The 241,727-nt window shown below is 46.0% G+C and overlaps 1 protein-coding gene across 1 annotated transcript; it reads left to right on the top strand.

The window, feature by feature from the left end:
* Positions 1-75,450: 75,450 nt before the first annotated feature.
* On the top strand, positions 75,451-241,492 carry LOC135916833 (uncharacterized). Its single transcript, XM_070522027.1, has 15 exons — positions 75,451-75,469; positions 125,808-125,935; positions 138,338-138,394; positions 139,450-139,570; positions 140,870-140,960; positions 145,039-145,107; positions 169,673-169,808; positions 196,756-196,802; positions 197,676-197,714; positions 197,842-197,877; positions 219,785-219,881; positions 226,899-227,005; positions 238,457-238,504; positions 238,620-238,655; positions 241,325-241,492. Exons 7-15 carry the CDS (start codon positions 169,688-169,690, stop codon positions 241,490-241,492), a joined length of 699 nt encoding a protein of 232 aa, XP_070378128.1. The 5' UTR covers positions 75,451-75,469; positions 125,808-125,935; positions 138,338-138,394; positions 139,450-139,570; positions 140,870-140,960; positions 145,039-145,107; positions 169,673-169,687.
* Positions 241,493-241,727: the final 235 nt, after the last annotated feature.

Here is a 241,727-nt window from a genome sequence, read left to right as displayed (position 1 = left end):
ATGTACTAATTGTGGAGATGTTGTCCCTGCACACTTCTTAATCTCATCAGCCCACCTTACATTCTGCCGCCCCCTGCTACGCTTCCCTTCCCTTGGAATCCAGTTCGTAATCCTTAAGGACCATCGGTTATCTTCCCTCCTAATTACATGTCCTGCCCATGCCCCATTTCTTTTTCTTGATTTCAACTAATATGTCTATAACTCGCGTTTGTTCCCTCACCCAATCTGCTCTTATCCGTTAACGTTACACCCATCATTCTTCTTTCCGTAGCTCGCTGCGTCATCCCTAATTGATGTAGAACCCTTTTCGTAAGCCTCCAGGTTTCTGCAGCGTACTTGAGTACTGGTAAGACACAGCTGTTATACACTTTCCTCTTGAGGGATAATGGGGAGCTGCTGTTCATAATCTGGGAATGGCTGCCAAACGCACCCCAGCCCATTCTTATTCTTCTGATTATTTCAGTCACATGATTGGGATCCGCGGTCACTAACTGCCCTAAGTGGATCTATTCCCTTACCACTTCCAGCGCCTCGCTACCTATCGAAACTGCTGCTCTCTTGTGAGACTGTTTAACATTACTTGAGTTTTCTGCAGAATAATTTTACATCCACCCTTCTGCTTTGTCTCTCCAGGTCAGTGAGCATGCATTGTAATCGGTCCCCTGAGTTACTAAGCAAGGAAATATCATCAACTACTAATATAGAAAAGCTTATGAATTAAGTCGTTAATTATTTACATTATGGCACATATTGCAATTTACGAATTGTAAGCGGTGAGCCTGCAAGCCGTAGCCACATGGAATGAAGCCCCAGGATAACACCCGTTTTAGATTATATTTTCCGAAGTATGGGAAGGAATACATGGACGTTCCAGTTACTTTTGTGCTTCAATGCATAAAAGAGCGTTTCGTTAAAAAGGTAAGCAGAACAACAGTGCATTTTTACGGCAAAATTGACCGCCCTTATTTCCACACTGGCGTCAATCTGGAAATTTACCCAATTTCGATACGCTTAGAAAACTCACCGACTACAAATTTTAAATTGCTATATGTGTCGCAAAGTGCGTCATTAAACAGATTATTATATGACTTGTGTTAATTCGTTAAATATGTGTTTCAACTTCTCGTGTAAATAATGTCCGGTTCTGAATAATCCAGGTGAAGTACTAGAATTTGGTTATCTGCCACAGGCGTTGTATAAAAATTCCATAAAACTTAGGTATGTTCACCCTGTAAATATATATATATATATATATATATATATATATATATATATATATATATATATATATATATATATATATATATATATATATATATATATATATATATGTATATATATATATATATATATATATATATATATATATATATTGACACGTGTATTTATCTTTCTCTGGCAACCACGTTTCGCCGCCTAACAAATGTAATCGTACAGCGTGGGACGCGCTGCATGTATCCGAAGTTTCTGGAAAGTTATCGATGCTGCTACCCGATGTCTGTTGTCGCCGAACCTTATGTTTTCTGATTTCCTCACCTGACGCGAATGGTGTAAAACTTTGTGGAAGGCACGCGGGTGCAAACGATTAGTCTGGAATATTCGACAACTGCTCTATAAAAGCCGACGCGCTTGACCCGCTGATCAGATTTTCGACGATCGCCGAGCGTGTTAGCCGCTATCGTTGTGCTATAAGTGTAGCCTGTTTTGTGGGCATAGGTTCGCCCAATAAAAGTTAGTTTTGTCGTTCATAGTATTGCTACTGTGTTCCTTGACGTCACGACCACGTGAATATATATATATATATATATATATATATATATATATATATATATATATATATATATATATATATATATAAATGTATGGGGGGGCAAGAAAAGAAAACAAAGAGGTGCCCGATTTTCATTATTCATATCATAACAAGCCAACACACAACGGCACCAAGAATAGCATCTACTTAACTGAAAGAAAGACTCCATAAAAGACCAGATGCATATTATGATACCCAGGTGGCCGAATTTATTCCGCTGCCCACACTACAGCTTGCCTCAAATTCAGATTGGGGTTTCGGCAAATGAAACCTCAGAATAAAAACATGTTATGACACGCAAGAATAGCTGAGCATGTTACAAACGTGAAAGCAAGGAGAACAGGTGGAACCCGACCATATTGCTAACCAGTGTATCGTTTCCAACAAATAATCAGGAGCTCACTAGCTGGGAACTGTTCAAAGAAAAGGTGTGCGACCATTTTTTTTTTCGAACCATCTCGTCCGCAACTAGTGGCCATGAAGCACCTCGCTACCCGTACCAAAACCGACATTGAGTCCTACGTCTCCGAGGTCCACGACATCATCACCTTTTCTCACAAAATTGATTACACAGCACAACCAATTTGCGCATATTCTGCAGTTATACTCGGTTATTTATCGCAGTCCTGTAATAAAAAACCCTATTTAAGTTTCTCCGGTCCACCCACAGTGTTTGTGCACCAATAAATACAAAAACTATTAGTTTGTCTACCCCTCAATTGGCACAGTCACTGGAGCAGGTGTCCGAAATGCTTAGAGGGTCGGTTTATATCACTTCTACCTAACCAACCACCGGCGCCTAAACAAGCTAGTGAATTCATAGTAGTCACATTACAAGAAATTATGAAAGTGATAAAGTTGCTGTTAGCTTAAGCTTCAGATCCTGATGACATAACTACAGCAATGATAACAAAATATTCTAATTGTCGAGTAATTGTCGAGAATTGTCGAGTACATAGGAAAGTTCCCACAGAATTCTGCTGCTTACAAAGTGTGGTGATGGATTTACAATTGATAATATTATACCTATTTCCCTTACTTCAAATGTCTTAAAATAGGAGAGAGACTTTTTCAGGTCACATTGTAAGTTGGACTGGGATGAACTAAATATTGGCCGATTCTCATACAGTATACAGGCCTGGGGGCTGTATTATGGTTTCATCATGTTGGCTGTGAGAGTAGAATTGAACAGTTCGCCACAACCGGTACATGGCATTAGTGACATTAAATATAGCGATGGCATATGATAGTGTTGAGCACGCCATCTTGATCAACACACCTGAAAATGTTGGTTATGAGCTGGGGTTTAATGGTGCAAAAGCTATCAGGCCATGCTGCGCCAGTCACAAGTCTGCAACCCAATGTTAAGGCAGGTAAACCTGCCGCAAATTATAGTTGATGTAAATAGCCAGTAGTCTCTAAAAAGTCAAACAAGTTAGTATATGGCACTAGCGGGTCATCTGTCCGTAATAGGGCAGGGTGTAACGGTATATGTAAAATATATAGCTTTTGCAGAAGCCTCCGCCCCTGTGTTTCAAAGTATGCACATGTCACAAGGATATGTATTACTGTAAGAGCTTCATTGCATTTTTAGCATGTCGGCGGGCTTTCTTTTCGGAGGAGAAAATTATATGTTAGGTGTGTGTGTCCAATCCGAAGTCTACACAGGATAACCTCATATAACCGTTGCTGGGGACCTGAAAATCTCAATTTTCCACGACATTCAGGAAGTTTCAGTGAACGCATTACATCTTCTTTAAGTTGCTTGTGACAGCATAATTCTGATGCGTGAGCTGGTCTGCTCGAAGAGGCGGACACTCGTGGCACAATGAAATGAAATGCATAATTGACTATTAAGAAAAAAATACTTATTAAGTTTTTAACTAATTACTTTATGGCATATCACGTAACTTACAAATTCTAGCGGGTAAGAGTGCAAGGTATATCTACTTGAAAATAATTCTGTGGATGCCACTGTTTACGAGATAAGCGCCTCCAAACTTGCGGCAACAATGCATGGTCGTTCTACTTACTTTCTCAACAAAACGTTGTTTAAGCGTTGAAGCACAGAAGTAACTGGAATGTTAATGCATTTCTAAGGAAATTTCGGAAATGAATATCATGAAACCGGTGTCATCCTGAGAACTATTTCCAAGCGGATACGCCTTGCGAACTCCCAAGCCAGAATACTTAAATTGCATTATGCGCCATAAGTTTATTAGTCAAAAACCGAATTTTTGAAATTTTGTTATTATCGATGACGGATTTGATTATTTGTGCCAGTAACGGCCGCCTCTTCGGGTAGACCAGCCCACCGACTTGAATTGGTATTTGATTTCTTTCTTTATTCGTTTTTTTTAGTTTTCTTGTACAAGAAATCAAAGTGTCCCAGAGAAAAGGTGCTTCTTTGCACCTGACTTTTTCCTCGCACCCATTCAAACTGTACACGGTAGAAACAGCACTATCCAAATCAGGTACATATTTCAATTCCTACTCACATGGAAAGAGACAAAAGTAGCAAAATGTACATAGAAAGTTCCACACAATAAATTCGTAATACTGACGGTACCGTCATCTTATCTTTTGAACCACAGACACAACTGCACAGGAGGAACAAAGAAAAATTAATCCAAGATATTATCGCAGAAAACAAAGAAAGGATGTGTTTAAAACACAGCAATTTGTGGTATCTGACCGAACTGTGTTATTGTCAAAGGCAATTTTAAATTTTTTTTAATGCTTTCGCTGAAACACAAGTCATAATTGCATGGAATCATAACTTCCAAAGCATACGTACAGCTTGTTGCTATCAAAACGGTGCTATCAAAACGGTTGCTATCAAAACAGACGAAGGGTGCTGCCGAGGTGCACTACTCTCCCCGGGTTTTGACCATATTCTAGAAGTCATGTTCTGAGGCACCATATTCTGGAGGTTCAGGCATACGCTGATAGCATTGGTTTTTAGAACGTCAACTTTACACATAACTAATACCTAATTGGTTGTGGTTGTGGCATTCAGTTTCTTCATAACGGTTAGCGGCAGCGAGTGCAGCAGCATTGTCCAGACGCATAATCATGCAGCACAATAATATTTCGCGAGTACAGGGAAAAAAGAAGAAAAATAAAATATGCAGGACAGTGCACTGAAAATTACTAATTCGTGGTCCATTGAGTGAAATATCCTAGTTCTAAAGCTAATAAAAATAGGCAAAAAATTTTCTCTTATTAGCCAGGTTATTAGTACATGAGCGCACCATAGTTTTGGCATGAGAGCAAAGCAATGAGTGCGATGGGAACATGTTGGAATATTACACAACGTGTAAGGCTCGTAGCGGTAGTGGAAGCATGAATTGCACGAAGCCTAGGCTAATCGAACACGCGTGGTGTGGCGTTGGTAGGCGCATGAAGAGCCAGAATTCGATGACCAAGAGATGCATCGATTAGATATGCAGAGTCGTTTCGTAGTTGTCGTTTCGTGTTGAGCTCGCGTTCTCGTATCGCGGCAAGCTTACGGCGGGCACTGTGTGCGTCCGCTTCGCGATTTTGAAGTCCACGGCTTTGCCGACGGTGTCACTTAGCCTCGGCCTCCTGTTCTCACCGTGACACGTCTGGGTGCCTCTGGCGTTGAGCTGCAGCGTGGACGGCGCACGAAGGCGCGCATTGTTTCTGCTTCGGCCATTAGAACTTGCAGAAGTTTTATAAAACAATGCTCAAAATTAATTTTATGAGTTCCTCCAAATGTGCATTTATCGTGTTACACTTTCCCTTGAAATTCCCACAGTTGCAACTTCATAATTGCACTTGGCAATTAAAGCGCGGGAGCTGCCCTATATGTAACAAGTCTCAGACGTACCCCAGGGATAAAGAAGAATATATTTTTTGCAGTATATGCTGTAACTTGGCTACCTCGTAGAGCCTAATTTAAAATTTCATGTGCAATTATCTCCAAAGCTTGCCAGCAAATTGTCCCTATATTTTTCAAGAATAATCGCGCATTTTGCGCACATGTACGCGTATTGTATTGTGTAAGCTTAAGCTGTATTTTTAGCAACAACTCTTTCTTTTGAATTTTTCAAAACTGTGTCTTACATTTTTTTACATTGCTTTGAACCGTACTCTTAGCGAATATGTTTAAGAATATTGAATTTCGCACACATGCCGCAATAATTTGTTCATTCAACAAAAAGTTCTATAACAAATTTCTATTTTCGTAATGTTCTATAAATGGTGTGATAGATAGACGCCTAACAGGCCAATATTTTTGGGATAGATGCCTTGATAACACCGTCAGTTCCCGGTGCGCACTTTAAGAAATATTCTTTGTCACTTAGAGAAACTTACCCATAAGTCTCACATTGCGTTAGGGCTTTTTTCATTTTTTCGTGCTTTTCGCGTGAAAACTATAAACGTACTTATTGGAAGGGTTTCTTCCGTCCTTTATCTAGGTTATGGCCATTTTTACCTTGGAGCGTCCAAATAATTTCTGTTTGAACAAGTATATTTTATTGGAGGCAAGTGTATTTCGATTTTGGTTAACTCCCCACATTATGGGACTGCAGTAATAGCAGTCATTCCCCAGGGAAGTTCAGATGAAATGCGAGGAAGTTATGTCACTCAAATAATTATTGCTGGTGTGATATTTTGGCTGATAAAAGCGTTGTGAAAGCTTTAATAATATGCGTTCTGGGGTATAAATATAGAAAGAGCAAAACAAAGATATTGCTAGCATCAAAAATAGCGCAGACCTCTGACCAATGTTTTGTGAAATTCATAGAGCAAAATTGTTTTTTTATTTGTCAATATATATTATTAGCAATGTAAATTTTATGGCTTATTTTGGTAGGTATTGTAGCATAAGCGTGCAATAACTGTGTACGCTTTAGCAAAAACAAAATAATTGTGAAATTGTGTACAGAAACGTTATAGAGAACACCGTGCCCTATTTTTCGGAAGCACGAAGCACACTACATGAAGACAGCACGTTATTGTCATAAAGGCGCTTTAAAATTCAAAAGTGCTACTCCTTGTAGGTGGACGCTTGTTTTTGCAGCTGCAGACACGATAACACGCGCGCAAGTGTTATTGAAACTCAAGATCAGATAGGGCAACTGACAGGGTGAATCGCATTGTGTTAGGTGGAAAGCAACTGTGCTTGATTTAGAATGTTTGCGCTGTGAGGAATAAAACCCGACGAAACTACGCAGTATACGCTTTGCAAACCTTGAGTGCAAGTGATGTATTCGTTGAGACTTGCCTTGTTTATTATCCTGGCTGTTGAAACTTATGGGTTATCTATTCATGACCTTAAAACCGTAAGTGTATTTAATTAGCAAACATTATTCCCGTCTCTTGTTTGAAGAATTGTCGAACTGGACAAATAGTATTGTCGTAACTAACGGCCTGCAAAACAAGTGCTCATGCGCCTACATCGCATTAACTGCATTGGACTACCCGGGTGATAACAAACACGTCAGCCACCACGATCGAAAGCAGTCGCTAAGTTATGAAAGAGAAAAGAACAATGCGCGCTGAATATGCGCTAAAACAATTTCTCGCATCAGCGTGCTCATTTGTAAGATGTTTGAATATTTGAATACGCCTGCGCCCTTTATATTTCTAGCACGAAAAACAGTAATATGCATTCCGAATCATGGTGAATTGCTTTTACTCAAAGAAAACATTCCATCACCATTAGCTCATTTTTATTACCACTGGAAGAAGAAGGCCTCTTCCAGGGATCTCATTTTACCCTTCTCATACGCGAGCTCATTCGAGGTCATGTCGACAAACTTAGTAAGCTTAATACGCCGCCTAATTCTCTATCGTCATCAACGGTGCTTACCTTTCCTTGGCAACCATTCAGTAACCACATTAGACCACTGGTTGTTCGCCTACTGATGAGATGGCTTGCCAAGCTTCATTTATTTTCTTAACCAGTAGATCCCTAATGTGACAGTAAACTTATTTTGCTTCTAGTAACACATCACTTCTTTTTAGAAAACTTCAGTGTTCCAGCCTTCATCAACAATTTTGCAACTCTTGTCTGCGCTAAATATGGTAAGTCTGTAATTAGCCGTTTCCGTGTAACGACAGACGCGACATTAAGGATTTCATTACTTCAAGAAAGCGCCATGAAACAGCAGGAAAAGTTATAAAATTCATTCACATATCATTAATTGTTGTCGAGAATGTAATTACCGTTTAATGGGGAAAAACACAAACACATTTAGATATATACAGGGTGTTTCAGCGAATATTTTTAAAAGATCTTTAAAAATTGATTGTGACATATAGCACTATTCTAATCCATGAGCTGGTCAACTCGAAGAGGCGGACAATTATTGCACAAGAAATTGTAATGCATAACCAAATATTTACTCAAAGCTAACTAATAAGTGTTGAAATAATTACCTTGTAGACATTCTAGCGGGTGAGAATGCAAGGCATAACCACTTGAAAAGAATTGTGTTGATCACACCATTTACGAGATTGGCGCCGTCAGACTTGCGGCAAAAATGCGCTGTCATTCCACTTATTTTCTTAATAAAACGTCGTTTTATTCATGGAAGCTGAAAAGTAACTGGAACGCCAATGCATTCTTTTGCAAAGTTTGGTATTTGTTGTCTAGAAACATGTGTTATCCTTAGAATTCGTTCCAAGTGGAACCGCCTTGCGAATTCCCCGGCTCAAACTTGTAAATTGCAATATGTGTCACATGGTAATTAGTTGAAACGTAATACCGAAAACACCCGGTATTGCAGGGTTGTAGGGGAAAATTCCATGCAATATGTCAAAGAAAATGTAAGTTTATGATAAGTGAGCGCAGATGTGGTCTCAAGGTGCTTTACTAGCGCCTAATGCTGGGGTACTCCAATTTGTCAAAAAGCGAACCTGACCAGAATACTTACCAAATACTACGCACAGACAGATTATCTACGCGTAGACGGTTAATCCAATAGAATGAAGAGCGCTAAGATGCTCTGTCATCCTGTGCGCCTGTCCTAGATTGATACAGCATTAGTAAAACTTTGCTGAATCAATTTTCTAGCGATGGCAGCAGTCTTTCAACTACTGAGTTGATAGTAAGTCTTGGGTATTCGTTTTCGATTGCAAACGCTACAGTACTATTGCAGTCGCGTCGAACACTCATCGTGTGGATCCGGAGAACGTAGCAATGATCAGCACATACAAAACAACTCATATGTCGTGATGTAGAGACGAAGGATTTTGTAATTACCATATATCATCTAATACGGATAGAGTGCAGAGGGTTCACCAAATATACGACGTCAGGATGGATAGTTGGGCGTGTTCGTTAAGCCAAGCGAGCTAACGTAAATGTCGTGTTTTCTGCCCCGTGCAAGCTCTCTAAGGTCTGCAGAATGGTCAAGCCTTTTTTTCCGCAAGGCACCAGCCTGTGTCACAAAACCCGCAAACAAATACGTAGATTGTCAGGCAGGAGTCGTTTATGAGATTCTTTGAATTGTGGTAGAACGTACGTGGGCCAAACAGAGGAGTGCATCAATTTCTACACGACTACCGTGACCAGCGCTTGCACCAACATTTCCATGAGCAAAAGATCAACTATTAGAAGACCGGAAGATGGTTGAGTCAATGGGCTTTGCTGCAATGCGATGCGCTGTGCACTGGCTGGTTGCCATTGTGTCAGTCTTCTGGTCTAGTTTAAAATTTACAGGGCTGGCAGAGAAAGTTACGCAATTTGATGAATATCGCGGAGCTAGAATGTTCTCGCGACGATACTTCGGAGCTTCGGATGAACCGCACGAACGCCGCAGTGGGCTCACCTCTTTTACGCCGTGACACCTGTCGTTATATCCACGCATTTATTCCGATTTCCCTATCCTCGTCGGACACCCCGACCCACCTGCATGTTAGAGTAGCTACTTCCTAGATTTTACTTGATGTAATTTTTCTAGGTTTAATGAGGCAAAAAGGAGTTTTCACGCTGCAACATGCTAAAGTTTGCGGCCTGTTTGCAGGAAATGACCACAGGGTGTTCATTGTTACAATGAATTAGCAAGTCTGCAGGGTCACGACACGAAGGTCATGTGTATTTCATTCGCAGTGTGCACACACATCTACCGAAGCGTTATACTAAGGGCCTAGATCTCATTCAGGCCTGCATAGTAAGCGTGTTTGACAAGGAGAGAAACAACTCGCATATTTCAGCAGTATCTGCTGTATGTTTGCCTTTGGCTTCAAAGAAATAACAATTACGCACAGGCTTTTTTCAACGAAAAGCGAAAGTAGCAGTAGTGGCCTAAAGTGTCGTGAGCTACGGTTCTTCTACTACATATGAAAGCGTTTCCGAGCAAGCAGCACACACCGGTACGACCTCATTTTTGAAGGCGATTGTACTGCCGCTACGTGGGCTGCCTACCTACAGGCCATGCGCTGTTATACAAAAGAAGAGCCTTTGCGGTACCTACAAATACTCTTCGCGGGTGCGTCTGTCGTTTTGCGAAACAGTTTGCGTGGTTGTCGTCTAGCGATAGCTATTTCTACCTCTTTATTCATGGAGTAGTAGTCGGAGCACTCTTTCTTATGTTTTGTGAAATTGATAACAAATACGTGTTTCCATTTATCTTTTATTTAGCATCTGGCCACGATGCAGAGAATTTGGACTCGGTACCGGAGTTTCGAAAGAAGCACCCACAGGCATAAGCACGTCTGCATATACTTTGATGTACGCCCCCAGGCAACCGGAACATATTTATTCACCCAGCATTACGAGCTTGACCGAAAATGGTAAGATTCCTCGCATTGTTTTGTGTAACACGCCCGCAAAACGGAGATTTTACTACTACTATAGTTAAGCGCTCAAAACTGGGTTTGCCTTGCACGTCCGTCCATACATCCCTAACCTAACCACCACTGTTGTTGTCAACGTCTCTCTTATCGACCTGATTTCGTCTCGTCGTCCCCAGGTACATAAGCTCTATTGGGCAGAGAAGAATTGAACTTCGACCGAAACCGCCACACACGGATAAGATCTTAACTTTATTGAGCAATGCATGTTTGGTCGCGCAATCACGCTACGTTGTTCGGTCTTTCTATCAGTGCTGTTCAAGACCGAGCAACTTACACTTCACCCGGGGAACACTGGGATTGATTATTAACATATAACGAAATCACGAAGCACTATTATTTAAGCAGAAGGGAATACCCGTTGCCACACCGTAAGCTTTGCAGAGCCCAAGAGGTAACATTACAATTGCTGCAGACAGGGACATACCCAAGTCCAGATTTTATTAACAGGATCTATCCGGAGAAGGCAACTCAAACCAATTATAATACGTGCAATGACATTATTACTCTTGGCCACATGCTTTGGCACTCACAGTCGTGTCACAGTTGCTTGTCAGGCACAGACACAATTCCTTGTCACAGTCTTCACAGACTGTGACAAGGAACAAGAATGGTGGCGGCAAATGCTACACAGTCAATCACTCTCTGACCAGTTACGGGAGGTCCAGAAGGCCCACGAATGTTGCTGAAGGGCTCGGCCTGACAGCCCCCACGTGGGAGCTGCCCGCGTCAACCTAGGGTTGACTTTCAGGACCCAATAAAGTTCTTCATACCATACCATCAAGCTATCAGGCAACAATATATTGTTTTTTTCATTTATGCGTACTACATCTCAAAAGCAAAGAGCAAAAACCTAAATTTTCGAACAATGAATTCTGGTTTGAAAATACTTAAAATTACGAAGGCATACACAAGCATGAATTGATCCCCACATTCAATTTGAACGGCTGCTCCTGAGTAGCAAGCACGCGCCTCTTACGTGAGCTCTAGGCTCCCGGTAGAAACGGTATAGTGGACGTCTGGCTCCCAACGCACCTATCACACGTGTTGTTCAACGAGAAGCTATGCAAGACAACCAAGGAGTACAATCATGTCATAAAACAGATCACCGGCAATTCTGTATACCGCACAACAATAGCTATGGGGAATTACTGCAATGTATCCTATTCCTCGCGGAATCGCGAGCTTTGCCGTCCGTGCAAGTATGTTAAAGGCCAGAGCAAGCAATACTGCCCACAATGGAATGACACTATGTCCATCGCACATAATGTGTTTTTTTTTTCAAACATAGCGGCATTATTACGTGCAATCCTTAGTTGTTATGCTCGTTAAAATAGCGCCGATGAGACGAAGGAGGTGTACAAGACATTGACGATCAGCCTCAACATGGCACATATCCGAAATAGAGGATGCGCACAGAATCAGAAAGTTCGTAAACGATACTAAAACATTCGACAGCGTCACTGCCAAATTGACGTCACGACAAGTACGCTCCACAACTTTTGTTACATGCTAGCACTTGGGATCCGCAGGCTTCCAGCGGCCGATACAGCAATACTTCAAACCTAAAGAAAGAAATCGCTCAGATCTCGTATGCAAGGCTATATCAGTTCACTTGTGACGTAATTTGCAGTGAACCTTTAGGCGCGAGAGCTGATGTCGACAAAAAAAAACAAGAAACCTTTAACGCAGCAATTGCCTCAGCATGAGTTAATAAAGAGTCTTTTAAAAAACACTAAATTTCTAAGCAATATTTAACAAAACTTTACATGCTGTGAACAATTTTTTTCAATAAGCTTACACTAGTAGTGTCATTGCTATGTTCTCTCCATGCATTTAAAATTCCACAACCCTGCACAATGAAAGAACACGCATATCCCAGCCATTCGGTATACGGGTCTTCGGCCTTCGAATTAAAAAAAAAATGACGGTAAAAAGTCGTGAAAATACAACACCTCCTGTAACACGATAAAGTGCTTCGCGTGATGAAGCGCTTATCCAACAGATAGAAGCACAGACGCCAGCTACTAGGGATTCATGGCACCAGACCCCTCTGAAGCTTCCTGTGGGCAGCAGAGCTCTTTCTCACCTCCTCCCCTCCCCCAGATATACCGAATTCCACACCCTCCCTCCACCCCCTAAGTGTCATTATCAGAGTTCTATTACGCATATCATTCCAGGTTTCGCTTGAGTTGCTTCTGCCTTTTCATTTAGAATATCGCGAAGGCTAGCGCGAAATTTCATGCTACTAGTTTGGAAATATAGATCATATGGCCCGGTCCCTTGTGAGGCTCATCGAAATCGCAACAAGAAAGTCCAGCTTTTACACGAGTCTATACGTCAGATATATCGCCCATATATATTTAGTAAACATTAACTTACTAATTAAAGTAACAACCGTAGTGTATTGCACGCACCATGTAAACATGCATATATCTCACTGAATGACCACGTACACTTCCCGTCACAACGCTGGCATACTGGCAATGGTTCGTACTGACGGGCGATTCACCGCGACTCGGAAACTTAGATCCATGATCATCATCCACCTATTTTTACGTTCACTATAGCACGGCGTAAGGCGGCGATCTCCAATTACCCCTGTCTCTTTTCCTTAGACTACACTATGTGCAGCTCAAAGAGCGCGCAAAGACACCCCCGGAAGCAAGACAACGCACATGAATTTTACTGCCATCCCTGCTGGCCCCTTATTATTGCACCCACATATGATTACCAAATAATATATAAGGCACGTGAGCCGCGTTATCTCCGCATAGTCATTCGCAGCTACGGCAGGGCTGGGAAAAGCCACGAGGGTTTGGTCATGTTACTTCAATCTATCCCGAATATCGAGTGCGTGGGAAGACAATGCTAATAAGCACGCTAGATAAAAAAAAAAACTGAACACAACTCTTTGGCTATGGGGAGTTGCTCACTGTATAGCGAGACTGCATAGTGAACCAGTTCCGTCTCGTTGGGGAAGACTTCTCCGGCGCATGAGACAGGCAGCCGAGACCGTGAACTGTTTCATATACCTCCCTCCAGACGTGGCTAGTGAATTCGCGGTAAGCGCTGAAAGTTTTTTATTTTCTAATTTCTTTCTCTTTCACACTACTTCTCAGTGCCGTTCAATTGCGCCGAAAATGTATCTTGTCCCTAGCCGCGTTCATGGCCCCTTGCGCACTGGAGACTACGAGACCACGATGCAGAGTACAATAGAGAACATTGAGAACAACATCACATTGAGAACTACTATGCCGGGCCACCTGCCGCGATCATCAAAACCCGTATACCGCGGATGCTTCAAGCGTATTTTGAGGCACTTGAGATATGCGAAATGGACTTAAGCTGACTCTGCCGACATGCCTCGCGCTAGCTATCTAATGAGACGCCGCCCCCTCCCCCCCCCAAAAAAAAAATAGCAGTGCTACAGGAACAGAAAAAATGATCAGAAGGTTTGCAGTAGCACGCAAAGAATAAGAAATAAATAACCTAAAGTCCACAAATGCAAAATTCACATACAGATTTTCATCAAGTAAAAAACAAAGTCGTAGTTTGCGTCCAGTCATTTCCTCTACATTTGCACTTACATTCATTTTCGCGGGTTTCCGTTTGCACTCCTCTGCATCACGAGAATGTATTAGCAAATGGGAATGATCAGCGGTACGCCTGTAGGGTTACCCTAGCCTAGTTCACGGCCATCTGTGCACGTGCAATTCCAGAACTACGATGCAAGAACCTTTTAGAAATTGTTCTATATTTAGTTCCACCGCGATCAGGAGAAAACATGTATCGCTGATAAATCAAATAAGTTTTTATTTTAGGCACGTATGGCCCCATGGGCTCTACTTGTCGGCGATAACATAGCCTCGCCGCCTATGGGATTATCTGACCGAGCTATGTCGAATGCTCGATTGCCCTAGTAGGAAGTTCGAGTCCCTCTGCAAGATTTTTTTTTCACGATGGTGAGCTTGAAATTCACCTCCTCCAATGCACATCATCAGCAGGCTTGGAGTGACGCCTGTCACCGGCAAAAGATGCCGAGACCGAATGGGGCTATGCTAATCCAGGTACAACCATATTAGGAAGGCCCAAATTACCGAATGGCCCTTAGTCTCTAGCAGCTGCGGAGCACCTGACCAAGGCGGCTGTCAGACCTGTAACGCAGCAGAGGGTGCTAAGAATCTCTGTGTCTGGACAGGCTGCCAATGGAAACTGACCCTTGTAACGTTTAACACCCGAACCCTCTCTAGTGAGGCTAGCTGAGCAGGACTCTTTGAGGAACCATCAGACATTGTTTGGGGTATCATCGGCCTTAGTGAGATTAGAAGAACTGGTGAGAACTGGTGATACAATGCTGAATAAAGGACATGTCCTCTCCTATATTGGTCTCCTATATAAAAAACTCGCACTCTTTGGTCATACCTGGCACTCGCGCCATTAAACATCAAACATTCATTCATTAGAATCATTCGGATTCTAATGAATATATATATATATATATATATATATATATATATATATATATATATATATATATATATATATATATATATATATATATATATATATATATATATATATATTCATCTCATCAATGGGATTGAATGCGAGTGCTGTTGCGTTGTCTCTGCGTCTAGTAGTTAGGCGAACGAGTTTAAGGGAGGAAAATAGAAGGAGAGTTTCTGAAGCGTTATTGCAGCGCCGTGGTTTTAAAGCGCACCCGCGGTAGAGAAATGGAAGGAGATATAAACGTGCGTGGCCATGATACAAACACGACAGACTGCCTAAATAAATTTAGTGACTTGAGAGAAAGTTTCGTTAACAAACGATAACCTGGCAATCAGCACTCGAATACGACGAGAGAAATTATTGAGACGTGGAAAATTCCCTTGAACTAAGTATTTTTTGCGAGACATATGCTTATAAGTATTGAACTTCTTAAAAGATGAGAGGAATATGCGCCCACCGAGAGAACGGCGCCCACACGAGACCACACCAGGCACCTTACTGAGACATGGAGCGCTTTGTGGCCGGAACAAAGCCCCCCTTCCCTGCCGGCCAGGCGCAAATAACGTGCGTTCCGATCGCTCAAGGCTGTGCGGACATAGTATAGCTTTCAAGCCTAGGAAAAGCTTAAACAGGTGCGAGCGCGGCACGCTTACCGTGGGAAGCTAGACTGAGTAACTATCTCAAGGACTACTGCTCGCTCACGAGGGCGAAATACCTTCGTGTAAATATAATAACCCTAATAAGACTACTTTTGAAAAGAGAACGGCCCAGAGGGTTGTACTACGAGTGACTCTCTCTCTCTCTCTCTCTCTCTCTCTCTCTCTATATATATATATATATATATATATATATATATATATATATATATATATATGCATCTAAATCATGCATCTAGATCTAAGTACACGGGTGTTTTCGCATTTCGCCCCCATCGAAATGCGGCCGCCGTGGCCGGGATTCGATCCCGTGACCTCGTGCTCAGCAGCCCAACACCATAGCCACTGAACAACCACGGCGGGTACCTTCATGTGGAGGACATGCTACAACTAAGGAACTCGTTAGGGGTATGTATGCTCAGATGTCACCTTCCATATATCAATCTTTAAGGAAAGCAGAAATCAAGTGGATGAACTCATGCAGAAGGCCACGTAGTCAACACAAATGCTCACGAAAACAGGAAGTAACAACACCATAGACCAGCGCATCAGCTTGGGCAGATGACAGCAAAAAAATTTGACTTTTTGAAGTACACGAAAACAGAGAAATGCTTCACTTCCTTGGGTTGGCATGCTGGGTAAACCACCACCAAAACAGTTTGGTGTTACCGGGTATACGAGTAACCGAGATTACTAAGTAAACCGCTAGAAGCAACCGCATTTCTAAACACTGCACTCATTTTAAACACATGTACCCAAAGAAACACCACATGTTTTAAAGGCATAGTAAACTGATGGGCTGTCAGTAGACTGACGTGCTGATGTCAGCGACAGTGTAAAGGCCTCAGCAATAGCTGTTGTAAAATGCAGCGCAAGACCATACAGAGTAAATGCCTAGAATGAAACGCCGTTGCGCCAAGCTCACCCCTTTCATTGGAGCCATTGAACACACGTCTACACTAGCCATTCATAAATTTATATTTAGGACCCCCGAAAGCGCGTGCAAGATTCTGCAATGAGGAACCATTGCCATAGGCTTACAGAATACCTCCAGAAACCAACAGACATTGTTCGGAGACCGGGGGACAAGGGACTCTAAGGAAGCGACAGAGCAAGCGTGCTTACCCGTCCGAAGCAGAGCCGGCGCCTGATATCGCTGGCCTGAAACAAACACCCTTACAACCTATGCGACTCCTATTATGCGCTTACGAAGAGCAGAAAGATAGGAGGACATTTCCAAGTTTCAGTACCACATTGAATCGATGGCATGGGTATGTAATAATACAACTGCGGACAAAAAGTCTATCAGCACTGGCTCGAGTTCATTTGATATAGTCTTGCCAATGGCTCTCCAGCAAAATGCATGTACTGCAGCCAGTACCCTGACTTTGGGTACTGATTGCCGTACTCAATTTGGGAATGGGGCCTGGAATGCGGATTCTCTCACACCTCTCCCTCAAACTCCCACCTCACTCTACCAACAAATGCCGGGTCGCTTACTCAAGTAACGACGCCGGAAGATCAAGGAAATCTAGCGGACTTCCTTGAGTTGGCTTTGGCTATATTCGGCAATCAGACTCTGGACTGACGGCCTGTGAAAACTGAGACAGTGCAGTAGATAAAGTTTTCTCCCTCCATCTTTTCCAATCTGTCTCAAATTGCTCAAAATTTATTACTATGACATACACAAAATGGATATGCATCACGAGGTGGAATTCATAGCTTACCTACCTAATCAACAATGCTTATTTTAATATGTTGTTTACATGAAGTCACAGCTTAAATAATGCACTAAGTTCCTCAGACAATTTCTGGGTGCTGTCTGTCTGTCTGTCTGTCTGTCTGTCTGTCTGTCTGTCTGTCTGTCTGTCTGTCTGTCTGTCTGTCTATCTATCTATCTATCTATCTATCTATCTATCTATCTATCTATCTATCTATCTATCTATCTATCTATCTATCTATCTATCTATCTATCTATCTGTCTGTCTGTCTGTCTGTCTGCCTGCCTGCCTGCCTGCCTGCCTGCCTGCCTGCCTGCCTATCTATCTATCTATCTATCTATCTATCTATCTATCTATCTATCTATCTATCTATCTATCTATCTATCTATCTATCTATCTATCTATCTATCTATCTATCTATCTATCTATCTATCTATCTATCTATCTATCTATCTATCTATCTATCTATCTATCTATCTATCTATCTATCTATGTAATCATTTTCCCGCCAGCTGCGTAACTGGATAATCCGTGCTTCAAAGCGGGGGTGGGGGGTATCGCATCGGGCTCCTGTGCAGAGGGAACGGCATTTGATACAAACCCTCGAACAAATTTGGGTAACTGAGTACTTGGCAATGTGTATGCCTCATAATCAGAAAGTGGTTTCGGCACGTAAAACCCCATAATTTTTCGCAATGTGTAGATATGTACAGATCTTAACCGAATCCCTTTCGAGCGGGGACGAGCCACTGAGATGCGGGAGCAAGTAGGCACAGCTGTTCGAAGAAACTCTCTGACCCTGACTTGATAAACTGGGTTTGTGCCGATGTTAAATGAACCTCTCGGAAACTTGGATCATTGAATATGTGCCTGTGAGTGTGCGGCAAGCGGGGCAAGTTCGCCGGCAACAGCGTGCCACACTTCTCTTGGAGACCACGCGCGGACTTCTCGGCTCTGCCACTATATATGGTGCAGCGTGTCCATAAAGAAGCGCGAGGGCTGACCCTGGAGGTCAAGGCATTAGGGAGGTCACACGCAAGCTTCACCACGGTGGCACTAGATAAAGTGCAGGGTTATTACGGAAACGCGAAAGAGGAGTTCTGCTGCAGTACATGACGCATACGTAACTCTTTTCGCCAGTGGGAATGCGTTGTGTCGCTGTATTGGTCCAAGGGTAACGCATTACCATCGACAGTCATCGTGAGATTTATTCTGTCGGTATTTCTTTCACTGTCCTGCTTAAAATTACGGCATACGGCCCCATACTAATCTCCCACCGGAACCAATGGTTCTAATGGTGTGTTGCCTTATCACCCGTAGTGGATGATATAACTTTTTTGTGGTAACAGCCCGCTTGCAAAAATTAAGATGCGTATCTTCCCTATGGAGGGAATTCTGCTGTTCGTTTAACTGAGTTTGGACCCGAAGGAATCATTGAAGTATAGCTTTTCTGATGCGTAGCATACTTTGGTTAGAGCTCCGCTGCTATTTCCTGCTCCGTTGTGTTCGTCCTTAGGGTCTGGTTTCCAAAAACCCGTATCGCCACCTGCGCTTGAATAGGTGAATTTCTGTGGATACTGCTGCACGCTTAACGCCAACTTCATGTGGGCGGCCTAGAGTCCGAAGCGTTATTTGGTCAGAATGCTGCCAGATGCTGACACATCCTACCGAACCACAACTCTATGACTGAAACTATTAGAATTTTCTCGAAACGCCTCTGGCGCCCTCAACATCACGTGTCCCGAGTCACACCATGACCAGAAAATAACATTGCTTGAGTCAGTTTACTTTTATATTACTTGGAATACAAAAATTTGTGTTGATGCCGAGCCCTAAAAAACTGCTCAGTGGTGTGGAATGGATTCGTCAGATTGCGATGAGGAAGCGTATATGAAACGCAGTCCTCACGGAGGTGCACTCAAAATGAAGGTAAGCACTTGCGCGGCCAAGGTAGCGCGGAAAATGGAATCAATGAGAGAATTGTGCCTGGAACAGCAGTGAGAAGATCCAGAAGACGCTTTGGATTGCAGGTGGGCGCATCGGCGTGTACATTATGCGAGAAAATTCACCGACGATTACGATACTTCCTAATGCAAAAGTTCAGCGCAGTTACATACATGTTTTTATTTCGCGTTATATTGGCAGGCGCGGACAAACTGCCTCGTGTGGCATGTCAGAAACACAGTGAAGTGTAGCGCGACTGCCTCGCTAATGAAAAAGCAGCGTGTGGGTGACCCGTGGGCGCGATTCAGAGGAGCCGCCGCAAACAGACCTCTGCTAATGCAGCGCTTTGTTTCAGTATCATTCGACACACTCACCCTATGCCACCGGTGATGAGACGGCGCGCGTTACTGTGGCGACATCTCGTAGCCATCGTCGCCGCTGGGCGGCACTACACTTTTCTTCTCGCTCTGATGCTTACACTGTTGCCTATTCCTCCGTTTTCCTCCTCGCGCTTTCTTTGCTTTTAACCCCCTCCCTGCGCTCTGCGTTCCCTCTTTGATCGTTTGGTCTCCTAATTCCCTTGGGTACGCCAACGACGCCGATGGACGCCTACGCTCAACGCAGGAACGGGCGCTTAAGAGCTGAGCTCTAAAGATACGCATTGCCGTAACGTTCCTTGCATTTACCAAACACAAGCTTAGTGAAAAAACTGAGTTTACTAGAGAGAACGTCATAGTGTGCGCGGCATTCATTGGAATTGTTTATTTCTTGAAATGCGGTAGCCTTTGTTTCCAGTGTAAATTAAGTTTCAAAGTAATAGCTTCAAGGAGTCCTACTCACTCTATGACGATTCCCCAGTGGGGGGTTCCTGCCCCAATTTTTCTAACTTTTCGAATGCTAAATCACTCAAATATAATTTTTACCGCCAATAATTGCTGTTCGGAAGAAGCTAGTGCTTCCTAACACTCGGGATTCAATTTTGTACTGTAGTAGGACTACACTCAAACCACGAGCTCGGAAAAGGTACGCGCATAACAGCTCATTTTTCCAGGCAACTATGCAACCAACTTTCCCAAATCCCAGCTCTACTTGGAGAGAGAACTGATGTCTAAGATCTATTCGTTAGTGTAGCAATTTCACAACTTAGTAAACAAGACATATTACTCAGTACGCTAGCTCAAAACTACCTATCAGTAGTGCTTCAGTATAATAGTGAAGTCAACGTTGAAGCATTAACTCTCCTGCTTATACTTAGGTCATCGATATTACGGCTCTCAACCACTAGATCAATAGTATTTTTGCAAGTAGTTCTTATTGTTGTCGAAAATATAACGCAAAATTATTGTTGAAGTATAGGGCAAAAATACGAAGGTATATTTCGTCGCCATTCCAATTACTACATTATTTTCTTCCACTAGTTTTCGTTATTTTGCTGTCTCATGCAGGTGTGCTAGTATAACACATCCTTGAAGGTATTTCTATTTTGTCATAGCGATCTTCATGTGGTCTAGCGTGGTCTCTGGTTTAAGCACCTTCTAAAGTGTTCCAAATGTCTTTATTGGGACATTAGAGCACAATAAATTGACGCATTTTATAATGTTCCTTCCTAATGTACCCTAACATTTTGAAACAATGTCGGTTTTGTCACTTTATCAAAAATTATATTTTTAATGTGGTTCTCACGTGATCAAATATATGGAGGTAATTATTTGTGTCATCTATGTCGTTAAATTACCACTGACATCGATTAAGCAGCGCACTTGTAACAGGCACGTTCACGCGCACATGAAGAGAGACATACGGAGGCGTTGTCTTTCATTACGTACAGGTGAACGTGTGAGTTATAATCGCACTGCTTCGGCAATGTAATTGCTGATGAGCTAGCCCATCAGTATCTATGTACCATTGATTTTTTATATAATGAGTTTTTTCTCTACCTTAGCCGCTTTGATTAGACCACATGATGACGGGAAGGGAGCGCGCCAAACTGAAAACAACCCACAACGAGGCAACATTCATCAGGGCTTGGATATGGCCAAAGTAAATTTGCAGTAATTTTTCAAGCAGATTCAATTTTACTTCACAGTAAGTTGGAGTGGAGAAGTTCTAATATGGAACAGTCTAAGCACACATATAGTATTAATAATGGTCTAGTTTGGAGCAACATTATAAATTAGAACGCAACAGTAACAAAACCTTACATTCTCCAGCATTAAATAAGTGATAAAGACCAGTGTAAAGGCACTTCCCAACAATTTTTATAAAGTTCTAGTTAAATGACTGGGGGTGTTTTTCCCAGCCAAAGTTGTGAGGAAGATATGGTTACGTTTATTATACAGTTGTTTTATCCACAGTACTTAATTCAAAGCTGTCTCTATGTAATTCGAACAGGCCATTTAGCTCAAACGAAGATTCGGCAAGTGAATGACTTGGCTTTGCCACTCACAAATCCCACAGAAGTATGTAGACATGGAGAGTTCACATTGAGTGATTCGCTTACAGGCCCTCCAATAAGCTAAATGAAGCGGCATTCCGACTCTCTTAACCTCTTCTTTTCAGAACCTCCTCATTGCACGCACCTTCCCTTCCCATTCACACTCTCAGTTTGCACTTTTCGATTGCGGCTTTTGCGATGTGCAGCAATGTGATTGACGCTACATCAAGATTCGTAGTCACTGCAATTGCCGCGATTACGGAGCTGATCACCAGGATCAAGAGATAGTGCCATGGCACCGCCCTGAGTCAAAGCAAGAAAATAAATCTTAGTGGCGATTCCGCAGTACACGCGAGAGAAATGCGACAGGGCACTACATCCCGCCTATGAGGCCCCAGATCCATCAATTAAAACCACTTTCACCACATTCAAAAGTGTTTTGCGGAGGTGCAGAGGCTGACTTGAGGGAGGTCCTGCCTCTACGTGGAGCCAAGTGCAGCTGACAAAGGTTTAGAGCAGACCACCGTGATTTGGGCTTCTATGTATCAAACTTCTACCACGTGACTGACTTATTGTACTTAACACACACACACATTTTCCCTCTATGGCGCTGCTTATGCTAACGCATTAAAAGGCATGGCTGGAAGCACGTGATTGCTGACACGCGTTTCCACAGCATAGCCACGATACTCTGCTCCACCGACTGGCTAGGGGGTGTAAACCGAAGACTTCACCAGCCCCTGCTCGCTGGCTCGGGCGCCAAGATAAAAGCTGCTCCTTCCTTCAGTTTTATTCATTGGGCCTAATTTGGTCCGGCTCATCGCGCCCACTGGCGGAGAGAATACAAATCTGACCTTTACTCACGCTCAAGAAAGACTAATAACACAATGCCCTGAACCACGGCGAGGATCTTTGGCTAACGCCTGCGAAAGCCGCAGCTGTTCAGGCGCACCATGGCCCAATTCCGGTAATTTATCCGCTCACTGCTCAATCTGGTGCAACAATTTGCTTGAGTATCAAAATGGAGTAATAGGCGCAGTATCCGCACCCCTGCTCCCCGCAGTATCACGTCGCGTTCGCCTGATACGAGCTCAGTGTCCCCTAAAATTTACCATTATGAAGAATGCTGTAAATGCCCGTTAAGCTGGTTTCGCAATCAGTAAATTAGAACAGAGGAAATGGCGTGGCTTTGAAGTAACCTGTGTCCGCTATGCTATCAAATACAAGTGAATCACTTTTACATGCATTAACACAAATAATGAAAATTCCCCCAATTTACCATGAAGCCGCCATGTCAGCAGATGAAGAAAAATAGGAGCTAAGGAAGAGATCTCAACTTTTTTGTTAACGGGCACCACAGAGGCCTTTTACTGACGCAGCAGATTACTTAACCAACGCATTGTTTCCTTTTACTGTGGACGCTTTCAAAGTTGTAAGCTGTGTGCGCGATCAGTTATTCTTCGCATAAGACAAATAATTGGAGAACTAAAAGCTGTAAGCCTGCTACGCTTAGAGTATGGCATTGGTCTTGGTGGAAATGAAGCGAAGTTGCGTGGATCTTAAAAATAAAGCCCGATGGGGGGGCGGGGGTACCGTCAATGAAAGCATTGTAGTTGTTAGCGAAGATGACGAATACCCTGCAGCAACATATACGGTGGGTGCAACACGGGGTTTGGCATTGGGGTAGGCAGAGAGATTTTTACTTAGCCTGTCCACGGTTGTGCCTACAAAGTTCACGACTGATCGCTGATTATGTAGATAAGAAGCAAGATCGCCAATAAAAGCTTTGGGTTCTACCGCGGCTGTCCCAACAAACTATTCTTTATATCTTTTCCGATGCTCTTGCTAAAATTATCTACGATAGTACCGGGTAAACTTTCTGGCCTTTTCTTCTGCTTCAGATTTGTTCTTGGCAAAGGTAACGTACCTATAACACCCTTGAGCCTCGTCAGTGCTACGACTTACCTCATAAATAGATCGTTGTTTTGGCACGCAAAGTGCAATAAATAAATGTTCGAATAGTTTTATTTTTAGACAGTCACCATTTTTGACGGCATCATGACTGTTCTAAATATATCGGCGAGTGTGTCGCGTTGCTGCAGTGTATCCAGAATTTCTTGAATATTGTCGATAATATTTAGCGAGATATCTTTGTCTAATCAAAGTGCGTATTGGATATCGATAATGTTGTACATTTAGGAACTGTACTTGAACACGAAAGATTACTATAAATGTACAAGATGAGATAAAAGATCGTGGACCATGAGAGCGTCCGTGAAAATGTTAGCCAGCGACGTGCGAGTGTAGCCACCTGGTGCCGACACTGGCGTTCCCCAAAACCTAGTAAGGAAGGTCGTTCTTGGCATATCTTGCGGTGTTTAGCAACCCTTTATATAAATAGTACACATTTCAGGAGAAGCCATCAGTTTTATGGAGCAATATCCCAAAGCCACGGCGGACCCATGATGCGGTTGAGCAAGACGCCAGGTAATGTATAAAAGTGTGCTTGTCATGTCGCAGCTTGAACTTGAACTGCTGAGTATTCTTGTAATACATAAGTTGAAAATATATCTTTAGCCTAGAGACGAGGATGTTTCCACGAACCTGACAAGGCTGCTTGCTGAGTGTGAGCCTCACTTTATGGGCATAAGAAATCCATGCCACAGAAAATACACACTCCATAAGAAGCTCCATGTTTCGTGCTAAGTCGTCATTAGTACCTTTAGAGAATACGTGTCGATGCGTCCTCCCTTATTCGAGCATCCGATGACATGAGCTGAGCAATGCATGAAATAGTATGATGCCCCGCGGGATTTGAAGATTTCATCACCACCCTGCGAAGGTGGTTGAGGAAATCAGAGAGGCGATTACGCGAGGCGTAAGCGGAACAACTTGGCCGGTCATTTGAAGCCTTTCAATCCAATTTATGAACTTTGTGAGTTGATGGACCTCCTCGTCGCCTGTGGTCTGCGTCTTCTTTCTCAAATGTCACTGTTCACGCATTTCCTGCGAGCACCGTTGTCAGCGTCATTATTTTCTGACGCTTCGCACGCACACGCTCCATCAGTTATAAACGAGCACCTCATAGTTGTAGTTGTACATTACAGGCATATGGCCATTATAGGGTGCAGTAAGGTAACGGTAAAGACTTGTATTTATGACATATGTATCGACGAGATAATCTTAGACTGTGTGGCAACTCTTGCAAAATGTATTTCAGCTTTTATATCATAAAGAAAAGCGGCTAGGTCGACTCATGAAGTTAACCTGTTTGCCACGTTGAAACTCGCTAGGATTAGAGAGCGATGTTCCGGTGTACATAATAGTTTGGAGCAACGAAGTTAAGCTGGTAAAAACGGACAGGCATCTCATGCAGAAATAATCATGGTGAAACAATGTTATTCGCAATAAAAATTTTCACAACGCCACAGAGTGTGAGCTCCTACCACTGCGCCAATGTAAAGTTGGGAGCAGGTTGCGCTATAACTATGCCATTCTGACGCACAGCAATCAACTAGTCTGTCAAACAGGCAACTAGAATCACTGGGTATATGTCGCTAGATGTGTGCTCGAACAGACTTCAACGCGACGAGTGTCGTATCGGTAAGTGATAATACTTGGCCGATCCCCACACTGGATGCATCAAAATGACTCCAGGGGTATTTTGCCTGAAATATATTTAAGCGATAGTGCTCCATCCACAGCTGACACCTCTGCATCGAGCGCGCAAATCGATGGAGAGCCAATGCTGCGTAGTTGCAGCCATTAAACTAAGAATACTACGGGGTTTCAACCAGGTTGCATGATTACAAGAATACGCAATTTGTATTGTTGTCATTTGGCATTGTGGTTGACAGCGAGCTTGTCCCTTTGTGCGTATGCGGTGGCAAAAATGGTTGGCCGCTACATTTCATTACCGCTAATGGAATAAATGTCGACGTTAATTGTGCGACGGATTATGCCTTAGATTCTGGATCAGAAAGAAAGCGCGATTTTTATGTTGTGTTCAAGAATCGCAATTTCAATTCAGCCACACGCATATTTTGTTTCGCGTAACACAGAAACACACCTAATGGATTACACGCTGAACGCATATACACGCAAAAGAAGACAACTATGACAGAAATTTTGAAAAAAAAATGCAGCACGTAAGCTTTATGCGCCGTCAACCGCTGTCGCAGCAGTTACCTACATGACGTTATTTGTAATTGCCTCACTACAATCAGGCAATCCTGCACCTGATTGTGTACGTAATCAAGCGCGCGCCTGTACATCACCCCGTAAAGTAACATGGTCATGGACCGTGTAGTACAGTGTTTTGAGTTCTGTGCGTAGTTGTCACATTGAAAAAGTTCTCGAAACTTACGTAGAACGTTACGCAATTGCGCCTGTAGCAGAGCTCATGGAGAACGGGTGCTCTTTGACCGACAAACCCCGAGGAAGGCGTACGTAGCCGTCGACTAAGCCTTGCAGCCCACAATCCTCAGGTGTCCTCACCGCCGCTATTGTTGCGTGGTGTATTCTAGTGAGGGTCACAGGCCAGACATGTTGGAATTATCAATGCGCCGTGCTGATACTTGGTGGCGAGCGATGAACTTAACTGGGTGATATACAAGTCACGGCTTTCCGCATTAAGTTACACTGTCACCGCGCTGTACAGCTAGTCTCTTTTGCCTTGTTCGTGTATATAGAGCACCTCACTGAGGGCGCCACCATTTTGCGAACACAGCACCGCGTATCGCCAAATGTAATGCATATATTTGACAACGCTTTAGAGGGTGCACCGCAGACATTCTTATAACGAAGAGTAAGAAGTTTCGCGTTCCGCAGAACGTTTTGAACAAGTTTTTTTTTTGCAATTCGGTAACTTACCAACGTGTCGTTACAAACCCTCCAGCTTCCATATAGCCGCAATATCGAACGGCGACGGGCCTAGTGGCGCTGCCACAGCTTTGCCAGCGATCGAAATAGGAGGCGAGTCAACTGCGAATATTGTCGATACGTAGCATACGTGCAACGTGTTATTTGCGTGTGTCTAGCCATGAAGCCTAATAAGGTATCACTCAAGTGACAACAGAAAGGTGTCTCAATGTGCCCTGCGGTGTGCCTGCCACACAAAAGTACAGCCCAATCCAGGTAACTAGCGAAACTCCGAGCAAACACCTTTCTGATAGCGTTCGCTCTCCTGGACATTTCGCTGCACAATTTTCCAAGCATTGTTTACCTGCCACCCAGACATCAAGCTTTACAAATATACACAAGAAACTAAGAATTAACATGACCGGAGGGGTCATTAACATGGAATACTTTATAAAATTACCTGGTTAGCGTTGCCGCCATTATCAACCAGGCGCACGCGACTAGTTGAAAGGATATGCGCAACTTTTCTCTCCAGTGCTGCTTGTGCAGGGACAACTCGCCAACTCGGTAGAGCTGAAAAACGTGCAACTGTCCTTTGAATAAAGAACTTTATTTTCTGAAATAATCCCGCGCAGGCAGACAGCTTGCCGGTAGACCTTGGAATCACGAAAGAGCCAATGTAAAGTGGGGGCGGCTGCCTCTCGAAAGGCATGGCTTAGGTTACGCAATGAAAAAAGAACACATCTTCATTTTATACTTCGCATTTAGTGCCCTCATATACGTCCTCGCTATGCTTCCACCAGAACACTGGTTACAAAGCATAATAACCTTAGCCAATGTTTAAACCTTACAACTTTGATGCGTTTACACAAAGAAATAGTTGTCTGCGTCTATTCGCACCAGATGACCAATTCAAATACGCATATTTTGTTCATATCATCGTTTGACATAGGTGTCGAGTTCGTCATTGTGCGCTTGCTTGAAAGAAAATCTTACGACAATATACAGTGCGAAGCTAATGGTGTAACGTGCTTTTTCTTTATCCTGGGAAACCGAAGCCAAGGCTTGTCTGCAGCCGCAGCGGGGTTGTCCCGAGAGTCACCGTGGCTGAAGAAGCAATTATCATTCGCTTCCGAATGTTATTCTTGCAGCCGTATGCAGCACAGTGGTATCCCATTGACTTTAAACCGCCTGACATCGCGGCAATCACGAACGCAGCACCTTAGAATCGCACAAAGTCGCAATGACACCACTACCGTTCCAAGCTGTCTCTGGGAGAACACGACGATCCGAACATGCCAGTGCAAGAAGGACAGCGCCATGACGTGCGCAGTGCGCTAGTTCAAGGGGACTTTCTGCCTCAAATATATACTGGCCTATAAACCTTATTTATTCATCTTATTTTGAGGTTCACCTGCCGGGCAAGGCATCTGTGTTGACTGAGGGCACCTTGTTGGTCATCTCACCGAGAGAGAGCCTAATTCCTCGCCTAATATACACAAATGTACAGTACGTATTTTTTTTATTAGTTAACTGCCACTCAATGAAACATGAAGAATTTCAAGGAATTTCCTAAGGTAAGGCGGCTTACGTAATTAAATGAATGCTAATAAAGTGCAATTGAAGCTGTTTCTGAACTCATGAGGGAGAGGACACGCAAAGCAAATTTGATCCCCGGACGTTGAACAAGCACTCTGCTACAGCATGGCTCATGGAAAAATTTGTGTACACCATACGGAAACCAGATACTTAGCAGCCTTTCTCGCAGTTGAGGCAGATGGAAATATATTTACAGCGAACGAGGCTATTATTGCTGCGTCGTTCTTTCGCTGAAAGGGAAAATACTGCTCGTGAGCGCTTAGGCTTCAGGCACTCAGTCGTGGTATTTATCGACGGTTGTCTGAAAATTAGCTTTTTCTAAAGAAGTGTGTACCTGTGTAACTGGCAGTCCCAGTGCGCACACGCACCAGAACCGGTCAAGCTCAGTAACCAGGCTAACACCAGCTGAGTAGTAATTAGTATATTAGTCAGTCTTTATTGTCAATTATTATTGTGCGTTAATAATTCGTGTATTATTGAATTTCTTCATTGTTGAGTAACGACGGTTAATTAGGCACACTTACCTAAGCAGACACTGCAGCGTTGTCACGTTGGACCGTGGCATAGCGTGACTCGAGCGCTCCTTACATGAATGAGGCAGCGCTGCGCAACAGTTGTGCATGCGACTTCTCGTGCGTAATGCTCACATTATGTCCAATGCTTTGCTTCTTCGGCAAAGAAGGCATGCTCGAAGCCTTCGTTGCAGGAAATTCCCCGAAATGACCGCCAAAGCACAGCTGAGACGAGCGGATATACCGCAACACATGTATTCACTAGTTGGCCTCACGTTTATTCCTACCCGAAACCTATAAGATCGGAACGAAGGGCTGTGTCGATCGGCTTCTTCACATCGCCGTATGGTCAGCCCATCCGGCCTATAGAACCCTTTCACTATAGGAGCACAGAAAACAAGATACGTTGCAGAACATTATGGCAAACATCTTTCTAGCGCTGCGGGACATTTACTTCAAGGTGTAACTAACCATCATCGTCTTATGGAGCTCGCTTTCCTACCCAATAGATGCATTTTATGCTTCAAAAACATACCGCTACTTTCGAAACGGTAAATGAACGGCGTTGGCCTCAGCTCTCTACCTCAAGACTCTAATCACCACGATGCAGTGATTGTGCGTTCTTTGGTTTTCAACATTAGAACATAGGATGTATCACAATTCACATGTGTGAGTTACCGCACAGCTTCGTTTTCTACAACTGAAGTAAACCCCTTTAAGAAGCCGAGCAGCATCTAGATTTTCACTGCACGCGATCACATCTTCAATTGTTTTCCCTTAGGATCACCGGGCGTGGATTACACCATGGTTTTCTGGAATGATGTGGAGCACTGTGCCGTTTTTACTTTCATGGCGAATGGTAAGAAATTGCGAAGTACTTTCCTACCAGCTGAAAAATGCCTTTTGTCATGCGTGACCCCTAAAGCATCCAAGTCAATCGATACTAATCCCAAACATAGATATCGCTCTGAAATTCCTCTCCAACCATTTTCCACGCTGCTGGTTGACGTTGCCTGAAAGATAATATTAAAATAACAAGCTTTAGGGCATATTCCACGTGTCCATTTAGAGCGATGTGCCAGCACTTTAACCCTTTAAGGGCGACACATATAAATACCTGGAAAAACTGTTTATTTTTTTAAGTGCGCAAGACATATCAAGACTAAGCATCATCAATAAAAGAAAAGTGCGGCAGTTTTTTTTTCAGCAAAAGTGGCATAAACTACCACGCAGGAATCTAGAAGTGGGCCTCACCCTGAGCTACCTCAGGCTTTGTTTTCAATTTCTATACTCCGCTCTCATGATATGGGAACCACAGGTGTACATTCCTTTTGCTCTTCATCATATGTGTAACACTACTGCAACTAGCTCAATATCTTGCATCAGGCTGTCTTTTCCGACCTTTATTTCACAAGACAGTGAGTCGCGTGCCAAACTTTTTCCTCTTCCAGTGTTACTGCGCTAAACCTAGAAATGACACTTGCTGCCTGTCATTCAATGTTGGGCGAAGGCATTTAGCCAGGAACTCTGTACTTAATACTGAAACTCAACAAGAAAAAAAATTTTGTGCGTTGCCTATACGCAACACTCGTCGATAAAGGTTTCCTAAAGCACTTTCTATAGAAATCGAGAAAAAAGTTGAAGTTAATCTAGATAATTTTAGAAATACTTTGCAGCAAAAGGTGCTTTAAAGCATTCAGCAAAAGCGGAGGTATTCACAATTAACAATCTTTGATCCGCTTTGGAGTGCTCCCGCTTCTTCAATTGCTTACACTGAGAAGAGAAAGGGGTAAAATTTATTGGAGGCGTAAATTAGTAGTTGAGACCGTAGCAAAGGAGCTATCGTGGAGGCTATGTGGCCGCGACCTGGTCAGCTCACTCGTCAACCCTATTTTGGCATTCTGGGTCATCCTTCTTGATCGCACACTCTCTGGCCTCGAGCTTGTGGGCTCGCCGAAGAATTGTCCATCGTGGGGGATGGGCGCCCCCAAACTATGTGATCTTGGTCTGCGGCTATTGTTTCGTAGTGCCTGCAGTTAGGTTTGAACTTTTACTTGGAAATTTTAGCCGCCTTTTCAGGCTTAGAACGTATCGAGTCTGTACCTGCCGTAGAGTCATGGCCTACTCTTGGAAGAGAATCGAGCTCTGGAACGGATACGCTCCGCGCGAATTCTTCTAGAATTGCGTGAGTTTGTGGTAGGTGAGAATGGGTTAAGCTGGCCATCCGTGTGGAGCGATGGCACCTTCCGGTTACCTGCTGGTCGGGCACCTAGGTTACCTGCTTCGTTACCCAGGTGGCCGACATGAGTGGGCACCCCCATTAGATGGATAGTATCGGGGGATTTGAGAAATCTTTTAACAGTAGGGCTCCATTGCACTAGCAGAGTACCTTATTATTGCCGATTTAGAGTTTGTCACAGCGAAGTTAACATCAGATAGGGCGCTCCCTCGGCAACTGCGGCTTCTTCCGCCTCCACAATTTTTGCACCATTGCTCTGGCATAACGTCGATCCGTGTCGTTCTTTACCATGTTATTGGGGACAGGGCTAGTGATACTTTTGGTGCGGATGTAGTAATTATGAAGTCGGCAACGACGCGGGTTATCTAAAACGGGATTGTAGCTTAGGGCACAGAGTATTTCCTGTCCTGCGGCAATATTCGATAGTCCGATCCTCTGGGACCATTTCTATATTTGAATGATTTAGTTTGTCGTATTGTGAATGCCGAGAGATAGCTGCCGGTCACTGTTGCTCTATTTTGGCCGTCCAAGCGCCTCTTTATAGACTGTGCTGGAGGGGCTGTTGATTTTATCCAGGGGCGCTATTCTGGACATTCCGCCATTTTCTTCGGTGCGTGACGTAGGCGCGACGCAAAGAAAATGGCGCTGGTGGTCCAGTTTTGCTTACGTAACGTGACGCCAACTTGACGTTTTGCCTAAGAAACTGAAATGAAGGCACTGAATATAGCGTTATCGGTAAAGCAAAACAGTTTTCCTCCGCAGTAAAAATAAAGCAGCTATCTCAAAGCGTATGCTTATTCCGTCAAAAACGCTTCTTGCTTCCGTCGTCTGCTGCGTACAAGCCGTCGTCTGCTTCAATGGCTAGGATGCGTGTCCCTGGAAAATGGAATGAGTTATTGCATGCTGGCGCCAACGCGCTTGATTTCTTGCTTGAGAGCACATACGCGACCTACCAGTGGTGATGCGCGCACGTTCTAGGTCATGTTATCGCTATTTCGTGAAACGCAAGTGACTCAGCTCGACGCGGCTGGCTGAGAAACGGCCGAATATCACCGATAGCGTTGCGCGCGCCTGGAGATATCGACTAGAGCGACGCAAGCGCCGGCGCTACCATCTCTTGTTCATTTCGCTGGTTACTCGCACCGCGGATGGATGGATGGATGTTATGGGCGTCCCCTTTGGAATGGGGCGGTGGCTTGCGCCACCAAGCTCTTGAAGGAAACTTCAAGGCGCCTCCTTGCGTACATTTTTTTTGTAAATTAGAAACAGGCCGTTGTCATAACTTTTGATTGTGCGAAAAGGCATTAATCTTGATTACAATACAAATGCAGCAGTGAAAAGTGGACAACGTTGCCGAAAGTTTGCTTTATTCAACCAATATTATTTTGTATAAACGCGTTCTTTTAAAAAACGGTGGCCCCAAACACAAATGCCAACACCACCCGAGAGCGATGCAAATACTATGAGCACGCGTAATGAACAAAATATTTTCGTGGCGCCAAACGACGGAGAATGTGTGGCGATACGCATTCCTCTCGGCTGCCATTGCATATGGCTGCTCATTAGCATAATTCGCGCGGCTCGTCGCAGCAAAAATTATGGCAGAAAATCTCAGCAATGGCAGCCCAGCGCAACGTCACGCATCGTCAAAATGACGTTTACGAAACAGCCCTTCCTGTGACGCTCCTCACCTAGATATTCCTTCAGCCAATCAGCAAGCTGGCACGGCGCATATCTTGGATCACCACCACATATTCGCGCAATTGCACATACATTGCACTGGTTGTGCATGCTACCACTCACATTCTTTTTGAAGCGCTAACATCGCAATATAGCTGCCAAAGACCAAAGAAATGTATTAGTCCATAAAATTTGCAGCTCCACGTCACGTTTCGTCATCTTGATGAAGACGCAAAATTGCATTTTGCAATACTTCCGCTTCCCGGCACAGATTTCAAAACATGTGGCCTCTCGGCAGCCAATCAGAGAGTAAACATGGCGGATAATGGCGGCCGTGCAGCCGCCATGCGTGTCCAGAATAGCGCCCCAGGACAGCGTTCCTCAACTGCTCACACTGCCAAGGCTATCGTGGAGTTCGGCGTGCCCGCAAGGCTCCGCCTACTGAGCGTCACCGATCGCGGCAGTTCAATTTTGATTTCCTATGTTTGACGCATCTATTTATGGATCTATGTACGACGCATCTATTGATGATTTTGGCGCCTACGACGCGCCAAACTCGGCTGTACTCAGCGAGCCGCAGTGCCCTCAGCGAGCAGGCTCGTCGTTGTACCCCTTGGCGGACGCGGTATCTCTGCTAGGTAGCCGAGCGCAGCTACATGCGATTGTGGTACGTATGCGTAGTGGTTGCTTTGTGCACGGCATGGCTAGAATGCGCGCTCGCACTGATGTGCTCCAGTTGTTCCAGTCTTACCGCGTTATGTGTTGCGGACCGGCTCTGGCCTGCACCAGCTCGACAGACAGATAGTAGTCGCATCCAAGTTGCGTATTTTTTAGCGCTCTCAGTAGCTGAATAGCAAGCGATGTTTGCCAAGGCTACTAGCTAGGAGCAGCATCCAGGTATGAGCAAGCAAGCGGTTCGAGGCTAGTTGAGTATTGAAACATAATTGAAATTGCCCAGAACAAATGACTAAGACACCGACACCGATAAGCTGGGTGGCCAAACTATTGTTCTTATATGGGCAGCCTCGACCGAGCAGATGTTGGTTTTACGCGACAGCGTTAAGGAGCTCGTGTCGCAGAAAAGCCGGTTTCGTCAGTGTCGGCGGCATTGGCCGTGAGCGAAAACTCCCGGAAGGCAATTCATAAATAAAAACAACTTGCAAGATGGGCTCGGTGGGAATCGAACCAGGGTATCTGGATTGCGAGACGGAGACGCTACCACTCAGCCATGAGTTCGATAGTTCAAAGCAAGACAAAAGCGCTTCTAGTGAATACCGTGTTGCCTTAGAAACGGGCCGAAGAAAGTTATAATGCGTTGTATATCGGTAATTATGAGCATGTACATTACAGAAATCGCAGTTAAACGCGTAGCGAAGTACGTTTCCGCTACATTTCTTCTGCGCTTGCCGCGCACGCAGAGCCCTCTTGCGGCAAACACAGAAGAAGCCCTCCTCGCAATGTACGGCGCTGCCCCGGCAGGTGGCGCGCCACTCGCCCGCTTCTCGCCGCCGTGCGGGGACCGATGCGAGGCGCGTCGCGGCCCGGCTGTCCGCGCCGATCACGACGTTTGGCTCGCGTAGATCGTTTCTCCCTCCGAGACACCAAGTTCTTTGGTTCGTTCCGCTTTCTCAGGCACACGTTTCATTGCCGCGCCGAACGCTGCGTCGCTCGGCACTCACCGCGTGATTGGTGGGTGCAAAGTCCGATGCGGGGCGCCTCGTAAGTGATCGCTGCGTCATAGCGCATTGTCTTATATCCCTTGGCGGGTCGACGTGAACGCTATGGCGCTCCACTCTTGAAGGCGAACCTTAAGCGTCCTACAATTTTTCCTCCACAATTACGTAATTATTATCGGAATTAAAAAGCAGATTTTCGCTGAATCCTGCCTGTTAATTAAATTGTCTCAATGAATATAGACAGTAACAGTAAGTATAAGCAGACTGATCCAAGCACTGTCCTTGATTGGTGTCAGCAGTCAGTAATAGCAGCCATCTACAGGGCTTTTTTTTTCAAAAATACAGCTTTTTTTATAAGCAAAGTGATTAATCACGTGAACTAACAATTTCTAAGGCAAGGTGGAGATGCTTTGCCACTAATAACGTGATCTCGAGAAGACTAAAAAATATTCATTAGTCATCTTTTGATTATGTGTTGGTGGCAGTTGTCTACAGGGCTAACTTGGAGGCAATCACATTTTCTTCCCCACCTATATTCTAAAAATCTTAGAAATCACACCTAATTAGAGCTACTCATCGTGAAATCGTTAAGCTCAATGGAGGCAACGTCGAGATTAAGCGCGTGCAGTAGCATGCCGGTAGTTTGGTGCAGCAAATCTTGAGCCAACAAACAATAGCACACGCTTGACAAGGAAGGCGTGCCGTGACTGTTTCCAACTTCCTCGCGCTAGTCGTCATGGAGTGTTTGAGCCCGATATCATGGAAGAAAGAAACGAAATAAGCGAGGCCGTGACGATACGTTTTTGAAGCCGGAAGTGCAGACATGTTGGTGTGCCATTTTAATTTTCTCCTCCGATCAGCTTGCCGGAGCAGAAATGCGCGTGCTTTGAATTCGTATTGCTACAAGCCGCCGGAAGTGTGTGCTGGCGACGCGCGTCACAACAAAGCGTACGAAGTTTCTCTAAGTATTTCAGCGAAGCAGGCGCTCCCCTGTGCTTTCCTGTGGCACGTTGAAGAAGACGACAAAGTCACGCGCCGTGATTACTCGAGTGTCTCTGTTGCTGGTTGAAACTTGTCACCAAACACAACTTTCAAGCTTACACACCACACTAAAAATTCAGTTTGATTCACAAACAGAATTTGCTACGAAAAAGACACGGGCCGAAGAAACTTATCTATTTTGAGGCCTATAATAATATCGAGAGTTTCAGGAGCGTGGTAGCTGTGGTAACCTTGAGGTTTTGAGTGTCATTCCCAGTGATCTCTTGCGAAACAGCACCAAACTTTATCCAGCACGTACGTGCTGGCCGGGGCCTCTCCTCATCAGCATCATCATCATCATCAGCCTGGTTACGCCCACTGCAGGGCAAAGGCCTCTCCCATATTTCTCCAACAACCCCGGTCATGTACTAATTGTGGCCACACCGTCCCTGCAAACTTCTTAATCTCATCCGCCCACCTAACTTTCTGCCGCCCCCTACTACGCTTCCCTTCTCTCGGGATCCAGTCCGTAACCCTTAATGACCATCGGTTATCTTCCCTCCTCATTACATGTCCTGCCCATGCCCATTTCTTTTTAGAGCGCAGCTCTTTGGCGCCCGTTCCTGGGTTTCGCGTCGTCGTCGGCGTTGTCGTCGGCCTCGTAACCAGCTCCGCCCCCCTTTGATCCCCCCAGCGCTAGCAGCGACCGACTGATACCGCTGGATGCCGCTGACGCCGCTAGAGAGTCAAGATAACGTGACTGCATAGAACACCGTCGCCGCCATGCAGAAAGAGGAGGAAAGGCCCCCCCCCCCCCCTGTTCTTGTGTGGCGGATAGGGTGCTCTTCAGTTGCCGACGCGCCGGTTATTTCACGTAGGCCCCGGCACGTCGACGAATACGTGACCACCTTCCCACGGCTAGACCTGGTTCTTAGCGCTGCGGAAGCGAGGGTATCATATTGTTTGTGTCGGCATCGGCGGCGTTGTCCCTGTAACCAACTCCGCAGCTGGGGTTGACTCACTATCGGCGTCAGCGGCATCAGTCAGTCGCTGCTATCTCTTCCCTCCTCCCTTTATCGTGTTGTCCGCTTGCTGCGCGCGCTTCTGCCCCCATCGTTTGCCGCTGGGTGTACACGCCGCCCCCCTCCCCCCTCTTCCTGCGAGTCTCCGGTTGTCAAAGCGCCGGCTCGAACTTAATTCCTTTCTTCGCTCCTCCTCCAATGCAACCCCTGTGCGGTGGCAATCAGAGAGCCAGATCGGTGGCGGCGGATCTGTATATGTGCACCGCCCGAGCCGAAATTGCCGCTGCCGTTCGCCACTGCGAAATTATCTGCCAGTTCTTTCTGAGCCATGAGCGAGACGACCGATGGAAGTCCTCCGTCTGCTGCTGCTGCTGCTGCTGCTGCTGCTGCTGCTAAACGAGCTGCCAGAGCAGAGGCCCAGCGCCGTCGCCGTCAGAATCCAGAGGTGCGTGCCGCCTAAGCAGAAGCTTACCGTCGCCGCCGTCGAGATGATCCAGGAGTACGCGTCGCCGAAGCAGAGGCTAAGCGCCGCCGCCGAGAAGACCCTGCCGTTCGCGCCGCCGAAGCGGAGGCTCATCGCCGCCGTCGAGAGCAATCAGCAGTAAGCGAGGCTGAAGCAGAAGCTCATCGCCGCCGCCGAGAAGACCCTGCAGTTCGCGCCGCCGAAGCGGAGGCTCATCGCCGCCGTCGAGAGCAACCAGCAGTAAGCGAGGCTGAAGCAGAAGCTCATCGCCGCCGCCGAGAAGACCCTGCCGTTCGCACCGCCGAAGCCTCAATCTATCGAAAAGGTGAAACAGCTTATTTGCTGCGCTCAAATTTCGCATTAGGAAGTAACGTAATCGTCGGTAATTTTTCTTGATTTCAACTAAGATGTCATTACCTCGCGTTTGTTCCCTCACCCAATCTGCTCATTTCTTATCCCTTAACGTTACACCTATTATTCTTCTTTCCATAGCTCGTTGCGTCCTCCTCAATTTGAGTAGAACTCTTTTCGCAAGCCTCCAGGTTTCTGCCCCGTAGGTGAGTACTGGTAAGACACAGCTATTGTATAATTTTCTCTTGGGGGATAATGGCAACCTGCTGTTCATGATCTGAGAATGCCTGCCAAACGCACCCCAGCCCATTCTTATTCTCCTAATTATTTCCTTCTCATGATCCAGATCCGCCGTCACTACCTGCCCCAAGTAGGTGTATTCCCTTACGACTTCCAGTGCCTCGCTGCCTATTGTAAATTGCTGTTCTCTTCCGAGACTGTTAAACATTACTTTAGTTTTCTGCAGATTAATTTTTAGACCCACTCTTCTGCTTTGCCTCTCCAGGTCAGTGAGCATGCATTGCAATTGGTCCCCTGAGTTACTAAGCAAGGCGATATCATCAGCGAATCGCAAGTTACTAAGGTACTCTCCAGTAACTTTTATCCCCAATTCTTCCCAATCCAGGTCTCTGATTACCTCCTGTAAACATGCTGTGAATAGCATTGGAGAGATCCTATCTCCCTGCCTGACGCCTTTCTTTATTGGGATTTTGTTGCTTGCTTTATGGAGGACTACGGTGGCCGTGGAGCCGCTATAGATATCTTTCAGTATTTTTACATACGGCTCGTCTACACCCTGATTCCGTAATGCCTCCATGACTGCTGAGGTTTCGACAGAATCAAACGCTTTCTCGTAATCAATGAAAGCTATATATAAGGGTTGGTTATATTCCGCACATTTCTCTATTACCTGATTGATAGTGTGAATATGATCTATTGTTGAGTAGCCCTTACGGAATCCTGCCTGGTCCTTTGCTTGACAGAAGTCTAAGGTGTTCTTGATTCTATTTGCGATTACCTTAGTCAATAGTTTGTAGGCAACGGACAGTAAGCTAATCGGTCTATAATTTTTCAAGTCTTTGGCGTCCTCTTTCTTATGGATTAGGATTATGTTAGCGTTCTTCCGAGATTCCGGTACGCTCGAGGTCATGAGGCATTGCGTATACAGGGTGGCCAGTTTCTCTAGAACAATCTGTCCACCATCCTTAAACAAATCTGCTGTTACCTGATGCTCCCCAGCTGCCTTCCCCCTTTGCATATCTCCCAAGGCTTTCTTTACTTCTTCCGGCGTCACCTTTGGGACTTCGAATTCTTCTAGACTATTTTCCCTTCCATTATCGTCGTGGGGGCCACTGGTACTGTATAAATCTCTATAGAACTCCTCAGCCACTTGAACTATCTCATCCATATTAGTAGTGATATTTCCAGCTTTGTCTCTTAACGCATACATCTGATTCTTGCCGATTCCTAGTTTCTTCTTCACTGTTTTTAGGCTTCCTCCGTTCCTGAGAGCATGTTCAATTCTATCAATATTACACTTCCTTATGTCACCTGTCTTACGCTTGTTGATTAACTTTGAAAGTTCTGCCAGTTCTTTTCTAGCTGTAGGGTTAGAGGCTTTCATACATAGGCGTTCTTGATCAGATATTTCGTCTCCTGCGATAGTTTGCTGGTATCCTGCCTAATGGAGTTACCACCGACTTCCATTGCACACTCCTTAATGATGCCCACAAGATTGTCGTTCATTGTTTCAACACTAAGGTCCTCTTCCTGAGTTAAAGCTGAATATCTGTTCTGTAGCTTGATCTGGAATTCTTCTATTTTCCCTCTTACCGCCACCTCATTAATCGGCTTCTTATGTACTAGTTTCTTCCGTTCCCTCCTCAGGTCTAGGCTAATTCGAGTTCTTACCATCCTGTGGTCACTGCAGCGCACTTTGCCGAGCACGTCCACATCTTGTATGATGCCAGGGTTAGCGCTGAGTATGAAGTCTATTTCATTTCTAGTCTCGCCGTTCGGGCTCCTCCCCGTCCACTTTCGGCTATCCCGTTTGCGGAAGAAGGTATTCATTATCCTCATGTTATTCTGTTCGGGCCTCTCCTACACTGTCCTTACTCGATGCCCAATATGATAGTGGGGTCACCTTTTGTGGGGTCTGATGGCGTTCGGTTCTTATATTGCCTTAATTTGCCCTTCGAATTCAATGATAAATATGACCAATCTGGTGCAGCTCTAAAGGCAGCGCCTTAAAGCGGGACTGCCTTTATTTCACCATTTAAACAAGTGCCCCTAAGGCTGTAATAAAAAATGCAATCTATAAATTTTGGTAATTACCCTTCCGAAGATCACATTACTAGTGGAAAAAGTATGTCCACCTGACCTAGGAACTCTTCTGCGAAAACAGCACATCCAGTGCGCGTGTGGCCTCTTTACCAAAACCTGTTTTGCCTAAAGAACACCATGCACGGCAATCTTGCCAAAGACGACATATTTATGCCGCCAGCAGCTTCAAGCAGGTGTGAAGAAGGCCTCGACTGAAAAAACAGTGTTTAAAAAATATGCGATTTCGTGCCGCCCTTGTGAGCTTCACGCGCAGCTCTCGACTGCAATATTCAGCTGAGATGTCCACAGAAGCGTATGTTACCCGCAGACTGCATGTTTTCACCAAACCGGAGTAGTGGTTCAAGATCCCTTTAATATTCGTAGAACATGGATAGTAAAGTTTAAAGGGCCTATAAGTGATCTCTAACAATAATAATCAGGCCTGAAAAACGCTGCTTGACCCTCTAATTTAATGCCAGAGTACCTTGAATCTACCAGACTAATATGCTCTTAGGCTCAGCTAAGCACCTACATTACTTCAACGATACTATTTATGGTTTGCTACTTAAAATATACTGGAGACGAAGTGAGGCCCCAAGCATTAACGACACAAGTTAGACGCAAAAGAAGAGTGTAGGAAAAATACAGAAGGATAAGGATATGCACACTGGAAACCCTGTTCTAAATACTCGCAGAAAAACTAATCAAAAATTTTACGTGTACTTATTTGTCCCTACGCTGGTTAACATAAAAAGCATTGACATGAAAGTATTGACATAAGATTAACATAAAAGCATTAGCAGCACTGCGCGATGTTGTTGCGAAATTCATTGTTGGGACAAATAGTTCTTGGTTCAACTGTTACCAAAGGTCGAGAGTTTACTCCTAACAAAGGTGGTGTGTTCTAGTGGCCTAATTAACTGGGCCTTAACACCGATGAGCTGATTTCGACTCCCACCAGAGGTTGTGGGAAAGAGTGCCTCAGTTAACAATGCCTTAATTAGATATATTACTTATATCGTGAATAATTACCATCACCTTAAATACCACTCAAAATCAGGGGTTCGACTCCCTTCATTGTAGTGGTTTTAAGTGCGGTAACCAACACTATCTTAATCAAACATGGCCCTGAATAACTCTGCTTTTATTTACTGCGCCGTAATTAACTCCAACGGTCTTGGGTTCAGCTCCCACCAAATGTCATGGGCACGACAAAATTCATTAATCATAGTCTTAATTAACTGTGTCTTAATACCAGCGGTCTTGGGACCGAGTCCCCTTAATGATCGCAGGTAGGAGTGCCGTAATGAACCCTATCTTAACTAAAGTTATAATAATTACCTTCGTATTATTTACATTCGCTATAGTTCACGCTGCCTCTGTCCACATGTGCTTCATTAACTTTTCCCTAATTAACATTGCCTTATCGGACGTCATCAACTGCCTCGATTGGTTCACTTCACTCTTTGGATTATCGTGGTCACGCCGTCGCCGTCAGCGCTGTATTTTGTGCCTCATAAACTAGATAATGCTTTCGCGATAATGAATTAAATCATATTGCGCTCTTTCAAATGCAGAAAGCACAAGCTGCACAACAGGGTGACAAGTGAACGGCATCCAAAGAAATGAATATTTGGAAACAAACCTGGCACTTACTTTAACTAGGATCCCAAGTTCCTGCTTCTTCATGCAGCTTCCGTCTATTGACAGTGCAGACGCTCGTGCGAAATTAGGAAATGCCCGCTACAATACTTATTTCCTAACCTTCATTGTTATTTTTTTTTTGCTGTCAACTGGCCGCGACTACACAAAGCAATTTAAGTTAATGCAACAATTACTTCACCCTTCAGACGGGCGCCTTTGCAATGTGCTTCCGATTCCCGACACCTCTTTGAATACTGAGATTTATTTTGTTGATGTTTATATGTTACTGCAAAATTACAGCCGCATCGTATTGTAGAAGGGCTATTAGAAGATCGTCTGCATTGCTTCAATCAAATATCGCAATTGCGACAGGTATTTCGCGATGTTAATTGAAATAAGTTGTAGGCACATTTTGCCTAATTTCTGTGTGGACGTTAAAACCTAAATGAATTCGGGCTTTTACGTGCGAAAACAGCAATCTCATTCTAAGGCACGCTTAACGGGCGATTCCTGAAATTCGGACCACCTGGGATTCTTCAACGTCACCTAAATTATTGTACACGGGTATTTTCGCATTTCGCCCCCATAGAAATGCGGCTGCAGGGGAGCGATCTGCCAGACTTATTCGGCGAGCTGGAGATATTCGCCGCACACTAATTTTTACTTATCTGATAAGCGTGACAGCTAAAGAGTTACCTGACTATGTGAGTAAACCAATCTATTATCCTCTAGTTGACTTCAACTCGTCAGCGTAACGCCTCTATTCCTGTTTCCTGCCCTCAAACAAATCGATTGCCTATTTGAAATTATGACGTTTATAATGTTTGATGAAAGTGCAGAACTGAAATGTCACACAGTGCAAGGATAACATCGTTCCAAGCGAATGCGTATGCTAATCATGTGCGCTCACATTTACCCCAAATCCATCGTCTTCGACAAAGTGTGCGTATCGTGACCATTCGATAGCGGCCTGGATTTTGCAGTGGCTGATGACAAAAGCAGGGGTCCTCTTAAGACGAAAGCCTTAGGTGTTGGTGGTGACATTGGCGAAACTGCACAATGCAAAAAAAATGGCCGACGCCGCAAAGAGTAAAAACGCGTATAAAAATGGTCGCATTGACACATGATTTCTCAGGGAGGCAAGTGTAACCGAAGCAAATTAGTGGCTTTGAAATGAAAATATGGTACATTACGGTGTGGGTGGAATGAACCCGGGCCTCCGGGCTGTGAGACGAGAACGCTCCTCTGAATCCACGGCTGCACCACGGTTCTGGCTTACTAAAGGTGTTCCTAGTGCGTGCCTGATTGCACACGTCACGTCGCAGTCATCTCGCTGACTAGTACGTGCGTCGTTTGGCGGCGCACGTGACGGTGGGGATGAGGTGGCGCCACGTTATGAGCGTACAAATTAGCACGTTCATGACGCTCCGAGGTATAGAAAAGGTTAATGCTTTCGCATTCCCACACATAAGCGGTTTTAGGGGTATGCCGAATTTTTTTCCCATAGCCCTGTCAGACATATTAGACGTCATACCTGCGAATAGACTACGTAGTAACATTTTACGCATGAAGCATTTATGGTTATTATACCTGATTTGAAGGACTAATAATTGAAATGCATCGTTTATCTCATTCCAGGTAAAAAAGAATGCGAGATGCACGTGTGGGGTGATCACGTTGGAGCACACGTGGCACAGTGCCAAACCGCATATAAGTGTCACTGTACCGGGCCACAATATGCGCCCTACAGCCGTCAATGTATGTCTTGATTGCAAGCGTAATAAATATATTTTTAAAATTGTCCCAGATGTATGGTAATCCTCTAAACTGGTACATCAAAGAAGCCACATTAGGGAGTCCTCAAGTCCTTGGAATGCGAACCAATGAATCTTGACAACAGATGTTTCGACGCCACCTTTTCTTTTCATCCTGAACGGCCAGCGAGGATACGGTCTGGCTTAGCAGCGGGATGAATCATCGGCAGGTCCGTCAACGTTGAAGCCGACGCCAATAAAAGATGGCCGCACTGAAAGCAAAAAAACTCGTTTTCTGCTTAGTTACAGTGACCAACTGGTGCTCTCACGCTCTCTCTTGGACCCGAAAAATGGCCTGTTACATCCTTCGAAGGTTACATCGTTCTTGTGTTCAACTGAACTAACACAACTGAAAAAGCAGGGGTACTAACACGGCAACACCAGGAGTAACAATTTGTCACAGCGAACTCTTGAACACGGCTTCTGCCATTCTCTCATAAACTGCTCTTTACCATTTGCATCTAGTTTTTCCTATATATATTTTGCTGATATTTACCGTTTTCTCTACATTGATCAAAATCCGTCGCGTTGTGTTTGGTGCCGAGCTTCCGCCAGACAATGCCATTGTCACCGCATAAAAAGTACAACCAAGAAAACGATTAATATTTGCCGAAAGACAAACACGCGATACCCACAGATGTTTTGACAGTTTGTAGCACTCCTAGGTAGCCACCAAGGCGCCACAAGTGTCTCGCCAAGTATGAGTGCTGCTCTGAAAAAAGCACTCTGGGAGGAAGTCGCTGCGGCGCTCAACACCAATCGGTCCGGCAGTCAAAACAGCCGGTAATGGCGCCTGATCATCCGGCGCCTGCGGGATGATCGCGGCGCAGGTGGGCGCCGAGAAGAGGTGAGCCCGCAGAATTGTTTTCTTACAATTCAGGGGCGCTATAACGTAAACTATTCGAAACTTTTCTATTCCAATTCTGAAATCAGTCCACCGCGATTGGTCAAAAACTTTTGGACCACCCCCCTTCACTTGTCTGTCACGCGACGTCCCGAAAACCGCGGTAGCTCCTCATGTGATATTGTCACGTGATGGTGACGTTGAATAACACAGTAGGAATACTGTGAACGAGAAAACTAACTTTTATTGGGCGAACCTGTGCCCACAAAACAGGCTACACTTATAGCACAACGATATCGGCGAACACGCTCGGCGATCGTCGAAAATCTGATCAGCGGGTCAAGCGCGTCGGCTTTTATAGAGCAGTCGTCGAATGTTCCAGACCAATCATTCGGACCCGCGTGCCTTCCACAAAGTTCTACACCATTCGCGTTACGTAATGAAATCAGATAACCCAAGGTTCGGCGACAACAGACAGCCGGGTAGAACCATCGATAACTTTCCAGAAACGTCGGATACATGCAGGCGCGTCCGTCGCTGTGCGATAAGATTTGTTAAGCAGCGAAACGTGGTCGCCCGATAAAGATAAGTACACGTGTCAATACCCCCCTCTTAAACAGCATCGACCCGATGCTGCAAACAAACGAAGTTAATAAACAAAAACACTCGTAGCAAAGAAAAGAACAAAAATGATGAAGTTCGTCAGCGTCCGTAAAAGGGTTTAAGGCGCACCACGTGGACCACTTCAGATCGTGCGCGGCGCCGCTGTGAATGCGAAATGCCGTCTGGCACGACCTCATAGCCCAGAGCGCCAATACGTCGGATGACCTTGTAGGGTCGGAAATAGCGTCGGAGTAGTTTCTCACTGAGTCGTCGTCGGCATATCGGGGTCCAGACCCAAACACGGTCGCCAGGTTGGTACTCGGCGAAGCGTCGTCGGAGGTTGTAGTGTCGGCTGTCGGTCCTCTGCTGGCTCTTGATTCGCAGGCGGGCGAGCTGTCGGGCTTCTTCGGCGCGCTGGAGATAGCTAGCGACGTCAACATTCTCTTCGTCAGTTACGTGCGGCAGCATGGCGTCAAGCGTCGTCGTCGGGTTCCTGCCGTAAACCAGCTTAAACGGCGTGATCTGTGTTGTTTCTTGCACCGCCATGTTGTACGCAAAGGTTACGTACGGCAGGACCGCGTCCCACATCTTGTGTTCGACGTCGACGTACATTGCTGGCATGTCGGCGAGGGTCTTGTTCAGGCGCTCCGTGAGACCATTCGTCTGCGGATGGTAGGCAGTTGTCCTCCTGTGGCTTGTCTGGCTGTACTACAGAATGGCTTGGGTGAGCTCTGCTGCAAAAGCCGTTCCTCTGTCTGTGATGAGGACTTCTGGGGCACCATGTCGCAGCAGGATGTTCTCGACGAAAAATTTCGCCACTTCGGCTGCGCTGCCATTTGGTAGAGCTTTAGTTTCAGCAAATCGGGTGAGATAGTCCGTCGCCACGACGATCCACTTATTCCCGGATGTTGATATCGGAAACGGCCCCAACAAATCCATCCCAACCTGCTGGAATGGTCGGCGAGGAGGTTCGATCGGCTGTAGTAATCCTGCTGGCCTTGTCGGTGGTGTCTTGCGTCGTTACAGTCTCGGCATGTCTTGATGTAACGGGCGACGTCGGCGGAAAGACGCGGCCAGTAATACCTTTCCTGTATTCTCGACAGCGTCCGGTAGAATCCGAGGTGCCCAGCGGTTGAATCGTCGTGTAGGGCGTGCAGTATTTCTGGACGCAGCCCTGACGATACAACAAGAAGGTAGCTGGCGCGGACTGGTGAAAAGTTCTTCTTCACGAGTAGATTGTTTTGAATCGTGAATGAAGATAATCCACGCTTAAATGCCCTGGAGACAACGTCGGTGTGCCCTTTCAGATATTCGATGAGGCCTTTTAGCTCCGCGTCTGCCCGTTGCTGTGCAGCGAAGTCTTCCGCGCTTATCATTCCAAGGAAGGTGTCGTCATTCTCGTCGTCTTGCGGCGGCGGGTCAATGGTGGCGCGTGATAGGCAATCGGCATCGGAGTGTTTTCGTCCGGACTTGTAGGTGACAGTGATGTCGTATTCTTGTAGTCTGAGGCTCCACCGCGCTAGTCGTCCTGAAGGATCCTTTATATTCGCTAGCCAACACAGCGCGTGATGGTCACTGATGACTTTGAATGGCCTGCCATAAAGATAAGGGCGAAATTTAGCTGTAGCCCAAACGATGGCGAGGCATTCCTTTTCGGTCGTAGAATAGTTGGCTTCCGCTTTTGACAGCCACCGGCTAGCGTAAGCTATCACCTGTTCGACTCCGTTTCTCCTCTGGACTAGAACGGCACCGAGCCCTAGGCTACTGGCGTCAGCATGGATTTCTGTATCGGCGTACTCGTCGAAGCGCGCAAGTACCGGCGACGACTGCATGCGTCGTTTGAGTTCTTCAATTGCGTCGGGCTGCGGCGTTTCCCATTTGAACTCAACATCACATTTAGTTAGATGTGTTAGCGGCTCCGCGACGCGTGAAAAGTCCTTGACAAAGCGCCTATAGTAGGCACACATGCCAAGGAATCTGCGCACTGCCTTCTTGTCGGTTGGCTGCGGGAACTTTGCGATGGCAGCTGTCTTCTGTGGGCCGGGGCGTACTCCTGATTTGCTGATCACGTGGCCTAGGAACAAAAGCTCATCGTAAGCGAAACGGCACTTTTCCGGCTTCACAGTGAGCCCTGATGACTTGATGGCTTCTAACACTGTCGCTAGCCGCCTAAGGTGATCGTCGAAATTTCCCGGTGAAGACAACGACGTCGTCCAGGTAAACAAGGCACGTCTGCCACTTCAGTCCGGCTAACACCGTGTCCATGACGCGCTGAAACGTTGCAGGCGCCGAGCACAGTCCGAATGGTATGACCTTGAACTCGTACAGGCCGTCTGGCGTGATGAAGGCAGTCTTTTCGCGATCTCTCTCGTCGACTTCTATTTGCTAGTAGCCAGACTTGAGGTCCATCGACTAGAAGTATTTAGCGTTGCAGAGCCGATCCAATGCGTCGTCTATCCGTGGAAGGGGGTACACATCCTTCTTCGTGATCTTGTTCAGTCGACGTTAATCGGCGCAGAAGCGTAGGGTTCCGTCCTCTTTCTTTACCAGGACTACAGGAGAGGCCCACGGGCTTTTCGACGGCTGGAGATGTCGTCGCGCAGCATTTCGTCGACTTGTTGCCTAATAGCTTCACGTTCTCGCGTCGAAACTCGGTAAGGGCTCTGGCGGAGTGGTCGAGCGCTCTCTTCGGTTATTATGCGATGCTTTGCAACTGGTTTTTGTCGAATCCTCGATGACGTCGAAAAGCAGTCTTTGTATCGTCGGAGAAGACTTCTGATCTGTTGCTGCTTACTCATAGGAAGACTTGGATTCACGTTGAAGTCTGGTTCGGGGATAATGCTCATCGGGGTAGATACGGCTGAATCCGAGAGGACAAAGGCATTGCTGGTTTCCACAATTTCCTCGATGTATGCGATTGTCGTGCCCGTGTTGATGTGCTTGAACTCTTGGCTGAAATTGGTTAGCATAAATTCCACTTGCCCTGCGTGGAGTTGAGCAATCCCTCTTGCGACGCAAATTTCACGGTCGAGCAGTAGATGTTGGTCGCCCTCGATGACGCCTGCTACGTCAGCGGGTGTTTCAGTGCCGACGGAAATAACAATGCTGGAACGCGGCGGGATGCTCAATTGATCTTCGAGCACACTCAAGGCGTGGTGACTACGACAGGTCTCCGGCGGTATCGCTTGATCTTGTGACAGCGCTATCGATTTCGACTTCAGGTCGATGACTTCGCCATGCTGATTCAAGAAGTCCATGCCGAGAATGACGTCTCGTGAACACTCTTGGAGGACAACGAAGGTGGCAGGGTAAGTCCGGTCATGAACGGTAATTCTTGCCGTGCATATCCCTGTCGGCGTAATCAGGTGTCCTCCAGCGGTCCGAATTTGAGGGCCTTCCCATGCAGTCTTAACTGTCCTCAACTGGGCGGCGATGGGTCCACTCATGACGGAGTAATCGGCTCCTGTGTCTACTAAGGCGGTGACTGCGTGGCCGTCGAGAAGCACGTCGAGGTCGGTGGTTCTTTGTCTTGCGTTGCAGTTAGGTCGTGGCGTCGGATCACGGCTGCGTCGTGTTGACCTGAGTTTGGAACGCCGCGTCGTCAAGTCGTCGTTCGTCGGTGTAGTCTTGCCTTCCTGACTTCGTCGGGACGGCGGAGTGTCGTTGTAATGTCGTCGATATCGTTTCTTCGTTGTCTTCGTCAGCGGCGGAGGATCTTCGTCAGTTCGACGAACAGCAACCTCACCTCCATCGGTTGCTGCTTTTAGTTTTTCCGGATATGGGCTCGCTGACCGGCCCCAGGCTGGGCCAGTGTATGGTCGGCGCTGCGGCGACAGGTAGCGGCCTGGTGATGGCGAACGCGATGGTCGTCGAGAGCTCCACTGAGTAGCGGCGAGGTAGTCGGCGATATCTCGGGGACGTTCACCTTGCTGCGGGCGCGGAGCGTTCACGGCGAAACCTAGCAGTCCCATCTCCCGGTATGGACATCGTCGGTAGACATGACCCGCTTCTCCACAGTGGTAGCAGAGCGGGCGGTGGTCAGGAGCGCGTCGAATGTCCGTCTTCCTCGCGTAGGTGCGCTGGGCGACGGGTGGTCGTGTTGGCGGTGGCGGCGGCGGACGATGGAAGTGCGGCGTGACAGGGCCCTGGCGCGGTCGCTGAGGGGGACCTTGACGGCGTGCGACGGCGGCGTAGGTCATCGCTTGCGGCTCAGGCTGGGGCGATACAGGGGCTACTCCAAGTTGTTGTTGGAGCTCCTGACGCATGGCGTCGGCAGTCGAAGCCACTTGTGGCTGTGATGGCGGGAACAGCTTTTGTAGCTCCTCCCGCACGACCGCTCGGATAGTCTCGCGCAGGTCGTCGGTGGCCAGTGATTGAACTCCGGCGTAATTTGTCGAGTTCGTGCGGTGGTCGAATTGCCGGTTTCGCATCTCGAGTGTCTTCTCGATGCTGGTGGCCTCGCGAAGAAACTCTTCGACGGTCTGCGGTGGGCTTCGTGCCATTCCGGCAAAGAGCTCCTCCTTCACACCACGCATCAGCAGGCGGACTTTCTTCTCCTCGGGCATTTCAGGGTCGGCGGGGCGGAAGAGACGGCTCATTTCTTCTGTGTAGGTCGCGGTCGTCTCATTAGGTAGCTGCACCCGGGTCTCTAGTAGCGCTTGGGCTCGTTCTCGGCGTACGACGCTTGCGAATGTCTGCAGGAAGCCGCTTCGGAAAAGTTCGCAGGTCGTTAAGGTGGCTTCTCGGTTCTCGAACCACGTCCTGGCCGCGTCTTCCAAAGCGAAGAACACATATCACAGTTTGTCGTCGCTGTTCCAGTTGTTAAAGGTAGCGACTCTCTCGTACGTCTCAAGCCAGCTTTGAGGATCCTCGAAAGTTGAACCACGGAACGTCGGAGGCTCCCTAGGCTGCTGCAGCACGACGGGTGACGCTGGTGCTGCCATTGGGGTGGACTTGGTGGCGATCCTCCTAGTCGTCTCTGGCAAAAGTCCGTGCTCCGGGGGCAGTCTTTGCAGCCTGCGGCTACCTCGCTGGTTCTTGTCTATGTTGGTGTCTTCCGAGTGAGGGCTTGGGTCACGGCTTTGTGGGGGCGTCCGGTGCATGAATGCAAAGCACCTCCACCAGATGTCACGTGGTGGTGACGTTGTATAACACAGTAGCAATACTGTGAACGAGAAAACTAACTTTTATTGGGCGAACCTGTGCCCACAAAACAGGCTACACTTATAGCACAACGATAGCGGCGAACACGCTCGGCGATCGTCGAAAATCTGATCAGTGGGTCAAGCGCGTCGGCTTTTATAGAGCAGTCGTCGAATGTTCCAGACTAATCGTTCGGACCCGCGTGCCTTCAACAAAGTTCTACACCATTCGCGTTACGTAATGAAATCAGATAACCCAAGGTTCGGCGACAACAGACAGCCGGGTAGAAGCATCGATAACTTTCCAGAAACGTCTGATACATGCAGGCGCGTCCCTCGCTGTGCGATAAGATTTGTTAAGCGGTGAAACGTAGTCGCCCGATAAAGATAAGTACACGTGTCAATATGACGTGTACACACTGATTATGCATAATTTGACCAAAGAAAACAAAGAGAGTTATTTCTGATTTGACGCCTTTTTGCCATTAGCCTTCGGCTATTCGTCAACAGTTTTCGGGACGCACCCACTTCACCTGCCTCGCACGCGACATCACAAAACCGCAGAAACTTACCGCGCCAGTGACGCGTGCGCGTTATAGATGCGTTAATATGCCGAATAAAACTGCATTTTCTTCGGAACAGCTGCAGGCTGCCCCGTTCCGAAAGGAATAAAATATGACTGTCACCGATCGCTCCGGCACTGGTTACTGAGCGTGGGTTTATTTGCATGTAATAAAGCTTCTTGCGTGGCCGTGTAACGTTTTCGAGAACTTTCGGCACGTTTACGTCCTCATTCTGACAGTTCTTTTTTACTGAGGATCTGTTTTAGCGTCATTCTTAAGCTTGCGTTGCATGCCACCGCGATTGTCGACGAGCCACGGCAAGCTAAATAAGAGAAAGCGGACCAATCGCAGACGCCGGCACCACCCTCTTCATTCGGTTATCGATATTCGGTGCAGTGGCTCGGCCCCATCGAATCCGTCTCCATTTGAGCATGCTCCTCGCCTATTGTGAGCCAATTATATAAGACAAGCCAGTCAGTGCAGGAAGTGTTATTCGTTTTTCAAGCAAACAAATGTGACCTCTAATGAACGAGGGGAGCATTTGATTGGTTTGTTCAGACAACCCTACGGGTGACCTCCCGATGCTTGCGTCGGCGCTTACGTAAATTTGACGTCAGGAGATTGGAATAAAAACATATTGGAATAGTATTACGTTATACGGCCCCACCACACATGCAGGCACATGATATCCGTACTTTGCAGAAACGTAACTGTTGCCCCACTGCTGGTAAAGCAATGACGTTAGGAAACACCTTGTGGTGGATTGCATGGCTCGTTAATCCGTAAAGCATTAGTAACGAGTTTTGAAAGCTCTAAGTCTCTAGTATGTCACAGCTGCTTTAAGAGTTTTCTGTTGAAATTGAAAAACTGTAAGTGAAATAGAAATTGCAAATAGTTGGTGCAACTTAATCACATTGTGTCTACTGTACTTTATTGTCCCAGCAGGACAGATCCAGTGACGAAGAGCGTCTTCCCGCTGTTCCATTCCGCCCTGCCCCACCAGCGGCTGCCCACGTGTCGATTGGCACCGAGCTGGGCACAAATGGCACTGCACGTAAGGCACTTCAGCAGCTATTGCAATACGAACACATCACTTAAAACAACAAAGCAGTGTCTCTTAAGACCTTTTGAACATAAATTATATATTTCTATTATATTCTTGGCAAAGAAAAGGTGCCAGCGTAAATGTCACTGAAAAATGAAAAAATATTCTGTTCGACTATTCACACCATTTGTAATGCAGCTTCTGAAGCGTAAAAGCTGAAATTACTATCAGTGTAGCATTTTAATGATCCTGAATTGCCTTTTTGTTTGTGCAAGTTTACTGATTTACCTGATACCTGATAATGAACCAGTAAAATCTATACGCAGGACGGAGCAAAAATTTTTAATACTGTTTACTGATTTTATTTTTAAGGACCATCAACTCGGCAGCATTCCCGCAGGCCACCTCGGCAACAACCACTGGAAGGTGCGGCCTGCAGGGCAGCCGATGAGTATGCGCGGCAGGGGCAGCTGGCCGAGGCTGCTAACGCGGAGGCCGCCAAGTTCCTTTCCATCAGCTGCTGCGGCAGCAGAATAGGCAGGTACGTACATCTTTACCAGGTTATATTTAGGAGGGGATTAGTGGCATGGTAATGTACGTTACAGCGAGATTACGTATGAGAGGCATTTGTAGTCATTGAGCTCATTGGCGCATTCGCACTTATGCATCTCCTTTGATGTGTTGTTTAACACATAGCAATATACAACACATTTATTTCCATGGTTGCATGTATCACCACAGCGTCATAATCTTTTGTATATAAATTCAACTAGTCACCAATACTGGCTTCTTACAGGCAGAGGCGGCTTGATAGGATTTGCTATGTTTAACATGTTTTTAACATAACAGGCCATGTCAGTTTGTACGGCGATTTCTCATGTCATATGTGTATGATCTCACTGTCCTCAAGAGTAACCTTGCTGAAACTATAACACTTCCAAATAGTGCGAATCAAATATTTACATTGCATAACCTGTAGCTGAATTAAGGCTTTATGTTCCGTAGCATCATCAGCAGCTGCTGGAAGAGCTGAGGGCGTCCCGGGTGGTCCAGCAGCAGCTGACAACATACAGGCACGGATTGGGAGGGGCCACTGGCCTCATCGCGAACACGCTGGGCCAGATCCCGCTGCCCTGGCTCACGCTCCAGCAGCAGCAGCAGCAGCAGCAGCAGCAGCAGCAGCAGCAGCAGCAGCAGCGGCGGCGGCGGGCGGCGGCGGCAGCAGCAGCAGCAGCAGCAGCAGCAGCAGCAGCAGCAGCAGCAGCAAGCAGCAGCAGCGGCGGCGGCGGGCGGCGGCGGCGGCGGCGGCGGCGGCGGCAGCAGCAGCAGCAGCAGCAGCAGCAGCAGCAGCAAGCAGCAGCAGCAGCAGCAGCAAGCAGCAAGCAGCAAGCAGCAAGTAGCAGCAGCAAGCAGCAGCAGCAAGCAGTAAGCAGCAAGCAGCAGCAGCAAGCAGCAAGCAGCAGCAGCAAGCAGCAAGCAGCAGCAGCAAGCAGCAGCAGCAAGCAGCAGCAGCAAGCAGCAAGCAGCAGTAGCAAGCAGCAAGCAGCAGCAGCAAGCAGCAGCAGCAAGCAGCAAGCAGCAGCAGCAAGCAGCAAGCAGCAGCAGCAAGTAGCAGCAGCAAGCAGCAAGTAGCAGCAGCAAGCAGCAAGCAGCAGTAGGAAGCAGCAAGCAGCAGTAGCAAGCAGCAAGCAGCAAGCAGCAGCAGCAAGCAGCAGCAGCAAGCAGTAAGCAGCAAGCAGCAAGCAGCAAGCAGCAGCAGCAAGCAGCAAGCAGCAGCAGCAAGCAGCAGCAGCAAGCAGCAGCAGCAAGCAGCAAGCAGCAGTAGCAAGCAGCAAGCAGCAGCAGCAAGCAGCAAGCAGCAGCAGCAAGCAGCAAGCAGCAGCAGCAAGTAGCAGCAGCAGCAGCAGCAGCAGCAAGCAGTAAGTAGCAGCAGCAAGCAGCAAGCAGCAGCAGCAAGCAGCAGTAGCAAGCAGCAGTAGCAAGCAGCAGCAGCAGCAGCAAGCAGCAGCAGCAAGTAGCAGCAGCAAGCAGCAGCAGCAAGCAGTAAGCAGCAAGCAGCAGCAGCACCAGCAAGCAGCAAGCAGCAAGCAGCAAGCAGCAAGCAGCAGTAGCAAGCAGCAAGCAGCAGCAGCAGCAGCAGCAGCAGCAGCAGCAGCAGCAGCAAGCAGTAAGCAGCAAGCAGCAGCAGCAGCAAGCAGTAAGCAGCAAGCAGCAGCAGCAGCAAGCAGCAGCAGCAAGCAGAAAGCAGCAAGCAGCAGCAGCAAGTAGCAGCAGCAAGCAGCAGCAGCAAGCAGTAAGCAGCAAGCAGCAGCAGCAAGCAGCAAGCAGCAGCAGCAAGCAGCAGCAGCAAGCAGCAAGCAGCAGCAGCAAGCAGCAAGCAGCAGTAGCAAGCAGCAAGCAGCAGCAGCAAGCAGCAGCAGCAAGCAGCAGCAGCAAGCAGCAAGCAGCAAGCAGCAGCAGCAAGTAGCAGCAGCAAGCAGCAAGTAGCAGCAGCAAGCAGCAAGCAGCAGTAGCAAGCAGCAAGCAGCAGTAGCAAGCAGCAAGCAGCAGCAGCAAGCAGTAAGCAGCAAGCAGCAGCAGCAAGCAGCAGCAGCAAGCAGCAAGCAGCAAGCAGCAGCAGCAAGCAGTGAGCAGCAAGCAGCAGCAGCAAGCAGAAAGCAGCAGCAGCAAGCAGCAAGCAGCAGCAGCAAGCAGCAGCAGCAAGCAGCAAGCAGCAGCAGCAAGCAGCAAGCAGCAGTAGCAAGCAGCAAGCAGCAGCAGCAAGCAGCAAGCAGCAGCAGCAAGCAGCAAGCAGCAGCAGCAAGCAGCAAGCAGCAGTAGCAAGCAGCAAGCAGCAGCAGCAGCAGCAGCAGCAGCAGCAGCAGCAGCAGCAGCAGCAAGCAGCAGCAGCAGCAGCAAGCAGCAAGCAGCAAGCAGCAAGCAGCAGCAGCAAGTAGCAGCAGCAAGCAGCAAGCAGCAGCAGCAAGCAGTAAGCAGCAAGCAGCAGCAGCAAGCAGCAGCAGCAAGCAGCAGCAGCAGCAGCAGCAGCAGCAGCAGCAGCAGCAAGCAGCAAGCAGCAAGCAGCAGCAGCAAGTAGCAGCAGCAAGCAGCAGCAGCAAGCAGTAAGCAGCAAGCAGCAGCAGCAAGCAGCAGCAGCAAGCAGCAAGCAGCAGCAGCAAGCAGCAAGCAGCAGCAGCAAGCAGCAGCAGCAAGCAGCAAGCAGCAGCAGCAAGCAGCAAGCAGCAGTAGCAAGCAGCAAGCAGCAGCAGCAAGCAGCAGCAGCAAGCAGCAAGCAGCAGCAGCAAGCAGCAAGTAGCAGCAGCAAGCAGCAAGCAGCAGTAGCAAGCAGCAAGCAGCAGTAGCAAGCAGCAAGCAGCAAGCAGCAGCAGCAAGCAGCAAGCAGCAGCAGCAAGCAGCAAGCAGCAGTAGCAAACAGCAAGCAGCAAGCAGCAAGCAGCAGCAGCAAGCAGCAAGCAGCAAGCAGCAAGCAGCAGCAGCAGCAGCAGCAAGCAGCGGCAGCAGCAAGCAGCAGCACCAGCAGAAAGCAGCAGCAGCACCAGCAGCAAGCAACAGCAGCAGCAGCAGCAGCAGCAGCAGCAAGCAGCAAGCAGCAGCAGCAAGCAGCAGCAGCAAGCAGCAAGCAGCAGCAGCAAGCAGCAAGCAGCAAGCAGCAGCAGCAAGTAGCAGAAGCAAGCAGCAAGTAGCAGCAGCAAGCAGCAAGCAGCAGTAGCAAGCAGCAGTAGCAAGCAGCAAGCAGCAGCAGCAACCAGCAAGCAGCAGCAGCAAGCAGCAAGCAGCAGTAGCAAACAGCAAGCAGCAAGCAGCAAGCAGCAGCAGCAGCAGCAGCAGCAAGCAGCGGCAGCAGCAAGCAGCAGCACCAGCAGAAAGCAGCAGCAGCACCAGCAGCAAGCAGCAGCAGCAGCAGCAAGCAGCAAGCAGCAGCAGCAGCAGCAAGCAGCAGCAGCAGCAGCAGCGCAGGCGCTATAACGTTCTGCTGATGAACACAAAACGCTATCCACATGTACTAAATGAAAAGCTGTCGCGTAGTGTCACAGTGGAATGATGCAGTCATCTCCGCTAGTGACAGCTCGCTGGCACATGATACGTGAAAACGCTCGTTATGATTGAGTATATTCGACAAAAAAAGAGCACGCTATCCACTAATTGCACACATTTCTTCACATTGGTTCCTGCTCTCTATTAGGCGTCTAGACAGCAGTATTAAACATATGCCTGCAGTGTCAGGCACGTGTTTATTGCTGCTGTCGGTGCTGCCATCGATGCGGCTGCCTTCGCACCCTTTGAAGATAGTGCTGGTGCTGCTGCCGAGTTGTTCCAAATGATCTAATAACATTGTCCCGGGCAGCACAGCCTTTCAGATACATTATGCGTGCTTCCCTCACTCGGGAAACTTTCTGTGGGGAGGGCTTGCCATTTTCATTATCACTGCGGCATTTGCTGCTGTCATCAGTGACATCATCAGACACGTCACCTTCATCAAGACACATGTTGTGCAACACTGCACATGCTGCAACGATGTTGGCAGCACGGTCTGGTTCGTAGTGGAGAGCGCGGTACCGCTGAAGGCAGCGGAAGCGGCTCTTCAGAAGCCCAATCCACCACTCCACCAAGGACCACATGCGAGCATGTGCAGTGTTGTACTTGCCTTCTGCAGTGTGTATGGGAGGGTGGCCTGGGACAGGAGTCAGGAGCCATGGCTGCCGTCGACAAGCTGCCGCCGCCAACGGCAGCTCGTCAGGAAGGTAGCCATTTACTATTCCAAACGGAAGGGGGCAGCCACCAGTTATTCCACGATGTTGCCGGGTTTCTTCGGCCTAATTAGGCGTAATGAGTGCATAAACGTCAGAAAGCTGAGCTAGTTGGTAAGGATTCATTATGTAAAAAATGGCTGTGTCTTAGGTAAGGTTAAGCCCAGGATGCGAAGCATACTAGCCTTTATTTTAGTTGTTGAACCACTGTTTAGCCTGGTGAACTGCTGTTGCTTGGCTATATTTGGTTCGGCTAGATGAAGAAACAACTCATGCGTTACTCTGCTTCGCCTTCAAGACTGGAACGCGACAGCGTTCCCGTCGAGCCGCCAAGGGGTGTAAGACAATGGGCTACAGGGCAGCGACTACGCGCCCCGCATTGGACGCGGTGAGTGTCGAGCAAAGCAGCGTTCGGCGCGGCAACGAAATGTGCGCCTGAGCAAGAGACGCACGCCTTAGAAACAGCTCGTTTCTAAGACAACACCGCATTCACTAGAGGCGCTTTTGTACCGCTTTGAAGCACCGTACTCGTGGCTCAGTGGTAGCGTCTCCGTCCCACACTCCGGAGACCCTGGTTCGATTCCCACCCAGCCCGTCTTGCAAGAGTTGAGCCAAAGCCACTTCTCCTCTGTCGTGACGTCACGGTGTCACGTGGTTTCATGGCGACACCGCCGCGCCTGAGGAGCTGGGTTGAGCTCTCGTAATATGCTTCGCATAAAAGGTGAGGCGTGCAGACAGGACACAAGAGAAGAGAAGTGGACAACACGAACGCCGGCGTTCTTGTTGTCCACTTCTCTTCTCTTTTGTCCTGTCTGCACGCCTCACCTTTTTTACATAACGTAAACGTCACTTTGACGCGTCGGTTTCTGAGCACTCCTGACGTCGCTTGAGAGGCAGGCAAAATGGCGGTGGTCTGAAAAATTTGGGCTAATGAGCGAGCGCTGATGGCTGATTTGGAATGAAAACAGAATGTAATAGTTTTACGTTATACCGGCCCTAAGGACTACTTATGAACTGGTAGTGCGAACGCATTACTGTCCACTTGAACGCCGCACTGCTGTTCTTTGAGTTATGAACTCCTCGCGGGTGAACGAGCGTGTTGACATACTTCACGCGTTTTGAATTGTCCCTAAAGAGGCGCCGCTAGAAGGCAGACGAGCGCTTGCGCGGACAAGGAACGCGCGGATAACAGATTCTTCCGAGAGCGATAGTTGTTTGGCGTCGCGACTATGCCCTCTCCTCTCACGCATACGTGAGGCGCTACTTGTAGAGGAGCGGTTTCCTTTAGTCCGCTCGGCTCCGTCGAGCTGCGCTCCTCACGTGGCTCCGTAGCCAGAGGGGATTTAGGTGCCGTTTTGCTGCTACAGACGGCGAACGCCGGCTTTTTGCTAAATGAGACATTTGATACATTCGCAACAAAATAAAATGAGTGAGGTACTTCAGAGCCAAAGCAACTGCGCAAGCGTGGCACGTTTTCAATTGTCTGTTTACGTTGGAAAACAACATAATATAAATAATTATTATTCAAGAGCATGAGAATACCCGAGATTTCGATAATGTTCAGAAATCTGTTACGCATAAGCGGCCCCCTTTGTTGAGGTGCCCGACTGCGTGCCTAAGCGCTTGCATATTATGACATGACATGACATGACATGCATATTACGTATAGAACCGAGATTATTCAGCAAACACCTGAGCAAAAATTCCTAGGTTTTTGGTTCCAAGAGTCTTTGGTATGGTCATGTCACGTCGACCATTTGGTAGTCTATATAGCTCGATCAATAGGATGTATTAGAAAGATTTCTACATTAATACCTCTTAGGCTGAAAAAAACTATTTATTACACTCTAGTATATTCTAAGATTGCCTACTGTTCGCTAGTATGGGGCACCACCACTCAGCGCAACTATAATAGATTAACGGTACTACAAAAGCGCGTGCTACGTATATTTGAAAATTATGCAGGAGATATGCGTGACTTACCTACCAGGCAGTTATTTCTGAAACACAATATGCTTATGGCCAATCAAATTTATCTCTATAAATTAGTGCAACATATGCACACAACAAACCTATACAAAGACAGCGATATGGTAGTTGAACATAAGTACGGGTTTAGGCAGCATAGGAGGACGCTTCCGAAGATTAGGACAAATTACGGGAAACAATCTGTAACATATCAAGCTATACAGATTCTAAATAAACAGAAAGACATAATAAATTGGGCAGACAACCGTGGTGAACTTAAAAGAATGTACAAAACGTTCCTTGTCAGAACAGGATGTGTATTATAGACTGTTTTACACTACTTTCTACTATGACCGTGACATTCCTGATTTTCTTTTTTTTTCTGTTTTGTAAGCACAATGTACTGGTATATAGTCGTTATCTACATATCTGTAACAGGATAAAAGGTCTACTAGCTATAAAACACATGAATCCTGTGTAACCTTTTCTATATGTATATCTATCTGCGTGATCTATGTACACATGTATGCATTTCATACTTCTTATCTGATGTATTAGGAGTCACTTTCTTTCCTTCAACGGCTGTACATTGAGTGCAACTGTAATTTTAATATAATGTGCACGTTACTGTATATGTTAGTGTAAGCGAAAATGCTGTATGAACTGAACGGGGGCAGGGGCCCAGTCAGGTTATTTCAGCCTTTAGTCTCTGTCTCCGCAGGAAATACCCTGAAATAAATAAAGCGATTTTTGAAGCCACTGATGTGAGAGGGGGGGCTCCAAGTTGTCCCTTCACACCATAAAGGAATTGCATCTTCACTGGGCAGTAGTGAATAGCTTACTGAATAATAGGTTGTGAACTGGAGCCAGGCAGTTACTGCGCACAATGAAGTTACCTATGGGAAGAAGTCCTCCATGCAGGTAAGCTAGATACCACAACAGTTCATGGCATCACGATGAATGGTATCATGGGGCCCTATAACGTAAAACTATTCCAATATGTTTCTATTCCAATTTCCTGACGTCAAATTTGCGTAACCACCGACGCAAGCACCGGGCGGTCACCCATAGGGTTGTCTGAGCAGACCAATCAAACGCTCTCCTCGTTCATAGGACGTCCCTTTTTTTGCTTGAAAAACGAATAACATTGCCTACACTGAGCGGCTTGTTTTATCTAATTGGCTCACAAGAAGCGAGGAGAACGCTCAAGTGGAGAGGGATTCGATGGGGCCGAGCCACTGCACTGAAAACCGATAACCGGATGAGGAGGGTGGTGCTGGCGTCTGCGATTGGTCGGCTTTCCCATACTTAGCTTGTGGTGGCTGGTCGAAAATCGCGGCGGCATGCAACGGAAGCTTAAGAATGACGCTAAAATTGACCCTCAGCAAAGAAAAGTTGGCAGAATGAGGTAGTAAACGTGCTGAAAGTGCTTGAAAACGTTACACGGTCACGCAAGAAGTTTTATTATACGCAAATACACCCATGCTCTCCGGCAGGTGCGAGTAGCCAGCGTCTCAGCGATCGGCGGCAGCTATCTTTTATTCCTTTCGGAACGGGGCAGCCTGCGGCTATTCCGAAAAAAATTCAGTTTTGTTCGGCATATTAATGCATCTTTATCGCATACACGTCACTTTGACGCGGTGAGTTCGTGCGGTGTTGTGACGTCGCGTGACAGGCAGGTGAAGTGGGTGCAGCCCGAAAACTTTTCACCAATAGCCGAGGGCTAATGGCGAAAAGGGGTCGAATCAGAAATAACTGTCTTTCTTTTTTCTGTCAAATCATGCATAATCAGTGTGCACACATCATATCAGATGGGGAGGTATTGCGGTTTTTGTAACGTCGCGTGACAGACAGGTGAAGTGGAGGGTGGTCGAAAAAAGTTTTTGACCAATCGCGGAGGGCTGATAGCAGAATTGGAATAGAAAAGTTTGGAATAGTTTTACGTTATAGCGCCCATGGTATCCTTACTTTCGTTGGCAGTGTAGAAATTGATTTGCTTTTCATGTGTATATTCATTTTTGTTACGTACATTGTTCGTGCCTCGTTTATACCATGGGTAGGCAAGCATTAGTAGACTCAGTGCTTTTTCTACGCCCATAGCAGTACTCGTGGGGCTGACAGTGTCAATCAATAAAAAATAAAACGAACCGAAACCGAACCAATTCTTGTATGCAGTTGTACCGCATACTTCGCTTCATTTCAGCACCTGATGGCTCGCTGTTTACATGTTCGGCTTTCGTTTTCACATAGTACATATTTAGTAGCTTTAACAAATTCTTAAGACGATAAAAGCACTAAAATACTAATACCGTGATACCATATTTTCAACAAACTGGCTGTGGCTTAGCTAAGGTTACTCCCAGGATGCGAAGCATGCTAGCCTTTATTTTAACGCGACAGCGTTAAGGAGCTCGTGTCGCAGAAAAGCCGGTGTCGTCGGCGTCGGCTCAGGCGTGCGGCGCTTGCTCAGGCGCACATTTCGTTGTCGCGCCGAACGCTGCGTTGCTCGACGCTCACCGCGTCCGATGCGGGGCGCGTAGTCGCTGCGCCGTAGCAAAGCTACCTAGAAACAGTCTCTGTAGCACGCCGCAACCTTCGCTTCTCATTCCAATGAGCAGCTCTGTCTCCAGGAGGCATCTCACCTCGTGAGTGTCTAGCAGAGGCAAGCGCAGCTGCTTATATACCGCCGCGACGCCTCGAGCGACGGCGCGAGTTGGAGCCCCGTTTCTCCTCTGTCGTGACGTCACGGTGTCACGTGGTCAGCCTTGAAGGCGACGCCGCGAGCGATGGCGCGAGTTGGAGCCCCGTTTCTCCTCTGTCGTGACGTCACGGTGTCACGTGGTATTGAAGGCGGCACCGCCGCGCCTGAGGAGCTCGGTTGAGCGGTAGTAATATGCTTCGCATAAAAGACGTATGACCGTTAGAAACACTTAGCTGTTAACCGAACCTGCCGTGGCGTTTAAGCCGCTATGGCGTTACGCTTCTAATGCTGTGGTCGCGAGTTCCATTGCCTGCCGTTGCGGCGAAGTGTGATAGCCTTTTTGCATCATGCATTCGGCTCGCTTTAGATAACCGCAGGTGGAGAAAACAATATGGTGTTCCTCAACTACGAAGCGCCTCATAATCGTATCGTAGTTGTATCACACAGAATACCTGAATTTTATTAATAATGATATCCCTGCTAAGTATTTGTTCCAGTGGGAACATATACTCTGAGAAAACGCAAGCAACTGATGTGCCGGAAACGAGAATACAGCTTGCGCTGTGAATAAACACAGTGTCCACGAGATGCTTTTTTGGCGAACTTTGGCAGATGGTTTGAACGCATGCAACGAAGAACTTTTCCACGATATTTTAAGCGCTAGGGTAACCGGTCAGCTCTTAAAATCGACGGTGTTTGTCTGAAGCCGCGAAGAAAGATAACCAAGAGGGCGCCTAGAGGTGAATAAAAATTTGGGCGCTTAAGCATCCCCATTATTAGCGGAACGCGATAGCATTCAAACATCCTTGACCGCTTCTCACGCTTCCCAGAAACTGGAGCGTATGTAATCGCAATGCTTACCGGTAAACACAGGCCGCGAACGCTATGTTCGAAGGCGGGCTTGTTGGTAAAAACGCGGGCGCTTGCGTGGGCCGCGTTGCAGTGGAGGCGACCGCCATCCGGAGGTACTGCAAGGAAGTGGGCCCGCCGCTCCATAGCCTCCAAGATGCTCGAGAGCCGGCGCGCGCAAATGGCGGCCAAGTTGGCGGGTCTATGAAGGGGAGAAACGCTGAAAAAAGGGTTTCTTTGAGTTCCGGCTGAACATAATTATGTTTTCTCGTATAGTCAAATGACAGTCCGACGCTATCAGGTTTTTAGTTGTGTGTGTGTGTCGTACTTCACGATTTTTCTACGTATTTTAGCTTGCGAATTTAGTAAGTGCAGTGACTTCTTTGATCCACCTGGACGGCCTGGGTATGAGTGGTTCGAAAATCCTTTTTGCCCAAACGACGTCCGACACTGGATTTTCTACGACACAGGGCCCTTAACACTATCGCGTTAAAATTGCGCTCCGGCGATAGTACGAAGAAGCGCGCTCACTGCGCGACAATATAACGCCACCTAGAGGAATGTGTCGTTAACGCTGAGTGAAATAGTGATGGAAAAACCAGGCGAAGCGTCGAGGAGGAGGAAAGCAGGCAGATGCGCGTTGGGTTGACTTCCTCTTCCAATTGCTACTGGTTTTCTTTGCGATGCATATGTAGTGGGTTCGTCTTGTGGTAACGGCATTTTTGCCTACCGTACGCTGTGTGTGCGAGAGAAATAATGCAATGGTGAGCCGACAATGGTGGCTTCATCTCGCGTGCGTAAGGGGAAGAAGCGCGCCGTATTCCGCCGCGCGCTGTTCACCATGGCACCGGAAAGTTTATGCAGCGGGGGCGTTGTGTTTCGGCCGCACGCAGTCGTGCGCGCTTTATCTTGAAAACGATCTGCTTTGAAAGCACAGTCTACGTGGGCCGAGGGCTCGTAGCTTTGCGTGCGCTGTGTTCTCACGGCTGAGTGTGCGTTAAAGCGAGGCAGCACGAAGGGCACTTCGCTATATGCTATCGCGATGCCCCACGTCTGCGTTTTGACAGCTAGTGTCCGCGGTCACCGAGTGCGAGCACTTGCTGGTTGCCTTTACGCGCTCACACCATAATAGGTAACTTAGATACTGAGAGAATGTTGGCAATAGGGCGTTCAACTCCATCGGACGCGGCGTGTGGCACGACCGCGCCAGACCTGTCTTGAATACGGTCTGTATTGAGGACAGTGTAAGCGTCAAGGCACACCAAGGCCCGATGGTGTCGTGTGCTTTATAGCACCCATACGCTTGCGCGTCACCCACGTTCACAAAGGGAGACGTCACTGTAACTTTATGTAGTTCTACACATAGCTGATGAGAGTCAGATTTTCAACCAGTACCTTCGAACCCTATATAATAAAGTAGTGGTATATTCCTCGTCAATATATTAGACTTTCTAGCATAATTTTGCGGTCAATTAAAATTTCTGGCCAGTATATCTATATCCATATGAGCTATTAATATTTGGAATGCCAATAAAAAGGAATAAAGCCCCACAAAAGCATTGCTATTCGTAGAAAAGCATGTCGTGCGTTAGTTCGATACAGACTTGCTAAGTTTCATGATTTTTGTGTTCGATAGTTGGAGTAGCGCGTATGAATGTGTTGCAGAATTATATTGAAGCTGACATACTGAGGCATATCGCCATGCAACACGGTGCGCTTGCGGCATGTTGTCATTGCATCAGTGGTGCAACGTTACGTTTAGCGTAGAAAAGCTACAAAGAAGGCTCCTCAAGGTGAATTTGGGCTCCTCTCCTATATAACTGGTAATTATGCCCATTAACGAGCTTCGTGTAAAGAATTTAAAAATAATAAGCAGATGCTATAGCGCTTCCAGGCGCACGCATTCAAGGGCATTCCGTGTGCGTCGTCAACAACGATAACTGTTTATTATTCCACCACTGTTTACAACACCTGCCAAAAGCGCGCCTTGCCGCCGTTTCCGAGGGCTGAGAGGTTGCTACATTGCATTTGAAAACCACCATCAATCCAAATGCGATAGGACAGCAGCGCCAGTGTCGATGCCAGGTGCGTCCATGTAACGCAGCGTTTGGCAATGCCTGTGCATTTTGAGAAAGTAGTCGCAGCAGGGAATGGACGATGTTTGGTCACAACACGGGCTTATGAGAGTGAATGTGAAGACAAAGAAAATTACGGTCGTGTGAGCCAACCATCAAAATTGAAAACTTCAGTGTCATGGAAAAATTATGGTAGTTCTGTTAGTACGACTACATAAATTATATATGATGTGCCTAGATGGCTATTTACTCATGCTTGACCTTAGTCCAATGCAACGCTTGCGTAGTCACAGATAAGTCTGCGCTTGCACAATCAAGACATCATCAAAAGGGAAGAATGAGCATGCTGGTGTATTCATTGCTGTATCCTGTGCCTTTCTCGTCTGGGAAAACATATGTGGGCCATTATGACCGACGTCATAGCACTAGTCTGAAGGAACATTCGAATTCAACAACGGAGCTTGCGCAGACATATCTTGCAACGCACGTAAGAAACTGCAATTCACAATGTAAATGCACACCCCATTTTGAATATACAACAGCCCTTTATCAACACAAATATCGAACAAGACAAGGTATAGAGGCTCACGATATTAAGAAAGAGAGGATAGGGTGTGTTAGTCATGCTTCTATAGCGCTTCATGTCACTGAAATGTCTTTTCTAGGTGTGACTTAACACGGGCGGCTTTTCTTTTGTGCGTGCTTACACCGGTTAATATTCCTTGTTTTGTTTTACCTGCTCTTTTTATGGCGTTTGCTGACGTTTGACATCATAGGACCTGTCGGGTTTATAATGTTTCTAACATTTCTAATAAACCTAAAGTAGCGGCATGTCCTGTCTTTTCTCGTGCCTCAGCATGTGTCCCAGTAGTTCGCGCTCTGAATTTACCGATGTGTTGAGACTTTGTCACTAGGAAACGCAAAAAAGTGTTTTCGTTGAACAAGATTTCTTGTCCTCCTATACTGGCTTTACCGCAACGCCCCATTACCCGCTTTAACATATCTTGCAATGGGGTCAGTGGTCATGAACAACACACCCTGGATATGAAGCCCCTTGCCTGTGCGGTTTTGTACATATTTTCTAATGTCCACTTCCTACGTTGGCTAATTTTTCGCCAAACAAGAGAAAGACGTTCCCAGCAACGTTCTCAGTAGCATAAAACGACGTCACGCCCGAAAGGTTTCTTTTTACAATTTTAAACTATAAGTGCAACAGTATACATACGGTACTACCTCACATCCTTGCAGACCACCACTGCTAGTGGTCACCTTCTCCGTTTCTCTGCAGGAGCAGCGGAAGCTGTTTTAAAAGGTTATCACGCAGTTCTACAAATTGCCTCAATTACAGGATGTGAGAGGGGCGCGGATGGCTGGTGATAGCTGCCATCATAGAAGAGGAGGGTCTTGTCGCTCAGCTGTCCATGTAGCATCAGAATATTTCTAAGGACGGTACTCCGGATTCCAAATTCGCTGGGTTATTCACAACAATGTGTGCATGGAGCCGTCGAAAATTCCGATTGTGATCCTTCTGCAATTTTTGGGGAATTGCTGCTGATGAGAATGTCGTCGCCGCCGGCCAACGGAAAGGCTGCGGGTGACGACGCCATTGAACCTCTGAGACTTCAGCGCTGAGTTCTTGAGATCAATCAGAAGTTTAGAAAATTCGAATAGGCCGAACGGCTTAGCGATGGCAGGTTCACGTGTGGCTTGTACTGTCATAGGGGAAACACGGAGAAGGCGGAAGATGGAAATTCAAGACCACGAACAAAATGAGAACAGGGCTCTTCTTTGCCCATGGCTATATATTCAGCCGCTTTGGACACCAATAAATACTTGCAAGAAGCTACTTTCCCTGTTATTGTTGGTTTCTTCATTGGTGTGCTGTTTCTACTGGCGCTTCATCTTTAAAAAATGTTCAACTTATTATTAGCGAAGGTGGCCGGCCAGTGGCAAACAAAACTCGCGAAAGGAAATCTTTGTGAATACGGCCCCTGATCTGTAGTATTTCCTTGAACTGGAGCTTGGATATACGCCTCGTGCACCGCCTATAGCGCCGCCACTTGAAGCCACCTAGCGGACGCTTGCAACAGTATACGCGGGAGCAGTAGCAGACGACAACCCTTTGCAGCAAGGATGGCTGAAGCTCGCGGTTGCGATTTCTCCTTTGTTCAGGTGCCAGGCTGCTTTTTCTGCGGTGACAGCTGTAGGGAAGACGCTTACCTCTATGCGAGCGGGTATGAACACGATGTTACCGGTGTTTGCAACAACATGTTCCACATACGTGCAAGGTGTGTCCCGCAGACAAACGCCATGAAGCCCATTTCCATGACGTGGAGCTTATGTTCCCTAGCCGATAAATTTTGTTGAGGGATGCGATCTCTCGAAGGTATTTTTATTCCACCCTTGCCGCAATGCTGCTTTTGTATCTGAATAATAAGCACCCGTCGTTAGTGCAGGCTTATATCAAACAAATACGCACGATGCAATCTGGGCATATGCCGTTGTAATTTTTCTGCCTATGAAGACATGTGACATCGCCAAATAAGTGCAGTCGAAGTCGCCTCAAGAAGAGTAATTGCCAATTTATTGATGGAAACGTCTACACTAGCCAACGAAGTCACCAAACACACGGGTTAATAAAAGCGCGTGTTAGTGCTGTACCGCCGATGCAATTCTGTTGCATGCGCAGATGAACCGCCGTTCCGGCTGCAGTTTCTGCAATTTTAAATTCCCCAAGGGAGCTACTTAGAAACGTACAAAGCTAAAGACTGACTAACTTTTCAGTACTTTTTTATATTACTAGAGAGAGGCGCCACATGGTGTATTTAAAGGCAGAGCAGCGCCAGTCAAAGTACATGAGCGCTGGCGGCAAGGCCCGGTTTAGTCGTCTGCAGCGTAAGTATAAGAAATAATTTAGTTGAGTACAAAACTCACATGCAAGAAGGGACTACGTTGTGAAACAAACAAATCACTCGGCGTGTTAACTTTGCTCATGCAGCATCGACGTGTGATGACTTCCCAAACGGGACACGAACTTTTCAGCGAGAAATGGAACAAAAATACCATATGCAGTAGCTATTAGCAATTCTCGCCCTGAACTACCTATTTTCTAAACACATTTCCAAAAACGCAAACAATATCTAAGATGCCCTCGGGCGAAAAGAATAAAGTTGTTAAAGAAGCACTTCCTTGGTATCATTCCTATAAGACACAGCGTGATTTATACCCTTTACAAACAAGGCAGGGTGCAAGGTTCGCAGCTCAAAAGAATCGACAAGAGTTATGCATGGAGCAACTAGCAACAGTTAAACATGTGCAAAGCCACGCATAACATAGATGTAAAAACATGAAGTGCGCGTCAGTTGGTGCGACGATTTACCCCGCCACATGAAACCAACAATTTCAGTTCATGCAAACTTTAGTAGCTTTAACATACAACGCAATGCGCTCGTGCAGTCGTGCTGCCTAGCTAGCGCAACGCGGTAAAGAAGCGGAAAACAATGTAAGTGGCACACAGCATTCCGAACTTTAGCGAAATGCCCTTAAACCTCATGCTGCACTGCAGACGAACTTCGTTGCTCACGCGTCTAGCTATGATCGAGTGGAAAAAAAACACCGACGAGACAAAGGAAAGGATGAGAACAAGAAATTTTCCTCCGAAGTGACGATCCATTTTTGCTACCGTTGCTCCCGCTGATGAGGCTTTGCCTGGAATAATTAGAACCGTATCGCCGGCACGTTTTCACCGGTATTTGAGCACCCCACCCTGCAACAATTCGTCTTCGACATTCCCTGAAGCTTTGGCCACCCCACACGTGCGAATGCTGCTGCCTATCTTGCTCTGAAAACGTGAAAAAGACAGAGAAGCACGATCAACGACACAACAAACTACGGCGCGCGCCAGGCTCCTCTCCCGCGTGTTCTGCGCAAGGCCGCCACCAGTGGCGCGTCCGTCGGCGTGCACGGCGCGTATACGCCACTTCTCCGGCGCTGGAGCTGGTGACGCGTCGAAAAAGTGGCTCCGGGTGATAACATAGTGTTCTATACCGTCAGCCACTCGTTGAGTCACGCCCGATGAAGCGATCAAGGACCGCAACTGATCAAGAAGCGGAGAAAAAGTTTCTCGTAGCGTGGTGGAAGGCTTGGCCATGATGGACGGTAAGGTTGAGGAAGCCTGTGTGTACAAAAGGTCATATATTCTGTTCAGTTGTTCAGTGGACCACCTACTCTTTAGCCCCGTGTATCAGGAAGTTATTGTTCATAAAAGCCAACCAGCTGCTATACTCGCGGACTATTTTTGTGGCTATGAACGGAAAGCTGGAGAGGCAAAGCGCGCACAAGTGAGAACGTTTCTCAAAAGAGCTGAACGTTTTATTCCACTTTAATTGAGGCCGCGGAAGACAAAACATCAACATCTTATTAGCACCAGGTTAACGAGACAGAAGACGCCACTCAGTATAAAGGTTTACTTGTTTTGTGGCTTTTCCCTTCCGCGTCTGGTTAAACACGAAGCCGCAGCACGTGGAAGCTGCGTCCATTAAACTTCTGTTCCGAGCAAACAAAAGCGCTGTCGGATGCTGTCGGACTACTTGACGCGGTAGCATATGAGCACCATCCACGCGCTAGGAGCTTTCCCTTCACAGCAACAGAAAGTTGTCCGCGAATATAATGTAGGGTGAATGGCAGAGCACAGAAGAAAAGACGAAGTGAAACGTACTAATAAGTGAAACATTGAGGATGTTCGACGTGAGGCTACAGACTTGCGTTGACAAATTAGAAATGAATAGTCAATGCGCAGTTCTGGCACAAATCGGAGTTCCTATAGGAAACTTAAGCCGGCGGCATAGCGAACTTTATGCCTTGTCAGTGATTGCGGCCAAAGCTGATAAGCTGAGGTCACGAGCTCAAGTAAACAACATGCGAGCAGCGGGTGGCGCCCACTATCGAAATAGCTTTCTCAAGAAGCCCTTGTTCAAACATGAGGTCCCTGCGAAAAGCAAGCGTTGGGTTTGCCTGTCAAGTGAAGACGCTCGGCGATAGTCCCGAGCAGTTCCTGCAGCCGCTTCCTTAGAGAGTCAAATGTTCACTCGAAAATTTCCCTTTACAGCGTATCATAATGTGTGGTTGATAGCGTTGCTTTTAAAATGTCCCATACCTTTTTAACCAGGTATAAAGATAAAGCGTACCCAGCGGCATAGCGCAGTGGCTATCGTAGCTGTTCCGGCGGGGTATTGCGGTGCCGTGCTTGTGGTCGCGAGTTCTATCCTGGCCACCTAGGCTGCACTTTGATGAGAAGGAAATGCGACAAAGTTCGGTGTGGCGATTTATGTGCACCTTAAGCGTATACATACAGCTGTACGTTAGTATACGTTATTCCCCAGTCCCCACTATAGTGTGCATAATAAGCATATCGCTATTTTAAATAGTAATTTTCGTTTTATTAAACACATAATATATAGTTTATTTACAGGAGACAAAGTAGCAACCTAGTTCTTGGACCGGATCGTCTGGGACGTCATGTTTCGGTAATTTAAGTGCGCCTTTACATTTTTACATTGGAGATCCAAATTCCGGGCAGCTGCTCCCCCCCCTCCCCCCCTCCCACCTGAACAAAACTGATTACAATTTGGACCATGTACGGCAGCTGTGCCCCACAGGAATCTGCACCTACAGCCCGTCCTACTAACCTCGTCGCCACCTGTCGTCGCGATATGCTCAAATATCAATGAGCTCTATAAAAGAACCACCGTCCATCGACTGCAACAGGAGGCACGGCGCAAGCGGCACGAACGCAAAGTTCAGAATGCGCCTACTTATTCTCGTACAGCTTTGCTCTCGTCAGTCAATGGAGCCTGCTCGGTGGCGCTAGTCTCGCCGCTACCAGCTCTGAGGGTATCAATCAGAGCAACGGAGATCACAGGAAGTGACGCTATCTTCCTAGATAAAGCAATGCTACTCTATTCTACTATTCTAGCTGTAGGGTTAGAGGCTTTCATACGTTGGCGTTTCTTGATCAGATCTTTCGTCCCCTGCGATAGCTTACTGGCATCCTGTCTAACCGAGTTGCCACCGACTTCTATTTCACACTCCTTATTGATGCCCATAAAATTGTCGTTCATTGATTCAACACTAACCTGAGTTAAAGCCGAATACCTGTTCTGTAGCTTGATCCGGAATTCAATTCCTCTAGTTTCCCTCTTACCACTAACTCATTGATTGGCTTCTTGTGTAACAATTTCTTCCGTTCCCTCCTCGAGTCTAGGCTAATTCGAGTTCTTATCATCCCATGGACACTGCAGCGCACCTTGCCGAGCACGTCCACATCTTATATGATGCCAGAGTTAGCGCAGAGTATGAAGTCTATTTCATTTCTAGTCTCGCAATTTGGGCTCCTCCTCGTCCACTTTCGGCTAACCCGCTTGCGGACGAAGGTAGTCATTATCCGCATATTATTCTGTTGTGCAAGCTCTACTAATAACTCTCCCCTGCTATTCCTAGAGCCTATGCCATATTCCCCCACTGACTTGTCTCCAGCCTGCTTCTTGCCTACCTTGGCATTGAAGTCGGCGTTCAGTATAGTGTATTTTGTTTTCACTTTACCCATACAGAAGTGAAAACGAAACTTTGTATTTTAATAAGCCGGCACAGCGACAGCAATTATTCTGCACCCACAGTTAAAGAAGCATATTGCTTTGGTTCAAGAAAGAAGTAAAATGAAGCAGCTAAAAAGGAAAGAAAATGAAAATGAAAGCCGCAGATGATGCGCCAAGTTGAAGTACGCAATATCCGAGTGAGTTTGTTGGGAAACGCCGCATGGGCCGGGCGTTCGATGAACAAGGTCAGTCAAAATTGGTTATTGATATCCTGGTAATTGTTGTATTCGCATGATAATTTTGATCATGTTGCGAACTGTTACAATAAACGGCAAAAGTATCTGCAGTTGTAAAAGATAATGAACAGTCTTACATTTTGATATTTACGTGTTTATGGACCTGAAGGAAAGAGCTTCTTATTTGCATTGATTTTTGCTGCTTCGATGTCACTTCGATCAGCAGGGAAGTTTAGCGAATTGCTCTACGACTTCGAACACTTTGATGTCTACTTCTCTGTGGGTGTATAGTGTCAGACAGTCAGACAGACGCTCGTCGTCCCATGACCAAGAATGATCCCTTTTAATGTACCGTCATGAAATATATACAGACAGAATGGTCACATGACTTGTGTGAGAACTGGTTCAAAGAAATGAAAGCATAGCGCTTATCTTAGCGCGTGTCTGTGGCTCAGGCACACACACAGTGCGTATCAGGATGACGTCACATCTTCCCCGTTTTACAAGCACTGCGTGCCTACCAAGAAAAGAAAGCACTTTGCAAATCAGTCATCAATGCCGAGTCTTTTCGGCGCTTGTACGACGCGACCGTATCGCGTAGTTCTTTGCTCGGGTCTCGAAGTTTCGTTCGGTGGAAGGGTTCCCTGGGTGTCGCACGATTGCTTAGCCACGATGTCCGCGTTGTCAGTCGTGTCCGTTGGCGGGCTGCTTTGTTGAGGCTGTTCGGCCGGGACGGGACTGGTTTCTCCTCCGCTTGGGAGCAGGAACAGATGGCGTCTGTTTCTGCGTACGGTGCCCCCTGCAGTCTGGACCCATTAGGATCTTGGTGTTGAGGAAGGACGAAGGACTGTGCCCTCGGCGCATCTGTCTCTCAGCCATACTTGGTTGCCTGCGGATAAACTGGGAAGAGGTCTCGCAGCATGACGTCTGTCAAAATATATCTTTTGTTTCTGTCTGCATGTTTCGTCCTGCTTTTTCCAAGAAATGGTTACCACTCGCGGTTTTAAAGCAGATGGCATGCATGGCACTCGTGAGCGTAAGCGGCGGCTCATTAGCAGTTGCGCTGGGCTATAGCTGGTTGGGCCCGGTGTGTTTCTATAATTCAGCAAGGCAATGTATGGGTCCTGCGCTTTCTTCAGTAGTCTTTTGAGAGTCCCTACCATGCGCTCAGCTTCCCCGTTAGCTTGTGGGTAACGAGGGCTCGTTGTGACATGCTTGAAGCCGTATTTTCTTGCAAAATCAATGAAAGCAGATGAGACGAACTGTGGTCCGTTGTCCGATATTACCGTTTTCGGTATCCCATGCCTAGCGAAGATGCTTTTCAGGTGCTGAATGACCACCTGTGACGATGTTCCTTGATCCAGTAGGGCCAGCTCAGGATACCTGGAATGGTAGTCAACAACAACAAGATAGACAGCTCCTTTCATTTCAAACAAATCAATTCCGACTTTCTCCCATGGAAGCTCCGTTGTTTCAGATGGGATCATCGGTTCGGAAAATTGGGTGCGCTCTGCAGCACAAATTTGGCAGTTGGCTACCGTTGTTGCAATTTCCTGGCTAATTCCCGGCCACCAGACTGATTCCTTGGCGTTTGCGCGGCAGCGGGCAATACCTTGATGCGCTTCGTGGATTCTCTGAAGCATTTCTTTCCGCATAGATCTTGGGATTACTAGTCTGGCGTCCTTTAGAAGCAACTGCTTGCAAACCGTGATGTTGCCACGATGCGCCCAGAATGGTTTGAGAACTTGCGGTAGCCGATCCTTTGCGGGCCAACCTTGCATGCAAGCTTCGAGCAACGATGCGCACTCGGGATCCGTTGCCTGCTCTGAGCGTATGCAATCGAGCATGTCATCTGAGAGCGCATATCGTACGACTCCATCCACGTGAGCCGAGACGTCAGCTTCAGACAATTCCCCGATAGACAGTCTCGTGTTCATCCCTCTGGCTCGAGAAAGAGTGTCCGCTGTAGCGATGGTTTTACCAGGGACATGTGTGAGCGTGAACGAGTACCGCATAAGACGCATTCTGAACCTTTGGATTCTTGGTGGAAGAGAATCGAGAGGGTCGCGACCCAGTAGTGGAAGGAGGGGCTTGTGGTCTGTCTCAAATAAAAACGTGAGGCCTCTCAGAAATTCGTCGAAGCGTTCTGCTGCCCAGGTCAAAGCCAACGCTTCCTTCTCTATTTGTGAATACCTCTGCTCTGTTTTTGTGAGCGATCTGGAGGCATATGCTATTGGACGTCTTTCGCCAGATGGCTGATCCTGGAGCAGTACAGCGCCAAGTCCTTGCGAAGACGCGTCCGCCGAAACGATTGTTGAATACAAGGGGTTGTACCTTGCCAGGCATCTGTTAGAGCTGAGAGTAGTCTTGATCTTCTCAAAAGCTTCCTCTTGTTGAGTTCCCCAACACCAGTCGCTGTCTTTGTTGAGGAGGCTGCGTAAAGGCGCAGATATAGACGCAGCATCAGGAAGAAACCTTGCGAGGTGGTTCATCATGCCTAATAAGGAACGAACCTCAGCGACGTTTTGGGGTCGAGGCAACTCCTTGATTGCTCTGATCTTCTCAGGATCTGGGCGCACACCATTGGCGTCAAAGATCATGCCCAAAAATGCTACTTGCTCAACAGCGAAACAACATTTTTCCTTGTTAAGGGTTACTCCTGTTTGATCCAGTCGGTCGAGCACGTTCCGAAGGCGGTTGTCATGTTCCATTTTGTTCTTGCCGTACACCAGAATGTCGTCCATGTAGTTCAGTACGCCGTCTAGGCCTTCGATGACCTGCGAGAACTTTCTTTGAAAAATTTCTGGTGCGGATGTGATCCCGAACGGCAACCTGCGGTAGCAGTACCGCCCATACGGCGTTATAAAAGTAGTGAGCTTTTGACACTCTTCGGAAAGTTTTATCTGGTAGAATCCAGAATTCGCGTCCAGTTTAGAAAAGACCTTGGCTTCCTGGAAGCTTCCCATAACTTGCTCTACCGTTGGTAGCTGATGACGCTCGCGTCTGACAAATTGGTTCAATTGAGTTAAGTCGACGCATATCCTTACTGCTCCAGACGGCTTCATTACGGGTACAATAGGAGCGCACCATTCTGTCGGTTCCTCGACCTTTTGTATCATTCCTTCTCTCTCTAGCCTGTCCAGTTCTTCCTTGACTTTTTTCTTCATGGGAATAGGAATCCGTCTGGGTGTAGACAGAGCGTACGGTGTTGCATTGGGAACGAGACGTATGGTATGTTCTCCAGATATGGAACCCGTGCCTTGGAATACCTTAGGATACCTGCTTACGATGTCGTCAGCAGTTGCTAAGTCGTCTAGGAAGCGAACGATTCCCAGGGCTTTGATAGCTGGTAGTCCCAACAAGGGTGTGCGCAAGTTATGCACGACGTAGATGGTCTGCTTCGAACGGTTGTCTTTCCAAGCTACTTCAGCGTCAAACTTTCCTATCGTACGAATGCTTGCACTGTTCGGTCCTTTAAGATCACCTGCTTTGTCCAGAGAACGCGGAAGTAAAGGAAAATTTTGCCCGACGACTGTCACTTCGGCTCCCGTATCTACTTTCATGCGGAGCTTATGATCGTTTATCAGTACCGTGACGAAGTGCTCAGATGGTGTGTTCGCAGATCGCTCGACCGTGCCAAGAAATTTATCAGCTTCGGCAATGTCGTCAAGATTCCCGTCTGCTCGTCTCTTTTTTCGGCACGCCTTTTCGAAGTGGCCCAACGTTCGGCAAAACCTGCATCTTTCTTGTTTCGCTGGACAACTGTTTCTCGGATGAAATGGTCCGGCGCAGAAACTGCAGGACTTTTCACGATAAGCTGGCTTGTGACCGCGTGTAAACTTTTTGCTCTTTCCAGGGGTTTTCTCTGGCTTTACTGCGGCGACGCAAGCTTCTGGGATAGTGCCCTCGTGCTCTTTTAGCTCGGCTTGCTGTTTCTTCACCGTTTCGCTTGTACGCGCTTTTGCCAAAGCGGTGCTCAGCGTGAGATTAGGATCCATCTGTAGCTCTTCCGAGAGAAGGTGGTCTCGTAGTCCTACTACGAAGCGGTCTCTTATTAGGCGTTCCTTCATTTCTTTGAACTCGCATCTGTCTGCTAGCCTGTTAAGCTCGGTTGCAAACTGGTCTACTGTTTCCCCCAGCTGTTGGCGGCGTAGATTGAAGCGAGCACTCTCGTAGACTGTGTTCTTGGTATGGACGAAATAGCCCTTAAATTTTGACTTTACGAGGTCGAAATCCTCCATTTCTTCGTCTTTGACGTTTAGCGACCGAAGAATCTCCCGTGACTTTCTGCCCATTGTATAGAGAAGAGTCCTTACTTGTACTTCGTCTGGTTTCTCATGTAGTCCGGATGCGAATCTGTAGTCGTCGAATTCGTCCATCCAGGCGGGCCAGTCCGCAGCGTTCTGGAAGTCGAAAGGCCTAGGAGGCTTGATTCCTGCCATGCTGAAGCGTTGCTTGACGACTGTCACCGGGAGGACTTGCTCTTGTGGAAGCAGGCGCTCGTTCGCTTCTTGACGGGCTGCTGCAGCGCTACATCGTAGCCAGCTTTGAGATAGCCACTTCTGACACCATGTCAGACAGTCAGACAGACGCTCGTCGTCCCATGACCAAGAATGATCCCTGTCAGAAGTGGGATTGGAGAAGTGAACAATTCGTCTTCGACATTCCCTGAAGCTTTGGCCACCCCACACGTGCGAATGCTGCTGCCTATCTTGCTCTGAAAACGTGAAAAAGACAGAGAAGCACGATCAACGACACAACAAACTACGGCGCGCGCCAGGCTCCTCTCCCGCGTGTTCTGCGCAAGGCCGCCACCAGTGGCGCGTCCGTCGGCGTGCACGGCGCGTATACGCCACTTCTCCGGCGCTGGAGCTGGTGACGCGTCGAAAAAGTGGCTCCGGGTGATAACATAGTGTTCTATACCGTCAGCCACTCGTTGAGTCACGCCCGATGAAGCGATCAAGGACCGCAACTGATCAAGAAGCGGAGAAAAAGTTTCTCGTAGCGTGGTGGAAGGCTTGGCCATGATGGACGGTAAGGTTGAGGAAGCCTGTGTGTACAAAAGGTCATATATTCTGTTCAGTTGTTCAGTGGACCACCCACTCTTTAGCCCCGTGTATCAGGAAGTTATTGTTCATAAAAGCCAACCAGCTGCTATACTCGCGGACTATTTTTGTGGCTATGAACGGAAAGCTGGAGAGGCAAAGCGCGCACAAGTGAGAACGTTTCTCAAAAGAGCTGAACGTTTTATTCCACTTTAATTGAGGCCGCGGAAGACAAAACATCAACATCTTATTAGCACCAGGTTAACGAGACAGAAGACGCCACTCAGTATAAAGGTTTACTTGTTTTGTGGCTTTTCCCTTCCGCGTCTGGTTAAACACGAAGCCGCAGCACGTGGAAGCTGCGTCCATTAAACTTCTGTTCCGAGCAAACAAAAGCGCTGTCGGATGCTGTCGGACTACTTGACGCGGTAGCATATGAGCACCATCCACGCGCTAGGAGCTTTCCCTTCACAGCAACAGAAAGTTGTCCGCGAATATAATGTAGGGTGAATGGCAGAGCACAGAAGAAAAGACGAAGTGAAACGTACTAATAAGTGAAACATTGAGGATGTTCGACGTGAGGCTACAGACTTGCGTTGACAAATTAGAAATGAATAGTCAATGCGCAGTTCTGGCACAAATCGGAGTTCCTATAGGAAACTTAAGCCGGCGGCATAGCGAACTTTATGCCTTGTCAGTGATTGCGGCCAAAGCTGATAAGCTGAGGTCACGAGCTCAAGTAAACAACATGCGAGCAGCGGGTGGCGCCCACTATCGAAATAGCTTTCTCAAGAAGCCCTTGTTCAAACATGAGGTCCCTGCGAAAAGCAAGCGTTGGGTTTGCCTCTCAAGTGAAGACGCTCGGCGATAGTCCCGAGCAGTTCCTGCAGCCGCTTCCTCAGAGAGTCAAATGTTCACTCGAAAATTTCCCTTTACAGCGTATCATAATGTGTGGTTGATAGCGTTGCTTTTAAAATGTCCCATACCTTTTTAACCAGGTATAAAGGTAAAGCGTACCCAGCCGCATAGCGCAGTGGCTGTCGTAGCTGTTCCGGCGGGGTATTGCGGTGCCGTGCTTGTGGTCGCGAGTTCTATCCTGGCCACCTAGGCTGCACTTTGATGAGAAGGAAATGCGACAAAGTTCGGTGTGGCGATTTATGTGCACCTTGAGCGTATACATACAGCTGTACGTTAGTATACGTTATTCCCCAGTCCCCACTAAAGTGTGCATAATAAGCATATCGCTATTTTAAATAGTAATTTTCGTTTTATTAAACACATAATATATAGTTTATTTACAGGAGACAAAGTAGCAACCTAGTTCTTGGACCGGATCGTCTGGGACGTCATGTTTCGGTAATTTAAGTGCGCCTTTACATTTTTACATTGGAGATCCAAATTCCGGGCAGCTGCTCCCCCCCCTCCCCCCCTCCCACCTGAACAAAACTGATTACAATTTGGACCATGTACGGCAGCTGTGCCCCACAGGAATCTGCACCTACAGCCCGTCCTACTAACCTCGTCGCCACCTGTCGTCGCGATATGCTCAAATATCAATGAGCTCTATAAAAGAACCACCGTCCATCGACTGCAACAGGAGGCACGGCGCAAGCGGCACGAACGCAAAGTTCAGAATGCGCCTACTTATTCTCGTACAGCTTTGCTCTCGTCAGTCAATGGAGCCTGCTCGGTGGCGCTAGTCTCGCCGCTACCAGCTCTGAGGGTATCAATCAGCGCAACGGAGATCACAGGAAGTGACGCTATCTTCCTAGATAAAGCAATGCTACTCTATTCTACTATTCTAGCTGTAGGGTTAGAGGCTTTCATACGTTGGCGTTTCTTGATCAGATCTTTCGTCCCCTGCGATAGCTTACTGGCATCCTGTCTAACCGAGTTGCCACCGACTTCTATTTCACACTCCTTATTGATGCCCATAAAATTGTCGTTCATTGATTCAACACTAACCTGAGTTAAAGCCGAATACCTGTTCTGTAGCTTGATCCGGAATTCAATTCCTCTAGTTTCCCTCTTACCACTAACTCATTGATTGGCTTCTTGTGTAACAATTTCTTCCGTTCCCTCCTCGAGTCTAGGCTAATTCGAGTTCTTATCATCCCATGGACACTGCAGCGCACCTTGCCGAGCACGTCCACATCTTATATGATGCCAGAGTTAGCGCAGAGTATGAAGTCTATTTCATTTCTAGTCTCGCAATTTGGGCTCCTCCTCGTCCACTTTCGGCTAACCCGCTTGCGGACGAAGGTAGTCATTATCCGCATATTATTCTGTTGTGCAAGCTCTACTAATAACTCTCCCCTGCTATTCCTAGAGCCTATGCCATATTCCCCCACTGACTTGTCTCCAGCCTGCTTCTTGCCTACCTTGGCATTGAAGTCGGCGTTCAGTATAGTGTATTTTGTTTTCACTTTACCCATACAGAAGTGAAAACGAAACTTTGTATTTTAATAAGCCGGCACAGCGACAGCAATTATTCTGCACCCACAGTTAAAGAAGCATATTGCTTTGGTTCAAGAAAGAAGTAAAATGAAGCAGCTAAAAAGGAAAGAAAATGAAAATGAAAGCCGCAGATGATGCGCCAAGTTGAAGTACGCAATATCCGAGTGAGTTTGTTGGGAAACGCCGCATGGGCCGGGCGTTCGATGAACAAGGTCAGTCAAAATTGGTTATTGATATCCTGGTAATTGTTGTATTCGCATGATAATTTTGATCATGTTGCGAACTGTTACAATAAACGGCAAAAGTATCTGCAGTTGTAAAAGATAATGAACAGTCTTACATTTTGATATTTACGTGTTTATGGACCTGAAGGAAAGAGCTTCTTATTTGCATTGATTTTTGCTGCTTCGATGTCACTTCGATCAGCAGGGAAGTTTAGCGAATTGCTCTACGACTTCGAACACTTTGATGTCTACTTCTCTGTGGGTGTATAGAAGCGCCAGCGCAACCATGCGTTCTTCAGACATTGTAGAGCGCAAGTAGGTTTTGAGTAATCTAATACTTGAAAATCTTATCTGTGTGCTGGCATTGGTCACTGGAAGGGTGACTAGCATGTGCAGCAGTTTGTGCACAATTGGATAGATCCTGCAGTCGCAAAAGTAAAGGGCACCTGTTCCTGTGCTGAGGCACTCGTATGCTGGTTTGTTCACCCACCTTGTTCATCATAGTCGCAGTTTTCCCAGAGAAGCTCTCGCATCCAGGTCCTGCGCAAAAATAGCCTGAAGATTTTCTTCTCCTTTCGCACTGTCAAGTTGCATAGGTGGCATTGCGTATCGTTCAATTACAGAAAAGTCCTTTAGGATTGCCCTGCGCTGAGCGGAGCGTCGGCGTAGCTCTGCTAATAGGCGGTTCACGAATGTAATGAACACAGTTCTCCGGAAACATTTGTGAGAATTTTCTGACGCAACGCTGACCAGATCCTGGTGTCGGACGCCAGCTCGTAGGCTGGTGATTTCCAAATGCAGTTTCTTTTTCGCCAGTTCCTGTAATTGTGCAAATATTTTTGAGAATGAAGCCGTTTTCATTCCTGCGGTCCTTTTTGATCGCCTGCTGTACGACGTCTGTGTCGTCAATGGCGGTGCTTATGCATTGTTCCTGATCTGCAGATTCTGTCATAAAGGCAGAGTCACCGCTAACACATTTTCCGCCACATGCAGGCTCACAAGGAATGCTGGTGACAAAAGTGCCAACTCTAGACTATTTCTATTCAATTATGGGGTTTTACACGTGAAAACCACTTTCTGATTATGAGGGACGCCGTAGTGGAGAACTCCGGAAATTTCGACCACCTGGGGTTCTTTAACGTCAACCTAAATCTAAGTACACGGGTGTTTTCACATTTCGCCACCATCGAAATGTGGCCGCCGTGATTCAATCCCCCGACCTCGTGCTCAGCAGCCCAATACCATAGCCACTGAGCAACCACGGCGGGTAGACTACTTGCAGCAACTGTAATTGTGCCATTGCCGTTTAATTTTATCTCCTCTAGTGCCGCGGTCACCGGTCCAAACAGATTCAGAAATCAAATAACTGTATACGCCTTTTCCACCCACTCCGTTTCGCATGATCTCCAAAGTCCCTGTCTAGTGGACTCAGGATGCATCAAAACTATTTCTCACAAAACGTGTGAACGGTTAGGAGATTTCTGGAAAAAGTTCATCGTTGTGTTTAGCACTCAAAAACAGTTTCGTAGAAGTTTAATGGAGCACGCTGCGCAGAGAAACAGACTGAGGGAATGGCTCGCACGTTGGGGAGTGTATAGTGAGGCTTAATATTTTTCGCGAACGGCAGCTTGCACACCATTCGTTTTAAAAAGCGATCGATTTGGCACCGTCATAACCTTGACCACCAAGATGACGCATGTTAAATCAAAGGTCTTGCAGAAACGCTATAATGGCGGCGGTGAAGGCCCTGCCGCTTCGGTCGTGCATTGGCACAAAACCTAAAAACACGTTTTCGATGTCGTTGGCATCGTTGTATGATACCTTGTAGAAACCGTCAGCTGCTCGATTCTAGCACTATCCGTCATTTCATCAGCAAGTAGGGAGAGGAAGCCTGCAGAGTTCACTTGTGCAAGTAGGCTTCTTTTTGATAATTTCACCAATAAATTTGTACAATTTGCTTTTGTACATCTGGGCTTAAATATAAGCCTTTACTGGGACAACTGTGGTTCTTCCGATCTGTATCTTCACAATAAACTCGCATGCGTGGACGCGCTCAGAAAATACCAGTAGGTTCAGCAGGGGCCTTGCTTAAATCAAAAAGACCACTGTCAGTATAGCTATGAAGGGCCCGACCTTGTAGCCCGCAGAATGTAAGTGCCTCAGTAATAAGCCGTAATATTTTTCTCTTTTTCAAGTGAAGCATGCATTGCCTCACCTGTTTCGGCGTCGGTGTTACTGTTACCATAGAAAAAAACCCAAGCCGTGCAAAAATAACATTTGCCTGTGAGGCTGCGGATTGAAACCACCGACCTATGCTTGGGGAGACCACCACGCTAACCGATTGTGCCACTGTCGGTTCATCATACGAGTCGTTTAAATAGCGATTTTACATGCATGAAGAAGACGCAGCGCAACACTCGAGCCAGTCACAAGCGTCCGCTCACTGCGAAGGAGAGAAGGGGTGTGGTCGCGATTTTGCTCGCCTCGCGCCCGCCGTTTCCCACGACACGTTCATCTGAGGGATCGCCAGCCGTTTGTGCGCTGGCGCGAGTAAGAGCGGGCACGAGAGAGAGAATCTGGGGGCTTTTGCTCCTCGAATATATGACTCTGCCGAGGTACAACGGAGGAGGTTTCTTAGCGCGTGTTGTATGCGTTTGTGCCCTAGCCATGCCGGCATTACGGAGTGTGGTCGAGTTTGTTTACGCTCCGCCGGGGCTGCCCGCACGGTGAGGCAGTGGGCACGGACGCCCCATTTTGTGATCGCTGTGTCTGAATGGGAAAGTTTCTGACTGGTGTTGTATATGTCGCGGGTCGTTTTTTTCGTCGCGACGATAAATTATATTTTTTTTTACCAGCACTGCTCCAGGAGGGCACATGTAGTCGGCAAACGGAGGCCGTAGGATAGCATCTGGGGTTATATTAAAGCAGGGGGCGCAGGATCTCCAGGGCACCCAAGGGGTAGCGGGGGGATCAAAGCTGGAAGCAGGGCGGCCCGTGACATGGGGCCGCGGAGGCCGAAGTGTGTTGTAAAAATTATCGAATTGGAAGGGGAAAAATTAGGCAGTGGCTGTGAGTGGTCGCTGTTTTCTTTGAGCCAAGGAGGCTTCAATGGTCGGCGGAAAAGCTATGTTGCCAGCCGCCAAAGAAGCCATCTGTGTTGTTTTCTTTTGTTATTCTCAAAACATCGTGAATGGCAGCAGTATACCATGTGAAAGTGCTTTTGCCTCCATGAGCAAGGCCCGTCCTACATACTCGAAGCGTTAGGCGCTGGTCCGTAGTTTCGTGACTTGACTCGAAACAAACTGGCGGAAACCACCCGCGTTTAGTTTTATTGTAATCTTGTTACGCCTGCGTGCCGGCAACACAGGTAGCGTGAGATTTTCCGTGATATTTTGATGCGGGAATATGTGTAATGAGTGACAAAACTAAGGCGGCTGATTTGCTACATTGCCAAGGTTCATAATGCCGTCTCTCCAAATGTAGCAGCGCTCTTATCGCGGTGCATCTTTGTCTCTACCCTACCCGAGAGATACTTAACAACAGAAACGTAATTAGTTGGCTTGGTCTAACCTTTTCTACCATTCATTCAGTAGCGGTGTACACAGGTATGCTACCTCATTAGGGAGCTGCACCATCTCAGTATTAAGAAGGCTATCAAGAACAGAGTTGGTGAAGTACCAGGAGTAGGTTCCTAATCCCCTTAGAGGAGCCTGACTTGCATGATATCTTCCTGCCCAGTATTACCTTCTGTGCTGGTCTGTCGCCGTAGGCAAGTAATTGTTTCCATGGTGAGTTTCACAAATCTTTCGTACGATAAACGTATTACTGAAACTTAGTACAACATTTACAAAATGTATATGTACTCTATCGCAAAGCATGTTGCTTTTTAAAACGCCGATTATTCGAACACTAAGATACATGACCGGAAATTTTCAGTCAGTGATGACTAAAAATTGGAGTTGCAAAACTGTCAGTAATTTTTGTATTATAATCAAGCAGTTGCCTGAAAATATTTGCCTACCTTATTTTTTAAAATTCGTAATCTTGCCCTTAAGCATACCGGGCCTACCTTTTAAATAAATGACTTAGTGGACATGGTGTGGCTTGAAGAGTTCTGGGGCATGTTCAGAAAATAAATCGCAGTGTCCCTGGAAGAGCGAAGCAATAAATGCAATAGCAAAGCAGTGGAAAACTTAATCAACGAGCACGGAGTCACGCGCGCAGAAACACATGTCAGTCGGTGGCCGCTGACACTCGCTGTGAAAACGCTGACGTGAGCAAGAACGGTAGCAGCAGCTATCTTCGTGCTGCCACTTGATTCAAGGCGAACAAAGTGGACAGCAAGGAGAACAGCACAATACGCACTGTGTCTCCTGTGTCTCCGTGGCATAGGGCCCGAGCGGGGGCCGTGCCATACGCAGACCGCCCCCTCTTTCTCCTCCCACTTCCCCCGCTGCCTCACACACGATGGAAGGCGGCGCATTTCCTCCCTGTTTCGCTGTTTTGCGCACACAATATTGAGCCACCATCGTCGGTTCACCACGCAACCCCCCCCCCCCCCCCCATACGTTTTTACTCGCAAATACTGCATACGGCGCCTTTATCGGCCTTCGATGTTAAACGGAACATGACGGTGACGGCAATGGCAGGAATGGGCCTAGATTGTCCATATAAGTGTTAACGCAATGTTATAATAAACGTATCCGTAGTTTGAAGATTCCCGTGACGCATTACTTCCCGCAAAAATAAAAAAAAAATCACACTTTGACCATACGACAATTCGCTGCGCTGCAACAATGTATCTTTTTTTTTTCTTTGGTTGGGCTGAGGAACCGAAACAAAAAAAACGCAAAGGAAGGCTTTTTGGCCAAAATCGAAAGCCTACCTTGGGTACCTAATCTGGCTGCAGAAGGAATGTCGAACAACACGTGAGACGCTTATCCCACAAGGAACCATATACGCATACTGCTCGGTATCCTACACTGTCGAGACAAAAGTGTTTCCGGGTAGGTTGCGATAACATAGAAGTGAAGGTGGTGCCCTCAGCAAATACGTTGCAGCTTCTTGAGTACCCACAGTGATGATGGCGTGTGACCATTGTTTATTTTTCTCGTCTACTAGCCGGAAAGCGTAAAAAACGCTTTTAGGGCGAAATCCATACAACCAGTGAAAAACGAACGTGCACTGAAGTGCGCCGCGTGGTGGTCTAAGTAACAAGAAAAACACGCATGCGCACTGGCTGCCTCTGGCAGCCTGCGAGCATAGAGAACAAGAAAATCGGAGAGGCTCAATGTGTCCTCGCGAATGCAAGTCAAAATAGAAAAAATACATCAGCATGTAGTTAGCTTTGCTGGCTTTAGTGTTTTGGCATGGAAGCCTTGGCTCAGGCGAAAGAAATCTTGATAATCATTTCGTTGACATGACGGTACAAATGAATCGTCACAATGCTTCGTCTCATCGGACCTGGCTGCCATCTTTGTGAATTTGTCTGGTAATGCGTTGAATTGGCTTGTCTTATTGTATGGTTGATATGCGGCTTTACAAAACTGAATGCACGTTTGTCGTCAAAAGTTTTTAAGAACATTAAACCTGTATTGTTCCCGAACTGAAAATCAAAAACATGATTTTGGAAATGTCAGTGCTTTGTTCGCGTCAAAAGTTTATGATAACTCTATACTCATTAGATTTCGGAATTTAAAGACATGCGCTCCGCAGATTCTGCGGCCGCCGCAACATGCCGCGATTAGCCGCTTGCCATTAAAACGCCTTTGAATCTTTGTGGCCGGATGTAACTCCTTGCGTTATGTGACTCCAAGAGCATGGGGGTCACCACAAAATCCAGCCCAAGTTCGCAATGTTCGCGCCGTCACGAACTTGTCGTCACGTCGTCATCATTGTCTCATTGTCTACATGTCTACATTTTCACACTTGTCGCTCCACCATCGTCATAATTAAAGAATGGACATATCGTTATCTTCATACCATCATCGTTGCACCCTTTTTCTCTGCGCAATGCTGTCACTCCTCTTCGTCATCTCATTGTCTCTGCATCGGCGTCATATTGTCGTCGTGCCGCCGTGCTCATTGGTCACATTGGTAAGCGAGCGCCATAGCAAAATGGTATGATATCGAACAGTGCAGCGAATAGCCGAAGCAATCGAACTCTCAGAATTACCAGTACACCTATTAAATAACAGTCACTACAGCAATGCACTCTCTCTCTACATGGCGCGATAGCTATTCGCATTTATGTCGACACTCGTCGTGAGATGAGTTCTGCCTTAATTTCTTTCAGAGAATATACGGAACCAGTCTATCAAGATGCATTCTTGTTTGTGTTTTTTTCAAAGCGAAACTTTTCTCCTCTCTTCCGACTTTACAGGCGTTGCTGAGACGGTCGTGGGGCGCGCGCTGCTCGATTTCTCACAAGAACACCAGATGGCACTCGCCTCTGCGCATCCCAGCCGGCGTAGCCGCGGCAGCATTTCACAGCTTATGCATATAATACGTGCTGTGCTTGTTTTACTATGCGACAAAAATGCACCTGCCGTGCTGTGGATGTCGTGTGCTGGGCTGTGATAGTCCAATAATTACAGTCATCCCTGGCGTGAAGAGACCGCTTCGAGGTGGCGCCTTTACAGCGTGCTGATCCCGTATGCAGGCGGATCTCGTAAACATGCTCCAGGAAAATGAGGCAATGATAATGCTCAAGGATTTCAAATATTATGAACAATGACGCACGACAGCGCATCAAGCAAGCACGTCTCCCTGTGTGTTCTGTGGACTACGCAGACAAAGAGCAGTGGTTCACGCAGAGTAGCGGTACAACTGGTGGGTATTGGATTAAACGCTTAAGAAATCAGACATTCCCTGCCCATATCAACGTGAATTATCGTCAGTCAAAGCAAACAGCAAGGAAGGCTTCGCTTTCATTGATTACCACACTTTGCTGGATCCCAATATTTTATACACCTTCCTGCACACGCACCAACAGGAACACATGTGGTAAACTGTAAAGCAGGGCTTTGGTGACCACTACAGTATGACAGATATCTTCAGCAAAGAAACGCTACAGCCTCTATTGTTACGTCCTCGGGTCAATCCTGAGAGAAGTACAATGTCGCAAGGCATGCCAAAGCTCTTGGCATGCTATGGCGGCATATTCGATTTGCTTTATTCTTAATGTAAGTGTCAGGTGTCCGAAAGGTGCCGTGATAACCATAGTGTTGCGGAGAAAAGAAGCAAGACGGGAAATGTATTTACAGTATACACAAAATTCACAACGACGAGTCCAGAGCAGGCCAATTACTGAAGCGTCTTCTTCTTCACCCGCAAGGTCGCGCTTGTGGTTCTCAATGTTGTGCAAAGCAATGTCACATGTTTCCAAGCGGCGTGGTAGCGCCGAAACGCCGGTTGCTGGCCATAGGAGGACTGGTAGCTCTTTAGGAGGCTGACGCGATTGATGTCATGGGAAGTCTGGATTGTGCGAGTAGTAGGTGTGACCTGATAGATCTCGTAGATTACGTTGGTTACCTGGTGCAGGACTCAGTAAGACCGCAGATACGGCACATTAGCTTGGCCGAGAGGCCGACGGGGTGGGTCGGAGACCATAGAAGAAGACTATCCCTGGGAAAATAGTCCGGGTCACGGTGAAGTCCGTCCGAAATGCTTCTCTGTTTGTTGTGATAAGCACAAAGGCGACGGTGAGGAACGTGGTGTCCTTTCTGAGCTCGGGCAAAGACATCGCGGGTATACTTGGACGCGGACTATTGGGAGGCAGTCAATATTGTATCAGAAGGCCAGGCTACGTCCACATGGAACACCATCCAGCACAGCGGTACTCCGCGGCTCCACTGAATATGTTGTCGATAGAAGAAGCAAAAGAGAAATCGTATTTACGAGTACGTTTGTAGACAATTCACAGAGACAAGTCCACAGCAGATGTAGATGTAGAGCTTCAATCTTAGTGGCACATCGGCAGTCAGGGGCATTGGCGAAAAACCGGGTAGTTCAATTTAGCAGAGCAGTAGAGCGGCAAGTTGGGCTAGTTGGTAGTTCAATTTACCTACAAGAAAAAGAAACTTAATAATGGAAACCGAATTTTTGATTAGGTATAGGGAATGAATGGATAGATCCTAGCTTGGGATTTTATTAGTATTACGGAATAAATGAAAACAAGAATAAATCTATTCTAATTGATTTATATATTCAACAAAATAGTCGGTTCTGATTTCATAGTTGAAATCTTTCTAACCCTGCCAAGGAGTCCCGGGTGGCATCAGCCCTGTCATTGAAGCGTAGTGTTTTTTAGTACCAAGGTCGTAATCCCTTCCTCAATGTTCTTCAACGCAGTCTAACAATATCTTGGCAACTACGTGCTGCTCTATGTTACAATATATGTTCAAATGAGCGTTATTAGCTCTAACCCGTCTTTTGCTCATTTGGATAGCACTACATATTTGTGATTGATTTTTTTTCACATATTATACTAGATAATTTCATATCAGCGTAAGCTATCGTGTGTGCATATTCGCGACAGAAAAATATACTATCATCGTGTTCAATCTGGCAGGGAAGCTGTTGTGAGTAAGTACTTTCAGAAATCTCTGAAGCGCCTACAAAAGCTTTTCTGGCATGGAATCCCTCAGCAACTTGCTGAAAATTCAATTAATTTAAAAGTGGAATTGAAGGCAATCTCTGTTTCGAAAGGTGCATGGATTATTTCGGGTGTCTTTAATACTCGTGTTACATATGAAATCGCCACATAATCCCGCCGTGAAGGTGCCCTTTATTCGCTGTGGCAATGGAAAGCGCTCAGGCAACATTCTTTTGTAGCCGCATTTAGTATGGCTTATTCAAGCGTTGTTGTGTCGGTAAGCGCGTGACCAGCTCCAGGAGGGAGTACTCAAAAGAGAGCCCAAATCGAGGGCATGCGCAGATCCTGTGGTGCTCGAGCACGTGTTTGGACTTGGGCACGAGAAAGATTAGCGGTAGCTCAATTTCGGGAAGGACACTTAAGATCTTTGAGAGCGGTGTTTTTGCCCGCAGAACTGCGTTTTGCTTTCCCCTGCCGATATAGCCACGGGGACAGAATACCCTCCCCTTATCGGGTGCTTCTCGAGTGCGACAAATTGTTCTCGTCGCAGAGGACCAAGGACCGCTTCGGATTTGCTTTGAAGTCTAAGAGTGGTGCCGGTGTATAGGACGATAGTGTTATGCGACGCAATACTTGGCATCTAAACTACACGCGGTAGCTCCCATCGTAAGAACAACATTCATCCCTCACTCTGTTCTCATGTTCTCGATGATGATCAGATTATTTACGTCCATGATCTTGCCATGGTGACCGCAGTGATTTATTCTACCGATCGGTATCTAGCTGTGTAGTTCCTGCTAAAGAAGATCCCGTCCAGGTTCCGAAGTATGCGGATGGTATTACTTTATGTCAGGTCTAACATCCTCCATTTCTATTACCTGTGCGATCAACTCTCGACCGCAGCGACCGTGTTTCGATGGTGGCGAAATGTGAAAATGCACGTGTACCGTGCAATAATTGGGTGCACGACAAGGAAGCCATGGTGGTCAGACTTATTCCGGAGCCCCCTGTTACCCTCCCCACGACGACGTGCCTCATATTCATTTAGTGGTTTTGGCACTTAAAACGCAACATAATATTAAAATACATACATACATACATACATACATACATACATACATACATACATACATACATACATACATACATACATACATACATACATACATACATACATACATACATACATACATACATGCATACATACATGCATGCATGCATACATGCATACATACATACAAGAAGATAATTCTCGTCTAATATTGATACTTGGGAGTTCATATACAATTTACATTTTTCGATCAGAACACACATCTGTTGCATTGGATCACTTACGGAACACTCATTCAAAAAGCTACATTTTAAAGCTGCGCACTATTTTAAGCTAACTATAGAGGTTTTATCTTTTAGTAGTTATACGTTTATGAGTGCTACGTTTCGCACTGAGTGTTACGTAACACCAATTTTTTTATAACTGAGTTAGGTTATATGTATTTCGATTCAGCGTGAAGCGATGTTTATTTATTTAGTTAGTTGTTGGTTAGTTAGTTCGTTAGTTAGCTAGTCAGTCAGTCAGTCAGTTAGTTAGTTAGTTACTTAGTTAGTTATGCACAACAATTGCAAGGCCCCAGGGCATTAGAGCAAGGAGTGGGGAATTACAAGCACCGTTAGCAAAACGAACTTCAATACTAATGAAAAAATAACGTAACAACGCACAAAAAACAAACCACCTGTGGAATGGCAGCGTTGAAGCTCCTTGCGTTGTGGGAGGCTGCAATGGACACAGGAAGGCGGTTCGATATTATGCTGGTATTGGAGATGACTTATTTCATACAATCATAAGCACTGCAATACAGCAGAAACATTTTGAGGTTATGCTCCGAGCCCCGTGACAAATACCTAAAAGGAGAAAAAAGAACAAAGTTTAGAACTGGAATGAACTGATATATTGTATGGAACAGTGTAAGGCGAGAGCGATAAGGACGCTATGAGATGTCAGCTAACGCGAGTTTTTTTTTGCATATAAAACACTGGTCTGACCACCGCACTATGACAAAAAACATCAGCGCGATTCTGGAAGGCTTCGACGGCAACAGTAGCGTAGAATCACATGTAGCGCCAGCATTTTCTAGTTCAGAGGGAACAAGTGTCGTGTACTAATGTCGCCTAAATTATCATGGTGATCACGAAAAATTATTTAAGATCACGCAGTTTCCGTTAGCAACTAGTCACCAGACATGCACCCAAATCATTCGCTACTGGTGTGGATCCGAGACATTTGTAAGTGGTTACAGGATCTGTGGTTATGTCACCAGGACACTACACACTGTCATTACAGAAGTTGTGGTGTGTTATTCGCATGCTTTTCCAGTTCTTGAAGTTGCCTTTCATGATCACTTTTTACACCGTGAGGACACTTGTTAGGGTATTCCTGATTGTTCTGAGGATCATGTGGTTAGAAAGTGGGGTACACCTAACACAGGCTTCAAAGACCGATTTTACTGAAGAGAAAAAAATTATATTCAGGGAAACATTTCAAGTAAACAAGGCAAAGCAAGGTAATCAAGCGAAACCCTTCTGGGACGCCATACAAAACCGGCGATAGAGTTTATGTGCAGTCCTTCGCAGTATGGGGTCGTGGCTATAAACGGAGTCTTAATTCGAGTCTTATAACTATCTGTTAAGATTAGGCTTTATAAATTAAAACAACCATCGAAATCGTGCGTCACTGCATCAAAAGATTGGACACAATCTTCGTTTGGGTAAATTTATGGGTCCTTTATTTATGGGTGACAGAAGACCTATGGGCCCCGGGTGCCCGACAACCTAAAATTAAATTATGGGGTTTTACGTGCCAAAACCACTTTCTGATTATGAGGCACGCCGTAGTGGAGGACTCCGGAAATTTCGACCACCTGGGGTTCTTTAACGTGCACCTAAATCTAAGCACACGGGTGTTTTCGCATTTCGCCCCCACCGAAATGCGGCCGCCGTGGCCGGGATTCGATCCCGCGGCCTCGTGCTCAGCAGCCTAACACCATAGCCACTGAGCAACCACGGCGGGTGCCCGACAACCTGGCTACGCCACTGCACGCGAGGCGGATATTCTACCTCTACGTCACTGCTGCACCTAATACCATTTGAGAGTAGTGGACTTATAATCAAAGCACCTGCATCCCTTCCACGTTTATTACATGTGCTTAAAAGAGTACTTTTGCCTGAAGCAAGGTCGACATTCGGGCTTAGTTGTTTTCGATAGAGTTTAAATTTATTTCAGTGCGAGGCAAGCCGGCGGACGAAAATGCGGTGTTGGACCACAAGCCGTGGTCGAAGCGCACGCACGGTCAATGGCAGATGCTACTCAATATTCAGTGGCATTATATTTCAAAGTGGTCTACTGAATGAACTCCAGATTGTTGAAATAAAACCAAATCAAGAAAACGAAGTATTCGACAAACTAGTCTTGAGGATTATGTATAGCATCATCAAGTAACACCAAATATATCGTTCAAAAAGATAGAACCGACGCAAATGTGCGAAAATACTGGTGGTAGTGGGATGGTGAGGTTACAACGATAGTGAGATGACGACAGCATTACATACATAATATACCAATGCTGTAGTGACGCCTGAGTTCAACTTGAGTTAGTGCTGGAGTGATGCCGATGGGATAGCCACGTTAAAACCATTGAAATCGCATGACGGCGACTGTATGAAGATGGCAGCAAAGGGATAACAAAGGTGGAATAACCACGATGGCGTTAGCAAAAAATACGACAACGGGTTAACGACAGTGCAATAACTGCAACGTTGTGATGATGATCGAACGAAGACGACGGCATCCCGGTGATTTTGTGCTGACGACACTATATCGTCAATGGCTTTATGACGACGGAATGATGACGAGGCGATGACGCCGACGGCTCGAAGATGGCCTGATAACCTTATGTCAATGCCGCGACAGAATGGAGTAAAAACTATGAAAAATTGGCGATCATGTGATAACGATAGAATTTACACACTATTATGAAGGAAATGACATGGCGACGCTATGCGGTATGCCTGACAGTGAGGTCATGTTGATTTTCAAGCCCCCCCCCCCTCCCCCTGGTGTCTATGTTCACGTACGTCATTTAGGGCCGCAGGCCGCTTTATTTAGATTCACGTGCACTGTTTCTGTGTCCGATTTGCTATACTCGCGTGATCATACAGCCCTAATTCACACTACACCCTTCTTTCTATTTTGTATTTTGCTCGGTGGCTTTTTGAGCTGCAATATCTTCGGCACCGGCTAACTTTTCTGAGAGACAGAATCCATGCGTTCTGGTGCGTGACCTGGATTCTAACTGGACTCCCGCTAGGAAAAGGAAAGCTTCGAATTCAGAACTACGACGTCTCAGTCAAAACCATACACGTAATATTTTCCTTTACACAATGTCTTAATGAGCAGTTAGAACGGCGAGAACCATTTCACTTGTTGTTTGGTTACACCTAACCTTTCAGAGGCATTATAAATAAAGAAAACGTATATTTGCAAATAAGAAAACAGATGGCCAAGGGTATTTCGCGTGGTCTGAACTAAACGGTTTTTACCGAATGTTCCCACCATGGTATCAAATTATTCAAGGCTATCTGCGCCTGTAAGTTCTCTTTTTTAAAAAAAAACGTAGTGTTCGTCAGATCGATACCTATATTTTCGAACTCTTACTTCAAGGTGCCTCATTAGATTAAACGAAAAAAAAAGTTCAGATGTTATTTTCATCACAGCATATGCCTGCGTTCCTAATATCAACTAATTATACGCAAATTGCATATTGTATGTGAGCAATTGTATGCCTCATGTATGATAAAATTGAATAAATTGTCAGTCAGCACATTGTTAGGATGCGAATTATCCATGAAAATTCGTCGTACGCCAGTCGTAACACAACGAACAGATCAAGAAACAGAAAACCATAAAAACGTAACCATTTTCTTAGGGAGATGCAACAGTATACGTGCACACGAAAAAAAGGGAGTGTCTATGGTTTAGCAAGAACTTTGTCTTTCGACAATTTTCGACGATCTGCCCAACGAGATTACTGGAAATAGTCTCCCATGGTATCTGTAATAAATAACCGTTTACACATTTATAGAGATTTTATACAGAAATAGTAACTTGCCATTCCGGTCCCGACACAAAGGATGTGCAGATGAGTTGGTGCCACCCCAGCATTTTAACAGCTGATGCTGTCATTATGGTTCCGATGCTTGTTTTGAGCTTCTTCTTTATTCAAACGTATGCAGTGTTGTGCGTTGTTTGCGTGATTTCAATGAATTTATGCACGTTTCGCTTCATTTTACTGAGCGCTTGTAGCATCTGCATTAAGAGGGCATGAGCCTTTGCAGTGTTACTTGCTTACGGGGGTATGAGCCTTGCTATTGATGAAAAACTCTTTTTTTTGAGCTTGTTTGTTTGTTGAAGCCTATGCTGTTCTGTACGCTCTATGCGGGATTCCAGTGAATGTATGCACTGTTCGCTTCACTATGCTGAATGCTTATAGCCTTTGCATTACGAGCGTGATGAGCCATTGCATTTTTGTTTGCTCAGGGGGCGAGGTATGAGTCTTTGCTGACGATGATAATTTTGCTCACAGACAAACACGAAAACTGCCGGCCTCCGAGGGGCTAAAAACTTCGCTGTAACATTCCGTGCCACTAAATGTTTTTCATGAAGGTTGAATACTTCCCTTGCGAAAGTTTTGCGATTTCGTAAGGCATTTTCTTCAAGGCCACACATTGCCTACAAATGACTGCAGAATACAGAGCGCTAATAGAGTGCTGAGTGTGGGCCTACCAGGAAATTCTGGAAATGACCTCGTTGTATCGCCTGCTGATCTTCAGCGCAGTGCAAAAGCTTAGCCACAATAGGTAGTATTTAAAAAGATTAATGTTATATTGTAGATCAAACTAAAACAAAATATTTAGCAGCATCGAGATGGTGATTCTATACTTACGTATCTACAGAGCTTAGCCGTAATTAAGTTGGCGCGTTATAGCACTGTTCTTATCCTGAACATAATTATATAAAAATAATAACACGACGTTCTCAGGACGGGTATATCGTCCATAACATGTGAAAGTTGTGCATCGGTACATTATTGTAGAACAAAAAAATTAGGACAGTGTGTTTCTGGAGAAAAAGTTGACGGTATCACGCAGTAGGATCAACATACACTCCAAGAAAAAAGAGAGTAAAAAGTGAGTCATGGCAACTTGACTCTCTTTTTTCTTCCGAAGACCCACTTTTGCGCGAGTAGAGTCAGAAAACAGGAGTCAACATTTGCGCATGGGTCGTTTGACTCTCAATAGCACGCGAAGAGTCGTCGTGGAAGATGGCGATTCCTCTGATATTCGAAATGAGTTTGGCGAGGGAAAGATTTTAATGCAGGAGAAAAAATACCAGGCAACCTTTTCTGTTTTAGGCCGGCCCTCGGGTTCCTGTCCTGGTTGCAATGCGGTGTGTCATTCTTTCATTTTGGTCATGTTCTGCAAATACTTCGAACTCTATATATTGATTTTCTTTGACCATGTTTGTTGATACCTCATACGCTTAAGCGATAGCTGGTTTCCTATGCTAAAGAAGACCTGGATTTGTCACTCTGGATTCTGACCATCAGTAAATCTAAAAAAAGTATTGGCTACTAAAGAGAGCACAGCAACGAGATAACAAGTTCAGTAGGCACACTCAACAGTGTCGATTATAAATGTAATTCTGCGACTTAAAATTTAATTTTGAACATTTAAGTTCCAAAATCAAGAGCTTGGTATGAGGCGCACGGTAATGGAAAGCCGCAGACTTATTTTCAGCAGCTTGGGGTATTTAACGTGTACGGAATGCACGGTATGCGCGTTTTCGCATTCTGACGCCGTTTGAATGCGACCGCAGCTGTTGTGGTTGGACGCGTCACCTCGAGCTCAGCAGCGCAACACCAAAGCCACTGGGCTACCGCAGTGCGTTGCGTTCCGAGAGCAGAAAGAAATATTAGCGTACGCAACACTGCTTTGGAACCCCCTAGAAATATAAAAACAAAAATATAGCAGTTTCACCCCAATGCTGCATGAACCATTGCACGAACTATTGCACGAACCAAGGTTCGTAGTTTCATCGGCTGAATAAACTGCAGTAAACATTCACTCCTCAAATTAGCAAGCACTGGGTCACGCGCGCACGTGCAAAGATCAACAGATCTCACACAATGACCGCGAACACTCGCTGTCACATCGTCGGCGTGATGAAGGGCGCGAACAGAGCGGACCGAGCGCTTCTGCTGCCCATTCCTTCAAGGCGTCTCCAAGAAAATTGCGCTATCTGAGCGCCCCCCCCCCCCCCGCAGCTTTGCATCCATCGGAAATTATCTCCAAAACAGAGCGATGGTGGCGCAAGACCGGGCTAAAGCAACGGCTAGAGGAGGAGAAGCGCGTGCAACTTGCACCTCCCTCTCCCGGCTTGCGCGCGTTTTATCACATGACCTCCTATAGATAGTCGACTTGGGCGCCCATCCAGCCCGGCTCAGCCTCGAACACTTCCTTTAACGCGCACACACAACGGCGCGGGATAGGATCGTATCGCACTATACTTTATACGTAAGCTCATGGTAACACCGACAGATATATTTCGACGGTTGTCTCCATGTAACTGCTATCGCGAAATTCGCACTAAGCAGAAAATTTTACTAAGGACCAACAACGCTGGTTCTCCACGTCGTTATACAGCGGTGAACGACATTTCTGGAAAATGTGTTGCTAAATCTCCGCCAAATGACTACGCTCGCATTTGGTGACAGCGGAACGCAGTCACAGGAAATTGTGGAGGAAACACCGGAGTTCTGGCAGCTTCAGGTGGAATAGATTATTCAGTAACGTCGGCGGCTTTGTAGTTCTACCTTACATCAGAGCAAACTGCACTCGACAGAGATCAAGGGCAGGCGCACCGTTATAGCTAAGCAAATTACGCACAATTACGCCGCGTCTTCCCACTTCGACCACGCTCCGACAGCCCAACGATAGATATTTCAAACGCAAGCACACTCGGACAGGCAAATTTTGCTTCTGCGAAGTGAACGTAGCGGGTATTTCAAGACGCGTGTTAAATTCATGGCTGTTTCATTCGTGAACATTACTTAAGTGACGTAAAATTATCAGTAAGCAAAGAAGTTTTTATTTCAACGCGAGGAAAAAAACAGAAACTACAGCAACTGTTTTGCTCAGTTGTGCGGATACAAATGATCCAAAGCCGAAGCCCTCAATAGCATGACGCCCTTTTGCAGTTGCGTTGCATCTTGCTCGAGTATGTTGTCGTCGAGTGGTGGTTCTTTATTCTGTGGGGTGGTTCTGAAAGCGCGGCGTTAGGGGCGACTACAACGAGGCGTTGCGGCAAATTACGGTGGGAACTTCTGTTCGTGCTGTGTGATTGCGATGAGGAGGACCGCCGACAGCAGCGGCGTGTCGCCGACCGCAACGCAGAGACGACGAGATGCACACGAAAGACTACCAGCGGAGAGTGACCTGTGCTATATTTCTCTTAACCTCTCAGGTAAGCATATCAGCTTTTGTTCTTAGTTTAGAAACGGCGCGTACTCAGCCCTTCCGGTACGGCTACATTTTGCGCCAAGTTTCTCTTGGCAGTTCACAGACGTTTCATAGGCATGCGTGCGCGTATGTATGCGAAAATACTACTGGCAGACGGAAGCCTCAGGAGAGCATCTGAAATTATAGGAAGGCTGTACTGCCATAGATAAACACCGTTCTTAACGACTCCAATGACGAGTGGCCTGTCGCACCGAAAAATCCGTAGAATACCAAGCACTGCGTAACTTGAAGTGTAGATACAATACTGGCACCAGTGTGAATTTCACTGGCGAAGACAGGTTGTCGAAAAAACAGCTTGTGTATTTTGAAAATTCACTCGCGCTTTAGGTATATTACCGCGAATAATAAAAACGCTACAGCGCTGTATTGCAGTGTCAGGCGATGTGGCAGCACAGATATTTTCGTAGCGGTAAGGCGGCTGCATGCACGAGCGAACAGAGATAACGCTTTAAAGCGCTGAAACAGAACAAATTTATTGTGCATTTGGCTGCAATTCGGAAACACATTAGCTCACAATATAAGCCGATGTATAACGTTAGTATTTTTTATGTAATCTTGATTTTCACGGTTGTAAATATTTAAAAGCTGAATTCGCTGCAGCCTTATTTAGTAAAACCTACTAGGCTTACAAAACATGGCTGTGTTATGTAAAGAATTTGTGGTATTCCTACTGTATTTTCTACTTTGAGTCCGGTGTTTTATGAAAAAGAGGGTCTTTTTATTTGTAGTCTTATGTTAGTGCAGATATTTGGCAAGCAGAAATGAGTTGATTGCAAAGTTGTACCTCCCGGTGTGCTACATATGAACCCAAGTTTACCCTGTCTTGGCTATTGTAATGTGCACATAAAACTTTATGTACATTTTACTGGATTATTTTACTGTTTTCATGCTGAAATACTTTTTTTTCATTGTTCATTTCATTCAACGCTCACAGCATTGAATGAAATGAAGTGTGGTGTATTTTTCTACCAATTTAATAAAGGAAATTTTGTCTGCGGTGTACCAGAGATTAGTCTACTTTCTTTTACTAAACAATGCGTTATCTCCTCTGCCGGAGGAAGAAGAAGACGCCGAGTAGTACGGTCGTGCCCACACCGGCTCCTGCTTTCTTCGATATTTTCGTTGAGAAATTCATCTCAATCTCTATGATTTCTGCACCGACGGATGCATAAGGAAAAGAGGAACCCACAGATACCAACTTTTCTACGGTGGGTGGCCTTTTCGTCGGTTTTTCGAGCTGCTTCTCTTCCGTGACGCCACGCTCCCCTCAGTCTGACGGCAAGGCCTAACCAGCGCTCGCAGGGCAGGGTTAGCCCCGCCTCGTCATGGCAGAGAGAATGGTTGTTGTAACGGATGGAGACGATCTTCCGCCGGAAGAATTTGGTGACGAGCACGGCTGGCGCTCCGCCGCTGTCAAGAAAAACGCCCTGCGCGTCTCTCGTCGCGACAGCACCCGTGAAGCGGCAAGCAGCCAGGGGCACCGCGAGCGTCTCAATGGCAGCAGAAAGCCCATTAGCCTAAAGCACAAGATCATCAAGTCGTCGCGAATGCCTCAGCTCCCGAAGGAACACTGGAAGATTATCGCCCGCCCCAGGGGTGGTCTGGATGTTCAGAAAACGGGCTCCGCTCGGCTTGGTCGGGCCGACGCCGCCGCGGCAGGACTCACGCCCGAGCAAGCTTGCCATGACATCGTCTGCCCCAACGCAACACAAAATATTATCGTCCTCAGCACCGCGTCTCGCGATAACGCAGATGCTTATCTAAAAATGAATTGCATCACCCTGGGCATCAAGCAGTACGAACTCAGCACTTACGAAGCCGCACCGCACGCCACGTGTAAGGGTGTCATACGTCAAATTGATGTGTCGGAGAGCCAGGCCGACCTGGACAGAAGCATTCTCAACGAGAGAAATCCGTTAGCCCTGGGAGCCAAGCGAATCAAGAATAGCGAAACGGTAGTCATCGTTTTCGACGGCTACAAGGTCCCCAACTTCGTATTCTACGGCTCGGCGCTAGTCAAGTGCTCCTTGTACCTCAGGCAGCACGACTGCTGCTATGCCTGTGGTAGACTAGGCCACAGAGCCGACGTCTGCCCAGCGCCGGAGGACAAGCTATCTAGGAAATGTGGGGCCAACAACCCCGCCGACAACCACACCTGCTCGCCTACTTGCAGCCTCTGCGGGGGCCCGCACGCCACAGCGGACAAGATTTGCAAGCAAAGGTTCCAACTTCCGTACATCGTTCGGCGGAGGAGAAGGGAAAGAAATGCGGAATCCAGGAAGCGAGACCCGTCACCTGCGCAGACAAGCGCCGACAGCGAACCAGCTAGAACATTGAGCAGGCGCTCCCGCTCGAGAAGCCGCTCGAGGTCCAGCTGTTCCCGGTCCAGGTCCAGGAGCCGTTCCAGGTCCAGGTCCCGCGGCCGCTCCAGGTCGGGAAGCCACTCCCGCGGCCCACAGAACAGGGTCCGGTTCGAGGAGCCAGCCGGTGCTGGGAAACAAGGCGCCACTTGGGCAGACAGGGTGCGGAGTGGAGGGAGAACTGCCGTAAACGTAACTGGGGGTGCGGCGCCAGAGCATGGTTCGTCGGAAATAGCTCAGCTTAGAAAAGAAAATGCCTAGATGCGCAGCATAATCGAGTTAATGCGAGCCGAAATGGCAGAGCTCAGAAAGGCTAATCAACCTCACCACGTCCCAGTCCCTAGTTCAACCCCCTCAGGAATCCCTTCGGCGACCCCCTCTCCCCAAACACCTCGGGGACCTCACGCCGTTCCAGTCCCTAGTTCATCCCCTTCGGGGACCCCCTCTCCCCAAACCGCAGACGTTCCCATGGTCGTGGATGCGAGCCACTCGGGCAACCCAGCCAAAAGAAAGGCCGTTCCCAGCATGCCCGAAAATGTACCGGCTAAAGCCAAGTCCGAAGTCAGAGAAATGTTGAATTCAATCTGCTACGAGATCAAGAAGATTACCGAACGACTATCTGGAGTGGATCAGCGACTCTTGGTCGTGGATCAGAAATTAGACGTGCAAAATGTCCAAATTCAATGCTTAGAAAACAGAATTCCAGAGATAGAGTCCAAGATGCAGCAAATGGACATCAGGACGTCAACCCACGTACGTCCAGTTTACTTCACGGATGGCGCGTTGGTACCTGCGCCGCCACCACTGCACATTCCCGGACCGATTAATAGAACCACCTCCCTCGAGACCCTAGTAGCAACGCCGGAAGGCGCTCTATACAGCAAGGATGGCGCCACACACCCAATTTAGGATTTGGCAGTGGAACTGCAGGGGACTCCGCCATAAAAGATGCACCCTGCAGCAGTTTGTTCGCACTCACAAAGAAAAGCCACATGTTATATTATTGCAAGAAACGATGACTGATCAGGTTTCACTCCAGGGATACAAAACTCTTACTCTCCGTGGGGATGGCAGAGGAATCTGCACATTAGTCAGCAACAAGTTTACTTTCGTCGCACACGATCTAGGGGTCCGGCCTAGCAAGACGGAGACCTCCCTAGTAGAAGTCATCGCAAGCCAATCCAATACCTCTAGCATTTTTATACTTAACGTATATAGCAGCCCGAGCGATCACAGACAACGTTTCAAAACCATCATCACTAGGGCAACGAAACTCGCCGGAAACTCTCCCCTGGTTGTGGCCGGCGATTTCAACGCCCCCTTTCACGCGTGGAACTACGCGCACGACACGGTCAAGGGCAGAAGCCTGTGGCAGGAGGCGGGAGATGCGGGACTCTCTCTATTGACGGAACCAGCCTTTCCCACCAGACGGGGCACCTCCTCGACCAGGGACTCTGTCCCGGATCTCGCCTTCGTTAAAAACGCTGGCTCAGCCATGTGGTCGAATCTGCTCATAGACCTCGGCAGTGATCACTACATCACGGTCACCAGCTTACAAGTGGAGCAGAAAAGAAAGAAGGCGTTCTCGGTGCCTGACTGGGACAAATTCCGTGAGGTTCGCAAGGCCCGCGCCGCCCGTGGAGAAAAGCCGGAGAGTCTCGTCCAGTGGTTCGCACTAATTCTGCAAGATGTCTGCTCCACCCCCAAAACCATAGAGACGGATCTACAGACAGACAAAATGGATAGCAGGCTAGCACACCTTCTCGAGGCTAAGCAGTCACTTCTCGAGAGGTGGAAAAGCCAACGCTTGAATCGCAAGCTCAGAAAAAAGATAGCCGAGATCAACAAGCAGATCGACGAGCACTGCCAAGCCCTGTCTAGGCAGCAATGGGACGAAATTTGCAATTCAATCGACGGGCAGATGCGCACGGGAGGGAAGTGGAATCTTCTCAAACACTTGCTCGACGACTCCGGCACCAAGTCAAACCAGAGAAGTGTCCTCGCTAAAGCGCTCCACGAAGCCAAGAAGTCGTCTTCGGAAAAGGACATGCTGGAGATGTTGGCTAAGAAGTACCTGCCGCTCAAAACTGTGGCCGATGAGGCGGCATACCCAGTATACAAAGGGAAGCCGAACTCCGCACTGGACGAGCCTTTCAAAATCAGTGAAATCCGCCGCGCCCTACAGGACCTCAATGGTAGGTCAGCACCCGGCCCGGATCACATTAACAACAAGGCTCTCAGAAACCTAGAGGACGCATCGATCGAGTTTCTTACAGATGAGATAAATCGGATTTGGGAGCAGGGAATTGTACCTGAAGAATGGAAGTTGGCTAAGGTCATACTAATCCCAAAGCCCGGTAAACCGCCGAGCCTGGACAACCTCCGCCCAATCTCACTGACGTCATGTGTAGGGAAGGTGACCGAGCACGCCATCCATAACAGAATTGCCGAGTATATCGAGACCAACGACCTTTTCCCTCACAACATGATAGGATTCAGGCCAGGCCTCTCCACTCAGGACGCCATGAAGCTTATCAAGATCCAAATCCTGGAACGCTGCACTTGGGACACGAGACCCATCCTTGGTTTGGACCTGGAGAAGGCCTTTGATAACATCCGTCACGAGTTCGTCCTCGACGCCATCTCCAAGCTCGACCTGGGCTCGTCCTTCCATGCCTTCGTCAGGTCTTTCTTGAGCAAACGATGCGCCATCCTCAAGGCTGGAGATTTGGAATCGGAGACAATGGAGCTTAGTAGAAGAGGCAACCCCAGGGATCAGTCATCTCACCACTCCTCTTCAACATCGCAATGGTTGACCTCTCAAGGTATCTAGGCAAGGTCCAGGGCATCGGTCACACGATCTACGCGGATGACATCACCGTCTGGTGCGCGGGTGGCAGTGACGGACAAGTCGAAGCCGCTCTCCAGAAAGCTGTCGACACTACAGAGGGCTTTTTAACCAACACGGGACTCCGGTGCTCCCCAAAGAAATCGGAGCTCCTTCTCTACAGCCCAAGTAGAAAGGGCCGCAAGCCGCAGAACTGGAAACCCCCCACTGAACTTGACATTAATCTCTACACCAGTTGCGGAGATCCCATTCCCAAAGTCGCGTCCATTCGAATCTTGGGAATGACACTCGAAGGGACAGGCACAAATAGCATCACCATTCACAAATTAGCAAAGAAGACGGATAGCGTCATCGGTCTAATCAGGCGGGTAGCTAACAGAAGGAGAGGCCTGAGCGAAGAGAATCTGTTAAGGCTAGTCCACGCTTTCTTGTTGTGCCATTTTACGTACGTAGCGGCCATGCACGTCTGGAAGAGGGCCGAGCGAGACAAACTAAGGAGGGGGATCAAGAGCGCGCTCGCACTACCAAACTACACACGCACCGACCGACTCCTGCAGTTGGGTATTCATAATACCCTGGAAGAGATTGCAGAAGCACAAGAAAGGGCACAGATTCTCATGCTCTCCGGCACCAGGGCGGGCAGACGACTCCTAACTGAGATGGGCGTCCCCCCGGCCACTGTCGAAGACGCCTACCAAGGCCTACCGAAAGAGCAGAAAGATAACATCATCATATCGCCCGCCCCGCGCAATATGCATCCCCAGCGCAACCTAGAAAGAAGGAAGGCCAGAGCGGTGGCGCTCCTACGCCGCGCAACAGAACTCCCTGGAGGCAGCTGCTTCGTTGACGCAGCCCAGTATGGCAACAGCGACAATTTCACGGTGGTGTCAATCAACCACAGGGGTTCGACCGTTAACGCAGCTTCGGTACGAAGCACGTCGTCGCGTGCGGCGGAGCAAGTGGCCATTGCCTTGGCCCTCCTGGATGACGGACATGCCAATATCTTCAGCGACTCCAGGGCAGCCATCCGCGCCTTCAGCGTCGGCGCCGTGTGTAAGGAAGCCTGTCGCATCCTCGACGGGAAAAGCATCACCACCCACACTCTCACGTGGTTCCCCGCTCACATGGGATCCATCACGGGAGGTCCCACAAACCTCAACGAGCTGGCCCACTCCAAGGCGCGAGGTCTCACTTTCCGCGACCATGGAGAACTCCAACGCCGGCCCGCAGCGGTGGAGAATAGAGATCAACTGGCCACATATAACGAAATTGCGCAGCACTTTTATCTCGGCAGGAGAGAGTTTCCCCTTCCACACAAGAAGTTAAATAGAGCGCAGGCATTGACCCTCAGATTACTGCAAACAGGCTCATATCCCAGCCCGGCTTTATTCCACAAAATTTATCCCGACACCAATAAATACGTCAGAGAAAGGGGCCTGGCGTGCTCTACCGAAAAATCAGAAATCCTGAGAGTGGGAAGAAACCCCACCAAGGAAGAACTAATAGTAAAGCTAGAGGGACAAAACATACCTGAAAGGAGCATGATACGCGTCCTAGGCATGTGGATTCAAGGAAGCAAGAAATGTAGCCACACAATCAGCTTACTACAAAAATCGACAGAACAAGTAAGCCGAATGATAACGAGGGTGTCTCAAAGAAGAAGCGGAATGAGAGAAGAACACACAATCAAGCTGGTCAGAAGCCTAGTGGTCAGCAGAGTCACGTACTCGCTCCCGTACCACAACATGACCAAGCACGAAAAAGAACAGACGGAAACGCTACTAAGGAAAGCGTATAAGACGGCGCTACATCTGCCTAGAAACACGCCCAACGATAAACTGTTACAGATGGGCCTGAGCAACACCTTCGAAGAACTCGCGGAAGCGCAGCTCGTTGCACAGATCGCCAGGCTCCAGCAGACTGCCACCGGCCGCAAGCTCCTAAAAAGAATTGGGCATAACACAGACGGAATAGAGGATCGGGCTGCCAGCATCCCAGACAGCGTTCGCCAGACACTGGAGGTTAGCCCCCTACCGAGAAACATGGACCCGAATCTCCACGCCGCCAGAAGGCAGGCACGAGCAGATTTCGTGGAACGAAACCTAGCCGCACTAGAAAACACCGTATACACAGACGCGGCCGTATACCCATGGGACCGCAACACTAGAATGTTTAGAGTCGCGGCAGCAGTGGTAAACCACACGGGAGAACCAATTAGCTGCGCGACCCTGAGAAACTGCACTGTAACGGAGGGGGAGGAAGTCGCCGTAGCTCTAGCGGCGGCTGAAGGTTACCGCAGGAACAAATATCTGATAATTCTAACGGACTCCAAAGCAACATGCAGGAACTACACACAAGGCAGAGTCAGTAAGGAAGCACTGAGAATCCTCCTCAAAACAGAGCCTCCTAACAAAAAGATAAAACATAGGATCTTCTGGATACCGGCACACACCGGTATAGAGGGCAACTCAAGGGTGGACCGCCTAGTTCGCGAACTCACGCACCGAGCAGGGCAGTCGGAAACCCTAGAGGCCCCCTTAACGGTGGAGCCGACGTATGCAGAAATACTTAACCATTACAGAGGAAGGAGACTTAAATACCCCCCACCCCACACATCGCTCACACAACAAGAGGCAGTAAGCTGGCGAAGACTGCAAGCAGGCACGTTCTTCAACCTGCACACATTACACAAAATGTTCCCTACCCAGTACAGGGATACATGTCCGTGGTGCGGAACAACCCCCACGTTATATCACATCACGTGGGAATGCAAGCGTAATTTCGCATTCCATAAAGTAAATAACCCAAGTGCGGAACAATGGGAGGGTCTGCTCACCAGCAGCGAGCTCGCAGCCCAACGGGCAATTGTGCAGCACGCCTGCGAGGCAGCAAGACTCAGCGGTGTCCTGGAATAGGGGCGCCGACCTTGTGAAGCGGCCAGGACTCAAAACATGAAGACACCGGCCCACCGCCAATCTCTCTGAGATATAGAGAATTAAAGTTTTTCCATTCCATTCCCGACACCTATGCCACTAGTTCTTGCAGGCATTGCAATGACATCGCTAGCCTAGATCATATGCTCTGGCGTTGCCCCTCGTTACGAGGCACAGAAGAAATCAATGAAGACAAGTGGCTCTCCGCTATCAAGAGCCCTGATGCCGGGGTGCAACTATGGGCTGTCCAGAGGGCCCACGATGCGGCGGTCGGGCAAGGCCTGACTGTCCCAACGTGGGAGCGGCCCGCAGCGCGCTGAGTCGCGTACCTCAGGACCTTATAAAAGTTTCGCATCCATCCATCGATCCATCTCCTCTGCCACTGCTGCTCTGTGTATTTTTGATATATTGAAATGTACTTTAATTTAGGTATTCAAGAAATGGCAACATACAGAAGAAGACGCCATCTTATCCAGCACGTTATGGGTGAGACAAATCTTAGCAGGCACTTTCGCATATCTCATTAGCATATGATGCGATTTGTTGTAATATTTGTGTCCACTTTCCTGGCCTTTATTCATTTCGGGATTATTGTGCAAAGGGTAATACTTTTACATCGAGATAGAGTAATTGTTCAAAGGAGAGACATGGCTGGAGGAGACGACACACATAAGCCTTCTTTGTCCGTATCTCTATATTGCACAGTTACTCTGTTGTTATCTACCAACACGCCCAAGTTCTTCATCAGCTACATTTACTAATTCTCCATTATTATTTCATTGATACAACATTGAAAGTACAGAGGTACGGCTGGAGGAGACGACACACATAAGCCTCCTTTGCCCGTATCTCTATGTTGCACAGTTACTCTGTTGTTATCTACCAACAAGCCCAAGTTCTTCATCAGCTACATTTACTAATTCTCCATTATTATTTCGTTGATACAACATTGAAAGTACAGAGGTACACAGGAAGACAGAGACTTGAAATCATGAAGAGCCGTAGAACAAGGAGCATCGCTGGATCCACTGTTTCGACAAAGAGAAGGAGATGTTTTCTTGTCAAAACATTGGCTCCAGTAAAATTTTTTGTTCTATCAGTATTTACGATGAAAAGACAGCATTATTGCTCTTGCTGAAGTATTATGGATTATCGAATAAAAATTAGCCGGGTGAAATGTCAGGAATATGAAATTTCTTGTGCATTTTAATGCTACAGCGAAAGCCAGAAAAACGAGATGTAAAAAACCACATTCTTGTTTGTCACTACCCCGTTTGGCCAGCTCCATTCAGAGCTTGCTCTTTGTTGCATTACCGACCACTGGAATTCAATAATTGAATTGTTCGTGATTTACTTATGTTTAGAGAGGTTGAACTTGTTTTAATGCAGCTTAACATAGTGCGTGTAAAAAAATACAATTACATTTTAAGAGGCTTGTAGTTGATCGGCAGATCACTTGATGGTATGAGCTCAGGTTTCCGCTGAGCTTCCATGCACAAATCGGATGCACATTCTCTTTTTCATTACTTGGATTTTAATAAACATAAGTATCATTTCTTCTTTTTCGACGTCCTAGTTGTATTGTAGGAATTAACTGTTTACATTTATTTGTATTGGTATCCATGTTACACAGACAGGTGAATTTTTCTTGTAAATTGTGACATGGTAGGACTAAGCATTTGTGAAAATTTGCTGCAGGTACACTCTGGTGGCTCCTGCCACTGCGTCCTGCCACCACCGTGTCCTGACTACGTCCACTAGGGAGTTGGCAGCCTTCGTAATGATGCCAAACAGGCTGGAAGCTGACAGAAAGATTAAGGTAAATACATGTAATTAAGTGGCAACGTCTTCAGTAAAGTGGCTTGTAGCCACTCAGTAATGAAAGAATTAACTTCAAAGCAGTTTAGACTCCCTGCGATCAGTGCAGGAATGCTCAAGTCCATGCATATTGCCTTAGCCACCAAGAGGATATGTGGATTAGACGAAACGCGATGCAAATTTGGAAACTAGAAGGAGACCACTTGTACAATTTTTTTCTTGCTTAACACAAAACTGCTTTGATAAAGCTTTAGCAACTTAAAAACAATACAGTGTGCCCTCATACATGGTATTGGGCATAAATTTACTAGGACTGCCTGAATAGTAAGCATGCCGATAAAGTTACACCAAAACTGACTCTTTTTGCTAGTTCATCCTCCTCTCTGTGAACTGCTACATAATTTATCTTCCTGAAACCAGTTTCTGCATGCAGCAAAAGTCCTAAATATGTGGATTACATAAATTTGCAGCTTTTGCTGTGCGCCAGTCCTATGAAAATAAGGTTAATAGGCCATTTTGTCTATTTTTAATGACCCATAATAAACTGAGCAGTGGGTAATAAGCAGTTCAATTTTTGGTGTAAGGCCTCTCTTTATTCTCCTGAAAAGTTTGGCCCCCTTAATGAAGGAACCAATTTTTTGGCTATGCCTTTTATGATGCATAGTTTGGTGCATTACACAAAACCTCACTTAGTGGTTGAGCCAGTAAAAAACTTTTTTAAGTTAAGTATTTCTTGAAGTTAACATTTCTCCTATATTGAAAGGCCTCCAGTTTTTCAAAAAGAAATTTCAAGTGGTCGTGTGCCAGGTCGGGACAGCTCGCATGGAATAGCCTACTTACACAAATAGGTAGGGCCATACCCGCTGTCGTTGCTCAGTGGCTATGGTGTTGGGCTGCTGAGCACGAGGTCACGGGATCGAACCCCAGCCACGGCGGCCGCATTTCGATGGGGGCAAAATGCGAAAACACCCGTGTACTTAGATTTTGGTGCACATAAAAGAACCCCAGGTGGTCGAACTTTCCGGAGTCCTCCACTAAGGCGTGCCTCATAATCAGAAAGGGGTTTTGGCACGTAAAACCCGATAATTTAAATTTCTTTAGGGAGGGCCAAGTACACTTGACTTTATTTTAAGATACTATTATTGATCGACAAAATGAAACATTCCATCCTATAAGCAGCTGTTCACATTCATTTACACTTTTGCAGATTTGTATACCTCAAGTCTGGTGAGTTGGGTCTGTTTTCATTTCTGCTATGTGCCAACGGTAAACTTCAGGTTTGCCCTATGGTTCAGAATATTTTTGTGCTTATATATTTGGATCTGGGCTTTTCAGGTTGCCTCGAAATTTTACCCAAGCCATGCCACACACTCGGGCTAGGCCTCTTGCGAGCGACGTATAACCAGGCTCAACGCATGAGTGTCGAGTGAGTCCACAGATCAAGGCAACCTGCTGTGCAACCAGCGTGCAACCAGCGTGCAACCTTTGGTGATGCCTCTACATGTTCCACCTAGTTCACAGCTGTACCTCAGCCTATCCAACCAGCATCACCAGCTGTGGTCACTCATCGAACCATGGATGAATGTGGGGGTGGAGTGATTTGAAGAGACATTCTATTTGTCTCTTTAACTTCTTGCAAATACTTGTGTTACTATAATTCATATGTGTCTTTAGTACTTGGTTTTCCAGGGTTCCTTTCTATGAGAATTCTCACCATCGATTCCTGCTATTATAATGTATGTGTGTCTTTATGCCTAGTCTTTCGTAGTTGTTTTCTACTTGTATATGTAATGGATAGGTTCATAATCCTTGTTGTGCAGAAAGCTAAAATGCAAACTTATGGCATTTTCTTCTTCATTTTGATAATCTACAGCACTGCAAAGTGTTCAAGAAATGTGACCTAACGTGGGCTCTAGTGCAGGAAATATTTAAGAGCAATATAGGGTACTTCTTTCAAACACCCATTATTTTTGGAAAAGTCAGGAATACAGGAGCACAGAAATGAAAATTTTAAACTAGAGAAACATGAGTTCCCCTCATAAGTCTCATAATAATGTGACTTCCTTTCACTGCAAACAAACCAGTAATACTCGCATACAAGGATTGAGACACGAAAGCTATGATGCCCTTGGCATTTCTCAGTGCCTATTTGCCACACTGACAAATGTCAAAGGCATCGTAGGTTTCATGCACACATTGGTTGTGTTACACTTTTGAGTATTGCATATGTGTATGCAAAGTGTTCAAGAAATGTAACCTAACGTGGGCTCTGGTGCAGGAAATATTTAAGAGTAATATAGGGTACTTATTTCAAACACCCATTATTTTTGGAAAAGTCCAGAATATAGGAGCACAGAAAACAAAATATTAAACTAGAGAAACGTGAGTTCCCCTCATAAGTCTGATAATAATCTGACTTCCTTTCACTGCAAATATGCCAGTAATACTCGCATACAAGGATTGAGACACGAAAGCTGTGATGCCCTTGGCATTTCTCAGTGCGAATTGCCACACTGACGAATGTCAAAGTCATCGTAGGTTTCATGCACACATTGGTTGTGTTACACTTTTCAGTATTGCATTTCTCAAACACAAAGGTTTACAGCAGTGCTTTAAATAGCAAATGCCTTTCCTAATTTAAGAGTGCAAGAGTAACAGTACAGATCATATAAAAATTATTTTACAGACTATACAGACTATATGTTCATGGATGCACGCTTCTGATGACATAGCAGGGACGTGGTCGTGGGATGAATGTCTTTATTTCAGATTTAAATGTTGGCTTCCAGGTCTGGGTGAGTCTCCTACACTGAGTAGTCTAGGTCAGATGCCATTTACTAGAGAAAGTGAATTAAACTAGGAATTATAAACATCAAAAGATCTTCTTTAGGACACTAATGTGACAATCAGCAAGGTTTTTTGGGCATTCATTTCCGAATTTGTGAGGATATATTTTATTACCGGTTTCATTATGGTGAGAACAAATATTTGTTTATTGTCCCACTAGAGTTGGCTGCCCCCTTTGCATACAACCCCTTTACAGGCTAAAAACTCAGAGTGTTACTCTATTTACTCTCATAATGATCGCACTTTTTTATAAATAATTTACTCAAATTCAGGGGTGCGGTCATTACGCGGGTTAAATTTCGCGCAAAAAGAAAAAAATTTTCATCTGGCATTTGCTGCGGAATGACAACAGGTCAACAAGTAGGCGGCTGTCGCTGTATGTAGTGCGGGACACAAAAAAGATATGGTGGCCGGCCGAGCAAGCCGAACGCGATTTTTTTTCTTCTCGTGAGTACATTACGTGCATTCAAACAGTTTCTTCCGTATCAGTAATGAATAATGTCGGCAAGGTTGCGGCAATAACATAGCCATGTTGACTTTGAGGGGACAGAAGCAGATGCGCACGCTTAGCTGCTAGTGACATAGGAGAACATGGCGGGCATGCTGCGGAAACTGTGGCGTTTGTCTTCACCAATATCCTAATATGACACGTTTTCGCTAAGGGTGGGTGAATGTCTTAGCTGCGTTACAAACGTCGGCGAATGAATAGGGTACACTTCTAACGTAGCAGTGTAAACGTGGCTGCTATCATTGCCGCGCTCGATTTGTTGCATGCCCACGAGTGCAGACGAGAAGAATCGAAAGACGCCCTTTTTGTTGTTTTTGTTGACCACAACCATTATAAAGCCTACACATAATAAAGGCAAGTTTGGTTGTAGCTTCTTTTTGTCATAGAAGTGTGGAAAGTGATGAAAGGAATGAAATAGGGCATCTGCTTGGTGTTTGGTGCGTGCAGAATGTTTGGTGCGTGCAGACCACTTGGTTTGTTTTGAAGAGTCGTTCGCATAGCAGTCGACAGATGGTAAGCGCGATCATTACAACGTAGACTTGGCACATGACATATCACTGCGGCAAGTTCGGGGTGCAATCATTACACGGGAAGTTAGAAAATCTAATTTTGACTTCAAAATTTAGGGGTGCGATCAATATGCGAGTAAATACGATGATAGGCTGTTTTTAATTTTGCGCACTCAATGTTAAGGGATGCAAATGGTGACATACAACAGAATGCAAAAATGACTAAAGAATGCAAGCAGAGCGTCGGGCTCTTTAGGCAGATGCGTGCGTGTGCTATTTATAAGGCTCCCCATGGTATGCCTGAAGGCATTTTCTAACACTTTGGTAGAATACACTGACACCCACTTATTAAGGGGAAATGCTCCTCGAAACAACTTTTTTATATATTTGTACTAGAGACTTGAATATAGTGTCATTCATAAAGTGTTTTATTAGACTTGAATTGTCATTGATTTTTGTGTAGCTGCTGTTTTTGAGTTATGTCCTACACAGTGGAAAAATATTTTTGTGGGAACTTTCTTGTGTATAAAATTTTCAGCAATAGCTTCATGCTGTATCTTAGTTAGCTAGTTGTATACTGCAAAGTGGTGATACCGATCCAAACGGCTTGTACAATTACTGGAACTATGGAAAAAATATTAGGTCACTTTATATAATTTTACAGATTGCACTTTCAATTAGATATCAGCATTCCGCATATCTTGAAGAGTATGTACGCCAAATTTCGTTATTATAGGACAATTATAAGCGCGTAAGGTTATTCCCATGCTATTGAGAGAAAATGTTTTTGAATTATGTTCAATAACTTTTTTTCACAATAGCATGAGAAGTATGCAAGAATAGTAGGCAGGCCTGTCTGCCTTCCTACTAATCTTCCATACTTCTAGTAACTTGACATGCGTTTTGAATTGATATCGGCACTTTGCAGTCTACAAAGAGCTGAGTTAGCTACAGCACACAGCTTTTCGTGAAAATTTAGTACACAAGAAAGTGCCCACAAAAATCAATATATTTTCCCATTGTGTAGGACATAACTCAAGAAGCAGCTGAAAAAATACGAATAACATACATAATATTTGCATGAAGAACTCTACAATTGTTCTCTTTTGAAACCTCTAGTACAAATAATAGATCTGTTTCGAGTAATATTCAATCAGCAAAACATGCCCCTTGCTATAGTGACCTACAACATAGCGACGCAAATGGAACGCAAGTCCTTTTGTCGAAGCGACTCTGGGCTGTCTTCCCAAGGGCTTCTGTTAAACACTGAAATTTAATGCATTTGCCAGAAGTGCAATACGAAAATGTTTGTGAATGTGCAATTCGTATTCGCACACTAAGAGAAAAAAAGACAGTTCTGTGAAATGCAAAATCGACTATAACTTTGTTCGACATTTACATTTTGACTCCAAATCTTTGTGTTTTGTACTGAGTGTTTTAGCAGTGACTGCTACTAAAAATTGAACTGCTTCATGACAATGCGACAATTTTCGCTAACAGAAATTTATAGCAGTGGCAGGCATTATAATTACAGTACCCAATAACGTCTAGTTTGTAAGAACTCAGACTAGCACCAGTTCTGAGATACACAACCCAAGAAGACATGATCAAGTAGGTGTATCTTCAACACAAAATTGTCCCACAAGGCTTACGAAATGTTTTGTGGCAAAGTAATATCTGCAACCGCAGAGCATGTTCCACCAAGTATGGCGATAAATATTTCAGAGCTGTCAGTCTGAGGACTCCTACAAACTAACAATACCTTCAGCACTGACTAGCCTCAATAATGGGGCGTCAGCCATTTTGCTGAAATTAATAAAATTTCACATATAGTGATCTTGTTTAAGAAGAAATTTGCTATTATAATGCAGTTCTAGTCCCTGTCACATTTGTAAATATTTTCCAATTATTTTTTCAGACTACAGTTTTTGTTAATAGAGGTATTTATTGCAAAAAGAAATAATACCTGGCATTTAATAATAAAGGTACTGGTCATTGTAGATTTTCTGTCCTCTACATTTGTTCTGTTGCACAGCTGTTTCTTGAAATCTGAAATGATGTACCCATCTCTTGGTTAGCGATAAACAAGAAAATCTGTCAGTATGTCTTTATTATACAGCTGATCAAACCGATAGTTAGGCTGGTTGCTAATTACAAATTATAACGATAATAATGCAGGACCACAAAAACAGAGTGATGCTGACTCACAACTATGCCCAGCTTCAGCCATGCAGCTGTGTCATACAATGTGCGTGTGTTCAGAAGAGCCAAATGCCCTAGAGAGAAAGGAACAGTAACTCATTTTTTGTCATCTTGTACAAGTAGATTATGCGCTAGGTGTAATTTATGCTCAGTAAATACATAAATCAGTCATGTCAGGTATCTTACTTTAGGTTGCAAGTTCGAAGTTTTTGTAATCTTGCTTGTTTTTTATTTTCTTTGTGAGCATGAGTGACTTGGTCGCCTTCGCACATATTCTCAAAACTGTTTCATCACCGGGAATCACGAAATTTAATTTACGTATAAAATTCTCAGTTACTAATTTGGTAGGCTTCGAGCTTAATTCTCTAATCTTTTATATGTTTATCTACCAAGTAGTCTTATCGTTCATTGAAACATACCCACGCAATGCAGAGTGGGCACCCAAATTATAAATATCTTTTCTTGCTTTCTACCCTGCTCTGGTGTTTTCAAAACCTAGCATCGGTGCAATGGCCTGTCTGCACCTGCAGAAAAGTAGTAAAATGGCTAAAGTTAAAGAAAAACCACATAATTAGGATACAAAGTAAAAATATTAGTTTGCAATTGTCCCCCATAACCAGAGTTTCGCTTAGAATTAAAAAAAAAATGATATCCTGCTGTGGCGTGAGAGCTGCTTTGGGCACCCAGAGGACTGACTACGTAACACCTGTGCTAGTGTTCACAAAAAAGCAAAAAAATCACCCCAGATTGGAGCGGCAGTGGAAAGTTAAGCACAGATGTTTTATTTCACGCACCATTAATGTGGCTTATCATCTGCTCCTGTTGCATGGAACGCATACATTGGGAAGACAATCCTTTGCGCCATTGTTACCTTAGCGGGACACCAGAGAATGGTAGAAATCGAGAACAGGTATTCACACTTGGTTGCCCACATTGTAATATCTCGATGTGCTTCACTCTACAAAAGACTACTGTGGCAGATAATTACAGTGACAAAGACAAAAGAATTAAAAGAGGTATGTGTCAGTCATCCGTCCGTGACCTCCAGTCTTTATAGAAACACTTCTTTCTGTATATGTGCCAAGCCGTAGGGAGGCTTTACGTAACTCAGTCATGCTTGCTAAGTTAAAGATCGGAATAAGGAAAATCACAAGAACATTGTATGAGTGATTTGTAAATGTGGCACCTAATGCAACTGATTCATGTAAGGGCTGAGGATAGATTAGAGCCAGTGCATACTGTGCTCTTACAGGATGACTTGCGATGAGTAAAAGAAGCCTTCCTCACATCTTCCTCCTTGTTTCTTTCAGGTCTTTCTGCACTATGTGTATTGTTACAGCTGCGTGCATGCAGCTGGGTATAGTTTGTTCATGTGTTCTGCTTCCTTCCTTGTCCCCATCATTCATGCGCTATCTTTGCCGTAACAAAATACAGCTACCTGTGCTACTTATTTTGTCAAAATGTTTGCATTAAGGAAAGTTTTGTATTAGCGGTTATTTCTACCTGTGGAATTGTCTGTCAGCTATTGTACTTAGTCTTGCCAAATGTTTCTCAACATAAATAAATGATCAGTATAAGTGTTGCTGTATTTATTTTTGCAATTTTGTCAGTTATGAAGTTTTTGTACACTGTTGCATGTTGTATGACAGAATAAAATTGATGCACAACCTTTTAATGTGGTGTTTTTCAGATCAATTTTCATCTCACGCTAACGTGCACAATTGTGTGGGCAAAAGTGCCAACAAGAGTACCATAAGGTAAGACAGCTGCTTGTACTTTTAGATTGGATTATCAATTGCCAACTAATTATTTTCAGCAGGCATAGTATAATGCACAGATAATGTAATCTAAGTTGGAATATTGTTTTTATTGCACTTCATTATATGGGTCTCCTTTGTACATAGTGCAGCCTTTCTTATTTGTTATGTGTAGCTTACTTGCTTAGAATGTTAACTCGTAAGTTAAGTCTTGTAGAACAGGGAAATAGGTTGAACTTATAAATGTTTTGACATATTATAAGAGACTTGCGAGGTGGTGAATTGAACTTCTACATGAGTTACATAATATTTTGGGGTCTCATTATGGGTCTGAGTGGCATTGCAGTGTCATGCATATGCAGCTGCAGGCTAAATATTGGATACTTATTTAAGAATGTTTTGCTTGGTTGGCTATTGATTCCAGTTTAATAGTAATGAAAACTGTCTTCCTTTCATGGTGATTCTGTGCTGACTGATACATTTGAATTTTCCAGAAGACAATAACAAAGATTGATGTAATATCAACTTTTTCTTGCTATCCTGCCATGTGCTTTTTGGCAAGTTTACTGTGGATTCTTTGTTATACTATGCTGTATTTTCACAGTAGTCTTCTTGAGAACTAGCCGTAGTCGTGTGTACTTACAGCAAGAGTGAAACGACTTTATTTATTAGTTACTTTATTTGCAAGAGACCGGCACCGCGCACTAAGGGTAACTTGACACACACTGCTGGAGTCATCAGACTCATCTAGAATAGTTACCTGAATCATTCTTGCAGTGTTCATGTGACACTTTATCTTAAGTCGTCTGACTCGTCTAGAATTGTTAACGGACCCCCTCAGCACTGGTCTTGCAACCCTTTTGAGAAGGTATAGGCGACTACTACAACGGAGTATGCATGACTACGGTGTGCGGAGTCACGTAAACACCTTGTATTGGGCACAGATAGTCTCGGGACTCTCTGCCAAAAGAGAGTTCGGGTGTCTCCCACAAAGTGTGTCGTATACGTGACGAATACAGACTCTTCGAAAAGAGTAAGGGATACTCTTTTTTTTTCTTAGTGTGTAGGCCATCGTGGAATCTGCCGAAGAATTAGATAAAATTGTCCTTTTTCTTTCACAATCTATTTTCTTTTATTTATTTTTGTATTTTCGTTTAATTATCGGTACTGTAGTCCACATCAGGCTTATATAGAATAGGGCACAGAAAGATACATAGTTCAGAAGGTCATGTTAAAAGAAAGCACTTCTTGCCTGAAACAAAACAAAAAACTTGGTACAACGGGCAACGAAAATATAAATAGAAAAGGCAATCAATTGTACATCAACTTGAATATATTGAAGTACAGCACCAAAGATGTTTAAAAGAAACTTCAAATTAGAATACAGGGACAGTGATGAAACACTGGGAATAACACTCACATCGTAATTGTCATTCTGAGTATAAAGAAAAAAAATAAAGCTGATGGGTATCCTTAAAGGATAGCAATACAATTTGCTCATCCTTAGACAAAAAAGCAAAGGCGTAGTGGGGAATGGACTGTGCGAGGTATCGCCGCCTGCATCATGCACCAAGCGATTGCGATCAGAACTTTAGTCTGACCTGAACGGCAAATAAGCTTCTAAATGTGACACAAACATATCGACACCCCCCCCCCCCCCCCGACGCGTACTACATCATTTGACAAGGTATTCCACGCTTCGTGGCTGACGCTAAAAAAGAATGCTTGAAAGTGGTCATTCGGAGACATCAAGTGTTCACCCTCATTGAATTTGGTGAAGCCATGACGCAGAAGGAAACGAAACATTAAGCATGCCATGTTGCGTCGACTACCCAGAGTTACAATAGGTGCTTCGATGCGGAGGGCTGTAACACTGTCATGAGTAAGTGAGTGGGAAAACTTTATTTCGAATCAGAACGATTCGCGTCCAGCGAGTAGTGGGCTGGGGCACCCGCCGAGGTCACGGCCAAGAATTCTTGCCTCTTGGTGGCTTCCTTGGCCCGCTGGACTACCCAGAGTTGGTTTTCCAGGTTAGAGCAGCGCAGCTTCCCATCGCGCGCATAGGCTGTCGATGGAGCCTTCGCCGGATTGTCCTGTATTAGTTCCTGGCATTCCCATAGCATATGTTCTAGCGCGGTTCTGGTACCACAAACTTTGCATCTCTCTGTTGTGTATATGCCTGAATAAATAGCGTGCATTACTATCGGGATCTTGTAGGATTTAGTTTGTGGTAGTCACCCCTGGACAGCTTGCGATCTAGCGATTTGTGTATGGCTGTCATGGCTTGAATACTTTGAGTAATTTACTCGCAGGGCTCTATTTTGTTGCTTTTCTAATAGTTCGCCCAAATACTTTTGAAGTGAATGCCAAACTATTGCTGCCTATCCTAGAGTGGGCCTAACCAGTATTTTGTGCGTAATTAATTTAACGTGAGGGGCAGTTCCCGCCAGCTTCCTACGCAAAAATCAAAGTTGCTTAGAAGCTCCTGAGCAAATTCCTTTAATGTTTCATCCCATTTTAGTGTTTCCGTCAATGTAGTTCTCATGTACTTCACTGAGCTTAGATTTTTACCTGTTCACGAAATAGTATATAATCTTAATAATAATGGGGTGTTTTTCTCAGTGTCATTGTTTTCTCAATGTTAATTTCCATCCCCAATTGTCTTCACTAGTGATGATCTCTCGGAGAGATTTCGTAATACTTGCCTGCTCTGTGGTGTTACTAACAAGGGTGAAAATTACGCAGTCTTCTGCAAACAGTCTTATTCTCGCTACTGGTTCTACGCAAAAATAAATATGATTAACATAGATAAGGAGCAATGTTGGGCCCAGCACAGGCCCCTTTAGAACACCAGGACACACATAAACACGATCAGGATGGCAATTATGCAAGCCAGCGCATTGCTATTGCATGCGATGAGAAAGTTACGCCGGGATATAATTCTCATGAGATTTTTTTACCAGAACACGTTAGTCCTTCTATTAGACGCGAGTTCTGTGCGCAGTGAACTGCCTTAGAGAAATCTATTAATTTTCAATCAATATGACCTCGAGAACTCATTGCTAAGGCAAATCATGCATTCTTTCTAGAAACTGCGTTGGGGGCCCCATAACGTAAAACTATTGCAATATCTTTTTATTCCAATCTTCTGACGTCAAATTTGCGTAACCACCGACGCAAGCAACGGGCTGTCACTTGGAGGGTTGTCTGAAGAGCCCAATCAAACGCTCTCCTCGTTCATAGGAGGTCACATTTGTTTGCTTGAAAAACGAATAACATTGCCTACACTGAGCGGCTTGTCGTATCTAATTGGCTGGCAAGAAAAGAGGAGAACGCTCAAGTGGCGAGGGACTCTATAGGGCAGAGCCAGTTCATTGAAAATCGATAACCGGATGAAGAGGGCGGTGGCGGCGTCTGCGATTGGTCCGCTTCCACTTACTTATTTTGTGGTGGCTGGTCGAATAACGCAGCGGCTTGCAACGGAAGCTTCATAATGACGCTAAAACAGATCCACGGCAAAAGAGTTGGGTGAATGAGGTCGTAAACGTGCAGAAAGTGCTCGAAAGCGTTACACGGCAACGCAAGAAGCTTTATTATACGCAAACAAACCCATGCTCTCCGGCAGATGCGAGTATCCAGCGCCTTAGCGATCGGCGGCAGCCATCTTTTATTCCTTTTGGAGCGGCACAGCCTGCGGCTATTCAGAAGAAAATTCCCTTTTGTTCGGCATATTAATGCATCTTTAATGCGTACACGTCACTATAACGCGGTGAGTTTTCGCGGTTTTTTGACGTCGCGACAGGTAGGTGAAGTGGGTGCAGTCCGACAACTATTGAGCAATAGCCGAGGCTAATGGCGAAAACACGTTGAATCAGAAAGAACTGTTTTTTTTCGGTCAAATCACGCATAATCAGTGAGTACGCATCATATCATATGGGGAGGTATCGCGGTTTTCTTGACGTCGCGTGAAAGACAGGTGAAGCGGTTGTGAACCAAAAAAGCTTTTGACCAATCGCGGGGGGCTGATAGCACAAATGGAATAGAAAAGTTTGGAATAGTTTTATGTTATAGGGCCCGGGCTCGAAAGCCCGCTTTGGTTGGCGTATTCTCTAAATTAAAACAAATTGTTTTGTTCCACATAACTTATAAGGTCCTTGTTAATGATATGCTCCATTGACTTTCAGCACGTACTAGTAAATGATGTCGGCTTTTACTTATGAACTACCACTTTATTTCAGCCTTTATGAATGGTTATCACTTTGGCACTGAACCAGTATTCAGGAAGCAATGATGTTTCTAATGATAATGCTAATATCGTGTGTAGCAGCGTATGCTTAAGGAATGCATATTAAATGTTGTCTGGGCCCTGTGGTTCTCTGACGGCAATCTGTAGAAGCCAGTTGAGAATTCCATACTCGGCTATTATTAAGTCTGGCCTCATTAAGTCTGACAAAAGTCAGCACTGGTTGATGTTGGTGTGTGTGCATACTGCTTACGGTCTTAAACTGACTAGAAATATGCGTTGAGGCAATTCGCGATAGTACGTTTTTCTTAACAATATTACCCGCACGTTGCATCCAGCTTGGAAGACTGTCTGATTTAGAGAAATACTCTCCAAACTGCCCCGGCTCATTTTTCATGAACTCGGTCAAACTACGCGAAATATAGTTTCATCTTGCTATCTATTGTCGTAGGTTCAACTCGCGGGAAAGCTCACTAGAAAGTAGGACTTTACTTTTATTTTACGCATTCTTTGTACTTTTGTTTAAGGTGGATAACATTTCTTGTAATAAGCGGTGTTTTCTTCGTTTCTTGTAATAAGCGGGTCTTTTGCGCCTTGCTTTTACTCATTCAAGCATACGCCAACTAGCCCAAGCAAGAGTTTTACTGGAGCACCAGAAGGATGCTCCGGCCATCTCGTGAGGAGCGGGCCTTCCACGAGGGATGAAGCTTGGAGCATAGCGATGTTGCCGATGCTGGATGCACATGCTGATATACGATGCCTGGATCCAGTGCTTTCGTCAAACGGTGGTATTGTTACGGAAGGATAAAGAAGAGGAAGGAAGAAGATCGCGATACGCTTGCGGCTGCGTGTTGTTGCTGCTCAGCCACCGTAACTGCTCTGACTCGCATTGTGTGTATATATATATATATGTATATATATATATATATATATATATATATATATATATATATATATATATATATATATATATATATATATATATACATATATATATATATATATTGTGAGGAAGATAACGAGCGTTCGCGCGCGGTCAGCAGCATCGGCAGCATCAAGCGCGCAGCAGAAGCTCGAGCTCGGGAACTGCTCGGTGCATCGTAGAACCGGCGGTCGCTACGAACCCTAATCAATCTCCTTTAAAAGTGGTGGAGGTGCGGGGTAACGTTCCACTCTACCATCCTGGAACTCCGTTCGCGGACGCTACCCTCTGCCATGCCGGACGCCGACAAGCCGCCTCTTCCACCGCCACCCGTCCCTTGCCCTGGCACCGTTCGCCAACGGGAGCCTCCCATCTTCAACGGAACCGATGACAACGACGTTGAAGAGTGGCTGTCGTTCTACGAGCGGGTGAGCGTTCATAACAAATGGAATGACTCAGATAAACTGGCTTACGTATCATTCTATCTCGCGGGCGTGGCCAGCCTCTGGTTCAGAAATCATGAGAGGGATATGCGAACGTGGTTGGCGTTCAAGACTTCGATTACAGACGTATTTGACCGACCCGCCGTCAGGAAACTCCGAGCCGAGCAGCGTTTGCGTACGCGTGCACAGGACACGGGTGAGACATTCACCAGCTATATAGAAGACATTCTAGATTTGTGCAGGCGCCTGAAGGCTGCCATGACGGAAGCGGAAAAGATCAAGCGCGTCATGAAGGGAATCGATGATGACGCGTTCCAGATGCTTCTGGCCAAGGACCCACGCACTCTTGACGACGTCATCCGCTTGTGCAAGAGCTATGATGAGTTGGGTAAGCAGCGAGCTCTCACAAATTGACATCCCACACCAAATGCAACGTCACTATGCAGCCTGACCACCGGCCCAGAACAAGCCTCCCTGATAACCCAGATCAAGGATTTCGTCCGCGAAGAAGTTGCATGACAGCTATCTCTGGTGTCCGTTACTCAGGAGTCTGCCAGCACTTTGCCGTCTCATCTCCGTAACGTGATCCATGAAGAGGTCGCCGAAGTGCTGCCGGCTGTTCACCAGCAAGATGTCGTGACTACACCACTCACTTATGCTACGGTTGCTGCAATGGCCCCTAGCACTGTGCCCGTGCATCGCTTCCAGCAGCCGGTGCACCGCCCTCTCCCTCCCGTCCCCTGGACCACCACTGCCGTCTCTAATCCATGGCGTACGCCGGACAATCGCCCTATATGCTTCGCCTGTAGGTATCCCAGTCATGTCCACGTGACCACGTAAATTTTCAGCGACAGAGGCCGCGCCTTCTTATCTTAAGTCATCGAACAACTGCTTGCTGAATGCGCTATTGTTCATCGTAAATGCACTGCTTATCACCCACAGACTAACGGTACCACGGAACGCTTTAATCGAACTCTTGGTGACATGCTCGCGATGTATGTTTCACCTGATCACTCTAATTAGGAGCTCGTTCTTCCGTTTGTCACCTATGCCTACAACACCACGACTCAGGCCACTACCGGTTTCTCACCCTTTTACCTTCTTTATGGCCGTCATCCTTCGCACACAATCGACACCATTCTGCCCTACCGGCCAGACCCATCCGAATGCCTGCCGATCTCGGAAGCCGCCAGACACGCCGAGGAACGTCGCCAGCTGGCCCGTCGATTCACCTCGGACGACCAGAACCGTCAAAAAGCCGTTCACGATGTCCTGAACTCGACTCCCACTTTTCTTCCGGGCACTCACGTCTGGTTGATAGTGCCACACCGCACGCCTGGGCTAGCTTCAAAACTCCTTCCGAAGTACGACGGGCCATACCGCGTTCTCGAGAGAACAGCACCCCTGAATTACCTAATTGAGCCGCTGACGCCGCCGTCCGACATGCGACGTCGTAGCCGCGAAGTCGTTCATGTTCAGCGCCTCAAGCCGTATCACCATTCTACCGCCCTTCCAGAAAGCTAAGTCGCCTGGATGGCTCCTTTATTTCCGCGGGGCCATTTTGAGGAAGATAACGAACGTGCGCACTGGGTCAGCAGCATCGGCAGCATCAAGCGCGCAGCAGAAGCTCGAGCTCGGGAACTGCTCGGAGCATCGTAGAAGCGGCGGTCGCTACGAACAATAATTAATTTCCTTTACAATATATATATATATATATATATATATATATATATATATATATATATATATATATATATATATATATATATATATATATATATATATATTGTAAATAGAGTTTTCTATACTCCCAACATCCCCGTAATATATTGATGGGAGGTGCTGGGTACCGCGACTCGAAACAGGGCTCCGTAGTAAACGTCGCATCACCGTCTCCACCATGAATGACTGTGAGCACATGGGATCAACGTCGCTGTCGCCTCTAACGTGACCGTCGCCAGTTACGTCGCTGTCCCATTCGGTTGTGGTTGTGCAACCCAAGGATGCTGGAACTTTCTAAGAGACCGATGGCGCCGACGTGGAAGAGTGCGTGGCTTTGCACGAACGCTGAGTGGAATCAACAGATGAGACCCTACGCTTATGCTTGCTAACCTGTGGTCCTATTTAGCAGGCATGGCAAATGTGCGGTACGAAAAACAAGAAATGAACCAGCTGGGAGCAATGGAAAGATAAATTTACATAGCTGTTTGGCAAACCAGCCGGTCGTAAAATGTCCGCAAAGCAGGAACTGCCCTCCCGTGCCCAATCCCCTCACGGAGTCCGATGTCTTGTACACACAGGATGTGCTGGCGCTTTGTCTTAAAGCCGATCATGACATGACAGAAGCTGAGAAGGTAGGGCACGGGCTGTAGAGAATTGCTGACAACGCCTTTGATCTGCTCATGTGCAAAAGTTGATGCCATCATCAAAGAGTGACGACAATTCGAGCACGCCAAACGCCGACGGCGTCCTGCAACCATTCGCCAGACTTCCCAATACTGCCGTCACGTCGACGCATGAAGATTAACCTACACAGCAGCATGCGCTGCTATTAGAGGACGGGGTGCGAATCGTTCGATCTGAACTTTTCGCAGCTTTCTGATAGCGTAGCCCTGATGCTACCCATTTTAGGGTAGCAACAGGCGACGGTAGCATTTATTTTTGATGGCGTAGCCCTCAGGCCACCCTTTTAGTTTCCCTCGAGCAAGCCATCGTTCGCCAGGAACTTGAGAACATCGGTGTACATTCTGTCTGTGCTGTCGCCAAACCCAGAGACAACTAATGCCATTCTAATATTTTCAATCCACCTGACGCTCCCCGACGCTTCTCTCCCCGCTATCCTAACCCGACTGAGTGGAGAACTGCGGACGACCAGCCGACATGTTTCACCTGTAGCCGCATTGGTCAGGCCGCCCGATACTGTCGAAACTCGAGGCCCTGAGCACCTCGCATGCCGACCAACCTGAGCCGTTCTGATGGAAATGTCGAGAATGTTTCTCCCACCGCTGAGTATACCAGCGCCGACAACTGCTAGGAACATGTGCTGCAGTCACTCATCATCGCCGCAAACACGTCGCCCGTCTTGTGCTCGCTTCACGATGTGCGTCTGTCACCCCATGCAGTCACTTACGTCGCTTTGACCGCACAGTCACAGGTTCCTGACAGTGATTACGTGCTTCGCCTGATCGTCGACGTGCTTTAGCACCAGAACCTTTCTGTTCCGCATACGCGGGTCACTGTTACTAGCAACGACGTCGTTCTGCCGTTTCTGAATTTCAGGATGTGCCATCGAGTACTTCCGGCCGGCATCTTCTTGGCCAGCGCTTTTAGTACTTCCGTATGTGACATTGAGAGTCTAAATACCGAGAGTGGTTTATTAGCTGCAATTGCAGCTGAGAGCTCTGATTCCTTAATCGATGACTTGGCGAAAATGATTGAACCTGACCACACCTCTGAAACGGCCACGGACATAGGCCTGCTGCTCGAATCGTACAGTGACATCTGTCATTTCGGCGACAGGCCCTTAAATGAAACACCTGTTGGTCACCACCGTATAAGCACTGGAGGCACGAATCCTATTCATCGGCCTCCCTATCATGTATCGCACGCTGAACGCATAGTCATCCAATCAGAAGTGGAGAATCAGAAGTCGAGTCCGCAAAAGAGTCATCAACCCACCAGCCATCCCCCTTTGGGCTCGCTTGTCGTCCTTGTGAAAAAGACAGGTCACACCTGGAGGTTGACGGAAATTCTCCGTTTAGTGGAAATTTTTCCTTTATTAATTACTTATCTCTACCTTGCCGGTTTCCGCATTACTATTACGTCATACCATTGCGCTTCCCTATTGCGAAACCCAGTGCAGCGCGCCGGATGCTGGGGCGCTGGGAAGGCTCAGCGTGCTGGGAGGCACTGGCTACTCGCGCGAAAAACAGTTCCAGCGCGTTAAATATGCGGTGCCTTGACGCCGTATATATATATTTTTTTGAATACAGAAAGCAACAAAGAGCGTTTTAGTGCATTAACAGAAAGAAAAAAAAATTGCTCCGACCAGGATTCGATCGTGCGACCTACAGATCGCAAGCCCGGCATTTTACCTATATGCCACGCCAGTTTTTTTATTCTTTCTTGATTGCATGGAAATATCCGTTCTGTTTGTTTGGCAGAATTTTGATCTGTCATGGGACTGCATACTAACTGTGAATTTGTTTCTCACGTATGTTCATATGTAATGTAGCTACGCCACGCCAACAGACGGAAAGAGATTGATAATATGCCTTGTCAAGGCCGAGAATCAGTTTGTTTCCCAGGGCTACGTCTCGTACAGGCATGCTTGATGCGCTATCGCCCAGCAGCTAAAACTCGCGCCTGTACCAGAAAGAAAAAGTTGCTGTCCGTATTCAGCAGTATGCTTGGAAGTGCGATTGCGATTTTCACTTGCGATTGCTATTTTAACTTCGAAAAAAAAGTCCTAAATGAACTGCCGACCCGTGACGGTGTATCTGCTGTTACTGCCGATTTCGATAGCTGTTTCTTGTACTTCACGCAAACGATATGCAACGCTTCCTTAGTGCAGTGATGCCTTTCAGTCAACACGCCTGTCTAGTCAAATATATTCGCCAGAGAAGCGCAGGCTAGTGCTGGGAGCCTTCGGCGATAGCACATATAGCTGTGTTTATGACGCGTCACATCAGCGCTCACCGCTTCTTGCGCTGGCACTGTAGAAATGAAAAAAAAATGTTTATTTAAAAACACCGATGCGAGAGCTGAAATATAGAGTGATTTATCCTTGTCAGATTTTTTGATTCCTCGGCCTAGACGCGCTGATAGCGTGAGGACGGACTCGGCGGATACGCTAGGCATAAGCTTCGTTAGGGACCAATCTCGACGCGGGTAGCTGGCGAAAGCTAAAATGCGTGTATTTGAGCCTCAGAACGTTTTTTAGTACAATAGGCAAAGTGGAAGCTCACGAATCACCTCAGCGTTGTCATCGGTGCGATAATATCAGTCAGCGATAGGCTTCGAACTCGGGGTCCATTCGTGCCCGTCTGAACGAGTTCTGCATTTCATGTCCCCTCCACAACACTGCGACAACGGCGGCAACTCCAAGTCATACGTTACGTGCGAACAACTAAAAAACGCGGCGGCCTCTGCGTTTACATGGTTTCATTCAAGAATTTAGCTATCCGCCCCGTCAAAAGGGAACATAAAAACAACGAAAGTGATTTTCAGTTTCAAATGTGCGTGAGTAAACAGGGCAGCTCACGCAGCGTTATTCTGAGCTGTGACACGAAATATGGTTTTATAACCCCAAGATATAGCGTTACTTAGGACAACAGACTAGTATCAAGCTATGAAATTGTATAAAGTATTTAATATTCAGCAGCGCTCGTCCTTGCGTACTGGAACCAGCGCGGCACAAACACAACCAGCGCAGTTTCCAGTGCGAACCAAGCCAACTGCAGCGAGAACCAGCGCCTGTACAGCACAAACCAGTGCGCCCGAGTGTCATGACAGTGAAACCAGCGTCTCTTCAAGTGTGACCGAGCTCTTATCCAGCATTCTCACTGGTGCCCCAGTGAGTCCCAGCGAGTGCCAGAGTACCCAGGGCGACCCAGCGCCAAAAAGCGCACTGGTTTCACACTGGAAGACGCTGGTTTTTGCAGTAGGGTTGCTTCTGAGTTGCTGATGAATTCGACTTCGCCTGCCATCTGCTAGCCGCCTGGCTAGCTCAGATGGTAGAGCGGCTGCCCCGGAAAGGCGGTCCCGCGTTCGAGTACCATGCCAGGACAAATTTTTCTTCAAATGCGAAGCTTTTCATTCAAGGAACCTGTATGGATTTCCTTCGTAACACTTAACCGCGTTTCGGTGAATGCCTTACTTTCCCTTTACTAATGGTTATGAGTTGCTGTGTCCAAAATCAGCAAAACTCCGTTACACATTAACTTCGCGTGACTAAGGAGGCACGTACAACATTAGTGCTGTGATCACTGTGTACGCGTATGGCGGAGAATGGTTCTCTCCCTATTAGCGGTAATTTAGATTTTTCGAAGCGTTAAAGAAAGCCCGTTAAATAAAAAAAAATGTCATGCGACTGGTATCGCGTCTCTTTTCGTTTTCTTTTTGAGGGCTTCTTCCATGCTTGGAATATACTTTGATGCTGCACAAATAGAAAGATCTGAAGATTCAAGATTGTTGATGGTTGATGTGCGGCTTTACAAGACTGAATGCACGTTTGTCGTCGAAAGTTTATAAGAACATTAAACCTGTAATGTTCCGGAACTGAAAATCAAAAACGTGATTTTGGAAAAGTTTATTATAACTCATACTCATTAGGTTTCGGAATTTAAAGACATGCGCTCCGCAGATTCTGCGGCCGCCGCAACATGCCGCGATTAGCCGCTTGCCATTAAAACGCCTTTGAATCTTTGTGGCCGGATGTAACTCCTTGCGTTATGTGACTCCAAGAGCATGGGGGTCACCACAAAATCCAGCCCAAGTTCGCAATGTTCGCGCCGTCACGAACTTGTCGTCACGTCGTCATCATTGTCTCATTGTCTACATGTCTACATTTTCACACTTGTCGCTCCACCATCGTCATAATTAAAGAATGGATATATCATTATCTTCATACCGTCATCGTTACAGTTTTTCTCTGCGCAATGCTGTCATTCAACTTCGTCATCTCATTGTCTTTGCATCGGCGTCGTATTGTCGTCGTGCCGCCATGCTCATTGGTCACATTGGTAAGCGAGCGCCATAGCAAATTGGTATGATATCAAACAGTGCGGCATATAGCCGAAGCGATCGAACTCTCAGAATTACCAGTACACCTATTAAATAATAGTCACTACAGCAATGCACTCTCTCACTACATGGCTCGATAGCTGTTCGCATATATGTCGACAGTCGTCGTGAGATTAGTTCTGCCTTAATTTCATTCAGTGAATACACGGAACCAGTCTATCAAGATGCATTCTAGTTTGTGTTTTTTTCAAAGCGAAGCTTTTCTCCTCTCTTGCGACTTTACAGGCGTTGCTGAGATGCTCGTGGGGCGCGTGCTGCTGGATGCGCGTGCTGGACGCGGACTCTTGAGAGGCAGTCAATATTGTATCAGAAGGCCAGACTACGTCCACTTGGAAGCACCGTCCAGCCCAGCGGTACGCCGCGGCTCTACTGAATATGTTGTGGATAGATGAAGCAAGAGAGAAATCGCATTTACGAGCACGTATGTACACAATTCGCAGAGCCAAGTCCACAGCAGATGTAGATGTTGAGCTTCGATGTTTGTGGCACGTACGCAGTCGGGGGCATTGGCGAAAAACCGGGTAGTTCAATTTAGCAGAGCAGTAGAGTGGCAAGTTAGGCTAGTTGGTAGTTCAATTTAGCCACAAGAAAATGTAATCTAACATTGGAAATAGAATTTTTTATTAGGTATAGGGAATGAATGGATACATCCTAGCTTGGGATTTTATTAGTATTACGGAATAAATGAAAACAAGAATAAATCTACTCTAATTGATTTATATATTCAACGAAATCCTCCGTTCTGATTTCATAGTTGAAATCTTTCTAACCCTGCAATAGAATCCCGGGTGGCATCAGCCCTGTCACTGAAGCGTAGTGTTTTTTAGCACCAAGGTCGTGCTCTACATCCTCAATGTTCTTCAAAGCAGTCTAACCATATCATGGCAACTACCTGCTGCACTATGTTACTATATATGTTATTATGAGCCTTATTTGCTCTAATCCGTCTTTTGCTCTTTTGGATTGCACTACATATTTGTGATTGATTTTTTTTGACATATTATACTAGTTATTTCTTATCAGCGTAAGCTATCGTGTGTGCATATTCGCGACAGGAAAAAATACTATCATCGCGTTCAATCTGGCAGGAAAGCTGTTGTGAGTAAGTACTTTCAGAAATCTCTGAAACGCCTACAAAAGCTTTTCTGGCATGGAATCCCTCAGCAATTTGTTGAAAAATTCAATTAATTTAAAAGTGGAATTGAAGGCGATCTTTGTTTCGAAAGGTGCATGGAATATTCCGGGTGTCTTTAATACTCGTGTTACATATGAACTCGCCACATAATCCCGCCGTGAAGGTGCCCTCTAATTGCTGTGGCAATGGAAAGCGCTCAGGCAACATTCTTATGTAGCCGCATTTAGTATGGCTTATTCAAGCGTTGTTGTGTCGGTAAGTGCGTGACGAGCTCCAAGAGGGAGTACTCAAAAGAGAGCCCAAATAGAGGGCATGCGTAGATCCTGCGGTGCTCGAACACGTGTTTGGACTTGGGCACGAGAAAGATTAGCGGTAGCTCAATTTCGGGAAGGACACTTAAGATCTTTGAGAGCGGTGTTTTTGCCCGCAGAACTGCGTTTTGCTTTTCCCTGCCGATATAGCCACGGGGGCAGAACCACCTCCCCTTATCGGGTGCTTCTCGAGTGCGACAAATTGTTCTCGTCGCAGAGGGCCAAGGACCGCTTCGGATTTGCTTTTAAGTCTAAGAGTGGTGCCGGTGTATAGGTCGATAGTGTTATGCGACGCAATACTATCACTGGCATCTAAGCTACACGCGTAGCTCTCATCGTAAGCAGAACATTCATCCCTCACTCTGTTCTCATGTTCTCTATGATGATGAGATTATTTACATCCATGCTCTTGCTATGGTGACCGCAGTGATTTATTCTACCGATCGGTATCTAGCTGTATAGTTCCTGCTAAAGAAGATCCCGTCCAGGTTCCGAAGTGTGCGGATGGTATTACTTTATGTCAGCTCTAACATACTCCATTTCTTTTACCTGTGCGATCAACTCTCGACCGCAGCGACCGTGTTTCGATGGCGGTAAAATGTGAATGCCTGTGTACCGTGCATTAATTGGGTGCACGCCAAGGAAGCCATGGTGGTCAGACTTATACCGGAGCCCCCCTGGTACCCTCACCACGACGACGTGCCTCATATTCATTTAGTGGTTTCGGCACTTAAAACCCAACATAATAAATACATAATACATACATACATACATGTATACTTACTTCAGTATTCTTACATACAGCTCGTCTACACACTGATTCTGTTGTGCCTCCATGACTGCTGAGGTTTCGACTGAAGCGAACGCTTTCTCGTAATCAATGAAGGCTATATATAAGGCTTGGTTATGTTCCTCACATTTCTCTATGACCTGAATGATAGTGCGAATATGGTCTATTGTTCAGTAGCCTTTACGGAATCCTGCCTGGTCCTTTGGTTGACATAAGTATAAGGTTTTCCTAATTCTATTTGCGATTAACCTAGTAAATACTTTGTAGGCAATGGACAGTAAGCTTATCGGCATATAATTTTTCAAGTCTTTGGCGTCCCCCTTCTTATGGATTACGATTATATTAGCGCTCTTCCAAGATTCCGGTATGCTCGTGGTCATGGGGCATGGCGTATACAGGGTGGCCATTCTTTCTAGAATAATCTGCCCAGCACACATCAACAAATCTGCTGTTACCTGATCCTCCCCAGCTGCCTTCAACCTTTGCATAGCTCCTAAGGCTTTCTTTATTTTTTCCGGCTTTAGTTGTGGGATTTCAGGTTCCTCTAGACTATTCTTTATTCAATTGTCGTCGTTCTGCCCTTGGTACTGTATAAATCTTTGAAAACTACTCAGCCACTTGAACTGTCTCATTCATATTAGTAACGATATTGCCGGCTTTGTCTCTTAACCCATACACCTTATTCTTGCTTATTTTGATTTTCTTCACTGTTTTTAGGCTTCCCTTGTTACTGAGAGCATGTTCAATTTTATCCATATTATACGTCCTTATGTCAGCTGTCATACGCTTGTTGATTAACCTGGAAAATTCTTCTAGTTCTATCCTAGCTCAAGGGTTAGAGTTTTTCATACATTGGCGTTTCTTTGTCAGAGCTTTCGTCTCCTGCGATAGCTTATCGGTATCCTGTCTAACGGAGTTACCACCGACTTCTATTGCACACTCCTTAATGATGCGCATAAGATTGTCCTTCATTGCTTCAACAATAAATTCTTCTTCCTGAGTTAAAGCCGAATACCTGTTCTGTGGCTTGATCCGCAATTCCTCTACTTTCTCTCTTACCGCTAACTCATTGATCGGCTTCTTATGCACCAGTTTCTTGCGTTCCATCCTCAAGTCTAGGCTAACTTGTGTTCTTACAATTCTATGGTCACTGCAGTGCACCTTGCGAGCACGTCCACATCTTGTATGAACCAGCGTTTGTGCAGAGTATAAAGTCTATTTCATTTCTAGTCTCGCCATTCGGGATCCTCCACGTCCACTTTCGGCCATCCCGCTTGCGGAAGAAGGTATTCATTATCCGCATAATATTCTGTTCTGGAAATTCTACTAATAGCTCTCACCTGCTATTCCTAGAGCCTAGGCCATATTCCCCCACTGACTTGTCTGCAGCCTGCTTCTTGTCTACCCTGGCATTGATGTCGCCCATCAATATAGTGTACCTTCTTTTGACTTTAGCCATCACCGATTCCACGTCTTCATAGAAGCTTTCGACTTCCTGGACATCATGACCGTATGTAGGGGCGTAGACTTGTACGACTTAACAATTTCTACCTGTTATTACATTTCACAACAATACCTGCCCCCCTCTCGGTAATGCTATACAATTCCTGTATGTTACCAGCTATATCCATATTAATCAGGGATCCGACTCCTAGTTCTCGTCTCTCCGATAAGCCCCGGTAGCACAGGACGTGCCCGCTTTATAAAACTGTATATGTTCATTTCGTCCTCCTAACTACACTGAGCCTTACTGTATTCCATTTACTGCCCTCTAATTCCTCCAATAGCACTGCTAGACTCGCCTCACTAAATAACATTCAAGCTGTACACGTTGCCTGGTTCAGATTCCAATCGCGGCCTGTTCGGACCCAGGTATGCTTAGCACCCTCTGCTGCATCACAGGTCTGACCGCCGCTGTAGTCAGTTGCTTCGCAGCTGCTGGGGACTGAGGACCGGGGTTTGTTCGCGGTATTCATATAGGAGGTTGTGGCCAAGTACTGAACCAGGGTGGCCACTCCTGCTTTGGTGAGGGAGTGCGTTACGGATTCTGGTCACCGGGATCAGGCCGCACTCCAGGCCTGTTTATGTATTTTATCAACAAGCGGTTTTTTTAATCCTGTGGAAAATCGCCTGGCACCGGTATTCGAACCATGCTCATCTTGCACACGAGTAGTGCCGTAGCAACGGGAGGGGGAGGTGTCATATACGTCTGAAGATACACGGAAATTGTTGATATCCTCGCCTTCCTTTACTACACCCGTCGGGGGGTAGGCGGAGGGGGGGGGCGGTGACAGAAGACCTGAGACCTATGGGCCCCGGGTGCCAGACAACCTGGCTACGCCACTGCACGCCAGGCGGATATTCTACCTCTACGCCACCGCTGCACCAAATACTATTTGAGAGTAGTGGGCTCATAATCAAGACACCTGCATCCCTTCAACGTTTATTACATGTCCTTAAAAGAGTAGTTCTGCCTGAAGCAAGGTCGACATTCGGGCTTAATTGTTATCGATATAGTTTAAATTTATTTCAATGCGAGGCAAGCCGACGGACGAAAATGCGGTGTTGGACCACAAGCCGTCGTCCAAGCGCACGCACGGTCAATGGCAGGTGCTACTCAATATTTAGTGGCATTATATTTCAAAGTGGTCTACTGAAGTCCAGATTGTAGAAATAAACCCAAACCAAGAAAACGAAGTAATCCAGAAACTAGTCTTGACGATTATGTATAACAACATCAAGTAACATAAAATATATCGTTCAAAAAGATATCATCGACGTAAATGTGCGAAACGACTGGTGGTAGTGGGATGGTGAGGTTACAACGATAGTGAGATGACGACAGCATTTCATACATAATACAGCATTGCTGTAGTGACGAAAATTGCCTGAGTTCAACTTGAGTCAGTGCTGGAGTGATGCCGATTGGATAGCCACGTTAAAACTATTGAAATCGTATGACGGCGACTGTACGACGATGGCAGCTAAGGGATAACAAAGATGAAATAACCGCGTTGGCGTTAGCACAAAAATGGAACAACGAGTTGACGACAGTGCAATAACTGCAACACTGTGATGATCATCGAACGAAGGCGACGGCATCGCGGTGATTTTGTGCTGACGAGGCTATGTCGACAATGGCTTTATGACGATGGAATGATGACGAGGCTATGACGCCGACGGCTCGAAGATGGCCTGATAACCTTATGTCAATGCAGCGACAGCAGCAGAGTAAAAACTATGAAAAATTGGCGATCATGTGATAACGATAGAATTTACACACTATTATAAACGAAATTACAAACGAATTGCCTGACAGTGAGGTCATGTTGATTTTGAAGCCCCTCCCCTCCCCCTGGCGTCTATGTTCGCGTACGTCATTTATGGCCGCAGGCGGGGTTATTCAAATTCACGTGCACTGTTTCTGTCTGCGATTTGCTATACTCGCTGATCATACAGCCCTAATTCACACTACACCCTTCTTTCTTTTTTGTATTTTGTTCGGTGGCTTTTTGAGCTGCAATATCTTCGGCATCAGCTAACTTTTCTGAGAGACAGAACCGTGCGTTCTGATGCGTGACCTGAATCCTAACTGGACTCCCGCTAGGAAAAGGAAAGCTTCGAATTTAGAACTACGACGTCTCAGTCAAAACCATACATGTAATATTTTCCTTTACACAACGCCTTAATGAGCAGTTACAATGGCGAGAACTGTTTCACTTGTTGTTTGGTTACACGTAACCTTTCACATGGATGGATGGATGGATACAACTTTCTTGTACGTCCGGCAAGGTTTAACGCGACCCGGGCTCAGGTCTCCCATGGAGGAACGTCAAGGCCCTGCCTCAACGCCGCCTCACGGGCTTGCTGGACTGCCCACGTCTGGATTCCGAGGTCTGAGCTGCGCAGAGCGGCGGCCCACCTAGACGACAGGGTCTCCGGAGTAACTGCCATCCCTCCTATAACTACATTGCACTCCCACAGCATGTGTTTGAGTGTTGCTGGTCTTTCCTGGCACAATTTGCACGTGTCGTCCTGATGCTTATCTGGGAAGATGCGTTTGAGACGGAATGGATTAGGGAACGTGTTTGTCTGGAGTTGTCGCCAGGCGACGGCCTGCCTCCTGTTCAATTTGGGACTCGGCGGGGGGTATATCCTTCTGGCGTTCAAATATGCACTGGTGATGTCGTTGTATCTTGTGAGCCTGTCCCGTTCTGCTCGAGAAGCGTTCGCTATCGTGCGAGAGGCGTTGCCCTGTTCGGCGCGGCGGGTGATGTCTCGCGCCGTCCGGTGCGCCGTCTCGTTTAGGTTCGGGAGCGCGTCGCCTTCCGTGGTGACGTGCGCGGGGAACCATATGATCCTCGAGCTCGCGGTTTTGGATCTGCCCGCTTTGGCCAGAATGGACATGGCTTCCTTGGAAATTCGACCTTTGGCATAATTCTTTACTGCCTTTGCGAGTCACTTAGTACGACTTTGCATTCCTGTTCTGTGAGGGCTAGCGCAATCGCTACTTCCTCCGCTATTTCTGAGTGTTTGGTGTATACACTACATGTGGTTCTGAACCTTTCACAGGCATCAAAAATAAAGAAAAAGTTTATTTGCAAATAAGAAAACAGGTCGCCAATGGTACTTCGCGTGGCCCGAACGAAGCGGTTTCTAACGAATGTTCCCGCCATGGTATCAAATTATGCAAGGCAATCTGCGCCTATATGTTTTCTTTTTGTAAAAAAATAAAACTTTGCAGTGTTCATCACTTCGATACCTATATTTTTGAATTCTTACTTCAAGGTGCCCTATATAATTAAACGAAAAAAAGTTCAGAAGTTATTTTCATCGCATCATATTCCTGCGTTCTTAAGGTCAACTAATTATACGCAAATTACATATTAAATGTGAGCATTTCGACGCCTAATGTATGATAAAATTGATTAAATTATCAGTCAGCACATTGTTAGGATGCGAATTATCCATGACAATTCGTCGTACGCCAGTCGTAACACAACGAACAGATCAAGAAACAGAAAACCATAAAAACGTAACCATTCTCTTAGGGAGATGCGACAGTATACGTTCATGCGAAAAGAAGGAGTGTCCATGCTTTAGCAAGAGCTTTGTCTTTCGACAACTTTCGGCGATCTGCCCCACGAGATTACTGAAAATAGTCTCGCATGGTATCTGTAATAAATAACCGTTTACAGAATTATAGAGATTTTATGCAAAAATATATAACTTGCAATCCCAGTCCCGACACAAAGGATGTCCAGAGGAGCTGTTGCCACCCCAGCATTTTAACAGCTGATGCTGTTTTTATGGTTCCGATGCTTGTTTTGAGCTTCTTTTTTGTTCAAACGTATGCCGTGTTGTGCGTTGTTTGCGTGATTTCAATGAATTTATGCACGTATCGCTTCATTTTGCTGAGCGCTTGTAGCATCTGCATTAAGAGGGCATGAGCCTTTGCAGTTTTACTTGCTTACGGGGGTATGAGCCTTGCTATTGATGAAAAACTCTTGTTTTGAGCTTGTTTTTTTATTGAAGCGTATGCTGTTCTGTACGCTCTATGCGTGATTCCAATGAATGTATGCACTGTTCGCTTCACTATGCTGAATGCTTATAGCCTTTGCATCACGATGGTGATGAGCCATTGCATTTTTGCTCAAGGGGCGAGGTATGAGCCTTTGCTGACGATGATAATTTTTGCTCAGAGACAAACACGAACACTGCCGGACTCCGAGAGGCTAACTTCGCTGTAACATTTCGTGCCACTAAAGGTTTTTCATGAAGGTTGAGTAGTTTCCTTGCGAAAGCTTTGCGATTTTGTATGGCATTTTCTTCAAGGCCACACAGTGCCTACAAATGACTGCAGAATACAAAGCGCTAACTGAGTGCTGAGTGTGGGCTTAGCAGGAAATTCCGGAAATGACGTCGTTGTATCGCCTGCTGATCTTCAGCGCAGTGCAAAAGCTTACCCTCAATAGGTATAGTATTTAAAAAAGATAACATGTCATATTGTGGATCAATTTAAACTAAAGCAATATATTTAGCAGCATCGAGATGGTGATTCTATACTTACGTATCTACAGAGCTTGGCCATAATTAAGTTGGCGCGTTATAGCACTGTTCTTATCCTGAACATAAATATATAACAACAATAACACGACGTTCTCAGGACAGGTATATCGTCCATAACATGTGAAGGTTGTGTATCGGCACATTGTTGTAGAATAAAAAAATTAAGATAGTGTGTTTTAAGGAGAAAAGGTTGTTGGTATCACGCAGTAGGAACAACATACACTCTAAGAAAAAACAGAGTAAAAAGTGAGTCACGGCAACTTGACTCTCTTTTTTCTTCCGAAGACCCACTTTTGCGCGAGTAGAGTCAGAAAACAAGAGTCAACATTTGCGCATGGGTCGTTTGACTCTCAATAGCATGCGAAGATTCGTCGTGGAAGATCGCGATTCCTCCGATATTCGAGATGAGTCTGGTGAGGGAAAGATTTTAATGCAGGAGAAGAAATACCAGGCAACCTCTTCTGTTTTAGGCAGGCCCTCGGGATCTTGTCCTGGTTGTAATGCGGTGTATCATCCTTTCATTTTTGTCATGTTCTGCAATTACTTCGAAATCTATATATTGATTTTCTTTGACCATGTTTGTTGATACCTCATTTGCTTAAGCGATAGCTGGTTTCCTATGCAAAGGAAGAGCTGGATTTGTCACTCTGGATTCTGACAAATAAGTAGATTTTAAAAAAAGTTATTGCTACTAAAGAGAGCACAGCAACGAGATAACAAGTTCAGTAGGCGCACTCAACAGTGTCGATTGTAAATGTGATTCCGCGACTTAAAATTAAATTTTGAAGATTTAAGTTCCAAAATCAAGATCTTGGTATGAGGCGCATGGTAATGGAAAGCTGCAGATTTATTTTCAGCAGCTTGGGTTATTTAACGTGTACGGAATGCACGGTATGCGCGTTTTCGCATTCTGACGCCGTTCGAATGCTACTGCAGCGGTTGTGATTGGACCCGTCACCTCGAGCTCAGCAGCGCAACACCAAAGCCACTGGGCTACCGCAGTGCGTTGCGTTCCGTGAGCAGAAACAAATATTAGCGTACGCAACACTCCTTTGGAACCCCATAGAAATATAAAAAAAATTAGCAGTTTCATCCCAATGCTGCATGAACCACTGCACGAACTATTGCACGAACCAAGGTTCGTAGTTTCATCAGCTGAATAAACTGCAGTAAACATTCGCTTACTCCTTAAATTAGCAAGCCCTGGGTCACGCACGCACGTGCAAACATCAACCGATCTCACGCAATGACCGCGAACACTCGCTGTCACAGCGTCGGCGTGATGAAGGGCGCGAACAGAGCGGACCGAACGCTTCTGCTGCCCATTCCTTCAAAGCGTCTCCGAAAAATTGCGCTATCTGAGCGCCCCCCCCCCCCCGCACCTTTGCAGCCATCGGAAATTCTCTCCAAAACAGAGCGAGGGTGGCGCAAGACCGGGCTAAAGCAACGGCTATGGGCAACCAGCGCTGAAGCTTCACGTGCCGACAGCAGCGCCGTAACACACAGCCTAGCGAGCGGTTGACACAGTTTCCAGTAGCACACGCAGTGATTTCATGTCAGCAAATTCGCCGATTGTCTTGAGTCACACTTTTCACGGCTCCTCAAACGGCAGGGAACCGACGTGCTAGGACGTAGCAGCGCATGCGCTCTACGCAGCGCGCATGGCCATGGACAGAACTTGGCTGGCCGCATCGGGCTAGGCAAACATTGATACAGGCGCACGTTTCTTATCGTTAAATATGTCGTGCCATCTTCGTAGCCTCCCTATCGGACGGTTTCAGCATATTTTAGTAACGCATGAAAAATGTCGTAGCGCCTCCTGGCCAGCGCTGGTTCCCCATAGGAGAAGCGCGCGAAGCTAGCGCCTCCCTCTCCCGGCTTGCGCGCGTTTTATCACGTGACCTCCTATATATACTTGACTTGGGGCGCCCATCCAGCCCGGCTCAGCCTCTAACACTTCATTTAACGCGCACATCCAACGGTGCGGGATAGGATCGTATTGCACTTGACTTGATACGTAAGGTCACAGTAACACCGACAGATATATTTCGACGGTTGTCTCCATATAACTGCTATCGCAAAATTCGCACTAAACAGAAAATTTTACTAAGGACCAACAACGCTGGTTCTCCACGTCATTATACATCGGTGAACGATATTTCTGGAAAATGTGTTGCTAAATCTCCGCCAAATTACTACGCTCCCATTTGGTGACAGCGGAACGCAGTCGCAAGAAATTGTGGAGGAAACCCGCCGTGGTTGCTCAGTGGCTATGGTGTTGGGCTGCTGAGCACGAGGTCGCGGGATCGAATCCCGGCCACGGCGGCCGCATTTCGATGGGGGCGAAATGCGAAAACACCCGTGTGCTTAGATTTAGGTGCACGTTAAAGAACCCCAGGTGGTCAAAATTTCCGGAGTCCTCCACTACGGCGTGCCTCATAATCAGAAAGTGGTTTTGGCACGTAAAACCCCAAATATTATTAATTGTGGAGGAAATACCGGAGTTCTGGCAGCTTCAGGTGGACTAGATTATTCAGTAACGTCGGCGGCTTTGTAGATCTACCTTACATCAAAGAAAACTGCACTCGACAGAGATAAAGGGCAGGCGCACCATTATAGCTAAGCAAATTAAGCACAATTACACCGCGTCTTGCCATTTCGAGCACGCTCCGACAGCCCAACGATAGACATTTCAATCGTAACCACACTCGGACAGGCAAATTTTGCTTCTGCGAAGTGAACGTAGCGGGTATTTCAAGACTTGTGTTAAATTCATGGCTGTTTCATTCGTGAATATTACTTACGTGACGTAATATTATCAGTGAGCAAAACAGTTTTTATTTCGACGCGAAGAAAGAAAACCGAAACTAGAGCAACAATTTGCTCAGTTGTGCGGATACAAATGATCCAAAGCCGAAGGCCTCAATAGCATGACGCCATTTTGCAGTTGCGTAGCATCTTGCGCGAGTACGTTGTCGTCGAGTGGTGTTTCTTTTTTCTATGGAGTGGTTCTGAAAGCGCTGCGTTAGGGGCGACTACAACGAGGCGTTGCGGAAAATTACGGTGGCAACGTCCGTCCGTGCTTTGTGATTGTGACGAGGAGGACCACCGCCAGCAGCGGCGTGTCGCCGATTTCGTCTTTGCCGACATCAAGCAAGCGCAGCTCGCCGGAAGTGTTGCGTTTTGCACTGCGTTTTCCTTGTGATGTGGGAGACCGCAACGCAGAGACGACGAGATGCATACGAAATATTACCAGCGGAGAGTGACCTGTGCCATATTTCTCTTAACCTCTCAGATAAGCATAGCAGCTTTTGTTCCGAGTTTACAAACGGCGCGTACTCAGCCCTTCCGGTACGGCTGCATTTTGCGCCACGTTTCTCTTGGCAGTTACCAGACGTTTCATAGGCATGCGTGCGCGTGTGTATGCGAAAATTCTACTGGCAGACGGAAGCCTCAGGAGAGCATCTGAAAATATAGGAATGCTGTACTGCCATAGATAAACACCGTTCTCAACGACTCCAATGACGAGTGGCCTGTCGCACCATAAAATCCGTAGAATATCAAGTACTGCGTAGCTTGAAGTGTAGATACAATACTGGCACCAGTGTGACTTTCGCTGGCGAAGACAGGTTGTCGAAACAACAGCTTGTGTATTCTGAAAATTCACTAGCGCTTTAGGTATATTACCCCGAATAATAAAAACGCTACAACACTGCATGGCAGTGTCAGCCGATGTGGCAGCACAGCCATTTTTGTAGCGGTAAGGCGGCTGCATGCACGAGCGAACAGACATAACGATTTAAAAGCGCTGAAACAGAACCAATTTAATGTGCATTTGGCTGCAATTCGGAAACACATTAGCTCACAATATAAGCCAATGTATAATGTAATTATTTTTTATGTATTCTTTATTTTCACGGTTGTAAATATTTAAAAGCTGAATTTGCTGCAACCTGTTTTAGTAAATCCTACTAGGCTTACAAAACATGGCTGTGTTATGTAGAGAATGAATGGTATTCCTACTGTATTTTCTACTTTGAGTCCGGTGTTTTATGAAAGAGAGGGTCTTTTTTTGTAGTCTTATGTTAGTGCAGATATTTGGCAAGCAGAAATGACTTGATTTAAAGTTGTACCTCCCGGTGAGCTGCATATGAATGCAAGTTTATCCTGTCTTGGCAATTGTAATGTGCATGTAACAATTTTAAGTATATTTTACTGGATTATTTTACTCTTTTCATGCAGAAATACCTTTTTTCATTTTTCATTTCATTCAACGCTCACAGCATTGAATGAAATGAAGTGTGGTGTATTTTTCTATCAATTTAATAAAGGAAATTTTGTCTGCGGTGTACCAGAGATTAGTTTACTTTCTTTTACTGAACTATGCGTTATCTCGTCTGCTACTGCATTTCTGTGTATATTTGTAATTTTGAAATGTACTTTATTTTAGGTGTTCAAGAAATGGCAACATCCAGAAGGAGACGCGATCTTATCCAGCACGTTATGGGTGAGACAAATGGTAGCAGGCACTTTCGCATATCTCATTAGCATATGAATCTATTTGTTGTAATTTTTGTGTCCACTTTCCTGGCCTTCATTCATTTCAGGATTATTGTGCAAAGGGTAATACTTTTACATCGACAGAGAGTAATTGTCCAAAGGAGAGACATGGCTGGAGGAGACGACACACATAAGCCTCCTTTGTCCGTATCTCTATGTTGCACAGTTACTCTGTTTTTATCTACCAACAAGCCCAAGTTTTTATCAGCTACATTTAGTAATTCGCCATTATTACAATTTCATTGATACAACATTGAAAGTACAGAGGTACACAGGAAGACAGAGACTTGAAATCATGAAGAGCCGTAGAACAAGGAGCATCGCTGGAGCCAATGTTTCGACAAAGAGAACGAGATGTTTTCTTGTCAAAACATTGGCTCCAGTAAAATTTCTTATTTTATCACTATTTACGATGAAAAGACAGCATTATTGCTCTTGCTAAAGTAATATGCATTATGGAATAAAAATTTGCCGGGTGAAATGTCATGAATGTGAAATTTCTTGTGTATTTTAATGCAACGCGAAAGCCAGAAAAACAAGATGTAAAGTACCACATTGTTATTTGTCACTACCCAGTTTGGCCAGCTTGATTCAAAGCTTGCACTTTGTTGCCTTAACGACCACTGAAATTCATTAATTGAATTGTTCGAGATTTACTTATGTTTAGAGATGTTGAACTTGTTTTAATACAGCTTAACATAGTGCACGTAAAAAAATACAGTGAAATTTTAAAAAGCTTGTAGCTGACTCGGAGATCATTTGATGGTATGACCTCAGGTTTCCGCTGAGCTTCCATGCACAAATCGGATGCACATTCTTTTTTTTCATCGCTTGGATTTTCATAAACATAAGTATCATTTCTTGTTTGTCGACGTTCTACTTGTGTTGTAGGACTTAACTGTTTACATTTATTTTTATTGGTATCCATGTTAAACAGACAGCTGAATTTTTCTTGTCAATTGTGACATGGTAGGACAAAGCATTTGTGCAAATTTGCTGCAGGTATACTCTGGTGCCTCCCGCCCCTGCATCCTACCACCACCGTGTCCTGACTACGTTCACTAGGGAGTTGGCAGCCTTCGTAATGATGCCAAGCAGGTTGGAAGCCGACAGAAAGATTAAGGTAAAGACATGTAATGAAGTGGCAACTTCTTGATTGAAGTGGCTCGTAGCCACTCAGTAATGAAAGAATTAACTTCAAAGCAGTTTAGACTCCCTGCTATCAGTGCAAATATGCTCAAGTCCATGCGTAATGCCTTAGCCGCCAAGAGGCTATGTGGATTAGACGAAAGGCGATGCAAATTTTGAAACTAGTAGGAGACCGCTTGTATAACTTTTTTCTTGCTTAACACAAAACTGCTTTGATAAAGCTTTAGCAATTTGAAAACAATACAGTGTACTCTCATACATAGTATTGGGCCTAAATTTACTAGGACTGCCTCAATAGTAAGTATGCCGATAAACTTTCACCAAAACTGACTTTTTTTGCTAGTTCATCCTCATCTCTGTGCACTGCTGCATAATGTATCTTCCTGAAACCAGTTTTTGCATGCAGCAAAAGTCCTAAATATGTGGATTACATAAATTTCCAGCTTTTGCTGTAAGCCAGTTCTATGAAAATAAAGTGAATATGCCATTTTGTCCATTTTTAATGACCCATAATAAAGTGAGCAGTGGCTAATAAGCAGTTAAATTTTTGGTGTAAGGCCTCTCTTTATTGTCCTGAAAAATTTGGCCCCCTAATGAAGGAACCAATTTTTTGTCTATGCCTTTTATGTTGCATAGTTTGGTGCATTACACAATATCTCACTTAGTGGTCGCGTCAGTAAAAAACTTTTTAAGTGAAGTATTTCATGAAATTAACATTTGTCTTATATCGGAAGGCCTCCAGTTTTTCAAAAAGAAATTTCAAGTGGTCGTGTGCCAGGTCGGGACAGCCATACCCACCGTGGTTGCTCAGTGGCTATGGTGTTGGGCTGCTGAGCACGAGGTCGCGGGATCGAACGCCGGCCACGGCGGCCGCAATTCGATGGGGACAAAATGCGAAAACACCCGTGTACTTAGATTTAGGTGCGCATAAAAGAACCCCAGGTGGTCGAACATTAGTCCTCCACTACGGCGTGCCTCATAATCAGAAAGTGGTTTTGGCACGTAAAACCTGATAATTTAAATTGTTTTAGGGAGGGCCAAGTACACTTGACTTTATGTTAAGATACTATTATTGATCTACAAAAGACAAAATGAAACATTCCAACCTATAAGCAGCTGTTCACATTCATTTACACTTTTCCACATTTGTATACCTCAAGTCTGGTGAGTTGTGTCTGTTTTCATTATCTGCTATGTGCCAATGGTAAACTTCAGGTTCGCCCTATGGTTCAGAATATTTTTGTGCTTATATATTTGGATCTGTGTTTTTCAGGTTGCCTCGAAATTTTACAGAAGCCATGCCACACACTGGGGCCAGGCCTCTTGCGAACGACGTATAACCAGGCTCAACGCATGAGTGTCGAGTGAGTCCGGAGATCAAGGCAACCTGCTGTGCAACCAGCGTGCAACCAGCGTGCAACCTTTGGTGACGCCTGTACATATTCCTCCTAGTTCACAGCTGTACCTTAGCCTATCCAAACAGCATCACCAGCTGTGGTCACTCATCGAACCATGGATAAATGTTGGGGTGGAGTGATTTGAAGAGACATTCTATTTGTCTCTTTAACTTCTTAGCAAATACTTGTGTTACCATAATTCATATGTGTCTTTAGTACCTTGTTTTTAATGGTTCCTTTCTATCAGAATTCTCACCATCGATTCCTGCTATTATAATGTATGTGTGTCTTTATGCCTAGTCTTTCGTAGTTCTTTTCTACTTGTATATGTAATTGATAGGTTCATAATCCTTGTTATGCAGAAAGCTAAAATGCAAACTTATGGCATTTTTTCTGCATTTTGATAACCTACAGCACTGCAAAGTGTTCAATAAATGTAACCTAACGTGGGCTCTGGTGCAGGAAATATTTAGGAGTAATATAGGGTACTCATTTCAAACACCCATTAGTTTTGGAAAAGTCAAGAATATAGGAGCACAGAAAAGAAAATATTAAACTAGAGAAACAGGAGTTCCCCTCATAAGTCTCATAATAATGTGACTTCCTTTCACTCCAAAGATACCAGTAATACTCGCATACAAGAATTGAGGCACGAAAGCTATGACGCCCTTGGTATTTCTCAGTGCCTATTTGCCACACTGAGGAATGTCAAAGGCATCGTAGGTTTCATGCACACATTGGTTGTGTTACACTTTTGAGTATTGCATTTCTCAAACAAAACGTTTTACAGCAGAGCTTTAAATAGCAAATGCCTTTCCTAATTTATTAGTGCAATAGTAACAGTACAGATCATGTAAAAATTATTTTACAACCTATACAGACTATATGTCCATGGATGCACGCTTCTGATGACATAGCAGGGACGTGGTCGTGGGATGAATGTGTTTATTTCAGATTTAAATGTTGGCTTCCACGTCTGGGTTAGTCTCCTACACTGAGTAGTCTGGGTGAGAGGCCATTTACTAGAAAAAGTGAATCAAACTAGGAATTATGAACATCAGAACATCTTGTTTAGGACACTAATGTGACAATCATCAAGGTTCTTTGGGCATTCATTTCCAAATTTGTGAGGATATATTCTAATACCGGTTTCATTATTGCTAGAACAAATATTTGTTTATTGTCACACTAGAGTTGGCTGCCCCCATTTTTGTACAACCACGTTACAGGCCAAAAATTCAGAGTGTTACTCTATTTACTCTCATAATGATCGCACTTCTTTGTGAAAAAATTTACTCGAATTCAGGGGTGCGATCATTACGCGGGTTATATTCCCCGCAAAAAAAAATTAATCTGGCATTTGCTACGACAACAGGTCAACAAGTAAGCGGCTGCCGCTGTATGTAGTCCGGGACACAAAAAAAAATATGGTGGCCGGCCGAGCAAGCCGAAGCGATTTTTTTTTCTTCTCGTGAGTACATTACGTGCATTCAAAGAGTTTCTTCCGTATCAGTAATGAATAATGTCGGCAAGTTTGCGGCAATAATATAGCTATGTCGACTTTGAGGGGACAGAAACAGATGGGCGCGCTTGGCTGCCAGTGACATAGGAACACATGGCGGGCATGCTGCGGAAACTGCGGCGTTTGTCTTCACCACTATCCTAATATGGCACTATTCCGCTAAGGGTGGGTGAATATCTTAGCTGCGTTACAACGTCGGCGAATGAATAGGGTGAATGGTGAATAGTGAAAAGCGAATGAATTGGTTGACCACAACCATTATTAAGCCTACGCATAATAAATGCAAGTTTGGTTGTAGCTTCTTTTTCTCATAGAAGTGTGAAAAGTGATGAAAGGAATGAAATGGGGCATCTGCTTAAGAATGTTTGGTGCGTGCAGACCACTTGGTTTGTCTTGAAGAGTCGTTCGCATAGCAGTCGACAGATGGTAAGCGCGATCATTACTAGGTAGACTTGGCACATGTCGCTGCGGCAAGTTCGGGGTGCAATCATTACACTGGAAATAAAAAAATCTAATTTTGACGACAAAATTTAGGGGTGCGATCATTATGCGAGTAAATACGGTAATAGGCTGTTTTTAGTTTTGCGCACTCAATGTTAAGGGATGCAAATGGTGACATACAACAGAATGCAAAAATGACTAAGGAATGCAAGCAGGGTGTCGGGCTTTTTTAGGCAGATGCGTGCGTGTGCTATTTATAAAGCTCCCCATGGTATGCCTGAAGCCATTTTCTAACACTTTGGTAGAATACACTGACACCCACTTATTAAGGGGAAATGCTCCTCGAAACAAATTTTTTATATATTTTACTATAGACTTGAATATACTGTCATTCATAAAGTGTTTTATTAGATTTGAATTGTCATTGATTTTTGTGTAGCTGCTGTTTTTTAGCTATGTCCTACACAGTGGAAAAATATTTTTATGGGAACTTTATTGTGTATAAAATTTTCAGAAATAGCTTCATGCTGTATCTTGGTTAGCTAGTTGTATACTGCATAGTGGTGATACTTATCCAAACGGCTTGTACAATTACTGGAACTATGCAAAAAAATATTAGGCCACTTTAAATAATTTTGCAGATTGCACTTTCAATTAGATATCAGCATTCTGCATATCTTCAAGAGTATGTATGCCAAATTTCGTTAGTATAGGACAATTATAAGTGCATAAGGTTATTCTCATGCTATTGTGAGAAAAAGTTCTTGAAGTATATTCAATAATTTTTTTTCACAATAGCATGAAAAGTATGCCAGATTAGTAGGCAGGCAGACAGGCCTGCCTACTAATCTTGCATACTTCTAGTAACTTTACATGCTCTTTGAATATATATTGGCACACTTTGCAGTCAACAGAGAGCTTAGTTAGCTACAGCACACTGCTTTTTTGTGAAAATTTAGTACACAAGAAAATGCCCACAAAGGTCACTGTATTTTCCAACTGTTTAAGGCATAGCTATAGAAATAGCTAAAAAAATACGAATGACATCTATAATATCTGCTTAGAATTAAAAAAAAATTGACATCCTGCTGTGGTGTGAGAGTTGCTTTGGGCACCAAGGGGGCTGACTACGGCTTTCACAAGAAAGCAAAAAAATCACTCCAGGTTGGAGCGGCAGTGTAATTTTAAGCACAGATGTTTTATTTCACGCACCATTAATGTGGCTTATCTGCTCCTGTTGTATGGGAACGCATACATTAGGAAGACAATCCTTCGCGCCATTGTTACCTTAGCGGGACACCAGAGAAAGGTAGAAATCGAGAAGAGGTATTCACACTTGGTTGCCCACATTGTATTATCTGGATGTGTTTCACTTTACAAAAGACTACTGTGGTAGATAATCATAATGACAAAAGAATAAAAGAGGTCTGACCTCCAGTCTTTATAGAAACACTTCTTTCTGTATATGTGCCAAGCCGTAGGAAGGCTTTACGTAACTCAGTCATGCTTGCTAAGTTAAAGATTGGAATAAGGAAAATCACAAGAACATTGTATGAGTGATTTGTAAATGTGGCACCTAATGCAACTTATTCATGTATGGGCTGAGGATAGATTAGAGCCAGTGTATAATATGCTCTTACAGGATGAGTTGCGATGAGAAAAAGAAGCCTTCCTCACATCTTCCTCCTTTTTTATGTAGGTCTTTCAGCACTATGTGTATTATTACAGCTGCGTGCATACAGCTGGGTATAATTTGTTTATATGTTCTGCTTCCTCCCTTGTCCTCATCATTCATGCGCTATCATTGCCGTAACAAAATACAGCTACCTGTGCTGCTTATTTTGTCAACGTGTTTGCATTGTGGAAAGTTTTGTATTAGCGGTTATTTCTACCTGTGAAATTGTCTGTGTCAGCTATTGTACTTAGTCTTGCAAAAGTATCTTTCTCAACATAAATAAATGATCAGTATAAGTGTTGCTGTATATTTTTGCAATTTTGTCAGTTATGAAATTTTTGTACATTGTTGCATTTTGTATGACACAATAAAATTGATGCACAACTTTTTAATGTGGTGTTTTTCAGGTCAATTTTCCATCTCACGCTAACGTGCACAAATTGTGTGGGCAAAAGTGCCAACAAGAGTACCATAAGGTAAGACAGCTGCTTTTACTTTTAGATTGGATTATCAATTGCCAACCAATTGTTTTCAGCAGACATTGTAAAATACATAGATAATGTAATTTAAGTTGGAATATTGTATTTATTGCACTTCACTATATGGGTCTCCTTTGTACATAGTGCAGCCTTTCTTACTTGTTATGTGTAGCTTACTTGCTTAGAATGTTAAGTCGTAAGTTGTCTTGCAGAACAGGGAAATAGGTTGAAGTTATAAATGTTTTCACATATTATAAGACACTAGTGAGGTGGTGAATTGAACTTCTACATGAGTTACATAATATTTTGGGGTCTGATTATGGTTCTGAGTGGCATTGCAGTGTCGTGCATATGCAGCTGCAGGCTACATATTGGATACTTATTTAAGACTGTTTTGCTTGGTGGGCTATTGATTCCAGTTTAATAGTAATGAAAACTGTCTTGCTTTCATAGTGATTCTGTGCTGACTAATATATTTGAATTTTCCAGAAGACAATAACAAAGATTGATGAAATATTAACTTTTTCTTGCAACCTGCAATGTGCTTTTTGGCAAGTTTACTGTGGATTCTTTCTTATGCTTTGTTGTATTTTCACAGTAGTCTTTTTGAGAACTAGCCGTAGTCGTGTGTACTTGCAGCAAGAGTTACTTTATTTGCAAGAGAGCGGCACCACACAATCAGGGTAACTTGACACACACTGCTGAAGTCATCGGACTCATCTAGAATAGTTAAGTGAATCATTCTTGCAGTGTTCATGTGACACTTTGTCTTGAGTCGTCTGACTCGTCTAGAATTGTTAACGGACTCCCTCAGCACTAGTCTTTCAACCCTTTTGAGAGGGTATAGGCGACTGCTACAACAGTGTATGCATGATTATGCTGTGCGGAGTCACGTAAACACCTTGTATTGAGCACAGATAGTCTCAGGACTCTCTCCCAAAAGAGAGTTCGGGTGTCTCCCACAAAGTGTGTCGTATACGTGACGAGTCCAGACCCTTCGAAAAGAGTAAGGGATACTCTTCTTTTTTCATAGTGTGTAGGCCATCGTGGAATCTGCCGAAGAATTAGATCAACTTGTAATTTTTCTTTCACTATCTATTTTCTTTTATTTATTTATTTTATTTATTTATGTATTTTCGTTTATTTATCGGTACTCTAGTCCACATCAGGCTTATATAGAATAGGGCACAGAACGATACATAGTTCAGAAGGTCATGTTAAAAGAAAGCACCCCTTGCCTGAAACAAAAAAAAGAAAACTTGGTACAACGGGCAACGAAAATATAAATAGAAAAGTCAATCAATTGAACATCAATTTGAATATATTAAAGTACACTACCAAAGAAATATAAAAGAAACTTCAAATTAAAATACAGGGACAGTGATGAAACACTGGGAACAACAATCACATCGTAAATCTCAATCTGAGTGCAAAGACAAAAATAAAGTCAATAGTTATTCTTAGAGGATGGCAATATAATTTGCTCATCCTTAGACAAAAAAGCAAATGCGTAGTGGGGAATGGACTGTGCGAGGTATCGCCGCCTGCATCATGCACCAAGTGGTTCCAATCACAACTTTAGTCTGACATGAACGGCAAATAAGCTTCTAACTATTACACAAACGTATCGACTACACCCCCTCCCCCCCAACCGACGCTTAGTACATCATTTGACAAGGTATTCCACGCTTCGTGGCTGAGGCAAAAAAAGAATGCTTTAAACTGATCATTCGGAGACATCAAGTGTTCGCCCTTATTGAATTTGGTGAAGCCATGACACAGAAGGAAAAGAAACTTTAAGCATGCCACGTTGCGTCGACTACCCAGAGTTACAATAGGTGCTTCGTTGCGGAGGGCTGTAACACTGTCATGATTAAGTGAGTGGAGAAACTTTATTTCGAATCAGAACGATTAGCGTACAGCGAGTAGTGGGCTGGGGCACCCGCCGAGGTCACGGCCAAGAATTCTTGCCTCTTGGTGGCTTCCTTGGCCCTCTGGACTACCCAGAGTTGGTCTTCCAGGTTAGAGCAGCGCAGCTTCCCATCGCGCGCATAGGCTGTAGATGGAGCCTTCGCTCGCATGGTCCTGTATTAGTTGCTGGCATTCCCATAGCATATGTTCTAGCGTGGTTCTGGTACCACAAATATTCCATCTATCTGTTGTTTATATGCCTGAATAAATAGCGTGCATTAGTATCGGGCTCTTGTAGGATTTAGTTTGTAGTAGTCACCCCTGGACGGCTTGCGATCTAGCAATTTGTGTATGGCTGTCATGGCTTGAATATTTCAGTAAATTAATCACAGGGCTCTATTTTGTTGCTTTTCTAATAGTTCGCACAAGTACTTTTGAAGTGGATTCCAAACTATTGCCGCCTATTCCAGAGTGGGCCTAACCAGTCTTTTGTGTGTCACTAATTTAACCTGAGGGGAAGTTCCCGCCAGCTTCCTACGTAAAAATCAAAGTTGCTTAGAAGCTCCTGAGCGAATTCCTTTAATGTTTCATTCCATTTAAGTGTTTCCGTCAATGTAGTTCTCATGTCCTTCACTGAGCTTACATTTTTACATGTTCACGAAATAGTATATAATCGTAATAATAATGGGGTGCTTTTCTCAGTGTCGTTGTTTTCTCAGTGTTATTTTCCATCCCCCATTCTCTTCACTAGTGACGATCTCTCGGAGAGATTTTGTAATACTTGCCTGCTCTCTGGTGTTACTAACGAGGGTGCAAACTACGCAGTCTTCTGCAAGCAGTCTTATTGTCGCTACTGGTTCTATGCTAGAATGGATATGATTAACATAGATAAGGACAAATGTTGGGCCGAGTACAGGCCCTTGAAACACCAGGAAACACATAAACACGATCAGGATCGCAATTATGCAAGCCAGCGCATTGCTATTGCATGCGATCAGAAAGATACGTTGGAATATCAATCACAACGTTAGATTTTTTACCAGAACACGTTAGTCCTTCTAATAGACGCGAGTGCTGTGCGCGGTGAACTGCCTTAGAGAAATCTATTAATTTTCATTCAATATGACCTCGAGAACTCATTGCTAAAGCAAAGTCATGCATTATTTCTAGAAACTGCGTTGGAGGGCCCTATAACGTAAAACTATTGCAATATCTTTTTATTCCAATGTTCTGACGTCAAATGTGCGTAACCACCGACGCAAGCAACGGGCTGTCACCCGCAGGGTTGTCTGAAGAGACCAATCAAACGCTCTTCTAGTTCATAGGAGGTCACTTTTGTTTGCTTGAGAAACGAATAACATTGCCTACACTGAGCGGCTTGTCGTATCTAATTGGTTGGCAAGAGAAGAGGAGAACGCTCAAGTGGCGAAGGACTCTATGGGGCAGAGCCAGTTTATTGAAATTCAATAAACGAAGGAAGAGGGTGGTGCCGGCGTCTGCGATTGGTCCGCTTTCACTTAGCTTGCGGTGAAAGCTTCATAATGACGCTAAAACGGATCCACAGCAAAAAAGCTTTGGGTGAATGAGGTCGTAAACGTGCAGAAAGTGGTCGAAAGCGTTACACGGCAACGCAAGAAGTTTTATTATACGCAAACAAGCCCATGCTCTCCGGCAGGTGCGAGTTGCCAGCGCCTGAGCGATCGGCGGCAGCCATCTTTTATTCCTTTAGGAACGGCACAGCCTGCGGCTACTCAGAAGAATATTCAATTTTGTTCGGCACATTATTGCATCTTTAATATGTACACGCCGCTATGACGCGGTGAGTTTTCGCGGTTTTTTGACGTCGCGACAGGTAGGTGAAGTGGGTGCAGCCCGAAAACTTTTGAGCAATAGACGGGGGCTTATGGCGAAAATACTTTGAATCAGAAAGAACTGTTTTTCTTTTTTCGGTCAAATCACGCATAATCAGTGGGTACGCATCATATCATATGGGGAGGTAACGTGGTTTTCCTGACGTTGCGTGAAAGACAGGTGAAGTGGGGGTGGTCGAAAAAAGCTTTCGACCAGTCGCGGAGGGCTGATAACAGAAAAGAAATAGAAAAGTTTGGAATAGTTTTACGGTTTAGCGCCCGGGGTCGAAAGCCCGCTTTGGTTGGCGTATTCTCTAAAATATAACAAATTGTTTTCTTCCACATAACTTTAACGTCCTTGTTAATGACATGCTCCATTGACTTTCAGTACGTACTAGTTCATGATGTCGGCTTTTACTTATGAACTAGCACTTTATTTTAGCCTTTATGAATAGTTATCACTTTGGCACTGAACCAGTATTCAGGAAGCAATGTTGTTTCTAATGATAATGCTAATATCGTATGTAGCAGCGTATGCCTAAGGAATGCATATTAAATGTCTGGGCCATGAGGTTCTCTGACGGCAATGCTGTAGAAGAAGGTTGAGAATTCCATACTCGGCTATTATTCAGTCCGGCATCAATAAGTCTGACGAACGTCACCACTGAGTGATGTTGGTGTGTGTGCATAGTGCGTACGGTCTTAAACTGACTAGAAATATGCGTTGAAGCAATTCGCGATAGTGCGTTTTTCTTAACAATATGACCCGCACGTTGCATCCAGCTTGGAGGACTGTCTGATTTAGAGAAATACTCTCCAAACTGCCCCGGCTCATTTTTCATGAACTCGGTCAAACTACGCGAAATATAGTTTCATCTTGCTATATATTGTCGTAGGTTCAACTCGCGGGAAAGCTCACTAGAAAGTAGGGATTTAGTTTTATTTTACGCATTCTTTGTACTTTTGTTTAAAGTGGATAACATTTCTTGTAAAAAGCGGTGTTTTCTTCATTTCTTGTAATAAGCGGGTCTTTTGCGCCTTGCCTTTACTCATTCAAGCATAAGCCAACTAGCCCAAGCAAGAGTTGTACTGGAGAACCGGAAGGATGCTCCGGGCATCTCGTGAGCAGCGGGCCTTCGACGAGGGATGAAGCTTGGAGCATAGTCAGCAATATTGCCGATGCTTGATGCACATGCTGATATACAATGCCTGGATCCAGTGCTTTCGTCACTCGGTGGTATTGTTACGGAAGCATAAAGAAGAGGAAGGAAGAAGATCGCGATACTCTGGCGGCTGCGTGTTGTTGCTGGTCAGTCATCTTAACTGCACTGACTCGGATTGTATATATATATATATATATATATATATATATATATATATATATATATATATATATATATATATATATATATATATATTGTAAATACAGTTTTCTATACTCCCAACATCCCCGTAATATATTGATGGGAGGTGCTGGGTACCGCAGCTCGAAACAGTTCTCCGTAGTAGACGTCGCATCACCATCTCCACCATGAATGACTGTGAGCACATGGGATCAACGTGGCTGTCGCCTCTAACGTCACCATCGCCAGTTACGTCGCTGTCCCATTCGGTTGTGGTTCTGCAACCCAAGGATGCTGGAACTTTCTGAGAGACCGATGGCGCCGATGTGCAAGAGTGCGTAGCTTTGCACGAACGCTGAGTGGAATCAACAGATGGGACCCTACGATCATGCTAGCTAACCTGAGGTTCTATTTAGCAGGCACGGCAAAGGTGCGGTGCGAAAACGAAGAAGTGAACCAGCTGGGAGCAATGGAAAGATATATTTACAAAGCTGTTTGGCAAACCAGCCGGCCGTAAAATATCCGCAAAGCAGGAACTGCGCTCCCGTGCCCAATCCCCTCACGGAGTCCGATGTGTTGTACATAGAGGATGTGCTGGCGCTTTGTCGTAAAGCCGATCATGACATGACAGAAGCTGAGAAGGTAGGGCACGGGCTGTAGGGAATTGCTGACAACGCCTTTGATCTGCTCATGTGCAAAAGTTGATGTCATCATCAAAGAGTGACGACAATTCGAGCACGACAAAAGCCGACGCGTCCTGCAAACATTCGCCAGACTTCCCAATACTGCCGTCACGTCGACGCATAAACATCAACCTACACAGCAGCATGCGCTGCTATTAGAGGACGTGGTGCGAATCGTTCGATCTGAACTTTTCGCAGCTTTCTGATAGCGTAGCCCTGGTGCTACCGGTTTTAAGGTAGCATCAGGCGATGGTAGCGTCATTTTTGATGGCGTAGCCCTCAGGTTACCCTTTTTAGTCTCTCGAGCAAGCAATCGTTCGCCAGGAACTCGAGAACATCGGTGTACATTCTGTCTGTGCTGTCGCCATCCCAGAGACAACTAATGCCATTCTACTATTTTCACTCCACCTGATGCTCCCCGACGCTTGTCTCCCCGTTATCCTAACCCGACTGAGTAGAGAACTGCGGACGACCAGCCGACATGTTTCACCTGTCGCTGCATTGGTCAGGCCCCCCGATACTGTCGAAACTCGAGGCCCTCAGCACCTCTCATGCCGACTAACCTGAGCCGTTCTGATGGAAATATCCACAATGTTTCTCCCACCACTGAGTACAACAGTGCCCACAACTGCTAGGAACATGTGCTGCAGTCACTCATCATCGCCGCAAACACGTCGCCCATCTTCCCGTTGGCCTCAGCCACGTCACCTTTCGCCCCCTGTAGCTTTTGGCCACACCCTTTCGCAAAACTGAGAAATGCAGCCGTCCAAGGTGCTGCTGCATTACCTACTACTGCAGCAAATCCTCTTTCAGTGCCCACAAAGAGAAGTGTAACTGACCTTAAAATAGACGGCGTGCCTGCCCAAGTACTCATCGAGACTGGAGCTCACGCATTTGTCATGAGTGCTAGCCTACGTAGACGTTTAAAGGTGGTGCTCACCGAAGCAGCTGCCGAAGTGCTTCGAGTGGCCGAAGGCAGCGTGCTGGTTGGTCTTGGAATGTGTACTGCGCTTTGAAGTATAGCCGGTCACCCGGCTTCTGTTCTCTTTGCTGTGATCGACAATTGCCCTGACCACATCAGCCTTGGATTGGACTTATATGTAATCATTCTGCTTTCATCGACTGTGCACCTCGCATTCTTTAGTTAGAACTGTCTCAATTCACCGAAGCTCCGAGCACCGCCCCACCGCACTTGTGCTCGCTTCACGATGTGCGTCTGTCACCCCATGCAGTCACTTACGTCGCTTTGACCGCACAGTCACAGGTTCCTGACAGTGATTACGTGCTTCGCCTGATCGTCGACGTGCTTTAGCACCGGAACGTTTCTGTTCCGCATACGCGGGTCACGGTTACTAGCGACGACGTCATTCTACCGTTCCTGAATTTCAGGATGTGCCATCAAGTACTTCCGGCCGGCGTCTTCTTGGCCAGCGCTTTTAGTACTTCCGTATATGACATTGAGAGTCTAAATACCGAGAGTGGTTTATTAGCTGTAATTGCAGCTGACAGCTGATTCCTTAACGGATGACTTGGCGAAAATGATTGCACCTGACCATACCACTGAACGGGCCACGGATATAGGCCTGCTGCTCGAATCGTACAGTGATATCTGTAATTTCGGCGACAGGCCTTTAGGTGAAACACCTGTTGTTCACCACCGTATAAGCACTGGAGGCACGAATCCTATTCATCGGCCTCCCTATCGTGTATCGCACGCTGAACGCATAGTCATCCAATCAGGAGTGGAGAATCAGAAGTGGAGTCCACAAAAGAGTCATCAACCCACCAGCCAACTGTTTGGGCTTGCTTGTCGTCCTTGTGAAAAAGAAGGTGATACCTGGAGCTTGACGAAAATTCTCCCTTTACTAGAAAATTTCCCTTTAATAATTACTTCTCTCTACCTTGCCGGTTTCCGCAGAACTATTACGTCATACCATTGCGTTTCCCTATGGCGAAACCCAGTGCCACTGGGACCCAGTGCAGCGCGCTGGATGCTGGGGCACTGGGAAGGCGCAGCGGGCTGGGAGGCACTGGCTACTTGCGCGAAAAACAGCTCCAGCGCGTTAAATATGCGGTGCCTGGATGCCGTATATATTTATTTGAATACAGAAAGCAACAAAGAGCGTTTTAGTGCAATAAAAGAAAGAAAAAAAAACTGCTCCGACCAGGATTCAATCGTGCGACCTGCAGATCCCAAGACCGGCACTTTACCGCTACGCCACGCCAGCTTTTTTTTTCTTTCTTTATTGCATGGAATTATCGGTACTCTTTCTTTAGCAGAATTTTGAACTATCATGGGACTGCATACTAACTGTGAATTTGTTTCTCATGTATGTTCATATGTAATGTAGCTACGGCACGCCAGCAGACGGAAACAGATAATTTGCCATGTCAAAGCCGAGAAGCAGTTTCTTTCGCAGAGCTACGTCGCGTACAGGCATGGTTGTTGCGCTATCGCCCAGCAACTAAAACTCGCGCCTGTACCAGAAAGAAAAACTTGCTGTCCGTATTCAGCAGTATGCTTGGAAGTGCCACAGCATCAATTTTCACTTGCGATTGCTATTTTAACTTCGAAAAAAAGTCCTAAATGAACCGCCGACCTGTGACGGCGTATGTTCTGTTACTGCTGAATTCGATAGCCGTTTCTTGTACCTCACACAAAGGATATACTGCGTTTCCTTAGTTCAGTGATGCCTTTCAGTCAACACGCCTGTCTAGTCATATGTATTCGTCAGAGAAGCGCAGGCTAGTGCTGGGAGCCTTCGGCGATAGCACATATACCTGTGTTTATGACGCGCTGCATCACCGCTCATCGCTTCTTGTGCTGGCACTGTAGAAATGAAAAAGATTGTTTACTTAAAAACACCGATGCGAAAGCATGAAATATAGAGTGGTTTATCCTTGTTAGATTTCTTGATTCCTAAGCTAGACGCGCTGATAGCGTGAGGACGGACTCGGCGGATACGCTAGGCCTAAGCTTCGGTGGGGACCGATCTCGGCGCGGGTAGCTGGCGAAAGCTAAAATCTGTGTATTTGAACCTCAGAACTTTTTTTAGTACAATAGGGAAAGTGGAAGCGCACGAGTCACCTCAGCGTTGTTATCGGTGCGATAATATCAGTCAGCGATAGTCTTAGAACTCGGGGTCCGTTCGTGCCCGTCTCAACGAGTTCTGCATTTCATGTCCCCTCCACAACAGTGCGACAACGGCGGCAACTCCCGGTCATACGTTACGTGCGAACTACTAAAAAACGCGGCGTCATCTGCGTTTACGTGGTTTCATTCAAGAATTTGGCTATCCGCCCAGTCAAAAGGGAAAACGAAAAAAACGAAAGTGATTTTCAGTTTCAAATGTGCATGAGTAAACAGGGCAGCTCACGCACCTTTATTCTAAGCTGTGACACGAAATAGGGTTTTATAACCCCAAGATATAGCGTTACTTAGGAGAAGAGACTAGTATCAAGCGATGAAACCAAAACCGTATAAAGTATTAAATATTCAGCGGCGCTCGTCCTTGCGTACTGGACCCAGCGCGGCACAAACACAACCAGCGCAGTTTCCAGTGCGAACCAGTGAACTTCAGTGAGAACCAGCGCCTGTACAGCAAAAACCAGTGCGCCCCAGCGTCATGGCAGTGGAACCGGCGTCTCTTCAAGTGTGACCCAGCTCTTATCCAGCGTTCTCACTGGTGTCCCAGTGAGTCCCAGCGAGTGCCAGCGTACCCAGTGCGACCCAGCGCCAAAAAGCGCGATGGTTTTACACTGGAAGGCACTGGTTTTTGCAATTGGGTTGCTTCTGAGTTGTTGATAAATTCGACTTCGCCTCCCATCTGCTAGCCGCCTGGCTAGCTCAGATGGTAGAGCGGCCGCCCCGGAAAGGCGGTCCCGCGTTCGAGTACCACGCCAGGACAAATTTTTCTTCAGATGCGAAGCTTTTCTTTCAAGGAACCTGTACGGATTTCCTTCGTAGCACTTAACCGCGTTGCGGTGGATGCCTTACTTTCCTTTTACTAATGGTTATGAGTTGCTGTGTCCAAAATCAGCAATAGTCCGTTACACATTAACTTCGTGTGACTAAGGAGGCACGTAGAACATTAGTGCTTTGAGCACTGTGTACGCGTATGGTGGAGAATAGTTCTCCCTATTAGCGGTAATTGAGTTTTTTTGAAGCGTTAAAGAAAGCCCGTAAAATAAAAAAAATGTCATTCGACTAGTATCGCGGCTCTTTTCGTTTTCTTTTTGCGGGCTTCTTCCATGCTTGGAATATACTTTGATGCGGCAGAAATAGAGAGATTTGAAGATTGCGCGCGGACCTTTTGTGATAGCCTACAATTTTCTGATTGACAATCTTGCTCTGGTCATATAGCTTAAGTAAACATTTATTATAACCTAATTTTGTAACCAGGCTAACTACAACCAAGCAGTCTTCTTCCCAGCAATATAGCAGCCAAACACACCTAGTTGGCCAAGTGAATGTACCTCGCATGAACCGCCAGAAACATACAAACAGCAAAGTGGAGAAACAGTACAAGCAAACTATAATTGAAAGAAGAGCCTACCTTTGAAAGAAAAGGAAGAAGCTGCATGTAAATGTTTAAGGGAAAGCGTCGTACTATATGTCTGTAATCATCATACATGGTCAGTAGCAGAGTGCATCAAGGCATATCCGCAGTTTTAGTAAGCCTGCCTTTCTTTCAGTAGAGCATAATTGATCCTACATCCCCGTAACATTTATTTGTAAAAAGAAAACCTAAGTAGAGCGCAATGCTGCCTGAAAACAATTCTCTCTTACTAGGTATTGGTTCCTAGGTGTTCAAGCATCGGTTCCACTGTTTGCTGTACCTTTATCTCTTCTACGCCAGCCGCCGCCGCAATCCTGCATATGCGATCGTCACTCTTCTTAAAAAGAAAATAAAGTATATACGAGGACTTAGCGAACAGTATTTTGTCAGCAGTTACGCACCGCACCAGGAGATTTCTCTTCATAATTGAACTATTGATAATAACATTAGATTATTTAGCGAAAATTTTAATTACCGAATTGAGGGCGCGAACTATCGCAAAACGCAATAATTCTGTTTCGAAGCACCCGATTCAAATGTTTTCAGTGGGCTATGTCCTGCATAGTTACTTTTTTTTTCGGCGTTAAAAATAAAGCGCGCGAAATACGAAAATATGCGCATGATTACGCGCCCGCGCTCCGCGACACCAGCGGACCCAGGCGTTAGTCGGAAGAACTCTGCTCAATGCCATTGCCCTCCTCCTCAATGACGCTGCGCGCTGCATGAGCTTCATCGGAAGGTCAGCTCACAGTTCGCGGTTACTAAAACCAATAGCGATGCTAGGCCAATTTCACGTGACCGCAGAGCGAGACAGCATCACTGCTTACAGATTACGATTGGTGGCTTCCGCTTATGTTCTATATTTTATTAAGAGCTCGCTTAACGTTAGCTAGTGTATCCTGTACATGTCGAAAATGCATCTCATGCTTATGAAGAACTGCCAGTAGTTGAACCAGTTGAGAGATAGAAAGTGTCGTGTAACTAAGTATGTGACCGCGCTGATCTGGCCCAGGTAATTTATGTTTTTCAGACATTTCGATATCTTGCAATGACATAAAAATTACTACAATATGCAGTAAAAAATAACCCAATAAATGAAGTGCAAGTATTCGTCGGCACCGCTACTTGAATGCATCAAGTAGCGGTGCACCCGCGTGAACAACAAGTAATTTACAGTTTCAGTAAACAATTTTTGCCGACACTTCTCCATTCTTCGTGTGCGCGAAAGTTTGTAAAGACTGCACAGCGTAAGTGCACGTATCCATTCAAACAAGAAGCATGGTAATCCATTCACTCCCTCGGGTCGAACAAAGTAACCAGCAACCTAGCTGTAAAGTGGGCTGCTGGATTGTTGCGCATTTACCACTAGCTACGGTTAAGGGTGAGTTTTTGTTTTTAAATATCAAGCGATATGCAGGAGCAAGAGTTTTGCAGTGAAGCTGTTCGCCTCTCGGTCGTCGGAATTTTTCCAGTCGTCGTCCGTGGGCGAACATGTGGGCCGACCCCGGAGGCTGTGAAAAACCGCGCCCAGCCTTGACGGAGGTGAAGCACGCTTCAAGTACTCAAAAATACAACCGAATTGTCCATGGTTCTTTGGAATCACACTTACAACACACAGAACAGCATTCGTTTCAAATAACGGCAAGCACAAAACAAGCATCCGAACTACATGATGATGAGGTGCTCCTTACATAAATTCGATACATGTAGCGCTGCCCGCATGCGTTTCGCGGTAAAGAATCTCGTTGAGCAAGCTGCCACGGCAGCTTGCGCAACACGGCAGCTTGCGAGGTGTGTAGGGACGGCACTAGCCTTTCATATATAAAAGAGCCAGCCTAGCAACTGATTTCATTGTTGTCGCAGCACTGCTATGGGTAGTCCTCATACTAAGGACTCCCGAGGATCAGTGTGAATACAAGGAGCGGCAAAGAGAAAAAGAAACGGCAATACGACCAGCGGTGGCGTGCTGTCAAAAATTACCATTACTCCCAATACTACGATTCCTCTAAATTACCATTACTACCATAACTCTAAAGCAATAAAGCATTGAATACGCGCCTGGCATTGAATACCCCCAGTTTTTTTCTGGCATTGTCATTGTAAAGTATATTAACCAAAACAATATTGCTTCTTTAGCAAGTTGATGAACGTGTATTGTAGGACGCAAAACTGTTGGTTCCGTTGCATAGAGCAAACTGCGATATTACTTGTGAAATGCAACCATTGCACGGATTCCTTTTCTCGTAGTAAAGGGACTATAAACGGCTTTTGAAAGCGGCAATAAGGATTTTTGCGCTGCTGCGAAATTTACATCCGAACGATGTAATTACTGGTTCACAGGGGTGACCGTTTTCTGTTTTCTTTCTTTCGTGAGGGAGGGGTGGGGGGGGGAGGATCTAGATATGTCTAGTCGTGGTTAGCAAAAATGGACTCGACAACAGTTGGGAATTCCCAAATGCAATTGAAACATTCTACATACGTTCAGCTGCGGTGCACGCCGTAAAACATTCAAGCCAACGATTTGTAAAGTAACAGCTTGCCAGTACATGTGACCACGGCTTCATGATTTCACTAATTAGATATCTTTCTGCTATGTCTACGAGATCTCCTTCTTTCGCTCGCACCATCCGCCAGTGAGGCACCAACTCCCCGTCTCCAGACTCTCTCGCCTGTCGGCGGCTGCCGGAGAGGCGCAAAGAGCAGGAGCCAGGCAGAGAGCAACCAGAGATGACTTCAGATCACGCTGCGCATCAGCACCTCTGAAATAAACTCCGTTCTGCGTTTCGAACTCCTTTTATTACGGCTACTGCGGACGTAACAGGGGCGACACGGCAACGGATTTCAAGCTCATGTAGACCTGTCCCTGTGGTACGCAATGGCCACGCCCGCACAGGGCCGACTACCGGAGTTTAGCGGCGCATCATGGACTTCGCGGTTGGGACGCCTCCAGTTTTACTTCGTTGGCAGCCAACATCGCGGACCCCAACAAGAAGAGGGCAGACCTGCTGACGCTGTGCGGTGAGCAGATGTGCGACACCGTTCGCGCCTCGGCACAGCGAAGCAGCCCAGCTGAAGTTGCCTACGAATACATTGTTGCGGCACTTCAGGAACACTGCGACCCGAGACCATCCGAGTATTCAGCCGAGCTCACTTGCAAAGGCGTGATTGGGTGGAGGGAGAGACGGTAAGCGCCAACATCGCGGCAGTGAAGGCCCTGGCCGCCGACTGCAACCTGGGTACTTTACGCACAACGGTTAGTTGATCAGCGGCTACCGGGGAGCAAACGGCGTCAACAGCATCACCTGCCGATGAAACAATGCTTCCCCTGGACTTTATGTTGCGTGACCGATTCGTGTGCAGACTACGGGATGATATCCTGCAAAAGAGACTGTTTGCTGAGTTTGACCTGATATTCACAAAGACCTATGACATCGCTGTTCAAGAAAAAGCGCGGGCCAAGAGCAACGAGACATACGCAAAAACATCCAGCCGGTTCACCAGGCGACTCACCCAGTTCATTGCCATCAGGCAAGCGCAGACCGATCTTTTAATCCACAACGCTTCTGGCTGCTGGCTGCTTACAGTTCCAAAAATCTAATTGTCAGTAGATGGGATATTCAGGAAAAGAGAAATGTTCATTTGAGCTGCTCAACAACTAGCGCTGTACCAGATATTCATGCGGTATTCAGGATACACACACGTCTATACCGATGGCTCCAGTACAGCAACCTCTTCAACTTCATCATTCATTATACCGCACCTGAACAAACAAGAATCATTTAAGTTATCTCGTGCGACTTCATCTACAACGGCTGAACTGTTCGCAATTCTATGTGCGATAAAATTTATATTGTCAGTAAGAGATGCGCAAAAATAGGTAATTTTCAGCGATTCACAGGCGGCTCTAACATCACTCTGCAACACATAGGGGAAAACATTCAGTGACAGTATAATATATGAAACACTTAAAAACCTCACAAAGGCAAGCAAAGCGAAACATGCAATATCATTCCAGTGGATACCAGGGCATTGCGACATTCCTGGCAACACAGCAGCCGATGCAGCAGCACGACAAGCGCACCTAAAAGATGATACGGCTCCGCTCCCAATATCAAAGGATGAATTACGCTGCATTATAAGGACAACGTTTGTCAAATTGTCTAGAAACACTTGGTTTGACCAGAATTCTAAGAGCTTGGACTTATACCATATTGAATTCATATATTCAATTCATATTGAATTATTTATTGAATTCAAATTTTCATTGTCATCAGATAGAACTATGGAAACCCTTATTCATCGATTAAGGCTAGGCACCACTTACACAAAACATTTCTTACACACCATTGGCCGTGCGGAAACCCCCGAATGTGATTGTGGATTTGTAGATGAAGGTATATATCACCTCCTTCTAGATTGTCCACATCACGACACACCTAGAAGCCGACTTAAATCAGCGCTAATTAAATTAGACCGCAGACCTTTCAGTTTAAGGAAACTTTTGAGCCCTTGGCCAACAACGGCTTTGCAGAAGAGTGCTTTAAAAGCACTAATGACTTTTCTTGAAGACAGCGGCATTGCTGGACGTTATTAGCGCTTTCATTGTTCCCTTCATTTCATTGTCACTCTATGTATCCAACTGTTTGTGAATTATGTTATGTTGACTGTTCTGTTGAGACTGTATGTGATAATGCTTTTACACGATGTATGTACCACCCGCTGACTAGACAATGTGTTATTAGGCGACAATATCTTTTGTACTTTTGAGACTTTCATCTAAATAAGTGTGGAGACATTTACATTGTATATTGTATGTACCATGTATTCCTTACGTCATAGTCTTCCCATGGAAACGTTGCGTGATAAGTCCTGGTGCTTGTGTGAAAAGACTATTTGATATGTAACCTTGAACCGCGTACGATGTATGATGGAACCACTCAAGAGATGAGGAGTAGCCGGCGCCTTAAATTGTGCGCCAACATCTCCTTATATCATATCAATAAAAAATGCTACTGGCGTTGCGATGGGCAGCACAGCACCCAGTCATGCAAGCACAAAGCTGCTACGTTCAAATTCTGCCACAAGCGTGGCCACATTGAAAAGGCCGGATCACGAAGAAAAGACTGGTGAAGGGGCCAGCACAGCGACATAAAAATGTGAAAGCCACAAAGACAATAACGCAAGGTGAAACGCCGCACAGTCTACCAGCATCAACAGCGCTGTACGACTTACATAACGTCGTCAACCTTGTCACACGACCAAAGGTCATGGTCAACCTTACTGTCCACCACCAGCCCAGACACGTTGAAGTTGATTCGGGAGCAGCATGCACGATCGTCAGCGAGAATACGTACCGCAGCGCATGGCCACGGAACGCACCAGTGCTTTTCGATGAAAACACACACCTGAGAACATGGTTTGGACAAGAACTGCCACTTCTAGGTAGTGCCGACGTAGAAGTTGTGTACAACGGCACTATTGCAAATCTGCCTCTCGTGATTGTGAAGGGCACTGCATGCAGCATCTTGGGCAGAAACTGGTTCGGCTCTCTCAAAATCGCAGTCTGTGGCATCAGCCAGGCAGCAGAGGTAAGTGCGATCGAGTGGCAAAAGCTGGTCGAGTGGCTGCGGAAGTACGAGGCGGTCTTCTTCGGGTAAATTCCTGGACATAACGATGAGCCCGTCAACCTCGAGATTAAGCTGGACGCTAGTCCGAACATTCAAAGGCCAAACCTATACCGTTTGCCCTGCAACCTGCCTACGAGAGGGATCTCTACAAATCGGAACAGGGTTCCCACAGCATACCCTCTACCAACACCACAAGAAGTCTTCGGTACACTACGTGGAGGAAACGTTTCAGCACCCTGGACCTAACCGAAGCGTGCCAGCAGCTCAAGGTGAGGGAGAAAACTTCAGAAGTGCACACTCTTAACACCACCACAGGACTGTACAGGGTTAAGCGACTACCATTTAGAGTAATGGCAGCTCCAGCAATCTTCCAAAGTACATGGAATCCAAGCTTCAAGGAATACCTAGCATGTGCGTCTACTTGGACGATGTAATAATCAGTGGCAGAACCAGAGAAGAACATGCAGCTCGTCTAGAGCTTGTTCTGCAAAGGCTAGCTAGCGCGAACCTCCGCTTGAACATGAATAAATGTTGCTTCTCTGTGCCTAAAGCGAAATTTTTAGGTTACCTGGTCGATGCCAAAGACATTAATTAACCCCCCCAGCTACAAGGTGCGAGCCATAACGGTGGCGCGCGCTCCAACCAAGAAGCAGGAGCCTTGGGCTCCCAACATTCTATGACCGGTTCCTAGAACACCGATCAACGGTGGCCAACAACCTTTGCAACCTGCTGAAAAATGACGTTCTCTGGAATTCATCGCCGCGCCAAGAGAAAGCATTTAAAGCCTTGAAGCAGCTGCTCCATTACAGTGTAGGGCTCGGGCACGCCTACAAGGCGTTGCCCTTACTTTTGGCCTGTGACGCGTCACCCTACAGCGTGGGTGCAGTTCTCTCACAAAGAGACGATCAAGGCAGAGAAAAAGCGATTGCCTTCGCTCCTCGCACGCCCTCACCTTCAGAGCGAAATTATTCTCACCTCGATGGTGAAGGACAGGTCATCGTCTATGGTGCGACCCATTTTCATCAGTATATCACGGGCAGACATGTGACCATCTTAACTGATCACAGGCCACTTTTGGGTATCCTAAGGCCGCAGAAACAGATTCCGCGCCGTATGACGCGATGGGGTAATAAGATGTCGGCCTATGACTACGACCTCGTTCACCACCCCGGAAGAAAGCACCAAAACGCAGACGCGCTGAGCCACTTACTCCTCAGTGAAACCATTGAGGACCCACCTCGAGTTGGGTGCGTGTTGATGTTCGAAGGGCTACCAAGGCTTTCGCTAACAGCCGTCATGGTCGTAAAGGCCACACAAGATGACCCGATGTTGTCCAAGCTGTACAAATCTCTACGGGAAGGAAGCGTTCAAAAGCTCAAAGACAACTTAAACGCCTTTCGCCAGAAAGCTATGGAGGTGATCTTCCATCGTGACTTCCATTCTGACTGACTGACTGACTGCCATATGGAGGTGAGCTTCCATCACGACTTGCCATTCAAGACCCACTTCGACGACAAACCATGGCTCATGCACGCCGTACACAGAGGCATGGTCGCAATGAAGTGCGCTCGCGCCTTCATGTGATGGCCGGGAATCGACACGAATATCCAGACACTTGCGGCAGAGTGCACAGCTTGTTAGACCAACCAATGCGCTCCGCGACGAGCCGCAGTTCCGGATAGGAACAGACCTAACACGCCTTCGCACACCCTGCACCTCGATTTCGCAGGCCCAATTGACGGGTTCACATTTTGGTGCTTCTGGACGCCAATAGTAATTGGGTGGAAGTTCACCACATGAAGAATACAACATCGGCAGCTGTCGCCGAAGGCTTGCGTTCATTGTTTGCAAAGTTTTCACTGTCCCAGAAAGTGGTAACACCTAACGGAACAGCATTCGTGTCGGCAGAAATGAAGAAATTCTACAGTGACAATGGCATCACGGCGGTAACATCAGCATCGTACCACCCAGTCACAAACGGACAGGCTGAACGCTACGTTGGAGAGCTAAAAGGCGCTCTCGCAAGAGGCCCTACTGAGCCAGTACAGCGGCGCATCGCACGCTGTTTGCTCAAGCAGCACACAACCGTGTAGAATACGACGGCCCGAACCACCTAGCAGCTCATTTGCTCCCACGAACTTCAAACGCACATCTCGGCTGTTCTGCCTGAGCCACCTTCGAAGGCCGCATGAGGACTCCAAGACGTACCGCTTTGCAGGAAACTCGAGAAAGGACAGCACGTGCTTGCCCAGCAGTTTCAACGAAAGCCCGTGTCAGACCCCGTCATCGTGAATAAACGCATCGCCCTGAGGTCTCAAAGGGTTATCAAAGGGACATGGCGCTCCTAAACCGACACTTCCGACGCAGCCAGCGGATCCGATGGAGAAAACCAGCCACAGGTGCGATCCCGACTACACGACGCCCGCCCAATGAAAGTCGGCAGGACAGCGACGCCCTCCAGACCGCTACCAAGCGCAAAACTAAGGGGGGAGGGATTGCTATGTCTGCGAGATCCCCTTTTTTCCGTTCACACCATCCGCCAATGAGTCACCTTCTCCCCGTCTCCAGACTCTCTCGCCGTCGGTGATTTGTGGAGAGGCACAAAGACCAGGAGCCAGACAAAGACCTACTGAAGATAACGTGTGACCGCGCATCGCACCAGCACCTCTGAATAAACTTCGTTCCATGTTCCGAACTCCTTTTATATGGCTACCGCGGACATAACACTTTCATCCGGTTAGAAGGAACTGAAACGACCACTGAGGAGCTTATGATACCGAAACCACTATCATGTACAACACTTTCAGGTGTATGTTCCTTATAATCGTGTCAAAATTAAATACTTGCTGGCTAAATCTCCTGAGCGCATTGGTCCGTATGGTGTCTTTGACTTAGACTGAACTGAATGGAATTCTGGGCATTACCGTACCGATACCGGGACTTTATTGACAGACACGCCGTAGACACTCCAGAATAAATCTCGACACCAGGGGATATTTAACGCGCAACCAATTCACGAGACATGGGCGTTGTAGCATTTCGCCGCTATAGAAATACGACTGCCACGGCTAGGATTTGGCCCCTCGACCTCGCGCTTAGCAGCGCAATACCATAGCCGCTAAACCACCGCGGCGGGTCCTCATAGGCTGCAACGACCTCGGAGATAGCCAGCACATGTGTTGTGAAGCACGTAACAAAGACAAAAATAGCTTTTTCTCCTACACCCACCACCGATCACATATGTGCCAAGTAAACATCGGGTGTCGAACGCGCTCAGTTTGTTTACTTCAGCTTAGAAGGACCCGGACGCTGCAACATGCTCGTTTCCGAAGCCAATCGCCTTTCGCCGCCCTCTTAATCTTCTTGGGGCTTGATCGCCTGTTACCCTCGAAAGCAACGGGAGTTACGATAGGCTGCTCGCGACAACAGTAAGGCCGGATGTCACGTGGTGTTTCGGTTCCCCCTAGCAGAGGCTACGCGCCACTTCCCTTCTCCCACTTCGTCGACAGCAGTGCCCCAAAAAAACGAAAGCGGCGCCGGAGACAGGATCACTTCGTAGAGCGACCTAGCCATCAGCAATGCTCCTGTACGTTCTCTTGTCAACTGCAATATGTGCATTCGCTCTTCTGCCGCTCGGCTTCGGTGAGCACGCTGCGAGCACGAATACCGCCACGAGTGCTCCGAGAACCACTACGAGATCCACGCGTCGCGCGTGCCACCAGGTTCCCATCCAGAGAATGAGAAAATGCGCGCAGAACATCTCGTCACCCTTCATCGGCGAACGGTCTCTATGCACCTTTGACCACGTCGTGGACGTGTCCCTCTACCGGGTTCCCGAGTCTATTACCACCGTGCAGTGTCGATGCATGGGCGTGCCCTGCACACCCGAGCGAGGCTTCCGCTGCGTCCAAGTCTACCACCCGCTGAACGCGACGTACACCTTCCCTGACGGAACGACGAAGAAGAAACGCTACCTGGTTCCCAGTGATTGCCGGTGCGCGTCAACGGAGACGACTGCGTGGAACCTGTCGCACCAAGTGGATCCACCCCCACCTCAGAAGCATAGTCCACTTCATTTGCTGCCACAGTGGGAGACCTTTGTGGTGAAGCAGTGAAGGATGCGCCTGCGGGGAATATTGAGGCGCAGCCATCGCCGATCAGGTAGCACTAAAGGACCAAACGATGCTTCGGTTGGAGCCTGTAAAAATGTGAGTGAATAAAAAATGTTATTGGCTGTAATTCCAATAAAATGAGAAGCAGCTGCCAAAAATTAGTTACCGCTGACGGCAATTAGCCTACCTTTGTGCTAAGTCCTTATACCTTCATCTCATCAGAGCTCAACAAAGTTTCAATCCTTCTGCCAAGTTGAGCACGTTACGTTTGTGTTACTGATGCGCGTGATGCTACGCGATGCACTTGTAGCCGGTTGCCGTAGTAAGGAGCACTTAAAGCTTTGTTTCAAGGACTCTACAAGCGTGCAAAAGTCCTTTTCAGTGTTAGATAAAGAGACAAGAATGAAAATTTTTTGCATACCGTCACATTTCAATGCGTTATACTTAATTTTAAAGGCTAATGTAGGAAACAGATGACAGGTAATGCCTGCAGAAAAAAGTCCATGACAATTATTGAGCACAAGTAAAAACGCTAAATTAGTTTATTGTCGATTATTTCGTTGTACAGTGTTGTTCAATAAAAGACAAAGTCAAGCTAAAGGTCTCGCGCCGGAAGCCAGCCCTGGTTCATCAATGCGACGTCACGTATTTCAAAGCTTTTTTTTGTATTTCGGCTCTGTGGAGCTACGTAACAGTTTGTGCAATTTCTCGAGTTTAGTTTTCTTATGGCATAGCTCACTGTTAACGATAAGCAATTACCTAGGGCTCAGCAGGTGCCGTGAAAATTTATGATGTCAGGGCTAGGTGGCGCGGAACTTCAACGCTGTGTTATCACCTGTCTTTTGCCATTGCTAATTTTGTGGCTTACCAATGTTCTTCCCATTGTCAGAATGGTTATTTTGGCATCGCGGATGGATAATTTACTATTATAGGAATGATTGATTTTTTTCTTTAGTGTTGACCCGCCGTGATTGCTTAGCAGCTATGGTGTCGCACTCCTAAGCACGAGGTGATGGGATTAAAACCCGGCCATGAGAGCCGTATTTCTGTGGGGGCGAATTGCAAGAACACCCCTGCAATTAGGTTTAGGTGCGCTTTGAAGAACCCCCGCAGATATCCAGACTACTTGGCGCACATGTCACAACCCTTGACCCATGGCACGGTACGATGCTGTTGATGACGATGACAGTGATTGTTCATTGGCATCTCCTTCGAAACGGGCTGGTGACAAATAGACACTTAGCCTGATGGAGTTAACCAGGTCCAGCTACGTGCAGCGTGCACCTGCTGCGTGTCGGGAGACTGGTGGAATATAACAGAACTGCAATGCAAAGTTTGTAGGTACCAACGCTACGCGCCGCGAATGTCACATCGGTTGCCAAATGGCACGATACGATGCTAATGATGATCATGGTGGTTTTATGGCATTTCCTTTGAAACAGGACGGTGAGAAAGAGTGAACAGTCAAACAGTCAAAAGTGCTCAAATTAATCAGGGATGCCATGCAATTTTTCATAACATCAGTATTTATACATCTCATTACTCTTTCTTCCTCAAGACTTCCATATCGACCTTGTGCCGCTACCTATGGAACTGCTCCATGAGGCGCCTCCTCGTGCAATACCATGCAACATCAATGCAAACGGCGCACGTATAAACGCTACGCAGCGCACATCTCACAACGCAACTCAAGTGGTGCGATGCGACGATAATGATGATGATGGTGATGATGATTATTATTATGTGCTGGCACATCCTTGGATGCACGGCGGTGACGTAGTCACCAAGCCAGCTTGATTTAAACAGGCGCGTAATATATTTTGTAGCATTCTTGTGTACATCTCCTTCAAATTCTTTTTCTTCCCTGAGTCTTCTTTAACCGCCTTGTACCACTGCCTGCTCATCTTCTGCAAGGCATTCTGTCTGTTGTAACAATATGCGAACACAATATAAAATATGCATGCATCGACGCTGTGCAGCGCGCATGTGGCATCGCGTGTCTCCTCGCGCGCTAGGACGCGTTTACAGTGCATTTCTCTGCGGGATGTTAGCAAGAAAAAAATAAAGCTGGCGTGGCTTAATGGTAGGTTAGCCAACTCCACTGCAGCGTGCCCGGGTTCAATGCCGGTGGGAAGCGTTTTTTTTTTCCTCTCTTTCTCGACGATAACTGCTACGCAGCGGTGGCGGCAGACATTATCGTCTAGCGAAACGGTATTGGAATGAGCCCTTAACAGCTCACGTTCTAAAAGCAAAGGAAATGCTCATAATCCCTTGGTAAGCAGGAGCCGAGAAAGTGGCAACACAACTGGACAAACGGCTTGCTCCAAAGAATAAGGGCAGCTGACTACTGCCATGTAGCCAGCGATTAAATACAAAGAAATTAGAGGCTAGATGATGCAAATGCAGAAGCATTTGCCCTATATTAAGGCAAAGGTGACAATAATAAGACGAGCTCAAGCAGACAAGTTAAATTACCTTCTGTGATATCTATAACGGCAATGCAAGCTACAAACTTGAAGCTGTAGTAATAAGTGGATAAAAACGATGTACTGGGGATACTACAGAATGCGTTCCGGAACAAGGGTACTTTCAGTGGATAATATGTGTCCTAACTCAATTCATAGAAATTCAAAAGCTCCAAATCGACTTTACCGAACAGCATCCTTAGACATTAAGGGCGCCTTGGACAAGAACAACGAAGAACTGCTACAGGTTATTGTGAACCACGATGGCGTTGATAACAATTTCGCCAAACTCTTCAGGGGCTAACCGCGTACAATACACGCGGCAATGGTGAACATGTTCAAAAGTAGCAAAGATTAAGTGAGGACTGAAGTAACGATTACCTTTGTCTTTGTTGTTTTTCACGCGGAAGTTGAGAGGATAGAAACACGACTACAAAACAAGATATGTTTTAATTTTATTACGTTCCTTAAGAGTAGATGGTGCCACTGAAAGTTCTAGTGGTAATCAAAATGTCAGGAGTGCAATGGATACACGGAGACTTGTGAATTTATTTTTTGTAGTGAAGCGACAAAACAAGGCCCAAGATTTACCGCACAAAAATCGGGAATTAGGACCTTTAATGAGTGGAAGAATAATCAGGTTGTATTAATTCAATGAGAAGTCTTTGGATGAAGCATAAGCAAAACGCACCTGTTTTGAAATACACTGGGGCCACTACATTTAGGAGGTGGGGCAACGGAATATAGAAAGAAGTAATGGCGCTAGTGCTAACGTTTGCAAATGCAAATCTGTGCTTAAAGTCAGATTTTAGAACAGTTGAGCACATATCGCGGTTAGAAAGTTAAGCAATAGTCATTTGGCCGATTGGCATAGGGAGCCCACATCAGAAACATAAAGAAGGCAGTGCGGAGGAATGGGTTTACGCGTCTTTTGGACGAGAATCACAGAGCAAAATTAGTTTTATAGGAAGATTCTGTAACATGGATGAAAAGAAATACGCTGTAAGGATGAACACATAATTCTAATTTAAAAGGAAGAACATAGAAAGACGGAAGGATTAAATAATGTTCGCAGCCAAGTGCAGGGTAACCGAAAGTACAAATGGACAATTCGCAGCCAAGTGCAGGGTAACCGAAAGTACAAATGGACAATGATATGTCATAAAACAATTTAGTGACACAGAAATAACGGTAAATTGAATGCAAATGAGGGAGGCAGAGATTCGCATGGAAATCTGCTGCTAAAAAAGAAATCAGGATAAAAAATGTGAGCAAGAATACAAAGGCAGTAGGTTAATATTTGGGGACCAAGCTGACTGTCTGAGGTTCCAAACATCCCGAAACCATTATTCGCGGCAAGATGCGGCCTGTGCCTGCCGCTGCATAGGCTCGCAGCCGGCTCAGCTCAGTTTATTGGAATGCGAAGATATTGTCCCAAGAAGAACCATATGGAACGTTCATCATCCAGGAGCGCTGGCAATAGAATCAGAAAGAAGGAATGAGTGGTAAGCGATTGAGCTAAACAAGAGACGTTTAGAGTATTGTTGACAATCACACAACAAAGAGATCGTTACAGCCGACGTAGTGACTGGTTTGGGAACTTTATGATATGCTTTATTTATTTCAGAAAACTTCATGGAGCTATAGGCAATATGCTAAACTGCAAATAACTAAAACTTGTACAACTATAACAGGCTAGGCTACTATTTGACCCGCCCTGTTGCAAAGGGCATGTCAATATAAGTTCGCCTCGTTCTCTTCCTCCTCTTCTTCCAACTGATTCCATGACATCCAAAAATATGAGCGCGCTAATGTGCGCAGCGTGTTGCTATGTAATGTAGTGAAATAAAGAAAACAAATAACTAATTACTGGAAACGGAGGGCGACGAAGAATAAGCAACGTTCTGTTGAGGTCAGTCTTAGGACGTTACATGAGCACAAAGAACAAGATATGACCCGCAGCTATGTGAACAACGCTTATTGTACCCCAAAGCTCACGTGATCTGCTGTAGTTTTCAACGTGGGAGATGGATCAAGATGAAGAGGCGAACTCTGATTTGCCTGGAAGCTTCCTCACTTCCCAACGGCGCGATTTCATCGCTCAGAAGGATGAGAAGACGCTCGAAGAACGTGACCTCCAAATTTCAGGTAAGCCATGACATAATCACTCAAAGTTTCATGAATACATCATGAAACTACTGTAGAAACGTTGGTAAGGGTTTTGCCGAACAAAGAAGACACCTCCGTTGACTCCTGCCTACTAAGAATGATTCGTGGTCAGCAGAAGCAGCACGCTGAGAAACAGCAGCAACTCATGGAGAATCTAGTCATCGTAATCCGCGCCCAGCAAAGATCCAACAAAGTTATGTTAAAGCCTGAATCATTTGATGCGAAAACCTGAAGCTTAGAGACTTGGACCCAGTCCTATGAGCAAGCGTGCGAGGACAAGTCTTGGCAGGAACTCTTTAAACGCGTCTGCAACATGCGTCAGTATCTCACTGGTCTGGCGAAGAAGCGGTACGACCTGTGTTTGTCCGGACACGAGACGGACAAATGGAGCGAGTCTAAAACGTCTTTTCTGGCTGCTTGTCATGAAAATCCAGTTGAAACGTGTTGATTTATTTATTTATGTCACAATAAACCTAAAGGCCCTCTAGGTAGGGTATTACATAGTGTAAAGGTTATATCGTTGGGGCAATGAACAGTACGTAAATTTAAATGCAATACAAGAGCAAAACTGGGAGAAAATTCATCACAGTACATAAACGTATTAACACGGAAAAAATTAAAAAGTAAAAATAGTTATCAGTACAGCAATTGAAGTCGAGGTTTTGACGGAAGCCCGTCTGGTCGAGAGGCATCATGAAGCAGGGTAACAAGGACCCCGACCACTGAAAGAATACAAGAAAAGACGTTTCGGCTCCCCTGACGGTAGCTTTGTTCGCAATGAAATCCTAGCACAATCTTCTCTTCATTAACCAGCACGGGTTTCAACAGGGTCGCTCATGCGAAACGCAGTTATTTGGGCTAGTCTCTTACCTGTGCAAAGCTATTAACGACTCATCATAAATGGACGCCATATTTATTGATTTTACGAAGGCTTTTGATAAGGTAGCTTATAACCGTTTATTATTGAAACGTCGCTACTTTGATATATGCGGTAGGATTACAAATTCGATTAGGAAGTGTTTGACTAACTGGTGCCAATTTGTAAGTACTAGTGAATTTTCTTCTCTGCGTTCACTTCTAAAATCCGGAGTACCGCAGTGCTCTTTATTGGGACCAGGGGCGCCATAACGTAAAACTAGTCCAAAGTTTTCTATTTCCATTCTGCTATCAGCCCTCCACGATTGGTCAAAAACTTTTTTCGACCCCACCCCCCCACTTCACCGGTCTGCCACGCGACGTCACGAAAACCGCGCTACCTCCCCATCTGATATGATGTGTACACACTGATTATGCATAATTTGACAGAAAAAAGAAAAACAGTTATTTCTGTTTCGACCCCTTTTCGCCATTAGCCCTCGACAATTGGTAAAAAGTTTTCGGGCTGCACCCACTTCACCTGCCCGTCACGCGACGTCACAAAAACCGCACAAACTCACCGCGTCAAAGTGACGTGTACGCGGTAAAGATGCAATAATTTGCCGAACCAAACTGAATTTTCTTCGGAATACCCGCAGGCTGCCCCATTCCGAAAGGAATAAAGATGGCTGCCGTCGATCGCTCAGACGCTGGCTACTCGCACCTGCCGTAGAGCATGGGTGTATTTGCGTATAATAAAACTTCTTTCGTGGCCGTGCAACGTTTTCGAGCACTTCCGGCACATTTATCCCCTCATTCTGCCAACTCTTATTTGCTGAGGGTCCGTTTTAGCGTCATTCTTGAGCTTCCGTTGCATGCCGCCACGATTTTTGACCAGGCACCGCAAGCTAAGTAAGGGAAAGCCGACCAATCGTAGACGCCTACACCACCCTCTTCATCCGGTTATTGACTTTCACTGCAGTGGCTCCACCCCATCGAATGCCTCTCCACTTGGGCGTTCTCCTCGCCTCTTGACAGCCCACTAGATACGACAAACCGCTTAGTGTAGGCGATGTTATTCGTTTTTCAAGCAGACAAAAGTGACCTCCTATGAACCTGTAGAGCGTTTCATCGGTCTGTTCAGACAACCCTGCGGGTGACCGCCCGGTGCTTGCGTTGGTGGGTATGCAAATTTGACGTCAGGAGATTGGAATAGAAACATATTGGAATAGTTTTACGTTATAGGGCCCCAATTGTATTCCTGCTATACGTCAACGACATCAGCAATAACATTAAATCTGCAATAAGATTTTATGTAGATGATTGCGTAATTTATAGACGAATAATTAACTCTTCCGACACTCACATTTTGCAGTCTGACCTCGCAAAAATTACCGACTGGTGCAAACAGTCGCAAATGGAAATAAATGTTTCAAAAACTAAGGCTATAGCTTTCACTAGGTCTGGGAACCCGAGGCTTACCCATTACTCGATGAACGGCATTAGTATTGCCATTGCGCAAACAATAAAATACTTTGGAATTCGTTTATCTCCAAACCTCGTTCTTGCACGCGCTAACTTCTTTGAGTCGCTCGCCACTCTTTCTTGCGATATATCACAGGAATATGTTACCAAATGAAATCGTACCAACTCCAAGTCATGACGATTTCCTCGTAAAATTAAACACTATTTTAACGTACTAACGTCATGTTCTCTTGGTCATTCGTTGAAGGCATCACTGTATTATTCTCTGCTTTTTTTCTTATTTTACTTATTTTTTTCCCTCACCATATTTTGATGTTTCTTGCTCAGATGGTTTGGTTCTAGGATAGCACAGAGTTCCTTGCAGGGCATAAAATTTTCTCTGGTTGTCCTTTTCATTGGTTCATGCAGTATCTGCTGGTAGGTGTACCTTTTGAGCAAGCATTTTCTTTCTATGAAGTGACTAAGTTAGGTTGATTTTGTATAACGGTCATTTCAATTCTATAGGTTTCTTCAACGTTTAGGACGTGTCGTTGTATTGCTCTTACTGTTTATTTTTCTGTTTTTCCGCTTGTGCTCTTTTTATTTTTAGCATGCATTATCTGTTTAAATGCGTATACTGTATCCATCACTATTTTAACACCCCTATTTAATGCACGTATGGGCCTTTAAGTGACATGAATAAAAAAAAAGGACGTGCGATACAATGTTTATATTGTATTGCACGTCCTTGATTTTACTGTGAACTAAGCTCCCGCCAGGGGAGCCCCAATGTCTTTTCTTGCATTCTTTCGGTGGTCGGTGTCCTTCTTTTTACCATTCTTCAGTACAGCAACTTTAAAGGATTTGCACAGATTATGACAATGTCGCGGAGACCTTGGTTATCAGCGCATGAAAAAAAACCCACAATTTCCTATAAGTATCGATCAGGAAAGCCCAAAGAGCATTTTGTGACAGGAGACGGCTTCATAAGATGGCCACCCCAGAAATTGCCGGGTCAGTTGCCGTGTCAGGTATTATTCATAGCTTGCCTAGGAAACATTAGAGACAACTGGAAATAAGATCACCCAAAACTCTTGAGGAACTACTAGGGTGCTTAAAAAATCATCTCAGTTCAAGGGAAGGAAATACGTAGTGACTGGCAATCGGTCTCCGCTAAAAAGCGAGGCACTTGCGCCGTTGGCACAAGAAATAATCGTCGCCCTCAAGTTTAGGGGCACATACCATAAGGGAGCCGATAGCCCTGCAGAACGGGGCGTAGGCGACGTAAAGCAATACATAAGCATGCCCCAGGGATTCCCAAGAGGGTGGAAGTGTTGCATGATGCCTGTAGTAACCTGACACTTCTCCTTGTAGACAAGTGTCTTTGTATATAATCGTCAACACGATGTATTCGGCAGGCCAGCGTTCTTTTAGACGACATACGTATTCTCACAGAGAAGTTTCACCTTCTGGAGATTACAAATACGGTAGAAAAAAAACACATGGAGAGGTGCTCGAACGGGAATTCTACGAACGCCATAACCTCGTTATTTCCACAGTTACTCAGGTGACCTTACTCTAGTACGGACGCACCATTGTGGCCCTAGCCCCGTACTTGTGAAACCACTTAAAAGAATGAAAACGGCTATAAAAGACGGAATACTTGAGACCATCGGCTACATTACGGCCGATTGTGCGATCGAAATAGCAGCAATCAGCAATGAGATTCCCTTTTTATCCAGCGGAGGGAGAAAACTAAGCCGGTGCGAGTACAGTGAGCCGAACCAGATAAACAACTGATTTACTGGGAGCGGAGGGAGAAGAATAAAAAAAAAATTCTGCTGAGTCTTGGATTGTTACATGTAAGTAATAAATTAGAAGCTAGAATATAGGTACAATGAAAAAACAACCTTGCAAATTATACCTACGCAAGTACGCATGGTTTGCCAATATCATTCCCTTAGACTCATGCTCGCAAAAGTTTCACTCTGCTGTACAGGGAGGATAAGTGGTATACAACGTTTGCTTAAATTTAGTGGAAGGCTAATTGAAACTAGGTGATGATAAATAAAATTTGTTCGAGTCTGTTATTCCCCTTATGAAATGTTGCATACCTGATGATCCTGTGCTTTGTGGAGTTATATTTTAGAGTGTCCTTAATTTTTCACCCAAATCCCGTGGTGCTGTGCAAAATTCTTTCCTATACAAGCGATACACGCAGAGCTGTATGAAGAGAAGAGTGGCATTCGCACACTAACAGAAGAGTACAGCCTAGAATGCCTCACATTGATACATTTTTTACTCACTGTACGTCACCCTTACGTTCATGGCAATGAACACGTTTGCCTACCTGCCTAATGAATTTTCGAGAAGTCTAAATGCTGCCACAGTGGTTATGAAAATATCGTTGTGCCGGCTAATTTCAGATTTGTCCAACACACAAGGAAGCCTGCAACTAATGTTATTGCCACAATTACAAATGGTGTATAAAGAGGAGATAATTATTGCATTCGTACGCACTCTCCCAAGGATTGTCTTGTCCTGCCTGCTGCTCTCACGTGCAACTTAGCACAAGCCACATTCATTTGGCAATGTCGTGTGGTAGTTGTCATAGCTCATGAATGGTTGTTCGCTTAATCCGCTGAGTCGTGTTCGCGTGCTGGGGATTTGAGCGATCGCCATGGGCAGACGACAAGCACGTGGAATGCAACTTCTTTTACGGACGTTGCCGAAGGGAATACAGCATGATAATTACTGCGCAAACATCTTTTTTTAATATATTCTCTCCACCTGCACTGTATCAGATTCTCGGCCACGACCTTTCTCTCGCATCGTTTCTCCACGAGGAAAACGCACAGCTTGCCGAGGCTTGTAGGTGGCACCTGCGCCCCGTATTTTTTGAAAACAGGAAAAATGCGAGCATTATGCCAGAAGTCTAAATTGTGTTTCTGTGATGCCTGGTCGTGTAAAATTCATAGGTATGTGGACAAGAAACAAAAAAGTAAAGAGCGCTTGCGTGGCAACAAGGAGACGATAAAGAGATTTAAAACAAACCGGCAGCTGTGTCCATGGCTTCGCGTTGATACCCGCTATGTCATCAAAACATACAAAGACAAACGAAATAGCAACAACGACGGGCAGCCTTGGCGCGAAATATTGGCTTGCAGTCTACTACAGCTCGACATCGCTCTTCTCTTGCCGAACAATCCTAACTCTGCGGGATCAAATCCCGGCTCTGGCGGCCGCATTTTGATGGGGGGCAAAATACGAAAACAACCGTGTACTTAGATTTAGGTGCACGTTGAAGAACCCCAGGTAGTCGAAATCTCCGGAGTCCTCCACTACGGCGTGCCTCGTAATCATAAATTGGTTTTGGCACGTAAAACCCCATAATTTATTAATCCTAACCCATGGCTTTTTTTTTTAATTGTTCTCTGCACGACAGCTGGGGTTCCACGCATACGTGCCTCTGCGTACCGCCGACTTTAACATTTATGTAGATTAAAAATCACGGAACGAGCCGTACAAGACAGACTTCTGTCCGTCAGTGTGGCAGTAAATGGGCTATCGCTAATGCAAATCCTGACCATTTCTGATGTAAACAATCATTTAAATATATACTACGTTTCATATGTAGAAGGCAACGCTGCGAAGGGTAGAGAGACTTTTCTTACCGCTAGCATCTGGGATGAAGAAACAGTGCGTAACGCATAGAACGAACACGTGGGTACGCGTCCTTTTCTCCACTGTGAAATGACACACTTTCATGCCACCATAGATCACTTATTTATTACATGAAAGGCGTCGGAGACCTGAATGTATTTACCACCACCAAACGAGCGGAGGGACGTGTTTCTGTGGCCACCGGCTACAACGCATCGAATCCTCTTGTGGCCAAAACGTTATTAGCACACGCTAAAAGGACAATTGTACTCAAACGATACATCACTTGAGGTAGACGTGCGTCCACATGTTGTAGCTGTGACACATGAACTAGTTAAAGGGTCGCAGCTGAAGACTTTTTGAAGATATAGCGGTAAATGCGAGAAAAAATGCATGTCGCACCTGTTTGAGGTTTCATATCCATTATTTAAACGTCGTTGCCCACATATTAAAAGTAATTATGGAGTTCTACGTGCAAAGACGGTGAGCTGATTATGAGGCATGCCGTAGTGGGGGACTCGGGTAATGTAGACCACCTGAGGTTCTTTAACGGGCACCTAAGTCGAAGTACAGGGGTTTCAGTTGCAGGTTCACTTGATTCGTCATTCAAAAACCAATGAGTACACAACAAATAGAGCGCAGACGAGGGCCCAAAGTCAATGACTGCAGCGGGACCCTCGGTTCCAAAAATACAAAAAAGATGTGTACAAAACGTGGGTTAAAGCAGCAAATATAAAGTACAAGGAAAACAAATGAATGCGCATAATGCAATACATTGGTAAGACAACAGAAACAAAAAGTACACATATCAGAAAGCATTATTTCACAGAGAACATGTTATAGGACATGAAACTATTTACACAAGGAAATAAAGCGTCTTAACTGATGTTTGAATACATTCAAATATGATGTTAGTTTAAGTGAATGGGGTAGGTCACTCCATATTTTTTATGCTGAAAACGAGGATGCCATTTTCCCATAGTTTGTGTTACATTTAGGTAATAAACAGCTATACTTATGCGCAAGCCTAGTGTTGTTGGTATTAGTGAGTAATTTGTTGTCCACAATATCGTAAGGAAGCTGTTTGTTAAGTAACTTAAAAAAAGAAAACATTTAGATGATACTTAAACAAGCCAGATACAGGTAGCATAAAGTTTGCCTTGAGTAGTGGGAGTGCATTTGAGTAAAAGGAACTGTTGGTGATTATGCGAATAGCCTGGTTCTGTATGTGTTGAATAGACGAGAGGTGGCAGTTATACGTATTTCCCTCAGGAAGCAATACGATAGGTGATATGATTATGAATGAACGCAAAGTAAAAAAATAATAAAACGTGTTCTGAAAAGAACGCACGTGATTTTATGAGAGCTCTTATGCCGAAAGCTGTCTTCTGTTTAATAAACGCAATATGATTAGTAAATTTCAAGTGAGAATCTAATTTTATGCCATGGAACAAAACACAGTCCGCTGCTGGAATAAGGTGAGTGTCTAGAGTTACTCGGGGGAAAACGGCACAATCTTCTGCTTTGTTTTAAATAACATGACCTGACTTTTGAGAGGGTTTAAAATTAAATGATTTAAGTGACACCATTCAACAACTTTCGCTAGCTCATTGTTCAGTTTAATAAGGAGTAACGTTGCTAAAGAGTTATCAGACATGGAAATAGTGGTATCATCAGTATATAAAATGGCATTAGAAAGGTCAAGAACATCGGGTAAGTCGTTAATGTAAATGCAAAACAACAAGGGTCCCAGTATTTAGCCCTGTGGTACCCCTCAATTTACAACTTTCGACTCTGAATAAGCGCCCCCTACACAGACTGTTTGCTCACGGTCATGTAAGTAATCTTTAAGAAAAGTTAAAGCTGGACGTGTTATACCTAAAGATTTTAGCTTGTCCAATAAAATGGTATAATTCACAGTGTCGAAAGCTTTAATAAAATCAAAAAATACTGAGCCAACAAATTCACCATTGTCAATAGAACACCTTATGTAATCGGTTAAGGCAATAAGAGCTACGCTCGTCGAACTGCCATGGCGGAAACCGAATTAGCAAGATTTGAACAACTTAAGCTTTGTTAGGTAACTGTTTATACGTTTCAGAAATAATTTCTCGATAAGTTTACTGATGGAGGACAAAGTAGAGATTGGGCGACAATTAGACGCACGAGATTTATCACCTTGTTTAAACACAGGAATCACTTTTGCCTTCTTAAGCGAACTAGGAAAGGTACTGCCTTTAAAAATTAGATTAATAATTCTGCTTAGTGTTCCCGCAATGCAAGGGGCAAGAAGTTTATGTGATAGGCAGAGACATTATCTATACCAGGGCAAGTGTTTTTTTAGTTTTAAAATAGCAGAACAGGCCTCATCGGCTGTGACGGGAAAAAGAAAGAATGCATGAATGCAACGGTTATATGGATAGGAAGAGGCTATCGGTCTATTGCTGTACATTTCATGGAAGTAATCACTGAATGAGTTAGCTATGCAAGACGAGGCAGTGCAAGTGTCACGTTTATGTCATGTTATGAATGGTTCGGCTAGCCTGGGGTGCATTCGAAAAATCGTTGAAAAGTTGCCATTGTTCCTTAGGATTATTTTTAGCTTTGCAGAATTCTTTCTCATAATAAAGCAGTTTGATTTTTTGAGTAGGTTGTTCAGCATGGTACCGTATCTTTTATAGCGATGTGCTAGATTCACATTGAACAGCTGTTTTTAAGTCTTCCTGTAAAAATTATTTTTTACGCATGCTGGTTCACAAACCTTTTCTTATCCAGGGATTACGTGGGCATTTAAACTTTTTTTTGCATTTCACCGTTGTAGTGCTAGCGAATGCAGCTTTGAAAAATAATGAGCAGAATTTTTCGACTGCCTCGTCAGGATCACATAGAGTACTAATTGATGAGCAGTTGGTACTATTTATTGTATTAACAAAGTTATCCCGGTCGAACCTGGATGGGAAGTAACTAGCGTCGTAGTAAGGTTTTTTCTTTAACAAAGGTAACGAAAATGGGAAGATGATCTGTGATAGACAAGTCAATGACACCCGCACTTGGATATGGTGTGCTATTGCTTTAAGGCGTCATCAAGAAGAGTATTAGTTTCAGAAGCGGAAATCTAGTATGAGAAGTAATTAAAGACTCAAGCCAGAATCCAACAAAACAATCGCTATATGACATTACTGAACTATTATCAGTATCGAGTAAAATGATGTTAATGTCACCAGCTATTAAAATCTGTTTATTTTCATCTGAAGCTTTATGACGAATTGTGGAAAGGTTGTGCAAGAAATCAGGAATAGATGAAGATGGGGAGCGATAGACGCAACCAATGGTTAGACCATTGCGATTACTAGAAGGCGACAGGTTAGTTTCGATCCACACTGAATCACATTTAGATACGCTTAAACGCAGGTCAAGCCTACATTCGTACTTGATTTTCGATTATATGAAGATAGCCGAAACGTATTCGAAATGGAACACCCAAAAACCATAAAAATTACCATCAGAAGAGTCATGCTAAGTTTCGGAAATGCACAAAAATGAAAAGGAATGACCAAGTGAATCAATAAAGGCAGTAAAGCTATCTTGGCTTTGCATAAACTTCGCGCGTTGATGGCTAGTAATGAGTAGTTAGAACAAGTGAGCAACGATTTTGTTTTTACTGTTGAGAGCAATGCCATAGAGGAATGTTGTCAAGAACAGATTACGAAAATGAAAAATGTTGCGATTGATATCTACGTGAAGGTGCGCAGATCTGACTCGGCACTTATTCTGAAGACCCTGCTGTCATCAGTCCTGCGCGCCTTGATATGGCAGTTCTCAGTCCAAAGGTAACGCCATTTCATTTCTTTTTTGAAAGCCAGCGCTTTGCTGAATAGTCGTTTGTTGTCAACGGTCAGGTGTTCATTGCCGTAAATAGCGCTATTCTTGCTTCCTGTCAGACCTATCAGGACGTACGCAAAGTAATTTTCGAGCTTTCCGAAGAAATTCGTTTTTCTTGTCACGCGAACAAAAAAGGGCGACGATGCCTTTTCCTGGTGTCTTGCTGGCGACACGATGAACTGCGTCTATGGTTGTCGATGAAACGGGGCATTCAACAACTTCTGCGATTGCGTTCAACATGACAGCGCATTCTTCGCCCTGTGTACAGGGGATGCCTTTGATTTCAATGTTACTTAACCGGCTGTATTGTTCCATTGCTACAATCCTCCCGGCGAGCGCTTCGTTTTCGGCCCTCAAATCTTTGTTTAAATTTAGCAATTAATTGACAGTTGTCTGCACTTTATCGTACTTGTCATTCATGTGATGCACACTGTCAGCCGGAGATGTAAGATTAGCAAGACCCTGGTCATCAAGCTGTTTTGCCATTTTAGAAGCAAGTTCATCAACGAGGTTATCAAGTTTGTTATTAAGGAGTGATTCAAGTTTCTCAATTTTTTAACCAATGCAGCATTTGAAGGCATGTTATATAGCACAGGCAATAACCAAAGAAACACTAGTGAGCAGCAGCCGCACCCGTACAAAAAAAATTATTGAGAAGGCATTGAAATATTGTTGGTCAATGTTGAGTTTTTTATTGACGAATTATTGAGAGTATGTTGGAGAATTGTTGGGTTGAGTGTTGAGCACTCTTGAATATTGGCCACTGAAATCGAATTGAAACACCATTGGGTACCTCAATGTTGAATAAGTGTTAAGTTACCATTGAAAGTCCATTGTGCTTAGACGGCCCGTTGTGTTTGTTTAGTTGAATGGTTGTTAAGTTGCCATTGATTCTGCGTTGAACTAACGTTGTGGTAGTTCTGTTGACTTGTTGTTGAGTTATTTCCACAGCATTGAAAAGCATATTGTGGCACAGTTGAGATGCCATTGAGATTTTAGAAGTCACCATTGAAATAAGATTGACGTTTCGTTGGGCTAGTGTATTTTTATTCATATATTGAAATTGCTTCGCTGTTCACACTTGCATGCCTCGGTGCCTGCTCGTAAACAAAATCAAAGGAGAGACAGATCAACTTGAAGTACCTTTATTTACACTAAAGATGCGTACACGTGAAACATTATTACAGTACATAAGGCACCACTACATCGAACCTGGAGACATAGGCTAGTACCTACAGCACTCTAGCAGTGTAAATAATCTGAAAAAACCTATACATATGAATCCAATCAAAACGACTACTGTGCTCTTCACTTTCGACTTAAGTTTATGACTAGAAGGCAAAGCGACTCAAAAGGCAGGGCTTAAGCATACCCTTGTAACAACCAACTTTGAACACATGAACACTTGGAGCTGCTTGCATGCGAATACACAAAAGACATCTGAATATGTTACATTAAAATGTTGCGCACACTAACACATCACAGGAAGAGCTACGGCTGACTGTGAGAAGGCAAAATAACCAACTTGAAACAAATTACTTCACGTAAATACATACAACCTTTAGCACACGTCTTTCACCACGATTAAAATTTAATGAAGTACCAAAGTAGACTTGCCTGATCTTTGTCTTCGATATATATATATTTTCATGTTGCCCAATTATTTTATAAAGTAACCTCACTCAACTTAGCTATTATTTGACGAGACATCATTTATAAAGTTGTCGGGCATGATGAACACCTGAATCGTGTTTCTGACAAGCCAGGATTGCTTTCTTCAGAAATAAACTTGTAAAGCTTTTGTGTAATGAAAGCAGCTTATCTCCCTGGCACAAGTCAAGAACCAACAGTACACCATTTGATTATGTTAATTTGGGGTACAGAAGAGTTCGTTAGTGGCATTTCCTCAATTTAGTGAGCTCATTTTCAGGTAATCTTTCTGGACTTGCACAAAGCTAAATAAAGCACTTTTGGGGGCCTTTTTTTCCTATACCCAGCAACTAAGTGCTACCTCAGTCAATAAAGAGATAAGGAAAGGCTAATACCTTGAACGATAAGAGAAAAAATAATTATTTAGCACAGAAAATTGGTAGTAACACATGGCTAACAGAATTCCAAACAGCCAAATAAATGGTCACCTGCACTTTCAGTATCAAGCACCCCAGAAATAGTCATAAAGTATGAGGAAAGGTTCCAATGACTCGACAGCCAGATTGCTGAGACAGTGAAAAACGCCAATAAATGCATATACAAAACACCAATTACCTCAATTTCACAGATAAAATGTTATTAAATAGCACCAGAATTTTGCTGCATAAAATACATAAAGGTTGCATAAAAAGTGGGACAGAGTAGTAACCAGGGTGTCTACCAAGTTGACATTTCTAAATTCCCTGAGTTTTCCAGGTTTTCCCTGAGCACCTTTGCGAAATTCCCTGAATGAGTCAGATCTTTGTTTTATGTCAAGACAGGCTGACACCACGTTGCCCGATGCTGTCACTCTCTAGTAAGCATGCTGAAACAAAAAAAATGACTTAATCCAGTTTGAATAGTAAGGAGTAATATATATTTTATTTAAAAAGAAAACAGAATGAAGGTGTTAGTAAAATGCACAGCGAAAGAAATAGTAAAGCCCATTCCAAATTGAGTCGAACATTTTCAAATACGAATGAAAAGGAGATGCATACAAAAGTAAATATTTTTTTAATATCAGCTATTTCTATCAACTGATAGCAAGCTCATCTGTATGAGGTCCTGAACTTTGTCACAACTAAGGTTCTCTCTCAGCAGCTGGGAAGTCAACCTCAACTGTCCTGACATACTCTGAGCCCGTACACAACATCTCAGTGTTGGGTTTCACTGCGTAAACAATTTATTTTGGTTTGGATGAGGGACACCTGTGTCTCAGCATCAGCCATCACTTAGTTTTTTTAGCTCAAGCTCCTTCAAAAAGGTGGCGGCACCCTTCCTTTCCCGTTAATTCCTCAGTGCGTCGGTCCTTTCTGTTGTCATCCTCCTTCTACCACGCTTTCACCACATGGATCATCTGAAGCATCCTCTTGGTCAGTTGTACAGTCAACATTTCATTTCTTGGACTTCCGAGGGGCCGCAAAAAAAAATGAAAAAAAAACGGGCAGTCTGAAAAAAATTAATGCATGTCTTTAACTGCCTTTAAGGGCTAAAATTACCACAGGCACGACTGAAAAAGCTCTGAAGGCCTGCCAGTACGCTTTTTAGGCATATCAGGGCTTGTACTATGACAGAAGACGACGTGCGCGCATGAGTAATTAAGTAATGTATACTGTGTCCCGCGACAATTACCCCCTTCCCACGCTTGTTATGCTTCACCGCCTAACACTGGTGTACCGAGGCGAAGCTCACTTTCGCAGACTGGCATTACGCAACGCGCTGTGCTCTGCGAGCTTCAAAGCCAATCGCTAGGATTACAAAGGAGGAGTCGGTGCCATTGGTGATAGAGCCAATTCTTTCAATGAAAAACACGGCACCGCACGGCAAGAAGCTTAATAGCGACCATAGAAGCAGCTAGGCCTGACGTTGCCGCGGTGGTGGTTACGGATTTGCCGATTTGCCTGCGAGAGTGCCGGTTCGAGGCGGCGAGATAATCAAAATAGCGGCCGTGGCGGCCTTGATTAATGCCACTTCAGACCTGAAGTCGGGGCAATATACATTGACTATATGGAGTACGTGTTGGTGCCGCAAAACCGTGCAAATTATCGGGCATGTCCGAAAAATCGGGCGTCTAGAAAATCGGTCGTTAACTACTCTGGCAATACATCGTGCCGATGACACGGCGTCAATAATGATTCGTTGCGATTCCTCTGTTACTGGAGCCAGCATTAACACGACTTTCGTTCCCTTTCAATAAAGTTACACCTAATTTTCCCTGATGGAAGCACAAATTCCCTGAGTTTTCCCTGAGTTTTCCAGACTGTTCAAATTCCCTGAGAATTCCCGGTTTTCCCGGTTTTCCCGGTTGGTAGACACCCTGAGTAACTGAAAGACAGAGGGAGCTACAGCACCCACGTTGAAAAAGATTACAAGGAAAATGATATATATGCATATTTAAGTTTACAATTTTCGCTCCAACATATAGAAAAAGAACGCATGCACTTAGAGCATAAAAAGGTTCATGTGCCTGGAGAATGCAGCTCAGTACAAAGAAGCGTCATGAGAACCGAATAGTACATCTTACCTCGAATGCTTGCAACCTACAATCAGGCATGTGCCATGTCATGCCTTGAATGGATGAAATTCATAAATCTTACACACAAAGAGAGTTACCATCACTTTTATTGGCTTCCTCAGGGGACTCCTTGAATTTGAACTAGAAAAATGTACTCAGTGTCAATAACAAAGAGAAGAAAAGACCCTATAGCGTTCTTCCTGAAATAAACAGCGCAAATAACTTCTTGTATCAATTCTATGGACACTTCGCCAATTCTTTGTACATTTATATTTCACAACCACCCAAACAGAGACGAGAAGGATGAATTAAGGTAGGAACACACATGAACACTGACTCAAGTAGAAGTTTATTCGTGAAGACGATGATTTTAAACACACTGGCCAACTTCACAAAGAAAAAGCCATGGATGCGCAGCATACACAGCCCGGCACAACGAAAAAGGACCGAAATACGTCCTGTAGAATAAACATGTGTGTCAAAAACTAACAAAAACATGAAAACTGAAAGGTTTCTCCTGTAAGTGATATTAACGAGAAGTACTGCAGCAACTCTTTCCCACTAAGGGTCACAGAAATCTTGCTTACGAATATTTCTTCGTGATCAATAAATAATGCTTCCATAAGTCCTCTTGTGTTCTGGTCTTTGTCATGAAACAATCGTTCTTTCTGCTCTATACCGCAACACCAGAGGAGTTCCAGAAGCAATATTTATTGATCACAAACGAAACAATTGCATAACCAAGTTATCTGTTGCCCTTAGTGGGAAAAAGTTGTTCTCAAAAGAGTATTTCCCGTTGGGTAGTATCACCTATCGGACAAATCTTTCGCTTTTTCAATAGATTTGACCGATAGTTCTCGTTTTTCACGCACGTTTATTCTACATGACATGGCTTCATATTTTTTTCTTGTCGCACGTGGCTGTTTCTGCCACGTATGCACGGATTTTTACCTTTGTCAAGTTGACCAGTGTGTTTAATACCTTTGTCATAAAAAGCAAACCTTTAGTAGAGCTTGCGCTCGTGTGTGCTCCTACCTATTTCATCGCCCGCCTCTGTTCGTGCTGCTGTTTACAGTACACACGTATCACTTGGTTAGGCTAGTAAACATTCTCACAAACAAAAGTAAATACCTCCCCTCAAAAGGTAGCCCATCCTTTACTACTAAACGCCAGAGCAAATCGAAAGTAAGCCTTCACAGCGTCCATGCGGCAGCTAGTACACCACAGAGCAACACAAAAAATAGTTGAAAATCCCACTTGATGGAGAATGGCAACAGAGATGCGAGCTTGCTAGTGAATCAGCCACATATCAACGGGTGTCTCTTGCACGACGCCAAGGTGCTTTCGGCGTAGAACACTTTAACATCTGGGAATATACTGCATACGTAACCTGTGAGAAGGGAATGTGGACAGAAAATGAGATTGTGCGGGTTAAGAATCTGCCACACACTGCATGTAACTACGCACGAAATAGAAGTACACACTATACTGGCAAGTAAAAATTTGCGACTCTTTACGAGTGCCGTCGAGAAAAGGAAGGAATGGGTTGCTACGGTAAATGTCAGCTAAAACACGCACAGCGATGTTTCACAGTGGGGAAAATATTCCCGGCTCTCTCGCAGAACCAAAGACCACGCGACAGTGCATAGCCCATACCAAACAGATATCGAATCTTTGGGCAGAAGTCCAGTAGAAGGAATGACCTAAACATACGCCGAGCGATGCGAGCGTGAGCGTGCCTGTACGAGTGAGAACATGTACCGCTTCTTTGAAGCTAGCCGCTCCGGCGTGGCTCCGATCATCCCGCGCGATTTGTGTGCAGAACGTCGCGTACACGCCCTTGCGCGTTTTGCGCGGTAGTGTCCGCGCAGTGAGCTAGCTTCATGCACGCGTCATTGTTCACCGCGCAAACGGTGCTCGAGTGCGACGCTTAGCTCGAGGCGACAACGCGCCGATTGGCGCTCCTTTCGCTTCTGGAAACAACACACATTCGGATCGGCCAGAGCAAGTAGAAATAGCTAATACGATTAAGAGACTAGAACACGAAAACAAAGAGTTAAGGCAAACAATCACGCAACTCGTCGAGGAAATCAGACAACTCAAAACGCCACCACCCTCCGACTCTCATCAAACCGAAGCCCCATCAGAAGCCATGGTAGTAGAGGTACCGATCGCGGAATCCACGCGTAATCCGCATAAGAGAAAAGCCGTGACAAACACACATCCATCGGGCACGGACAGTGACATTAAGGAAATCAAGGACCTGCTAGGCGGACTTGCAACTACCATCGCGTCAATGAAGGAAGGACAAGACAAACTTGCGACGACGGTAGGGACCCTCAAGGAAGGTTACGACAGGATAACGTTACAAATCAATCACATGATGGAGACGATCAACATCCATGGGGCAAGGCTCAACGCGCTAGAAATGGCAGACCACCCGTCTGTGACGTCACAGTCTACTCGGGCGTTGCCGCTCGATAGACAAAGCAACAACGTGGCCTCACAAAGGCCACCGCACGCCAACAACAAAGATGGCTGTGCCAACTGAAACGTTTCGCCTTTGGCAATGGAATTGTAGGGGCTACGTCCGCAAAAAGGCCCCCCTGCAACAATACATTCGAGCCAAAAAAGACAAACCCCAAGTCATTCTCCTACAAGAGACAAATACCGCTACACCCTCGCTATCCGGCTATGACGTGACCGCAACGACACCGCAACACAAATGTAGAGGTATCGCCACGTTGTTCAGCAACAAGCTAGCTCACAAGACGCACAAAATTAATCACGACCACAGCAATTGCGAATTCATTCTCACGGAAGTCTTCCCTAGAGCCAAGAACGCCAAGAGCATATTCATCCTAAACGTTTACAGCAGCCCCAAGCACAGAGCACAAAAATTTAGGCAAATACTCCAGCTCGCCCGCAACCGTGCCTTCGACAACCCCATGATCGTGGCCGGGGACTTCAACGCCCCTAACACGGCCTGGGGATACGTCGCCAGCAGTGCCAAGGGGAAGTACTTACTAAACGACGCCGATGAACTTGACCTAACGCTCATCACGAACGCCGCGTACCCCACAAGAACGGGTAACTCGGTCAACCGCGACACAACGCCAGATCTCACTTTCGTCCGCAACGTTCCAAACTATCAGTGGAACAACCTCTTCGAGGATTTGGGCAGCGATCATCACATTGTTGAGACAGCGATTGACACCCCATCCAGAGAACCCAGAAAAATGACGTACGTCGACTGGGACAAGTTCCGCGAGTTCAGACGCGAACGCCGAACAGGCAATGAATCAATTGAACAATGGACGTCGCAACTAAAGGCCGACATTAAGGCGGCCACGAAGGAAATAGAGACAGATCTCCCCGTTCAAAGCATGGACAGCCGACTGGCTCACATGCTCGAAGCCAAACAATCGCTCACCAAGAGATGGAAAGAACAAAGACACAATCGACGGCTGAGGAAAAGAATTTCTTCCCTCAACCGGCTGATTGCAGAATATTGCGCGCAACTATCTAACCAGCAATGGAACGAGGTGTGCGACGCCGCGGGCGGCCGCATCAACAGCCGGACGACGTGGCAACTGCTCAAGCATCTTTTAGACAGAACCAGAACCAAAGCGGACCAGGGTCGTACGCTGAACAGGATCATGCACGAGGAACTCAAAACTACCACTGAAAATGAGCTCATTGACCGTCTCGCCGACAAGTACCTGCCTCTGGCCAAAAATGCTAGAGGCACGACCGCCGAAGCATATCGCGGCAAAGCCAACCCAGAGCTAGATCGGGAATTCTCAACCGAAGAGATACGCACAGCGCTTCAGAACCTAAACAGCAAGTCAGCGCCGGGGCCGGACGGCGTAACTAACAAGGCACTTAGAAACCTCGACGAAACCTCCATCGAAACACTCACAGAGGAAATCAACAAAATCTGGAGGAATGGAGCCCTACCCGAAGATTGGAAAACGGCCCTTATCGTGCTCATCCCAAAGCCTGGCAAGGCGCCCAACATCAATAACCTCAGACCTATCTCGCTGACGTCTTGCGTCGGCAAGGTAGCCGAGCACGCGGTTCTAAACAGGCTCTCGAGGCATCTCGAAGAAACAGATGTCTACCCCGCAGCAATGATCGGCTTTAGACCCGGACTATCCACCCAAGACGCCATGAAGCTCCTCAAGCATGAGATCATTGACGCAGACACGAGAGACGCGAGAGTAATCCTAGGGCTAGACCTCGAAAAGGCATTCGATAACTTATCACATGACTACATACTCGACACGATTTCCAACCTCGACCTCGGCACGAGACTCTACGCTTACACAAAATCGTTCCTGAGCGACAGAACGGCCACCCTCCGTCTAGGGGAAATCAAGTCCCAGAAATACAAACTCGGTGGCAAGGGCACACCGCAAGGTTCAGTCATCTCTCCGACGCTTTTTAATCTTGCGCTAGCCGGCCTAGGCAAGAAACTGGATCTAATCGAGAACGTCAGATACACGATATACGCAGATGACGTAACGCTTTGGGTCCCCGGAGGTAGCCTGGGATCAATTGAAAGCGCTCTGCAGCAAGCGATCGACGCGATCGAGGAATACCTTGCTCCCACCGGCCTGCGGTGTTCGCCTGCGAAGTCGGAGCTCCTCGTCTACAAACCATCGAGAAGCGGTCCCAAGCCAAAGAACGAAATCAGAGACGCACATTCCATTACTCTCAGAACAAAAGACGGAGGAACCATTCCACACGTCAGCAAAATCAGAGTCCTTGGAATGCTCATTGAGAGCAACGGCTCTAACGCCGCGACAGTGGAGAAGATCGTGACGAAGTCGAATAATGCCTTAAATCTCATACGACGCGTGGCAAACAGACAACACGGCCTTAAGGAGGAAAATCTGCTCAAGCTAACACACGCCTTTGCGCTATGCCACTTCACCTACGAGGCGGCCATGCACAGATGGAAGGTAGCGGAGAAAGAAAAACTCAATGTACAACTGAGGAAGCTAGTCAAACTAGCGCTGGGAATCCCCAAGAACACCGAGACAGAGCTCCTGCTGCAACTGGGGGTGCACAATACACTTGAAGAAATCGCCGAAGCTCAAGAACGGGCTCAATGGACAAGACTCTCTGGAACCAAACCAGGTAGAGAAATCCTAGCCAAACTAGGTCATGACACCACAGTAATGGAGAAACTATATCGAAGCGTTCCGACGGACACACGCAACTCCTACACGGTTCGCCCACTCCCACGGAACATGAACCCGGCGCACCATCAACCCAGAAGGCTGGCACGCGGATCGTTCATCCTGCGCGAAATACGTGATAAGAAGATCTTAGCCTGTTTCGTAGACGCGGCACAATACCCGACCAGGAAGGCTTTCGTTGCCACCACGATCAATACGCAAGGTCAAGTCACAAACGCTCTCACAGTCAAGACCCACAAGTCCGAGATATCAGAACAGGTCGCTATCGCACTCGCGCTCACAGACCCGACCACCACCCACGTCTACAGCGATTCACGCTCGGCTGTCAAAGCCTTTCAGAAAGGAGCAATTGCAAGCCAAGCTCTACAAATAATCAACAGATCCGCACCGCTGCAGCATCACACCATCTGCTGGTTCCCGGCACACCTCGGAGATATCGAGGACGCCCCTCGCAATCTCAATGAGATGGCTCACAGGAGCGCGCGAGACCTAACCCTCCGCGACGCCGCCTATTCTGGTCGTGACCATCCCAGCGAGAATCGGGACCCTCCCTCCACATATAACGAGATAACAAAGCACTTTTATCTAGACCGCAGAATATACAGCACACCTCACAATAAGCTCACCAGGCCTCAAGCCCTCACGTTCAGAATGCTTCAAACAAACACGTACCCCACGCAGAACAGACTACATCACTACATGACTGACCTATACAAAACATCATATTGCGAAAATTGCCATAGCACACTAGACGTACATCACTTGCTCTGGCCGTGTGGTCGGACCCACGCAAACAAGGATCAAGACTCCGCCAGGCTACAAGAAGCATTACGCAGCACGGACCTGTCGGAGCAGCTATGGGCCGTCCAGCGAGCCCACGATGCGGCCAGGGAGTTACAACTCCCGGTCCCAACGTGGGAGTAGCCCGCTCTATAGGACCTTGCGTCCCGTAGCTCGCAGGACCTCTCATTAAAGTTATTCAATCCAATCCAACTCAAAGAGGCAGCAGAGAACGGTGGCATGTTTCGGTTATCGCTTATTAAAATTGTACAGTACGCCTTCAACGGCAACCCGCCGCGCTAGATAAAGATGCTTACTGCGGTAGTTTTGGCGGTGATAGACGATAAGGTGAGCCCGTCGGCGGCTGTGTTCTTTGACCACGTCACCACACCTCTGTTCATTTGCGCTGTGTATCCGTGTAGTCACCGCGCGGAAGCTGTGGACTAATCGGTTGGCCGTTCTCCGCAAATCCCAGGGAGGCGAAATATATTTCGCGGTACGCCGCATCATTAGCCGAAACCTAAATCGAGGCGCGCTTAACCGCCACGGCACAAAAGGTGATCACACTAACCGTATGGTATACGATGAGCCACTGCGGAAAAAAAAAATAATTCTGATGTTCCACGTGCCAAACCAACGATCTGATTATGAGGCACGTCGTGGTTGGGGACTCCGTATTAATTTTGACTTCCTGGAAATTTTTATGTGCGTACAATGCACAATGCACGAGCATTTTTGCATTCCGCTCCTTTGGAATGCGGCCGCTGCAGGGATCGTATCCACGACCTCGAGCCCCAAATTGCCACGGCGGCCGCCATAGTTACGAAATGCGTAAGCGTGACGTGCAACACCGCCTTCCGGTACGAGTGTGGTTAAAGAAAGTGAACCGTTTGCTTAACATGTCACGCTCGTCAATGTCAAAATAGAAAAGAAGGCTACGTGTCCAAGAAAACGAGATTACTTACCTATCTTCAGAAGTGCGGCTGCGACTGTCTCGGGGTGCCTTCTCTCCAACAGGCATCATGGCCTCTGGCGCGCAACTCATCAAAACCGTCAGGCTCGCACATTAGTAGAAGACTAGTTGTTGGGTGAGCCAACCACTTCACCAGATAAACGTCCCACTTATCGTCGTTAAAGCATTTCACTGAAATGTGCGTCATGATGTCCGAAAAGAAAATCCTTTCATCAAGAAGCACGAGGCGTGAACCACCGCACAACTGCAACCGAATAACTGAGTCCGACAGCCGTTCACTGCTTCACATGGCTTCACAATCGTATTCAGTTATAAAAACCTTTCAAACACAAAATAATGGCACTTAAGAACCACTAATTGATTAGCAATAATTTTTCATCAACGAACCTTCGTAAATTTTTAAGAACTACCTAATTTATAGCGTAAACAAAAAATACTGCGACCAGAAAATGCGAATACGAAACTAGCGGTAACCATGTGTACTGTTGCAAAAGTGTGCGCAAAACGAAGCTCGGTTGCGCCCGTTTGCGCGCACACATACACACCCGAACGCTAACTTAACGTTTGTCGCGCTACCTAGAAATAAAAATTACTACTAGTTTTGCTATTTTTACAAAAATAAAGCTTTTAAAATAGTTCGCAGGATCTTTGCAGATGACGAGGTGACAAGTAAGCTACAATAAGAGTCCGTTACCTGTATTTCTTTCATTTCCCTTTGGTGTTCTTAACTGAACATACGAGACCTGCAGGCTTGGAACATAAAACGACCGTTCGGCGAGGCTCAAATAAATCGCGTGCTTCTTGCAAGGCGAGAAACGGGAGCAGCCGCAGATACAGCGATTAGCTGTGATACTGTTGTGGCTGTTGCTGAATCTGAAGCTCTTTGAAGTCAATGGTTATAGCGGCTGCGCGCTGCGATCTCAAAGCGCGTTCATTCTTTGATCTCTAGTACCACGGACATTGGACAAAAAACTGTATTTGCTTTACGGACAGAGGGTACGTCGCAGGAAATTCGAAGACCTCACCCGTGTATGTTTTTAGCGTGTGCGCGCTTGCATCCTACGGTTCCCACAGTGCGTCCGATGCTCGAAGGTAGCTTCGTCGCCTGTCGGCACCTGTCTTATCGCCGGCCGCGCTGCCGCCGTGTCTACTTTTGGGGAACTCCACATGCGCGTAGTCACCGTGTTTGCAAGTGAATTTCGCATTCTTCTGCTCCCCGAAACGTGCTCATTTCGGGTCGTACCAATCGTTATGTCATCCAGTGTATGTTAAAACGACGATGGCATTTGTACACCGGCGAAGAAATAAATCGTTATGAACTTGGGCGGTCATGAATCTAATCTAACGTTGCGGTTTTTACGTAGCGAAAATGGCTACGAAAGTGGGGCGGTCCCGGAGTTAGGCGCTTCAAAGTGCCAGCTGTAGCGACAGCACCAGGAAGTGGCACGCGGCGCACACGCCAAGCAATTCAGAGCTTACTGGCTTTCGAATGAGAGGAATATGCGCGCGCTCGTGGCCTATTGGTTAGAGTACCGGGCTCGACGGCCGACGTTCGATTCCACCCCATCGGTCACACATAATTTTCTATTTATGAAAGCGAGGCGAAAGAAGGACCTACCTGCCGCAAAGTGACAGGAATGAGGTTGGAACGCATCGCAAAACATGTTTGGATGTCTTCATATGCGATTTCTAATTATTGTATACTGGACTCAACTGCTACACAACAAAAGAACAACTAGAAAAATCAACACAAAGTACCCAATAAATTGTTTATTGGGAACACTCAACGGTAATATCGTTGTGCAAGGATTGAGTGAACTCAATCGCTCTTGAAAATTTGTTGAAGTCCGTTGTTTCAACAATTCCCCAACAATATATCAATGGTTAATCAACACTCATTTTTGTACGGGCAGGCAGAAGCACAAAACGGGAAGAAATAACATAAAAATACCAACCTGCAGTGGAAAGGTAGATATATATTCAAAAGACGTCCTAATTCCAGTGACTGCCGCTCACAAGTGGACCGAGTGTCTCAGCGGTTCCTTTTATACCCCTACAAGCCAGGCAGCGCAGGCGCAGTGGGGCTGAGGGGGAGGCGCAATGAGGCGGCACGTTCAGGCAGGAGAGCCGCAGTCGAGAGTCCCGTAGATCCTTTTTGTCGCCCTGAGGCCAGGCAACGCAGGTGTAGTGGCTCCTAGGGGGAAGCGCAGTTAGGCAGCACGTGCAAACAGGAGTGCAGCTGCACGCAGAAGAAGGCTGCGCAAGACGGTGACAGCAGGGACCACGCAGTCGTCAGCACTGCAGTGGAAACGTAGATAGATATTCAAAAGATTTCCCAATTCCAGCGACTGCCGCTCACAAGTGCCGCATTTCACCCCCATAGAAATGTGGCCACCATGGCCGGAATTCCACTCCGCGACCTTGTGCTTAGCAGCCCAATACCCATAGCCGCTAAGCAACCGCGGCGGGTGATTCACCACATCGCAAAGTGCTGTTCAGAAGCTCACTCGGCAGAAGCTCCACCTCTTCGAGCAGCGAAGAGCAAGTGACGGTTGTTCTGAGGGGACCACCGTGAGTTGCACTATATAAATGTCGGCTGATCTATTTGTGAACGTGTGTATGCATACATTCACTTTTTTTTTCTCTTTCCTTTTTGAAGCCCATAATGATTGCGCTACAAAACAACTGTACTCAGAAATTCGCGCAGGGAAACCTCTGTGCCCGCACTGCGTCTCTAGGCTTCGCAGCGTTGCCTGCTTCGTGTCAAACGAAGTGTAGATAATTGAAGGTGGCACATTAGCTGCTTAGCACGGACGTTAACTCGCGCCTACGGTGTGTCGCTAGAGTAAGTGCACATATGAGTGCATGTCATTATGTCAATACCACTAATTGCAGGCGTCTAGTAGTGAAAGTAATAAAATGGTCGCGAGAAATTCCTAGAATACTGGAGCGTACATTGAATCACAGATTGAAAAGTGTCCTACACAGTTCACTAGCAAGAAATAAAACAAAGCTATCAAACAAAACAAGCAAGTGCGCAACTGCCATTCCTTCGTATAGACGGTACACATATACGAGCGTCAAGCCGTTAATTAAAAGACATGCAATCAATGCAAAGCCGATCGTGTGTGACAAGACTTCCGTGTGGCATACGAGTAGCTACTTGCATGAGAATAATCTGGTGCTTTGTATCCCACGTACATGGCTTGCTAACAAAACAGCCTTTCTTGCTTAAGGGGAAGCTTTAGCTTGCGCCAAACTTCGACGCGGCCTATTCAAATACATCTTAAACGCAAGAACGTTTTTCTGAGATAACCCCTAGACCAATTTTAATGAAATGTGCTGTAATTGAGAGAGAAAGCTAAAATATAGTGACTGCTGGAAGAAAAATGTTCGTTTAGGGCCTGAATTTTTTTAACAGATTTTTCAAAATTTCGACAGTTTGAAAAAAAAAACATAGAAGCACGAAGTTTACAAATAATAGCTCTGCAACGAAAACAGATATCGTGGTTCTGTAAACGGCGTCCATTAGATCATTCAAAGTGGACAAATTTGATATGTCAACCTATAAGTTATATGAATTTGTTACGTTCTGTACAAGGGGCCTGCAAAAGTTATATTTTCATATTGCTAATTTTTTCAGTGATTCATGCGTAACATATCAATTTTTTCCGCTTTAGATGTACTATAAGATGAAATTCACAGAATTGTGATATCATTTTCTTATTACTGACTTACAAAGTTGTAAATTTGATTGTTTCGTTTTCTGAAAATTTTCACTTTTTTTACTTATTTTGGATCAAAAATTGACTATGTAAATCGAAAATTCGAAACCAAAAGTCAGTATAAGTTTTTCTTTTAGACGCAAGAAACCTCGTCAAACTTAGCGCAGTGGTTGCGGAGAAAGACTAATTCTGCTTTTACATGTATTTAGATAGGAGCACTTGGCCTAAAGTTTCCTCCTAAGACCATGCAATAAGCCTCTGATATATTAATGGCTTCAGCAACCCTGACGTTCTGCGAAAGTCAAGAAGAATTCAAGAACATGGCGCCGTGAGATTTTATGGAGGGGTATTCAAGTACTAAGCGTGTGCGTGCTCAACTATAGTTTTCTATGCAGAAAGTTTTTTTTATGCTTGCGCAATTGGCAATTGCGTAAAGTTGATAAAATTAAAATAAGTTTGCTATCACTTCAGTGTTCAGAGCTGGTTTCTTAACGCAATAAGGTACAGAGAGGTTTTAGTATGGCGAAGTGCGAGAAGACCTGCTCAGGGGCAGGGACGCAGATGAATAAATTGAACACATTGAAACACTTCGAAGCATTACACGTCAGCGCAACTCGAACCACATGTGTCATGGGCGGAAAAAACATGCGCACATCCACAACACTCGAAGAAACCTTGACACGTGCGGTTCAAAACAGCTCCATGTGAGCAATATAATCGACAACAGGGCAAGGTTACATGCAGGCGCACTGGTATATAACTTCCCATTTGATGTTGACCCGCCCACTTCAATACAGCAACGGTAACTGAGTGCTAATTCCTCATTTGCCGCTCTATCTTGCTGCAGCAATCGGTTACCCACATTCATGGCGTTATTATGGCTTTCGATCGCGCTTCTTCTTCAGTCGTCGGAAGGACGCTCGTCTGGTTCAACCACAAGTAAGATGAATACACGTTGATCAGGTTTATTACACACACACCTATCTCTAACGAGACAGGTGGTTTACTAGCGCAACAGCCGAAAGTATTCCTATTTAACTCGCTAACTAGCTGGCACCAGCAACGTCAACCGTTCTCTGAGCCCGGCGAACAGACGTGCAATGCAACCTTGTAAGTTAAGATGTGTTTTAATAGAAAAATTTCTCACTCTGCTATTAGGCACACAAGTTCTCCTAAAGCTGGTTGATATCTCAAATGCTTCTGCGCAATGCGTTCACTCGTGTGGCCCATTATTTTGTTTACTTTTATACTTCAATTCTTACAGATTATACCATTTCACAAATCACACCTTACTTTTGAATTTTCCACTATTTCGCTTACTAAATAACACCATTCACATCAATACGTACTTGTATAGTTAGGTGGCACGAAGTTATATCCTGCTCCTCTTTACATTCCTTTCTATTTCCCTACAGATACTGGGAATTCGGACTTACACATATCCATATATCTGCTGGAAAGGGTTCATGGTCCTAAATGTTCCGAGCTAAAACGCTTGCTTTGTACGCCAGTGCAATTCTTATTCCAACGTTTTCTACGAAAAATGATTTCTTGTTAGCGAAGGTCTTTTACCTAACCCATGTTGTGCACAGCACATGACTTGAATTTACTTAATGCATGGACAGCACCATATATGGAGCAAACCTTGTTACTGCTACATACCTCAGCACACATTGTGGCCTTTATTAGGTTTGAGGTTAGTGAATAGACCATCGTCATTATTGTAGCAAACTTGGCCGGATGCACTTTTTGTTGAGCAAAACAAGAAATTAAAGCGGACCACATAGACGACAGGCATACAAAACGGCGCTGGATGGGGGCATGGTGAAATCATCCGGTCTACTCCTCCTTCCTGTGGCACACCTATTCTCCCCTTGTGTTGCTGGTTCCTAATTTAACTAATGGGAGTAAAGTTCACCTACCTCGAGTATCTACTTTGTTTATAAAGCTCTCACGCATGTCAAGCCTAACAGGCTCCTGGTATTTAACAAGTTTGCTTCCCTGTACAGTCTTACGGACCAGTGACTTATCTTCATCCTAATGTTTACCTTATGCGAGCACATTGCTTGGCTGACCAGTTTATTTGTGTTGTAATTTACAACGTGCTATCTGATATCAACGTACTATCAACAAGTCTTAATTAAGCGCTTTTGCTATGGTTTCGTTTCTGCAGGTGGTTGCATTAATATAACCTTCAACAATGTGTTCGATATCGGAGATGTAAGTGCTCGCCTTCTCTATTCGCTTTTGAACAGAAACCGGCGTGTTAGGTATATGCCATGTGCCTAATAACTATAGGAGTAACATAACCTGTATCGGTGCAAAAACAACGTCCATTTCTGCTTGGCCGTTAATGACGTAAATAGTGACAGAGAGCAGCAAGCATAGCTAAAAACATGCGACGGCCTTCGCATCTCACTCAATATTGCACATTTCGTTGTCGTCACATGTTACCTACGTGAACTTCGAACATTGCTTCTGCAGCCACGTGTTGAGCATGACCGCAATGCACCCGGGTAACACAATTTCCCGAATTTTTAAAATTCGTACATTAAAGCACCTTTCAGTTAGCAACATCGACAGTAGATGCTCTTCTAATAATACGCGTATTTACGGTGTTTCTGTAACTTTCTTGCTGTGTTATAGCCGAGTTTTAATACTGAGGAAGATTCTGTAATAAGGCGGCAACGACATCGCGAATAGGTGTCGCAAATACGCACACTATTACAAAGACGCACGCTCTCAACATTGCTAACTGAGAATGGTTGAATATATATTTCTGAAAATGATGTCTGTTAAGTTACGGTGGTGCACTGTGGCGAAGTACAGCAGATGGCCACAGGGGCAATGTGCGAAGTTCCTCCACATGTTCAAGGAAGCGAGCATTGTGTTCGGACATCTCGATCAATTAACAGGAGAGATTGCATAACAATGGCAAATTCATCAAACAAATGCGTTGCAAAATGTAAACGTTGAAGTTTGTGACACTCGGTTTGTTTGTGACACTTTTTTATCTTCATATCGTTAAAATACGACAGTACTGTTTAATTCGGGTTTCACTCTATAACAATGTATAATTCGCTGCACTTCTAGTGCCTCGGAGGGCATGCCGACTTCTGTACGGATCCATCGGTGAGTAACCAGCTGAGTGACTTTGTCAGAGAGTTTTATTTTGCCTTCAATGATGCTTGTCACAGAAAATGTTGCCGAGAAATATTTCCTTGCAAATGGTTTTTTTTTTTCGGTTTTCTCTCTGCAGATTCCTGTCACCAAATTCGTCACGAAGCTGGTGGGGGTAAGTGAAGCAATGGTTTCGTAAATATTCAAGTATAAACGCTCTCATGCCTTCTTTCTGCCGCAAATATCACAATACACCAACTATGTCCTCCCCCAGTCTGCGTCGATTATCTATATGGCATACGCCGTTAGCAGCTACTAATACCAGGATTACATTCCTATTTTCTGGCCTTAGATGTAGCCATTCGGAAATGAACCAGTTTACTTAGTGCCCTGTTTATTCTGTAAATATATGGTTCGTGTACGGCAAGTCGTAACTTGAATAGATTCCAAGATGAATAGAACACTGGCCGTAGGTCCACCAGCCGAGCACTAAACCTGCGATGCCACACCAGCTTCGCTGAAGTGAAGAGGTCATGCCTACTTTTGAAACGGCTGCGCATGACGTACATGAAACGAAGACAGGCTTTCTCGTGCGGAGCGTGTCGAGTGGAGCTGTTTTGAAAAGGAAGCCCCAACTATCTCGCAAGTGTACAGTTTCCCAAGTATCGCCTACAATGGCAATAGACCATAGAGATGGTTTGCCGATGGGCCTATCCCATGCACCAGGAAGCAACAATGCCACCCATAATTCATTCTGGAGACGCGGCCGTTGGACCGTAATGCTTGTGCGCAGCAAGACCGTTTTCCTTTGTGTGACGAGCTATAGTTTCTTACAAAAATCACTAGAGGTAAATTTGGCGCTAAAATGTGTATTGGAGTATATCAGTCTATTTAATTCAGTGATGACCGCGAACAATATAACAGTTACATGTTGCCTTGTGATTTTGCCAATTTATTCTAGGTGCCTTGATATTGCGCGTTAAATGAAAAAAATTTTTGCAATGTATACAAACGTTCTCATATGCTTATTGCCTTGCCGCGTTCAGGTAGTGGCAAGAATGTTCGCAAAGAAAACAGCATATTGAATGATTTCAACCCTACGTCTCGTAATTTCAGTGGGAATGTCTGCGCTACAGATATGCACATTGCACGGCACGTACTTTCACCAGGAGCCATAGTCTCTTGATACAAAGCTCCAAAAAACTAAAATAAGCGACATCACCACGAGCGTACCGGAATCTTGGAATAACGCTAACATAATCCTTATCCATAAGAAAGGGGACGCCAAAGACTTGAAAAGTGGAGACCGATCAGCTTACTGTCAGTTGCCTACAAACTATTTACTAAGGTAATCGCAAATAGAATCAGGAACACCTTAGACTTCTGCCAAGCAAAGGACCAGGCAGGATTCCGCAAAGGCTACTCAACCATAGACCATATTCACACTATCAATCAGGCGACAGAGAAATGTGCGGAATATAACCAACCCTTATATATAGCTTTCATTGATTACGAGAAAGCGTTTTATTCTGTCGGAACCTCAGCAGTCATGGAGGCATTGCGGAATCAGGGAGTAGACGAGCCGTATGTAAAAATACAGAAAGATATCTATAGCGGCTCCACAGCCACCGTAGTCCTCCATAACTAAAGCAACAAAATCCCAATAAAGGAAGGCGTCAGGCAGGGAGATACGATCTCTCCAATGCTATTCACAGCCTGTTTACAGGAGGTATTCAGATACCTGGATTGGGAAGAATTGGGGATAAAAGGTAATGGAGAATACCTTCGTAACTTGAGATTCGCTAATGATATTGCCTTGTTTAGTAACTCAGGGGACCAACTGCAATGCATGCTCACTGACCTGGAAAGGCAAAGCAGAAGAGTGGGTCTAAAAATTAATCTGCAGAAAACTAAAGTAATGTTTAACCGTCTCGGAAGAGAACAGCATTTTACAATGGGTAGCGAGGCGATGGAAGTGGTAAGGGAATACATCTACTTATGGCAGGTAGTGACGCCGGATCCAGATCATGAGACGGAAATAACCAGAAGAATAAAAATGGGCTGGGGTGAGTTTGGCAGGCATTCTCAGATCATGAACAGCAGGTTGCCATTACCCCTCAAGAGAAAAGTGTACAATAGCTGTGTCTTACCAGTGCTCACCTACGGGGCAGAAACCTGGAGGCTTACGAAAAGGGTTCTACTCAAATTGAGGACGACGCAACGAGCTATGGAGAGAGAGAGAATCAACCTTTGCGCTGAGCCCTTAGTGACGGTTGGCGCACGCTGGCACCAGATGGGGTGGAACGTTCTTCTCAGGTCCCATATGCGTCCAGCAGTTCCTGGCCCCTAGCCGCCAGCGCGAGCTGGATCGGTAGGTCGGGGCTGGACCACAAGGTCTCCCATCGCTCGGGGGGGTTGGGACTGGGGAGGGTGGGGGTAGGGATGGTGGGGGGTTCTTGAGCTTAGTGCACTCTGCAAGGATGTGTGCTAGAGTGCCCTTTGACCGTCTGCAAAAAGGGCACGAAGTGTCATGCTCTGTTGGGAACATCTTACGCAAGAGCACGGGATGCGCTAGCGACCCCGCTTGCGTGCGTCGCACGATCATTTGCTGCATTCTGTTCAGTTGCGGATGCGGACGGGGAAGCCTACATCTGCCGATTTTGTACATTTGCGTGATTTCTTTGTAGCTTGTCACGGGGTGCGGTAGCCCTGGCTCGTCCTCAGCCCGGATCGACAGTTCTCGGGCATAGTGGTCGGCGAGTGCGTTGCCTTCCACTTGCGAGTGAGCCGGGACCCACACGAGCTCAACGGCCCGCCCCGGTGATTTGCATTTGTTGAGGATCGCTAGTACCGCGGAAGAGATGTTCCCCTTGCGGTAGCTTGCGTAGGCGGTCTGGGAGTCTGTGACCACGGTCCTCACTCCCGGTTGTGCGAGTGCGAGAGCCACGGCAACTTCTTCTGCTTCGGCTGTATTCGTCGTCTGTATCGACTCGCCTCTGACCAGTTTATCAATGGTGGTGACGACCGCCGTTGCTCTGGTTCCGTGCTTGGGAAGCGGGGCGTCCGCGTAGAGGACCTCGGGGTCCTCTTCCAGTTGTCGAGCCAGTGCCTTGGCCCGCGCAGAGCGTCTCTCGTTGTTTCTCCCCGGCTGCATGTTCCGGGGGAGGGGCTTGGTGTTAATAATGTCTCTCCACGTTGTGGGGAGCGGCTCCGTTGTCGGTAGCTGTTCAATTTGCCATCCTATCTTGCGTAGGACGGCCCGACCGTGCTCTGTCCGGCTCAGCCTTACCCTCTGGTGGGATAGGTGTGCTTCCACCAGCTCTTCCACCGTGTTGTGGGCACCCATTTCCAGCAGCTTCTGCGTTGACGAGTAGACTGGAATGCCCATGGCGAGTTTTACTGCTTTCCTTATCGTCGTGTTCAGCGTTTCGCGGTTCACCTTCGCAAGCTGGAGGTACGGGGCGGAGTACGTTACGCGTGACACGACGAATGCCTGCACCAGGCGCAGCGCGTCTTCTTCTTTGATTCCTCTGTTCCGGTTGGTGACTCTCTGGATCATGCTCAGGACTTGCTCGGATGTGGTCTTGATTTTGTTGACGGCTGCGTGCGCCTTGCCGTCGCTGCGCAACAGCAGGCCCAGTATCCGGATCTGCTGCATTGGTTTGATCTCTGTGCCGTCGATGGTGATGATTATGTTCGGCGGCGGCTCTTTCTTTGGTCTTCCGGGCTGTACCATGAGCAGCTCCGATTTCTGTGGAGCGCAGCTCAGGCCACAGGTCCTGGCATACTCGCGGACGGTCGTTGCCGCTCTCTGCAGGGCTTCCTCCGCCCAGGCATCGGAACCCGGGCGGTTCGTCCACACCGTTATGTCGTCGACATAGAACGCGTAGTCCACGCCCTCGATCTGATTGAGTAGTTCGGGCAGGGGCAGGAGTGCTAGGTTGAAAAGCAGAGGCGACAGGACAGACCCCTGTGGGGTACCCCTGTCTCCGAGCTCCACAGGCTCTGACCGTTCATTTCCTATCCGGATAGTTGCTGTTCTATTGGTTAGGAAAGCTTTGATATAGCCGTAGGTCTTGCGGCCACACTCCGTCTTGCGCAGGTTCTCGAGCACGCTGGCGTGGGACACGTTGTCGAAGGCCCCTTTGAGGCCCAAAGCCAGAATACCCCGGGACGCGTGCCTCGTTGCTCTTTTAATCACTAGTTCGTGTAATTGGATCAAGACGTCTTGGGTGCTCAGGTGCTGGCGCAATCCATACATGGTCGCCGGCATCTGATTTGTCTCGTACAGGTGTGCTTGAAGTCTCCTGAGAACCATGCGTTCCATGACCTTGCCCATACAGGACGTGAGCGAGATGGGGCGCATGCTCTCGATGGTCAGAGGTTTGCCGGGTTTAGGTATGAACCGTACCTCGGCCTCTTTCCATTCTGCGGGCCACTTCGAGCTTTCCCAGGTTCTGTTGATGTGACCCAGGAGCCCGCGTGCCGCCGCATCACTCATGGTATTGAGCAGCTTGTATGCAATGGCGTCCGTTCCGGGTGCGCTCGTCTTATTACTCTCTTCTATGGCTGTTAATAACTCCGTGATGGTGTACGGTTCATCCAATGCCGGATTTTCCGGTCCCCCATACTCCTCCGGTATCGGAAATCGCCCTCTCTCCGTCTTGAGGTAGATCGCCTTGAGGTCTTCAATGAGCCTTTAGCCGTTGCCATCGTAAGCGTTCAGAACTTTGGTGAGGTTGCGGTTGGTTGCGGTCTTGTTGCTCAACGGGTTGATCAGGTGTCTCAGCAGGCACCAGGTCTTGCGCGTCGACAGCTTTCCCTGCAGCCCGTCGCACGTACTCATCCAGTTCTCTCGGCACAGATTGGTTGCGTATTCAGCGATCTGTTTGTTGAGGAGCGCGATGCGTTTGACGAGCTTCTTGTTTCGTCGTTGACGCTTCCATCTTCGCGTGAGCGAGTGCCGCGCCTCCCACATGTGTGCTAGTTTGGCGTCGACGAAGGGCGTCTGCATCGTTGTCACAACTTCCTGAGTAAATCTGTCGAGCGCGATCTTTTGTTCTCGCGCCCATTTTGCGTACGTTTGATGTCTGCCCTCCTCCGCGTTTCCTCCGGAGGTCTCGTTTTCTTCGTCCGTGTGCTTGTGCATTCGGTCCCAGTCGGTGATCCGGGCTTTGCCGAGGGCTGCCCGGTACCTTGGTCCCTTGATCGTTACACTTATGATGCTGTGGTCGGAGCCCAGGTCTACGTCTTCGTTCCGCCAGGCCACTTCTAGGGAGCTCGCCATCCACGACAGGTCCGGGGTGGTGTCCCTGTTGACGCTCTTTCCCTTTCGGGTGGCGAAGCCCGGTTCATTAAGGAGTGCGATTTCTTGGTGCTCCATTGCCTTTGCTAGAGCCTTGCCTCGTTTAGATTGGTATTTGTAACCCCATGTAGTGTTAGGGGCGTTGAAGTCGCCTAGGACCAGGAGCGGCCTGTTCCCCGCCAACCTCTTCGCCTGTCTCACTGTTGTTTCAAAGTCGTACTGCCTTTGTGACGGCCTGCAGCATGCGCTCATTACAGAGGTTTCCGGCACTGCCAATAGTCCTTGTGTGAGCCTCGACTAGCGTATGTTCGCAGCCCTTTTGACCCGTGAGGTGCTGGGTGGCTGCTATGTTGGTGCGCACCAGTAACGCCGTCCCGCCTTCCGTCGGATCCGTGTAGGTCACGTAACCCGGGAGTCTGGGTCTGCCGTGTGCCTCTTGTAACGTGATCATATCCGGTTACTGGTCGAGCCCATCTATGTGAAGTTGTAAGTTGGCTTCCTTGGTGCGGATGCCCCTGCAATTCCATTGGTAAATGATCGTTGTTTCCCCCCCGCGGATTTGCTTTTTACTGTTCGGCGTCTGCGCCATCTTTCTTTGACGTTTTGATGCGACCGCGCCTTGTACGCGATCGATTACTTGACTTTATTGGCGCGTTCTTTCCTTAGCGTTGCGAACTTGTTCTTCACGGTTATCGTCGCTGTCTTCGCCGCCAGTCATTCGTGCTTGACTGACAGGATCTTTATTTGACCCTCGAAGACCCCTAACCTGGCATTCATATTGTCGAGATTCTCGTTAATCTGATTGATGGCTGCGAGTATCGCTGCCAGTTTGCCCTCTTGCGGCGGTTGCTGTTGTTGATTTGACGTCTGCGGTGCCGCTGCTGCCGTCTTGCAGTCAGCTGTGGGTTCAGCGTCCATCGCTTCTTGAACATTCAATGCTTCTTGAATGGGCTGCGCCTCTCCTCTCCGCTATGGGCGGGGCGAGAGGGGGTCCCTCCGCGGCACCTTGCGTTTCTCTTTGGCGTCTTCGGGCGCCGTGCTCGTTTTGGTTTTTTTAGTCGCTGAGCTGCCGCTAGCTATGGAAAGAAAAACGATAGATGTAACGTTAAGGGATAAGAAAATAGCAGATTGGGTGAGGGAACAAACGCGAGGTAATGACATCTTAGTTGACATCAAGAAGAAGAAATGGGCATGGGCAGGGCATGTAATGTGGAGGGAAGATAACCGATGGTCATTAGGGGTTACGGACTGGATTCCAAGGGAAGGGAAGCGCAGCAGGGGGCGGCAGAAAGTTAGGTGGGCGGATGAGATTAAGAAGTTTGCAGGGACGGCATGGCCACAATTAGTACATGACCGGGGTTGTTGGAGAAATATGGGAGAGGCCTTTGTCCTGCAGTGGGCGTAACCAGGCTGATGATGATGATGATGATGATGATGATGACACACGCAGACTCACTATGGCGGCTAGGCGATGTTGTCGCCAACAGCGCCGTCTCTTGCAATTCATAGGTGAGAATGAAACGAATACCACTGCATGCCTTTTGAGAGTGTGAAGGAGCCTCTTAGTTTTAGCGAATAATTTAGAACAGCTCCTTATTCACTTGAAAATCATATCAGCACTACTTCGGCGAACTAGAGTGTCATTCTGCGCAAAACATTCACCATTGCTTTTTCAGCACCCGACCAAAAGTATTCCTACTATCAGTTTGCAAGGTCTTGCTACCTTTCATGGCTGCGACTGACGGAATATCGTCGGATTGCGCATTGCTATCAGTCTATTAGATTCAGTAAGGCCCCAGAAAAATTTACCAGTTAGAGTTTGTAGTGATTTTTCATGTCGGACGATCTTCTCACACTCTAGATATATTGTCAAAAGATTTGTGAGTGGCGCTTTATTCTTTGAAACGCAACCATAGTGAACTTTATAAAGTACGCTGGGCCTTTATGGGAGCAATACCTGATGTAGTTCACGAAATTTCTATGCTTATCTTCGAGCCTCCCAAAATAAATAGGCTTGCAGCGAAGCATAACCTTCTGGTAGCAGAATCAGCATTTTGGTGGTAAATATTGTTTGTTATGGAGGTTTTTTTACTTATCAAGTGTATAACATGACTTCATCAAATAACAAGGAAGGGCTTTGCTGTTGCTTTCCGAGGCGCGAGCAGCGCAAATATATTATTCATGCAAATCTATACGCGATAATTGGCGATGAATGCAGACTTTCAAAACTAAAGTATTCAGTACTAGGTTCAGTGATAATTGAAACATTGAACGAGTATGTTGAAAATTTTGATGGGCGCAATGCGCAGGATTCTTTCCAGCCTAAATACCACGGCTGCCAAGGCTGCCATGCAGCTACTTGAAGTGTTAGAAACACTTCTAGTGCTTTTTCACTAAGCAAGTATGGCGATGATGCTTGAAGAACGGATGCGTCAATCGCTTGTTATGCAATGGAATGCTCGATGTCTACGTGGTCGTCTGTCGGATTTCCGACAGCGGGTACTTAAGCACCAATTTCCAGTTATTGTTATCTGTGAACCTAATGTAGACTCTTGCCGTATTTCTGGATATGTCCACATATGGTCTTGGAAAGTCCAAACCTCAAGCAAAATATTATTTTGTATACGTCACCATCTGGTGCACTTCAGACATGACATCCCATCGCATTCTACTAATGACTACGTACGCATTACCATAAAACGCAGATGACACACGTTCACAGTGACTGGAGGATACATCCACCCAAAATCGAGGATCGATTTCTCGCACCTGATGTCTCTGCTACAAGCATCGTAACGTCTTAATATTGTGATTGGTGACTTTATCGCACACACTACCCCTGTGGGGTAGCAATTTGATGAATTCTCGTGACAAACATTTCGCCGACTTCATGTGTAGTCAGGGAGTAAATGCGCTCAATGACGGATCTCCTACATTTATTCGTGGCACGTACTGCAGCAGTTGTCTTGAGCTAACATTTGTATCAAGGAGTCTTCTGTCTTCAGCATACTAGTCGACGGATCTAGATAATCATGGCAGTGAGCACCTCCCACTTACGTTCAGCTTAGCTGGTTTCGCCGTTCAGCTTCACGTTGCATTCGTCAAACAGACTGGATATTATTTAAGACCTCTGTCGACGCCACCTTTCAGAGTATGACATCTCCATCCGAAACAGATCACATCATAGCCTCTACCCTGCTGGACAAAACCATAGAAGTTAGTGTACATAGGCACAGGTCATCGGTGGACATACAATATGAAGCCCTTCGTGCCATCATTCGCCTCGCGGAATGGTGATACAGAAGCACGAAGTGGCCGTCAGATCTTTCGAACAGTCACCGAGCTCAACGACAGGTTCTTCGACATCTGGACAAGCTTGAAGACAGCGTTGGAGGACATTCTGCGGATCCCCAGATCCAAGACAGCGTCTATTTAAGATCTGGCCGGTCATACGAAGTCTCCGGGCAACTCCACAACAAAGATACCCATTTCATGCGGTGGCTCAACATCAACGCCGGACCGAAGTGTAGGTAGTAGAGGACTACTGTAAACTCGATGTGGACGCATCTAATGAAGTCACTTCACCCCTTGTCACCATCGCTCCCCCGTCATGAGAGGAGCAACTAGAAGTACCTTTCCACGATGCAAGAGCATGACGCTGCAACTCCTGTTCCCCGGCGCTCATCTGCACCAGGACTTGACGGAATCTCGCACGCTGCACCCTGCCATCTTGGCACAGAACCACGACGTACCCTTCTATCTTTTTGATAATACGACGTGGAAGACAGGAAATGTTCCAGATAGTTGGAAATGCAGTCGCATTGTAGCGCTGGTTAAACCGAGGAAGTGCCCTAACGAGCTTTCCTCCCACAGACTGATCACCTTAGACAGTTGCGTCGGCAAAGTAATGGAAAGAATGGTCTTCTCAAGGATGGAATGGTTCCTATAGAGCAATAATTGTTTTCCTGATTTTATGCATGAGTACGAAAGAGGCCGTTCTTCCATTGACGGTGTTGTCGACTTGGTATCCACTGTTGAACAAGAAAGAAGTCTCCGTCGGCTTGTTGGAGCTGTTCTTCTGGACATTAAGGGTGCATACGTAAATGTACTTCATTATGCAATCATTACTGCACGGGAAGATTTAAACGTCGGTGGTTGGCTATATGCATGAATTGCTAGCTACCTCAGTGATCGCACGGCGTATATGTCGACAAGTGATGGCGGTATCGAACAGTACAATATCCATCGAGGTGTTCCACAAGGGCGAGTTCCCAGTTCAACTCTTCTCAATGTTGCATTGATGGGCCTTGCATCTGAACTTCCTAGCATGGTGAAGATTAGCACATATGCGGACGACATATGCATATGGGCATCTGGAGCCACCCGTACCCGAATGCGTGCTAGGCTTCAACGTGCGGTGACAATCACAGCTAAGTATCTGAGGCGTCTTGGCCTCCAGCTCTCTACAGAAAAATGTTTAGTGATTGCATTCACGCGAAAACGAATTACCAGGTGTCCGGTAATCGTAAACGGAGTAGCGATACCTGCGGTAACACACCACATATTCTTTGGCTTAGTCATAGACCAGGGATTATCTTGGTCGAGACACGTCGCCGCACTGAAGTTAAAGTTGAACAATTTTGTTCGCGTCCTTCGCGTCGTTGTTGGAACAAGATGGGGCCCCCTGGAAGTACTCATTACCCCAGTTATACCAAGCACTATTCGTATGCTATATATGGTGCAGCATGCCGACGCTTGATCTCAAGCATGCGACTTAACTATGTGGACTCGATGGGGAGCATACAAGTTCACGCATTGCGCACATTTTTGGGCCTCCCACGACGCACGTCAAGCAATAGAACAATAGTGGAAGCTCGTGCTTTTCCTATTGATGTATACTTGCTCTGCGAGCTCCTTCGAATGTACCTTCGCGTGTTGACCCGACACCATCCTCTGTCATCGCTCCTTGCCACCCACCAAGGTTCTAGCTTTTCCAGGACTCTATCGCGTCATCACAGTGCTCTGCCGTCAAGATTTTCTCCTGCCTTCATTACGCGACCACCTCCATGGCTTCTGCCTAAACATTTCGTTACATTATAGATCCTTGGAATTAAAAGAAATCAGCCGCTGCATTAACTGGCCTCAACCAACTTTACCTGTTTCACATTTCTGCAGAGTACGGAGATACAGTGCACGTGAATACCGATGGCTCTTTTGACGTTTTTGGGGCCGGATCACTCCAGAAAAAGAGAGGAGCAGCACTTGGGAGCACAAACACACATCACCCTTGTATTGACGCACACGACACAGATAACGGCACACACACACGTGACACTTCTACAAAATGCCTCTTAGACGACATGCACTATATCTATGGATCGGTGGATTATAATTGGCCTACAGTTCCGGTGGAAGCGTGTGTCGCCGTGTCGGAGACCTCGTGGAACCGATGTCGGCCAGCGGGGTCGGACAGCCGGGTCGGACGGCCGGGTCGGACAGCCGGGTCGGACCGCCTCGCGGGGCACAGGTGGCCCTGCGCAACAGTCGATAGACGGGAGCCCCGGCGTGCCCGGTTTCGCTCCGGCGGGGTACGCGCTCGGGAGCCCACGGCCGCAGTCACCAGGTCGCGTCCACAGCTGGCGGGGTAGCCCTGTGGCCGCTCACCCGAACGCTTGATCGCCCCGGTTCAGGAATGCCAGCCCTCCTGGACCAGTTGCCAAGCGGAAGAGCGGGGCGCAGTAACCTCTCAGCGGGCGACAGCGTTGAATCGGGTGTGGCATAGTGACGCGGGCGGCGATAGCTCCCATGGGCCATACGCCCAGCGAGGAAGCTCTTTGCCGTCGCACGCCGAACCGCGCGCACTGCTCACGCCACAGGCCACACTCTCTCGCGCCACGCTTTTTGAGGCGCCACTGCCGACGCTCCCAAATTGGTGTCGATGATGATGATGGCTCTCTTGCGGGTATTTGCAAAGAGTCGCTGTCCTCTTCGCCACCGCACGGCGCACTGTCTTCGTATGTTTATGCTTTCCACTCCCGCACACCATATATTATCACAGCTCTGTCCCACCATATGCCTCCACTGCAGCCTTCGTCATCTCACCGATGATCATCGCTCAGCGGTTTAAACTAGACCGTAGACCAACATCCATTGCTGCAGAACATGTTGCTATTCAGGAGGCCTTTCGATTTCTCTCCGAGGAGCCTCCTCGCGCATGGACGATATTCTGCGAATGAAAGCCAGCTCTTCAGACGATTGACTGTGTCCTCCGACGAGGCCAGTATTATTCAGTGGTTATATAGATTATAGAGCATCTCGACCGCGCAAATAGAAATGGCCACAATGACACCTTTTAGTGGATACCTTCGCACTATTGTGTGATAGGGAACAAACACACAGTGCTGAAGCGAAAACTGCTTCAAATAATGCTTGCGAAGTGCGCATTCCGTTCTCACGAACAGACACAAACATCCTACTTCATCGCGTAATACGCAACCGTACATTGGAGAACTGGACCCAACATGATCGACAACAATCGAATACACAGATTGAACCAACAAATGAAATTTCGTAAGCCTCACAAATTCAAAAAAAGCCACACGAGCATGGTGTACCGGATTCGCCTTCGTGTCGCATTCGCCAATGGTTATGGACATTTGATAGGTTGCAGTGATACTAGCCCAAAGTGCGAATACTGTGAGGTACTGGAATCACTTGATCATATCTTTTGCGTGTGTCCCGCGTAGGCGCCAGAACGAGAAACGTCGATAACGTCAATTGCAAACGTGGATAAGAGGCCCCTATCAGACAAGTTTCTTTTAGGCCCTTGGCCTAATGCTAACAGCGCAGCTCTGATAACAAGTGCCGCTATAGCCTCTCTCCAAGCCACTGCACTGGACACACGGCTCTAGAGATGCTACAACCCTGTGAAGTTGTATATACGCATGTCTTCCTGATAGTATCATCATCATTCATCATCCCTTTTCGTCCCCGTCCCTTTTCCCCATAGTAGCAGGCCCGAGCAAGCTATAGCTCAGGCCGAACTCTCTGCCTTTCTCTGAATAAACCTTTCTTCAAGGGACTGGTGACATTCAAGAGACTGGGGACATCTCCTCCAATGACAGTCGGTTCTTGCACTGCAATCCTGTTCTATGATTGCTAGCTGTCATTTGCGTTAGAATTTTCTGTCATTTCAAAAGTCAAGGTCTCTATGTGGTCCAGCAATCTGAGCTGCCGTATTTTTAATGCATGAATCATCTAAAATGGCTAGGAATATACACAGTCTTCGTTGTTTTCTGTTCCTTCCCACTCATTTTCCAATTTGTATTGAAGCATCAGTGAATCATCTTTCTTTTTAAAATATTGTTAATATGATATCTAAATTGTTTCTATTAATGCATACTAACTCTAACTCTGCTCGCGATTTTGTTGACTAAGAAGACATCTTTGTCGCCGCAAGAAAAGAACCAGGAGGAATAATAGCAACCTTGACGTAATTCTAAATGCATTTCTTTCCTGCAACAGTCCCTGAAGTTCTTCTTGCAAGCAAAAATGTAGTTTGACGAAATACAGGTAATAAAACCATTGTGTATGCTTCGAGATTTAGCATACACATAGGCCCAGCGTACATTACAAAGTACACTTGCATTAATTTTCTTGCGACGGTAAAGATATGTATTTTATATGGAATGTCATGGCGTTCATCGCCTATACCCTCCTTTTCTAAAACTTACCTAAAAATTTGAGTTCCGAGAAGCGTATGCTATCCTTGACAAAATACAAAGAAGCTGAATGTACAGCAGCACATGCTATGTTCAGCACTTTTTCAAGTTTGGCGATGAATACACCAAACATATCTTGCAGCTGACGAAAAACTACAATGCGGTCGTCTTCGTAGGACCTTTCTTAGTAAAATGGAGTACCAGGGAACACTGTGTGTTTGGGTTGAATAATTTCCAAATGAAAATGGTACTGTTCTTGTAAAAGTACGCTGTGCAATAATGCATTAACTCAAAAACGACCACGTAAAATTGTTAATGACGAATATGAAACACATGCCTGTGGGAACACATTGAACACACTGTACCCCATGGGACACAGCTAGCGCAGCCATCAAGTGAGTTTAGAATGCAATGAGTCGACATGAAAATGTAGGATGTAGTTTCGACAAGGCTACACTCCACGCGATACTACGCATTGATATCTGTGTTTAGGCGACGAAACGCTGTTCTAGAGGAACAAACACAAGATAAATTTTCTTTGTCCGCGAAGATGCTGCTGTCAGAAACTAACCACACCACTGAAATATAGAATATGGTTGTTCACGTTCGTAATATGCAGCTGGTGATAAGAACCGACTTTAAACTGATTCCGTCCTTGTGATGCTTCCTGGTCTCAGAATAACCTAGATGCCCCACGGTGTGCACATAAAGAGACGTATAGATATCTAAACACGCAAGATGAATGACACTTGCTTCTCCTAAGAATAGCGATCATTTTAGTAACAATACGGTGCCTCTGTAGCTCCGTATCACTATAAAATTACGTATTGCGGGAACATATTAGGGCCGCGCTAGTGGCTTATCGTACGAGTTAATTGAAGCAGCCTAATAACTCTCTTCATGTGAATATTGTCACGACTTCCAATTTAGGTTAAGCGCTAATCTCTACTCTGTCATACATGGAGTGGCCTCATTTGTATTTTTGTTGCCACTGTCGCGAAGGGAACAATCACACTATAGGGGCGCATTAGCTCCTTGCAGTATCATAGCCACCATCGCGAACAAGACAGCGCGTAACCAAGTATGTGGCCCGGTCCATAATAGGGTGTACCAGAATCTCTAACACCATATGTTAAAAACGGCAGTATTTATTTACAGAAAAATGTATGCAGATTGGCGGATCAGGACTTATAATCACAAAAAGCACTTAGTCAAGTGCTGTTTTTAAAAGCACGCGTCAGATAACAGGGACATTGTACATGTCGTTACCGAACGCGGATGCCCTGTGGCAGACCAATCACACAAAAAAATTACAAAATTTGGCGAGAGGAGTACAACCTTACACTTTAAGTTTGTAACCAGAAGAAACAGCATGTTTTGGCGTAGGCAGATGCCTGTCTATGCGCAAGCGCTCAGGTGGGTGCAGTGACAGACAAGTGCAAGCCGCCGCTGTCGTGATTCGATGCTCTAGGTGCGCTACGAATATATATATGCGGACGTAGGCGCGAGTTCTTTTTATCGTTAGGGAGACAAATAAATTATCTAGAGGAGTAAAAAATGTATTAACCGAACAACAAATATTGACAAGATTAGCAAACATGTAAAGTTTCGTCAGTGAAGTGCAAGTCATGAGGTTAAATAAGATTGACCTCGTGCTGTCTTCTCTCCATTTCCACAAACGCGGGCTAAGAATTCGCCCTTCTCAAGGCGTGAAGGGCTTCATCAGCCAAAACGTCTCTTTTTGGTAATCTAATGCAGTCGCAGATGCTAGAGTAAAATTTTGAGCTTTGGCCAAAGGTGTCATTGTGCTCAAAAATTGCATTCGTACACGAAAAACAATGCAAGAACTAGAGCATAAAACGAGAACTAAACCAAAAATTAAAAAAAAAATTGTTATTCTTGCTCGAACCAGAACTGAACCATAATGTTACGATTTTGTTTCACTCCAGAGCGAAACCAAAAAAAATAAAGGAAAGGGTGGTTTTCACTTCACGTTCGCCGCCTTTCCTGAGGCTTTTGAGCCGTGCATTGGCTGTACTTTAGGCTCCACTGTGGCAGCTCATTTGTGAATACGCACGATTGTCTCAGAATGTTTATTGAAGCAGTACCGTTAGCGCTGATTTCTGCGTATTGTGTCAAGGGTCAGACTAGGCGTCTTGTTAGCGCGACAATATGTGCAAAGCGTCCGATGCACGAACTCGCCAAACTGTGATGCGTGCAAAATACCTGAGACAATGCGGCACATATACTTGTGGCTTGTCCTTAGTATGAGTGTCAATGGCAGGCATTTATCTCTATGGTATCGTCAGTTACCAACAGGTGGTTGGTGAAATAGTGTTGCCGTTAGCGTTAATACCGTTAATAGTGTTGCCGAACATATTACTGAAGCGAGCCCTCGAGGCTCCCTTAGAATATTTAGTCAACACGGGCCTACATTCAAGGTTGCAAAAGGGACCTTCGAAGCCAAACGTGTGTATACTCGCATAGGACTGCCTCTCCTCTTCCGTTTCCGTCGGAGCAAAGTAACAGGCTGGAGAACTCTCTGTATTTCCTGAATATATTTATCCCCCTCTCTCTTTATTAAAACAAAACATCGCTTCGCATAAATTTCAGCGTGGGATCTGCATAATAATTTTATAACTTCGTGTGGCTGGAAGAAGAAACCAACGCGTAATTTTTTCAATGTCGTGTAGATGCAGCGCCAAGCTGTTGTAGAAAATTAATTAGTCCTGCTTTCGTGCAGCCATTCTTCGGTTATGCAGGTGAACTTGAATCGGTTCAAACCGTTATATTATCGTCCCGAGGTTGAACCGCAACTTAATCTTTTTTGCCAAACTGAAACGAAAACCGTAACAAAGTAAAAGCTTTCTGTGCTACACTCTATTCAAAGCACGCGAAAACGAACGTAACATATTACGACGCATCGTATTGGATGTGTCACCCCCCACGCGGTCGCATATATGACTAATTATGCCTCCAGTTTTAAATCCGCGTTTATTTCTGTATCAGTCGAGGTGGCCAGCGACCAAATGCTCTTTATTGCTGAACGTACAGTGCTTTTATAGCCGCAAGGGGTGTGGCAACCAAGGCGCATATCTAATCTAGGCGAGCACGATGAATCGCTGCACCAGGCATGGCACGTGCGTCATTCCCGATACATCTTCCCTCCTGTGGAGAATAGATGCCAAGTACTTGGTTGAAATTGCGGTCGTACCGCAGCCGCTGCGGTGGTCTCCTATCTCTGGTAGATCGGCGCAATGTAAGAGCCTGCGGAGCCGTTGAGCTCACAGTCGGTCCAGTCGTAGTCACGGGCGGCGGCGCCTGCGGAATGTTCTCGGAGCTCACAGGCGAGTCTCCAGTTGCAGCAGGTGTCGTGGGTTGCAGTGCTTCACACGCTCGTTCGCTCTCCCGGTCGTCACATTCGAGGGCTTCTTGCTGGAACAGCTCACCAGTTGGAAGCAGATGCTGTCGGTTGCGACGTAGCACTCTGTTGTCCTCGGTAACTACTCGATAAGACCTCGGTGCAACTGCTTCGGTAACTTGAGCTCGGCGATTCCATGTCTTTTCCTGTACTCTCACGACATCGCCGGTATTGAGAGGTGGTAACGTTCTCCCCCGAGTGTCTGCCTGGGCTCGCTTGAATACTGGTATGCTTGGCTGCTGCCTGAAGTCTGGGAGTAGAGTGCGAAGCCTCCTGCCCTGCAAGAGTTCACCAGGGGAGCGGCCATCTTCGAGCGGAGTGGATCCGTAGTTGAGCAACCCCAGCCAGAAGTCTTGTTTTGTTTCTTCCGTTTTCTTTAGGATTCTTTTCACAATCTGAACCCCCTTCTCAGCGAGTCCATTCGATCGCGGGAACTCGGGGCTCGACGTGACGTGGCTGAAGTCGTACCTGGACGCAAAAAGAGCAAATTCATAAGACGAAAACTGCGGCCCATTGTCCGTGTGGACTTCCATTGGAATGCCGTATCTTGAAAAGATGGCGCTCAACTTCTCAATTACGGCACTGGATGTTGTACGAGTCAGCTTCTCCACTTCCGGGAAGTTCGAATGGGCATCAAAAACGGACAGGTACGAGCTGCCTCCGTACTGAAAAATGTCAACGCCCACGCGGTACCATGCATGGGCCGGTGTAGGTCTGATCATAAAAGGCTCACTTTGCTGTTTGTACGTATATTTGCGGCAAACTGCACAACTCTGCAACAGGTTTTTGATATCAGAGTTCAGCCCTGGCCAGAACACTAGGCCCCTGGCTCTTGCTTGGCACTTGTTCAAGCCCATGTGTCCCTCATGAATACGTTCGAGAACTTCGTTTCGCATTGACTTCGGGACTACAACTTTGCTGCCTTTAAATACAATGCCTTTAATCAATGAGAGCTCGGACGCGAATGGCTTCATTATACCCACAATGTCACCGTGGCCATTAATGTAGCGCATCACTGACTGCAAGTCCTGATCATTCGCCGTTGCTTTGGCCAGACGGGCCAGTGTTCTAGCGCTTACCAAGGTTGACATGACTGCAACCGCGTGGACCTCCACATCTTCCGTGTCGTCGGAGTAGTCCTTAGTCGCTGTCCCTGGAGCCCTTGATAGCATGTCTGCGAGAAAGAATTTCTTTCCTGGTACATACTGCAGTTCAAAATCATAAGCCATTAGCCTCAAGAAAAAACGTTGAAGCCTGGGTGGCATATCACTGATTCCTTTCGCTGCAACACCAAGCAGTGGACGGTGGTCAGTCTCGATAACAGTTTTACGTCCGTATACGAAGTGATGAAATTTTTCACAACCGAACGTTATCCCCAATGCTTCCTTTTCAATCTGCGAGTACCTCTGCTCCGAGTTGGCCATTACACGCGAGGCATAAGCGACTGGCCGCCAGTTTTCACCGTGGCGCTGTAAAAGAGCAGCCCCCAAACCATTCTTTGATGCATCTGCCACGATTTTATTTTCTCTGGCTGGGTTGAAAATAGCTAGGAGAGGCGCACTGCTAAGCATGTCGCAGATCATCCTCCACTCACTAGCGTGGTTTTCGGTCCACTCGAAGACAGAGTCCTTTTTGATGAGGCTGCGAAGAAGCGTAGTACGTTCTGCGAGATTAGGCAAGTACTTGCTGAAATAATTTGCTACTCCTAGCATTCTGTGGACAGCGGCTTTATCCGTTGGGCATGGAGTCTCCCTTAACGACTGCGTCAACGCCGGGTTAGGCTTTATTCCCTCGTGGCTAATGATGTCACCCAAGAATTTAATTTCAGTCACTCCAACCTTGCACTTTTCAGCGTTGAAAGTTAAGCCTGCTTTTTCTGCCACTTGCAGCACTTTCCGCAGGCGCGCATCGTGTTCTTCCTTAGACGAGCCCCATATTAGAATATCATCAATGTACACTCTCACACCCCGACAGCCGTCAAATATTTCGCTCAGGATTTTCTGGAAAACTTCCGGGGCTGATGAGATTCCGAACGGGAGCCTCAAAAACCGGTAACGCCCGAACGGAGTACCGAACGTGCATATATTTGCTGTGGAGTCATCCAAAGGTACCTGATGAAACCCCGCCCTTGCATCGAGGAGCGTGAAGTACTTAGCGCCGGCGAGCTCAGCTTCTATGTCCTCGCGTCTTGGCATCTGATAATGCTCTCGCTGTATGCACTCGTTGATACTTCTAGGGTCCATGCAAACCCGTATTTTTCCGTCTTTCTTCCGCACGATAACCAAAGGGCTCACCCAGTCTGTCGGTTTCTGGACCCTCTCAATGATGCCACTTCGCTGCATGCGCTCCAGCTCCTCCCTCAGAGGTTCCCTCAGCGCCAAGGGCACCCGCCGAGCTGGCTGGACAACTGGCGTCGCATCCTTGCGTAGGACCATTTTATACTGGCGACTCACGCAGCCTGTTCCCTGAAAAAGCTGGCGGAATTCGGTTAGAACGTCCTCACTGCCGCCCGCTGTGGTGCTTCCTTCTTTTACAGCATCCACTGCACGTGACACCAGACCAAGCGACTCGCATGCTAGTAGTCCCAGTATTGCTTGGTTGCCCTTTTTGACGACATAGAAGTTGACGTCCTTCGACCGGCCGTTCACGGTCACTGGTAGCCTTGCCATACCGAAATGTCGAATGACACCACCGCTGTATGATCGAAGCACCGAAGAGCTCGGTTTCAAATCTGCTGCCGTCTTGCAACGTCGGTAGATAGAGTAGGGCAGCAAGTTGGCCTGAGATCCCGTGTCCACTTTGAGGTTAACCATCTGGTCAGCCACGTTCACATGTACTACCCAGTCCGCTCTCGCGTCGATGCTCAAGACTGTCACATCGAGAATGTCGAAGCTGTCTTGCTCCTCGCCAACTTCTCGGATTTGCGGGCCCTTCTTGCAGGAAGCTGCGAAATGGTTAACACCTCGGCATATGAAACACGTTTTGCCGAACGCAGGGCATCTACCGGGTATGGCGTGTAAACGATTGCATCTGGTGCATTTCCGAGATTGCTGCATGTCTTGCATCACTTGCTTATCGGGCTGTGCCGACGGTTCCTTTTGTACCGCATCCTCCGCTTTGCGAACCTGCGCAGACCGCTTCCTGACCAGAGCCACGTGCTTATCGGGCTGCGCCCAGGCATTGTTTTGCAGCGATGCTGCTTCCTCCGCTTTGCAAATCTGCTCAGCCTTGGCAAGTGTCAAGTCTTTTTCTTTGAGGAGCTTTTCACGCAGTCGTGGGCTACTGGTGCCAAACACTATTTGGTCGCGGATTAAGGAATCGGCTATTTCCGAAAAATTGCAGCTTCTTGCTTGTTTTCTGAGGTCCCGCAAGAAATGCTTGAATGACTCCCCTTCGCCTTGCACTCTGGATCGGAATATGTACCGCTCATAGACTTCATTATGTTGTTCTTGGCAGTACTCCTTGAATTTCTTAACAACGGTAGCATAATCTTGCTTGTTCTCGTCCCCAAGAAAAAGGAAGTTGTTAAATACCTCCAATGCGTCGTCTCCGGCAGTGCTGAGCAGCAGTGCTGTTTTGGCGGCCGTGGTTCGGGGCTCTTTTGGCGATTCCGTTGCGTCCAGAAAAAGATCGAATTTCTGCTGGAACAATTCCCAGTTCTTGGCGATATTCCCAGACAACAGTAGTGGTTCAGGAAGCTTCAGCAGTTGCTCCATTGTGTTTCCATCGACGTGAGCTATCCCACTTCTGACACCATGTATCAGTCGAGGTGGCCAGCGACCGAATGCTCTTTATTGCTGAACGTACAGTGCTTTTATAGCCGCAAGGGGTGTGGCAACCAAGGCGCATATCTAATCTAGGCGAGCACGATGAATCGCTGCACCAGGCATGGCACGTGCGTCATTCCCGATACAATTTCTTGACTGACTAAAATTTTTTTTAATTCTTTATGAGCATTTACTTGCCAAAATCATGATCCGTATATGATGCACGCTTTAGTGGGAGACTCCGGAATGATTTGGACCACCAGTGGTTGTTTAACATGCACCTAACTCTGAGTACACGGGTGCTTTCGAATTTCGCCCTCATCCAAATGCGACCGCCGTGTTTCGATGGGAACGAAATGTGAAAACACCAATTATAAGCTGCATCGTTCCTCTGAGCATTATACACCAAGTAGGCTAGTAAAAGTGCCACAAGCATTCTGGTTTCATTAGCACCTCATTGTAACAGTTGAATTTTTAAAAAGAACTACATTCTAAATTTAATTTCTGTTCTGTTTTATGTTGGTATATTGGCTGCGCCTAATAGGACCACATTTCTGACAAAAGCCTGGGTAAAAAAAAATTAAGGATGTCCCGATCGGAGGCTTTGAGAAAGGACTGTAGGTAGCGAGTAAAGCACAACACTTGTGTCGCCATGGTGATTTTGTTTTTTTAACTCCGGCGTTGGATGATTCGGTTGGTTATACTGGATTTAAAAGATTTATGTATGTTACCGAGTCGAAGATTCGACATGCACGAGGCAGTTCGCGGTGCGTTATTGCTAAGCGAAATAACAAAGTGTGAATTCGTTGTCAAAGAAGTTCTTGAAAAACGCTGTGGTATGTATATATTTTGCGAAATAAAGAGACGTACAGGTAAATAAAAAAAGTAATTTCATAGATACGAGTTTATTGACGTGATATAAAGGTCAGTGATCTTCACATGTTTGCATATTGTGTTATTCAAGACGAGAAAGCATCAGCAGCTATGGCAAACCAATTTCTGCAACTAAACTCTAATGAATATAGCAGCGCGCACAGGTGAAGCGATTGAGTCACGGAACACAAATGCTTTAGAGCCCAGCTCTTAGGCGCATGTTCCTGCGTTGAGGTTCGGCATTATGTTAAGTGAAGGGGAGGGAGCCTGCGCATGCGCTGAGTCGTTCGCGGCCACGGCATCCTCCAACGCGTGGGTTGGGTGATCTGATCTGGGCTTCCGAAGCGGGGCCAAGGTAGCTTGAGGGGGGAAGGGCTATACCCATGCACGCGGCGTCAGTTACTGAGGTCACTCCGCGGTACCAGCACGTCTGACGTAGTCCACTGATCCTGCAAAGGGCGACGGGAGCGGCTACTAGAAAGGCTCGGTGTGACGCGCTCTTCGGTGTTCTCGTCACTGACACTCGTGACAGGACTTCCTCGGGACGAAGGACTGCTCTCGTGGTTGGTGGAAGGAAAGCGTGAAACGAAGAAGAAGGAGAAGCGTGATAAGACGTGCTTGTTCCGCGACCACTGCTACGATGGCGCGCGAGTAGCGCGCGTCGTTTGCATGAAAGCAAAGCGCTGCATGAGCAAGGGTCTGTCTGCTGAGGCTGCTATGAATCACGCCCACGCATCACCCAAGCGTTGCCTCTCGTGATCTCCCGATTGGCGAGGCAGTCGCACGACACTCCGCTCCGTTTGCAGTGTGCCACACCATACAGATTGCCCACGCTAGTTACGCTAGTCTCAAAATTATTCTCTTGATATAAGTCGTGTACCTATATGGTAATAATACAAAATATCCACGCGCGAAATGAACACACGTTATAATGCTGCACTTAAATTTCCCATTAGGCAGTTTCGTAATGTTTTGTGATGTTTTTCTCTTTCTAGTGCACTATTAGAGGTGTAGCGCAGAATGGATCTCCACAAGAAATTGAAAATTCAATCTCAGGACTTGTGGCAATACTTCTGAATAGCCTTGGTTTGGGTGAGTCCCATATATTTGTTCCGTTTTGGTAACACGTTTAAGCACACATGAAGGTAAGCCTTAATATTGAGAGTGCCTGTGCAAGGCGAAAGAGAGAGAGAGAAGGGAAGACGGAAAGGCAGGGAGGTTAACCAGACTGAGTCCAGTTTGCTACCCAACACGTGGGGAGGGGAATGGGGAGTGAAAGAGGAAGAGAGAGAACTTAGGTGAAGGATGTCTATAGTCGGGCACTCAAGTATGTTACCCTCAGGTAGCGAAAATCGCTCGAACTGCTTCCTGGGCCAATGAACTATGAGGCCGGACTCCCAAGATCTTCACTTCCGTAAATGGCCTGCCATCCAGTCTATTTAAGGCACACTGGAGAGTCTCACGTTGATTATCGAAGCGAGAACAGTGGCACAGAAGGTGACTGATGGTCTCTTCACAATTGCACTTAGCGCACATTGGTGAATCCGCCATTTCAATACGATAGCTGTAGGAGTTTGTGAATGCTACTCCTACCCACAGCCGACACAGCAGTGTTGCGTCACGTCGTGGAAGGTTCCCTGGTAATGTAAGTTTCAGTGATGGGTCGAGGCTGTGTAAACGACACTTAGAGTTCTGTGGTCTATGCCAGCAACCTAACGTAATTGTACTAGCGAGACTGCGAAGCTCTCTTGCAGCGTCGACTCTGGATGAAGGTATAAGTAGTGTCGGTGAGCCAGCCTGGGCACGTCGGGCAGCGTCATCGGCGAGGTGATTACCAACGATGCCACAATGCCTCGGTAGCCACTGAAATATGATATCATGTCCTCTTTCAGATGCGCAATGGCAGGTTTTGTTGATTTGTGACACCAGCTGTTCATAATTGCCACGTCATAAACTTCGCAAGCTCTGGAGGGCTGCTTTCGAGTCACAAAATATTGCCCATTGGTTGGGCGGTTCTTTTTCAATGTATTCGACAGCAGCGCGAAGAGCGGCCAGTTCAGAACCTGTAGATGTCGTTACGTGTGAAGTCTTAAACTTGATGACGACCGATTGAGACGGTAGAACAACGGCTCCCGTAGAATTTTCCGAGACGGAACCATCCATGTAAACATGAATTCGATTAGCGTATGAACAATGCAGAAGTTCCAATGTGATCTGCTTCAGAGCCGCGGTGGTCAGGCTAGCTTTCTTCACTATTCCTGGAACAGCAAGGTACACAGGAGGCTTCTTCAAGCACCACATAGGGGATGGCGTTCTTGTTGCGGGTGAGTGCCTCAAACACAAAGAGTGCCGGTTAGCCGCAATTGATCTGGAGAACGCTGCCTTGGGTCTTTTCTCAGGCAAGCGAGCGAGATGGTGGTCAGGGACTCTGGATATATGGCGAACATGCACCCGGAGTGCGTCGATATCTATATAGGTCCTTATTGGGTGGTCTCTCGCGGTGGCAATTGTTGCCACGGTTGAAGCATTTCGAGGTAGCCCCAGACATGTTCGAAGGGCTTGGCCTTGAATCCTCTGTAGGACATGGATGGTAGCTTTGTTAGCATTGGACAGCACTGGTGTGCTGTATCGCAAGTATCCTAGGAAGAGCGTCCTGTATAGTTGAAGCATAGATGCCACGGATGTGCCCCACGTTTTACCGGCAAGAAACCTTAGTATATGCGAGATAGAAGTAAGCCTCTTCTTCAAGTATGTGATGTGGGGGCTCCATGAAACGTCTCTGTCTATATTACCGCCTAGGAATCGGTGAGCTTTTGCGTAGGAAATTGGTTGGTGGTCAATAAAAATGGGTATACCAAGTCATGGGCTTGTGGGTAAAGGCCACTAAGGCGCACTTCTCAGCCGAAATGCTGAGGCCATGCGCACGCAGGTACGATGATGTTAGGGTCACTGCTTTTTGGAGCCGTGCGCGCACCTGGAGACGTGTAACTGCAGAGGCCCATATGCATATATCTTCAGCATATATGGAAAACGTTTACTGATTCGGAGCTATCTATTCGAAAGATCCTTCTTTGTGCACAGCGCAGATGGCCGAACTGCTGACAATTACACTTACCGCTGCGTCCCTCAGGGTGGGGTTCTTAGCCCCACTTTGTTCAACATTGCAATCCTTGGCCTTGCCGACGTTCTACTCCGCGCGCTGAAAGTGCACTTGCTCAAAGTGCACATTAGTATGCCCACGTGACAGGGGGTATTGCTCTTGGCGATGGGCATTGTCTACACAGAAACATTGAAATGCAATATCGACTAATTACCGTTACTTTTACCGCATATTTGCAAAAGTATATTTAGCGGCGCGTATTAGAATTCGCCAATTGTAACTGCTGAGTTCGCAAGACATGTACGCTCAGAATGGTTTCTAAGAATGGCACTGGTTTCAAGAAATGCGCACTCAGAATATGTGACGAACTACGCTGGTGTTCTGGGAAGTAAGAGCTTCAATAGATCAAAGTGCGTGTTTCTAAAAGCTCAAGTGATGGAACGGTAAAAAGTTTACGTCAAGTTTAAGCTCACTTATCTCATAAGTTCTGCTTGTTTCAAAAGCTTCCTAGTGGATGGGCCTTGAAGACTCAGTGGCATCCGTTCACAAACTGTATCAAATCAGTTGAACATATTGATTTCTTTTGCAAGTAGTGTCCGCGCATTTTCAAGTAATTCAGCTCGATAAATGGATTCGGGCTATAACCTACCCGTTATTTTTATCTGTTGTCATTAAATGACCACTTTGCATTCCCCGCCTGCCCTTTGTTATTATTTGAGCTCAATAATATTGATCTTAAGGTACATCCACGCTAGCGACAAAAACGCCACTGTCGCACGCGGCAAGGTTCACGAAAAGCGGCAGCAACGACCGGCAAACGCGCGAATGGGTGCGAAACACAATTTTTTGCGGCAGCCGCAAGACGAGCACCAATAAGAAGCGAGCCACGCTATTGTGGCGCCACCTGTCGCATAAGCCAAGAATCATAATTTATGGGCTGGGAGATTGGACAGTGACACGCACGCTCTTAAATCTGAGAGGCCATTTCCAGTCAAGGGGGCTGTTTTTGCTCAGCCTTCCCACACCGCCACCGAGATGTCGACAAACAAGTCGCCTCTCAATGGAGGCGTTTTTGAAAACCGTTCGCGGATATGCGTGCCTCTATGACAAATCGAACGTTGGTTTTAAGGACAACGAGCTGCACGCAAACCACTGGTACATAATTGTCTAGCAGTTTTGGCATGGCAGCTGAGTAATTGGTGAAGGCGGCGAAGCAGAGTGTGCGCCTGGCCCTCAGTGTCCTGCGCACTAAAACTTTCTCGTCCGCTTTCTGGCTCGTCAGCGTCGCACAAGTAAAGAACAAATAAGTATTATAGTGTTCACAGTCACTAGTAGCTCCTCGTCCGTATCAGACATGCCTGAGCAGGACCGGCAGTGGCGCAAAGAAACACAGACACTTATGATGGAAGACGAAATCGGCAGAACAGAGAGCGCGTTGTCACGAGAAATATCGAATGGAACGAGACAACGCGGGACACCGCGCGCCGTTGCCGCGTGCCGTAAAACGCGACTGTGGAGTTGCCCGCACGTGTCTGCCGCGCGGGCGCTTGCCGCGTGTGGCGTGTCGCGCGCGATGTTGTCGCTAGTGTGGACGTACCTTTACGGCATCTAGTATCTTCAACTCTTTTGGGGACCAGGTTAGTGTATAAGCTATAAAATTTAAGGATTCTTCAACTGGCTTGTACCATTATATATTCCAAACATCTTCAGTAGAGAATTTGAGAGTGTGTATTCACAAAGCATTTCGCTCGGTAGGGCACTGTGAAGAATAAGTTTCGGCCAATCGTTACCGGCAGTAAATAGTAGACGCCAGCAAGAGAGAACCCCTAAAAGTTAAGTTTTCTGAAATGAGGAACGATGTTTCCACATTTCCTTCCTTTCCAACACATTCAACGCGAAAGAAAGAAAGGAAAATTAAGTCCCCTTAGCACGAACGGCTGGTTCGGATAAGCCGAGCTTCCGCAGTCGTCACGGACGCCTGCTAATCGGATCTGCGAGAAGCCTGCACCTACAGAGTTGGATAAGGAAGCTATGCGAGCAAAAAAAAAAGAAAGTCGTGTTTCTGTGGATATAAGGAATTACGCCAGCACCGACGATGATGTGGAAGCATTTGGGGCCGACACGAAACAAACAGAATTGGGGAGTAAATAGGTAACGAACGGGGGTCACTTTCCAGGAGTCAAAAGAACCAGCCATGTTCCAATGTGATGCATATGCAGATGCGCCGAATAGTTTGCTATTTTTGACTAGTGTGAAGTCACTGCAACATTTTCGCGTGAACTACGTGAAATGGAAGTGTTTTTACAGCCCACAGTTATTTGCTACTGCGCCGGGAAAGCGCAATTACTCAATGCATGAAAAGCATGAAGCTAAATTTTAAATCGTAGAAATCCAATAAACGTTTCTGTCTACGTATGTCGTTCTTCCTTTTCAATGCTGGTTCTTGTATTTTTCTATCGTGGATATTTGGACGCACAAGGAATAGGAGATTTTTCATTCAGTGGATCTGTTCTGCTAAGGTGTACATAACATACATTCCTGGTATATATTCCTGGTACCGTAACGTTCCTCTTAACGACAGTCTATTGAGTAAACTGAAAGGTATCTGCCAATCAATAGTAAATCGAGAAAAAAAAAACAGCTGCGTTTGTTAGGTGTGAGACCTTTGTAATCACATTAATTCTTTTGTATTTCCTGAAAAAAAAAGCAGATAACATTGAATGCCAGAATAATTACATTAGCCTTAGTAGAAAATATCTTTCAATTCAGGTTACTAATACATAAAGTATGTGGTTATTTGCGTATTTTTGAGACCTTTCTCTCTAATTTTCCTAAATATTGCTTCGAGAGCTCTTATTTTGTCGCTGTGAAGTGCAACAAGCTACCGTGGAAACGTTGCCACGGAACAAATCTGTTTCCGAAAGAGGATCATATTCAATTTCACCCAATAAGCTGTGCATCAAAGATGCCAACGAACCAATATAGCAGATGTGGTTGCCTTTGAAACTGACACGCTTAAGCATTCTAACGACTATAGTGCCCGCACTTCAGTACGGGTGAGTACTACGTCGTCTATCTTATGAATTGCATTCAAGCTACCCCTCCATTGCTTCAAAGAAGTGGAAATAAAAAAGAAATCTTGTTACTAACTGGACATTGGCACATATGCGTGAAACTATTTCGCTTGTGAAAGCTGCTGGAAGAATAGCTACAATGAAAACGGTACGCATAAGGTGCCTGCAGTAGGGTGATGTGCTGATTATTCAGGGTGGAAATAAAGAGCAAGGCACTGGGGTAAAAGGCACTCATTGGAGTGCATTTAGTGTCATCTTCTTCGAGCTATTGTGGGAGGTTATTCTCTGTCTACAGTGCTAAGAACACACACGCTATTTCCAGCACAACGAAACATATTGTTTTACTGATGCAGACAAACACATATGTGCACACACAAAAAAGAAGTTAGGTGGAGGCATTTGCCACGTTAGTTACTGTTCCTACTAAGAAAACAGACATCACAAGTGATCACTTAGAGCGACGTGCATATTTCACCTATCATATTTGAACATATTCTGCGTTTACTGCTGCACCGTACTATTCGAAGTTTCGCAGAAATACCACATTTTATCATTTGCATCGTTCAGCATAACAATTGCAATAATTAATTTCTTTGTATTTAAGAGAAAAAATGCGAGGTGTGATTTCTTTATGGGGAGGCAAGTCGCTGCGGGGACGGCGCTAGCGTAAACTTCTTTCACACTACGCTCGTAGCCGCAGAAAGCAGCCGTTGAGGGACGGGTGCCGTGCATTCCAGAGAAGCTGAAAGCATGGGGCATCAACCCATTAGTGGCTTCTTTTTGCAGCCGCAGGCAGGCAGTGACACAAGTTTATGCTAGCGCTGACTTCGCAGCTGCCGTTTCTCGCATAAACGAAAGCATCTTCTGTATATTTTCTTTAACAAAACTGGCAAGTGTGTAACAAGTGTGGCACCGAATGATGTAGTCTGCAAAGTGCGATATTTCAGCGATATTTGTGCAAGAACAGTGCAGCCGTAAGCGAAAATATAATGTTTCTCGGGCACATTATTCGAAATAAACACGTCCCAGTAAAACCGCTAGGAATGGAATCAAAATAAACGCGTGGACAGAACAAACGTTTTCCTGATTGCAGCAATTTACTCCAACTTACGCTTCAAAGATCTGGATGATATTTGTTTTGTTAACTTAAGCAGACAAAATGCATGCTGCAAACTTTGATGAAGCAAAGAAAGAGACATGGCAATCATATTCAGGAGAAAAGCAAATATTGTGGCTGTTAGTGAAATCCTGTTTTGGATGCAACCTTTTCAGATCGATAAGAAAGGCAGCCAAACCAGAAATTTTAACTGTCTGTGGCAACCATGGCAAATTCAATATCACTGATAGCATAGTCATCGCTCTTCCACAATAAACTAGGCTCTTGCAAAAGCATTTGTACTTCAAGGTGTATAACCAATCAATTTATCTATGCTCATAAACGCTTGGGGACATATGCAAACAAACAATATTTTTGGTAACGCTGGTTTATCTGACATTTTTGCCATGTTTAACATACACTAGCCAGCCCAGCTGAGAAGCCTCGAGTATCACATATCATCATGACGAAGCAACTAAATCATATGAGCGGCTCCATTCTCTTGAAAATGTCTAATTTTCCAAAATACTTGAAATACAACATAAGAATAATTCAACAGTTACTGAGGTCTGCGAGCACGTGCTGAAGTGGGATTATATCCACATCTGGTAGTGCAGTTTTGCATCTCCAGCCACAACGAAAACATTTTTCTCCAGTGACATCATTCACTTGGAAAACATAGCGTTAGTCGGTGTCACCAAGCTTTTCTGATTACGTAATCTATGAAGGTAATGGATACATATAGAAAATGCTTCGTATGGTGCGTTTCATGTGTATTAACTGTACACGTTATCATAATGTTTTGCATTACGACTTGTGGACTGCCTCATTTCATGCAGACTTCCTAGTGAAGAATTTCCGTTCGAGCGGTCACTGGGGTGAGCGCAACCGTGTCTGCAAAGATCCCATCCACCTCAACATAGGCGATGTTGGACTTCTTGGTAAGGTAGGTGCACGCAATCCACATTCACAAACCGTCCTTCATACTAATATCGAAGGGAATGAAGCATAGTAAAATATTTAGCGCGCACAATTGACAAGGACACAGTGAAGGGTGACACATGAGCGCTTACTCACAACTATTTTATTTACTCACAACTATTTTGTTTTGAGATAAAAACAAACTAACACGGCAAATCACAAAGCATTTCATATCAAAAAGTGCGCTGAAAAATGAATAAGCCTACCATCGGTTGCAATCACTGAAAATGAATTTGCTTTCCTAAATACAGGATGAACCTTCTTAATCTGTTTTTAATCTGTTTCTGTTTTACTGACCACTCTTGTTGCGCATGCTCAGCGCTGATAGCTGGGATATATATATGTACTTTAATAAAATAAAATAGTTGTGAGTAAGCTCTCGTGTGTCACCCTTTACTGTGTCCTTGTCAATTGTGCGCACTAAATATTTTACTATGAATTCGTACCAACTCGCCCAACTATCAGTTTTGCTGCAGGGAATGAAGCCTATTCGGGTGACTGGGTAGAAAAAAATGACCCTGATACTTACGCATAATTACCAACAAAGGACTCCACTTTCATCTCTATAGACAAATATCACATTGAATATCCCAAAAATATGCAACTGTTCCTACGCCGCTCCTGTATACAGTAATTCGACATGCACGCTGAAGGGCGCTTAAGGGCACTTGTCGATTTACAGTAATAAGTGTTCTGTACGTTTTCTGAACTTTCTTAGCGTAAAAATGTTTTGTGTGGGGTACAAGGACACATCTGCATGTACATATATATCATCATCATCATCATCATCATCATCATCAGCCTGGTTACGCCCACTGCAGGGCAAAGGCCTCTCCCATATTTCTCCAACAACCCCGGTCATGTACTAATTGTGGCCATGCCGTCCCTGCAAACTTCTTAATCTCATCCGCCCACCTAACTTTCTGCCGTCCCCTGCTACGCTTCCCTTCCCTTGGAATCCAGTCCGTAACCCTTAATGACCATCGGTTATCTTCCCTCCTCATTACATGTCCTGCCCATGCACATTTCTTTTTCTTGATTTCAACTAAGATGTCATTAACTCGCGTTTGTTCCCTCACCCAATCTGCTCTTTTCTTATCCCTTAACGTTACACCTATCATTCTTCTTTGCATAGCTCGTTGCATCGTCCTCAGTTTGAGTAGAACCCTTTTCGTAAGCCTTTAGGTTTCTGTCCCGTAGGTGAGTACTGGTAAGACACAGCTATTATACACTTTTCTCTTGAGGGATAATGGCAACCTGCTGTTCATGATCTGAGAATGCCTGCCAAACGCACCCCAGCCCATTCTTATTCTTCTGATTATTTCTGTCTCATGATCCGGATCCGCAGTCACTACCTGCCCTAAGTAGATGTATTCCCTTACGACTTCCAGTGCCTCGCTGCCTATTGTAAATTGCTGTTCTCTTCCGAGACTGTTGAACATTACTTTAGTTTTCTGCAGAATAATTTTTAGACCCACTCTTTTGCTTTGCCTCTCCAGGTCAGTGAGCATACGTTGCAGTTGGTCCCCTGAGTTACTAAGCAAGGCAATATCATCAGCGAATCGCAAGTTACTAAGGTATTCTGCATTAACTTTTATCCCCATTTCTTCCCAATCCTGGTCTCTGAATACCTCCTGTAAACACGCTGTGAATAGCATTGGAGAGATCGTATCTCCCTGTCTGACGCCTTTCTTTATAGGGATTTTGTTGCTTTCTTTGTGGAGGACTACGGTGGCTGTGGAGCCGCTATAGATATCTTCCAGTATTTTTACATATGGCTCATCTACACCCTGATTCCGTAATGCCTCCATGACTGCTGAGGTTTCGAGTGAATTAAACGCTTTCTCGTAATCAATGAAAGCTATATATAAGGGTTGGTTATATTCTGGACATTTCTCTATCACTTGATTGATAGTGTGAATATGGTCTATTGTTGAGTAGCCTTTACGGAATCCTGCCTGGTCCTTTGGTTGACAGAAGTCTAAGGTGTTCCTGATTCTATTTGCGATTACCTTAGTAAATACTTTGTAGGCAACGGACAGTAAGCTGATCAGTCTATAATTTTTCAAGTCATTGGCATCCCCTTTCTTATGGATTAGGATTATGTTAGCGTTCTTCCAAGATTCCGGTACGCTCGAGGTTATGAGGCATTGCGTATACTGGGTGGACAGTTTCTCTAGAACAATCTGACCACCATCCTTCAACAAATCTGCTGTTATCTGATCCGCCCCAGCTGCCTTCCCCCGTTGCATAGCTCCTAAGGCTTTGTTTACTTCTTCTGGCATTACCTGTGGGATTTCGAATTCCTCTAGGCTATTCTCTCTTGCACTATATATGTGTGTGTGTGTGTGTGTGTGTGTGTGTGTGTGTGTGTGTGTGTGTGTGTGTGTGTGTGTGTGTGTGTGTGTGTGTGTGTGTGTGTGTGCACATGTCAATACCTACTTATCCTTCCTCGAGGAATGTATCTCACCCGCTAACAACTTTGTTATTGCTCAGCGCTAGAGGCGCCTCCATGATTTGCAGCGTACCAGGATGTTATCGTTGCCTTTATCTGTTGTATATGTTATTCCCGAACCTGGTATTTCCAGGTTGCCTACGTGACACCAGTTGTGTAGTAGTTTCTGAAATACACAGGGCCACCAGCGATTACCCTGCAACATTCCATGAGTCTGGTATAAAAGCTGACGCACTTGACCCGCCGACAAAATTTTCTATGATTGCCGACTGTGCTCGCGACTATCGTTGTGCTTAACTGTTTCTTGTTTTTCTTGGCACAGGCTCGCCCAATAAAGAGTTTTTCAACTGTGCTCTTTATCGTCGCTACAACGCCACATGCCGGTACTGGTACCGGTACTTGTGCATTCATGTACCCGGATGCCCCCATCAAACCCACACACCGAAATTAACACCAGCGTCGCGTCTGACCAAGCAGCAAGCCGCAGGCTTCACAACCTGTACCCGGAGTTGAGACTTCTACCTAAAACGACTAGGAAGATCCCTGCCAAGTGAATTATTACCATGACTGACCGAGCATCGTCTGCAACCACCGTATTGGAACAACACAGGTACTCACCAATCTCCCTCATAGCTTCATCCATCGACGCAGAAACCTGGCTCGGGACACGCGAAAGGCTCTCAACCTTCAACAACTAGAACACTGAAGACATGCTTTGATGTGTGCTTCTGCTTAGACGACGCTGCGAAGATGTATTGGGAGAACCGGTAGTGCACATATACAGCGTAGGACCTCTTCTGCGGCAGCCTGTACTCCTCGAAAATATCCGAGGAGAAGAAAGTTGGCGTGCTCATGTGTAGTGTTAAGCAAGAAACTTTCGCCAGAATAATAAGGAACCCCCGGAAGAATACTGTCGAAGAGTCCGGACATCTAGAAAACGTTCGAAATACAGAATAGGCAATAGAATACGCTCCCGACAGACTGAGCCGAAATTCAAGGATTGCATTCCAACTACCTGCGGGAGGCTTTAGGAGCAGTTGTGTGCAAATGAACTGTGCAGGACATTTCCAGCCTCACAGCCACATGTTACATCGATTGCTGCTATTGTCCAGGAAGAAATTCAGGAAGCTCTAAAAGCACCAGAACTGCCGCGGCCTCAGCATAAAGCAACGAGCTACGTAGCTGTCGCCCCCGTGCTCGCCGTCAAGCCAGTCCCCCATGCAGGCGCCAGGGCCCCGTACTGCAGCAGTTCCATCCAAAACAGACACCGCCAGCACTTCCGCCTGTCCGCGCATGCAGTACCCCGAGGACGATCGCCCGTTCTGCTATCGCTGCACAGAAGCTTGCCATGTCTACCGCCTTTTCGCATAGCGCGGCTTCGCGCTTCTAGGTTTTCCCGGGAACGTGCCATGCTCACAGCAAGGTGAACGGCCTCGTGATATCGCCGACTACCTGGAACCCTCCGCGACCATGTCATTCGCCGTCGCCAGGCCACTACCTTTCGCCGCAGAACCTACAATACACTGGCCTTATCCGGGTTCATTCACTTAGCCCACATTCGGAAAATTCAAAGCAACAGCCAATGGAGATGCGGTTGCTGTTTGTCGAAATGTCGAACATCCTCTGCCACCGAAAACGACTCTTTGACATCCCACTCGACGACGTAGCAACGACACGCCGCTGTAAAAACCATGCATCAATGTAAAGACTATGCTGCCTACAGATGACCTCCCGTTGAGATGAAAAAACAACGGGACAATGCCGCGCAGCTGTGATCCGATGCCACGACCTAACCGTAACGCAGCACAAAGAACCGCCAACCTCAACGGGCTTCTCGACGGCCATGCATCCACTGCTTTATTGGATAAAGGAGCCGGCTAACAATTCTCGACGGTAACATTCACCGCCAAGCTAAAGAAAGTCAAGACTGCATGGAAAGGCACCCACATGCGGACAGGGGGAGGACACTTGATAAGGCCCATTTGAATCTGCACGGTAAGGGTTGCAGCGCGTAACCAGATTTACTGTGTGACGTTAGTTATGTCGCCACAATGCTCACGGGACACAATCCTCGACATATATTTTCTAAGCCAATGCTGCGCATTCATTGACTTCAAATCGAAATCAATAACGGTGTCCACGAACCAAGCGATACGACCTCGTATGAGTCTGAGTTCCAGTGCCATTCAAGTCACTATTCTACCTTATGCCAGCATGGCGAAGACATGGCAGACATGGAAGCTGTCGTTGAAAGTGATGAAACACAGCTGCTCGACCGTGAAATCGGCATCGAAATGGAAATTCTGGTATTGCGCACAGCAAGAGTACATATATTGGTGACAAACTTCAGTCACAAGTTTGAGCACCCCATGAAGAGCCCGAAGAGTGCATGTATAGAAGAAATAGCAGCAATCAGCTACACGTTGGTCCTCTCGGTTACCACTGAAATAGCTTTTTTATATTAATGCAACTCTTCCACGGCACAAATAAGCATAGCTCAAAGAGCTCTTCCAGCAATGCAGACACTGTTTCTCGTCACCCTCAAGCATTCAACACCCGTTGTTAAGCATCGGGTAATAATCGAAGAATGTACTCTACCACTCGGCCAAAGCCCTCACAGGGATTCGACGCGAGAACGCGAAGCTAAAATAGAACAAGTCTACAAAACGCTGCAAGACGACATCATCCAGCGGTCTGATAACCCATGGGCCCCTCCACTCGCATTGGGAAGAAAGAGAATCGGAACCCATTCTCTCGCTTGGTTTGCCGGTTACTTGGGCTCACTTTGGGTTGTCTGAGGGTTCTCCATCTAACCCTAAAGAGGGCACCCAGGAGACCGCGTACCGAGTCCCTGACCGCGCTCCCTCCTCGATCACCCTGGCCCGCGGAGAATCCTGGCTTACGTTCAATGAAATGCCAAACACTTCTATCTGTCAAGACAGGCATTCCCCCTCCCGCACCCTCACTTATGCTGGGCGCGGGCGGTGACGCTTAGACTTTTACAAGTCCGTGCGTATCCTAACCTTGCGGTTTTTCATGTTATCTACTCTGAAAGGAATGCCGGCTCGGACTGCCCTGCGAGTGTACTATCGCGAGCAATAGACCATGTGCTGTGGGAATGTGAACGCATCGCCTCCGCCTTCAGCGGGCATAGGTGGGCTGTGTCCTTGGGTAGCCCCAAATTCAACGACCCAACCCTGGCCATTCAGAGTGCCCGCGATCGGACCGTAAAGCTCGACTTGGCGTCCCTATGTGAGGCTAGCCGAGCACCGCGGGGTTTTTCCTGCGTCTTATCTGACCCGAAATAAAATGTTCAATTCACACACTCACTCACTCATCGCGTGTCTGCGTCGATTACCGTCGCCTGACCAAAATGACGAAGGACATATACCCCCTCCCACGGATAGGCGACGCATTGGACGAACTCTGCAAGGGAAAGCTTTTTTTGATCGATTGACCTCGAGACGGGCTACTGGCAAATGGGAGTCGACAAGAGGATAGTGAAAACGGCTTTTATCACGCCAGATGGCCTCTATGAATTCAAGGTCATGCCATTTGGCCTTTGCTCGGTACCTGGAACTTACCAGCATGTAATGGATGGGGTATTGACTGGTTTGAAGTGGAAGACATGTTTAGTCTATCTTGAGGAAGTTGTCTTTGCCTGAAACTTTGACGATCACTTTAGCACTTTCCAACGCTACTGTAGGCCATCAACTCACGTGGGGTGGCCCTAAAGCCGGAAAAGTGACGCTTCGCCTATGGAGAACTTCTGTTCTTCGGCCACGTCATCCGCATATCAGGAGTCACTCCTGATCCGCGGGAAACATCTACCGTTGCAAGCTTTGCGCAGCCCGCCGAAAGAAGTCAGTGTGCAAGTTTCTTCGTTTGTGTACCTACTGTAAACGCTTTCTCAAGAACTTCTCTCGTATCGCCGCACCTCTGACACTCCTAAAAAAATCCGACGTCGAGTTTAAGTGGGAAGCACAGCAACCCGAGGTATTTGAAGAACTTAAACGACGCCTGCGCTCACCACCAGTACTAGCCCACTTTGACGAAGAGATTATTACAGAAATCCACACCGATGTCAGCAGCGTAGCCGTCAGCGCTGTCCTAATCCAGAGGAAACATAGATTGAAAGGATCATATCTGATTCTAGCCGGTCACTGACGAAAGCGGAAGCAAAACAACAGAAAAAAACTACCTTGCCATAATTTGGCCTACCACGAAATCTCACTTTATGTACATGACAGGCCGTCCAAAGTGGCAAGTGACCATCACGCACTGCGCTGGCTAAACAAATTAGCGGACATTACAGGAAGCCTTTGACGGCGGAACCTCTGATTGCAAGAATTTGATGTCACCGCAATGTGCAAGTGCCGCCGATAACTCTCTAATGCCCACTGCCTCTCCAGTGCTCCCATAGGCCTGCCGCTGTAAGACGACCAGGAAGACGACTCTTTCCTAGGGACAATAAGTGCCGGCGACGCCGCCGAACAGTAACGAGCTGACCCGGAGCAGAAAAGCTTTGTCGACTTCCTTTAAGGGAAATCTGACTCTGTTCCTACAGTATTTAGACGCGAATTGTCCTTGCTTTCGTTGGAAAATAGCATCCTCGTAAAGAAAAACTTCCCGCAAGTCGCACCAACTACATTCTGGTTGTGCCTTCATCAATGTGGCCAGAGGTTCTACGCGCTCTTCATGGTGACCCTATGGCAGGGCTTCTCGTGTTTCCCCATATACTCGCGAGGATTCAGGAGAATAATTACTCGCCAAGCCTGAACGCGAACATCAACCATTACTTCAAGATGTGCTGAGACTGCCAAACAAGTGAGACAGCACCGTCAAGGCAAGCTTGAGTACTATAGCTGATTGAGCTACGTTGCAGGCACTCATTGGGTATGGATTTGTTGAGACCCTTTTCGACGTCAACATATGGAAACAAATGGATAGTCATGGCTACCGAATACCTTACGTGCTATGGCGAAACGAAAGCCATGCCCAAACGTAGTGCAGCGGAAGTAGCGAAATTCTTTGCCAAAAATAGCCTGCCGGGACATGATGCGCCAGAAATCCTCATTACTGACAGAGGAACGGCTTTTACAGCTGAGCGTACTCAATACATCCTTTAGTATCGCCACACTGCAGTGACGGTGAAGAACGCCGCATCAATATTGTGAATCACGAAACTAATTTTTTGATTGATCGAGCCTGTGCCCAGAATAAATACCTTTGACGATTAGAATGCTACCTAATGCGAAATTTCAGTGCAACTCTATACTTGTTTTCGTTTCGCGCTAAACCGAGGTAATGAATTTGAGAGAAACATGCAGCAGACTCGGCTATCGTCGAAAATCTGATCTGCGGGCCAAGCATGTCGGCATTTATACATATTCGTCCAAGGTTCCAGTGTAATCGCTTGTGCCGCATGGCTTTCAGAAAGTACTGCACTATTCACGTCGGACATAGATTATGAAGCAATCGCAGGCGAATACAATCGAAACAAGAGTGAACGAGATCAAACCAAGCAAACCAAAAAAGCGCGACCGCTAGTTGAGGTGAGCAGACGATAGTACTAAGCGAGCGGTACGGCTGAGTACGCATCGAGCGGTGTGGCGGGTCGGCACGACACCAGTTTCCCGCGCGCACGTCACTAAAGGGGTCCTTCTCATCGGTCTTTGCCGTTCGCAGCTCGCGCCTTTTATCTCCCGCTCCGCGTTTGCCCTTTCATCTTTCGCTTTAATTGCCCCTTCACTCGGTTACGCCAGCGATGCTGACGGACACCGCAGGAAAGAGGACATTAGAGCTGCGCTCTAAAACAAGCAAGTCGAGTGCAACGACAGTGGCGCGCAGGGTTAGCGATCACCGGAATTTTTTTGTGCGGGTCAATCGCGTCGGCTTTTATAGATGACACGTCGAAAGTTCGAGGATAGTCGCAGGCGCCCTCGTGCCTTCCACAAACGGCTACGTGATCCGTGTTTCGTGTAAAATCTGATTATAATAGGTTAGGCGAAAGCGTACACAACAGATAACTCAAAGATAAGTTTCGAGTAAATTCCAAATTATGCAGACGTCTCTTACGCTCAGCGGTATCCTTAATTTGTTAGCGGGTGAAGTGCAGCCCCCGAGAAAAGGACAAGTAAACGTGTCAGTATTGCCAGACAAGTCACCGGAAGACAACCGCCCACTACCCGCCGATGTTTGATCTCACAACGCCTTTGATCTCACAGAACACCTGAACGAAACCTTCGTAGACATGTTATTCGAATGCGTCGACGTCGAAAACGGGACCTCTGATGCGGTGATTTCCTGCATAACCTTTGCTTATAAAACGGCTGTGCAAAACATAACACAGATGGCGCTGTTCAAGCTGGTTGACGGAAGGAATCCGACGAAGAAGAATACGTGGACGTCACAGGCTATCCATACAGTCATATAGTAAACGTAAAGAGTGGACACTCCCATTAGCCACTACGGCCAGTTTTGGCTCTTAGCGCACCTAGCGTAATCGCCGAAACGCACCAGCCTGCCAGGTGACACCGCACACCGCTGAACCCCGGAGTCAATGATTTCATTTTTGTTTCGTTTTTTTTTTGTATAGCGAAGCTGTTTATGCAGGTTCCTGTGCTGTCATTGTCCGACTTGGCTGAAAAAGGGCTACGTGACCTAGCAGGGAGGAAAATAAGACCTCCACAGGAGGAAAGGGGCTGAAGTGACCTCTTTCCCCCTGTGAAGATGCTATCGTATACGGTTGTCAAACGGTGCATTTTCAGCGGTCGAGCCAGATCAGCAGCGAATTTATCGACGATTGATTCCAAGTCGCTGCGAAAGAAAGAAATGTTATGCATGCGGGTTGCGGCTAACGCACAGCGCCTAGCGATTGCAACGCGATACTAGCAGCGAGTGGCTGCCGGCACTTCTTGCGCCACCAAGAACTGCCGGCAACCCCATCGATCGCCAAAACAATCGAACCAATCGTCAAAACGATTCCAGCGCCGGCGTACCCAGTGGTGGTCCTTGCGCCCAACGTACGGAGCTTTGGATTAGTGGTTCCGCACATTCCATCCCAGCTAGAACTATGGGAAGATCACAGGTAGTGCGTACTCCTGGCGAAGAAGCTGCCTACCGCGAGCGTCAGTGAAACTTGGCTCCTTAACGCGCTCGTCTTCGCAGGGCTGACCTAGTGCTGTGCGCTAGACAGATGCCGAGTTTAAATAGCAGCGCCGACCATGAGCAAATGCAACATTAGACTAATACTTCATGGCATGATGTAACACTCGGTGTAACTAAAATATCTTCGCTGTTCGACCATATTCAAGAACTGAGAAGGGCGGTCATTTTTTTTGTGTGTGACCAGTAACGTGGCATGCATCGTCGAGTTATTTTATGCAGGCGCTTGCGCCGCTGCTTATGTCTTCAGACGACGAACCCGCAAAGCTATTTTCGCACTTTACGTTAGTTTTATTTAAACTTATATTCGTTACGTTCCAAGTTGTAATTTGGCGGAACAATCATGCCAATTGGTAATGAGGAAGTAGAGCATATACGTTGTTGATATTGTACTTCTAATAATTCGCAGCAAAGGATTATCGTAAATAAAAGTCTCACGTTCATGCACTGTCTATCAGCTCGCAAACAGCAGGCAAGAATTTATTGCAGCAGGATTGTGAGTAAAGTGGCGGACACATGAAAGCGGGAAGAAACAGCGAAATGTAAGAAGTGTCGAATATTTGGAAATGTGTTGCGTGATGGGAATAAATTTTGCAGAAGCATAAAAAGAGACAAGAATTGATGCAAGTATTCATATTATGAAAAAAAAATGCTGTAGAAGCAAGCGAGCAATAATTTACTCAAAACGGGATTCCTTAGCAAGAATAAGTATGGCAGTGCTTCCGGCACTTTTACGAAGGAGCGTGAATTAAGGTAGCAAAATTATGTGAATGGTTGGGTGCAAAAATAAAATGGTTGCATTTTTGCTACTTCATTATACGTCTAGTACCTATGTGTCTAAGGTAGGCCAACATTCCGGCATGTTGATGTGCTCCAGTGACGCAAGCTGTGGAAAAGCCTTGAATGCATTTAGTTATAGTGGAAAGGTACTTTTTGGAACCAATTGTTGAGGGAAATGTGACAGTGCTGCAGCACGAAGCATCGGACCAAATGAAGATGGACGAGACAACCGCTACCAACAACTCCATGAAAATACCACCGAAGCCAAGCTATCGCATATATCAGGTCGAACATTTGCTAATGTCACTGCTTCCAGGTATGTAGCGTTCTAATTTTGTTTGTCTATGGCCACCGAGCTCCGCGTTCGTCTGCCGTGGACAGCAACCACTTCGTTGCTATACTGCGAAGTTACATTCAGGCCTGCGAAAGCTCATCGTTCAGGCCCTGGCCCGTTTGTCGAGGGTAGCATGACCGCAGGTTAAAAGAAATAAGCACATGGCACAAAACTCACATGGTACATAACGTGTTTTGACGCAGAGCAACGTCGTTCTTGTCCTCATTAACTTCATGGGAAACTAACGTTCTTCTAGTCCTTTATTTCCTTCGAAAAAGCTAAGGAACTAAGTTTATTGAGTTGCTGAGGTGTTACCTTTACGCAAGCCTTATCTTTTCTAGAGAATAACATGTAAATTCAAAGCAGGGCTTCGGCATTGGTTCTTGCGCAGCTCGTGTTTTCTGTGCAATCCTTTAAACAGTTTTCTTTGGCAATGCATTTTACCAAGGGTATTGTTTTCCTCTACGTATCGATAGTGTAAGACGCATTCTTTCGGATTACTTGCTTGTCAAGTATTATAATAACAGACACTTTTAAGGCGCCATCGATAGCTGCTTTGTGGTATTTATCGGCAGGCATACAGCCATACGCCGCATCTCTGATCAATGACCATTGCGTGGCGGTGGTAGATTGGCGCTGTCTGTCACAGTAATTGTGTATTCGTTTGATTTCATTTTCAGTGTGTGGATGACTTAGCGGTGTTGTGCCAAGCGGGCACTGTGGCTGAGGTAAGTGATTTTGCTTTTTCTTCCTTGTAACAAGTAAATTTGGTTCTTACATCTCAACCATGCAATTTGTCGCTCAGATAATTTACATGTATTTCCTTGCTTCTTTCTTCTGCAGGACACAATCTACGAAGAACTATTCGAAACTCTTCGTGTGAGTAAATAGGTTTACTTCAGCTTCACAGGGGCAAAAGAGGGTGCACTTCGTGCCAAATGTTCCAGTGCATCATCATTTTGTTCATATTGCATCATCATAATCACCAAAATAGGTGATAAATAGTTATATTCTATCATTTCTGTGATAAGAAGGAACCGACTTCCGTTTGCTTTGCTTTTCTGTACAAATTTTCAAATGCGCCATTATTTGAATGCTTCGTTATTTGATTACCCTTTAAAACACAAGTGCACCTCAAAGCACGCGCTTTAAATAGGGAAATGGGATTAGAACTGTGCATATAGCGTAGCGCGTGGAACATCTACTCCAAGAATACGCGGAGATTTTTTAACATTGGAGAAGGAACACATTCAAGGAGAATAGGTTTTGCAGGACTGGACGACTCAAGCCGATGCATCCGTGGTATTACCTTTCGTGTACTTGATCACTCTCTCTTACATGGCTCTCTTGTGTGTTAATCATTTTTTATTGTGAGACGATTAAATGCTCTTCTGGCTGGATGAATTTTAGTGAGCGTGTTGCTTATGGTTACTCAACCAATGAAGGAGAGCCAACTAAAAAAAAAGAGCAACTACAGTGAAAATCTGCCGCTGGCTAAGAATACAATGATGGGCCGGTGGATATGCAGCATTCTTTTGAACTTACCTAATATATCCCTCCTTTATTATATCTAAGGTTTAAAAGAAGGATTATGGCGCCCTTAATGTGTTGAGAAGAAATGCATACAGCTGGCAATCGTACGTAGGTAGTAAACACCACTTTTCATTCAAGTGAGATTAGCTTATAAATACTCACCATTAGCTATAGAACCTATGCAATTCTAAATTTTTACGATCATCCACAATAAGGAAGTTATACAAGTTCTAGAGAATTTTAAAAAGCGTCCGATGGATCAGTATGAAAATTTATTATTCAATCTTGTTTAGCAGCACCACAAAGAACGCCCGGGAAATTAAAAAAAAACACACCTGACAACTCGCTTCGGTACCGTGATCACAGCAGGACAGAACCAGCGAAAACATTATGAACAAGCTTGTGGGTTACGACAGAAAAAAGTTACAGCAGGGCAACGATGTCTGCTTCTTCTTTCGGTATCTTTACATTACCCCAAAGGAGCGAGTCGAGTGTGAAGGCGGTGCTCACACCGCCCAACTAGACAGCGTGTACACGAACTCGTACTTGACAGTTAGCGGTAGTTGTGACAGTCGGCTTCACGGACAGACATTGGACAACGCATTCGGTTTATCGCTGCTTGCTGCGAACCGCCGACTTGACCTGGCCGCCCTTACAAGTGTGCGTCGTAAGCGTCGGGCATGACCAATAAGTCCCCTGCAGTCGGGCTTGCTCAGCCGGACTGGCTAGCGTTTACGTGAGCACGACAGGCAAACCTCATTCGAACCAGCCGATGTGACCAGTTTCCTTCTGTTCTTTTTTTTTTTAGGGAGAGCGGTGAGGAGGGTAGTCGTGTAAATGTCCTGATTGTGCTTTTCAATATCAGGAATGGCCGGGTCAGTAGCTTCCAGCTTTCGAGCCAAAATGAAATGGCGGCGTTAGCATAGAAGCCACTGACTGCGTAGCTTGCCTGTCACTTAGTCTATTGTCTCAAATTATTAATGAAGCTATAGGTTAAAAGCGTTGTTTCTTTTGCGCGAGACGTTTGCGCTGCAGTTACAGCGCACACGCACGTAGTTGCGTAGGACACACACACACACACACAGATATATATATATATATATATATATATATATATATATATATATATATATATATTCTGGCTGTTCTGGCTGGCTGGAGTAATTTTAGTGCGCATGTTACTTAGTGTTACTCAGCCAATGAAGGAGAGCCAACGCAAAAAAAAGCCACTACAGTGAATATCTGCCGCTGGCTAAGAATGAAATGATGGGCCGGTGGATATGCAGCACTCTTTTGGAATCTTACCTAATACATCCTTCCCTAATTTTATCTCTCCGTAGATAGATAGATAGATAGATAGATAGATAGATAGATAGATAGATAGATAGATAGATAGATAGATAGATAGATAGATAGATAGATAGATAGATAGATAGATAGATAGATAGATAGATAGATAGATAGATAGATAGATAGATAGATAGATAGATACATAGATAGATAGATAGATAGATAGATAGCGAGAGAGTGTGCGCATTTGCCTTCGCTGCCTTGAACCGGTACAACGAATTATTCTGCAATGGTAAGAACTTCAATACGCTTCAGAGTTGCACGTTTTTCCAGAACCCCGTAAAACGTCACCGCTCGATGTGTCGTACTTTGTTATTTATTTATTTAGTTATTGTATTTTAGGCTCCGTTTGCAACTATACAGAATACAAAATTGTTTTCGCAATTCGCTCCTCCGATCGGGTCTTCTCATAGCGCATCCAAATATGACAAAGGTTTCGTAAAGCTAACAGGGAGACCCTGAGCATTTATCGTGTTCGCCATCGTCTGTTTACTGACCTGTCGGTCAGACGATTATTCTCATGAGCACATAAATATCTGCAAGTTTACGTAGCAAGGTCTGCCCAAATTTATTTTCTTGCCTTTTTTACGTGATATTTTCTGCTCCCAAGCGATTTTGCCAAGACGTCCTTGTTTTTGTGTTCACGTTCTCTTGTACAATTCCAGTGCTTCTTGAAGGCGTTATCGAAGAAAGACCTGGTCACCATCACCGAAGGTGTTATCTGCGACATTGCCCAGCTTTTCAAGAAAGCTGACTTTGGAATAGACATCCTGACGTTCGTCGTTCGCGCTCTCACGGGTGTAGTTGCTGGTGTCACGTGTAAGCCTATTTGATTCTATTGCATAGTGAGAGATTTATTTCGCAGAATGCCTATCAAATTCATCGATGTGAAGAAACAAAGCAGTAAGCAACACAGTGACGCGAGCACAATACCTCTATTGGTGTTTAAGACCTTCGAATTTCGATCCAGATATGCTATGTAAAAGACACGTATAATCGCTCGCGATGTCTGCTGCACTTTAGTCAGCCTACTATAATACGCGCCTTCACTTATTTTACTGCTGGCCT

Source organism: Dermacentor albipictus, chromosome 7 (assembly GCF_038994185.2).
Source record: "Dermacentor albipictus isolate Rhodes 1998 colony chromosome 7, USDA_Dalb.pri_finalv2, whole genome shotgun sequence".
Taxonomy (NCBI): domain Eukaryota; kingdom Metazoa; phylum Arthropoda; class Arachnida; order Ixodida; family Ixodidae; genus Dermacentor; species Dermacentor albipictus.
This window is presented reverse-complemented; position numbering and strand designations above follow the sequence as displayed.

Coding starts and splice junctions, on each gene's coding strand:
- LOC135916833 (XM_070522027.1), top strand. CDS start 169,688: ATGGATCAAGATGAAGAGGCGAACTCTGATTTGCCTGGAAGCTTCCTC. Junction 227,006..238,456: donor ATGTTGGACTTCTTGGTAAG/GTAGGTGCACGC, acceptor TTTCATTTTCAG/TGTGTGGATGACTTAGCGGT. Junction 238,656..241,324: donor AACTATTCGAAACTCTTCGT/GTGAGTAAATAG, acceptor GTACAATTCCAG/TGCTTCTTGAAGGCGTTATC.